This window comes from Hyalella azteca, unplaced genomic scaffold (assembly GCF_000764305.2).
Source record: "Hyalella azteca isolate HAZT.00-mixed unplaced genomic scaffold, Hazt_2.0.2 contig4737, whole genome shotgun sequence".
Classification (NCBI taxonomy): domain Eukaryota; kingdom Metazoa; phylum Arthropoda; class Malacostraca; order Amphipoda; family Hyalellidae; genus Hyalella; species Hyalella azteca.
In genome coordinates, this window is record NW_025934948.1 from 1 (window position 1) to 270,976 (window position 270,976).

Consider the following 270,976-nt stretch of genomic DNA (forward strand, 5'->3'; position numbering starts at 1 on the left):
CCGTCCGTAAGGCCAGTCTAGTCAAGAAAAGTACAAGAATCGGTGACAGGCCTATCCAGGCCTATTTATTTAATGCCGAAGATACTATACTATACTACTATACTATACTAAGTGTGTATGTGCAGTCCTTGGAAATGCCTGCAGATTTAACTAATGATCATCTGCTCTTTGTGATTCGCAGACTCCTTGGTGATCTGTAGGAGAAGCATAGTTGTTGATCAGAACTTAAAAAAATTCTCTCTGTGATTCCTTGCTCAGGATTGTGCGGATCAGGGGTATATTGCCAGAATGCAGAGTTCGGAAATCCGGTGGCCACGTTTGACGGTATTGCCGCCTGAAAAAGGGAGGGTTTGATCATTGTTACAGAATACAGACACTTTGAGTCGTATATCGTGTGACGTTTGACTTTTTGTTTTTGTGAATTGCAGTCAGCATGAATCCTAATATTATTGTGTCAATAGGATATTTGCAGCATTTTCGCAAGACGATTCCTGGTACTCCTTTTAGCAGACCAACCCAACCCTCATTTACACGCTCTAATAATCCAGCACAAGCAGTGACAATGAAGGCTAACAATCAATACACAGTTTTTGATGTTGCTAACGAAATGTTTACAAAATTTATCATTGCAAAATGCTTGATGTTGTGTCGGCATAAATTTCAACCAATTTATCTCTAAAATTCGGTCTCATTACCAGTTCTCCTGGACTGGTGTCATCACATATTTATATCGAGGCGTTGGTTTTTATTTGTTTCCGGTTCAACAAGTTACGGAGGCCGATAACCGTATAAATTTTGAGAATATCATAAACGCTTGGCAATAAAGAATACGAAACGATGACATATTTTGAACAGGGATATAATATATCTCATTTCTAGGAAATGAAGAAGCTTGAAGCCAAAGATAATGAACAAATTAATTTCAAGTTTCAAAATAGTAATTTTGACGGCAAAAATTAAAGATCTGTGATATATTTAGTATATAGAAAATGAAAATATTGAATAGATAATGCAAGAATATTTCAAAATATTGATACACCTTGAATTATTTCATATTGGTAGCGTACTCTAATTGATGAACGACACTGTTTAATATCCCGAATATCTGGGAGACTTAATTTAAATGATAAACATGAAACTAATAATTAAAACAGTTATCCGTGTGAATACATTCTCAGGTAGAAAGAAGACGAAGAAAGTTATTTTAAGTGAGGAGGGACTCAATCCGTGACCGCCATGACTCTACAGTCCCTCCTGTGCAAGGCCCGCCGGCCACGCGGTAGGTGGTCATCGTGGCCAACAGCTCCACCATCAGCGCCGCGTCGGTTCATTCCCAGAGAATTTTGCCAGACGCTGGATTCTTTATGAAGCCCAATCCCGTCACCCAATAAAGTCATCTCAGCTCATGGAACCTTCTTTGATGTCAAAGAAACGTCTGAAACTTTGCTGGCGATGTCAAAAGCTATAATTCTATTTTACATTCCTTCAAATTTAATTTCATTCGTTACAGAAAAGGTTAAAAGAGACGAAAAAGTAACGGAAATGCGCTTTCAGGTCATATCCACGTCCGAAATCAAATTAGGTACATTTCGAACAATTTACCGGAATGGCTTTGTTAAACGCTGTAAATGCGATTACTTAGTCAAATCTGAACTTGTTGAACGACAGGATCACGCAAGCCCTTCGTTAATAGCAAAAGGACGAAAAACTATCAGTGGGCCAAACATTGAATAGAAAAATTAGTAACAAGATATGGCCATGTTATAACACGATTTATCTAGTCCTAGCATTGAGAGTCGTAGCGAATAGTGCATGTCTGGTGTTGAATTTGTTTTTTTTCCATAAATAGCTCATAGACTCACGATAAAATCTTAGAATTTTTCGCACAAATAATCCAGTTTTCTTTGATCTTGAACCTGTAGGTTAAGTGTATGGTGACGGTCACGCACAATGTCCAGTCGCACACGTGCGCGTTCGTAACGTTAACCCACGTTTCAACGGACGGCATGGATCTTACCGCTACCCTCTGTGATTATCTCCCAATTTGGGCACACTTATGGCACCCTGCCTGCTCTCTCAATCTTAAAACTAAGGCCTTCCAATTGCTATGCGGTTATTGCGGTAATATAAACTGGTTTTCGCCCTCCAGAGCAGTGTAGCATTACGCATTATACGGTGATTAACCGTATAGGTAACGTGTGGGCAGAGGAGTAAGTTTAGTAGAGAAATATCTCTCGCACGGCTTTCTCTTTCCCGTTACAGCACAGCAGCTTAGAGCGCTGGGTACAAGAAGAATTCAGACCTCCATAGTTACAGTTGACGAGCTGTTACCTCGAGGGTGCTGCAACCTGACTGGGCAATGCTACTTCGCGACCACCATGTTCTACTTTCCAGTTTCTAGAGCAGTCACCCCACGCCGTCTTTTGTAGTTTTCTCTATAGGATCAATATTGTTCCCCCGCCTAAGTAGCACATAGTGACTTCCAATTTTAGGTGAAGATTGGAATCCAATTTGAATTGTGGTTCCTTTCTCATTGACAGACGTCATGAGTATTATGACATATCGTTGAACTTTCGGTTACAAACCGGCTTGGTTGAGAAAGACGCACCTGGCGACGGAATCATATCTAAGATCCGTCTAACTTCTGGTTCGCGAGTACTCGAATTGACTTCCGGTATTTCGAGGGCGGGCATTAAGAGTGTTTATACACGTGGCGACTAGTCGACTTTACTAATATTTGTGATGATTAACGTCTTCGGAGGTGACTAGCTGTTGCATTGCACGCTAAGCGGCTGAAGTTGTTTAAAGCCAGTGCCAGTCGAGTGTGCCCAGTGGCCCCAGGGCCCAGTACCGACTCTGCTTTCGTGGTGGGCTCAAGGGCGTAGCTCTATCTTGCTCCTCTCTAAGTCGCCGTAGCAAGCACAACTGTAAAGCTCTTGTTTGCTTCCACCATGTACACGCCTTGTTTGACATCTCCCAACATTACTCTGGCGCCGTTGGACTGTATCGAAAACCCTCTCCTCGTGTACAGCGTCTCAGCCGGCAAAACTGTAGTCGGCTCAACTAATCGACGCGAATATTAGACCCGTGTATGAGCACCTTGACTGAACTTCTTCGGTTGCAAGGACTATCACACAGAGGCTCAAGTAACTGAGGCTTGGACAGTGAATTGGAACCCTGTAATTAAATTTGTCAGTGTCAATATTAATACCATTTATCCCTGAATATTTCCTCATTATTATCTTCCTTGTTGAAAGATAATCTCCTTCACTTCGATATGTTCATAAACATTTCCTTGTTTGCCTTCCCTGTTTATTAAGTCACGCCCTCGGTGTCGTCGGATAGCGAAGCTGTAAAAGCTGTCTCAAGCGATTAACTTCAGTCTTGGGCGAGGACCGCTACGGTATACCCCATTGCTCCTTTCCAGGTCAAACAGGTCAGTAACGCTAGCTCAACGTCTGAGTGGAGAACGCCCCGCGGATACACTCTAGACCTATTCATTTATTTACTTCAACTGGACGATTATCTTAGATTATCCTAAACTGTAAGCCGAACTATAATCCTACAAGTATATTATATAATCGTTTTCGCTGTTCCTCTATAGTCTATATCCTCGGATCCTGCTACAGAAGAACCACCCTCAGGTCATACTAATTACCATTCATATAAGAGCCTCATAGAAAAGCAACATCTTACAAATTTAGTTGTTTCACAAGCAAAACGAAGCAGCATGGAATAGTGGAACCCTTAATCGATCAGTCACGACCTGTTACTAGCACCACGACTAAAATTGGCCATTTGGTGGGCGTAGTTAGTACCACACGAATAATGTAACAAGAACCTCGAAAGAACTCAATCTGGAAGAGCTGAAGTGACACCGGTACACTTGCTCATGGCTGTCTCTCCTTGCCGGGGAAATATTCTCATGCACCGTTTCAATAAAACGGGCCGGAAAGATATCTGCAAAGGAGACTAGAAGGGTAGGGTAGCAGCACGTGTTCGGTAATCATCTATCGTCACCTAGGTTATCATACGTAGTCAGCTTAGTCCTCGTACTTGCTGTACCAGTCAATCCCCTCCATCTGTACCCGCTCACCGTGCCAGTTTATTATAATGTGACTAGAGTTAACCGTGCGTTTCTCTTGTCCCGCTATTGACCTACTTGCAACGACCATATCCCCTGACTCTCGGTTACTAATCTAGCAGGTGGTCATAGAAACCGACCACCTGGCACTTGGTTGAATTGCGAGTTCAACCATTAGTAGCAGTAGATCGCGTCTCGAGATCGATCAACACGGATGCAGTTAACCTTGTCGAGTAACTCGCTAAATCTGCCTTTCGTTTGGTGACACTCTCTCTCAGTTCTTTTGAAGTATGGGCCATCTATGATATAATTGGCTGTTCGTCAAAATGATACAATAGGTGCCAAACACGATCAGCTTCGTGCTTCGGTGGGGGTTCGTTAAACTAGCTTGTCTAGCAGCAGGTTCAATGCTGTCTGGAGCCCCATTCTAATCGTTTTACTCCGGAACTTGGTCACTTTATATGGCCTTATACAATTCCCGATATGTTAAAATTGCTCCTGAAAAGACCAGGCGGCTAAAAACGAGATTTGCATACGAACGACAGGTTCATCATTGCGTTAACAACCGGAAATCGCGTTCTAAATCGCAGCCATTGACTGAACCGGTCACTCTTCCCATAAACTGCCGACAGTCGCCTTGCCAGTAAAACTACAATGGGGTTTCGAGAGAGAAACCCGGAAAATGTTATATGTTTTATAATTTATATGAAAATTTATACTTTAATCTTGTCTGCGCGTCTACTAGGAAGTAAGAGAACGACTTGTAAAGCTTTGTATGAATTGGTGCTGGTTGACGAGCTGCTCAGCAGCCCCAAATTTATGCTTCAGCCTTCACCAGCCGCGCCTGGTTCTGGCTTCTGGCTGCCAGCGAAGTCAACCATCAGCAGCTTAGCGCTCACTACGTTGTTGCTGCATATACATACAAAGGAAGGGGCGTCGCAGTCAAAAGCTAAAAAATACAAAAATTCTTATCGCTCTCAGATTGAAATTTTTCATTTTAAAATATTTTTATATTGAAAAAAATTAAAATCCAAATTTGAAATTGCATTAGTATTATTTTTTTTGTCGTGCATAAGAATGTGTTTTTCATAATTTTGATTGTGACCTGTGCTGTAATCGCACTGGTCACAAACATGTTTTGCACTAAGTGTATAATTTATATTTGTCTTCGGGTGGTTTCTGGGTGATTACCGTCTACCACCCGGGACATCAGGCAACTGAAGGAGTTGCGGCGCTCCCTCCTCCTCCTGCACCTCCTGCCTACGTGCATCCTCCGTAACGTCGTTGAATGAATTGAATATATTCTGTTTTCTCGGTTGAACGACTTAAACTCTAGCACACGAAAAAAACACTTAATTTTCTATGCTTTTTCATTTTACTGTGGCATGGCGGCTGAATGAATTAAAAAATACGATTTGAACAGGCAGGAAGAAGTTGGACATGAAAACATGAAAATTGGGTAAAACGAAGTTGGGAAGGAAGACATGAACTTGGACATGAAAACATGAAATTGGGCTGGAAAGCATGAAATGGGCTAAGAGGAAGTCGGGAAGGAAGACATGAACTTGGACATGAAAACATGAAATTGGGCTGGAAGGCATGAAATGGGCCAAAAGGAAGTCGGGAAAGAAGATATGAACTTGGACATGACAACATGAAATGGGGCTGTAAAGCATGAAATGAAAGGAAGTCTGGAAAGAAGACATGAAGTTGGACATGAAATATGAAATTTGCTAAAAGGAAGTTTGGAAGGAAAACATGAAATAAAAAAAAGGACATGAAATCAGGAAATTGTGCTGAAATAAAAGAGCCAACGACCCATCACCCGGAGAGGACCCATCACCTGTCTACTTGGAGGGGGCAAGTGAGGGGTGCTGTGAGACCTGCTGCGCGAGGGTCATCCCCGGCAGCGTCGAGCAGCCAAGACTTCGGTCTCTCGCAGCTCTCCTTCTGCACACAGTGAACTACTGATTGGAAATGTAATGTTCACCATAAAAAAAAACCTCGGAAAAACCACACTAACTCCTCCTCCTGCTCCTCCTCCGTTTTTCCGTAGCGTTTTTCTTCATCCAAATGTTTCCTGCTACCTTAGAATATTGGGTGAGAGACGTTGTTGCGGGAGATCAACATACACTGGCTATCCCGACGGGATAGTGGAATAAATCGAAGCCAAAACTCTAGTAGAAGGCCAGAAAAATGAAGTTAAAATCTACGTTATGAATCTTTATTGCGGAAACTAAAAGAACACTGATATTCGAACTTATAAACACGTGCAGTTAAAATACCCTACGCTAGGTAAACCCAAGACGGCTAAGAAATATCCTACGCTAGGCAAACCCAAGACGGATAAGAAACACCGTACACTATGTAACGGACGGTTCTAAATTCCCCAGTGCTAAGTAAACACAGACTTAAAAATTACTCTACACTAGATAAGCATAAACGGCTAAAAACGTGCCCCAACACTAGGTAAACACAAATGGCGTACGATTTTCTCCCACTAAGCAAGCATAGACGATTTACAATAGGTTTCAGTCGGGCGAACACTGACTGGCTGCCGAAAATCGTCCGCTTGGAAAGCACTGACGGCTGATGATAACTGTCCGCTTGGAAAACACTGACGATTATTGTCCGCTTAGAAAACAGTGACAGTTTCATCCGAGAGTTCGTAAGGTGCAAAACGGGTGGCCACTGCCGATGCTGGCAGCTGAAAGAATGAGAGAGAGTGTACTCGGCACACTCCCCTAGTAAACAGCGGAACCCTGGTCGACAAGAGACTGTTGAGCTGCGCAGCTACAACGTCATCGTGATATTGAAATAGTACGTAACCCACAGAATTATTGAAAGCATCAGTACGTACAACGAAGTGCTGGGTCGGTATCGGTATTATTATTATTATTCCACGAAGAGATTGTCGTGGCGTCTCGTTCGGATCGAACTTCGAGGGCACGTTACAAGTGGCTAAAAAAGACACGAGAGGATAAAAACAGATGACGTCTATGCTAAAACAGAGGGCATATGTTTAAAGATTCACGAAGATCGGATATGACACTGGCCTAAGTTGCAAACAAAGGAATAAGGATTGACGGAGCAGCGCACATCCGTTTGCAGCCACAGCCGGCGCAATTTTAGTACAGCTTCCGAATAAATTGCACCACGTTCAGGTGTTCGAAACTGGATTCCGCTTCACTTGGCCAGGGCAGAGATTCCTTCACATTTTTTTTTCAGCAAATCCGAAAGAGGTCTAGTGAAATTGGAAGATTTGATCAACCGACGATAGAATGAAATCTTTCCGAGAAAAGATTAAAGCAATTTCTTCGTTGTTGGGACAGCCATGATCATTATGGCTTAAATTTTTTCTCCCTTGCGGTCGGAGCTTACCTTCACCTAGATTATAACCTAAATAATCAGTTTTATTTACCACAATAAGACATAGAAAATGCAGCTTTCAATGTTTCTACAAGTTCAGGCCAGGTTTCACTGTAGACATAAATAGTATTAAAATGGAATGACACATTAGGCAATGAATTTAAAACTATACGGACGAGTCTTATGTATGACGCAACAACAGTACTCGAGCTAATCAAAATGAAGTCTTTCAAATTCCTTCAAGACCTCTGGACGTAGCAAAAGCAGTTATAGGCATAGAATTTTCTAAAAGAGGAATTTGATGGTAAGCTTTACAGCGACCAATTTCGGAGAAATACTTGGCACCATGGAATTTGTGCAGCTCTTCGTCTATGTAGCAAGGAAGTTCTGCATCGGACTGAGTGACAGAGTTCAGGGCTCGGTGGTCAATTGTTAATCTATAACTGTTATCTGAATTCTTACCTAATACACATGGAGAACTGTAAGGTGAAGAGGAAGGCTGAATAATATTTAGTTGCAATAGTTTATCGACCTCGTCGTCAAATGCTTTCGCAAATGCAGTGGCACAGAATATCCTTTAGATCGGGTAGGTTCTGACGTAGTCCACCTAATTTCATGCTTCAGAGAGCTAATAAATCCAGAAACTAGATATGACACTATTAAACTCTTTAAGCATCTGGATTACCTGAACAGTTTGGGTTTCGTCAAGCAAACTACATATTTCAGGCTTCTCGTTTCCTGTGTCTACAGTTTCAATCTCCTCAAATTCATTATAGAAATACAGGTTTCACTACAGCCAACTTCAAATTGATCGTCAAATTCTTGAACAACACAATTTTTACAGTTAAGAAAGAGATCGCTGTGAGGCAAAGGCTGGCCTGGCTCTTCGTCAGACGTAAGCACAGTAAACAGTCGCTCTGCCCGAATATTGCTTAAGCAAGTTGGCATGATAGAGCTTCGTGCGGCCTTCTTCATTATGACATAATTTACACGATTGACCTCCCACAAGTCCCGTAATACCGAAATCTGTCCGCGAACTGGTCGTTCACAAAGGAGCTCGAAGGCGGAATAGCCTAAACGGTCGCTAGGACGTTCCATGAGCACGAACAATGTCGGTACCAAGAAGCGATGCAACTGAGTTGGCTTGTCTAAACACAGCTTTTTAAGACGAGATTTCAAGGCAGAATGGAGTCCTTCAATACGACCTGTACACATCGAATGATAAGGCGTTCTGAACAACCTATGCCATTCCCCCATCAAGGCGGAGGTAAATTGTGGTCCACGGTCAGACAGTATTTCTTTAGGGATCCCTACGTATGCAAATATTTGGAGCTGAGCTTCGGGCACAGAAATCGAATCAATATCCTTGAGGTGCAATGCTTCTGGGGATCCTGTTGCCACGTCAATAAGCTTTAAGATATAACGGAGCTTTTTCTCACTTGGTGGCGATAAAGGTCCAACGAAGTCTATGACAACTATAGATAAAGGTTCAGTAATTATAGGCATATTCATCAAAGGCCCTTAGGACACTACCTTTTGCAGACACCCTTTGACATCTATCGCAAGACCTGCAAACATTTCTAATATCCATGCTAATTCCTGACCAAAAAATTCAGAATTTAATTTAGTTTCAGTTTTCCTATGCGAAAAGTGACCTGCGAGATGAGATTTGAGGGCCACTTGCAATACCGTCCGACCGGCACTCTACGGGTACGCACACAGTGGAAGCAGGTTTGCCCGCGCGGGCAACCTGCTCCAACCTGCCACAAGAATGAACATAGGATAATAATGTAAGTGTTCACAGTGAAAACCTGTACGAACAGGCTTCTGTATTCTATGGTTTCAGGCGCCAGCCTGAGCAGGTAACCAGCACGCAGGCAACCTGCTTTCACTATGTGCGTACCCTACGGGTACAATTAACCCAGCTTTACCGACATTTGAAGGTATAGGTCCAATAGGAGATTTCGAAGATTTTTGATTTAAAATGTCATATTCATTAACGTTAGAATATTCCGAGCCGTCTCTGAAGGAGGCGATTTCATTTGCTTTAGATTTAGCACGAATATCTGCGAGTTAGACAGATTTGTTGATATCGCTTGAACTCTTTAGTTGACATTTTAATACAATCTAGCTTGTTAACACTAGCGGGTGAATTACTCGTTCCCTAGAAGCTCCAGTTACAGCATTGACATAGTCAAGTACTTCGGAATTGACGGGAGCACGCTCTGCATCATATTCTATCTTGCGGACTTGCGGCTCTTAATTCTTCTACACCCTGTACATTACCAGTCAAAACGGCACAGAATTTTATGGGGACTCTTCTAGCATCAACCCAACCACGATAATACACACAATTTATATAACATTTAACAATGGGAAATGAGTTCTCCGTTCCCAAATAGTTAGATACAGTAACAAATTTACACTTTGAGAGGTCTACATTCAGGCAAGAGACGATTACGTTTGAACAGCCAGGGTCTCGCAACATAGTGGATACATTGCACCCGTTTAACAGTATCACAAGTCATGAATTTAGTTAATCTTTCATCGTTCAAACAAAAATCAATTTTGGCAATCCTTGCACTATCCTTCCTTTGTACGTGACTTCTAAATGAAGACGAGTTTCGGGGGCATTTGATTTTAGGGTGACCTATTTGGCCACACGCATGGCACTTGACCTTTGACCAATCACGTGGCTGGTGCGAGGACGGACTAGGGGGGGGGGGGGCTCTGTTTCACTTGAATATTGGGTTCAGCATTTAAATTTTTGGTCCCTCTTGCTTTCGGATATGCATTATGGGCGCTTGCCCAGTTGTCTGCTAATTTTACCGCTTCATTCAAGTCATTCAAATTATGTTCCTTCAGGTACAATCTTAAATCATTGTGATAGAGGCAAGAAACTGATCTAGTAGAACAAATTGCGAATAGCGCCACAAGTTTTAGGCACTTCTTTAGAATTAGTCCAGAAATCAAAGCTGCGTCTTAACTGAAAAACAAATTGAGCGTAGGTTTCATCCGGCTTTATTTTCATTGACCTGAACTCTTGACAGTGGTTCTCGGGTGTGCGCTTAAACCCAACTATAGCAATGCGCGCTTCAATGAATCGTACTTAATAACCTGTCACTTCTGCTGTTAATGCTACATAGGTACATTTTTACGGCTCTGCCAGTTACTAAACTTCCTAAATGAATAGCAAAAGAGCTACGTGGTAAGTTTAATAGCTCAGCAATTCTTTCAAATCTGATCAAATAGGATGAAATGTCTTCACCATCTTTTTTAAGTACGGGCAACTTATGTCAAGCAATTGCATCAGACACTGAGACATTGGAAAACTGGCAGATCTGAACTCCAGCATCTCAATCTCGTGTTCACGTTCTTTATCTTTCTGCTCGGCCTCTATCCTCAACTTCTCTAGTTCCCTCTCTCGAGCTCTCTCGTCCCTAATTAAAGCCTGCTGCTCGCGTACACTTACAGAAACGTCGTCTCCGGTAATTCCTAAGGCAGAAGCCTCTTCGGTAAGTGCAACAATACAGTTGATGACACCGTGGCCATAGTGATACACCAATATAAAGTTTGACTATTGCAATAGAAGTAACAACTGCAACGATAATTAGCTCACGGCAAGTCATAAAATTTCGGGATCACGGTCTTCCTACACAAATTTGCAAAGATCAAAACCATACCTACATCAAAATCCACGTACAAATTAACACCATAGCTTCAATGAAATTTCCACACCTACATCAATAAATGCACACCTGTATCAATAAATGCATACCTACATCAATAAATCACTTGAATAAATCAATCAATAAAATCACGACCGATGAATTTACCATCAGTAAATTCACCATTAACAACTTTTTTGTCGACAAATTCAGCTCTTGAGTAAATTCCCCAATATTAGCAAAATCACCTCAGTCACAATGTTTTAATCAAGAAATCCTCTTCATGGAAGGTTTCAAATTCTTGACAGGACGTTAGATGGAATGTACCATCTTCAGAGTCAACATCAAATGCTGGAACTCTTTCACTTCAGTAGTGGCAGGTTGAACAACCTTCGCCAGCTCTACCACTTACGGATCCTGGACATCAAGCCCACTGCGGCCTCGTCAATTGAACAATTGAAAGCAACTCAAGTGTCTGAACAGTACACTGAGAATCCACTGAAGTAACAGGCGTGACGGAACCTCCAACACTCTTAGCACTGATCAGCCTCTTCTACTCGCGAGTTTGTCATTTCACTCCGTAAGAACGGTGGAGTTATCCATAATCCATTCACAATAGATAGGTAAGTCACAAACCATCAACGATTAACTGATGTGCCCCCTGGGAAGGTCGCCAAAATGTGGGTACCCAAAAGAGCAGGGGCCTCCAGTAGGTCCGTTGGCATTTGCCGTACGTGGGCTCGCCCTAAGCTCAACGGTTAATTGAACGACGAATTTAGACTTCGTATTGGAGAAATTCCAAACGGGGTTACAGAAATCTACATCGGCCGTGTGGTGGTGACTTTCACCAACTATAGAAGTTATCGGATGCAAAAAATTCGTAACGGTTTCTGAGGGAAGACGGCCTGAATAGGGCTTGTCAGCCCCCTTTCATGTTTTGCGATTTCATCGGGATGCATGATAGAGGCCAGCATTGCCCATGACCAGCATTTCTTTCATAAACCTTTCCGTTGCGTAAGCCTGCTAAAGGGCAGAGTGGACTAAGGGATTATATGTTAGAAGCCAGAGGTAGAAATCCCCTTCATGGAAATGAACCAGCGAGCTAATGAGAAGTAAGCAACCAATACAATCGCTCTACGCCGTATTTAAAACCGCCCAACAGCTCTATCCCATGCCGCCTAACCTCCTCACGATTTTCGGTAAGCAACTCCTACGCCATACCGTTGTTGATACACAGCCAGCACTCCAGCCCGTCCATTCGTCGCAGCTGTTTTCCCCCAGCATAACTACCTCCACGCTTACCCCGTCTCCCCGCCTTGTTGCACCGACTGCCGGACGGCTTTTCGTAGTTTCTGCTCATTTGACTGCCTTACGTTATGAAAAGTGGATCTATACGAGTTGTGACCTAACCTAGTTTGGTTAAGCATTAAAGGTCTGCGAGGAATGCCTCCAGTTAGCCATGGCGGTAAGGTGAAGAGTCGGGGTAAGTGTGGGGGGAAAAAGATGCTGGGGGATAGTAAGGCAGGGAAACAGTGACGCGGGGTTCACGTCTTGCGGAGTAAGTAAGGTGATGACGCATTATCGTTGGTACAGTTCACATTTGCGGCAATGCAGCGTGGTCAGCGGACCCTTAGGATAACAGCATGTGTAAGAAGTGATGGTATGGGTCATAAAGCATTGGAGAACAAAGTATTGACCGTTAACTATGTGGGGTAGCAGCTTGTGTGCTGAAGCAGTGTTGGTTTGAAGTTCTTGTGGTGAGATAGGTGAATTGATTACAGCTGCTTATAGGCGCCAGGATGACAATATCTATAGCACTTAGATCAGTGGTTCCCAAAGTGGGCGATATCGCCCCCCTAGGGGCGGTGGAAAGATTTTGGGGGGCGGTAAGGAAGAAGAGGGCGTTTGGGGGGCGATAGGGGGGCGGTAGTCCGAAATCGAAGTCAGAAGTTCGAACGTTTGTTTGACGATTTGTACACGACACGTGCAGCACATCATGACTCCCAGCGATGGTTTTTTCACCCAGATCTGTTTTTTTAACCTCTCCTGGGTTTACGTCTCGGACAAATTAACGGCCGGACTCGCGGCCGATCTCACGGTCAATTTCCAATTCAATGTTCAAGTAATATCTCTCAAACTAATGAACTTAACTCGATGAAACTTGGTACACGTATTCATTAGGACCTAACGGTAATGTGAAGCTCGTGAATTTTTTCAATATTGCCTTCATTTGTTTTTGCCATAGTTATATGGCAATACGGGCTGAAATTCACAGTACCGGGCAATCAAGAAATTTTTTAAAACTATTGAGCAGATTCGAACGAAATTTTGAATTTACAGTCCTAACTACCGAACGTTGTTTAGCTCATGAAAATTTATTCGATTGTGCCTTTGTTCGCGAGTTTTTTTCAATTTCACCTTCATTCGTGATTTAAATAGCAATACGTGCTTAAATTCGCAGTAATCAAGAAATTCCTTCTAAAACTACTGAATGGATTTGAACGAAACTTAGTATTTAAATACCTAACCTCAGCAACGGTGATGTTTAGCTCGCTACAATTTTTTCGTTTTGCCTTCGTTTGCGAGTTATACGGCTATACGTATACGGATATACGTAAACGGCTCTTAATTGGTTAAACCGGCCGGTAGAAAAGCCGGTCGTTCCACCTATATCTCTATAACTCCCGAACGAAAACAAAATAGAAAAATTGTCACGAGCTAAACATCACCGTTGAGAGGTTAGGTATTTATACACAAAGTTTTGTTGAAATCTACATATTCTGTAGTTTAGAAGAAAATTTTTGATCGCCGCGAATTTAAGTGACAAATTACCCGGCAATACGGGCTGAATATAAGGAAGTGTGAAATCAAGAATGACTGTGAAATGAAAAAAAAACTCGCAAACGAAGGTAAAATCGAAAATTTTTAAAAGCCAAAAAAAAATCAAAGCTTGGTAGTTAAGAATGTATATTCAAAATTTCGTTCAAATCTGTTCTGTAGTTTGGAAGAAATTCTTTGATCACTGCGAATTTCGGCCTTTATCGCAATATATATAACTCTCGAATGAAGGTGAAATTTAAAAATTTTTACGAGCTAAAAATCAACGTTAGGTTCTGATGAATATATGTTCCAAGTTTCCTTGAGCTGCGTTCATTAGTTTGGGAGATATTACTTGATAATTGAATTTGGAGATTGGTCGTGCGACTGGCCACGAGTCCGGCCGTGGATTTGCTCGAGATGACCTAGGTTTCTAGTGCTGAAACAGTTAAAACAGCTTAAAAACATATTGGTTCACTAAATGAGGTTCTTTTTTTGAAATACACTTTTGTGTTTAACATTTATCCATTAAAATTGCAGCGTACTAAATTACAACAAAGAGGTTTTTTTATATGTGTCTGTGGGGGGGCGCTAGAAGTTCACTAGGGACCCAAAGGGGGCGCCAGCCTGAGAAAGTTTGGGAACCACTGACTTAGATGGTTGATAATGGCTCCAGGGCTGATTTGAGCGTTAATTTGCTGGTCTACGGCTGCGCACCCATCAAATCGATTCTCCTCGTCCACCCTTTACTCATTCACATACATATTTTCGTTTAGTTTTCTATACATGCCAATAATTCGTTTTGAATGAATTAACATTGGATACTCATACCTCAAGCGCTAGCGTTCAAAGAAACTATGAAGTCACCGACCGAGGGAGGATGGAACCCGTGCCCAGGAGGTAGTCGGTTGCACGAGTGCTGCGATCCTGTGCCTTGGTCCACTACAGACTACAGCACCCGGGCATACGCAAGTTAGAGTGGCAGTGTTTCTCAAGTGTAATACGTAGCCATACCTGAATAAATTGGACTACTAATCTTAGTAATATCCAATTGGGCGATTGAATTACGTATGCGTCGCTCATATACCTTACTAGCTACGAAGGAACTCGTGTGTAATAAAACAGAAAGCCACTAGTATTTCATTACGTATATTGTCACATTGGCTGTTTTTACCACGTAACAAATTGAGTAGTAATAAGAACCTTTCAGAACTGGAAAATATTATTAATTCATTTATAATCCCTATGTAAGCCATTTTGACGGTTATTCGAAAATAGATATTTACGTAGTGCCGCAGTCTTCATCTTAATCTGTAATTAAAATGGAAAGCTATTAAATCTCAAATGAAGGCGGTGCTAAGTTCTCCACGTTCGCAACTGTTTCGAAAAGTTCACTACCTCGTGTGTGGATTTTGAAAGAAGTATAAATTCAAATGTGTGCTGGTGTGACAGTTTTCTGTAGTTATCTTCAAAAAAAATTTCCTCTATTGGTGATGCAGCACTTTGGCAGCGAAAAATACAATCGAAAACACATAACCCTAAAGCGATCGTTCTGCGTTCCTATCTATCAATCAACGAGTCGCTACCTTTTTAAGTGATAAAGACTGTAAAGCCCGGTCCACACGCTCAGTTTTACACAACGATTTGTCTGCGCCGTTCTAATCGTTGCAGATAAAACGTTGCGTGTGGACGGGAAAACTGCGCAGTTTTGGAGCCGGCGGGAAAACTGCGCAGTTCCATCGAAATCTGAGCTCCAGAGCATAGATTTCGATGAACTGCGCAGACAAGTCGGAACGTGTGGACGGTAGCACAGTTTTCCGATTCGATTTTTGCTTGCCGAATTTGGGGAGACCGGCCGTAAAATTTGTTCGAGACGTCTCCATGGCGAGATCGCGCAAAACTGAGCAAACTACTCAGATAAGTCGGTACCGTGTGGACGCTCTAAAAATTGCAACGATTTCATTCCGACTTAAAACTGCGCAGACAAATCGTTGTGAAAACTGAGCGTGTGGACCGGGCTTAATAATTCATCTGCCGAGACTTCGTTGTTGAAAATTGCCAAGCTTACGGTCATCAGATCTTTTTGTCGGGCAGGTTTATCTAAAGTGAGAGGACAAACGGATCGAAATTCAACTGACGTAGGGCGGGAGAACTTCAGGACTGCATTTAGTCATGAGCGATGGAGCGGCATAACCCCACCCTATGACAGCTTCTGGGTGATTGAGTCTTGCATCTGGAACAGGGTTGCCAGATGGAGCCAAGAGAAAAAGGCCAATTTAGCATAATTTAAGGAAGTTCTAACCATTTGCAGTTCATGCATTAACTCTCAAGGCTTTTAGTCTGCCAAAAATACACCAATTTTGCCAAGTGTACGAGCTGAATTTACCGTCAATGCTACAGCAGCCTCAGGCGCCAGCCTGCAGCGAGTTGCACGTTACTCGCCGACCGTAAATAAAACCGTATAATACTGGTCAGAACTATGATATTTACGATTCGATTGCCACCTAACAACTATCAAGCTTTTCGATCGCGTTAGACAGCTCTAGCTCAGTTTTGCCAACCCAATATTTAGAGAAGTGGTAGGCGACATAAGTGATGTGGCGAAGTTTTTGGTATTGACGGTAGAACATTTATACGCTGAAATTAAAATATATTAAAACTCCTTTCTGCGGTATAGAGATGATGTGGTCCTTGCAAGACTAAGGTAAATATTAAAAGCCAATTTTATAAATTTATCACAACTTTTGAATGCGTAGAAAAAATATATATTGCCTATCATAACTGGGAGAGGAGTAGTTATTATATTTATTCAAAGTGAAATTTTGTAATGACACACCAGAAGGCTGAATGTATGGAGAAACAGCGCTGTAACTTCAAAAATAGTGCTTAATTTAATACTCTTTAGAAGTGAAAACTATACTGATTATACACGTTCTCAGATCTGCCATCCATGGTTATTAATACGAGTTGGCAACTGGATATAGTCCTATGCTTCAACCAAAGTGTTGCCCAGATTATGCGGCACTCGCCAGTGTTGACACCTAAACTGAAGTGTTGACACAGTTACGTGTCGAAATTTGAGTGTACTCGTCTTGGACAAAATTCAATTATTATAACTGAAGGACAAAATTATTACGAAAAAGTCGAGAATTATATTTTTCATGAAAAAAGCCACAAAAGGCCAAAAAGCCTAAATCAACTTTGTCAGATCAATGCATTTTAAAAAACGCCACAATTGCGAAATTTGGCCTGAAAAAGGCCCATCTGGCAACACTGATCTGGACGCAGTGTTGCCAGGTTTTTTCTCGGCGAGAATACCAGATTGCGTAGCTCAAAATACCATAAATATATCAGAAATTCTATTGTTCAAAAACCGACTATTACCTCAAAATTTAATGAAATTATTCATCAGGAACGTTGGTTATAAAAGAACAAAAAATTTTATCTTATGTGCTGTGCACCTGGCTTGACGACAATCAAATTAAATTAATCACGTTATATTTTTTCCCTCTGTTTGGAACATTTTGACACTTTTCTTTTCCTGAGTTTGATTACATTGACACTTTTTCCTTTTTTTATCACAGTGTGAGTGTGGCACTTCTGCCCCTTCGCTCAAGATGAGCAAGCCACGGAAACATGTAATCTTCCTTTTGCTTATTTTCGTACATGCTTGCTTTTTCATTTATCTAATATTTCGGGTGTGATCACTTGTTGCGGCTGAGCAGATAGCTTTTGGTCCGAATAAGGAACTCCAGCACCTTGGTTGAAATTTTATTTCGTTGCTTGTTTTTCACATAACTGACTTGTGAGAACACTCGCTCCACGAATGCATTGGAGACAGGTCAAAGTAGACAAGTGATGCAGTAGGCAGCCAGTTCCATGAATGGATGATGATATTCAAGATCATTGAAATATTGAATGGCACCCCAGAATTCAAGTGACACTCCTATAAGTGGTACTCCAGATTTCAAAACCACAAAACAAAAATGGTGGAGCTTGCGTCACAGAAATCGGTTCGACAACCTCACTCGACCTAGGCCGTATCATCACTGATCAGTAATCAATCAAGGATCATCACTCTCGTGCTTATATTGCACTAAGCACTTTTGTTAAATGTTAACAATTAGATTGGGGTTATTTCATCAAGCGGTAAACTTGCGGTTCCAAAAATGGCGGGAAACCTCTAGTCGCGTCGGTCTAAAGGTAATCTATATAATCCACGCCTGCGCTGGAGAAAGTTCAAATTTCTGAGGTGAACTTAATGCAGTAAATTTGCAGTAAGTCAGAAAATGCCATAAAAATACCACATTTAGGCAAATATACCAGACTACCAGATCTATAATATTCATACCAGACACCTTCCGAAAATACCAGGTTTGTGAAATCTGGTATAGAAATATACCATCTAACAACATCAAATGGGCACGGTGGCCCAGTGGTTACAGTTCAAGTACCAAGATTGGCGCAGAGAGGCGCGGGTTCGATCCCAGCTCTGTGCGCCAGTTTCTGGTCAGAATTGGCTAGGAGGCCGGGCGGTTAAGCACAGCAGAATTGAATCAGTGAGTTGTGAGTTCGAGACCGCAACAAGCTGTGGATGTTTTGCGATGTTAAGAATCAGCGACAGGCCTATGGCCTAATAAACGCTGAAACCGCTATCAATATTATATTATAACGCTGAGTCCACGAGCGTCGATCACGACCAGCCTCACTCGCGCAGCTCATACTCATCATAGGTCCAAACGCAATGTGCATGGCGTGACTACAAAATGAGTGCCACCTCGTAATTAGAAGTGTGTCGTAGGGTGATACGTTAAAATCGTACAAATGATTAATAGAAAGCAATTGGAACGACAGTTTCCTGCCGTTTACAACTTGAACAAGTTTAAGAGAAGCAACAGCCGTCTCATTAGCTGGGCCCTTAGTCTGCAACACCGTTCCCGTTTCATAACCGGTTTATATTCCGGGGGGGGGGGACGTGGGAGCTGATTTACTTAGCAGTTGCTCGAAGAGTAACTTCTTTAACTCCGATCAACTTTGTTACGCGTTTCGTTCGTCTTGCTTCTTAGTAGTTTTGTTGTTCGTATGTGCTAGTTCTTCAGAATTTATAAGTTAGTGTTAGTATGTTGTAACCTCTGTTGATTTGAGTATTGCAATAATTGCCATTCGGGCAAGCACATACCCTTAATTTTAGTTCAAATTTTAACGCACGCTCTCAATTTTCTTAGAGGGGAGTCGTGTAAGGGCATGCGATCCAGTTTTATTGAACACTTTGTCTTACATCCCGATACTGATTTCCACGCTAGGCTCTCTGCTAAATTTAGATCCCGTTCTTCCACACTGGATAGGTGAGCTCCGTAACCGACTTGAAATCGATAATTCTATCTGGAATAGCAAGTGTTTAATCCAGGCAAGCCGTGCTTATTTAACTAAGTCTCTTTAATTTCAGCAATGTAATCTAAAATCTTTTCACGCAAGTATGATGCAACATTTATTTTTTGTGAATGAGTAAAAACGGAATTTGTTTGAAATGTTGATCTTAATCGCAAATTTCAAAGTGTGCGCAATTATCTTTTTTTTCTTGAATGAATCAAAACGTATCAAGTTTGAAAAGTTTATCGATAATTTCAAAGTTTGTGTAATTATCTTTTATATAACCAACAGTGGAATCGTACGAGAATTTAACATGTACCAACAAAATTGGATTAATCAAGTATCTGATTTTCTTGCTTACCAGTTCAATTTACTTCCGTTCAACCAAGGAGTAAGTTCGTCCAGTCTTATTAAAATTAAAGGACAAATTCTTTTTCAATCCATCATCAGCTGAGCAAGGCCATAGCTCCGGTCATGTTATCATGAATAGCAGTGGCAACAATTGCAGGTTTCTCAGAAGTGAGTCTACGTGGGCTGAAGCTTGAATCAAACTAAATAAAGATGGAATAGCTTCAAGAAATGACGCGATTTTGTAGTTGTTCGCTAGCGATTAAGAGGCATTGCCAAGTTAAAAAGAACTAATGGATTATCTTGCAGGGCATTCCGGGAGATGGAGGTGTTTTTGGGACCACCGAAAATGACTGTACAGCTCAACTCTGGAATAGCTTGCCCGCCCGTTTATTTATCCGAGTATTGATCCCCAAACGAAAAATTCGGTATTTCTACCGATAAGAATGAAAAATAATTTTGATTTGTAAAAAATAATAACAAAATTTATCATAGAATTTCCATATGTTACCAATACCAATCATCGGAAAATTTAAAATAGATCAATTCTTCTCATGTTACCCGTTATGTCAGGTTGAATTCCTATGCTGTCATAGTCTGTCTTACGTCACCTTCTGTGATGTCACTATTCGCGGGTCTCCGCGTATATAAGCTCTTCGAGCAGACCTTCAGTCAGTCGTAGGCAGCAAGCCTAGCCATCATGTGGTCATAACCATCTTTGTAGCGTCCACTGGACGTCGCCTGACTCCGGCGTTCTCCTGATCGTCGATAGTAACCAATACTAAACTACCTTGTGTAACTCACCACCAGCATCATCCTGTCTCCTACAGTATACAGATCTAGTTCTTAATATATTTTAGACTACTACAAGCCTCTCAATCATCCTGCCTTTATTCGGACATTTATCTAACGAACCAAAACCCCTCAGGTTTTGGCTCTCATTTGAAGATCTTCGATTGATCCACTTATCAAGTAATAATCATGTTACCACTGAAACCGGTAATCTGACGAATTGGCGCCCTCATATTATGAATCATTGGGCATTTGGGCCAGTCAAAAGATTGACTTGACAATAATTGGCGCCCGACCGTGTAATAAAGAGGCAGTGAAAAATGACTTTGAATAAAGTGAAAATGAATAATACAGAGAGTGTTGAGAACTTTGATAGTGGAACAAAACTTCGACGAAGAAAAGCTCTAGAGCGATATTGCTGCGATTTTGCCATGAAAAGGAAATCAGTGAAAACTTCGAAGAAAATGGCACAAGCGCCAACTCCACAAGTGAAGTTGTCTACTAAGTCGTCGATAATTGTACGTGGTAAACAGGTTGTGATGCACCCATGTGTAACATCGCATGTGTAACATGCGGGTGTCATGCAAATCGGTTACATATGTTATGACAAAGAAGAATCTGCATAAATATCTTCATGAATATAAATGATGGCTAAATTTTAATCACGAAAGTCTTCACAATTATTAAATGTCTTAATGACACTGTATTCCTGGTCACGGGAATATACCTGACATAACGAATTACGCTGTGCATATATTCTGCATACGCTGAATATAAGAATATTGGAAGGCGAATATCATCACATCAGAAAAGAGAAGAGCGAAGAATACTTAGAGCCCCGGTCACCGAACAATGCGGGACCGTGGAATGAAGTTGTCGACAACGTCAATAGTAAAACGCGCAAGAATACGTAATGAAGAGACGGCTCCGTACCAACTCCAGGCGCCTAGACCAATGTCGCCGCCCGGAAGTTGAGTACTCTATATACGTATAACGTAATAAAATTAATGATGTTACAACGGACTCCTGAACAATTAAAGAGACGGCGACACGCCAACTCCAGGCGCCAGGCCAAGACGCAAGTTGAGTATTCTATATACGTATAACGTAGTAGAATTAATGATGTTACAACAGACCCCTGAACAATTAAAAAGACGGCGACACGCCAACTCCAGGAGGCCAAGACGGAAGTTGAGTATTCTATATACGTACGTATAACGTAATAGAATTAATGATGTTAATGTACGCGTTAAGGTTAATAAATGTATTCCACAGGATAAATTGCTGCTACTCCGCAACGATATTTTAGTGAGACATATTAAATGGCCAGAAGCTTTAATACTTTAAGACGAGCTACAAAAGTATTGTCTCGAGGTGAGTCGAAACTTGGAAGCCTTCAGATTTTGGGACGAGAAAATCACCAACGCGCTTGTTTACGATAAATGTAAGGACGAAACATTGAATGTCTAAATAGACGCGCAGCTAGAAAACTATACCAATGAGATTTAAGACTAAATGCTCCGTATAATGAAACCAATTGCCTGGTGGCAACCCAACTGCTCCGTCTTATTTGATTTGCTACTGCATTATAAAACGCCTCTTGACGCGGTCCAGCCATTTATTTTTGGATGGCTCTTGATTTTAGTGATATGAGACCGTCCCGGCTCTATGAACCCAAAATTAAAGATTTCGAATTTGAAGTCAAAATAAAAGCCACTTAATGCAATACATTTTCTCTACGTCAAATTTGCTTCATTTCCTTTAACTACGATACAATTGTATGAAATTATTAATTTTTGAACCTTTGTGTCATATTTCTTAATTTTATTGTTAATTATGATATATTATATGATGATGTACGTATCGAATTCTCCAATGGCAGACTTGCTTGTCACGCACACGACAGTGAGGCATCAGCACTCGCGATAAATGTACCGATTGATCTCATTTGTATTTGATGATAGGAACCGAAAATTTCATCGAAAATATTAAAAAATTTTATTATGAAAGTAGGTACAAAATAAACAATAAATATGTCTTACTTAAATCCATCCTGCCCTCAACCGCCGATTCTGTTGCCAGAACGAAACCGTGGAAAACCATATTCGACAAGCATATCTACCGCACATCTTTCTTCCTGGACTTCACTTCTTCCACGAGAGTCCCGGGACCCGAAGCAGCGCCGGTGAGCTTTGTGTTTGGCGTGGAAGTATGGGACGGGTCCTGCGGCGGCCAGGACCATGGCGCTCAGCAACAGCAGGAAGACAAGCTGCAGGTGATCAAGAGGGGATTATTCGTTATCAATGTTGATAGTATTTGATTTAACTATTTTTTAAGTACGAAGAATTTATACTATTGTAACATATTTGTATTGATTTCCTTATATGCCATTGCTCTTTCACACATTCCCGTTCAAGCAGTCGCTCCTACATATTGATGTCCATTCATATTGTCGGCTATGAAACTTGAATTCAAGTATCGGTAAATCACACGCGAATACATGCTCCTAGTCAAAGTATCTAGATGTTGCTAGAATATTATTTGAAGATGTCTCTGAGGCTGTATAACTGCTAATCATCCTTAGTAAAGATCCATCAGGTGGTCATCCTATAAATCTTATTATTACTCTCGGTTTGACCAGCTTAGGTTAACAAAAATTTCATTCCGAGCTAGAGCGCGCAAACTGACGTCTGGATTGCGATTTTTTGATTCAATTATATGACTCTTTTCATCAATCAACATCAATCAAATTTTTGTTAGTGGTTTCACCGTTGTTGGGCCGTAATATAGCGGAGCTATACCGGCCCGACTAACTGCGCCATTAAGCGGCTGTGCGGTAAACTTCGGCATGTGGCAGTTATTAATGCAGGCGCTTATTCAAAAGTAAGAGTGACAGATCTTTTTGAGTTGATTGATAGAGTTTATCTGAGTTTTCCTAATTAAATGAGAGAAATCTAACATTATTTATAATTGATTCACATAAGAACGACGAGTTTAATTTTGCACACCATAGCATGAGTAATAGAGATGTGTCCACCCGATATTTCAGCAATCTGTCAATTTGCTAAGCAGAAGCGCATAAATTTCGAAACTGACCGAATTGGATTTCAGAAATACTATGATAAACAACCGTAAACGATCGAGTAACATAATCACCAGCAAAGACTCAACTTACCACAAGTCTGGACGCCATCTTTTGTGTATCACGCAGTCGCTATATTGGATTTTTCAAATAATAAGCAGAGCAGCATGTGCACTTAGACAATGCACTCAGTGAAGCAACCGGTGCAGGTTTGTTGATAAACGCAAAATGCTTCTTCCTGATTCATGACAAGTACCTGATTCATGACAAGAATTTCGGAGAACAACAGAGCAATGAGCATACAAATGAATATGATACTCGGCAACCGCATAACTTAAGATGGGCACCGGTTGACGGGCGTAGGACAAATGGAGGGCTAATTACACATCTGAGGTAACCCCGCAAAATCGGCGCCTGAGCCCCTATGCAGGAACAAGTGAGGCAAGGAGTTACGGGCGCCGGTTTGTGGGCAATTTAAGGCGTCAGAACGCTTAGAGTGCGGCATCAGAACTCAATTATGCATGCGTCTGTTAGCTCGTAGCAGCTCAGTCACAAACACGGTGACGGCACTCAGTCCTGCAAGACACGATCAGCAGCAGTTGACGCACGTACAATGAAAAAAACAGGCTTCACTCATGCGTGTTGCAATCTGCGGATTTCGCTGTGGGCACAACAAAGTTAATCCGATATTCGATATTTTCTGTTCATATTTTTTTAAAGGTAACTATTTTAAAGTCTCTTCAATCTTTGCTAGCTATCCTCTCATAGTATAGGTGAAGGAGGTCATCTTTGAATGTAGTCTATTTATTTCAGGTCGTTAGTGAATAATTGTTCCTCTCGATTCTCAGCAGCAACAGATTGTTTATGCTGCAATCGTTTAATGCCTCCAATCAGCTAATAGTTTTCTAAATTGAATTTTTCAATTTGTGTAATGCTATACACTAAAATTTAATAAAAGGAAATAATATTGTTTAGGCCAATTTGCTTTGTCCAACCGTTTACTGCCTTCAATCAGCTAATAGTTTTCTAAAATGAATTTTTCAATTTATGTAATGCTTCACACTAAAATTTAAAAAGAAGGAAATAATTTTGTTTTGGCACCTCCGCAATTGAGTTATACGTTATACGTGGCAAGAGATGACCTATATGAATGATGCGAGCAGCTATGGAGTAATGCTTTGTTTGGACTTGAACGATTGCAACCAATCATTATATTCTTTAGAATTATAAATTAAAATTACTATATGTATAAAAGTATGATCGAGGAGCCAGCAGTTACTTCCAACTGCAGTCGAAATTTCAGCAGACTACCTTCAACCTATCTATTACACTCTTTTATATCCTAACCGTTCCAGTGAGCTATCAGCTCTATTTAGCAAGTTCCAAAATAATTAAAGCGACGCTCATTCTTGTTAAGATATTTTAATGTGCAAGTGCTTATTAATAATAAGCGATTTCATTGGACTGAAAACAACTCGGCAAAATATAGAATTTTGGTGATCGGCAAGTGTCAGCAGCGTACTTTCTCAGAAGTTAAGTCAGGCATGAACTTTCACGGCAGTTTTTAGGTCAAATATCCTGAAGTTTGAGAGATCACAGTTGTGGGTTTAGTTGAATTTAGATATTAGATTTAAACTTTTTGATAAAAGGGGTGCCATAGCGGAAGAGTGCGAGATCTGGACTGCAACAAACGAGTCTGGTTTTCGGAATAACTGAAAACTATACCATAATGGATGGCCTTGTGCTCCCGATGGATTTGAACTAAGCTTTAGCCGGAGTTCCTCAGCGAGTCACCACGGTATCCGCTGAACTATAATTAGCTGTCCTTTCTTCAGTTTAGACTAGTAATGGAGACCTAAAGCAGCCATCACCCTAGCCTCGTTACCTCTGACTTTTCCCTTCTACATGTGACACACACTCGGATCGTGACTGATCTGCTCAGTTCATCAACAAGTCCGATAAAAAATACATACTTTTCAACGACAGCGATAGGGTTACCTTCTGAAGATCTCTCTTCTCTTCGCGGACTGCTATGACAATGAAAACAACGTCTAATCTTTTATTATTTTTTCAAATTTACGAAAAAGAATTACTAAAACATTAATAATTCATTCGAGTGATCGGGTAGGTTTTCAAATGATAGAATTTGTAACCGATCAAATTGCTTAAATGAAATTGAGTCATTCCCTTAGTTTTATTTTAAATCATTCCCTGCGTCCCATAATCACCTATGTTACGCGATTCTCGCATTAGCATTCACTGGTAAACTGAAACTCAAAATAAACTGATTCACTTCGTTGAACGAAATTGATGGGACTCGCAAGATCTCATTTTGCTAAATTTCGGCTCGCAACAAAACTTAAGCAAACGCGGCAAAACTATTACATAAACTGATGCTGCTCTTGTAGGGTAAAAATTTCTAACACTTGACGATGAACTTTTAATATTCATCCCTCGTCATATAGTAAGTCAAATGATCCCAGGCCATTGCGCACAAGGTCGGTCAATATGAAATAACATTGATTAATATACATACCAAAATAAGGTTCAAAAATTTAACTATCATGCCAAGGAAAACCTTGCATTAATCATATCCTCAATACAGCCGCAGATTTGAGATAGGTCAGCCTAATATACGTTGTCCTAGCTTTTATTAACTGTATACATATTGCCATCGTACCATATTGAGAGCTCCAAAATACAACAGAAAGTTCGTTAACAAAAATCGAAGAAATAAGAAATAATGTACAAACACTAAAGTTATCAGGAAGACCTTCATAGCGGTGAGATGACTTCTCTTGAGGAGGAGCTTTTTAAAATAAGCCGAATAGAAGTTCGGGATGTAATCGGACAGGTTCATTTTATCTTTGTACATTCTCACAAGATTTGAATTGGATCATGGTGCACGGAATTCAGTTCGTCGCTAAAGATTACTCAGAGCGCGTGAAGTCGATCTTCTCAACAGGCTCTTCTGGGCGGTTAGGTTAGGTTTTAGGTATTTTCCGTTATGCATGATCCCTCATTTATGATCAATATTCAGTTAAGCCCTTGCATCGCCCGCTCTTCGTCGATGGGCAGTCGCTTCTCCTCCAAAGTAGCTCTTTCATCCTTGGTAAGAAAAGATTTTCACTTGGCGTCCAAATAGAAGGCGTTGCGAGCCTTTTTCTGAGACTTTAATGACATAATTGTAAACTTAATTGTCCATCAAAGGATCGATAAGCATTAAGTATGGCTATACACAGAAAAACTGTTGACTCAGGAGATAAAATGTGTCGAAGCAGGATATTTCTGAATAATTAGTGTACATATTAAAGATTAATGTCAAGTATCCGTTGTTTAAAAGACTTTCCTGAAAACGGTTACTGTCCAATGATATAATGTTATCTCTACTTAGAATATAGTAATTGAAGCCACTCAAATTGACATGCATCAGTGGACAAAATCGTATCTACAGTCAAATAAACCGAGCTTAACACATACTACAGCTTTAGCAGAATTCAGACATGTAGTTCCCATAGGCATGTAGTCCCAATCCGATTAAATCATTCTGATCGCATATAGTATAACTCAGTCATTGTCCATCAAAGAAATTAGGACTGAGCGTCTCAGCTTCCCAATCGCCAGATGTCTTCAAAAATTTGTCGACGCATCGCAAGCGTCATTTCACGGCAGTCGTTGCACTTGCAGTTAGTATACTTAAACTGCTGAGGAGCGAAGTCTTGGTGCTTCCTATCGGTGTAGGGCAGTCCTCGCTGACGCTGGTCTTGCGCAGGCAGCCACGCGGTCTTCGCAAGGACATAAGCAGTTCTGCCACCCGATGAACCCATGCACTCCACGGGATCGAGGTGAAATTCTCGTGTTTCGGCAGAAGTACCATGCACCGTTTCTGCAATAGAGTCATTACTGTTTTATTTTGTATCAATGGAGTCATACATACAAAATAACGCGGACTAAAAACGAAGCGGAAGTTGCATTCTACGAAAGAAGCAAAATATCTGTGAAATAATAATCACAAACGCTCTTTGACGAAGTTTCACTATTAGTTACTCAGTATCACAGTGTAATACTGATTTGCTATTTCCCATAGGAGGCAAGAAAAGTTTGAATGAATAACGATGGGCTGTAAAATTATACGTATTATTACAGTATTACCGAGTTTAGAGAGCTTGAATTATCCTATTCACCAAGTTTGGAAAATAGTCAGACATTCGCTAGCAGATAATGCTTCATGCAATCGACATTAAGCGTCCATCTGATTCAATTAGCACGAACGAGTCGTCTGGGTAAAAACTAGTAATAAGACTAATTATGATGCCGTTCGGGGTGGCACAAATCCACCTAAATAAAATTCCTGTGCTCGCGAGACCTCAATTGTCAATTTCTTAATCGTCTTTCTAAGTTGTCAATACCATAACCTACGCCAAACGTTCAAAATGTATTTTCTGAGTCAGCAGCCCTGCGCTTTAACTTCGATCAATATGAAATTTTTGTAATTATTCCATAGACATTTTATCACTATATAATTAATTTCGTTGTACTTTAATAAATTACGAGGAGACATTGTACCTTCACTGCACTGTCAAATCGTTTGAAAACCTAGTACCTTCTGACTCGAGGAGGTGGCGATGATGAACTGGCGGTGGCAGAGGTGGGTCCACGAACATTATCTCTTCACTTGGTTGATCAAGGCATCAAACCCATCTTCCGTGGAACCTGACTGGACAAAAAATTTTGGCAATAGATAATGCGAGATTGCGACATTTGAATTACAGAATAGCATTTACTGCGAGTATTTCAACTAAAATTTGAAATACATGCGAGTAACACTAAGTTCAACACATGGATGTAAAGAAGCTTTAAATCGCCTGTACAAGAAAATGACTAACTGTCCGTAATCTAAGTCATCGTGTGTATGAGCATTTAGACAGCTGCTTCTCAAATGGAGGTAGCATATAACTAACGAAAAGAAAATGGTAAATAATCATGTAAATAGTTGCCTCCTAAGCACAATTAGGACAGGTTAATATTATGAAATAGTGAGATGGATAATTTATATTGAATCTGGTTATACCCGCATTAGTCGTGTCTTCGACCCAGAATGTGTTGTGATTCATTTATATAACGTCTTGTTGCATGCGTGAAATTAACGTTATTTGGATATCAGAATTCGATTTGACGTATATTATTTCATTTTTTATGCTACCCGTTCGACATTGCGAATTAACTCTGCCAAACTAAATTTTACCGAATAAAAAATAATACAATGAATAGGCAAAAATATAAATGAAACTTCCAATCAGTGGCATAAAGTCATAAAATAAAATTAATAAAATTGAAACATGGTTATAGGAACGCGTCCACGACCCGGTAAACATTGGAGCTCATTGACCTAGAGAACCTAACAAGGGAACGGAATAATTTTGTAAGCAATTGCCAATTGAATGTAATGTACTACGAAACTGAAGCAAAACTGAAACCGTTTCTTGGAATTGAAGCAACGACAAGTATAAATATTACACGCTTTAGTAATGATTTTTCGATTACATCTTAAAATAATGGCTTAACTTCTACATATTTTTCTCCTGGCCTCCCCTCCAAGGCGTTCCGAGAGACGTCATTTATATCTGAATATAGAAGAACATTTCAATCACAGTAGGGTTTCACAGCGAAATATTCGTGGCTAAATCAACAAATTTGACTCCTAACAAATCCATGGTTATTTAGTACCTATTTAATGCAACTATGCTTTCTAATAAATTTTTTGCAAGAGTAAATGAGGATAGTCTAAGATAATTCGAACACGAAATTACTCACGGGAAGTGTTCAGTTCAGTAGTGCGATGAGGCTCAGGAATGTATGGCGTGGGGTTTGGCACCATATTCCTGAACTAAATAGCGTATGTGTAGTTACAGGTTTACAGCCTCATATACTGATATACAAGCTCAGTGAAAAAATGTTCATATTTCATTTACTTCTCATAATTCTTAAAAAATTCCACATGCATGTGAAAACAGGTAATCATAATATTAGGGTAGGCTTAATCACGCATATTAGATCAAATATCCTGAAACTAAACCATTCTTTATTAACATTTCGGGAATCGGAATGGAACAAGTTCCTTCTTCCGTGAAATATCGATCTTGAATGTACCTATTTAACTTCCATTTACAGAATTCCCTAATATGACCTAGTAATATCATATCGGTGTATCAAATTATTCCGAATATTCCAGCTTCTGAACGCATTACTCACCTCCAGCGTTTTTCCGTTCATTTCGCTTCCTTGTTCTTGCTAGGGTCACAAAAATTTGCCTCTAGAAGGCATTAGTAGGCGAATAGGTATTGCGTAATGCTCGTGACTAGCGTTAGGCCAGGACGAGCGGCTTGTCCATACGAAAATGTTTGGTTCGCCAGTTAGTAAACCTATCATGATTCGCCCCCAGGTACACAATACCTGCATTCGCAATGACATTTTGCACTACACACCAAGAGTACTTGAACACAGAAAAACACGGCGAAAATTTTGTCCTGATAGTGTGCTTTGTCTAACTCAGAGACTACGAGCCTAGGAGGGAATACTTCAGCAATGAACGGGAGAAAACATAGTGAGCCTGGCTGAAGTTATTCGCCATTTAAAACGCACTTGTTACACACAAAAATTTCAACATTTTCAATAGTCACCAATCTGCACGTCACAGTATTACACAACGTTCTACGGAGAAAAATTTCATTTTGCCTATCCGCGGCGGTGGCAAAACGCAGTATGACGACATGTAGAAGATTATCAAGTATGAAGGACCTTTGTCGGCGTCTCTGCGTACTCACATTGAAGACGCGTGTCAAATTCTGATTGGCCGAGCTGTGGCATCAGAAATACCAATAGAAAGCTTCATTATCAGTCTATTGTCTAGAGCTGTAGAATAGTAAGATTTTTCGAATTCGATCTGACACAAAGCAATGTATACGAAAAAATGGCCCATTATTATAGATGGTGGATAGATCGATAATATTCACTAAGTTTAAGTTGACGCAATCAATGGCAGGCCTGCAATATCTCTTCCTAATTTCAACTGCCGAACTGGTAAGCCCCGCCCATCCTCGATGCAGACGGCTAAGAAACAACTACATTTATTGCTGAACACGGAGTACCAGTATTTCAGCATTTAGCAACAGTTGAAGTCACATTAAAATATTTTAATTAATGCATTTATCTAATATCGCTTAAGAGTCCCAAAAAAGTGTTCCACGTCCCATACGATAAAACCAAGAACTTTTTCAACAGCGTCTATAGTGTGCTAGTCATCATAGAGACTCGCACCATAAAGTCGTTCACATTATCGAGTGAGGGTTTAGTTATCGAATGAAAATTCTAGCGTAGGTGCACATCTCAAAGTTATTTCCATTCCCTAGATTTCTAGGCTGTCACAAACCAAAGAGTACATCTAATTTATTTGCAAATAGTCGTAGTTCAGCAATAAAAATCGTTTATTGCTGTCGCTGTACATTCGATGTATATTTACAGGTTTTACTGAAGTTAGTTTTGACGTTACAATGCGAAAATGGAAGCAAAAACCACCCAATTAAGGCATCACGATTAAAATATATGATTTTTTTATGACCGTTACATCTAAGTAATCGATCAACAGACGATATATTCGAGATGACCATGTATTCAGTTCTCGAAGAATTTGACAAGAACTTGCTAGCAATGGGTAATGAGCGAATAGGACGAATGTGAACGAGGCGTTGTCCACAAATTTCCCACATCCATGTTAAGTAACCGTGACAGATCGCCCAGGGAGACTTCACTGAGCCACGTGTAGCCGCAGTGGTGTCCACTGTCCTGTTCAACGTCGAGACTTAGTCAACTGGGACAGTTACATAGTCATAGTGTGCCTGGCTGCATTCGTACATATATCATTAACAGAATTCGTTTGAGTACATAGTGCAAAGAAGTTATTCATACGTAACTACTGTAAACTGTTTACATATCGCAGTACTAAAACTTAACACGATTTTAATTAAAAATTCATATGTAATTACGTAATTAAAAATTGTCTAACATCAATCACAATTTTGTCTGAAAATTGCGTATACATTCACCGGCATTCATGTTACTCGTTATTAAAAACCTAAAAACTCCGGGAGAAAACAGACACCTAGATTAATTTCTCAATCAATAGCTTCTATTTGATTTTACAATACGAAAATATTTCGTATATACTGAAACGAACACTCCATTGTGAGAGGTTGTTGCTTTGCATTGGATATTACCAACGTGAATGCATCGGGAACGAAAGCGAAGATTTTTTCTGAAAATGAGAATTGAAAATGACCCTCATCATAGATGAAAAATACACGCGAACCACAGTGACATGATCGAGACTAGAGTCATACTTTCAGGTATTAAGTTAATATGCTTTGAAAGGAATAACCTTGTTCGGAAAAATTGCGTTGAAAAAATCCCTTATGAAATTTTTGGTAAATTGCAGGATTTAGTAAAGAAATTACAAAAAACTCCAATCATCTAATTTGTACAACTGAGCACCTAAAACACGATTCAAATGTTTATCATAATTGCACTGCCAAGAAGTGATGTATAGCAGGAAACTTGATCATTGTCCGAGAAGTGCCCTTGGGACCTTATTTCTCTACAAATTTTCGAACTGTTGAGGTTTCTAAGATGGCAGCGGAGGCACCCACGTTATTCGTGAGACTTAGATGCACACATTCATCAATAATACCGGCTAAGTGAGCTTGAAGGAAAATACCAAAAAAGGACATAAAGCGTTTTATAATTATTCAATCGAATGAGCTTCACGAAATAAAACTGAAATAACTGATATACAGTCCCGGCCTCTCATTGCCGCTCTTTCTAATGCTAGCGACTAAGGATTACCAACCGATGGATATGAGTTGACAGACGTGAGAAGCAAGCCTCAGCGCCTAAGCGAAGTAGTTAAGCGAAGTTTCTATCATCTCTTCAAATCTAAATAAATTTAATTTTTTGCTCCCCCTGATGTAAGAGCATGCAGCAGTTACTTCTGAAATATAGAACGATTAACCACTTGTAGCCTCATTGTATTGCCAGGTAGGAATAACATCGAAAACTTTCGCTAAGCGTCCAACAGCTTAGTCTAGGCGGGCGTATGCACTGCATTCGCTCGCTTTCGCTGCAACTCTTGCATGACCTTGAATATGACTAATGCACACGTTGGCCAGTGTTTGGTTTTGTGGACTGGGGAAAATATAAAAGTTTAGTGTGTACATAGTAATCTCCCGTCTCTAATAGTTCTTTCATTCGCCATTCGTTATTTATTGTGACAATATTTAAAAATTATGATTCGCAGTCATTTGTTTGGACGATAACGACACAGAGATTGGTAAGCCTCATAATTAGAGACAGTTAAAACATCTGATAAGTTAGTTTTAAAATCTAGCAGTCTAGCTATATATAACAGTTAAATCGGCAATCCTAGAGAATATGTCAGGTTGACGTCCTCATCTGCAAGATGTTGACTCCTAGTGAATAGCGCGAAGCCCTGGTGATCTAACTTCTTCAGGGAGTTGAGTCGAGCTTCTGTTAAGACTACCGTAAGCCGCAGGCTGAGATACTGTGTTATGATGGAATTGTCCAGATTATTAACTGTGCACACAGTTTCGAAGCCCAGACCGTCAGAAGCTGAATGGTCAAGAATGCATCCGATCCGGTGACTCTAGCTAGAGTTTCCACCAGGCACAAGGTCAAACAAGCGATATGAAAAGTAGCCTCAAACACAACCGAGTATGTGTGGGGCCGTTTTTATCGGAAATTCCAAAGTCATATTAGTTAATTGCCAGCTAAGTAGTTGAGCGAACATTTAGTGTCATTAGTAAAGCCGCAATGTGCATAACTTCCCGTTTACTACCACTAACTTCCCATGTTGATATCAAACAAGAGGCGTGTAGTCGGAAATAATTAGTTTGGACAATAGTTGTTAAAAATTAGATCGATCGCTTCCATTTGGTTCTGGTTCAGTTAGCCTGTGGTTCGCAAAATGCGGCAAGCCTGGTGCCCACCACCAGCGGCACTTGACGGTCATCCCAAGGGGTATATTAATTATATGGGGTAATGCACGTTTTCTAGTTAGGTCTGCTTTACTTTTAAAAAAATAATCGCTGCTTAACACAAAATATGGAAGTGTTATGCCACTGTTGCCTAAGTTGAATTTTGATCATCATGCCTACCTAATACGTAACTTATTAGCGCATTAATACCGATATAATGGAAATAATACTAAAGAGATTCTATTAATATAGAATAATGATGATACGCAGCAAGCATATACTTTATGATACAAGGCGGCTGTGCAAAATTTCCAAGTGCTACTCGATAGGAAAGTTTACAAACCATTGCAGTAGGAGATACTAAATGTACTAGCTATGAGGCTGAGTAGGCCACACAGTGTGTCATGGATGCAGTGTGTCATGGATGCAGGCAGTGTGTCATGGATGCAAAATTTCATGGATGCACCGTATTACGGATGCAGCGCATCATGGATGCAGCTTATCATGGATGCAGTGTATCACGGATGTAACGTGTCATGGATGCAACGTACCATATGTACGTTGCACGCTTACAATACCGCGAAGAAAAGTATCGTGCAAGCTGGCATCATTGTATTGCGTAGTACACCACGATTTACGTGATATACTGTCACTTGCTTCCGTCTTCATCGGCGTTGATCTGGAGAAGCGCGGGAAACTCGAAAGGTCACGCCGTCCAAACTGCCGCAAGACGCATCCGGCTCACAATAATTTGACTAGCAAATTCTTGGCGCTGCTCGTTAAAGGAAAACAAAGCGGACCAATTAATGAATTCTGACGACACTCGCAGCCGCGTAATGTGAATAATGAGCTATGCTTTTACTTAGAACAAAATCGGTTCAGATTTGAAAATTTCAAGCGTAATAAGGTTGACTAAACTTAGCCTTCAGCGTGCTAATATGAAAAAAATAATAGACAAAAAACTTTTGAGGACGCTAGGGCGCGTTGTCAATAAAAATTTCTGAAATCTACTAGAAACAAATCGGTCAAGATTTGAGGGTTCTATGCTTAAAAAGGTGCTATCATTAGAGCGGCAGGAAGTTCCGAACTAAAATCCAGGCCAAATTTCGGGCCAAAAGTGTCGATGCGGTGCCGTGGAAGCTGAGTATTCACCGAGCAAAGCATAACCTGCTATGACGATAAGGCATCTATCATGGCAACAAAACTATGATGTAGATGGTGCTGGGTGCCTCGGAAGACTACTAATTTCCACAATAAATAATCGTGATGTATATACATGTATTCTTACACAGAAGCTCCTGTTTGCAATTACGGTCAACAAAATTCACTCTACTTTTATTAAGTAGCATGATCAGCAAGTACTGGCACGGACGTTTCATAGGCTGGTCATGGCTCTTTTATTATCCTCTGTAAATAATAGCCTTTTTTGTGGATACCACCGAAGAAACTAATATTTCTTCGTGAATGACGTGCAGATGTGGGGTGACTAATTAACAGGCTATTTTTTTCTAAATATATATCGTACGAATAAAATTAAAGGGGAGCATGTAGGCAAAAATCTATTTTCTATATATATGGTAGAATCATCTCCAAACTTGGAACACATATGTAAAATCAAAAATGATTACTATTTGGTTCGTGTGAATTTTTTGAAAAAAGTGAAAGAAAATGTGAAATTCATAGAAAACGGCAAAAAAAGGGTACTCTAATAAAAAAATTTATGACTGTTGCAAATTATATGCTACAACATCGAGACACGTATCATTCGATGCGTAAAAACCATATCTAGCGATTCTCGAAACACTTTTTCAATTTTTTCCTTGGTTCTCTTGTTATGATGATTTTTCTGAAATTTTTCGATTTTTCAACAAATTTTTGAATTTTTCCCTTTTTTTCAAAATATTTTCAAAACTAAAATGAAATCGAAAAAAATGGTTCGAGAATCGCTAGATATTCTAATTGCAAATCGAATGGTATATGTCTCGTCGCTGTAGCTTCAAAACTCTAGGAGTTATAAAGTTTGTCGTGACATTAAGTGTGAATGTTCAGGAGGACGCGACAAAGTCCCGGGTGCACCGCAAAAGGCGGTCAATGTAGCTTAGATACCAAAGTAAACGTTTCTGGAGCTTGATTCCAATCAAGGATGGTGGGAGCGACTACATGCGCACGTCCCCGTACGACGCCCGGAGGCACACTGGCTTACACTTTCTAAAAACACTGTATTTGTAGTGCTAGGCATCGAATTTCCCTCAATGTAATTACTGAAGGAATTTCCCCATCCTGGCCCCATTTCATGAAGTGTGGTGTACGTCAAAATTCACGTAGAGAGTCGGTAATGACACCGTTATATAGCTCAGAATGTCAGCTTTAAGATGAGACTAAACACGTAACTGCAGCACAACTCAAATAGACACTATATTTAAAGAGCTCAGCAGCTAATTAGTTCCTATCTAATTACTTAAAGAACTCCCCCACCCGCCCCCCTTTCATGAAGTATCGTGAATCTAAAAATGGACGTACAGAGATGGTAATGGTACCGTTGGATAGAGCAGAATGTCAGCTTTAAGAGTAGATTAAAAACCGGAAATGCCGAAATCCAAAATTTTTGCCTACATGCTCCCCCTTTAATTAATTAATTAAGAAACCATGTGTTTTGGTCAACCGAGCACCAGAGAACACTGTCTCATTCCCAGTTTTGGGTCCTAACTAGCGAGAGAAGTCCAGAGGCACCGGATGTGGCGATGTGCGATACGGTATGGGCAAGAGTAGTCGACAAGAATGCAATCGATGAAAGCTCCAGATTTCCCAATTTTAAAGAATTTTAGATCAGAATTGATAACAAATATTGATAATATATCAGAATTGATAAAATCATGCATATGTCAGCTATCTGACCTTTCGAATGAAAAAAATAAAGTTTGTTGAAAGATGAACATTTTGGCATATTTCAGTGCCTCAAATCGATGGAATGTGTGAGTCGAAATCTGCGAAGCGGTGTCAGGCGAGCAGAGCTAGCCAAATGCCGTAACAATTTTGAAGAAGATTTTAATGGGAATACAAGTCACGATACTCTAATCATAATTAATAATGTGAACGAAATGTTAGAAAAAATTTGAATCATTGTGGCTGAAGCACATGATTGAGCTTTGTTAACTAAGTAGGCATGCAGTTAAGTTTGAGGGTTAACGTTGATAAAATACCGTTCCGTGTGACTCTCTCTAGTTATATAGGCACATTTCAGATTTAGATTAATGATTGGGAATCCCGATTTCATTCATAGCCTTTAGAAATTCAACATTGTTTAACTGACTTTTGCATTCTTTAGAACAATGAAATAGTGTTCTACTCCTTCATAATTAAGACAATCGTGTAAACTATTAAACTAAGATACTGTATGCCCTACACCGCCAGAACCCTGTAAACTGCTGGAAGCGCCATGGGCGGAGCTTCAATATTACGACGTTTGTTCCCATGGCTGAGATGACTTATGCCCAAAGATAGTTGTTGATTTATTACTTTTTATTTACACTGGAGATAATTTCTTCTAATCATTTCTCAATTCTTTTACAAGTCAGGAAAGACTGGATCAACCAACGTTTCTTGTTGCCCACAACTAAAGCAATCAGCGTCATTCATGAAGAAATGAATGATAGAAGACCAGATGGAAATTTAATTTTTAAGGTTTTTTATTTCAATTGGAATTTAAGTGAAATAGCAAAACTTTCTTCATACATTGAAAAAAATATGACAGATCGTCACTCATTCTGAGTAACATCATCACTAACATGATATCCTGATGACATGACACATCTCCGCGGAAATAGTAAACTTATGAGCCACAAAGTATTTTCACTCGTAATACTTGGTGGTACTTTCTCACAGAAACATAGCTCACCATGAAATCTACACACCCACCATCTTGATACATCACACGTAAGCAAACTTAAACATAAACAGCCCATTAATATTTAGTTTGAATTGCTTCCGTAAACTCCTCAGTGTGGTTTGCTACACACGACTTAACCATCACGCATTTCTAGTCAGCTGAGTAACGTCGCGCGCAAGCAGAGCCGTCAGCCGTGTCATGCGATGGTTTGGACTGCGTGACTCCTAGAGTTTCCCGCGCTACTCTGGATCAACAGCGGTGATGATGGCAGCAAGTGACGTGGTAAATCACGTCAATCGTGATGTACTACGCGGTGCAATGATGTAAGCTTGCATAATACATGCCTTTGTAGTCTTGCAAGCTACTTACATATGGAACGTTGCATCAATGAAATACTGCATCCACTGAATCCATGATACGCTACATACGCGATACGATGCAACGTAATACTCAACATCGTGATACGCTGCATCCATTATACTCTACATCCATGATACTCTACATCCGTGATACGCTGCATCTATGGAACATTTGGATGCATGGCTCGTAACATCCAGGGCTCGGACACATCCATGCATATGCTCGGACACTTTTGGCCCAGAATTTTCCTAGCGATTCTTAGAGTGGCGCCCTAAACGAAAACTGAGCGGACCAATTAAATTCTGACGATGCTCGCATGCAAGAGCGTAATGTGAATAATAAACTATATTTTTAATTAGAACCAAATCAGTTCAGATTTGAGAATTTAATTAATTTAAGCCTAAAAAGATTGCCAAAACTCAGAATTTAGTGCGTTAATTTGAAAAAGTGAATTAATAAAAAAAAAATTCTGGCATCGTTCGCAGGAGCGTGTTGTTAATAATAATAATAAATGTTTCTAATTAGAACCAATTCGGTTAGGATTTGAGGATTAATGCTTGAAAAGGTTGCTAACATTAGTGCAGCAAAAATTCATGCGATGCAGTACGGTGGAAGCCCAGTATTCACCGAGCAGAATGTAGAGTAATATACATTGATGCTAAGGCCTTGGTAACAAAACTATATTGTACTTGGTGCTGGGTGACCCAGAGCGCTACTACTTTTCACTGTAAGTTTTCATGAAGAATTTACTCCTACACAGAAGCTCCCGTGTGGCATTTACGATCATCAAAATTAAGTCTACGTTTGTCAAGCAGCACTATTAGCTAGAGTTATTTAACAGATGTTTAATAAGCTGGTTATGGCTCTTTGCTTAGTCTCTGTAATAATTTGTTCCGTATTTCTATGGAAAACACCGATGAAACTAATATTTTTTGACAATGGTGCGAGCAGAAGTGAGGTGACCAACATAATTCTTTTAAATATCTAAATATATATTACCATAACCGTTCGAATAAACTATATCATATTAGTTCAACAAGAGAAGAACATGACGCTTGCTACGTCACTGACGTGCTGGAGCCAATATTTGATTAAATTTGACGTATAAACCTGTTAATATTCGCTATACAGCAGGATTGTGGGCTCATTATTAAAATGTCACTTCGGTGTTAATGCTGGGTTACTGAGTCCTGAGTACAGGGCAAAAACTTTCATCAATCTAACAAGCTAACAATGTCGAGTATATGTTATTAATTTGATATGCATTGCGTATGAATTTGTAGCCACTCCTGTTATCTAGCAGCATTACTAAACAAAGTAGTTAGTTAAGTATTTCCCGCTGTATTTACTTGAAATCATTATCTGCGCTCATGCTAGAATAAGCAAATAATACCTAATAATATCAATATCCTTAGTATCCTTAGTATTTGTTTGGGACATAGCAGTCCCAGGCCACGATGGATCGCCACCTCTGATTATCGTTCATCCGCCCTCATTTGGGCCACCTGATGCACGATGCTGTTGCTTGCTTCTCGCCGCTGGTAGTGTTGCAGGGGAGGTCGATCTGGAATTGTGCCCAGGNGTGAATTAAATTAGGTTTTATTCGATTCTGATCTAAAATTTCTTAAAATTTAGGCAGCTTGGTGCTTTCTTCTTTAAACCGAATTATGGTCCACTGCGTCTGCCCGTATGCTAGCGCAGTGGCATACGGGCCACTGCGCATCTATTCTGCACTTCCCGTTTGAAAAGAACCTAAGCTTGTAGAGCGACAGTGTTTGGTCAAGTAATTTTTGCGGGCGCAAGTAATTAACATAGTATATTCAATCTCCGACAAAGAAGGCACACGTCCTCGGCTTGGGTTTGAGGTTACTTTTAATGCCGACCTTGTGCCTGGTTCCCTATTAGGCATGGTTGCTTAATTCGAAACCCTAGAGTGATCTATCTGCACGTGGTAGTCATCTATCAGCACAATAAATATTCCACCGTAACACCGCCTCACTGCCAGCGGCTATCGCAGTCTTTACAGGAGCTCGACTCTGTACATCACTTCCTGGAGATAGTAGAAGTTCGATCTTCTCACGCTGACTTCGCGCCATTTAATTATTGAAGCCGGCATCTTGCTGCAGTGAGTCTCTACCTGATCTACTCTTTTTGATGCTGATCTAACTGTTGTATCGCGATATAAAAGCAATTTTGAAGTAATATTTACAATGTTTCTACTTATGAGGCTTATCAATATCATTCATGTTTCGTTGTCTAAATAAAAATTGTATAAATCACAAATTCACAGTCATGGAAAGCAAATGAAATAAATATTCAGAGGCGAAATTAATACGAGAAGACGCTTTTAAGTCCTGCTGATGCAAAATATCAAGTTCTTAGACATCGCTCACAGACGGATTTATATGTTGGAGATTTAATTCAACATGAATGGAAATTTCTTTAGATGGAGCGGTTAATTCAGAAGGCAAAAAACTAAGCTTATCAATGTTGAGAGGCCTATATAAATATGCATGTGCATCTAAGATTCATTGGATTTGTTATTATATTTTTCTAGTATCTCCTAAAAGTTATATAAATTAAATATTTTTCTTTCTTCTTGATGAAACATCTGACAGCAGTTACTACTGAACTATAAACCTCTTGAAGCCTCAGTGCATTGAAATATGGAAATTGAATTTAAAATTAACGTACGATGAACGTCCAACTGCTTATATAGATTTAGCGGCAGACCACGCCATGGAAGGCAGGCAAGCAATGCCTATTTTTCGTGGACGCTGCTACGTTTGCATGACCTTGAAGCGTAATGCAACTCATACGTGAACGTACATCGATTTTACCTATTTTTTTTACCAAACTTTCTCATAACTTCACAATGCGAATTCAAGTTCGAGAGATGCCCTGCACTTTTTGAACCCCGAACAGCCAGAAGCTCCGTGGGCGGAGCTTCAATATTACCACACTGGTTCCTAATTTCCCATGGCTGAGATGACTGACGCCTAAAACTAGTAGTTAATATAATACTTTTAACTTACGCTTGAGATACTCGTAATTTCTCTTGAACATTTCTCTTAAAATGCATACCGCACTGCGCCGTACACGCATGTCCATGTATCTAACATGAGCTAAATAGAAATTCATTGGTGGTTTCTTATTATTCGCGATCTCAACTCTTTTTCAAGTTCGGAAAGACTGAATGAACCTGCGTTTTTTTGTGATCCACAACTCAACCAATCAGCGCTTGGCACGCGCGGGCTTCTGCGCTCTGAAAAGGGCGCGAAAATCAACTGACGGTCGAGAAGTCATGTATACAACCAAATTACGGTCAGACGTCATAAGCCTGCCTACGTAAAGAGTGAATAATTCAGTCCAGTTAGGGGCACGGTATTCAGAAACCAGAGAATGATAGAAGATAACGAAGTAATTAAATATATTTTTTTGTATTTATGATAGACATCCATGTAGGGAAGGTGAAACATAAAAATAACTGTGTAAAAATAACTGCAAGCAAACTGAAACATGAAAAAAATACCTGTAAGTGGTAACTGGTAACAACTTAACAAGTAACAACTAACATGTTGACACTAGTAACAGGCTGAAGTTGACAACATTACACCGAAATCTTCGTACAGTTTTATTCTGTAATTTATATTATGTACCTATGTATCATGCTGGTTTTTAAATCATATTTAATACTATTAAGTAAAATATAAAGGCCTTATCTATAAATGTAGCGGAAGCGCTGTAGCGGCAAAATCTCGTATCGCTACTTAAATATGTAGCGGGCGCTACCGCTACCGCTACATTGCCTTAAATGTAGCGCCGCTACCACTACCGCTACTGAAAATGTAGCAGCCGCTAGTAGCGGCCGCTACATGTAGCGCGCTACTGCCCACCTCTGCATATTTGTCATATGATAGTTTAGCCAAAAAGTCGTTTGTTCGTGCAGCCATCTAAAGAATTTATACGTTTCTAAGACTCATTATGAACATAATGAAAATGTAATAATTAAATTAAAATATAAAAATAATAATTTATTTAACACTCGAGCCTCACACAAACCGGCGCCTGTAACTCCTTGCCTCAATTGTTCCTGCATTGGCGCTCAGGCGCCGATTTTACGGGGTTACCTCAGATGTGCAATTAGCCCTCCAATTGAACGTGAGCTTTGGGTGGATCACGTTCGAATTATCGTCCACGTCTGCAGTAGTTGACGCTATAGGTGGCCAGCATGTGGTGGTCCATACAACCAGCCTCAAAGGGTCTACAATCAGCTCTGATATCCACCACCTATTTCTCGATCAGGGAAATTTTTATCGACAGTATTTTAACCAACCTTTCCATATATAAATACGCCTACTAAGTGGAGATCGGTAGGGGGAATGGCCAGGTTGGCCTCTCACCAGCGCTGCATTCTTCTACTGAATTTTATTTGTTATTAACCCAAGTATTGCTGAATTTTAACTTTAGTGGGACCCGTATATTCAGCCAATATGTGTGGCTGTCTCGAGCTAAGCGAGGGCGTCAGTGAGAGAGCTTGCACGTAACACTTATCCACTTGTGCAGAGACTGCACGTAACACTTGCGCAGAGACTGCACGTAACACTTGCGCAGAGACTGCACGTAACACTTGTGCAGAGCCTGCACGTACGTAATGTTTACTTGTTGATGCCTAACTTCGTCAGCACCTCATACTTTGCTGATGTTGGCTGGCATTTCTTTTCTCGTTTTTTTTGCTTATCAAATAATATTTAATAGCATAGCAATGATCTTGCAATTCTGACTTATACTAATTTTTATATGACGCTAAATGCAATCATATTCTGATTTTACACTCGAAAAAACTACGTTCCCTGTCACTTGCTCTAACGGAAAACAATCACTCAAATTGTCAATATTGTCATCTGTCAGTTTATGATGAAAAATATCACCCTAGGGCTGAAGGCTTTAGAAGGCTTCAAGACTTGACAATTTTCAATTATTAAACCTCTATGATGATCTATTTATTAATACTTACAGGATCGATCGGCAGCAAGCATTATTTTTTGGGCTGTATCTATAGCTGTTTAATGTCGGTGAATCGTTTTGTTGGTAAAATTTCACGGAGATTTCAAAGAAGACATTTGATTTGCTGAAGAAAGAACGAGACCTATTTCAGTGATGTTCAAAATATTTTCATTTGAAAAAACAATAAAATAATCGCATGAATTTGCTTTCATTTTCAGCAATTTTTCATAAAATTGAATCAGATTGAATAGCAGAAAAAAAGGGAAAACGGATTTAATGCATTAGAAAACGGATAATCATCAGAAAAAACATAACGCACAATGATTGAATTAACACAAGGTCCAAGTTTAAAAAAAATGTTCACTTAAAAACGCGCCTCATACGATTCCTTTGACTGCCCACTCGAAGGAGAATTTACTCCTTAAATGGAAAGACCAAGAAAATCACTTCAGATACACTGGGTTTTGCTTCAAGTTGACAATTTTAAAACATATTATTTAAATTAGCATTACTTTTACTTATTGTTAGGGTTATTTAATACAATTATTATCTTCAGTTGCAGCAGCGGCAACGATAATATTCATGGCGAGTATCATCAGATCACCTTCAGTAACGCCGCAGTCTTTGCTTGCGCTGTAAGTCTCAATCTCATTTCCGGCTGCAGCAGAAGCTGGGCCTGTTTGTCGCAATAAAATAGTGGACACCTTGACATTAGTCTCCATAGCAGTAAATAGACAACACCGCCACACAATTTTGGCTTCCAGCAAACAGCCGCCATCCCAGGCTGCAGAGGCGATAAAGCTGCACCCTGGAAATTCATGCTTATATTTGTATCAGTGCAACGGCCAATATTTTTTAATATGGTGTAAAAGGGCTCGCTGCTCAAATATCGTCCTTTAAATTTTAATGTCCCATACGTTTATCTTGCAATAGTCCTCTATGGATTTTCGTGGCAAGTTAAATAATATCTGCGTTCAATGAGAATTCTAACTTCGTACTTAATATTACATATTTTCGAGTCCCGAGGAAGATGTGCGAGTTTTGCATGTTTTAAGTTGAAAATTTGCCACAACGCCTCACTAATTCCGAATAATGACTACGTAATCAATGACTACAATTGAAATGAACTGGAGAATTTCAGGGCTTCCCAATGGAAAGCATTAAAATTCTTCAATGAAAAGCCTTGAAAGCCATGAAAGTTTCCAGGTGTGATATTTTTTAAAAATATTTTTGTTAATGACAGACCCGTACGTCATTCAAGCACAATCGAGGTTATTCATAAAGCAGAGAAAGTTGTATTTTAAGACTAACTAGAATGTTTGGAAACGATGACTTTGCGGTGTCGGCCGCTCCTGAGGTCACAATTAATAATTAGTCGTGGATTGAAAGTTGAACTTTGGAGTCCACGAACGATGCCTGCAACCTACAGCGAGGAATTAGGTGGAAAAGAATTAGTAGTTTTATTTAAACTTAAGGCTGCATCCTTCTAATGCTGCATGTACCGCCACGCTGAATGTTTACTTATATTGTTATTCGATTGCGTGTGAAAGTGATCAAATATACGAGTACAAATGAACTCCATCTAAATAGTTCATTTACAATCGCATCGATAATATAATCTGTAATCTGTCGCTGCAATAGACTTAGGCGATTCTTCATCCAAATTAAGTATTAACGTACGGAACGACAAGGCGTTGGAAAAACGCCGACCAATTGAGCTACCCACCCTGCACGGGGCATCATGATTCAATATCATCACGAGCATTTAGAATAACCACGTATATTTTTTAAATGTTGTGAGTTTTTCAATTGGCCGTAGACTGTCGTGAATATTTGCGAAAATTCTTCCAGCAATTTATATGAAGAAAGGGCTACAGGAAGGAAAAGCTCTTCCTGCGACTGTGTAGCTGACCTACTTACGGCAGAGACTTTTCGTGTTCAATTGTGTAATGTTGCAAGACCGTTCAGTTCTTTAATTTTACTTATCGTTCATTCGACAGCCATTGAGTGGCATGAACAATGTTGATATATTACTATACACTTGGGCATGCTTCTTCTTTCTTCATTGTTTGCATGTTTGCTGTTTACTCTATGGCAAGGTAACTGAATTAAATGAGCTAATTACCTTTCAATAATGAGTTCAAAAATTATTCACAGGTGAAGAAGTTTCCTCATTACAAGGACCCATCTGTACGCCGATGAGCATGAAATTTCCTGTATTGTATATATCTGCTGGGAAAAAAACGATGGTTTTCCAGTTCAACTGTCATTCGTTCTTTTGAACTCGCCCCAGCAGCCCTGCATGTGTATCACAAGAAACAAGCCTTCCCCACTGACGTTGTATTGGATCCTATCCTGAACTTTAGTTCTTCGTAAACTCACGAACTGCCTTTCAAGCAGGATCGTTGGTATTTCAGAAGGTCTTATTTTTATCCTTAATACAAGCGCCTGCCTTCATTCCTCTTCCCAGCGCTTCATTCTTCCTCTAAAAATACACGTTAATCTTCCCTTAATTGTAATTACTATTTATTTGTCCCGCGTGGCGGTTTTTATTTAAAAGTACTCCTCGGGTAACAGAAAATATTTACACTGTAGAGTATCTTTGGACAACGATGATAGGCGGTCATTGGCTGTCCACCGCTGTTTTTTGGACCAAGATGAGGGGCGGTCATTGGCTGTCCACCGCCGTTTTTGGACTAAATGAGAGGCGGTCATTGGCTGTCCACCGCCGTTTTTGGACTACGATGAGAGGCGGTCATTGGCCGTCCACCGCCGTTTTTTGTACTACAATGAGAGGCGGTCATTGGCTGTCCACCGCCGTTTTTTGGACTATGATGAGAAGCGGTCATTGGCTGTCCACCGCCGTTTTTTGTACTACGATGAGAGGCGGTCATTGGCTGTCCACCGCCGTTTTTTGTACTATGATGAGAGGCGGTCATTGGCCGTCCACCGCCGTTTTAGTAAAGCTCGCCAGTTTCGGTGATACGGCGGTCGGTCGCTTACGATCGACGGCTATCAGACGTCCTCACCCTCGCCGAAACCGTAGAAAAGATAAACAGACGCCAAGTTCCTTCGTCGCGAACTCGTTGGAACTTCGTCTTGAACGCTTGTATCGCCTGCGCCACAACCTGGATTTTTATCGGAGTAGATAATGATGGAGAAACTTAGAGGTAAATTTCAATAGAGAAAGAGACGTTCAGAAAGGGAGGAAAGTTTAATGGGTGAGAAAACAAATGAAAATTTGAAAAAGTAAATGTAAGAAATTTATGTTAGGTTTCATATGAATTTTCAATACCTAATGCTAGTAGTCAAATTAGAAATTGCTTATGTATTTTCGTATTGAAAGATAAATAACTATTCAGCGGCACGACCACTCAATCAAATTGTTGTTTGGATAATTTTTGAGCCTTGCAATTAAGTACTTGAAGATAATTTAAACTAGCTTCAACACGTCTAGTTTCGAGTTCTGCTTAAGCTCTCCAGTGTTAGCAGAACACAGTAACAGATCTGAGGCTGGCGTGCGGTGGTGTTATAGGCTGTAACTGCTCATAGTGTAACTGATGCAACTGCTCAAACTTAGTCCAGAGCATAATTTGATTAATATTTGTAAGCTACAAGCCGGTCGGACAAAATTCTGTTATACACTTCATCTGTTATATACAAATTGCCGTTTCCAATTATATTAATTTTTAAATTTCGCCTCAGCTTCAAATGCTTGATATCTTTTGAAGACGCATTGCTGGATGCATACAATGTGATCTCCGCTTTCGAATTTGATTTTAGGTTCAGATTAGTGAGTAAGTTCACATTGTCCAGCAAGTCAACCGAATGCTAAGGATAATCTAAGTTAGATTATAGGTGAAATATTTTTCATTTTACAGGCAAAATAGCGAGTGATTTTGGATGTGTTATGCAAAAGTTGTTAATAAATACCGGAAGAAACGCTGGACAACTGAGGCTGGGAAACGCTTTGTGGCAAGTGTGAGTGAGATAGAATTGGAGCAAGAGTTTAGTGCCCTAGCACCTCACTTTATGGGCCCCTAAACCGCTCGCCAACTTTACTGCTGGGACCAATAACATTTGCGATTGCAAGATTTATGGAAGTTTGCTAGATTAAATTCATATTTTGAGGGCGACGGACATGATATTTTTACCATCAGACATCCGCCACTGTTTTCATGGACGCTCGGAAAGATTTTTCGGTTTTCGTTCATTATTGGAACCACAGGATGTTTTATTAGAGGTCAGGCATGGAGATAACATCACAAGTGGTGTCGTTTTATAGTCGCGAGCTCAAAGAATGATTCACCAACGCTTTTCTTTTTCACTTGCGTTCTAGAAGAGAAGATAAACAAAGAGTGGTTGTCTTTTTTTATTTCTGTTCTCGAAGCTGAAGAGTTTTCGAATTGTGGGTGTACACAATTCTCAATTAGCCACATTTCTCCTTGTTGCTTTGTGCGCCTTTTTAGCGAAAAATGATTTTTCAACTATTTTTTTGGCAAGTATAAACATTGATTGAGTGTCCAAAACGCCAATGAAATTCAACTGAAAATCATATATGTGCTAGCAATGGTCAGTTTTAACAACAAAAGTTAACTGGAAAAATAAAGACCTCAAAAATTAATTCGCCAGAGATTTTTGCCCGCCGTTCGGCGATATATTCGGCAGTAACGTCCAAAACAGCGTCCACCTAAACTACAAATTCCATAAATAGCCTCCCTGAAATATTGCAATTACCTCCATGAATTTGAGAGACCAGTTACCGTTAGGCTGGAGCTCAAGAGCAGCACGTACGTTGATGCCAATGAAAATGAACTACAGTTGAAAATTTACTGAACAATGTGTTCCAATTTTTCTAATTACGCATTAAAGTGCAAAGTGATCCGTATCTCTTCGAGGCGTAGGATTCTGTTGCTCTTACTTAGCGGTCAACAGGGAAAATGTTAAAAATGTAAACTATTGACTACTGTTATCTAACTGAAGAGTGAGTAACGTTAAATAAGGATTAAATAGTAGTCAACGTCATATATAGGTATGATTACCTTATCTATAATTAACTAGAATTCGTTTCGTATAAAAACACATTTAAAGAATATTATGATAAAAACAACGTGTGCGCAGTAAACGCATAGACTAAACAATTGATATCCACAATAAAAATATAAAAAATAATCTTAAAAATGTGACGCTAAACTTAAAAATTCACGGAAGATCTTTAACTTGGTAAATCGTTTCCAAATTTCAAAGACTAGCAAGCAGGATGCAGCCCTGATTCAAGCGGCACCCTGTGAATTGTGCGCCCGTTATTTCAGTCGCAGTTCAGATTCTTTTCACAGTCAACTGCGATCGCTGGAGCCTGACAGCCACTTTTGGCTTCGTTTTGGCTGAACGCGTCCTTTATTTTCTTCAAAGTCCGTCCTTTGTTCGACCGATGCCTTTGTTCCATCGAGTGTTGTATTTTTTCGAAACAAGCCTTGGCGAACGTGCGTCTTTTAAACGACATTATGCTGCTATATTTTCATTAAAAGCAAGTGGAAAACTAATTCATAAGAAGGGATATTTATTATTATTATTTTGCACATTGCTCCTAAACATGTTTGCCCAATTATTGAATGTCTAAAATTGAAAATTCCTAGTGCCTCCATAGCGCGCTATGTAATATCTATGATCGGCTCCTTAATCAATACACGTACCATTAGCTGTTGGGTTGACCAAGTATAGTGTGATAGCAGGATTGAACATTTAATAAACGAATCCTGCAGTTTCAATAATTATTTATGACAAGCAGTGCTTGGGTTAACCTACTATTATTTTAGTATTATAGACTCGTATAAATAATTTTTTCGTTACATGGTGGTAGTAAGATGGCCTGATTAGAAATTCATAGCACATTTTAATATATGGATCCACAATAGCTGAAGAAATTTGTTAAAAGGATTTTTTGGAACTTTTATTCGAAGACGCGGTGCCGTGGAAAAATGAACCATATGAAACGACTCATCCATGACACACTGTTTCTGGAAAGCAACGACAAACAATTACAAAAAATGTGGGAAAAAATTTGATATTTAGAAGCATAGGAATTAAAATCATAAATAATTAAAACTTATAAACAAATCAAACGAACCGAATATAACTGTTCAGCCCAAGCTACAGAGGCTTCGGTATCTTGGTCTAATAACCAATGTTGGGTTTGGTGTAGTGAACTATGTTGAGTAGACAACTTTTCCTTTGCCAAATTCCAGTGAACATTTGAAATCGGACGTGCTGATTTGTACGAACAGCGGCTGCAATATTATCGTTAAAAACTCCCACTTAATCTTATATACATTTTAATTTAGCTCAAGTTGTGTAGAATTATCATATTAAAAAATTTGAGAATGCCTCCATGCTGTGACTGCAGAGAATCGCTCTTTAATTGTGGATGACTGATCCCAACATCTGGGTTCCCTAAGGCGCTTCCGATGCTCCACGACGGCCCAGGCTGAGGAAAGTAGCGTTGGCTTGTTAAAAGAAAAAGAGGATTATAAATGTAAGTGCGTGAAAAATGTAGCTAATTTAATATATAACGGTAATTTTCAAATGTATTAGGTCACACATGAATCTAGCGATCTAAATATATAATTAGGAACATTATGAGTATGTAAAGGTTCTGAAAGCTGGTGTAACGAGTGACATCGTTTTTCATCTTCACCTGTGGGAAAAAAAATTTCGATTGTTCAAGGAGAATTGATCAAATTAAATTACTATGCTGAAACAATTTGACATCAGGTAAAGTATTAAGATCACTTTATTGCTTAAATCGCAAGTTTATCGAGAATTTGAAAGCAAAGAAAACGGCTAAAAATTCACCATGTCTTATTAGAGCAAATGGTTCGGAGTCCAGCTCTATCGACAGCTTAAAAACCCAATATCACAAGTACAAACAATTAGCAAACTAAAATTCACATTGAATATATCAAAATACAAATCGTCAAATGAAAACAAATGAAAATGAGGTATACATAGGCAGGTTACCATATCTATTTACAATTTCTAGGGGATAGGAACTATATTGGCAGCATTTAAACAAGGCTTCTGTTGAAAAATATACTGAGACTCTAAAACTCGCAGGTCAGAAAAGATGATTGTGGAGGCTAAAATTCTAAAATCATTATTGGATACCGGGACGCTGCATTGCTCGGCATGGACGCGTTCTGCTCAATGAGAGGGATGCATCATAAGCAGGTTTCCTGTTCTATAACTCCATCCTTTGTGCTCCGTCAACCTAGTATATAAATTGCGTGATGCCGTGCCGACATACGCAGATGCGCACTGCGTGCAACATATTGATAAACTAGGGACGATCGCATAGGCACAGGGAGTGTATCTCTATTCCTGAAAAAATAGCTGATTTCCAAAAATCATCAATACAAAGAAGAATGCAGTGATCCCGGTGTCCGATAGTGATTTCAGAGTTTTAGCCTCCACAATCGTCGTTTCCGACCTGCGAATTCTTAAGTCTCTGTAAATTTACAGAAGTCTAGTTTAAATGCCGCCTAGAGTTCCTTTCCATTATAAATTTTAATTTATATGTTTGTGTGCTCGTGGTATCTTCATTTGCATTTGTTTTCATTTGCAAATTTATGTTTTCATATTTTCAATGTAAATTTTAGTTTGCTAATTGTTTGTACTTGCATGTGTTCTATGTTTTTGAACCAACGATAGACATGGACTCAGAATTTCTTTTTTCATAAGAAACGGTGAAGATTTTGGTCGTTTTCTTTAAAATTCTCGACATTAGGGACAATTTAACATGTATATATGTATGGAAACTGTTTTATTTCAGTCTGATATATCATCATCAAGTTCATAATTTTAACCTGTTGCTTATTCCGTTACTTAAAAACAAGCATTTCAATTTTGGAAACAGTTGTTTTTTTCAATAACCAATATTTCTTTTCGCGAAAGTTTTGAAGGACATGGGAATGGCGTGCATATGATGGGGAATTAACTCTCTACCGCCTGACATGAGTAACCGGACCAATACAGTCACATGACTACTTCCCCAAAAGGATACGTTCTAGTGAACGCAAAATGACTTGCACTGATGGTTGCCGCCACGTACGACAGCTATAAGATATTCTCTGCTGCGTAATAACGTCTTCAAGCTGCTACAACAATAGCTTGTTGAAAGTTGAAAGTTAAATTCGCGGTGAGTGACATACGGCGGTAGAGGGCTAACACCGACGTATGTAACATGGCCTTCATTACAAGCCGGAGGACGCGGAGGGCCGTTATTTAGATTAGCTGGGTTAAACGCTACGTACTCACAAGACATCCTGAGCAACGCTGATTTACGCGTTAATCCTAGTCACATTAACTATAGCCTTGCCGCACTGGTTTAACCTGCTACGTCAGGTTAACGGCCAACCGGCTAAGCCTGCTATGTCATATACAAACTAACACGCCACCCTCGGTTAAGTGGCTGGTATCACTGAAATATTTAAGCTGCATGGTCGAACAAATTAACTCTACCTAAACCTAGCGACATTGTGGCAAAGCTACCTACAGTTATATTTTACTAGGGATCCCGCTGCTGAATTGTTGAGTATTTTGTCGCTGTTAGTGTTCCATGCTTCAGTTCATGAGTTCAAGATATGGTTATTTTTTGTAGTTATTGTAGTGGTTGGTTATTTTTTTTAGTTGTCTTGCAATTGATTTTATCGGTAAAGTTCATATTAGCTGTTTCAGCGTTTATAAGGCCGTAGGCCTGTCGCCGATTCTTGACATCGCAGAATATTCACAGCTTGTTGCGGTCTCGAACGCGCAACTCATTGCTCCAATTCTGCTGTGCTTAACCGCCCGGCGTCCACGCCGATTCTGACCAGAAACTGTCGCGTAGAGCTGGGATCGAACCCGCACCTCTCTGCTCCAATCTTGGCACTCTGGACTTTAACCACTGGGCCACCCTGCCAATTGATTAATTAGTACCAATCGAATTGATTCATCGGCAATATTAGGGTGACGGGAATGAACAGGTGCCGCTGATAAGCACACTATTCTGGTTTCCGAAATACGTTTTAATCTGGTCTGTGTTCAAAAAATAAGCTCTGGAATTTAAGTCTTTAACATATAAGTCTGCTTGGAGTCTTATTTTCTCCACGATGGAGCAGCCGCTTGTCAGAATACCACTTGATCTATCGTAAGTACATTGCACTTTAATGATGGCAAAACAGGTTAGAAACTGTCGATTATAAATTACAACCGCTTGCACTTGTTCAGCGCAACAATCGGACACGCTAAGAAAACCGAGATTGAGATGCATTGAGTCAACTAAAAGTGCCTAAGATATTGATATAATACAGTAAAATCGTGAAGAGGAAAACCACAAATGAAACTAATTATTTTGTGAAAGGGCTGGACGTGTAACCCTAAATACACAAGAAAGTTAAAATGTAGTTTCGTTGCCAATCCCTCGGCGAAAGGCAGTAACCAGGCATTGTTCCTTCATTACCTTAATCTCTTAGTAATGAGATGTAAAGATCGATGCGCAATTATGATTAGAACTACACTCTGAAATAAACATTCGACACGACGATAATTGATACTGGATCAATTCAGAAATTTCATTTGCCGAAGGGATTGGAGAGATTTTTAGCCTTGATTGACCCAAATACAAATAATTTTTTTAATGAAACTTATTCAGATTATGAATCAAGCGTTATACCTTGCAATTTTTTTATTGTTGAATTGCTGATGATCGAAATTGTTCTGGAAATGTTTATCTTTGAGCACTCTTCACTTCTCACAAAACGTCTAACAACATGACGATATTTCTTATCTTCTTTCAACGAAGACAAGAAAAATATGAATGCATCACATATCAAACTTCTTTTCCGAAAACCATACTATTGATAGAACAAATTTTGACTTCGCTCAACTAAGCTTCAGAAGATAACATGCTTTTCTGTGTCGATCAGATCGCCCAGACGAAGACCAAACACCAACAGGGATAAAGACTGACTCGCCTGAGCCTGCAGACACTGCGCTGAGCTCTTGTCTAGTAAACAATGCAGTAAAATCTCAGTTACCTCCCTTAGGAACACAACAAAAACACGACATGCTTTCGGGATGGCAAACCCACAAAGGAATCGCAAAATCTTGTTTCTGAGAGCGAGGATGTTTGGAACCTTTTATACTAGCGTTTTTAGAGGGCATTTCTTTAGCTTGCTCTCAGATCCTTTTTACAGCGAAACTTTCTCGAGTGTTTTCTTCCCTTGTATTCTGCATTATTTTCACCAAAGGTATTCTCACGTCCTTTCTTCTAATTGCTCACGACTATTCTTGCTCCTGTCGTTCGTTAGATCTTTCCTTTCCAGTATCCCAGGATCTATTGTCCTTTTTTTGATTTTCTAAAATTCTCTCTCGACGAATCGTTAACATTTTCGCCATGACCTGTCGGTGGCATTGGAAAAATATATTTCAGACCTTCTCTCTTGACGTGCATTAAGTAACTTTTTGCGACCTGATTATTGATTAATTTCAAGAATTTTTGAATTATGTTATGAAGCGTCTAAAATTATGTCTACAGATTGCAGCAATTACCCTTAACACTATTTTTACTGGAAGAGTCGAATCAAAGATAATCTCCTTAAGCTTGAATTTGATCTGCAATCAAGCGATGCAATGACTGGGTATTCTAGTAAATTGAAAAGTCTTAAGTAGATCAACGGCACTAAGCTCATTAAGCATTTTATTTGCATGAACCCTCGGCTTCGTGCTAATGAAAGTGGCACTTCAAAGAGTCAAGCTGGATCATAGAAATTGGAACTCTCTATCGCATACCAAAGTTAATGTGCATTTCAAAGTGATATCTGTCTTTGAAATCCACAATAATACATAGCGATGGTCAGCTCGGTCTGGTATGTACCGTGGACAATATTAAGGGCACCTGCCATGCATAAAATCAATTGTCACTTGTGTGAAAATCAAGACTGCTTGGTTACATGATTTTTTTTTTTTGAAAGATGGCTGAATGTTCATTGTGCATATAACATCAATAAATAAAAACTCTACAGATAATGTGATTCAACGAAGAAATATTGCTTAGTCACAGGATAGCCACAATTGCATGCTTGCTTCATACAACGCTGGATGACGCCACTTGTAAGATAACTATGAGTTTACGATGCTACAACAACAATTAAGTTAGTTAAGCGATGATTAGAAAACGTGGACAATTTTACGATTCGTAACTTTGGTGCAAACAGAAAATTGAAACAATATGATGCTCACGACTGAGGTAAAGTCATAATTAAACTTATAAGGATTACCAAAAATAGCAGTGAAGACATAAGTCGCTCTTTATTTTAGTAGAATTTGTTGTTGTGATCTTTGCGAAACCAACAAAAAATGTTAAACCTACTAAAATAAGTTAAAAAGTAAACAAGTAGACGTAAGGCTGGTCCAACTTATCGGCTACAGACTACGCCTCATCTGCCCTAAATCTTGTGTCGCGCAGCTCAACGTTAGTTTTGAACAGAAAAACCTTCTCAGCAAGACAAAACGTGACTGTCCGGCAGCCATGAGCATGAGCCATAGACCAATGGACTAGAGAAGGCGTAGACATGAGTATTGTTCTCCCACGACACACATAGTTGTAAATACATTTAATGTACTGCTACGAAATGCGGGACGATTACACACGAATTATCCCAAAAACACAACTTTTGCGTGTCTTCGTATTCGCGTCTACGATGCGAGTGTTGGGCCAACCTTATTTGACATTTACTGTGTGTCTCAGACCAGTCTAGAGGGTCAATAAGTCACGCGAGGGCTCAGGTCTCAGGTGAGAAGTGTCATCGATGACCTAATATGATTATACCCAGTCACTGAATCTGGGTCTTGGCAACATGCATTATTCCATCGTGGAAATCAATGAATCATTCAGCATATTTCCATGCAGGATTGATGCAATTGATGTATGGGTTTAATAATTATCAGTTATCAGATTAAATCAATTCAGCAATGCGTAAAATTCTCAGAGAAACGTAAAAATTTTACATCAGTTATTACTAGAATTTTAACCTCTAGAATTGATATCTCTCCTTGTTCTATGTCACCGTGAAATCAGTAATAAAGGAAATTCAGAGATCAAAATATTTCATTTAAAAATAATAAGAAAACCGTTCTATCAGAGAAAAACAAGTTTGAACTAACATTTCCCACTGAGGTAGGACGAGCGACGCATGTAACCTCGCGATGCAAAATGATCCGCGCAAGTATTTTTGTCGGACAGCGACCCGGGTCCACCATGAGACTCTCGTACGGTGCTTGCATGGAATTCGTTTCAGAGCTGACAATGAAGGCGTGGGGCGGCAATAAGAGAAGACTGTCTGTCAAAGGTTGTCTGCCTCTAATTGATTCCTCTTAATTGCATGGAGCTGCGAGCTGCCGCCCCAGCTGCCACCGCTGGTGCGCATAATCGCCTTAGTGCAGCGGCCCCAGGTGGTCTCAGCGGCACAGCTCAGAGGCCCGAGTCTCGAAACTATTCTAATTGTCGTGAGAACATTACGAATGATTTTAAATTCAGGGTCCTGTGTGTATAGAATATTTGCATTCATTGAATACATGCATCAATGGAGTTACTCGTTATTAAGAAGGGAGTTGTAATTTTAGCATATATATTAGTGCGAAAAAGTAGTAAAACTATCAGGCTTTTAGAATTTAAAATTTATTTAAATTTATTTAATTCTCAAGTTCACAGTCATTTTACAGTCAGAATAGATTCTATCATTAACCTTCTATCATCATTACGAAGCACCGGTGTCAGTCACGACGAGATGTTGTCGAAAAGCACGCCTGTGCATGCCAGGGTTGCCCGGATCGTGCGCGTGAATGCTGGTATATAAGACATTGTCCTCAACAAAACCTGTGATTCCGGCGAGAAAATTTCATTAATACGAATCATCTGCCAAAATGGTGTAAAAAATAAAACTCAGTACTCAGTGCAGTGAGTGACAGTGAGCGCATTTTCTCGTTGCCGAGTATCATGGATACTCGGCAACGTGAAGTCACAGACAGAGTCGGACGGACAGACGGACGGACATGACGAGCACAATAGCGCATTTTTTCCATAACTGAGAAAATGAGCTAAAAATCGAAGTAAAAGACCGCAATAAAAACCGCCCATTAACACACCTCAATTCAGTTATTCGATTTTTTCTGCACGCATTATGTGCAACCTTAAATCACCCGAAAATTTTGCATACTGAGAATAAACTTTCCGATCGCCATTTTGAAAATCAGATAAATTGGCAGTGCGGTTACTCTGCGTGATAGAAAGTAAAAATGTGTGATGTTTTTATTTTGTTTTAGGTACTGAAAATCAACCTCAAATGAAATTTCCAAATGAAAAAGCCGACATTTTACCCTGTCGGAGCTATAAAAAAGCTCAAACCCTAATTTATTACTCGGCCGAAACTTCCGGCATATTAACTGAAATCTTAAGGGCATTTTCCGTAGATTATGAAACAGTTCCGATCGTACGCTCCATGACGACTAGGTATCACATGCTTTACAAAAAATCTTTCCGGTAGTAATGATTTTTACGCATCTTGAACCTTAACAAATTAGACTTTGTTTCGAAAAAAAAGTATAAAAGTATAACTACAACGAGTTGAAAATATTTCCAAATTAAATTTTAGATTATTTTTGCACTGTTTCAAGGGCGTCTCGACATTGGGTGCGTCCGCCATCAGGGTCAGGCTCAGTGTCGTGCCGAGCGGTGCTGCGGTAGGTTGGGTGGTGTCGGTGCCGTCGTAACCTCAACTGCAGATCTCGCCTCGCTAGCCTCCTTATCTGGAATTCTTTAGTAGCTTCAGTACAAATTTTTCATTTCACTTATTATGGCTTCAGAAGAGAAAAAATGAATCAAATACAATATATACATACATTTACTAATTTAAGGCATACAAATTCTTCACTAATATATAAGCGACATCAGATCGGCAACCATTCTGTTATAAAGTGAAGAAGCATGAACTTGTCACAGGATAACAACCGGCTTTATTTCTAAAAATACTCAATTATTTCTGCAGTTGTTTCACGCAAAGTTTCCCGTTTGAATGTATTTACAAAATCTGATTGTGATTAAGTTAAAAACACAATTATCATTTCAACCTTTCCCGTTCTAATGTAATTTCCAGAACAAATGCGTGCAGAGAAACTACATCTACTAAAGTCCTTGTTATTTCAAGTCGACATTCACGGCAAGAATAGCGATGTAAATGTACTGTTCTGTTTTATGTCAACGTGAAATCAGTAATAATGGAAATTCAGAAATTAGAACAATTGATGAAGCAAACGAAAACATTTCTATCAGAGAAAAATAAGTTTAAACTAACAATTCCGGCTGAGGTACGACGCGACGCGAGTCGCGTCGACAAAAGCTGAAGAGATAAAACATGTTAACATAAAATATGCAAAAAGATATCTTATACCGAGTACTTCTTGAACTAATTTTTTATAATTATTGACGCATGCATGTCTACTAATTAAAGTGAGTATGATTATTGTTTAATGATAACATAATAAATCTTTGTATCACGCACTACGAATGCCAAACTTACAAAACTCTGATGCATTGTTCAATTTCTCCAACATTTGTTTGCACTGAATTAAATGAACATCGTGCAACTGATCGATGGCCAATTTTCACTTTTTAATTAACATCAGGTACTTGAATCAGCGGAGAGGAAATTACCTCTTCAATTTGATTGATGTTGTAAATTTTAATTGCTTGCTTCAATCTCATTTCTAAGTGGAACAGGAGAACGTTGTGAACCTTTTAGAAAGCTGAAAATTATATCTTAGATTTGGGTTTAATTCATGTTTTCGCATATTTATCTGCTACTAAAACATCAAATTTTATACGTCCAATATGTTACGACGAGATGACCGCATGAGTACCATTTCATTCATCTGTACGACCGTAGGTGCAAGGATGGAATAGCGTAATTATGGAATAAACAAATTCTAATTAGGAGACTTCTTCATCCTGGGATCGAGAACATCAATTATGCTGTCTTTGACGTGATGATGGCAATCATACGAAAATGAGTGCAAGTTGATCATTGGCGGGAAGAGGTTATATAGGCAACGGACGTACGCAGGGACTCTTAAATGCAGTCGACGCATGAAAACTGATCAAAGGGCGGGTAAAGAAATTGGGTACAAATTATATTTTCATAATGGATGCAAATTTAACGAAAAAATATTTCAGTCCTAGTGGCAAAATTTACCGCACACGGGCACAAAAAGGGCTAGCATTGATGAATAACTAATAAGGAGATCCGTGCAAACTTGATCCGTTGTGGCAGAATCAAGCGTAAGCAAAAATTTTCTGAAAGTCCGAAAATGCTAAATTACAAAAATATCGAAGTTTTTTATTCATTTCAACTCCAGCTATCCTTGTAAATAACAACGAGAAGAGTGAACTGTTGCACAAAACGAGACTGGCAAATCAAGAAACAATCAACATTCATGTTAATTAATAGTTCAATAATGTATTAAGAAGAAGAAATTGCGCAATTCCTTCTTCATCTTCAGGCTGTCGAAGCAAGTCACTAAATCTACATCTCACCTAGAAGCAAAAAGAAAATGGTTGTGAACTTTTCAAAATGACTATCAAAAATTTGTATTACAACTAATTATTAAAATAATCTCAATAAAATTTGTCAAAATTATCGAGATTTTTCCATGGCAAATTCACTTCGAAATTTCTTAGCTCGATCATCGTCACTGGTACGAACATGGAAAATCCATCCCAAAGCTCTATAGTTTATTATAGTACCAATATTGAGTTATTATTACAATATACCAGTAAGTCGCCTCCCACAAAGGCTCACTCAGGACGACTTCTCAGGGCGGTATTGTGGTGCGACATAGCATGCACAATACTGCCCTGAGAAGTATTATTATATATGTTATTTGTGCTCCTGTTCAGAGCACAATATACGTTTCGTTGCACACGCCGATTTTTCTGTTATGGATGTTGTACATGTAGGGACGCGCAGGCAATAGATCGCTAGCAATAAAAGACGTCATTTGCATGAGGTGTAACGTAGAGCCTCCCAAGAACAAGTGAACAATGCTACGGTAGCACTGAGCCTCAGCATGTCACACTTAGGCCTGGTGCATTCTTTGAATGAAGAAAAAGTGTTTGCGGATGAACATTTTTTTATTTGAAACGCGGACTTCTCATTAATGAAGCATGCAATTTATAGAATTTTTTACATATATGTATACTTAATATACTCTCAATTCCAGTATAAATGTGATTAGAAAATTTGAATAATCATCACCATCTAATTTGATCTCCACATTCATCCTTAAATTTATACACAGCAAAATGTGCCTTTATAAACGAGCGTTGAGAAATAAATTGTCTCAAGAACTTACCGGTTATTTGTTGTACAGTGGCTTTCTTTGGCTCATAAACGGATGAAATATGCCCTCTTCAGTGGCTGCACAACGAGGAAATTTCCCGCTCGTTCTGACCGCTGTGCTTCGGAGTTGCAGTCTTGGAACGGTGGTATTTTAGCGGCATGATGCCGTTCCTCACGTGACTATAAAGTAATGTTCCGCAATAAACACAAGAATTGCTCGGACCAAGAAATTTTAACCACAAATGGGTGCTTTCAAGTAATAATTCGAAGCTTTATGGCTGTTTCCTAATTTAACAGTGGACACATTAGCACATGATGTCCGTTCCTAAACTGGATAGCACAAGGAGTGAGCTGTCGTTGACTCTTCACGCGTCTATAACAAATTTCCGACAAACAATGAAGCAAAAAATCGGTAATACGATCCCTCATGTTTTTTCCTGGTGTATTTTTCTTTGCGGTTACTTTACCATCATAGTATACTTGAAAATGTAGATGCAAGTAATATAATTCAAAGCCTTTTCGCTTATTAGCTTTTCTTTCAGAATATCTCGGGACAGTATTTGAATAATCAGAAGCAGCTGTACGTTCCTCATGATAACCCAAACTCTTAGCACGGCCCCATGCAGCACCGCATGAAGAGCCAGCGATGCCTGAAAATTAAATTCAGTGCGCAGGCGATGGACGTTACGTTCACTTGCGCACATTCATGCATTATTAGTATTTAAAAGTTTTTATAAACATATCGAATTATCGTACTTAGAACCTAAAGATAGAATAGACTTTTTTCTTATAATATATAGCGATTCAGAATCATGTATACATACACAATTATTAAATGTTTTTTTTTTCGTGGTCTTAGTTAGCTAAAGAACATTTGGGGAAAAATCTCGCGTTGAAATAATGCAACTTTGTCGACTGCCGAGCATATTTGTTGATAAACCTAAGATGTGAACTATTTACATCGAAAAAATACTATAATTTCGATTGTGTAAATCGTGCTAATATATTTCGAAGGTTCTCATCACATGTATCTGTTTTGTTTATGCTTGAAAGATTATCCACCCATATTAAAACAAATCTAACATATAATAATAAGAATCATTAAAAAGGGTTTTGTATTCAAGCTTTTGTGTGAATATCCGCTGTTTAATGATTTTTAGTATATTGCTCTTGCGGTTATGATGGAAACATCATAATCTCGGAAAAAAGCGCGAATATACGAACTCGTATTGTATTTCTAACATATGATAGTATTATACATAGCTATCCAAGCCATTATTTTAAAACTTTTCAAAATTAATACTTATCCTAACTTAAGTATTTAACTGAATATATTAATTCAGTTAACACGAATTATTAACAACATATTAATTAACTGAATATATTAACTGAACTTAAATAACAAATTACGCTACTTCTTTTTCTTTAACGCTAGCGTGACACCGCAAGAACACAGCTTATCGTATGTTTTATTTGAACGCTAAGGAGGCTCTCGACGATGCTGAACGCCGGACGAAGCTTGGGTCTCTGCCAGATGCCGACAAACTGATCAGATGCAGTCTCAGCTGGAAAAACTGGAACTGCTGAGATGCAGCTGCAGCTGGATAAACTGAAGCAGCAGGAGAAACTGTTACGGTTGCTGATTAAGCTGTTACTGCTGGTATAGCAGCTAGAAATGCGGTAACTTTGGTAACTAAAGTTTGATCTACATTGGCTTATCGTATCATTTGGTATAATTTAAAGCAACAACTCTCAGTTACTGGTCTTATAAGTAGAAAAAAATATTTGTTGAATAATCGGATATGAAATTCAAGTTACACAACTGTCATTAATGCTGAAACTGTCTTACATAGAAGTTGGGTCGTTGCACTGCAAGGTATCGATAAACATAACGCGTTAATTACATACCACTAATAATTTGGTCCTATTCTTTCCGAACGCCATTGGGCCTAGATGTTTTTGCACTATCAAAACACGGTTAAGATCGTCGGAGTTAGTCTTCCTCATATGAAGCCGATTTATATATGATGCAGTACGTGCTCTAGGAAAGAGCTGTATGATGCCACCCAATTGCCATGTCTATCGTAGATATAGTGATAAAAACTTGTGATATTTATCGAAAAGAGCGATGCAGAGCGCTTAACGTTTGTCGTAGAGAGAGATGCAGTGCTCTAAGTACTAATCGTAGAGAGGGATGCAGTGCTTTCAATACTAATCGTAGAGAGGGATGCATGAGCTATTATATTTATTGCAAAGAGTAACTGATCTTTGCTCAAAACAAACAGATCAGTAGTTGCGGTTAACATTAAATTCCTTGTAAGTGGCGTTAGAAATACTGCAAAATTCAGAATTATGTGTGGTTTTACTGAGATCTTTCACGTACTCCTATCATTATACGGACTCGGGGAATCGGTGCTGCAGTTTACGACTTCGTGAGAAGTCGCGCTCTTCTTACACTTACATTATCTGAGGCGATGGTTGTCTTATTTTACGTCACTCAAGGCAACGATCCTCTCATAATCATCACAATGAAATGAAACTTCGGTCCCTGTATTGCTCTCATCTTAACACTCAGGAGGCGTCGACCTCATCGATTTGTTGTGCGCTTCCCTTGAAGTTATTTGAGAAAAAGTCTAAGGAAAGTTTATTGATATCATAAAACGATGGATGACGAAGCCCGATGAACTGGCTAGACGAATTTTATAGAAAGGGCAGCGAATTTCCTCAAAATAAATGCATCGTGACATAAATTGTTAATTCATATTAACTTGTGGATTGTTCAGATTTGATTTTCCCCTGTATGGTGAATTATGCAATATGAACGACCGGATGAAGGCGGGTAGCGAGGAAGTCCGTACAACAAAAATAAGAAAAAGTCTACCATAAAGCGCAATAAAAAGTCTGGCGATTGAGGGGTGATGACAAAAGGAATGAGAGGCTAAATCACCGGACCAGACCGACGCGGATGAAGATTTAGCAACTTGACGGGCTTTTATTAAACTTTTCTTACGTTTCTTGATCTAGAGTAATTGGTGCTATCAGAATTAAAACGAATTTCTTTGATATAAAATTAAAAAATGCACAAAAACGTCGAAATGCCCATATTCATCAAGCACAGTGCAACAATATCAATGGTGTGACAAAAGTTTTTGCAGGTATTCACATTTTATTCAAATTGTAATTTCGATATATTAATTGTCATGATCAAATCGTCGTAATTTGAATTATTGACATCATAGAGATGAATTATTCGCAATTACCGGTGCCCATTCATATCAGCCACATCAGCTCACATTCTTGATGGTGCTGGTCCTAGGTAATATATATAAGACGATGTTTCAGAATTGATAATCGTCTGAAAAATATAAAACTCTTTGAAAATTATTTTCTTGGTTCTTTTCAGCGAATGAAAGCGCAATTCTACCATATGAATTGAACTATAACGAACCTCTTAAATCGACAGACGTTGATTTGTAGCAATGTCTCCAATGCTAATGTTTTGATATTAGAGCCATAGTTGTTTATTCTAACGTTAGAAAGAAACATTCAGAATGCAGCGGCACATATAGATTCGTTCCAAGAAAGTAGTTTTAATTTCTTTCGAAAACAAATGAAATTTGAATTGCCGCTGGGAAATGACATGTTTTGTACCTTCCTAGATTTTATCATGAAAGATGGGGCTCAATCCAAAGCCCAGATTACTTTCGTTGGGTGAATCATTTCATTATTTTGAAAATTGATGATAGTGATATTTTGAAATAAATGGCACACCCACTTTCCGATTAAGTACTTGGTTGCAAACGATATAATGACTAATTGAATAAAATTTGGGACAATAAAATTTTGCATCCATATGTGTTATATCAGAAAAATTTACGTAATGTTGAAACAGCTGTGAACTCTATGGAAGATTTGTAATGCTTCTGAATTTAGGAGAGTTAGTCGATATAAACGTGAAATGATCGTAGTGTCGTTCGCGTTTTACCTTTTAAGAAACGGGAAACGCTTGTCTAGAGGTGACGTTCTTCAGTTACAAATGATAGGCTGCACCGTTACTCAGGCGCGCTCACAAGAAATGGACTGTCACCGAGCACAAACGGACTCCGCCAAAGAGCTTTCGGTGGAGAGAAGCAGACGTCTTGCATGGTGAAGGCATCCGCGCTTCATGTGTTACATGCGGACCCATGAAAAGATGCAAACGTCCTGCAAGATGGAGGCATCCGCACTTCATATAATACATGCAGACTACTGACTGAAGAGAAGCAGGCGTCTTGTAAATGTATCAGGCGTCCCCGCTTCATGTGTTACATGCGGACCCATGAAAAAATGCAAACGTCTTGCAAGATGGAGGCGACCAAGCTTCACGTTTCACATGCAGACTCGTGAAGAGAAGCAGGCGTCTTGCAAGATGGAGGCGTCCAAGCTTCATGTATTACATGCAGACTCGTGAAGAGAAGCAGACGTCTTTGCAAGCTGGAGGCATCCAAGCTTCATGTTTCACATGCAGACTCGTGAAGAGAAGCAGACGTCTTTGCAAGCTGGAGGCATCCAAGCTTCATGTTTCACATGCAGACTCGTGAAGAGCAGCAGACGTCTTGTAAGGTGGAGGCGTCCGCTCATCAAGTGCTACGCACAAACTCGCCGCTTAGGTCGTCCTCGTTCTCCGAGTGTCAGCAACACAGGAACAAAGCATTGCTCTCGCCAGGCCTCTTACTTAAATTATTTATTCCACAAAGGGGCATATTTCGAGCGATAATTTCAAGGCCTAACACTAAGTGAAGATTTCCATTCGATATCCTGTCCATCTTCTTCATGTTTTAACCGAAGTTGTTGAATCGTGCCTACATTGTTTGATTCTACATGAGTTGGAATATTTTTATTGTATAAAAGATGTTTGAGGCTTGAGCTGTTTGTAAGATGTTTGAGTGCCTGTCATGCCGAGTCAGCTGAACGTACAGAAAAAGTTCAAAGAGAAAATTGCACTAACTTTTTATCAAGAAGTTAACTTCGATCATCTAGTACTCACATATGAGGTGCAATGTTATGAATAGCCGAAGTTGAGAGAATCAATGTTAACTTATTTTGTTATTTAATTTCAAATGCAATTAATTTGAACCAAAACTTGCAGAACATGATAAATTGTTTGTTTAATTGGTATACTATACATATTTTGCGCATCATTTGTCGTTATTTTTTAAAATGTTTTAATTGTCATATAATGTCATAAGCTATACAACGATTTTGAAGCTTTAGGATAATCTTTTTCTTATAATACATTATATACAAAAAATCATTTTTCCTTTGATATCGTAGAACACTGAAGTTAGAACAAACGAAGCGCTGTTTCCATCATATTATTATTGGGAATTTTGGCTGAAATATTTCCATCAAATATATAAGTCTTCTTCAATCAAAAAAGTATTTCCATATACATGGTCCAATATCATGGAGGAAGCCACATACGCTGATGCCAGCTCGCCATCACAGCCGACCACTACACATCTAATCGCCAGCGACGCGTCACACGTAAATTTTAGTCGTGAGAGCCGCCCGCAGTTTAACCTGCATCGGTGCGTGCTCTCTAATATCGTAACGTCGCATAAAATATGAAGAGACAAAGGCAATTGACAACTTTTATGAATATCAAGCCCTGTCTACAAAAAATATATGTATAAATTGACCAATTAACTTGATGTGTGTCTGAGTTCGTCTCAATGTTATCGATTTGTAGTATTTTTTGAGAATTGGTAGTATTTTGGCCATACATTGTTTTGTTAGAAGCTGGAAACGTTGATAAGTTAAGTTGCGACATTAATAACTTTTCAATCCCATAATATAATTTTAAAATAAAATTTTCCCCTAAAATTCGTTTCTGGATGATAGATTTTAAAACCAGTGCTGATGTAGGGAAAATGTTCGCCACGGCAGGAATTTCTTTAGAAAATAACGACGAATGTCGTGTGAACGATGTTCCGTTCACGAGCTTGATTGAAACGTCAAGTGCAGCAGGAGATGAGATAAGTCCATCCAATCCACAGAAAACGAGCGAAATAAGTTTTTATTTCATTATTTCGAAGGGAACAGAATAATGACCCTCGATAACACCAACTTTTCCAGAAAATGTCATATAATTCTAAAATTTCCTAAAATTCTTATACTAAAAACTATTTTTTCATACTTTTACGACGGTGAACATATCCTCAAATCTTGAAGGATATACGTGACTTGCTTCACAGTTAATTTCTCAATGTGTCAAGGCTCTTTCAATTCAAAGTATCTCTTCCTGTGGTGCAGGCATTCGTGCCTTAAATGAACAGCTTCTACTGCAAAGGTCGTCTTTCTGCCGCCATAATTGGCCCATTATACTCAAGTCGATAGCAGGACTCGATAGTTTATCTTCATTAACCTAACGAGGCTTGGTGTTCTAGCCACCATATATTCACTCTTCGCTGTCATGGACGTAAAAACTGTGAAAATAATGAAATTGGACCTCCGGTTGCCGACGCCACGTGTGGCTTCCTGCGAAACTATAGCTTTGATTGCTCAGTTTAATTTGGTGACTATTGGTAACTCAAAGCAATTAATTAAAAGTTACGGCAGCTGACAAGAGTTTTTGAGAGTTTGTGCGACACCAAATGCTGAGCTTTGCTTTGATAAACAAAGTCAATGTTTACAAAGCGCAATATAATGAACCTGCGTTCTGATTCGGTGCTCGGTCTCAGTGTTGAGTACTCAGACCTGATATAAAGGATAAATGGGCCTCAGCAGAGGTTTCAGAAAACACAGTTTGTATGACCAAACTGTTCGTGTTTAAATTAGTTAAGATATCGAGAATGATTGAAGTTACAAATAAATATTAATGAAGAAGATGAGAGTATTCAAACTTTGGCTAGTTTAGTAAAGAATAATTTTGTGTTCTAGCGATCCATTCGAAAGTAGTATTGAAAGAAACGCGTCTCATACGTAACTTGGTTCAGGCTAACAATTTCTTGGCCCACTATTAGATAGCTACATGAACCTACCAAGTTAGTGAGTAATCAGCGATAGATTGGAATATCGATATTCATCCTGTTACTGAATACCTTGCAGGCAGACGCAAGAGCTTCGATTATAATTATCGCGGTCAAGTTCTCTGCAATTTCGCTAATGTTGCTTTGAAGATATTACATCCAGACCTTCACTCGATCATTAATTTCTGTTCCCTTCGAAATATTTGTTTTCTTGTAACTTGAGAACTTTCATGACTGCGATTGTAATTTTGAAGATTTTCAGCCTCATTTTCTTCCTTTGCTTCATAAATTCTGCGAAAACAACATGAGGCTCTCGTCCTGTACACCAAGCCTTGCTTGCAGTTGTCAGAAGTAGCGACCGCTCATAGGGCCAGTTTGTCATCCTAAGCCATTGCAGTCATCAGCTTGACGGCAGTTCGTGCCGTGAACTGCGACTGCGAGCGCCGGGCGTCACGCTATACCTTCGTCGTTCAGTTGCAATAAAGCCACGTTGTCTTGTCATAAGCCGGTATGACAGAGAATATGCATCTACATTTCAGTGCACAGCACAGGTGCTCACTTTCATCGTACCATGTTCGGACACTGCAAATATTTAACCGCATTTTTCTGCAATATAACGCGCAGTCTTTTGTTCTTTAGTCGCGTGATTGCTCGACTGGGAAAACATGATTGTTTTGTTTGGATATATATGAGCTTGGTGGCGTAGCACGCGATCGATGCATTTTTCTGGGTATCAAAATATGAGCATTTTTGCCTGTAGCTTTTTTATGAGGCTGCCCTGTCGCTTTTCTTCTCTCAGACAATACATTTTGAACGCCCAATGGAGCAGGAATACATTTGTTCGAACACGTCTTCTGAACTTTGTTATACAAAACATGCCGTAATAACAGACGTTGATCGGGCTGGATAATTTCATCTGCTTTATGATCTTAAGTTAAATTATGTTATAGATAAAAAAGAGAGAGACTGTTGGAATTTCGCAAAGAAATAATCATTAAATCGTACTTAAAATAACAATTTTGCAGTCTCATATCCATTGAAATTTCCTATAACTGTGCGTTTTCATTTTCGGTTATGTGGGGCATGGCAAACCTGGTTAGGCGTCGCAACATTCCGAAGCGACAGGTCTCTTGAATACGAATTCGAACAACCGGAATATATCATTTGAAGCATCAGGCTATACTTAATCTTCCGTTAATCTTCTCCGGACGACGAACATAATTATTTTATATGCTTCTATTACGGTTATTCCTAATCTAAAATTACAGGAACCAAAAATGAGTATAATTGCTCAAGTCAAATTTTAGAGAAAAACATAGAACCTTTTTTAAACTTTAGAGGAAATGGACATGCTTTAATTTTAACTCAATTTCAAAATGAAATGAATATCATGATAATAAATGAGCCAAGAGTAAATTATTTTAAAATCTGCTGCCTGATTTGTAGAAGCGAAGTTTTCCCCGTAAGAGTAATAACAACTACCAAGATTGTGGCGAGTTTATTGTTGAAACTAAGTAGGAAAATCGATTGATCATAGGCGCATGATATCAATGACGTTCCGCAGTCATAGATAAATGTATTTTATTTTATTTATTTATAAATTTCTATAAAAGCAAATACTCATTCATACCACTGGCCCTCAAAAACATCGAGCATATTCTTTGAGCTTAAGAGGCGCGTCTGGTCATAAAGAGAAAATTTTGCTATCTTTGTTTCGGAAGCTCATTTTGTCGCTGCGGAAAAGCGCGTCGAACGCAGCAAATAGCATGTACGTGTGGGCTTTAGTTTTTGCCTGAGGCTGCTTCAAATTTATATAAAATGAATATTTTTATTAATTTCTTACAGAAACTTATTTTTAAAAATGGAATTTATTATTGTGCGTTTGAACTGGATAAAAATTAGTCATGCGGCGCAGTGATGGTAAATTTAATACGAGAAATAGGCTATGGAAAAGATGGGGATACCTAATCAAACAAATTCTTTAGCCTTTACTACTTTTTTCTAATCCATTACACTCATTTGGCTCACCTGAATAATTGAAATTGCCATTTTCGCCTCATTTAAAATCCACATTCTCCTTTAATTTCCATGCTACAACATCGAGAGACATTTAATTCCTTTTATGAAAGAAATAGCTAGCGACTCTAGAAGCCCTTTTTTATATTATAAACTTATATATTGTTTAGATTATATAATTTAAAATCTAAGGTAAATTGGGGGAGAGGGAAAAATGAAAAAATTAACCAGAAATAAAAATAAATGTGAATACAAATAAGGGCCTTCAATGTCGCTAGATATTTGCATTGCAAATCAAACGATACAATATTTCTGGGTATTGTAGATTGAAAATTGAAAAGAAAAAGCCTTTTAAAAGTCCCCCTTAGTTCCCGTATTCTTTACATATCACGCTTATTTTCATTTTCTCGTAAAATTCAAACGAACCAAATTAATGTTCTTAATTAGTGTTTTACATAAGTGTACAAAGTTTCAGAGATATCGGTCAGTACGTACAGATTTTTTTTACCCAGACGTTCCCCTCACGTAAAATTATCCCTCGATATTTATCTGCTTCTCGTAAAATTATACCTCGATATTTATCTGCTTAATATATAACTCGGTATATAATAAATATGAAATTTAGCCAGCGGTAATAGTGATATTGATTTTGAGATCATGCATTGATGGATTAAAGTACAACTTGACTTTCACCGTCACAATCAATGATTAAAAAATTTTGAAAAAAATCTAAATCTATTTTATCTTGCTAGCCATCGCATAACGCAAGCCTAATTAACTCAATCATGTCAATCCAACCAATGTCAGATGTTAACTGCGTTATCTTCAAATGGCATCAATATTCATTATGTTGAGTCTTCTTGTGGCTAGGGCCACCTAAGTGGCAGTCTCAGGTGGCTCATAGCAGTTTGTAGGAACAACGCATCTGACTATTACTTCACGCAAACTGGTTAACCTCACGCAACCTTCGTACTGCTCCACGCTAACGGGTTTACCGCACGCACGAATAGCGCGGACGGCTTGTGCTTGAACTTCTACAGAGGTACTGGTCGACTGTGTCTTATTCGACTTATCTTCTAACGCACAGACGAGACGATGGTGAGTAACCGTAAGTTGATAAAGAGGAAAATTGTATATCTTATTCGGCGATGTGTGAAATTAAAGATGAATGCAAAATATCCTAGACTAATAATCAAATTTTTCTTGCAGGTATTGTGGAAACACGATAGAAATACGAAGAAATACCGTTTGATGTCAGTTTAAGTGTTTGGCTGAATTTCAGATTTTATCCTTGTTCATTCCTTGTAATAAACAAATGAACAATAAAAATATTGCACTTCTCTCAGCACCTAAGCGCAAAAAAGAGACTTAATTCGAAACGCTCTCGGGACCGTGGGCGAGAAGCATGAACATTTAAAAATAGTCAAGAGACAAGAAAAGATAAATTGCAAGAACTTAGACGTTTCAGGACGACCATATTCGAGGTTCGCGCAGGTTCAAGTCCCCCATTGAAATGCGGGAGGCGGCAGCAACATCGTGTATTTACGAGCAAAACTCTGGAGCATTCGTCGTTCTTGGCGCTAAAGTTGAGCTGCAATATTCCAGTGGCGCCCAAGAATTTGTTCACTCAGGGACATCCGCTCTGATATTCTTGACGAAATCTTTTCTTCTGCAAGCAGCGGCGTGTCGACACGTGTAGCTTCAAGGCAGAACTTTTGAGGTGAATCTACATGACATAACCTCTGAACTTGTCATCGATGCACATGGAAAACACGCCTTAAAAATAAAAAAATAACGATTTCGTTTTTAGAAAAAATGGCGCAAGAATTGTGGCGAGTTTGGTATTGAATCCATTCAATAGGTTTAAATGGGTGAATTATTGGAGGATGTGGACTTCGGATTACACTAATCTATATTGAGAGAAATCTGGTACCATGATCGGTCAATAAATGACCATAGTAATTAATTGACTTGTATTCAATTTCTATGTGACAAAGTGAATATCATTATTTTGTATTAGAATTTCGTTATGGCCACGCAAAAATTACTGGTGACATATTTTAAATGATTTACACTTTCAAATGATTTATTTTTTGTGAGTTGCAAACAATTGTTTTTCAATAATAATAATTTGGCTTAATACCTTCCGTAAATTCAAGTCGAAAAATTTATAGGCTCAATGCAATTCGACTACATTCCAAATCATCTTTACGTTCCATGTAGCGTTCGGTGAAAAAATACGTTGATACATCAATAAATCCACATATAAAGTATAATATAGCCTTTAGCAGGTGCTAAAAGCTTAGTTGTATGTGCTGGCTGTAGTGCGCAACTAATATAGTGAAACGCATACTGAAATATTTCAATAGGTTCTTCAGAGACTACCAAAATACACGCGTGTAAGTTGAACACAGCAGGTGGTGAAACATGCTCTGCTGATGAGTGTGTTGAACAGCACAGCCAGCACAACGGACCACTCAAAGTTGACTCTGAAAAGACCGGCCGAAGAGATACTCGTAGTTTGCAGTGACATCACAAGAACAAGCTGAGAGTTGGCCAAATGGACGTTCAAGATAGCTGAGTCAGCAGCAAAGATGGCCGTGGTGGCGATGGTGTGGTGGTTGGTGGCCTCTCTCGTCTCCTCCCAGGTTGCGGCTTCGTCAGAAGAAAGTGAGTAAAATTGTGACAATTTTTAGACATTATTTATCTCAGTATATTTAGTATTGCAGTCCCACATTTTCAGGCCTCACAAACAAGCTTGCATTTATTTAGTCTGTAAAAACTTTTTTTTATTTCTTCTGTCTTTCTCAGAGTTCGGTGATGAATATCGTATAATATTTAGATTTATTATTGTTGAAATCTTTTGTCTTAATTGATGTAATGTGAGATCAATTAATACAAAACGAGTGGAGATCCCCTGACATCAAGCCTGCAATTGCATGAAATATGTTTAATGTTCGTACAACTTAAATGGCACTGTCCAAGGAAATTCCAGAAAACTTCACCAGAAATAAAATATTATGCAGAGCCCAGTCATCAAGCTTCGTGATGTATAGTTGTAGTGCATTCTTGATTCGCGATGTAACAAGAAGCTATCCAATCAAAAATAGCAATACAAGTTAAAATTTATTATAAAACATAACTTATTGAAATTCAGAATACAGTATCCTGGCTTGATTTCTCCATTTTTCATCTTGAAAAGGACCAAATACTATTTTTCGTCGATTTTTCTGTAAATACAATTCCTCAATCTCAAGTTAAATCAATTGAATACGAATGCTTGAGAATAAACTCATAATAGGTTAATGCTAATAAATTAATCCAGCTCTTTCATGTTTCGAACAAAATTAGATCAAATGCAGGTTGTTTCGTCTCCAATATCGTTTAGAGTCTGTGTTTACAATTTATTATTTAGGAGTTTACTATTATAAGCGTATCTATTCGTTGTAAATTAAAGCATATCAAAATTTTTGTAGAACACAATTTTTTTATTTACCTCCTTGTACTTATGGTCAAGCGAACGCGTGACTGTTGGAAAACTTAGGTAAATATTTGTTAATCTTTCATAAATAGTGGGTGATCTAATCCGACTGTCAGTGCAAACTGATAATAAATTAATACATCTATTATTGATCTCACACTCAAGGTGTGAGATACAAGTTAAAATTTATTAATTAATTTATAATTTATTTATAAATTAATTTATAATTAATTTATAATTAATTTATAATTAAATTTATTTATAAATTAATGATTACTAAGCTTTCAATTTTAGAAAAATCAACGTTTTCCTGCGGTTAATTTTAACTTTTCAATTATTCACCGAGTTCAAATAAACTGTACTGCATACATGATCCAAGATAAAACCTTTAATATGTTCTTGTTTAAATTCTTGATTCTGTTCCAATATCCGTGCTTAGATATTCATCACAATGTTTGTTTATAATTAAACATGACATTATGTTGCTCATTGAGCCTCGGCCGCGCAGGCACAGGTACGATCGCTTTAATGGATGTACCGACATATGACAGAGCTTCAACTTTAACCGATGCTTGGTAAAACGCCCCCAACCCTCCGGTAAAACGCAGGTGTGGCATGAGTCAAAAATGTCTTGTAAATTATTTTCATTGATTTCATTATATAAATTAGGTTATACAGAAAGATAATTACTTTTTTCACGTTTGATGGGTAGATTCAAACTTAATTAACTAAGTTGGAACCCGATTGATTCACGAGTCATGAACACGAATAATAATAATAATAACATGAATAATAATGCAGAAGCCCGAGCAAATTTTTAATTAGGACCTCAGGTAGACTTTCTGTTATCAATAGGCTAAGATATCCCTATGCTCCCTGAATTTGAATTTAAAATTTCACATAGTGGGCAGTCGTATATATCTTTATATCTTACGTAAATTCGGCTCGTGAAGTTCGGTGACGCAGATTGATGAGACTCCGGAGGTGACGTCAGCAAGACGCCATCTAGAGATAATCTTACTTCGCTGGCCTCTGAAGGCCTCTAATGAGCTACAGCAAACGACTCTTAACCATCTAATGGTAAATTGCGTCACTCTTACGACCCGATAAAAATTAATGAACCGCTCAAGTTTCGCCCTAGCGCAGATTTTAGTTCTCCAAACAATGCGGCCGAAAACGAAACAAGTATTCTTTTGACGCGATTTATTCCCGCTAATGATTTTTGCCTTGTATTACTGTATGGAAAAATTTCCCCTTGAGGAAGGAAAAGAATTGAACTGTAATTAGCTTATTAACTTAATGTACCTCACAACTAAATTGAGAAAGCTCATATATAGAAGCATTCAATTCAAATTAAAATTTATACCGCTCCTGAGACTGATCATTTCACTTTCACATTCACCTTTATAACGATGCAATTAGGTAACTACGCTCGCCTTTCAGTCAACATCACTAATGAAGCGTCCAATTTATATCCATCCCGATGGAGCGAACCGTCTGTAGGTAAAGATTCGCTGTCGATCGCATGATATGCGAGTTTATGAACTAATGATATGCTTTGGTTTACACGCGCCATGCGCACACGCTTTGAAGTTATGCAGCACGCATGATTGATGATCGATCCGAGATAAGCGTTGTCGAGGCAGCGGCAAAATCGATCGCTCTTATCACCTGACAAACTCAATCATTTGCCGACGGCCAAGCGTCTGGAAGTTCCTCAACTTCCTTTGATTATTCTCGCTTGTTGAGGCTCATCTGCTCACAGGCAACACGTGTTTTATGCAAATTAAATTAATCCAGAGAACTTACATTACAAATGTTTGTTAGACGTAAGAACAACGTATCCGTTGCCGTTTAGCATGTGTAGTCACAAGCTAAGAAAATTAAAAATATAATGTGAATAATGAGCACTCAGATTCGCGATTCGATGCTGGTAATTTGATTCAGGAAGATAATATGCAATTTTGATTAATATACCAGATGCTATGCATATAATAAAAAGAAATGATTTAAAATCAAATGCTGTCGATATTGTAAAACCCTACAAAATTTGTGAAAACTTTTAAATTTTGGCTCAAACGAAAGAACATTTTTTTCAATTTCACTGCAAATGACACGTTATTTATGCAATCAAATCAATAAAACAAAATTAAAATTTCACGTATGAACATTTTAATTGCACTTATTCGTCCACAAGCATTAAGAAATCTTATATGTTGACTACAAATTTTACACTTAAGTCTTTTAGAGAGGTATATATATTCGTCGATTAATTATACCTTCACGTAATATTTTGCTGAGAGTGAGCCATACTTTGAGCCTCCAGTGACAGGGAACGGGTTTTGCTGCGACACTGTAACGGCCGTGAAGCACTACAATGAGCGCTTTTCATGCTACGGTTCACTCATTTGGACACGCAATGTCGTCATAGGATGGAAAATTACATTCTAGTTTTCTGGTGTAATCTTATCTAATCTTATGGTCCAAAAGAAACTAAATGAAATGATCCCCAGTCATGAAAATAGGAAGAGTTATTCAACCAAAATGTGTGATGGCTGGGACAGCATTGTATTTTTTCCACAATTCAAGGTGACACTGTCTTGGTCTGGCCTTCAAATAAACCAGAACGAAATTTTTTAATACGTATCATATTCTACACGCAATGTGTAACGAAAGTATTACTTTTTATCTCAAAGAGGAGCTTGATGAGTCTTGGACACGTGTCGTGCTGCTACCGAGCTTCCTTGCGCCAAAATTATAATAAAATTCCGAAAGTTTACTAAATTATGCGCGTAAAATAACGGAGAAACTTATCCTTGACTCGCGTAATCTCGTATCAAGGACATCGAGGCAAAATTTCTCGATGCCTTGCGAAGATTGAAGCAAAACAACCTTTTTCGATGCTCCAGTAGACGAAAATCTCTAATTTGAAACAATTTAGGCCCGCAACATGTTTTAGATTAAAATTTTTACTCTGAACATTATTCAGAAAATTCGTTACGTCAACACATGATTGTCTGTGAAATGAAATTTTCTTATTTCACTAAACCTATAGTGATTTGTCACCCAATCTGTCCACAAATGATTTTTTACTCACTTAAGTTTTATTGGGCGAATCAGGTAACATAAAATAATCATCAAAATAAAAATTTTATGCTGCACAATTTTGAAAATACAATGCAATAATAAGCTTCATGATATAGAGGTCTCTGAACAGTGTTCTTGTCTTATAAATTCTAGAGTATATAAGATCTCTTGTTCAGCGCAAAAGAGATTTTCTCAGGATTTTTTAACGCCACTTTCTACTAAATAAAGGCGTGCTTCACCTTCTTGAAAATCTGTAATCATAGGTGATTCATGGCTGGCCAACCATGAGCCGAAGGCTGCTGCCGATGACATTCTTACTCCTCAAGGGAGTTCCTTCTCTAACGCCTCCCTAGGACGAGATCCTGCCACATGCATGCGCGTCTTCCCCGACTTGATATTTTGCAGATCTGTTTGCTCAACATCCCCGCGTGTGTTGTCTGCTTGGTTTTATTATGAGAGTTTGTATTTTCACTGAGGGGAGGTGAGAGGCTCCCCTGACAGCCATGTTATTTCTAGCAGGTTGTCGGATAGTCGAACTAGAACTAATATCTGACCATATGCAGGGAAATCGAGGTATCGAATATGATTCTGTTAAATACTTAGTTAAAAAGGGAAAAATAAATCAAATTTTTCTTTACAATTTAAACCAATTCGGACCTGACAGCATAATCTCATTACTATTGAGCGTAATCCAAATCTATTAAAAAATAATCGCACCAATAATCTGAGGAATAAATTGCAACTTCTAATTGAGTGCCTTGCCTGTCAGTAATCAAATTACAAAATTCTAAAATACATGAGAAGATAGCAGCTAAAATTTATTTTCGTGAAAAAGTTTTTTTTTGGGCAAAGAATGATAAATATTCATTAATAAGATAATTTATTTTAAAAAAAATGTGGTGGTTCATGTATTGCAAATTGAACTGAAAAAATTAGTGGAAGAGTTGACGAAGGAAATTAATTTTATATATTTTTGGTTGCCACCTCGTCATTAGGCACGTCTAATTACAAGATAAGTGACGCAGACGAGCGATTATAACGAGAACACATCTGCTGAAGTTCAGATATTCATGACTTGGTCAAGACTTGAGCAACACAGACACAAGTTTGGGCTCAGAAGTTTGCTGAGGCCTTAAGGGAGTAAGCCAGACTGCCATGTGCGGTCACTCATAACCATTGCTACAGGAAGCTGTCATTGATGAAGCCTGATACATGGGGACAAGGGCATTAGTATGTATGAGATTAGCAGATGAACTGGAAATTAAGGATTAGCGTTAAGTCAGCTGATGAATGGCCTTACAATTGATGCTGCCACGAAAAGAGCTGTGACAAATAAGCTTCCGTAAATGTAATAACCAGGGCCCATACTTTTAAAAAGAGTTAAGCGATCGTAAGTTCATTAGCCAATCATTGACGGCCTTTCAAGCAAAATCCACAAATCATAGACAAGGGAATAGAGCGTAAGTACTTACGTTAATTTAGCGAGTTTTGAAAGTATGGCCCCAGGTTACAAGGATAAGGCGTCGTGTCACTACCTGTGATCGCTGATAATGACAAGTCGTTGTAAAACTTAGTCTGTCAGTAACACTATTGACACTGCAATACACAAAATAAAATAACGCTAGAAATATTAAGAAAACTAATTTTATTTTAAGGTAGTTACTTATTTTCTCTCTGACAGGTCTCATGGCATGAGTATTGCGCATCCAAACAAGTTTTGTATTCTATATGTATAAAAGACGATAAAAATAAGGTTCTAGGCAAAATTTAGGATTAAATGAATATAAATAAATTTCCGTAATTTTCACGTGCAGTATATTGTACCAAATGATTGAACCGAAAAAGTTTTTCATTCTGATAAATTATCTAAGGCCATTCGACATAAAAATATGTATATTTAGTAAAAGTTAGGATCAAAATTCGTCATTAAATTATTGGAATATATATGCGAGAAATTAATCAAATTTAATCCGGACATAGAAGTTACACCCTCACATCACTGAATTGCTTGGCGAAGAAACCTTTGTTCAGATTTATATTCGCCATAAGATTTCTTTTGTCGATGCGTCGCAGCTCCTTAAGATTTTGCAAGATTTAGCAAGATTTAGCAAGATTTAGCAAGATTTTAAGCTTGCCGCGCAGGAACCAACCTCACCCTTACCTCATCTCACTCATCCATCTGCCGTCAAGCAGGGAACGAATAAGGACATTATAAGTTAGCTGTACGTATTAAGTTACACGTTCGAACCACTGCCAAGTGAACTTTCCATATAATACCTCATACGGTTTATTCATTGCTCAGATATCACTCACAAACAGACTTAATTCCATTCGTGAGATTTCCGAAAATAAAGTTGCGTCGCAGACGCAAATAGCCAATAAAGGCTGGCAGTGAGAGCTTAATAAACAAACCTTACATTGAAATTGCATAAAGAATTGATCCGAAACACTAACACTAAACTCTTTGGTCATATCCGCTGCTAACGAGACGCTGGCCGGGAAATTCGCTAGTGAGACTAGGTTTCATTACAGTGTGGCTGTGCTCAGGCGCTCCATTAATGAGCCGGTAATGAGAGGAGTCGCATGCCTGCGCCTTTATTAGCTCTTCACTGAGTCATTGCCTGCGAAAACAATCACCCATGATTCGGAAACTCGTATTTAAAGCTAAAATATCATATCTATTCAGTTTATTCATTAGTCGCCATTTCTCGCTATTAGGGAAATGATTTAAATTTAACCTTCTCTAATTGTAATTTCAGTTGAATGAATAAATCATGAATTAGTGATGTTTTGAATCAGTGGAGAGCTATCACTTATTTTTCACCAATTTTGTTGACACTCTATTATATACGCAGAACTATAGTTTACGTTACAGCAAACCACGTCGGATAATTTTAAATTCGTTGCTGAGATCTTGAGAAAAACGTTACTATTTTTACTACAAAATTACAATGATTAAATGAATTATTAGTCAAACCATTCAAAAATTTTGTTGTTCGATGTTGCTTGCATGGTCAACGGAAGAACGTAGGTACACCAGCGCGCTTAATTCGAACGGTACTACGATAATTGTAAATAATGCAGGATAAATAATTTGTTCCCGGCCAATTTCCGCCAGACGACCGCATTTCACTTCGCGACTCGCCATCACACAGTTTTACTTTCCTCCGTCGCACTTGTAAAAATTTATCGTGACAATTCACCGTAATAATTTACGTAAGTTTTATTTCTGCAAGCCTTGTTGCCCAATATTTAGTTAAAATCTTCCCAAACAATGGATCATTTTTCTCTATTCTTCTTAAAAGATATAATTTAAAAAACAAAAAATGTTGTTGCTCAAATTTCTCGAGAACCGAACTGCTACGGTCATGGGTCGAGTATTGGAATAAGTCGACGTCACGCCAGCTCGCGCACCGCAGCATATTTAGCCAACATCACACCGAGCGCGGATCTAACAAAAATCCTTCTGAAATTGGATCCTGTGAGAGCCGTGCGCTCGCATCCTGCTTAATATGAACATAAAGAAGGAGCCACTGCGGAGGGAGTGGCTTTATATTTATAGACGTACATATATACATTATATAGTTTCTGGGAGCGTATAGCTTCTTAAAGCGCAAGCCCTCGTATACCTCGCCGGCACTGAGGTCTTTCAGTGACGTAATTTTGACCACCACCATATTGGATAGGAAATCCTCTGACACCGTGCATTGAATTAAAATCTTGTTGTTTTTAGGGTTCATAATTAAAATGAATACCCGCATGTGAATGACGAGATCCAAATTTCACTGATGCCTTATATTTCTTTAATGTAAGCCCAGAAGATTTTTACAAGCTATGCAAATCACGAAGAGTCATTTCATGGATTTTGAGCGACGGTTGAAAAACGACCCAGAAGCTATCAAAGCACCCTCATCTTATCATGAACGCAAGCATTCTTCATGACATGTGGCTTAGCGACCGCGAATTTTTTCTGAATAATTTTATGGAACAAGAACACCTTAAACTGAGATATGATATGAGCAATGCACTTTGCACTTCTTTAGTTCAGACATTGACATGATCTATTAGCATATTTTCTAAGTTGTACAAACGACCCCGCAGTCGTGAACATCATCCACTAATTTGGCGATACGTAATAGCATCAGGCGGCGCTGAGTCGTAAGTCTCAGCTGCTGGTCAGTTTGCTGAGTCGTAAGCATCAGCTGCTGGTCAGTTTGTTGAGTCGTAAGCATCAGCTGCTGGTCAGTTTGCTGAGTCGTAAGCATCAGCTGCTGGTCAGTTTTTTGAGTCGTAAGCATCAGCTGCTGGTCAGTTTGCTGAGCCGTAAGCATCAGCTGCTGGTCAGTTTGTTGAGTCGTAAGCATCAGCTGCTGGTTAGTTTGCTGAGTCGTAAACATATATAACACACCTGTGAGCAGGCCAGGCCGTAATGAACGGCGCTTTCCGAGGACGTTTCGTTGAACGTAAAATCGCCGTCGCAGCAGGAAATGACTTTTTCTGTTCGAAATAAATGGCGCACACTGTGAGCCTGTACAGTCCCCGTGATAATGTAATCGAGGAAGAATCGTGTGCACATATGTAAGAAAAATAAGACAATTGGATCATTGTTAGCCTGCAAATTACAGCCGCGAACCAAGCTAATTTGCAAGCAATACCGAATGAAACTGCAATTTCAATTACCTTTTCATCCTTCAACGATTTCTCTTTACGAACAAACCCATTGATTGCTTTCTTTTTTAAAGTTCTGATTACGCATGTTGTCTAAAAGATTTCGCTTGAGATGATATATATTAAGTAGGAGAGAATGAAGGTTCCTGTGCCATGACCTTTGTTACTTCTAAGGATATGGTTGTCGGGGCTCTGTGCCATGACCTTTGTTGTTCTGAGGGAAATGGTTGTGTCAGGGCTCTTTGCCATGACCTTTGTTGTTCTGAATGAAATGGTTGTGTCAAGGCACTATGCCCTGACCTTTGTTGCTCTGAGGGAAATGGTTGTGTCAGGGCTCTGTGCCATGACCTTTGTTGCTCTGCAGACAATGCTTGTGTCAGCGCTGTTTTTTATTTCCAGGAAAGCAAATTCTGAGGGCTCACGCAGGTTGATGCGGCCAATCTGCAATGACAACCTCGCTAAAACTGTAAACAAAATTAAAATATTTGACCAATACATGTCTCCTAAAATGCTAAGCTAAATTACTGTTGCGCATAAGAACTTTTCATTCTCTGCCGTTTCCTCTTGTAGCATAATGTTTGGTCTGTTCAAAACGATCTTTTACAATCAGGTTCAATAATTTTTCAGCTTGCGGGGTACGCAGAGTTTTCGTGTTAATCATTAAATTTTGAGCATCGAATTAACTAAATTAGCCGTAAAATTACTTTATAATGTAACTATTTCACAAAACAGGACCACTCCCACAGCAATGCATAGATCATCTGAAAAATGTAGGTAATTTTGAGCACATTTTCTCTAGGGGAATTGCAGCTATAGAATTTTGCTTATTTGTGTTTCTTGAAATATCGATAAACTTATTAAGTGATCATATATGTTTCATTGCATCTATTCATACAACTCTTCAGATCGGCGATCAAATAAATACATAAATCCCGAGATGAGTATAACGTATTACTTTACCCTGACATCAGCTGTGAGTCCCAACATCGTTATCCAGACGACCACGTCGCGCTCGCCAGAACGGCTGTTGCGCGCAGCATTATATGCATGGCGCCTGTACGAGGCACTCATGATTTACAGGCACAGCAATGCGTTCTGGTTGCGACTGGAAGCGCGGGTGTCGTGTCAGATGAGCTGAATTTATTCTTATTGGGGCGCCGTAACACAATACTCAAGTGATCAACCTAAACGCCGCTGCCATATTTTACTCTACGTTGGGGAACGTTATATGGCGTTCCGTCATGTCGCCATAAAATACACGAATGTTTTACGAGTGCTATAGGATGGCGATTCGTGTAGAGCAGACAGTACGGCTCGAGATAGATGTTAATTTTATTACACACTATTTCTTACTGCGTATATTGTATAGGTCCCTCAACACGAAGGCTCAAGCGTAACTTGTACCAAATTGTTCGTCTGCAATATTTTTTTTGATACCCTGCATTCCATCAGCAAGGTAACGCAGGTTTTTGTAACATATTTATTCAAAACTTTGCTTGACATTCAGTCTCAATGTCACGCAAATTGAACTGTAATCAGCAGACCTAAATAAGGATCCGGAATATTGTAAATGAAAGCAGCATTTCGAGAAAATACTTTCTGACAACTAATACCTTGTAATCGCTTATCCTTTTACTCCGCGCATATTTGAATTTGAAGATTCATTACGTTAAAATTATTCTCCGTATTCGAATTTACGTGAGAATTTCTATATTTATAAAAGTTGGTTGGTCTTAGTGCCAGCCACGTGTGTGGTGCGGCATTCTCAGGTTGAAAAAGTTAATTAAAATAAGAGCTGTCGGCGCCAGGGGACAGCTTCTCACCAATTTTTATGCGACTTTAAAGCGAAAGCAAAACTACGGTGACGCTTTAGAGCTTCTGGAAAGAGCGGCCGTCGTCTCGACCCGATGAATTATTCACCGAACGTTTTATTGAGATTTTCCTGGTAAATAATGCGAAAGCTGAGAAGAGAATTTTTTGTTCCCTAATAATTAACTCTGATGCTATTATTATGCTTACGGTTAACTAGGGTCAAAGTACATGTAGTTTTGAATTTTTTTCCGTGACGTCTGTTCTTGGCCCAATAATAATCAATGTAATTCCTTTATGAGCCAAATTAAGAGTTAATACATTTCATCACAGTCCACCCAACGAAATATTTCAGTCAGTCTCAACTGCTAAAACTTTGAACATAAAATAAATCAGTGGTTTCCACCTGGTTAAAGTTTTCATATGAGAAAGTTTTCGACCGACCTCAAACCCAAAAAAAATATATATATATATATATAAATTATAAGGCAGATAATAAAATAGGTTTGATCGAGCGCTCCAGCAAAGCTACCATCTTGCATAACTAAACGCTATTTTAAAAACGATGAAATTAAGAAAAATAACAATAAGATCATAAACATGTGGTTCATGTTATTTGTGGGCATGATATTAATTCGAAAGAATCATACACTAATGTATGACCCGGTGAATGATTTCAAGATTTATATTATGTCCATATTATTTTTCCTATTAAAAATAAGCTAACCGCCGAGAGCTTCGGTCGCTGAAAATATCGACGCCGCGGTTGCATCAAGAATTAAATTCGTCGTTCGATGCTTCGATCAGGCTAAAGTAAATGCATGCAATAAATCAAAACGGGTTCTGGTAATATCCAAATAATTTATATTATTAGCTAAATCATATATCAAATATTAGTTTGGTTGAATATCATTGCTCAATTTTTATTTGTACAGACAACTTGAATCTCTTTATTTCTTTAAGTTTCCTTCCCAGAGTCAGGTTATAACCCTGCGGATTGTACTCCTATAACCCATTGGAATGCATCATGCATAAATTAATTATCAAGATATTTGTTCTCTCTAGGGTGATTAAGCGCATGATGAGCTGGTCGTGTCATCAGGCAGATTAAGAACGTCGCAAGATTGATGACTCGGCGTCATCTGAACGCAATCTCTTCCGCGTTGAACCAATATCATTAACGAGACAATGCATGACGCAATAAATTACTTCAAATTAATTGCCTCGAGGCTTGTCAAATTACGGAATAGAATAAATAAAATCCCTAAACATATGGTGGTTAGTTTAAACTGAAAGTCAAAATTAAACTCGTGTCTAGTGATTGTTGAAATCGTATTTTAGAATGCGGATTCAAGTTTTTTTAGAATTTGTCAGAGCGCCTTCTCCTAGCTTGCTTTCATAATTAGTTCTGTTTGTAATTTAATGTTATGCAAAAATTATTGGTATTAATCCAACAAAAATCTTTGCAAAATTTAAACTAAGCTAGTTTGAAAGACGCTAAGAAAATAATTCAAAATGTAAACTTTGTTCTTCTCACTGCAATCTTATCAGTTCAGAGGCCACTAAAAATTATATTACAAAGAATTTTTATGATGACATGTCAGGTGCAATTTTATGTAGGCCAACACAGTAGCCGCTGGCTAAATGTATTCAGGTTGCCGCGGTGTGTTATTTTCTGTGATAAACATAAGTTATGGGAGCAGTGTTACATGCCCAGCTACCATGCTAGTTCAGCCACAAACTTTATCCTGCTAAAAATATGGCGAGTCAAGTTTAATTACTCGGGAATTTTCTTGCAGCAACTTTTGCCAGAGTAGCACGGCCGCTTAGGCGCGTGCAAGGTTCAAACTTTTTAGGCTTTAGATTGTGTACCGGCCTTAGTGTGTTCTCTGAACTTATTATCATATTATTATAGAATATAAGACAAATTTCAATGGCTGCCGAGCATCTAACCGTTAATATATAAATTACTAACGTCAAGATGCATTACAAAAACTATGATAGACTCTGGTCTGTTCAATCAAAAATGAAAACGTAAATACCATCAAGAAACAAGTGACATTAACATGAAAATTTTTATTAATCTCCTTCACTAACGATACTTTGTTATATGGGACTTCAGCTCCTATTTTTTCATTCCTTGACAATTGAAAAATCTGGTAAAGTAATTCAAATCTTGAATCTGTTTGAACCACTAGAGTAATTTTTTGCATGTGATAGCTAACGTACCGACACCGACAAAAATTTGTGAGAGCAATGCGACTTGTTCACTCTTATGTCTCCTAATATTAAAATTACATAAAATCATTTTTTAACCCAGAAGTGCTCAGCCGTCTACGTGTAGAACACTTCAATTTACACTCCTCAGCTGGAGCCCGCCCCTCCTTGGTAATAGGCTGCGGTCATTAGCAGTCTGGATATCTCAGGTTAATAGTTAACACTTCGCCTGATGTCTACGTACAAAGGTATATGTTACATAAATCTTTATAGGACGAAGTTTGCTGAGTTTATAATTGCGTTAATTTAACTACAATACGAAGAGGATTATATCAAGAAGTTCCGAAGCCGACGACGCCCCACACTCTTCTATCCATGTCATACATTGTAAGCTTGCACGAAGTCGCCATAGAATTGCTATTTGAAGAAAACCATCGTATCATTATTGCACGAATTAAGTATATATATATCATTATTGAACGGAGCAGATGATTATGTTACTATTGTACGGAGCAGGTTACTATATCATTATTGTACAGAGCATGTGGATATATCATTACTGTACAGAGCACGTCAATATATCATTATTATCGTTCCATCAAGACCTGCGCCAAATGGAGGAGAGGTTCAAGGGAGCTGGACGCGGCCATCAGACTACTGCTGGTCGCTGAAGTGAGATAGCTCATTACAACACATCAGTATCATTACATTACATTACATTGGCAGACTACATTACATGATGGCAGACTACTGCTGGTCGCTGAAGTGAGATAGCTCATTACATCACATCAGTATCATTACATTACATTGGCAGACTACATTACATGATGGCAGACTATTGCTAGTCGCTGAAGAGAGACAACCCGTGCAACAGCATCTCAGGCGCCGCGGATGTCGATATGAAACCCCGATTTATGCCGAGATTTCAGAACTTTAGTGTAACGTAACGCTTTCCTATACTTAAGTAATAATTGATGAATGCTTATCAAATTTGGTGGACTAGATGAAAACAGGATGAAATAGGAGCGGTAGACTTCTGTTACTCTAAGACACAGAAAAAATCGTTAGTGGTTTCTCATTTATAAATCAACAGTACTGTGTGTATTATACAAAAAATTAATTTTGCATAAAATTCTGTGAAAAAACTGACCTGAATAAGACAATGCTGTGAATATTTTGGGATTCAGAGCATCAAGATTATTAATCTTATTCAGCTGGAAAACTCTGTAAGAATTTAAAAATATGAATTGTTTACCCCGTATTTTTGTACGAAACAACTCGTTGCATCATTATTGTGCAAAACTGGTCTCAGTATCATTACACCACAAAGCTGGTCTCAGTATCATTACACCACAAAGCTGGTCTCAGTATCATTACATCACAAAGCAGGTCTCAGTATCATTACATCACAGAGCAGGTCTCAGTATCATTACACCGCAGAGCAGGTCTCAGTATCATTACATCACAAAGCACCCCTCAGTATTACTATATCAAAGAGCAGGTCTTAGTATCATTACATTACAAAACAGTCATTACCTAATTTTCAACTGTCAGTCATTAATTATTCATTAAACACGTAACAATAAAAGCATAGCTGTATTTTCAGTCATTTTGGCGCTCCCTTGCCCTTTTGACCAGCACAAAAATTGTTTCGAAAATTCCCTCTAATAATAAGAGGCGAGGAAAGTTTAAAAGATGGTCTTTGAGTAGAAGGTTTCATTTGATGCTTTTTTGATCACTGGAAAGTTGTTAATAGTCATTTATTTCTCTTCATACTGCCAGAATTATTCGAAATCCCATCTGAGAATTCACCAGAAAGTCAATAGTTATACCTGATTGTTCAAAATTTTGAAATAGAGAACTGAACCCTTCAAAAAATCAAGAACTAATCAGTTCATAAAGAGGCTATGTTCAAAGATTCACCAGAACAATTCGCAATTATATTTAACCAAAATATTTCAATTAAAAATAATACGTACCATTTACTCCCGATTCAAACCATTGACTCCTTCCTTGAAGAAAAGGGCCAACCTATAGTCTTACTATTGCATCTCTTATACTGCCGACCATATGCATGTGGTCAACTTAATTGAAGGATCGCCTTCTGCCAACTCCAGCTTGCGTATTCCAGCGTATGAAAAGCTGGTATTGAAAACACATTGAAGCTTGTAATGCAGTCGCATATCTTCAAATATAATTATAATCGTCTTTACGCACGCACAAGAATTGGAATAATTATGCAATTTCCTTATAGAGGTGTTAGTGGTCCCGCTGATCATGGAATAATTGACGCTCGTATCTCGCAGGACCGAGGTTTGCTAGCCCGTTTGTGATGCAGTGGCCCATTACTGAGAAGTTTCGGGCTTCCGGCCGCGGTAACTGCTATAGTTAGCCCATCATATGGCTATGAGGTTGGATATATTCAAGTGTTTATATTGCATGCGTGTTAGAATAAATCCATGTGTTTATATTGAAGATTGGATTTAAGATGAACCCTTATATGTTCATATTGGATCATCAGAAGAGAGAAGATTTCTGAGGAGAAATGGTATTTGGAAGTGGAAAACTCTCCAGTTGGAATAAAATTGCGTTTATTCGACAGTTTTATTAAGTAATCATGGAACAAAATTCAAACAAACTATAAATTAGAAAAAACACTTGGATTAAATGATAAAATTAGGCAAATCTTTTAAAATGAAATAATCAAACACCCTTTCGTTTTATAGGAAAAAACTTTAAACTAAAAAAATTTTGCACTGAATGGTTCTGAAGTGTTATGGCACTTGATCAGGTGCCAGAAGTGTATTTTTTCTGCAGGTGTATTTCCGCTCAGCGCCAAAGGTATATCTTCACTCAGCCACAGCGCCGTCTAGTACACGACAAGCACTAGAGCTCGGACTGCAATTTAACGATGGCCCGGCTCAAGCCAATGCTAATCTAGAAGATCTAGCCGATTGTTTGCATTAGGCAATGGAGCCATAATAGGTCGAGATGATCGAGATCATGGGCACTGGGCGCTCAAGCTGTAGTGATTATGGCAGCTCTACTACAAATAGACACGTAAACCAGCGCTCTTCACTGGATATTTGCCTGAAAGTTTGAACAACGATGCTGTCCAATGTAAATTGTTGAGACTTGATGTATTTTCTCTTTTGCTACTTTTGTTTAAATCATCCAAATATTTTACTGTTCCTTTGAGTTCTTTCATAATTGTTCTCGAGAGTTTAATAACGTGAAAAAATCTTTGCTGTTCAAGCACAAGAAATAACAAGACTGAATAGTATTTCATGTAAAAATACGACGTACATGCATCAATGGCGTTCAAGTCTGCTTCAATCAGTCGTTTATGAGTCGCACCACAAACTCTTACTTCAAGTGGTGCGTAGGAATTTTCTTCTTTCATCTCTTAGCGAGATTTGTGGCGATGTTAACCAGATAGCAGGTGCAGGTTTCGGTGTTATATGCTTCCTGAAGACAGGATTTATGTTTTATTAATAAAGAACTTTGCTTGCAGTCAGATGTTTTGTCTTGCATCTATTTACCGGTGAAAATTTTTTGGCGTGAATATTCTTGTTTCGTGGTCCTTGGCGAAGCATTTTGTACTTGGCTTGTAATTTATTACTTGTAATTATTATTACAAGTAATAATTCTAATTTATTACTTGTAACAATCTTTTAGCTGTGCGGGAATTCTTCTACCAGGCTATGGGTTCTATATAAGGCTGACGGCTCTTTCCACTTCACCTCTTTTCCTCCAATGATTTATACCAAACTGTTGGTCATGTACTCAATGTTTGAATGAATATGAATTTAATTCGTCTTTTTCGTGACAATTCTAAAACACTTTACAAACACTACGAATAACATCGTGCCGAATGTAGCCAAGAATATCTGTCGTTGATTGTGAAATCAATCGGGACTACTAAGTGGGATACAACTTTCTGAGATACATGGGTTATTGCAGCTTTGCGATCTACATAACTATATACTCGTGAGTTTCAATTTTGATCCATTCAAAATTCACTGGCCGAAGATTCAAGATTTATAAGATTTTGCCTATGGGTTATTGTTATTTTTGAAACCACGCGGTATTCTTTCATCAAGGCGAGGTTTGTTACACTAACTCTCCTTTGAGAGGTAATTAAAATAGTGCATTTTGCTATTTTGTTGGTAACACTCATCATTAACACTGAGAAGGTGCATTCTCATTCACCGGCAGGGAGGAGAGGGACTTACATATTTAGGAAATTAGTTCAGGTTCAGCATCGGGATCTTCAATGCAAAAAAGTTTCAAGTCCGGACATTCTCTGACATCTGTACCGGAACCTTTATTAGTCAAGGACTTCAGTTTTGTCGTAAAGCTCAGTAGTTGGATCTGCATGCACTGTATGCTGCTCATTTGTCTTAACAACACGTGCGCTGAAAATTTCTTTCTAGAAATTACTGATTCAAGGACCTGCTTGGATTTGGACAAAATTAAGAGTTTTCCTGAGTCATCTCATTCTTCAAAGTTATCATAACGGTTGGTTTGTTTCCAAAACGGTTGGTTTGTTGGTTTGTTTCCAAAATGGGAGCTGGCCAAAAAAAATCTTTTCGCAGATTTTTCTTTTATAATTGAAAAGAAAAAGCTTCATTTTCTTTGACATTCATATCTGTCGTAACCTTCTTATGACTTTATTTAGATTTATTCTTAATTCCAGATTTTTAGAACTTTTCAGATAAATTGTACTCATTTGATCATTATTTTTAAAATCAATTCTAATTCTAATTACTATCCGTAACGTATGCATAAATATTCAACAGGGTAACGTGAACCAAATTCGAAAATTGTATGATTTTATCTGTTATTCGTACGTGTTTTGCTGCCAGCCATAAAGTAACTCATACATTGTGCAGCATCTTCATCATTTCAAATTAACATTTTAGCCCATGACTGCTCTGCGCAATGCTCAATCCACTTCGCTCGTGAATTCACAGACGAAAGTTCCCAAAGCCTCGTGGATTGTGATGGAAGGAGGGCCAAAAATAGAGAAGTGTTTCGTGCACGCCTTGTCCTCTTGTTTCGTGCACGCCTTGTCATCTTGTTTCGTGCACGCCTTGTCCCCTTGTTTCGTGCACGCCTTGTCCTCGTGTTTCGTGCACGCCTTGTCCTCTTGTTTCATGCACGCCTTGTCCTCTTGTTTCATGCACGCCTTGTCCTCTTGTTTCGTGCACTCATTGTCTTCTTATTTCTTGCACGCCTTGTCCTCTTGTTTCGTGCACTCATTGTCTTCTTATTTCTTGCACGCCTTGTCCTCTTGTTTCGTGCACGCCTTGTCCTCTTCGGTAATATTCAAGGCGTCGAGTTCACGCGACGCGACGCAAACGACGCCTCACAAAACACACGCACGGCGCTGCTGCTCGCACTGACGCTCGTATCTTACGGCCTGACAAGGCGCTGCCTGCAATAGCGCTGTGCCACACAATGCCACCACCTCCTTAGAGAGGCTCAAAACTTCCTATACATAAGTTACTGTGTTTAAATTATGCTCTGAAGTATTCTCCAGATCTTCACGTCCATCTCAGCAATCATTTATACCGTCTCTACATCGTTAATTCAATAAAATAATAGAGCAATATTTTTCCGAGAATTCGCATCATGTATCTTCGCCACATAAAACTGCACTCGAATAGTGTCCCAAAGAAATAAATGCCACGTTCAAGCTTCTTAAAATTTGCTTTTTATTCTATCGTGCTCCTGAGCTCAAATGAGTCGTCGCAATTAAGGTTATTAACTAATTGGATGGAATTACTGATAATTTGCACGTACGAGTATACCCAGAAATTATATCAAAATATGGCTTCCGGAAAAGAATTATGAACTTTGACCAAATGTCAAAAAGGAACATGTGATTTCTCGTGTTCCTAACAAGGTATGAACAACGCTTATTTCTACGCTCTGCTTCTTCTCAAGCCAATTAATCGGTACGATCACAAGCCAAAAAATTGTTTCCATATATATTGACCAGAAACGATCATCTAATCAACCTGCGTTGAAGCTTCATGTTAGCGATGGTGTTAGATGCAGCTACGTTTGGTAGAGCAGAACATCGTCTGCCAAGCACTCGACAATCATGCATTATATACCTCAGCACCAGGAATTACTATGGATGACGAGACTGAGCTAGAGTGAGCTCCATTACCAGCCGTAAATTGCAGAGCTGCCAAGCGCCAATATTTGCTGTAAACTCTGACTTCAATGGCCACATGCTCGGTGTATAGAACTCGGATATTTTTAGTCCATTACATACGGGATATAATTGTGAGTATTTCCCATAAAGTATAGCTTTAAAGGTACTTGCTTGAAAAATATAGTCAATTTATGGATCAGAATAATAATTTACGGTGAAATCAGTTATTAAGATGAAAGATCTTGTCGAATATGTTATTATGTGAAACAAAACAAAACAAAGATACAAGGAGAAAAAACATCGATCCATGGAAAAATAACTTCTTTTTTACGATATCTAACTAAAAATTTTCATAAGAACAATTTTACCATTACAAATGCAGTTTTCAAATTGAAAACTAGACATTTAAATGGAAGGTTTATCTGTCAGCTTGCAATTCTAGAGCTCTAATCCTGAGTTTGAATTCAGTGCTTGCAAATAAATTGTGAGAAATTGCATCTTTATTCCTCCAAATATGCCACAGGCACAAAGCAGGATGATATTTTAAAGTTTACAGAGTCTTTCTCTCGCCGTTTTTTTCAGACTCTGACTCTGAAAACTCTGCGATATCATCTCAGACTCTGCGATGTCAAAAAGACTCCGAGATGATATTGAGTTACTTGAATCTACGCAATCGTTCCTAACGACAGGTTCTGAAAATTGTAATGTAAATTCTGAAATATGTTCGCTATACCCAGTCGAAAATGCAGGCCGTACATAGGCTGATTATCCCTGGTATTCTCATATGTTTAAAAATTGATCGTGCTTGAATTTTTTTGGGGAAAATATTGCTTGATCGCTTAACGTCTCTTCAATATACAGTGAGTTTTTCCCTCTCTATTTAGAAAAAGTGGCTAGAAATCTTGGCCTGCCGCGGTAGCAACGAGAATTCAGTTCGGTTCTTCTAAAATTGAAACTTTAATTTCGCCGGCGACATTTTCACAATTCAACTTTGCGACGACGGAAGTTTATCCAGATGAACAGATTCCTAAGAGCCGTTTTTATTTTCAATCCCAGTTGAAACCTCCGCCTCCTCGAATTTCAAAAACACAGTTTTTGAAAGTTAAAAACATTTTCTTTTTGCCCACGGGCGAAGAAGTAGCTTCATCAAAGAATTTTATACCCGACGGGAACGTGAAAATCTTTCAAAAGAGTTACCTCAAAGCCTTGTACTGTTTTTTAACAAAACACTTTTACGAAGCGAAATAAATTGTATATGAGAGTGAAGAACGAAGCGCATCTTACTAGGGATGCCGTAGTTATTATATAATTGTACTGTTTTTCAAGAAAACACTTTAACCGAATGAAATAAATTGTATATGAGAGTGAAGAACGAAACGGAACCTTACTAGGGCTGCCTTGTAGTTATTATATAATTGTGGCATGCATTTATTGAACTGCCCTCCCGTGGCCTGTTTTTGGACGAGTGCGTTCTTTAATTTCTTGCCGTCTCCTGGAAGTGATGAAGCTCACAAAACAGCGTCGTTAGGGCCTCCCTCACACACAAGAAAGGAAGGTTCCCGGTAATTTCCGTTCCTAACACTCGCCTTAATAGCATTTATGAGAAATTATGGCAGAATGAAGAGGAAGTTCTTAGTGATGATATATCATGAGCACAACCCTGATTGTGATGTTCACGTTCCTTGGGGAAAGCCACTAATATTTTCGAGCTGATTTCAGTACGGTTTAATATTTAATAAATATCGAATTTTCTAATTGTAGTTATCGAAGTGCAATGACTATACACATATCCACAACCGAGGACATGAGAGGGCCTGACGTTATTATACTACACAGTCAAAATAATTTTAAATAATAAATTTATTGAAATAAATCAACACTCTGAGAAAATACAGAATCTAAATTATAATAGTATATTTTCAAAGAGCACAGCTTATCGACGTGTAATTAGTATCAAGTCCAGTTAATTCTTAACATGGAGTAATTATAGGCGTGAGACATTTACACCATCGAACAAAATCATTGTTTCAATATTAAGAAATTCTTGAACTTCTGAAATTTCGTTGGCGTCGAACTTTTGTTCAGCAATGTTCTCTAGTTAGCAATCAACAAAGCAACTATAGAGAGTCAGTTTGATCACAATAATTCTATGCCAACTCGTCTGTAATTATCACGACAATAATAGCACGAAATTGGTCGCCTATATACTGTGTTCCACAGATGGATTGAATAGTATTTAGGCAGTATTTGCTTCGCCCCAACCTGAGATTCATCAGTATATAGGTTACACTCTGTATTAATCTGAGTTTCAGCAGCAGACTGTACTCTGCAGCAAGTCAATTGTATAGCTTGGTGAAGTTAAAAATGTAGTTTATTTTCGCTGCTGATTATCGAACTTCAATTTGGAGTTCGGTAACTCATTTTGTTACTTTTGTGCCTCGACTTTGCCGCGCATTCTATTCGAATGCGCCGACTTCTCATGGTCATCTCAGCTCTATCACTGCACCGTGCTACTCAGCATTTAGATCTCCTGCTCTTCGTCATCTTTCGTCAACCGCTCAAATGAAATGCTCAGAGTTGACTCAAATGATGCGCTTAGAATTCGTGTCAATTATGCGCAAAAAATTACACTCAAATGATAAGCACAAAGTGCACTGAAATTATGTTCTCAGAGTACCCTGGATAGCACTCCGCGTCGCAGCCCCTCCTTCACTGCACGTTCAGATCATATTTCAGTGCAGGCAGCTCACAATCATAAACTCGGGTGTACGTGGCAAACATTTACCATCGCCGGCAACACGACGTTCATTATTGATCAAACTCAATAAATATACGTTCAGTGCGTATGGGGCTGAGCGTGACTCACAAATATGTAGTATGTGTGACCCAAATCTCATATAATGGAGGACCGGCTTCTTCAAAAGTAAATCACTTATTCAGTTTATATAAAATTTACCAAGCGTGTTCTCACGAGATGTTTAGAATCTGAAAGCGCATTTGCCAAAATGTCAGCGTGAACTACATCAAAAAGACCTCCTAATATGGATTAATATGATTTAAATGTCATTAATTTGTTATTTATTAGCTGACACTATTTCATGTGGTTTAATTATTCTCATTTTATGACTATTGATCAATGCAGTGCTCTCCTCTATTCAGAACACTTTGGTTAGCAGAACTCCGTTCGGATAAATTAATTTGATTCACCGACAAAGTATGCGTTAAATGAATCCATTGAATAGCCCCGTAAGCACATAAATTATTTTGTAGGTCTAATTCACATAAGATTGATACATTTTACAGGATCACGCGATCGTATTTATTTCCTCATTTGACCTACTGTAATTATAGCCAGAATTGCGTTACACATCATAGATAGCTAGAATATTTATCCCAACAATTCTTGAGGTCCCGCGCTGAGATATTGAATTGCTTTTTCTAACCCTTAAAACACATATACATATTCCCATCATTACTTACCTCAATAGAAAGTTCCACTGGCCTAATGATGAAGAAAAATAAGAGGTATTATAAAAGATGATCTGCAGAACCTTGGTATTGACTTGGAGAGAATAAATCGTAGTCTAGTCCGTCTCATTTACAGCTGTTGGTTCGTACAGTGCAGTAATAGATCCACGTGAAGCTCTTGCTGGAGGAAAGCACTAGCCACATTCATATCCAAACAAAGTATCGCAATAGCGTCCCACAAGGAGGGCAGCCATTTAATTATACGGCCGAGAATGTGACGGGTTATGGCCAACGTAAGACTTTCTTTTCTGCATCCCGCCGACCCAGAGCTTGCCGGGCACTTTCGTACGTCGGATGAGCTTTACGGCCTCGACCTAAATTCAACGAAATGAAATTCTTGCCAGCAAAATAGCAAGTGTGACTGCACTGCAGCCCGCCAGATTATGTAGATTATATTACTTATAATTTCCTGCCGTGGCTGAAATTGTTTTACTCTTGCTTGCAAATGATGTCATCCTAGCAGTCGCTTGACACGGTCATGTTTTATCTATACTTCGCACTTTGATTGCATGGAGATCTGCAAGTAGATTGATGCTTGTCATATTAGTGGCAATCTTAAACAACTCGTACTCACTCACTTAAAGCCTCATGTATTTTACAAACAACGTAAAGTCATTCGTTACAGACATTTGTCGGATGTAAAAATTACAGCCGACAACTGGGAAGTAAATAATATTTTCTTACTTATTGCTCTTATTGCTGGGAAAAAATACTGCAATTATTGTGAATAGTTCTTGGGTGTATTACTTTAAAAAGCTTGGCAACTAATTAAATGTGTGGTTAATTATTGTTTATAACGGGGTCGCGACCGTCTCTTCCGTGAGATTCAATTGAAAATTCAATACTTCATGTCCACGGTCGCTGGGATGGTCCTCGCTCCCTGAATATCAAACACACGTAAAATGAAAATGATCTTCCTTCTGAAGTACAAGACGAGCTTGCTGCAGTCCGCATGCCCTCGTAAAGCTTGTAATTACCTAGCATGACAGATATAGTAGGCCCAGTAACTCAGTAGTAAAGACAACGCGAGGTGTAATTTTCCTGCGTCCTACTTAGTAAGCTTAGTCGTAACGCCGTCTTGATATCGCAGGTCTTACACGCTGTCCTATCTCACGTCTGATATGCGTCCCTTGTAAACAAAAAACTAATTAGAATTCTCCTGCGCAAATTATTGAGAGCGCAAAAATGTTCCTCGCTGCAGTCACGCCTAAGAATAATGTGGAGGTGTGGAGAGTCCGGCTCGAGAAATGCTGGCCCCGGCGCCATTGTTCGCCGTGTTTCGTATTCGTCATGCGCTCAACCGGCGCAATCTTGGCCGGAGGTTTTCCTCGAAATATTACGGTTGTCTCGGTAGCATTTATGGCTCTAATTTCAGAGCACAATTTGCTTATCGCAACTTGTTGATAACGTTGGCTCTACTTTTAGATACCTGTATAAAGTGTATATGGACATACATTTATATATATCTTTATATGGATACATATATGGATGATCAGAATATTTTGATCGCTTTCATTCAAATATTATAACTAGAAGAGAATTATTATATATTAGAAATATTATGTATATAAATTGACTTGAGTAATGTTATCATCAAGAGATTGAATTTTAGATCCATCGCAACATCAAAAAATAAAATGCAGAGCAAGCAAATCTTGATTCCGCTAGTCGCCAGTGGCTTGTTCAAAACCTATTACTAATCAAGGTAAATGCGATGTGGCGGGTGTATTACGAATATTTGGGTTAAACACGTTACGAGTGTTCGCATAAACGAGCACCATGTTCAGTGCGCAAGGCGCATGTTTTTCGATGTCATTGTACGAGTTCGAGGCTCTCATTCTTCCCAATTTATGATGGCAACATCGATGTTCATTTGTTTGTACTGTGCAACCGTTAGTCATTGCCTTGTATGCGGAAGCCACTTATTTTGTTCATTAATTGTAATTTATGAAAAATTTACTTAATTTCATTAATTGGTACGTCATTTTTCGTATGATTACCAGCTTCGTCCAGGGACGGTAAGCGACGTTCATTTTTATTGCAGCCCGATATGCCTTTATGGTGTATTTTGAATATGAATACAGCGGAGACTTATTGAAGACTTACTATTATGTAGCCGCGTGATTAATTGTGCTTCTGTTAATTGTGCTAAAGTTTATTCGAAAACATAAGAATGTGTTTCCTTGTATCTTGCAGGTGGGAGGAATTTGCGTTTCACTTTATGAATTTTCGAATTGGATGAAATCAACCTTCAATAACTTGTCTCCATTTGGCCTGCTACTGTTCCCGCTGTTCCTTAAATAAATACCATTGAACTTTCTGGAATTTCATTGGCTGGCTGCGATGTCGGATGACCGTGACAATATTCGTTGAGCTCTTTCTAACCATCTATTAGGGAAGAGTTTAGTTTTGTGTTGTAACTCTCCCACAACATCATGACGTCATATGAACACCTGATGTTAATCAACATTTTCCGGCTGATAAATATAAACATGAAACACATGAGAATAGGCGAGAAATATTATATGTCGTTGCATGTTATTGACTGTAGTGTTCAAACTATTAGTATACCTGATAACTTGACAGTGTTGCTCCATAATTGTGCAGGCATACAGAAAAAATAATTCGAGTCTCAATTCAACATATATTTTGTCGCGGATATGTTTTCTGATTCATGCAGAATTTCCTTAAAACAGGGGATTATCGTTTTTTTCCGGTCAACCTAGGTGTCCGAATTTCAACTCAAAATTGCTCATTGTTCATTATATAAAATGAAATAGTCTTCAAAACTGTGTCGATTAATAAATCGTTTATATTGAAAATGAATCATGTTCACACAATGTAAAGCAGTTTACAGTGTTAGTTTTATTCCGATCTCTGTACCTATATTAACAGAAAATTCCGTTGAAATTTTGCCATTTGTCCGTTGCACTTGGTAAACTTATAATTTCACACAGCCACACGATTATTATTTGAGACGGTTTTAGGAGACGGAAATAGCATAGAGCTCTTCCTCTCGAGCCGTTAACTTCTGGCCTCACAACTTGCGAGGATAGAAGCCAACTTGGCGTTGTTTTTTACGACCAAACTCTCTGTGTGATGAGCTCGACGTCAGCGTTTGGGAAGTTGGCCGCACTGAGCAGACTGATCACGAAGTTGTGGCAACTCTTTGACGGGCGGCCGTATATGTCCAGAGCCTTCAACCTAAGAAAATTACTTGCATGTGCTTTTCTCTGTCTTAAAATTTCTTAAGTCAATAAAAAATTGTGGAATTCAATGAAAACTGCCAATATACAAACATTGTTCAAAAAATATAACTTAGTACTCACAGCAGTGAGTGACAGAGAGCGCATTTTCTCGTCGACGAAAACTTGAGGTCACGGACGGACAGACAGACAGACGGACAGACAGACAGACAGACGGACATGGCGAGCACAATAGTTAATTTTTTCCATAAATGAGAAAATGCGCTAAAAATAGGAATGTTGAGTTAATATTCCAATGCCAATTTTAATTATTGCCGAGTTATGAGTCGCCTAAAAAATTTATTTATGAATATGAATGCATTACATGGAAATGATTCCAGCATGAAAATAAATAATTTTACTCGTATTCTCCACGTGATAAACTATAGGAGGAAAGCTACGGATCTGTCTGGAATAATTTTAAAAGTAATTATTTTCATTTTCACTGCAGCACTCTCTTATTTGTTTACTGTAGATAAACTGTTACATTTATCTTTATAATATTATCCTGCAAATGCATTTGTTGTTCAATCACTTCAATCACTCCTTCATCACTTCAATCTCGGAAGTGTAGTCCACTTGAGTTAGCATTTTCCTAATACAAGTAAGTCAAGTGTAACTTATTTTGTTCCGCATATTGCAGCTCTGCGTATTTTAATCATGTGGCTAATTATCGTTCACTAAAAAAAAAAGTTTATTTATGAGTCAAGTCATTTCTCTCCTTCAGAAACTTTAATAGTTTCCACTTTCTGAATAGTATTCACGCTCTTGTCCACACTGAGCAGGTTAGCCCAGGGTAACTTGGAGTCAATACATTAAATTTGTTGTCTCAGGAGGGTTCGATCTCGACTGTTAAACAGGAGAATACATTTTGTGACCAATTTGATCTTACAAGGAGAAAAATAATATTATTTTCTTCTTTTCATTATATAATTCTCTGAATGACAATAATAGTCCTATGAAGGATAATAATAGTTCTCTGAAGGATAATAATAGCTCTCTGAAGGATAATAAATATTTCTCTGAGGATAATAATAGTTTTCTGAAGGCGAATTAATGACATAGCTGTTCAAACGCCCATTTAGCAAATAAGCCAATGTGGGAGAATTTATTTCAAGGTAAGTTGAATGCTAACTTTGAAGAATGGAAAATTCAATTCAATTATAATAATGATTTAGACAGCACTACGAATAACTGGCGACGAATGAGAGCATCATGTAAAATATAACATTGGTATTCAGGTAGCATGCGGAAATCCAAAAAGAGAAGAACAAAATCTAATAAAACGATAAACTATGATAGATTAATTCATATTTTAAATTTCAAACCAAACTGCTATAATATATTTAAATTTTTTTATGTTTTTACCTAATTCTCATTTCAATTATTATTTCGCACACGATTCATGAAAGTTTATTTCTCTTTGATTGCTATATATGCTGCCTATCGATCTTCCTGTGTGATCACAGTTGTATTCAGATCAATAAAGCCACGCTTCAGTTAAGTATATCCTATACTTCCTTCTTCTGGAATTCTTTTTAGTGCATTTGTTGTCCTATTATTGGGTGAATTCCGGCACTCCTTCGTCGCAGGAATTTACTTGCCCCTGCAATGTGGCTCGTCGAATTCCTTTGAAAGAGACGGGCGGCTCGAGGCGGGGGCACTGCAGTAATTCCCCACTCGAATCTGTCATCTTGAAAGTTTATGGGCCGCGCTCCCTTCGTCTTAAATCAGCGTGGAGTGAAATCAAAGTCTCAGGCCGAAGAAAACTGTAGCCTGAGTTTTGCGCAACTGTGTCATAGACTGCAATTATTTTAAATAGGTATTGATTCATGCATGTTTCTTTTCCCCATTAGGAATAAATAATCCCCTCTTTCCCTCTATTTAGAAAAAATTGAGAAAGCATCATTCAATCGCTTGAAATAACTAGCTATTTCATTTTCTTAAGAGCCCAAAGTTATAACCAAATACTTTTATAATCAAAATCAGACTTTTGTAATGCAGATGGAATAGCTCTATATGTCTGTAGACCAGATAAAGCAAAAAAAAAAATCAGATATTTCCCAAAATCGGATAAGAGCTGTTAATTTTTATGGTGAATGACGTACATCATCACAGTCATAATAATAAACGCAAATAAATAACATTCAGCGTCCTGTTACTCTCCGTTATCGATATTAGTCACTTGCTTCTGTACAGATGTCATAAGAAATGAATAATGTCAATTTTGATGTGCGCTAATTATGAACTAGCTCCACTGCCTCGGCACAATTTGTTGCCACAATTCTAAATTCTCAGTTGAACGCGACTCGTGCTCTTCGTAGGATTCTGTTTTATATTCCCTGATTAATTTTTAGCGTAATTTTATTTACTTGGCAAACACATGTTATTTCACTGTGTCAGCAGATGAAGTTGTATGTAAGGTATTTTAATTAAAATCAACGCTTGTATAATATATCACTCTATGAGGCGATGCCCTAGAATATCGCAAATTAGGAAGCTCATTCGCCGCCAGCAGCCGAAAGATTTGATTGATAACGATGTTTAGTGTAAAAATCAACCCGCAGACCATCACGTATCGATCAGTTATGCCTTCAAAAAATCTCTGAAGAAATTATGCTTACCATTTATTTAAATATTGGAATGCATTTCTGTTTATAAAAGATAAAGCGGCACACATTATATAGTACTGATAAACAATCAACATACAATGCTCAGCTCCGAATGACACTTAAAAAATAAAGTCAGAGTTCATGGACATAAAAATCAATTAATTGATTAATTATTTACAAATCATTATTATGATTAAATGAAAGATTTAATGTCAACGTGCCGCTAACTCATCAACATTTTTCCAAAGTTTCGCTACTAGAGGGAGAAAGTAAGCTGTATATACAATGTGTACGTACTGATTTTTAAACCACTGAAAGTGTTGTCTAACTGATATTAGATGATTGCAGCTCTAACGACAGACGCCGCAACAACAACCGCATTCAATTCATTCGTGGGAACAACACGCCTTATAAATGCTGAGAAATAAATCCAGTATGTCGGGTCATAAATTTGACCTGAGGTCAAGTGATAAATCTCGTGGCTTTGCCTAAATCACAAGCGTGCCCCGTTCCATCATAGAGTAAGAATACGGCCACCCCTTAACAAATTGTGCACTCCAAGCTCTTTTGAATTAGCTGCGGCATTATAGACCTATTCCATTGGCTAACTTCAATCTCTTTTTGGCATATTTGAATCATAGTTGTCCAAATTTTACCTGAAAAAATTAACCGCAATAATCTCGTTTGAACAAATTTTCAATTGTACCTTGTTCTACGTCGTGACTGAGTCCGGTATTTGCAAGTCTGTTAAAAAAATCGAATATGTTTCTGGCAAAATTATGAGAATCCAAATAAACCGTGCAATTGGAATCATCCATAAATAAAAATTCGTGTTAATTGTTTCGTTCTCAATCCTCCTAATAGCTCACAAATGAGAGAAGAGTCGATGCCGTTTGATTTCTCATTCAAATGATATTTCGGAAAACAGATTTAGTAAATTGGAAAAATTGCACTAAATTGAATAAATCAAAATTGTTAGTTATTAAACGTTAAAGATAGTTTCCATCAAGTTTGCTGTTTGCTCGATAATTAGATAATGAGTGACTGAGTTCAAAAGGCTTTATTATTTTATTGCGACTTCCGATCTTTGGTAAAATTCTGTGCCCATTCTTGGTAAAGATATTATAAAGATTATTCAATGAACAATTTAATAATATGTTGCATGAATTTTCCATTTATTTTCTAGGAATTAGGAACTGCACCAAATACCACCTGCGCTCAAGTCAATACTATATTACTAGAATGAAAAATGATCGTTGGTGGAGTCGAGTGGTAGCGGGAAGGCATCACATGAGTTAGTTAAGTTAACAATGTAATTTTCGTATGATACATGTAGCAAACATGTACCATACAAACATGTACATGTAGCAAACATGCAGCATGTGTATGGTACATTCAAAAAAGCAAATTTTATGCAAACATATATTGCTCGCTAATTCTGTTTAGCATGTCCAACACCAACCTGCCGAAATTTGTACATTTTGTCTCCAAAAATTGGTATTTACTCCATAATTCAGTGACCAATACGAATGCTTGTTAATTGCATTAAACATTATAGGCACATCAATTCGCTCTAAGGTTTCAATATGCGGGGTAAATTTTTCAACAAAGAATGATATAACATTTCAGATGTGGCATTAAAATTTCGGGTTAAATGTTACAAATCTACGCATATCAAAATTCATCTTGAGGTTCTGAATCGTCTCATTAAACAGATCAAGTAACAACATCCGGGATTATCATACGTCACTTCTACAATATTCGTATCATTTCCTGGCAGTATCATTCATAAATCTATATAAATCATTAAGTAATTGATTGATTATTTGTCAACTAATTTTGATACTATATAAAACAAAATTTTCAAATAACAGAGGTATAAGCATGGATGCGAGCAAGCTTTTAAAAGCAATTTAAATATCGTGCAAGAAACGCATTATTGAAATGCTGAAGAAAATGTCTGGCAGCTCAGCCCCACACGTACGGATCCTCGTGAGCCTTAAGAAGCATCAGCGTAATCGCTACCGTACGTCTCCCAAACTCTGAAATTTTCTCAGTTCAATGAGTGAACTTTTGCATATAATTACGAGATAATGGTGAAACATTCAAGTCTGCCCAGAATGACGGGAATTGAGCGAGGTTGCCGGGCCCGGTCAATATTAGCTCATCAATCTGCCCTGAAATGACGTGGCCGGCCTACAATTTAGTCCCGTCGATTCATTGTTCCCTTGCAAGAACCCCTACGCTAAGCACCCTTTGGAGACACAAGAGGAGGAAGAACGAGATATCTTTTTTCATACTGAAATGAGAAGAAAAGATGGATTTTTGGTATCACTTCTAGGCTTTCATCGTTGCGATAGACAATACCTACGCTGCATCAGATGGCTGGAGTCCTGAGACGAAAATGATGGAGGGAATCATGGAAAGCGTCACTTGAATTGCATGTGCTTATTCTTCAATCAAAATGCGAAGAACCACATTATAATATTTTGTATTGATTAGTCGTCAACATAGGCATACTTAGAGTATTTGAACATGAAAGGGTACCTAAACGACGATAGAAAGATAGTAATGAAGAACTTTTTTAATATAAGACCTTGGGAGGGATATTCATTTCGTCGCTGCCAGATGATCGCAAATCAGTTATTAGAGATTGTAAAATTTATAAATTTCTATCTTCTTGTTCTTTTCATTTGCATTTAGTGCTTTAGAATCGGGATACAAATTCGTGGAAATTACTTCTGATATATTTACTGTCATAATTCGCTATTCTGTACAGGAAGATTAATAGATCGATTTAAACCTAAGAAAACTCACGATTGAACAATTTTTTCATCTTGGTGTACTACAAATTAATGGCATCTGGAACGGGGTTTCATCTATCACGGCGCACCATACTGCACATGTTGAATTTCACTTTCTTGTGTCTTCCACTTACGACGAATATATATGACACTGAAAACATTGTTTATTGACAAACCTAAATAAAATCCAGCTCAATATTATCCAGCTATAGAAAAGTGGGGTCCAGCCTTAACTTTTTAATGTTGACTTCAATATTGACCATTCTGCTGCCAGTAATTGACAAAATTTTCAGGCTGACGAACATTATTTTTAGTTTGAAGATTATCAATACGTTTAAATTTTTTATAATGACAGTGATCAAATAAATATTAATTTATTTGAAAAAAACAATTCCGACCATTTTATTCAAAGTTTTCGCTGGCATTTGAATTCTTCAAACTTTTTTCGTCGAAGTGCCGTGCATGAGCTGATAATCCTGTGCTGTAGCCCACCAAGCCCCAAGTGTTGCGACGGCGGCTCACGTATCATGACCAGCAGCACGCGAGGTGAGATGAGGCCTGCAAAGCGGTCGAAATTGAGTTCCCGGGAATACGACTTCATTAAGCCATTAGCGCAGCAGTAAAGCACAGCGATGGGCACACTTGCCCCCTAAATTGCTCTCCAACTAACCTTCATGAGTTTCTCAAGGACAGCTCCTAAATCAAACTTCTGATGCTTACTGCGCAAGGGCAAGTATATGAAACTGAGCTTGTTTATTCTAAGGAGCGTTTTTCTAGTATTGAAGATGTGCTTCTGCGGAGTTAAATTTCGTCTAGTGCCTCAAAGCTATTGGAAACGACCAATCACGAGAACATACATATGCGTGGTATGTCAAGCCTTCACTTCTAGCTTTGCAATGATCACACGTGAGAGACATGTTATAAAGTATTGCACTGAGTTAAATAAAGTATTGCAAATTTTCAATCAGCCGACGTGATACGCAATATCTTCCTAATCGCGTGAGCTTCGCACCCAATTTTGAGCCGTGAATGCTTCGTGCTAACAAATGCCTGCAATCAGTGATAGCTCATTGATCAATAACACCAACCCATTCATTTGGGATCAGACGGAAGAATGGTTCCATTGCGGAGAAATTTATAGTCCATATTCTCCGAGTACGTCATTCGATTGCCGATATATCGATCGTGACCGTAAATTGAATGGGATTAGTTTTTAAAGAGGAACATATTGATGCCACGTCACACGATCAAACACTCATACTTTCCTTCTTCTAATTTGTCTTTGTAGAGCTTATAAAGTTTCGCAATGATAAATAATGTAATTCTAGTCTTAAAGGTAGAAGTAGAGGTGAAGTTTTTCTACTAAATTGTAGGTATTCAGGATTGTTGAAAACGTTGGTTACAGAGCAGTTTCAAAGAAAATAAATCCATAAGTCTCTTTATAAACTCTCACAAGCACTAATTTCTGTAAGTTCATTTCATTACCAGAGCAACATCACGTGAGGTCATTATGATGAAATTATTGTTTACATAATCTTTTTGAAGAGGGAGATTATTCTAATATTATTACTTGCAGCCTTAAAAATGAAACATCACACTTATTATGGCGCTCTACACGCAAAAGATGAAAGGCTCTTGAGGTCTTTCAGAAAATAATTTATATTGTAAGCAAAATATTTCAGCGCGGGAAATGAGAAGACAGACTTAATTTGAGCTCTGATTTCTCAAAGAAAATTCTGGTTAAGACCTGACGAAATTCTGGACAGACCTGACAGTTCTGTCAGCGCAGACAGTTCCGTCAGCGCGGACAGTTCCGTCAGCGCAGACAGTTCTGTCAGCGCAGACAGTTCTGTCAGCGCAGACAGTTCCGTCAGCGCAGACAGTTCTGTCAGCGCAGACAGTTCCGTCAGCGCAGACAGTTCCGTCAGCGCAGACAGTTCCGTCAGCGCAGACAGTTCCGTCAGCGCAGACAGTTCCGTCAGCGCAGACAGTTGCGGCAGAGCTTGTAAATTAGGCTCGTGTTGCGCTGGAATATCAGGTGGAAGGCAGGAAATTTTTTTCTCCTCCTGATTTCAGGCCTCAAATTTTCTCTCGGCAGTATTTTCAAAAAGATTTAATCATGAGTTCACCTTTATATATGATGAACGTGGAAAAATATCATCCAGGCTTGACTGGATGATGTTTTTGGTATGCAAAACAAACAGAGGGGCCTTAAGGGTGCAATTTTCTTCAAATTTTAATATATCCCTCCTTCATTCCTCAAAACTGAATTTGATAGTGGTGGTCAAAAATTTTCCCTGCTTCTATTTGGTTTTACGTTCATTTTTCTGTCATGGTGGCACCTAGAATTTTTTAAATGCAAACAATGAACAATATAAAAGTATAATTTTATGAATTCACCACCCCAATTAGCACTGATGTGAATTCTCAACCCACGAATTGCGTCGTATCATCGTGAAAAGAAAACTATTTATCGTGCGCAATTACTGGGCAGATCACGCATGTGATTTAGTTATACTATTATTACCCTCAACTGTAGGGACTGCTTCATCGTGGCGTAGTTTGTGTGTATAAACTTTACCAATCGCGGGACATGCAATATTATAATGAGACTGCAAATTTGATGAGGTGTATCGTCAAATGCAATATTATAATGAGACTACAAATTTGATGTGGTGTAACGTCAAAAATTATAATGAGACTGCAAATTTGATGAGGTGTAACGTCAAATGCAATATTATAATGAGACTGCAAATTTGACGAGGTTTATCGTCAAATGCAATATTATAATGAGACTGCAAATTTGATGAGGTGTATCGTCAAATGCAATATTATAATGAGACTGCAAATTTGATGAGGTGTCTCGGCAAATGCAATATTATAATGAGACTGCAAATTTGATGAGGTGTATCGTCAAATGCTATATTATAATGAGACTGCAAATTTTATGAGGTGTCTCGGCAAATGCAATATTATAATGAGACTGCAAATTTTACGAGGTGTATCGTCAAATGCAATATTATAATGAGACTCCAAATTTGTTGAGGTGTATCGTCAAATGCAATATTATAATGAGACTACAAATTTGACGAGGTGTATCGTCAAATGTTATATTATAATGAGACTGCAAATTTGATCAGGTGTACCGTCAAAATAATAGCATGAAGCAGCGAGACGAGGAGTCAAGTGTGAAGTGTGCTTGTGGCTCTAGCAGCGCCACTCACGCCACAACTTGACCTTTTACTTTCCCCTGCTCAGCAGGACCTCAAAGCCCAGTAACTTTCTTCTTATTAATTAATCCTGCTACCTCAGAGGCTACTACGCCATCTTTATATGTTGCTTGTTCTAAGAATGCTGCTGCTTTGTACGTTGTTGCTTTGGTGCATAAACCTTCGAAACTGGGTTTTAATCCTGAGATTTTTTAATGTAATTATGAGTGTGTAATCTTCGATACAATACAAGATTGTTATCACAGCAATCAATATAGTTTCTATAACTGAGTGTTCGAAATGTATTAAAAAAGTATATGGGACTGGTGATTGCAGTTGAAGAATTTATAACTATACAGTAAATCTATGATTTTATATCTTCTGCTGAGTTTGACCAAGTTATAAATCACTATCCTTGATACGAACTGATGGAAAGCTGCTACAATCACCTGCAAGGCTTCAATGGCGTGAATCATGAGCCAATAACGCACCAAGTATCGCCTTAAAACAGCCGTGATTGCGCATCGGTCTGATTGTCGCTCCTGATGACATCTTGATGACGTCCAATTTACTGCATGGGATAAAAGGATAGCCGACGAGAAGTGTTGCTGTTGAAGACGTTGTTAAGGATGAAACTCTCAGGAAAGGATTGTAATTAGAAGAAAACAACTGGAAGGCGATTTTTTTAGCTGATGTAGCGGCTGGGTAAAATTTCTGTCTCAAATTTTACTTAAAGAAATTGTATCGGGGGGAGCAACGGAAATTCTGTCAATAGATTTCACAATATATTGTGAGCGATCAATTGCTTCTGCTCTAACCTTGCCTCATGATGCATTTGTCTCTGTCATTTCTATGAACATTGTCACAATTCAAATAGCACAACTAATCCCTCTAAAGGAAAATATGAAATTTCGGCTATTCAGAATATTTTCCCTAGTGCTCAAATCCGTGAATGTCAGTGTATGATTTCTATCTAGCTCAGAAGCATCCAACGTATCTGTGTTTGAACAGTAAGTCAAAAGCCTTTTTGCATGCATGGTCCCCTTTTGGCATTAGCAACGCAAACTTTGATGCTATTCTCACGACAATTTGTTGTGTTAATCGCAGGAAAAAAGAGTGATGTTGATGAGGAGCGGAGAGGGTGGATCTGAGCGCTGCTCCAGCGCCGGCTTTGATATGCCATGCCGAGCGATACTCGAGCGAAATGTAATCGAAGTGAAGAGTTTCAAAGCGACTTATTACTTTCGCTCGATAGTCGCTGGATCAAAGAACGTAACGTTGAGCACAGCTTGACTCAGCTCAGCTTGTGAAATGGGAGAAATGATTTGCGAACGTAAAAACAAGGGGGAAATTTTTCCGGGGAAATGTGTGATACTTCAACGAGGGGTTGTCAGAATTTTTCTAAAATAATGAATAATTAGCGGGTAATTTTCGACTTTCTGTGATCTGAGATTATATATCGAAGTCCCGAGTGACGTAATAGTTATTGTGCAAGCATTTTTGCAGCGTACCTTTCATCGTTTTTAGCGTTTCCCGTGTAACGAACGAATTGGGCCGCATTTGCTCCCGGTTACTTTATTTGTCGGCGTTGAGACTGGTAGTTGAAATGCGTTTCGTAATTTTATTTTATATTAGTAAATGTATCATAGCCCATAATTTTATGGAATCTATTGCCACTTCATTGTAAACTCGTTCGTGCTGTATCATAAATTGTCGAAGAATTATTTTTTGATCTCATTTTGAGGGGCCAATTTGGAATTGCCGCTGGTACCAAAAATGGTTGTGGAAAATAACCCGTTCAATTTGAAAACCGGAACCGGACATTCAGGAGAAGAAGCTCGCGCCTATAAGAACCGCTGAGCCTCTATTGCCGAATTAAATGTATGTGAATTGATGAAAAAGACTTTGCCAGAAGACGGCCGTTTCGATGAACAGTAGGACGAAATTTTGATTTCATCAGCAAAAAGAGCAGAAGGAAAGCTCACAGCCTTCGATCGCAGCTTTTTATTTCGATTTGAAATTACGCCGTTTACATTTGCTGTGAAGTAACGCGGTTTACCGTGTAATTAATGTTTGGATTGCAGCTCCTTGAAAGGGGTAGATTAAAAGCTTAGTTCTAAAACTTATAGCTCGGATTTCAGCAATTTTTGTTGATTCGATTAAGTTTGTCTTCATTTTCAACTATCCCGTTGGTGTTGTCGACATATGTTGAGATTTCGCCCATAGCAGATAACAGAGTTGCCTGCTTTAGAAGCAAAACTGCGGAACTGGAGATCAAGAAGTTGTGGAACTATTATAGGAGTCGTATTTTGATAGTTCTCCCTGTCACTAAAAATCAATTACGAATTAACCTATGTGCTCTAACCAAATAGCAATAATACATTTTGTCGTAATCGGAAAAATTTTATATTGAGTGTCATCTTCATGGAAAATTACATTTTTTGTTGGGACTGCGAATCTCAGGCAGGCCTTTTTTTTCACTGAAGTTATGAAAAAAACGAGCGCTTTCAAAGTCAAAATTCTATTTCAGCATCCAACATTGAAACCATTAGTTCTTATTTGTTACGCAACTGTCAAAAGAAGAAATATTATGAAAGTCCTCAATCATCCATCCACGTACGTCGAATCACTTTAAAAGTTAATGTGGAACTTTACTTCTCGCAACCATGGGGAGCCAAAATGTACTAATAAAAATAAAAAAGACGTGTGCCTCTTGGCGTAGGGTACGCTTCTTGTCATGAATTATTCAAATCTTGACCTTTTAGTTCTTTCTATTTTGAAGGTCATAAGTGGTTATGTAGTTGCTGTTTTTTGAAGCAGATGTGGGATCATCATAGAACGTTAACCAGGCTAGAATTCTCAGCCAGTTTGAATTGCGCAGTGAATTTCAATTCTTAAAAGGTACACTTTTAAGGCTAGAAAAGAAATATTTCACCTGAAAATTTGTTTCAGATTAACGTCAGCGGCTGATACGTTATTTTAAAATCGATTGTTAAATGCAAGTAAGATTAAAAACCAGTTAATGGAATTTATTAATAATTTTCTCGTCTCTTTTTCGATAAGTTAAATGGGATTTTACGCTGACACTGAGAGACCGAAAAGTAGGCTCCCAAAATGACATGTTAATGTGTCAACAACGTTCCGAATGTAACCAAATTCATTAATTAGTTGGGTAATATCGAATGATGAGATTTGGAATACATGTACAATAAATAGATAAATAGCATACTAATAGAAAATTATAATTCAAATAACACCGACAATTATTTCAGAGTCATGAAGAATCCGGATGGATATTGTATTGTTAGACTGACGCTATATATATGTATATATTCTCAATCAATGATACTATATTATATACATATGTATTCTGATTTAGAAATCAAATCAGACATAAAGTTTACTCATTAATGAACTCGAAGAAAAGCGAGTTCTTGCATGTTCGACCCTGAAAATTTAAATCAATGATTTCTATTGTTATTAACCAACCTACTTTGAACAAGCTAATTCTGCAATCTAATACTAATTAACGCTACAAATTGAGTGCCATCAAACCCTCGTCGTCATACATAGACGCGAGCGCTGTGCATCAGCTAGTGACATGAAAGCCGAACTCCAAACCGCCAATTAATTTTTGTCTACAACCGACATGCGAAAAAACAAGTAACACCGAAATTTGATCCTGTAGATCAAACAAAAAAAAAAGAGTTGTCAACGAATCGGCACCAGAAAGAAACATCACGACCATGTACTACCGAAATCTGATCAGGAGCGTTTACAGGACAGATAGTCCTGCAGACAGTCGTGCAAAGTAACATCATACAGAGGCATAACAGAAATCGATCGCAGGAGCTTACAATTTTTCATGCATGAAGCGAAGGTATTGGTAGAAATGATGCATTTATTTTTTTATTGGAATGTAAAACTTGAAAGAAGCTCTACATTTCCAGTGAAAACGTTTTATCAGACTTTCGATCTAATACATGATCGAAAAAAAGCATGAAAATCAATAACCGTCATGAAAACCTTGTCATGTATTTTCAAATCTAAAGTACGAAAGCTACAAACTAAAGTTTAGGCATTAGTAAAAATTGATATGTATATTACCCAAATTTTGCGCAAGGTGCTGTCAATTTCAAATGCATTATATTGTACAGCGGCCATTGATTATTTATTCACTAAAATTTTTGGGATTTTTTTAAATAAGAAAATCTGCTCAGCTGTTCCGAGGACTTAATTTGAACTTGAATTGAAATTATTGAATGTTCGGGTACATGAATTTACTGTCCTTAGTATCGCACGAGATTGATTTTTAGTACATTGAAATTTACGAAATGTGAAAGCTATTCATTTATGCAAGTGCGCTTTGAAATGAAAACATTGCGAATCATTCTATGTATCAGACGGTGCTTTAATTTCAGCGATACTTTATAATATGAAGAACCAATGGTCGTGTATAGACAAAAAAAATCACCTTGAGACTGTCATCTCTTTGGCTGTTCTAATGGATATCAAAAGGACTGGTAAGGAATAATACCCTACAAGCCTTTGAAGGATGAGATGACGCTCTAATGATCTTGATCAATAATACATTAGATGAAGAAGCACAAATGATAAATTAGAACCACTAAGAATCCAGAAGGACATTATAACGTCAGCGACACTCATTACTCAAGTCCAATACAGACAGTTACAAATAGCACTCATACATAATTTATAGATAATATTATATCCCTCAATGTTTCTACATTTTTCCTCCGAGTTGTTTGAGTCTGGGAACAAGTATGACAAAAAAACTAATTTTGTCGAAAATACAAGTTACGTATTATGTAGAAAGTGGTGGTTCTCGAAGCTCCTTTTATTTATTCGACTAAGGCCTCAATTAGAAAATACGCTGATACATTAGTGATTAAATGAGCCAAACTTGAGTAAAAAATGTTTCAAATTGATTGTTCTATGCGAAGCAAAAAATATATAAATATAATATAACATAATATAATATAGTATAATATAATATAATATAATATAATATAATACAATATAAATTATGCCTATCGTATTTCAATGAAATAAAATATAACACGAATTCATGCCTTTGTTTTTGGTAATTTAGTAATCCGTTAAAGATAAAGGATTTGTATCATGGGTATTATGCTTTATAAAAAGTCGGCGCCTAGCAATTAACCAAATTCAGCTCCAGACTCAGTATAAAGAGTTTTTATTTCTTTATAAGAGTTTTAGTGTAAAAGAGATACACTATATAAGTATACGGGCCATTTCTTATAATTAAAGTTATAAATTTGAAACAAAGATTATGAATTCAGTTGGATATATATTTTCAAGAAATTACTTTAAGGCAACAAAGCCATATTTTCATAATTTATTTGAAGCCCAAAAAGTCTGTCTTTTTACTTCTCATATAATAACCATCTTAATAACAGACCATTCTGAAATATGAACTGTGATAAAATTATTGTTTATTTAATAACTTCTACTTATTTTCAAGATATACTGTCTTCCAAATATTAATTATCGGATGAATTTTAAAAATCCTAATTGTAACTTTATCGAACCGTTCATTCACCACCGTTAGTAATTTAAAAAATACCCAAGATTACCGAATTGACTTATAACTTAGCGTTTCCTTCCTTGAAATCGTCTTCTACTTTTGAAACCATGATTAAACTTTTTTGAGATGAACGCGAGGACTTTCAAAACAATCTCCTTTAAAAAGATTACTATTGATACGCTTAAAAATTCAAATATACTTTCATCTGAAATTTTATCATGGATGGATATTTTGGCATAAACGATTCAACTTATTGAAAGCCTGTATCAATGCCTAAAATCCCTCCACACGTTCATGCCAGATCTGCCTGCCAGATGAGTCCTGTAGCTTCACTACGGCTCATGAGATTTCGCACTAGCTTCATATTGCTTTGGTTTCTCGCATCGCCGTCTCAGAAGAGCTTTTCTTCTGGAAGCTTTTCGAGAGCCCAGAAAGGCCATTTGAGCTTTGCTATTTACATTCCGTCTAATATCGTGATTCTTAAGAGCTTCTATAACGCTAAATCCTAGCCGGATGGTCTCGCTGGACCCATGCTCTCAGTATTATTACACACACAAATTCTGTGCGTTGTTTTCGCATATTTCAATCTAAGTTTGGACAGAGAATAACCATATTTTGGACCAGAGGACTAATGGAGTAGATGGAACTAACTATGGAAATATTAGAGTATTGTAGTTACTCACTTATACGACTGGAATAGAAAGCAAACTTAGCACTGATGCGTAAATTCTATCCACTGGAGTTTTAGCCGTCAGAAATGCTTTTCGAGAACCCGACGTTTCCGTGAGGCGTGGAAACCGTCATAACAAACTCCTGATAAGAGAACAGCGGGAACTGAGAGGAGATCCCCTTTTGCTTGTCCGGCTTTTTGCGCTGTTATGCCATGGCACTGATGAAATATCTCGGCAATGCTGAATGCAATCAGATTTGAAGCGTGGACTAGGCACGTTGATTTATTTGGTGTCCTCATACCATTGGGGAAATATTCGGAAATTAGATGATTCTTAAATAAATGTTGTATAAACTTAATCCAAAGCGATTTCTCTGTGATTATCTGAAATGAAGAATAGGTTTATAAATGTAATGAGTATAACTAAAAAAATCACCACATATTATCCCAATCTTTCGAAACACTTTAAGCCATGAAAACTTTTATGTTAGCAATTAATGGCTGATTTGTCTTGAAAACGGAACATTGCGATCGTAAACATATACGATATATGAAAAAAATCACAGCTGAATTGATTTTCACTCGATCAGAGCAAACTTATGGATCGTGTAATCTATTGTACAGGAACACTACATAGAGTTGCAAGGCTGGGTATCTGTATCAAGTCGCTCTATGTTTATTGTTATCATATTTTGTTTTCTATGTATCTAGAATTTTTTATTCACTTCCATTGCGTTGAATTAATTGCTTATTTGGTAGCGTATTTGACTTAAGATGGTTAATAGAGCGCGTTTTTGTTAAAGACTCTTTAGGAATAAATACCGGCATGTGGTGAAATTCAGGGCAAAATGAAACACGTTCATATATCAAATAATATGAAGAAAATCGAGGGACACAAAGTCGAACAAAATCATCATTATAGAAAAATTACATGTGGTAAATTCACTACTCGACATTTGTCCCTATGGAAACATAATTCTTCATCCATAAACGAAGAATCGAATGTACAATTTCGAGATTAAATCTCTCTAACCGCTTTTCCACACTTTACCTTCAATGGAAAACGGTAGCCCGAAGTGCGATCCCGTAGAATTGTACGGTTGCTATGCTGCAACCGTATCGATCACGAATGTCCCCTGCCGTAATGACGGTTGTATTGTTGTAATCAGCCGTACCGCGATGCTCTCACACTGTAGACCGTGACTCAAGAACCTTTTACTATTAGGCACGAAATTAAGCTCGTTTGATTCGTAGCCACCGCGCACACTTCATCCTTTTTCCTCGAAGTAGAAGCCGAATTCCTCGATTCAAAAAATTTTCCTCGCGATAAGCTCGCCAACGTTCGATGTAAACAAACTCGGTCTCGCGGTCGCGAAACAATCGCGTCTTCCGTACACAACATCACTTGACCGCACTCTTAAACTTCTCAACACCTGTACCTTAAATCTCAATGAAATTCAAACTTGAGAAATTTATGAATTCGCTCTCAAACTACGTTCTATACATGGGTTTGATAAAGAAATTCACGTCTATAATACTAGACATTTTAGAGTAAAACGTTATTATTAAAAGAAACATAAATAGTTTCTGTGACATCAACACAAGGCTGCAATGAGAGTCTACGTTTGATGAAGGTTAGGTCATCTCTCTTATTTAAAGGGCTAAGCTGCCAGTAGCTGATGAGAGAGAACTTAATTGTGAAGTCATCATGGAAAGAGCCTCTCATAATAAACAAACTCGCTGTAAAAATTATTAGTCAACCGAGAATTGAAGACAATTTTTATTGTCTTGATTTGCATTTTTATCAGTAGTTCTTTTAATATTGTATGCACTGAAAATAGGACTTTTTTATGACCAATTTATGAATTCCTTTGAGAAGAGGCTCTTACAAATACATGATTTCCAGTGAGCTCGCTTTTAATTTATGTGAGATACTAGTTCAGCTAGAGAAGGGCGACATGCAGGTACGTTTTCCACGTCGGTTAATCATCATAATTATATGCGGTCCATAGTGTTATTAACATTGCACTTGCGAAAGCTTCATATTCATCGGATGCTGAGCCAGTACTTTTTCAATCTGTGAGTTTCTACGGCGGACCCCAAACGATCTGGGATCTTAGCAGATCTTAATCTAATAATAATCTTAATCCTAATCTAATAATTATATTGTTTACTGCAATATTGCCTGGACTAAAAATCGTTAGAAATTAGCTATAAAACGTTATGAAGTGTACTACTTGTTTTAAAATTTTAGCATTGAATATTTTATGCTGACATTTTAGTTCAGAGTTTCTCGAAGGTAATGTGCGGTAGGCTAATGTTAGAAGGTTATCAATATTGTGCCGCACCTGACAAACTGATTTCAAATATCGTAGACACCAGAAATTAGACGCTGCTTAACCCTCCACCGCCGTATGTCACTCTTCGTGGGAACAAACTTTACAACTTAAATTATACGTAAACTATTGAGTGTAGCAACCTGAGGACGTTCGTCCGCAACAGAGAACATTTTAAAGTTGTCGTACGTGGCGGCAACCATCAGTGCAAGTCATTTTGCACTCACTATAACGTATTCTTTTTGGGTAGGCTTGTGTGACAATATTGCTCCGGTTACTCATGTCAGGCGGTAGAGGGTTAAGATGTTATTGCTCATAAGTGTTTATTCGCACTAGAGTTAACAGCCATGTCATTATTTACTTTGTTTACTTTAAGAAGGCGGTGCAATAAAGTGCTTGAGATGTGATTCATCTGTAACCGTGAACCTATAATATAGTCATGTGGGCTAGCTGGAAAGTCCTGTAGAGCTCCAACAATATTAGTTCTTACTCTTGTGATCAAAACACCGAAGGAAGTATCACCTACATTGAGGAAAGGGTGGTCGGAACGGTCTTTTCACATTCCCGAAAAACATGAGAAATTGGTAGAAAATGTTACTTATCTCGATTTAAAATCATACAACTTGCTCAAGGATCCCTATGGGATTAATTTTAAGAACTTCGAAAATCGACTAGATTTATTTATTTAATTATTCGATTGTTTTTTACTACACTTCAATCATGAGTAGCTTTGTCACTCACTTTACATGAAACTATTCAAACGTCAAAAATCTGCGGTGGGTATATAGGCCATCCGCCACTTGTAAATGTCAACGAAAGGTCTTCTCACCAGCGAACGAACGTCGTTCAGCTACCGTGCAGTCAGCCGTTAAAGTTATCGATTGTAGGAGTAGAAACATCTTTCCTTTAAAATTCTATGTAGCATAAAATAGTATGGTATGGTTGAGAATAAGAAAAGAAATACAGCGCAATCCTATAAATGTATATCAAATAGAATCAGAGAAATTAACTTTACTGTTAGCGAAGATAGACTCATGAAAAATTTAGTTAAATAGTTTTAATTTACCGTTGAAATTGGCTAATATTTTTAAATATGTCCAATCTTCCTTAGTCCTCGGCTCTATCTGTTCAGTTGTTTTTCCTGCGGGGCTATTAAACAGGCTGACTGTAGTCACTTCGTTATATGAAAGACAACCTGGGATATTCACCGAATACTTGCACGACTTTGTTGCGTCCAGCACTTATTATTTCTAGGCTGTAAGTTCATGACACGAACTAATGCATTAGCGCGAGGGTAAGGATTCTCTATATCATTTCAGGGCTTTTCGGACTTGATAATGATCAATTAATGTTGTAATGCCATACTCCTAATTGCCCTATACGGTCACGCACACGCTGTTCTCTGCACATGACAGCAAACCTCCCGTTTGCATATCGAGTGTCGCTGTGTACCTCGAGCGGCGCATGTAATATCATGCATGTAATGGGGTTGCCTCAGGCATCCTGGCACTAATGGTGGACAAGCAAGCGGAGAGCCCTTGACTGGCGAATGCTGCATTACCTTCCAGCTCGACAGGACAGCAGCACTTCATGCGATGTCAAAGTTATAGTGAAGGTCGGCTGTGGCTTACCTCGCTCGATTACTGAGCCTACAAACGGTCTATTGCTATCTGCTTCATGATGCGCTTCATTTGCGCATCAAATTAGTCGAGGCTTCAACCGAGTCTGGGCTGAAGCTCGGACTTAAGAGGATCTATAGCCAGGGGTTCCATCTAATACAGCTGATGGGGCTTCATTATTGAAGCCATTACACTTATCATTACATCTATTGTTATTAGCCAGATTAGATCGTCTTGAACGGTACGAGAATTGTTGAGCTGGCTTAAGTAATTATGTTAGGTACATATGAGGTATTCAATGTTAGGTTCATGAGGTATTTAATGTTAGGTTCATGAGGTATTCATTGTTAGGTTCATGAGGTATTTAATGTTAGGTTCATGAGGTATTCATTGTTAGGTTCATGAGGTATTTAATGTTAGGTTCATGAGGTATTTAATGTTAGGTTCATGAGGTATTTAATGTTAGGTTCATGAGGTATTTAATGTTAGGTTCATGAGGTATTTAACGTTAGGTTCATGAGGTATTTAATGTTAGGTTCATGAGGTATTTAACGTTAGGTTCATGAGGTATTCAATGTTAGGTTCATGAAGTATTTAATGTTAGGTTCATCAGGTATTAAATGTTAGGTTCACGAGGAATCGAAGTCCGAAAAGCATTTGGCAGTTACTGTATTGCACAATCTAAACTACAATAACAATACTGTACAATCTCAAAATATAAACAAATATTTTTCTAAATGAAATTGTACCACATTGATAAAGATAGAAATTTCTGACGCAACAACTAAATGGTCTTGAAATTAATTTTTATCAAACTATTTTTCGTCTTTTTGTGATCCCCCTATATATTCTCCTATAGATGTCATCAAAAGGTACCTCTATTCCACTATATTTATATTCCTCTATAGATGTCATCAAAGGTATTGATAGAGAAATTCTGGTAAATCTCAAGACGAAAACGCAGCAGTTTTGCTCATCTTGTGCTCGTGTCATTTAATCATCCAGCGGAACGCATCAGCATTAATATTGATCGCATCGAACTCCATGTCCACCTGCATGCTGCTTCACCCCTCCATGCCTGTTGGATTCGACACGTCGAACTTTTATGCATCATTGCTTATTCAATAATCCCTGACAAATCTCAGTGATTGAATATCTTAATAGGAAAAATGTTAAATGATTTGTTATTTTTTAGTGCATTTTCTCACTTATGGAAAAAATACACTATTGTGCTCGCTATGTCCGTCTGTCTGTTTGTCTGTCCGTCCGTACGTCCGTCCGTACGTCCGTCTGTCCGTCCGTCTGTCCTCGTGACTTAACGGTTTCGTCTACGAGAAATGCGCTCTCTGTCACTCACTGCAGTGAGTACTGAGTTATATTTTTTTATATACATGTACAATAAGTCTATAGTGCATGGTAATGGACTTTATAGTGTGAAGAATTGTACACATCTCAGTGTTGGCGCAGTTCAATAAATTTTTGACCCAACGGATGTTTGATCGGAAATTCCCACGCACTCAGGCCAGCGCTCTGCGTTAGTGGAGGCGAGCAACAAGCATTTCTCAATCGAGAACCGATGCCTATTTCTGAGCACATTTGGTGTCACCGCTGAGATCGAGCGACAGACCATTTGTCTTCACTATTTTCAGCATGGCTGTCGCAGTGCATCATCTCATGGACCTGCTACTGCACAATATCGGTCTTCTTGCTTGTCTCGGGCACAACTTTCCTAGCATTTCCATATGTTAATGAGAAAACGGGAGATTTGAAATGAGTGACGTTATTGTTAAGACATTTGTTCGGATCGACAATGTTATGTCAGTAAATACTGTCTTCATGAAAATAACGGGCGAAAATCTCATTTTGTCATTTTATTTCTGTAATGAAAGCAATTACTTCTTACACCCAGTGTGGCAACGTTATGTAGTGTACCCGTATTCGTATTATAGATTACATGTTCTCTATATAAGCTGACCTTGGTCAAGTGAAAAAAGGTAATTTCACTAGACGAGCGTCAGCTTATGGACCGTGCAAGCATGGAACGGGTACACTACATATAACCTTGCCAAACTGGGAGTATAAAAACAGCACTTGTTTATTGTCAACATTTTGTTTTCTATGTAACTAGGAGTCCTATGCACATTTACTGCGTTAGATCAATTGCTCATTAGGTAGCGTATCTAGCCCGAGACGGTCAATATAAGGTGCGCTTATGCTAAAGGCTCTCTAGGAATTGATCACGGTTGATATAATACATAAGGGTAAAAAATAAATACTTTCGCATTCGATATTAAACTGGTAAACATCAATTAAGGGACATGAACTCGAACAAATTTCCTCTTATAAAAAAGAGACCTGTAATAAATTTAGAACTCGATATATGTATATCCCGAAAGAAATATCGTTCATAAATCTCAATCAAAGAATTGAATGAAGCACTGCAAAATTGAATCTCTCTAACCGCTATTTCACTTTCCCATTTTAATGAAAAACTTTGGTTCACAGTGCGTCCACGTAGAACGGTACGGTTGCAATACCGTGACCGTATCGATCACGAATGTCCTCTTATAACGACCGTAATGTTCTAAGTGTATACATGTATATAGCCGTTCCGGGGTTATTCTGTAGCTGCAGTCTCGCCTCTTCAAATAATGTCTCACGTTTGCTATCGCTATATCGAATACTTAACGCCCGAAGTTCGCAATGACTGTAGAAGCATAAAAATATTCTTTATGGTCTCTTGCTGCCAGCTCGTTGATGCGAGAAAGCGTGCAACAACTAATAAATACTGAATAGACTATCAGAACTCAGTTTCCTCGAGCTAGGATTAGCTACTTTCCATGGGAGTGAGATAAGAAAACAGTAGATATTATATTATTAAATACCTCAGATTTAAACTGCTAAACTAATCATACAATACTCTAAAGAAGTGCCGCATTATATTGAATAGTTTGGAAAAAGTGATTAGTGCCGGCGCAAAAGACGAAAAGTTTCAACAATATACCCCCTTTGAAAATCGCTAAGGACAAGAATATAAAATATATAAATATAAATATATATCTATTTTATAAAATGTATCAGATATAAAATACATATATAATATATAAAATATAAAATACAGTCTAAGAATATACAGTTTAAGCGTTGACAGTCACTATACTCAGTGTCAATGCATGGTAGCTTTGGCAGATGCCGACTCCAGTCCAAGAGTCGTATTTTATTATCTTTATTATCTTGCATTTGGTCAAATCCCACCCACAAGGTGGAGATTACAATGACCCTCTTATATTCTTATATTAACAAGGCAAGTGCAGATGAATAACATTCAAAAATTCACAGTTGAAAATACATAATGTGGCGAAGAGTGCACGAATTTGTGTTTGGAAACCTTCCAAATTGCGGAAACATGGTTGCTGGACAAGGAAGATATTAAACAGATCCTAGAAATACTGATGCTTAAGTATAAATTACACATTCTGGAGCAACATGGGCACAATATATTTCACGTGTCATAAGTTCTCATGCCGCAGCAAATAAAATTACAAGAGACTATTAATTACTGGCAGCAATTTTAAGTCGGCTGTCGTGACAATAGTTACAAACAATGGTTGAACAACATTTGAAAAACTGACAAAACACCATTCGTGGTCCAATCCAAGCAGGCCAAACGTTAGATAATACATAACAAAGATCAGAAAATACAGTGAAGACTCCCGCGGCTTGACTTTGGTTTCGTTGTTGTCAACATAATTCGCTCAAACCCAAAGCCTTGGAGAGACCTCGCGCGCTGCTACATCGTGGTCAACGGACACTTCAGTGACCGACTATAGCTGTACTATCGACGTTACTTGAATTCATGATTGGCTGTATTAACGCTGCATGTTTATTTGCTTCTCGTGTTGTCTCGTGAATGAGTCACGGCCTGGGCAATTGCGTTGATGTTGACCGTACATACATTTAGCTAATTCGTCGCAATTACTTATATACTGTAGAGATGCTCTTACGTAAATCGAAGCTGTATGAATCGTTAGCGCTGTTACTTCAAGCAACTGAGCGAAAATATTTCCCAAAGGTTGTACAACTTTGTAACTTGGAAACTGTGAAATAAATGAAAAGGAATAGCTCAGCAGGTGCTAACAGTGCAAAAAAAAACATTCTTGCTTAATACAAAAAATATATTACTCATATAAAAAATATTACTAAAACAAAAAATATATTACTCCTAGAAAAAATATTACTAATACAAAATAATATTACTTTTAGAAAGAGAATATACGTATTCCTATAGTTCTGTTAAGGAGCCATTCATAAAAACTGTAAAAAAAGATGATAATTCGATCAAGAAAAATAAGCAGGTATTCGGAAATTCGTGACTAAAACTAGCTTGAGTGCAAATAAAATGCGCTTGACTCCTGAGAACTCTGAACTTAGATTCTCTCGGCTTTTTACGAAGTCATCAAGAATTGAATCTAAACGAGTCAATTGAACTAGATTGAATTCATTGTCGCCCAGCAGAGCTTGCGAATGCGAGACCTTATCTAAAGGAAGATCTTGCATCTCGCGGCCCTCTTGGCACCGCGCAGTTCAATGCCAAGACATCTCCTGCTTTCTCGCCCGGAGCTCCATGGTCTCAACTGCAAAACAAGCTCTAAGGACCATTGATTTCCTGCACCCAGCACTCAGGGAACGACTTTGCCTTTCTTCGTACTGGCTTTCTCAAGCGAACCATTCTTTTGTTTACCAAGATATGCATTTTATAATTTATTTGCTACAGTCTTGTCTGCTTTACTAATTCAGGCTTCAAAAACTGTTTATGTAGAATAGATTTTTAACTATCCTGCTCGTATGAAGTCAGTTTGTTACAACTGAGTTAGTCCAAATTAGTGTTGATTGTTATTTTTCAAGTAATTAGGCATCACACCCATGCGAACATGTTCATGTATTGACTTGCTTATGTCTACATTTAAATGCGAACGCAAAGAGTTCTTGGAGCATCAAGTTTCTAAGATTTTTAGAGGCATTTTACTCATACCACAAAGGGTCTGATAGTCGCCAAGGGTATTTAATACCTATAGGATATCTTTAAATTAAGGCATTAAAATTGTAATCTGCATTCAATATTCCGGTAATTTTCTCTAAAATATATTTATTAACGATCAAAAATCACATACTTTTTGAAACTAACAAAGCAAACTCAGAAGCGCAAGCCAACGTAGATGGGCCGTAGCATCAGTTACACATAACTTGAATGGTCGAATATCATTATAATTTCTAATATTTCATGCGTAAATCGTATTTAAATGATAAATAGGTTGCACTATAGTTGGCTAACCGTGAAAAATTCACTTCGGTAATTTCACTGATATTCTTGTTGCTTCTTTGACTAACTTAAGCGCCGCTAGCAATCTCGCCTCTCACGCCATGATCCCTATAACAGCGTCTCCAAAATGACATTACCAAGACTCATATTCCTATCTCTGCCGCGTTCATACGAGCTATCTGATTTGAATGAAAATTCAAATCCTAAAATTTGTGATGTGTATTGTGTATTTTCTGCTCATATCCCGTCAATCAAGTTTCTTAATGAAGGGAATAAGCAATGACAAGTTCAATATGATGTACGATCATCAGTGAGTTGTCTCGATATATTTTTATCGCCTTTAGTGAAGTAAAAACATATGGTAAACAACCTGGAAAAGTGCATAAACGTGCTCAAATCGATATGGGCAATAAAAATCTCTCCTGTCGGACGTTTTATATGCGCCGTGTATGGTTAGTGTAATTTTATATAAGCTTCAAATTTATTCCATGGATTGTTTCAATATGAAATTATAATATCGAGAGGAACAATTTCGATAAATTTAACTGTGTTCGAATGATTTTTTTTCTAATTTCACAATTTCCCAGAAGTTAATTTTTTAATGAGCAAAGCAAGTCTATTAATTTTGCTTTAACTAAATTTCATTCATAAGATATATTATACAATTGAAAAAAATAATAAAATAATAAGCATTCACATTTAGAAAAATAAAAATAATATTCGTAAAATAAGCATTCATATTTAGGATGGAACTACGCTTCGACGTAGGAAACCTTTGAAAAAAATTCATTTTTGGAATTCGATTTCTAATTATATAGCATCAAATCTATCGTTATAGGTCGCTTCGTTGTATTCAATTGCTCCGATGAGTTGCTAACGTAACTTTCTGTCGGACTAACGTAACTTTCTGTAAACCATGGAAATATCTTCTCTCCTTTAGAATTCACGAAATAAAGATTGCATTGATCGAAAGTTTCACGATTGCTGAGTATCGGGATTTTATGTCTGATTATTCTATGTCTTTTATTTATTACATAAAATTTGCGCAGGATTTTCAAGGTATCCGGCTTTGTTCATGTTCTTGGGGCTCATCTTTTTCCAAACGTGAGCAAGGCTGGAACATGGGATATCTAATTACCGTAATCACAATCTTGATGCCGCCATTATTCATTTTTTACTAACTATTCACCCCAGTACGGCACAATAGTTCCATCTAACACTGCACGCTTCCCATGGGATAGGCATTAAGAATGGACCACAAATAGGCACCACAATGGACAACTGCATGAAGCATTAGATCGCATTTACAGGTGCAGGTCATCCTTAATGTGGCAAACGAAGAATTGAATGAAAATATTGTTGAACTTCCAAATATAATTCATTTACGTTGAACATGATATCATTTGTATTTGAAAACGCTACTACTTTTAAATACGTGATGAATTTAATTTAGGCCTAAAATATTAAATTCGACACTTCTAGAATAGTTATATACCTTCCTTTCTAGCATATCGATATTATTGTCTGAGGTTATCTCAGATTACTGATTTTTCCTCACACCGTAGGGATAGAATTTTCTTTCTGTAAATTTCAACGATTTCGATCATATCACAAGCAGAAAACGCTCGACTAGTCCAATGAACGTAAGCAGAAAAATTATTCATTGATAAACAAGAAAATCTGTTATTTTCACGAGATCACCTGCCGGTAATTGTTGTTGTTTTTTTCCACTTGCATTAAAAACAGTGCAGGGATATGTAATCTTGGACCGGCAAAGTAAATTTCAATAAAGAAATCTTAGCTTGATTTTGATTAATAAAGTATATTGCAAAGAATAATCAAATAATTAGTTGGGTTTTTTAGTAAATAGTCAAGGTAATATCGCATTGTCAATCGAAAAATTCATGGAAAGGTTTTTTTTCAGTTCCTAAAATCATGAATTCTTGGAAACGAAAGAGAGGCTTTTTCATGACTAGTGCCCTTTTAAATTGATCTTCGCCTTCTTTTTCCACAGCATTTTCACGTTACCGAGGGGTTCAATACGCTTACCGATACGCTTCAATGTGCCCTCAATTAGGTTTGAAATAATAATAACAATTTTAATAAAATTTTAACTGCGTAAAATATTTTAATTAGTTCGATGGCTTTTTTGAAAACATTATTTTTCAGTTTTTCAAACTCGTGTTTTCTCCATATTATTCTTATCCAATGCTCATTAGAATTTGATGTTTGTTCTCATGTCATGGCTTGTTGCTGTATAAAGTTTTTAGCAGTGTTATTCTTGTATTGATGTTGCTTCTAGTGACATTCTGTTTTATCAATGACTAGTTTAACCTAATATCTTTGGTTTAGTGACATTCAATATTGCGTTTTCATTGCTGATATTTCATAACAGTTTCATTTGTTGTGAAATTATATTCAGTCTATTATCGCAAACGACGCATGTTAGCTATAATATGAGCTTTAATAGAAACCTCTATTTCATTTGATATTATGTTGTAGTAACGTTATGTGGTTGTATTCTAGTGCGAATAAAGACCTATGAACATTCAAATTAATTTCGAGTACCTATTTACACACTGAAAGACGTTTTCGCGTTGAGCGTAGACAGCTAACATGTCTAAATGGCTGAACGATACTAAACGAAACACTCCAAAAATATTCGTTCCAGTCCAAAAATTATGATCGTACGCCGTTTTCGTCCAATATTGCTAAAACTTACGCTCCAGCGAAAGCCACAAGGTGGTTGACGTCATTGCAAGACATACAGTAAACATAAACGCTGAATTTGCCACCTAGTTTTCATTTAGCACATATAAAAACATTATTTCTCGCCAAAATATAAATTTTATAATAGTGGTAATATTATAAGTTGAAAATATCATCCCCTTGTGATTCAACTTATTATATAACGACGTTCACTTGCTTCATAGTTTTCATCGCTGGTGTTAGTTATGCCGCGAATACTGAGGCGGTTTTGAATACATTAGATCTGAAACATACAGCCGTTCGATTACAGTCTGTGTTATTGGCGAGCCAAGTAAAAGATCAATAACAGTTAATTCGAACTTATTAATTATTTCTGATATTGTATGAAGAAGTTGTGCCAAAAGATTAATCTGGAGCTTATGATATCATAGACGTGCTTTTAGCAAAATAAGTTACATAACAATTCCACTTATATCAACTAAAATCAAGTATCAATTTGCGGTGCGAGGAATGCTTGAACACCAACACCTCGTACAACGTCGATCAATTCTTCATGCAACGTACCAGTTATGCAATCCTGCGATATAGCTCGCGACCTGCAAGTGGTGATAGTAAGCGATGGGGGTTTTCAACTTTCCACGAGTTTAATTCTCCCTTCTCTGAAGAATAACAGTAATAAAGGAAATCTTGGAAATATTGGCATAAAAGTATTTTTTTCTCAAGTCACGACGCAGAAATTTAGGCTAAATAACTCATTTCAACTTCACATGCATGCGTGCCACCGTGGTCAAGTTGGCAAAGGCGTCGCGCGGTCAGAAGCGATCTCGGGTTCGAATCCTGCTACGGTCGAAAGGTTCATCCAGCGGAGAAGTCAAGTAAAATCGCTCTGCTCCTGAAATTGCCCTTAGAACAGAAGCCAAGCAAGTGAAAAGATAGGGTTGCAAAATGTATGTCTATATAAAATTAAAGCAGCTAATTGTAATATTACTATGATGCTCATGTATAACGTAACTGACGATTAAACATGCATAATCAAACCCGGTAATATGTCACCATTATGGGACAAGTTTAGATTGCTGTTTTGTGATGAGCGCTTTAGGAATTTCAATGAATATTAAATTTTATACACCAATCGGTAAAATGCATCTTCTTCGGAGTTATTACCCCATGATATTACTAAGCATGCGTTTAAAGCCATAATTGGCTATGTCTTGCATAAGATTTTTAACACATGTATTGTTGAATACTTTAATTTGAATTTGAAATGATCTCAAATGCTTCAAATTTTAGCATTTTATGTCGTACATTTTTTCACCAGCATTACATATGTGACATTATACGTATTATTACGAGCAGTATTTATTATAAGTATTTATAATAAATACTATAAGTATTTATTATAAATATAAGTATTTATCACGAGCAGCCTTTTTATCCGTCGTCAATGCCGTGAGGATCCCTCATAGAAGCGCTGATATTTACTCACTAATAGTAGCTTGACTTACGCGCTCCGGCAGGCTGAGTGGCGTTTCACGCGCCTGTTCCAACTCATTTTTATCATTGTTTGGATAGACACTTTGGCGAGTCGTTGGTGCACGAGGATTTGTTTGAGTGCACTAATGGCAATTACGTCTTTACATGAGGAACCAAGTGAAATAAAATCACCCTGTTGCTGAAATTGCCCTTAGAACAGAAGCCAGAAATATTCTGTTAAGATGCTGTAGTGACACTTGCATTCTACGTTAATTGGCAAATTTTCTAAAGTTTAGGTTTTGAAAATTGCACTATTTCGAGATCCTAATCTTTTCGTATTTTTTATTGACTGAAAGTACGAAGACTGTGCACAATATGATACAAATTCCAATAAATGAAAATATGACATAATTAAAAGGCACTAATATAAAAAGTTGAAAAAATTACGACCGATTGTTAGAGTAGCGAAATACTGAGGCATGTGTCTGCTTTATAGAGCTGGGAAAACTGAATGTTGATGTAGCACCGCCACTATAGAAGATGGCAATGCTTTACCACAGGTTGAAACTGATCATCATTCTGAGGAGCATAAGACAGATTGTGAGTTCAAATTGAAAGTAAGTGACAGTTCAAGCGGAAAATTCTTCATGGATAATGACGTTAACAAATGTTAACATCTATTGATACAATAACTTAAATTTTAGAACATCCCATTGTCCAATGAGAGTTAAATATATGTATTTTTCTACCTTACGTTTAATATTGGTGACATAACTAAAGAATTTCGACGGCCGGGTCTGTGTCACGGAGCGCATAAGATGGAAAATGAACTAACTGCCTGGTCGCTGTATATGTTTGCATTAATTTTTTATTTTGCCAAGAAATGGATGGGATTTTGAAAATTCAGTCTAACATGGCATGCTATGCTTTAGGGATTCACTCTATACATCAAATTATTGTGTTTATTTTAGGATTCAAATTAAGTTATGATTGTGCTATGGGCGGTTAGCAATAAATTTCAAGAATTATCGACTATTATTACTATTAATCATTATGCATAGACTATTTTTCATATTACAGTAAATTATTTCAAGATTTTCGCCGATTACAGTATAATTTTCCCTGATCGATTCCGTTCTTGAGCTTTAGAAAACGTGAAATATATATCACTAGAAAGCGTGAAAGAGAAATCATTTCCAAGTGGTTTATTTAAAAAAATAGATATATGGATAGGAGCTGCAGTCATGTCTTCTAATTTAAATCGTCAAGAAACGAGGAAAATGTAGAACCGTGCCAAGAGCGAGTCATCAAAGAAGTTGGCTGGACAACAGCTTCGATCGCTTAAGATGAAGCGCATGAATATAAAGATGAGGCAAGACTCTTAAGCGAACAACCCTGTTTGTTTACGACGCGCCGCAAGACTGCCGCATTCTCCAGCTTAACTTGGTAAATTGATTCGCGCGGTTACTAGTTCAATATCAGTAAATAGTTCCGCATTATGAGGAAGGTACTAAAGGAAATATTTAATTTAGATTTATTTATTCGCTAAATAATGCCGAAATGGAAAATTAATTTGTTTGTTCACGGTAAGTCAACATCTGTTGACATCATCGTCTTTTTTTGCACGAATTCTTAAAAATTCTTCATTCATTCAGTTTGATAAGCAATTAAATTATTACGACTAGACCAGACATGATCTTCAGCTAGACCAGGACATGTTTTTCTATAAAAAATCATTGTTCGAATGCAGAGGTGGGCAGTAGCGCGCTACATGTAGCGGCTCTACATTTAAGGCAATATAGCGGTAGCTGTAGCGTCCGCTACATATTTAAGTAGCGATACGAGGTTTTGCCGCTACAGCGCTACCGCTACATTTATAGATAAAGCCTTTCCATTTTACTTAGAGGACCGGCTACCCTCCAACAAAACTTTTTTGTTTACCGACGGATCGTTTTGAAACTTGGTACACATATGTAAAACAGAAGTCTAAGACCTTTTTGTTCATGTAAATTAAAAAAAATGAAAGAAAACATGTAATTAATCGAAAACGGCAAATAAGGGGTACTCTAAAAAAGTTTAAACCTTTTGCAAATCACATGCTACAATGTCGAGACACATATCATTAGATTTGTAACAACAATATCTAGCGACTGTAGAGGCCCGATTTTTCATTTTCCTCGTCGTTTTTTTCGCGCTCTTCCCATTTTTTCATATTTTTACCCCCCACCTTCCTCCCCCTCCCCTATATGAGTCAAACCATGCATATATTAAAAAAAGGCTTCTAGAGTCGCTAGGTATTGTTTTTACAAATCGAATGGTATGTCTCTCATTGCCGTAGCTTAAAAACTGTTTGAGTTATAATTTTTTAAGATGGCGTTTTTTGGATTTTTGAAATGTTCAGGGGAGCCAAATAGAGTAAAATTCATTGAAAACAGAAGAATATGCCCAAAATGTCTTGATATTGTAGCCCAAGCTTTCCCATTGCCAATTATTTGCATTCAAGGTACCAGCACGCGTCTTCAGACCTATTTATGTTGAATTTAACGTGAAGAATAAACTATAAATGGGACTTATTACATATAAATATATATATATAAAATATAAATTTTACGTAACTTTACCACTGCATTACGCAAAAACTATTGCATGAACATCCATGGTAGTAGCTTTGTTAAACGCGTCTTGTTTGTAGCTTTCAAACGAGTGCTAACACTTTGTAATTAACGAAAGTAATGATCTATATATACAGATTAAATTCAAATAAATCTTTGTACATATTGTTAAAAAATGTTCATATATATATTTTTTAAATTGTCTTACGCAAAAATTATAGCACGCACAGACATGAGGTAAACTGCGTTAGACGCGCCTATTCAGCAGCTACAAAATGAGCCAAGAAAACAATAAAGCCAAAATTTCCGATTTTTAGGGTAGCCGGTCCCCTATATAGTATTCAATATTATTTAAAAACCAGCATGATACGTACATAATATGAATTACAGAATAAGACTGTACGAAAGATTTCGGTGTAATGTTGTCAACCTCAGCCTGCTACTAGTGTCAACATATTAGTTGCTACTTGTTAAGTTGTTACCAGTTACCACTTACAGTTTTTTTTTCATCTTTCAGTTTGCTTACACTTATTTTTACACAGTTCTTTTTATGTTTCACCTTCCCTACATGGATGTCTACTTTAATCTACCAATCTCAAAAATAATCCACATATATATACAGAAAAAAGACTAATTTTTATATGTATATGTAGATAATTTTTTAGATTGGTAGATTAAAGTTCACATCCATGTAGGGAAGGTAAAATATAAAAAATAACTGTAACTTCTATTTACAGTATCTAATCCTGGGGTAACCTTGGGTAACCCATACATACAATAAATATTTAGAGATTTCCAATAATTTTGGCCATTGTAGCGGCTAATGTAGCGCGCTACATTTTACTGTAGCGGTAGCGGTAGCGCCCGTTACAATCTAGTGGGTGTAGCGGTAGCGGTAGCGCCCGCTACATTTAGAGCATGTAGCGGTAGCGGTAGCGCCGCTACATTTCCAAGTAGCGCTGCCCAGCTCTGTTCGAATGCTAAGTGAATGAACGTTTTTATTCGAGTAAAGGAGACGATGCACTAAACTATACAGGCACAAGCTTTCACTTAATTTTCTGTAAATTGAAATTTGTCTGTGTGTGCGTGTGCTATGTTAATGACATACAGAGGACTGATGGCATGGAAATGAATCTTGAACTGTTCGAAGTTGTTTGCATGAACCGAAATGAAAAAAATTGATTCATTAATTTGATGTAAGACTATGCAAAAACCGGGGAAATTTTTCAGCACAACATGAAGGTCTCTGGATTGCATAGCCTGTGATGCTGGATTACGCAAATAACGAGTTTTTACACGGAAATCAGAACTGTATCGGTAATTCACCTGTTCTCAAAGTGAATTTTAAACAAAAAAAATACTAATTCGTTAAACACCTTTAGTTTCATTTCATGAGTAACCTAAATCTGCGTGTGGGTTTATCCCAACTTGAAATGCTTCGGCTGCATCAAGCAAAGTGAGTGGCACGCTCCAGAGAAGCCGTTACATTGACTCCATGCCGAATACTTGATGTTGCTGATCTCCGACCCGAGCTGTGGACCTCAGGAGGGCTGAGGTTCTCAGCAAAATTTGCACACGCGTGCATTGAAGCCGCTTTGAAGCCTCCCTCTAAAGCCTTCAGCAGTCACGGCCTGGCGCTTAACTCGAGCTGCGGGCTCGATTTCTCCTCCGCTTTCTACGTTGATCCAAAAGTAATCGCGATTGTCGAGATAGCATGACAACGTAACACTATTTACACATGGATATAGTTCAAATTAAATAGGTACAAGCTAGAATATTCTCCAAATAAATATTAGTAAAATCTCACCTAAATTTGTTTATAACAATGAAATATTTTTAAAGAATATTTCGTCATACATTAATTGTCGAAAAATTTAGTTTTATCACACGGAATATTGCGAATATAATTTAATAAACACTAATAATAATAATAATTTGGTACTAAAATGCGAATAAATAGGCTCATTATATTAGTAACATCATTCACCGGCGAATTCAGTGGAGAAAAAACACTAGTTTATCATGTTTTAGCTCCATATTTCCGATTGTGAGATTTGATGAGTGATCAGGCATCAGTACAATGCTTGGCCAGAATAATTTTTTATGTGTTATTTCACTATATTCGAAATTTATCAATTAAACAATTGATTAGAGATAAATAAGCTTCAAGTGGTCGTACATGATGCGAATTCTCTTCTCGTTGGTTTATTTCTGGTCTTAATTGAATGTAAAAAATACACTGATATTTAGTTTTGTGAATTTGGATCGCTCGCATTAGGATCATCAGCTTGTATTTCTGAGGCACTGGTGGGGCGTAAGGCGGATCTAATGATGCTTGTTTGGTCTGTTGGCGCAGTTTCTTCAGGGCGAGGTGCCTTATTAAAGAAGGATTTGGCCGAGGGAAATACTGGCTCCGCAAAAATGGATGGCCTCGTGTTTTTGCCGAGTAGCAGTGCCCTTGGTGCCTCTAACCGAGGTATCGAAAATCTAGTGCATCTTCTTACAAGCACCGGATAAAATACACATCGGGGAAAATCTCGCTTCCCTGTAATGGATGTTTTTGACACAAGCAAGAATATTTTAAAACTCATGAGATGCATGTTCAGTGAAATAAAGAACGAAAATTGAAGATGTTGGAAGGATTTCTAATAGGATTAAGCAAATTTATTAGAACCTCGAGTGAAAATAGTGGGTGAAATGTTACTTTCTACTTAGTTTTGTTAACTATTACAAAAATTATATCACGATAGACGAAATTGACGTTTCTGTGGTGGTAAAAACCGAATTTCAGGCTTAGTAAAAAAAAGTGACACACATATGTCGTCCAAAAAAGAAAGATTGAAGATTATGAAGCTTCCCAGTCTCCGTTATCGTCGCCTGCGCGGTGACCTCATTGAAGTATACATGTATACTCATGGTTTGTACAAGGTTCCAGAAGGATTACTAGAATTTTAAACAAGAACCAACACCAGGCGCCACAGCTATAACCTAAAAAAAAACTGCGGTACAACTTATCCACGCGACAACATTTCTTCTCGCTTCGAGTCACCGACATGTGGAACAGCCTCCCTGAAGATATTGTTGATCCAAGTATCGACGCGTTCAAGAACAGACTAGACAAGGCCATGCAGGAGCATATGTTTAGTCTTAAAATGCCTGATATCCTACGGAACAACTGAATTCTAGAAGCGATTTTCAATCTACCATCCGTTGAAAAGACATGATCAAAAGGCCAGTCTAGTAAAAAAAAAAATACAAGAATCGGCGACAGGCCTATCCAGGCCTATCCTTCAATGCCGAAGATACTATACTAAATACAAAGATCTAATCTGTTTCGTCCAACTACTTTATAATAATTGTCATGTTTGAATATCAAATAGTGCCCGATTATCCAGTACGTATCTTATTGTCTCACCTCCAACATTTGGCATATATGGGATGTTTTGATGAAAAAAATAAATGTACTTAATTCTACCCAATTGTTCCTCCGTCGCGAGAACTTTCTTTCTGAGCAGTTCTTGGCTCTTCGAGGGGCAAGACGCCTGAACTTCCGCAGCCCTTGAGAGATTTTTTCATTGCCTATCGCACATCAGTCTGCATGAACGGCCCCTTTAGCTCAGCTTCCTGCCGCACTTTAGTACCGTTCAATATCGCACCAAACTACACTTACGACCACACGTTTCACTCCTTATCTATGTCGAGCACACGCCTTTTAAAAAATCATCGAGAATCTTGGGGAAGCTAACATTTTCCAAGCAATGAATCGTCCGAGAAGTTGTTAATTGTAGACGTGAGAAATAATCTCAACTTGCTAGATTAAGGAACATTCTTGGAAGACTTTTAAGGCTGGAGAATCTCACTAAATTTGTTAAGAACCCGTAGTTTTACTCGAACATCGACGATGCGACTAAATTAAACTTTTAAATTATACGCAAATTGGATGGCCGTGGTACGTTGCTGTGGAACTGTAATGACGGTGAGCCACGAGCTGGAATTATAATTACGAATATCCACCTGTCGTTTCTAAAAGCAAATGCAATATAATCGAATTGAATAATTACTTTTTTAATGCTTCGTGTGAAAAAATCCTTTTATTTTGCGCCTGTTTTATTACAAGAAGGAACACGCCAGAGTGCAATAAATTTACCCCCTTGGAAAGTTGCTTGATCGTTGCATATATGCACCGACAGGCAACGAATACAGCATCTACCATTATAGAGGATCTGAGGAAGCAACCACATTAATGTTTAATCACCTGATTACGAATTATATTAATAAATCTTATCGAGTAATTATGTATTTTATAAATGGAGCAGCGGGATGCTGAATAACTTCTCGTTTATCACTGAGTATCCATATGATTGCATTCACCACATGCGTCGTAACCCAGCAAACTTATTACATTAAATCGATTGGTTTAATCGCTTCAAATTGGAGCCTATCTGACAGCCTCCACCAACATATCACGTCGGCAATTAGATTAGGTCCTCTTGATCTGATCAGCTCTCGTACATAAAACACTAACGGGATTCAATAACCTATATACGAATCTAGAAAATAATTGTTTAATTTTAACTTAACGTACTCTACTTCTCTGTGTTTGCAATTCATCAGTTCCTCAATACAATGCATCTCTATATATTATTTCAAGACGACATGGGTACAGAGGGCTCGCCAATACGACAGAACTCTATGCGCTGTGGGCAGAGGTGGGCAGTAGCGCGCTACATGTAGCGGCAGCTACATTTTCACTAGCGGTAGCGGTAGCGGCGCTACATTTAAGCAATTCAAGCGATAGCGGTAGCGCCCGCTACATTTAGAGCATGTAGCGGTAGGGGTAGCTGCCGCTACATTTCAAAGTAGCGCTGCCCAGCTCTGGCTGTGAGGCTTCAGTATCCAAAAGCTGAGTGGCCCATCAATGCCTGAGTCAACACCAGACGACATTTGGCTGCCATCGGCCAAGTTTCCTGCCCGGCGAGCACGCAACTCGCGGATGCGGGCCATCGATTGCATGCAGACCTGCCCTGCGCCCAGTGCCACTTAGGAAACATTGGTCGCTCTGGAGCAGGAAATAACTGTTAGCTTCCATGCAGCAGCAACAACTACCTCGGTTGAAACTTGGTCACTCGCCGAATGGTGGCTTTTAGCGAATAACTGCTCATTTGCAACGCCATGCATGACAATGGGACTTAGGTTGAGGGTAAAAATAACATTTTTATTAGTTGGTTGCTCAACTGTCGGCCACAACGACAAACAATCACCTCTGCTGCTTCTTATTTGGTATATTCTGAAAATTTTAATTCGCCAAATAATTATTTAAGTTGTCAGTTTATCCGTATAACCAGCTATTCCAAATAACATTTGATTATATATAAATTAAAAATACTTATCGCTAAGATATTTGGCACATGTGTCGAACAAAATAATACATGTATATGCAACAAATATTTTGAATATTTCGGTTCCAAGTTCCTAATGTTGAGATAGTGAGTTAGCTACCATCGTATAACTTGCATCTTAGCGAGTTATAACTCACTTGCCATCCTTTTTCTGTTCCAGTTACGCAAGCAATATTAAACACAACAATTATGTCGCTGCAAGACTCACCAAGTAAAGCAATTTCTTGACACGAGTTGAAGAGCATTTTTCAGTCGTAGCGGTTTCTAATTACTTAGTAAGCAATACTGAATTTCTAAGCTAACTGACCGCAAGGATGAACCAACTCGCTTTTTCCTCACGCCATTCCTGGTAATAAACTTCGCACATGCCCTTAAAGTCCTAATCAAGAATACATTAATTTAAATAAACATGAATGGATATTGCCATGGATATTGCCATGGAAATTGCCAGCTATACGAAACTAAACAAAAATAAATAATCGCGATAGAAAATTCCTTGAAAAATTCTGCCTGCCTCATTAGGGTTGACACGAGAAAAATTTCCTGTATTAAATTGCAAAGAAATGGCTAAGAATGAAGTTCTGAGCATTACAAGAGTACAACAAAGATACATTCCATAGATTCACAAGAGAGCGACAACAATTACAGCGGGAAGCAAAAGAGTCTGATTTATGCCAGCAGGAGCTGCAGCTAAATGAGCATTTCAGAGACAGTAGGTCAAGCGTTATAACGAGTAAAATCTGCATAAAACTGGCTGCATCAACGGTAAAAATTACAACTGAGAGACAATAAAGGACGCTTCGTTGGAACATCTCGTTGAAAATGTTTGACTTACAACGCACGACAAACTAGCGGACAGACTCGTATATATGTTGGACGTTCTCGGTTCGGTGCTCTAGTCCGGCAGCGCTTGGCTGGAAACACGAAACAATTGTACATGCAACGAGAACGTCGCTGCAATCCGTAGACTTGTTTAAACGGATGAATATTCATGTATTCCAGAAGCAGGAATTCACAACAATGATAGAAAAGCTAAGAAATTCAATTGCGAAGAGTTGAAATCTTTAAATTAGTTTGTCTGAATTTTTTTCGCATGGCATTCTAAACTTGACGATGAAGAAGTTATTTCTCTCATCTTATCCCTTAAGTTTTTTATTTAATTTATCATTTAAAATGTGATATCATTAATTAGCAGTATTTATTTGTTGATTGCGGTGCCCTCATTTTGTGTTTTACTTATTGAACATCATGAACATGTCAACTAGTGGGCTGCGCTGTGATGAACATTGTAGGAATTTCATTTAATAGTTAACTTTATACATTAACCGATGGCATGCACTGTCTAATAATTTTTAATTTATAATTTCACTTGAAATAAAACAATCCTGAAAACATCTAACAGATAAATTATTTATTAATATTGTTGAATTCTTCAATTGAATTGATGATTATGTATAAAGCTTGTAATTTTAACTTTGTGTCTTTTACGAACTATATATTGAACACTGTAATTGTGACATCATTCGTCTTTTAGTGAAAAGAATTGTTATTATGCTTTCTGTACGATTGTTCATAACGCGCTTCTTTATTATTCATAGTAAGTCCCGTGAGGCCCTTTCCAAGCACGCGCTCAGAACGACGCACGCCCAGCCGCCGAACTACGCGCTTCTGCTGGCTGCGTAGCGTTTTACGCGCCTGTGCCGACTGCTTTTGAGACGCCCAGCCGCCGAAGTACGCGCTTCTGCTGGCTGCGTGGCGTTTTACGCGCCTGTGCCGACTGCTTTTGAGACGCCCAGCCGCCGAACTACGCGCTTCTGCTGGCTGCGTGGCGTTTTACGCGCCTGTGCCGACTGCTTATGTGGCAAGCCAGATTAGACACTTTTGCACGTCGTTGTAGTGCGGACAATTGTTTAAGTAAAAGCGCCTCGCTTCAGAGTGTCTCGGAAACTTGCTGCACACAAAATTTTGAAAGAAAACTTCATAATGCTTGGCAATGCGAATACTATTTGACACCCTCAACATTCACGCTAACTAAAAGTAATTACTAAGATTAAGTTTAGGATGTAAAAAGAGGTGAAGACGTACTTAAGTGGAATAACTACAGCTGAAATGTTTTTTAGAAGAATTTGCTCAAGTTGCTAAAGAATCACGCGTAGCTGGAATGATAATGCAACACATACAAAAATAATAATCCGTTGTATTAATACGTATGCGAATTTATGATGAAATAACTAATGATTTGAATGAAGAAAGGCAATTTTTGTATTTTTCATTGAGGCTGGCAACTCTCGGCGTGATTGTAGTGCAGTAGTTAGCGACACAATATGCGCAGCACAGAGATGAGAGGAGCCCAGCCTCGAAGCTCGGTTCATTTCTCGGTATCACTAGTGGGCTGCGGTTGGCCACAGTCAATAGGTGGTGCATCAGCATGGCCTTGGCTTGGTGCCCAGAAACGACCTCTGGGTATTTGGACCTCTGGGTACTTGTTACCTGGGGATTTTAAAGTAACCGCAAAGCGGTTCGATCACAGGCATTATTGTGAAAACACAATAATATACGAATATAAATGTGGATTCGGCGCATTCATGGAATAATAAATCTCATTAAAAAAGTTCAATATTTGTGATTAAATTCATTTCGCAATTGTACGACTTCATGAAGTTTTGTCCGAAAAAATATCACATTAGAGTTCGGTTTTCAAATTTTATCGTATTGCCACACTAACGAAGTTTAAGTTTAGCTATTAGGTCCGCTTTTACTTGTTGAAAATTGCAACTCCCTTCATTTATTATTTTTAGGCGATTTTTTATTTTATTTTGCAACCTTGCATATTGTGCGATAAAAATAGGCGATCAGTTGTAATTTTTTCGTATGCAAGCAACTTTTATGAATATTTTTATGCAGAGAAATTCTTTGGTTAACCTTGAACAGAAGTGATGAATCTTTAAATTTTCTTCCCGTTGTCTGTTACCCTAACTGAAAAGTGATAAAAAATCAGATAATAATAAACACTCCTCCACTAAGGTTCAGTCACTGAATGTTTGTTAACACAATTGTTTACATCTGATGCAAGAAGTCGAAGCCAGGAAAAGTCCACTTCTAAGTAGGATGGCTCAATTCAATAGCATGTGCACCCAAGTTCTTATCTAAGGAAAAACACATCACCTCCCACACGACCAGCAGATAACACAACTTCACAAAGGAAAAAACAGGTCAAAAGACTTTTTCTTGCTGCCACTCGAGAAGGTTTCGGACGGACAACTACGGCACTGCAATATTGTTGCCTACCGCCGTAAAGACGACGCCAACTTGTCACTTCGGTGCTCGTAACTTCCCATGCTTTTTACGGCGATGCTTGTCGCAGGGGTTCAAGTATAGCCCCTCAATTCATGCGATGCCTCCATGTGTGAACTAGCTGCAAAAAATTATCAAATCAAACATGAGGCAGCTTAGTTTCATTTGCATTTATTGAAATTGACCATCTTTTAAAACTTTTTTTACTTCGCATTGCATTCACAAATGGCTTTGAACGAACTCGTTTTGCAATATCGAATAACTGTTTCTATTTAACGATCTTGTTTTTTACTCCCCAAATAAGTTTCATAAGGATTGAAGCTAGAGATGACATATCACTGACTCAGAATAAAGTAATCTTGGCTTTGGTTTCTTTATTATAAATTTGAATGAATATTTTTTTCTGCGATTGCATTTCCACTGATGCTGAATGTGAGAAATAAATTCGCAGTTAATAGATGATTCCAGATAAGGATTGCAATTATTCTCATAAGAAAATATCAAATATCTGGAGAATACGTTAACAGATATTACAGAGCCGAACAGGTTAAATTTGTATTCTGCAATTTTTATCACATATCGAGCTAATTTTAGAAGGGCTTATTCTAATTTGAGTAAGCTCCATACAAACGGTATATTCCTCTTATCTGCCTCATGCCACAAGGGCTTACATTGATTTGCTGAACTACAAAAAAATGATATCATCTGCTTATCGACCTATCTTTAAATGACCTGATCTTAGTTTGGTGTACTCCAAACCAACGTAGGTATAGTCAGCCAATGGTTAAATGGGCTTATCTTAAATTTGACATCACATCAGCAGGTATTATCAGCTTATCAATTAATTGTTATACGGGTGTATCATAATTTGGGGAACTCGATACGAACGGTATTGTTAGTATATCGATTTATTTCTCAACGGCTTTAATTTACTTTGATGCAAATCTCGTTATCTCACTGACGGTTGTAGTAAATGAATGTTGCAAACCAGCCAAGACCAAACATAAATCGCTAGTTTAGCTCGAGCCAAAAACTCCTTAAAAGAGCTCTCAGTAAAGTAAATAATTTTAAAGTACTAAGAAAGTACCTACGTTTTGAAAAAGTCTCCTCCATACGTAAGAAATTCTAAGAAGAAAAGATTAATTTAATGCCTATATTAAACCCCTACTACTAGTAACATAATAAAGAATGTTAACCCGTTTTACCAGGACGATAAAGCAGCTATTGTGCTCACTGTCAAAATTAAACACTGTTTACTCATTTCATGTTTGAGTACATTTTATTTATTCAAAAGCTCTCCTTCAATCATTATACAAGTGAATTGTATCTTTAAATTGTTTGTTCGTAGTAAATGGAATGTACTTTTCAATTGCATTGTGGTATTTGAACTTAGTTTCTGTGAATTCGACTAGACTAAGTATTCAGATATCGGCTGCCTATACGCTGTTCTAGTTATAAGAGTAATCGTTTGGTAATGGTTGTACGAGAAGCTACCGTAATTAAGATTGGTTTGACGTTTGATAGCGGGCACAGAAGACTTGGGTGTTTGCAATCAAATGTCGAGAGAGCCAATGTCACGGACCAGTTTCTAGCCCCTGCCTGACTATTTATTCGCGAGTGCGCACGTCTTTGAATAACTGTGAAGTTAGGTAACCGTTCAGTGTAACTCTTGCACATGGGATTTCACCGTACACAAACACGTGGAAGTACATAGCGTGGTGAAATTTTCAAATTAACATTGGCTGATTTTATCACTTTAACTAATGAGTTTCCTGCCGTTGGAATACTGAAATGAACATCTGCCGTACCCAGTAAAAAGATTATCTCGACAACTTCTATAGTAAACACCAGTTCGTCCCGTATGAATATGTTAGGAAATACCCGTATAATGTCGACTCGTCGCGTCGATACCTGCTATGAGCCAGCCTTGAACACGAGAACTTCGCGAGTGCAATTAGAAAAATTTTCTTCATCTAATCAGGAAGCCCTTCAGCAAATTCCCAAAAACCGATGGCTTTCGATCAAAGAGCTTCCCGCCGTTCAAACTCCAGCTAACTTCTTCAGGAGCAACACTTGTTTAACCCTTGAGCATGTGATGCCTCGCAGCTCGCCACATTTAAAAAGTTCGTCGACTTACTAACTATGTTTCGCAAACGATATTTGATATCAAGTACCTTGTCGATTTATGCAGCTGAAATTAAGGAATATATGCTCAAGCGTCCGCCCAACAAGTTCGTTAAATCACCCTAATTTTGTTCTCAATAATAATGCTTATGGGAAGTTCGGATGAAATTTGTTCTCTCTTGGCTTTGATGATGAACGAATTATGGTCTAGTCATTACAAACTTGCAATATTAAAATCTTAAACTATTTGAAGTGCTTACTGAAGCTTAGATTCTTTCAAATAAATCCCAATGATGAATTCAACTGTGCTTGGAAAAAGAAAATGAAAAAAACTCTTCGGGAAAAGAAACAAGGCGGTTCTCGGGAATATAATGGACATTCCATGATAATCCTCAAATGTTGCATTTTTGTTTATATACATATATCAATGAAAGTAAATTGAATTGCTATCCAAAACCTCCAGTTCAAGTTAAAACCTTATTGAACTGAACTCGGATTGTGCCATGGATGAATATCAAAGAAATGAAAGTGGTCAAAAAACATTGTTCTAGTTATTTAGATATGAAGTTCAAAAAGCTTTTTTCTTGAAGGTTCCATTGTATGAGAATGTTCTGCAACATACTATATAGATTCGATTTGTCTCTTAGTTGATGCGGAATACAGAAATGTCTACTCCATAAACGCATAAAAGCAATTCATTTTTTGTTCTGATCACAATATGGTCATGTGACGAAAGGCCAATATTATCGGTTGTACTTGCATATCATCATGTATTGTAAGTGCTGTTCAGCCTTAAACTCTTCGTGCCTGAACCAGTATCTCAAAGTGATGAGAAATTTGCTTAATATGCGTACGGAGAGCACTCGCTCCATGCTTCCTGACTGCACACCTCAATACAGAAGCGACTATGTTATAAGGTTAGAATGACACACGTGAATGGCACAATTGTCTTAACGGTAACCCTCAATTGTGAGGGGTGTGAATTAGTTAGCAACTGACCAGCATGAGATAGGTGAAATTTGAAATTCTACTTTTAATTTTCGCTGATTGCTGCATACAAAAAAATTTAAAACATTTTTAGCATTCCTTGAATTCAGAAAAATTAATTTGCAAAGTTCTTGTTGAAAATTTAAAAATTCTTTACGTATTCCTAGTCTTAGATGCGTACTAGAGTAACTCGAAATAAAAATAGAGGGAGTTAGAAAACATGAAGATAGCAAAAAAAAATTAACCTTATTTTTCTAAATGAAATCGTTTTATAGTCAAACTGCATCTTTAGTTTCGCAATCATAGAATGTACGTACAATCAATGAGTGATAAAAAAAATTCTCAGGCAGACATGAAAACATAAATTAGATGACATTTATATTTACTTTAAATCCATTTGGAGATTGATCTTTCTATTTGCAATTTCAAGAGGAAAAGAACAGAGAGCGGCATTAAAACTGAAGATTGTGGGTCAAGGCAACGTGAATGGGTAAGGCCAGAAGAGGTTAATCAAGAGTAGATGAGGCCGGATGATTAACTGCTTGCTTATGAGCGAGCGAGCATGCTCAAGTATTGGCTGAAGATGTACGGCGCTATTAACTATAGGCCGTGTATCACTGATCTCGATTACGGTGTTCCAGTGCAGTCTTCGGCTGCTAACTCTGCGGCTGAGTAAAGTTATTGCTTGCTAGCTCAGACTGGGCGATGACTCCAGAGCTTATTTAAGAGTTATATTTGTGGCCCACGGTGGCACTCCAACTTTTTTCAGGTGTCATAGGTGTCTCTTCGCACCCCAAATTATGATTCGAAATACATCTCGTGGTTATGCACCGCTCTACTCCCTGACTCGGTGAAAATGGTTGTCCCGCAAAGTGGATCCCTAGATGAGCCGGATCTTCCGTTGAAATCGAAAAGGTCACGAAGGGGTCACGTCTCGATTTTGGCGAGGGAATGTTCTGTCGGGGGGAGCCGGCGAGATGACAAATTGCATGACGTGCCCTATCATTGCCGCTAAAATTAGGATCCAAGATGGCCAATTTGTCACCGTAAAAGAAGCTCTTGACAGTTAATCATCGGGCATTTGGAGTGGAGACAATCTAATCTAGCAAAGGGGTGTCAATGCTCAACTCGTATATCTTTTTTTGCGTTATAGGAGGACGTTATGAAAAAATTACGAATGACCATATTGATTTCTTTTGAAATTTCAAGACTGTTGACGGTAGCATATTAATGACGACTCCAATATTATTCAGGTGGTTTCTTTCCATGAAGATAAAATTTCCATAAAATTCAATGTTCACGTTTGTATTATTTAATTTAAAGAAAGTTGCTTTAGATTGTGTGAGCGCGGCCTTGCTAAAACGTTCTTTTCGGAAGAAGGGATCGAGAGGGTGCTGCTTGTTCATCGGTTCGTGGGCTCGATTAAATATTTAATGCCCCAGATATTGAACGTTAACGTCTATACCCAATTTTTCCCCATGTTCCAGTTTTTCTTACGATTTTTTAAGCATGATAAACGGGCTTCAATAATACATTACGTCTTCGGGTTTAGGACGAGATTTGGTTCCTTGAAGTGAAATCTATGCTTCTTATGGCAAAACAATATTTTGTTTTAGGGCAACAACTAAGCTACCTAAAACATAATTAATGTATTTATATTTAGGATATATCTTCGAGGCCTCCCAAATATTTTATGTCCATTGATCAAATTTAATGATAATTATTAAACATAATAATTAAATTATAATGAATTATGTCGTTGATAATAACTATAGTTCATGCTATAAACCTACAGTACTTCCTGTGTTTGTTATTGTACTGTGTTATAGAGGCGTTGTTAGCGGTTTGTGAGAACTTACTCCCCCAAAAACATAGTGATGCCAGTCCCCTGTTCGCTAAATAAAAGTCAGGTCTCGCTTAATCTGGTTAGAGCGCTCTCCTATCAATCTAAATTTCTAAGATTGATTGCATGGATGATAATACTTGCCAGTTTTCAGGGTATCGACTTGAAGTTCAAGTGTTCGGTGCCGTAGCTTTCTGAGCGCTGTCAGTTTTCTCTGAAATCGGCTCGGCTGCCAATTAATTGGGTGCGATACTTCATAAATTTTACGCAGGTGGTGTTCTCAAATTAACGTGAAAGGTGGAAGAAGCGGGAACCTTGTATGTAAAAATGAAATATGTTCTTTTACGAAAATTCTTCAAATTGATAGTATTTGAAGTAGCTCAGTGGAATTCGTTCCTTTGGTTACTTGGGCGTTGCAATCAAGCACCAATTTAAGATCCATTGAGCGCTTCATCGCCTGCCGTGCAACAAGACAAGAAAATTTTCCAGGAATAATGTCGCCAGTAGTATGCCATGCATGAGTCACTTCCTCCCACCTATGCAATGCGCGTGTAACCGAAAACTTCTCCGCGAAGTAGAAATAGTCAAGGTAGCATGTCGACTTCGCAGAGTTTTACGCATTAATTTTGAACGCAAGGAGCTAAAGAAAGACCCTTCAAACAGAAGAAAATACGATAAAAAATGCGACTTTAAGGCTTGGCTTTCTTCCACACTGAGAATTTACCTAGAGGCTTCTAACAATTGGTGCAAAGTACTTTGTGCCGATCTCTTCTGTAAGAATCGAGCAGCAAATCAGCATCAATACTCGTATTTCGCTTAGACCAGCAATTGAGTACAGCGCAGTTTGAAGAGAACTGCAGATTGCTCAGCGCCCCGCCCGCCGAGATCCGTCCGACTCGAGGGAAAACATCGAGCGTGATTAAATTTCTCATATTTTCCGAGGATTTTATTTTCTGGCATGAAGCTGTGAAAACATGGTTGCCGCTCGGATGAGCGTTAGATGGATCGAAAGACATCATCTTGCGCCCAAATATTCAATGAAACTAAGATTGAAATGAGAATGAATTAGGCAAAATTACGTTTTCGTTCTGATCTCAATTTGCATGATTGTATTGCCGTAAGCCTGGCTTGCATTATGTGAACGCAATGAGATTATTTATGAAGGTGAATTTCGTTTCGAAACGAAGACTTGAGCCACTCTAAGGTAAACTTATGGTAAACCTGCAATTGCATTCTTTGTCCGAGGAGGGAGTGGATGATGAAAATTGTAGATTTAGGATAGCGCTATTTCGATGGAGATACATACAAATCAAAACTTATTTGATTTGGATCGTTTGTTCGCCGAATGAATGACATGATGAACAATCTCACATTCCATATAGATTGTTTCTTTCCATTCTCAAGTTAGGGAAAATAAGTAGAATTATTGCATCAAACTTCGGTTTGCTTGTATGGTGCTGAGTTGCGCGGCAATAGAACTGGTTTGAAAAATATCTTCTCAGCGTTCGTATTCTTTTAAAGAGTAAGTTGACGAATGCATACAATACATGGATTGGACGCATCATGTGGTGAGTTTGTCGGCAATTTTTTGTTTAAATTGAAATTGAAGTGAAGAGATGAATCACAAACTGCGAAAAGAATTCGGACCAGGGAGAAATTCAATTAATTATTGCTGCGTATTGCGTAATATTTGTTCACATGCACATTATATGAAATTATTTGGGAAAATAATTATTATAGCATGAATTTCAGTCATCACGAGTGATGCTCAGATAGCCCATGACCGCAAATACTGCCAAATGTATCAACGAATAATTTTTATATTGGAGAAATCCTGGGATAACTTTCGAGACTACATTTAATGTTTGGATTCTTATAATAGCGAAAAGTATTTATTTTATCTCTTCATCAAGACGAAAAAATATAGCTCAGTACTCACAGCAGTGAGTGACAGAGAGCGCATTTTCTCGTCGACGAAAACGTGAAGTCACGGACGGACAGACAGACAGACGGCCATGGCGAGCACAATAGTGCATTTTTTCCATAAATGAGAAAATGCGCTAAAAACCAGGACTGATAATAAATATATCGTTCGTTTAGAATTTCACTTTTCAGGAAAATAAATGATGCACTGAACCCCTACTGATGAGGATGATTTATATATACAGTATCGATAATAGTTTTATTGGACGTCAGTTAGAGTTTTTTTTACAGGAGCAGGAATAACAGGAATAAGAATTTATGGATAATTTTTTTGGCAGCAGTTGGCAGGCCGGCAAGGCTGCAAGTTGTATTTCATCGGCCCAGAAAAGATCGAGGAGCATCCGATGCTGAATTGCGAGACCAATAATATCGTTTTGCCAGCAAAGATAAAATTTTTGTTGCCAGTGCATTGTATTTATTATACTAGTATGCCGTTCGCATCCGCCACACAACTTCAGTCACAAATATTCCCACTTAATCACGGGCGAATGAGTTAATAGTTTTTAAGGAGTGCCACTTGTCTTTTAGTCCAGATTTCCATCCACGTTTCAAAATTCGAATGTTGTTAAAATCATCTCCATGCATGGCTCATGATGGAATAATTATTGTGACGCGTAAATATCATTTGTACTTCCATTTTCATAAGCAAATTTTTGGTTAGCTTTCTGGGAGATATAAAAGTTGAGCTTTTCATTAACTAGTCCATCATTTTATTTACCATAAAATATATTGAACTTGACAAATTTAAACTTTCGGTTTTCGTCATTGTTAGTCGTGTCGTGTTAGAATCTTTTCTGTCCTATAAACAGCAAGCTCGTTGATAATTTGATTTAATTTAACAATTTATAAGTTCAGTTCATAGCGCATTTCAATTTTGATCAAAGAAATTCATTTAGTTTCAATCAAGATGTGAAGTAATAAAATTAAGCCTTGTGTCAACCACGGCAAGGAGTATCACCTTTGGGCAAGACAAAGTTTGTAAATAGCAAGGTATTTTTTAGCGAAAAACAGGCTAAATCTGGCTCATGAACGTTTTAGTTAGTACTACCAAACCCATTTCTTAGTGTGAGTAAAATTCTAGTGAATTTCTTATGCTGCTTGAAATTTTCGAAGATCAGGTACGAAGCATCTTTTATTTGGACCCACTTAAAAAGCAGCCATTGTGGTCGTCTCACTGAAATGATATAACCTTACAATTATTGACCGTAGCTGCTACAGTATGGCGTTGCTGTTGCTTATATACAGTAAACGTTGCTAGGCTGAGACTGAAACGAGAATGATTCGTTACACGAAGACATGTGTACATTGAGAGGCCCAATTAATTAAAAAGGTATTCTATGAATATATTAACTTGCAAACAACTTACAATCGATCAATCATGACAAAGTTCTCGGGGAGAAATAATCTGGGGAATGTTCAGTTCAAGAAGATCGCCAAGAGATTTTGTTGAAATATTCAGGAACTAATTTTACCGGAACAAAGTGTGCGGTTAATTGCATCTCTTGCATCACAGATGCAATCGTGGAAAAGCACTCGTTCTTTGGCTTGGAATTTCAAATTATTTCATCAATGGAAACACAGACAATACATCGAAGCCAAAAGAGGGCCGGTTTTGTGGCCTCGCGCAATAAAAGGAACAATTCAGCCGATAATTGAAACAAAAAATTTTGGAAGAGCGGAGAAAAATCGAGGTCACTTGGAAGCTCTTTGTTAAATAACGCTCCGGCAAATGGTTCGCGAAACCAATTGAGGCGGCAAGGAATTTGCAGGCCTATTGCAGGCCTATTGACGAACATTCACGGTCTGCCGAGCACAGCGCAGTGATGGCAACGGTCACATATGAATATTTTATATTGAAATCTTATGGGCATTTTGAATTTCATATCAAGCGTTACACATTATTGATCTTAGTTTAAAAGAGTTGTTATACATTTATGATTAGTATTTTATCGATGATTTCGAACAGTTCTTTAGTTATTTTTAGTGACAAGTTTAATTTAACTGATATAAGGAACATTTATTCTTACTGTATTTGATTTAAATAAAGTGACGTTTTCATGCGAAGAATGACTGAATTTCCTTTAATTAAATACATTAAATGATTTTGAATTTCAAATTGTTAACCTTCACAATAATTGCAATACTACACACGATTCTAATAATAGAGTTTTTGACAGAGCAATGTAATAAATTTCTAAACCATTTACAAATTATAAAATATAAGTTGATTTCTGTCAACACAGCATACATTTCATCATTTGATCAAAAGTGATCTACTCTGGATAAAATCTTAAAACCTTTATACAGTCAAAAATTACATAAGCCTTCCTCGTCGTTTACTCTGAAGATCCAAAGTTATTTCGCCTCCGGGATATCATTATGGTTGCATTTCGCACGTTTCAATTTCAGTTATACAGACTAAAGCTAACTTCGCTGGTATGGATAACAGTAAATTCATTTTCAGTGACGTTCTCGGATCGCAATTTCCGGGTTTACCCTGGATATAATCCTCCAAATCCAAATGACTACACGCTCCACAAAATAGTAGTTTAGGCTACCATTGCATACAGTAGAACGTGAATACAGTACGTCCATTGCATACAGTAGAACGTGAATACAGTACGTCCATTGCATTCAGCTGAACGTGAATACGGTACGTCCATTGCATACAGTAGAATACTACCATTTCATACAGTTGAACGTGAATCGACTTCGAGTTATTGGTAGCGAGCCAATAACAGAATGATGGTTCAGTTATCCGTCGCCTTGTGCGTGCGAAGGACGCATTATGAAAAAAACAGCCAATATAAAGCATGGCTACAATATTTTTCCCCTCTAAGCAAACAAATCTCACTTCCAATAGCATGAGTGAAAAACATCGTCATATTCTATTGAATATGGATTGCAAATTTTTTTGCGAGTTATTTTTCATAACTTAATTAAAAATTTAAAAAAAAATTAAAATATTATGTTTTTTCTCCTCGAAACGACCTTTTGCACATTCCACATCATATCAGAAGTTTATCAGTATTGCAATCACTTAAATTTATGTCATTAGAAAGTAATTCTTTATATTTTGCAAGTGATCATCCGTCATGTGCGGTGTTGAGTTTTTTGGAGCAAAACAATAAATAAATCATTTTTGTTTGGTTCAAGAAAAATTCTTGCGATTGTTGCTTAACTTTACTCAACCTGCAGAGATTATTTGCACTGACGTCACGCTGAGACAAGAAAAAATAGTAAAGCTGGTCTTTAAATAACGAGCATTCTACTCAATAGGAAGCAAAGAAATACAGGAAAGATGATCTATTATCGGAAAACTGAGATATCGCAAAGCTCCAACAAGCTCACTGAATTTGTTATTCACATCCATGCTGAAAATGTTATTCACAATGAAGCATCACAGTAAAGCAGATTAAATAGATTAGAATAGTTTTTCAGCATAATAGTTTAGAGCTGATTCCATTAAAAAAATTCTAATTTAATTCCAACAGTTTGTACGTCAATGGCCGTCAATGACCGCTTACTTTCGCTCCTTTGCTCCGTGGTTCGATGTTAATTGATCTAAGTTGAAGGGGTGAGTTTTGGACTGCGCGGCTTCACAAGGATAAGTTGACTCAATGAAGAGGCCAATGAATAATACACTCGTGGCAATTTCTCTGATCGCACGGGCGCTGCTATGGCAGCCAATATGTCCGGCTCGAGCTCAATACAGAAGCTGGTAAACGCTGGGATTTGCAGAGGAAATTTGTCGCAATAAATGTTCTATAGTAATGAGTCGAAGAAAAGTGTGATCGCGATTAAATGCCCGGCGAATGATATTTGTATCGATTTCAATCTTCGCAGAAGGATGAAGACTGAGATTTTATAAGTGCGTGAAAAACTATTGTGAATATTTTTGTATGTGTGCTTCTTGGTACATTTTAACAGCATTCCATTCACTTGGAAATCATCAAATTTTAAAACCTTAAAACTGTGTTAGCATTCCCCCGCGTTCTCTCATCATTTTGTACGTTATTAAATTCGTTCCTTCATTACCCAATGGCAACCTTTCCCATACTAATTGACTTCAATTATGCTGTCTGTTACCAACTGAGATCATATTAAATGCTTCTAGCATGCAATTTTTTCTTCGCTAAAGACGGTATCCATTTATTTCCAGTCGTGTTCCGTACAGAGATCTTAATGGCACTTTAACATTATCGAAAATTTTCACCTATCTGAATGATACCGATCTTAGCAGGTAAATTTGGCAGGGCACTTCTGTGTATCTATGAACTGCAGGTTTCACGCATCGATCAATATTATTAAAATTTTGGAAAATTGAAGACTTTCAATTTATTATGAAAAATTTATTTCTTGCGCGGATCGCTTTTTTTAACAGTAAATACGGATCCCTTTTATTCGTAAGGACTTCAGAAACGATTTATATTTTTTAAGTTAGAAAAAAATTACTGGAATTTATTTTGTTGGAAATAATTTTAGACACTATTTAGTTTTTGTCGTTATCAAAAAACGTTGTTATGGCAACTTTAATCAGATTTATTTTATTTATTTATTGCGTCGCCGTTTATTTTCGCTTCAAAATGATACACTGAAGATGCATATTCACTTGAATTAAAATTCTTTTTTAAATACGCTGTATTAAATTTGTCACTTACTTTTTTCGGGACAGAAATCTATAATTAAAAAATATTATTCATACGTGAGAAAAGTACTCTGTAAGTAATAATTTGTAGAAATTTGTACAAGAGCTAATTTTTAAATTCGTTTGACACGATGATCATGACAAGTATTAGGCACAATGCGATATTTTGCTGTTCGTCCAAAAATCTAATCCCTCTTTTATATTGAAAATACGTACAGCCGATTTCAGCTCTTGAACGGTCAATGATTATACGCCGGCAACTTCAACTGATAGAAAGCTGACGGCAAACACTCTCCGTGTGTTTAAAAGACATCCGCGAACTCTTACCTAGCTGCAGTGCCGCACTTCTCGCGGTCCTCGAGAAAATCAAATCAGGGCTGAAGGATCCTCGATTCATATCCATTCCAAGTTTACAAATAAAAGTTTGATTGTAACTTTGCCGAAACATTATCGTTAGCCTAAATTATGCGCTTGAAAAAATTTTCGATTTTTAGATTTCCTGATCATATAACGAGTCTCATGTATCGTATTTTCGTGTTTAAAGCGCTCAGAATCAAATTGATGTCGCTTCCTTCCAGAACGTCGCTTTTTAGGGAATTTTTATAAATGTTCAAAATATGTATTGGTTTTTTATTACAAATATTCAAATTCGATAAATGTTTTTGGGCGAAATCTGTTCACTCGACACGCTAAAATTGATTCATTTTCCCTCGTGGGAGAAGAATGTGATTCGAAGACCCATGGAATCTCATATGGTTCTGATGACTATTTGATCTGTTATAACCCTTCTAATGTCCGACAAACACCATATCCTACAATAGCTCACAAGAGGGCTCCAAATTGCGTTTGGAAGTACAGGGTGCGGCGTGGGAACTTACTCTTTTAAAAAAAATCACAAAGTAAAAAGTATTAAAGATAGCGTTTTAATTCTTTCTTTTTTACAAAGAGCTACATTTAAAGTTTCGTTGGGTTTACTTACAAGTTTAATTCTTGAATATTACATCTTGTAGGTGACCTCCATGCTGTTCAATACATTTTGTCAGACGAGATCGGAAGTTTCGCTCCACCTTCTCAAGCATGTACAGAGACTGCGAACGCGCGCTCCTCTCTCGACCACTGCATGGTCGCAACTGAACTGAGTGGACGAAAAACTTCATAGCCCGCGCACCATATTGCGCATGGCGCCACCTTCCTAGGACTAATGGCCGCCACGTGGTGCGCAATTCAAATAAGTAAGTTCCCGCGCCGCACCCTGTATTTGAATCTCTCGATTTTCTTTATAAGAGACTGCTAAGTATTAGATCGATTCCAGTTTCATTTATTTGGAGAGATAGTAAAAAATACTTTACCAGGAGGTATCCGAGTTTCTCGGAGGATATTGATGTAAGGTAGAATTTAATGCATTTTAATATTGTATCGCTTGTGAATCAATGCATTTTGTCAGATTCCCTCTGTAAAGTTAGATTAACCACTTTATTAACATTAGCAAATTTCTCGCTGGCTGACAAAGTATCCTCGACCAACGGTGGGATGAGCGGGGAGTTAGTTAGAGCTGCACGTGTGCGGAGCTGAGAGGCACGAGGTGCTCTTGCCACTATATATGATTAGTTTGCCACTATGGATGATTAGTTGAAAGTTTAGCTCTATCAGTCTATCTGAACTTTGAAGAAAAACAGAATTATACGATAGCGTTACCCTGTGCTACGTTTACTGAACCACCAGAAAGTACAACACGACTTCAATATATTTTTGTAAACCACCTATGTGAGCATGGATATAAATATCGTCGAAATTGTTCTTTTACTCTTGCCACACCATGGGAGGCCGACTGCGGAACACGTTTTGCAGTATATACCGTTTCTATGCTTATTGTGTCATCAGAAAATATCTCCAATCTTTATATAGGTCAAAATATGCAGAACATGGTTTTTCTCTGAAATTTTATGACTGTTCAATGCATCTACCTCAAATGTAACAGACACCATGAGGCAATTATTAAAGCAATGCTACTGAGCCATGTTAATGTATCAATAAACTTTGAAGATGTACATGTGGTGACAGAAGTTTGAGAAGTGTCAGCGCCACCAGCTTGCTGCTCAGATCTTCAACCATGAACAAGCGAAAACTCCAACGACGTGTTGGTGGTTCGCTGAGCTTAATATTAAAATTATTTTCAACGAAGGGTATGCATTACTATCGTTGAATTTACTGGCGTGTATTATTTCAAAGTTATTGTGACATTTATTTAGTTAATTGTCTTTAGGAAATAATTTGAAACTAAAAAATTACAAATTTGAGATGAGTCACTTTATTAATCCTGTCATCCATAATTACTTTCACATTTTTCAGTTGTCAGCGAACTGAATTGCTTAGAAATTTGATGGAAACAACTCCACATCAACAACTTTTTCGGTGCAGTCTCGTGTAATAATTGAAACGCACCGCAATGCATTTATCTCTCGTCTAAAATTTTTATCCAACCTACCCTGAAAGAGATAGTTATTAACGCGAGTGTTCAATCTCACTTGTATGTGCATTGCTAGTAATAAATTCACCGCTTATAAAGTAATGTCATTCATGCTTCTCTTCTCTTCACATAACAAGCGCAGAATATATCGAGAATATAATCTATGCTTTTCCCATCAGCAAGAAAATATTCCTAGAATTGAACGCAGAATATTCAAAATGATGACCAAGAGGAAATGATGTGTCGGCATTATTCAGGAGATCGGAACGAATTCTGAGTTTGGCGTTTTGTGATGTAAGAAATACTCTCCGAGAAAATCCAGCAAGAAACCCACTGCCATTGCGGTCTGTATGAGAACAGTTGTACAAATGAACTGCAGATTTATCCGTCGTTGAATGCATTGTGATGAGTAATATTTCAGGAGAGGGATATTTTGCGTGCGTCTTTTTAACCCGAGTTATTCAAACTGAATAGTTTTTTGTCATTGAGTTCTGTACGTATTCGAAATAGAAATCTCTAGTTTATTACCTTAGTTTTTCGGCTACTGGATCATTGTGTATGATGAAATAGCGTCACGAAATTCAGGATATCGGTCACTTCGTTCTTAGTATCATAATCTTCGGCATGCATAAAAAAGTCACTTGAAATTGTTGAGTGGAATTGCAAATCATTGAAACTTTTGCGTAAAAAGGCATTATAAAGTGTTAGTTCTGCGGATAGTATTAGATCTAATATTGGGAATAAACATTAAATGTAGACTAATGGCAAGGTACAGAAAAATAAAATTACTAATATCAAGACAATTATATATAAGAATTTATAAATATTCTTAGATCAATAAGCAAGAGCGTGAAGCCGTTTTTTGCATATCTGGTAAGGTGAAATCGAGAATTTCCCGAGGATTAATCATGTTGCGTTATTCAATGATTATGCGTCGAGGTGGAATTTATCGATTTCATTGTTCCCGTCTCCGGCAGTCTCCGGCAGTGCAATGAACATCAGAATAAATAACAATGCTTTAAACGCAATGTAATGATAGCCAGAGTTCAATTAATGTGTTATTTCATAAGGCACCGCGTCATCGATGTAGTTGTTCTGTGCTTCATCCTCCACAAGCTCGAGCTGTGATAAATAAAGTACATGGCAAATAAGGATGAATTTTAGCCCAATTATGATTTCAAAAAGCAAAAAGTTATTACAATTGCTGTCTTCGTCTATGCTTTGTGTCCTTCAAAATCCTATTTAGATTATTCTATGTCCAGTAATCGTTTTCTAATCAATTACTAGTTCTTTCATGATAATTTCGTGAGCTCAGTCCAATTTCAACCCTTTTTCTGGTAAGTAGCCTAATCTTCTGGTAAGTAATATGGTCACTCCTAATCTCCTCCGAAAAAAACCCACTGGTTTGTGATCGAGGCTACGTTATCATGTTTTTGATAATCAATAATCATCTGACCATCGTTCCCTTTATAGCATCAGCGCCTGTCTAGCCGAAAAAATTGAAATATGAAGATTCAATCAACTAAAAGTTTTGACTCGGACAATTAAATTGATGCTCCTTACGCATTTTTTAAGACGGAAATAGCAATATCTCTTCAATTAATTCATGTAACTTGATAAAATTGAATTGAACTTAGATGGTTACTTCCATCATACCCAAGTTTATATATGAATTATACTAATTTTTAAAAGTAATGACCGTATTTAATAGTTTAAACAGCTGCTAATTTCTCATTCAATATGCAAAATACATAAAATACGTACGAGTGAATCCATATCATATTTGTTCATACTTTTTCTACTGGCTTCAGATACATGAATTTCTGCAAATTTTCATGCTTGCCGTGAGAGGGTTAGAAAATTTTAGCGATCTTTTTAATACAATAATTTTGTTATGTCCAATATTTGAGCTAAATGCGCAGTCGTTTGAATCTGTTAAAAAATTCCAAGGACTTTTTATCATATCTCAGAAATTCTTAAAGAATTTTCTGATCCGTGCAGGAAATAAACCCCTTCTTTAATTGCATTTGTCAGTTTTAATTGCATTGGAAATATTTCTTAATCGTACATCCTCGATGAGCATTGTGTAATCAATGAGGTCACCATTGAAGTCATTGCATTGTTATCTCGTTGTGAGTGTTGACAACGAAGGTAGAACATAAGTCCAATTAACTGTTATATAAAGACTATACGCATTTCAATTTAATCTCAACTAATTTCACCGCCATTTCAACTCATTGTTTGCAAGAATTTCTCGACCTGCATTACGGAAGCAAGGAAACTTATAACAAGTTGTGCACTTATGAGTCTTTCTAGTGAAGAAAATATTTAATTTTATCTATTTTCACCGCCATTTCCGCTCATTGTTTACATTAATTTTTGACCTACATTACGGAATCAAGGACACTTCTAACAAGTTTTGTCACTTATGAATCTTAGAAAATATTTAACGTTTCTCTCATGGTCGGCAGTGACGCCGCTGGTGACGGTGTACGCCATCAAGGACGAGAAGGCGAGGCTTCCGTGCAACATTTCGCAGCCAGAAGACGATGAGGTCATACTCGTACTGTGGTACAGGAACCTTACCAAGGCGCCATTCTACAGGTAATGTTCTGATGCTTGTCTGCTCTGATAATAAATGAAGTTGAAGTCTCTATGTTCATAAAAACCACTTTCTTGTCTGCCACGGTTTAATCATTTCCAAACAGTAATAATTTTTCTAACAATAAATGCTACATGAAATGACTTGAATAGAATATTATTTTACATGTTTTAGGGATGTACTCACATGTTTTGCAGTTTCATTTGAATGGGTAAATAAATGATAAGCTATTATTCAAATTGAACTTGAAGCAATTGAATTTCACGTTATTGTATCCTACTTCGAACCTAAGAGAGAATTATAGTTAGATTCTGTGATGGTCGTGTTGGAGTTGTGTCCGAAGTTCATTAGAAGCGCAATCTGTGCAATGGCCTCAAACATAACTTCCGAGTTTATTGGACTCTAATTACTCAATGCTAATAACTTTGAAAGAAAGAATTGCAATTAGGCTCAATAAATTTACTTTAGTTTTCAGTTTTCTAAACTTTTCTTTCTCTATAGTTTTCTCTTAGTTTTTCTCTAGTTTTAATGTGATCGCAATGAATTGACATTCTCAGTTGTTTGTCATCAAAGTAAATTATTTAAGCAAAATTATTAGTCCGACAGTATATAGTTTAATTTTTTTCTTACAAATTGTTCAACACATATTCTATAAAGAAATTTGGAGTATGTACGATGAATATCGCCTTGGAAAATTGGTGCATGCGAATTGTTATTAAAGCGAGTATCCACAATAACAGACACATCTTGATTCCGAAAATTTAATTTTTATTAGTGACATCATTGCTGGGTTAGATTAGAAAATTTTCGTATAATTATATATTCGATCAATTGAATTGTAGTTGCGACATAATACACAGTATTAAAACTTTTCTATACATTTCATAATGGGAGGATATAGGTGATTCAACGTCAAATTCATCTTCTTAATAATAGTTTGCGAGCGTGTGCCTCTTTGCTCTCAAGAGTTTTTGAGTTCTGTAATTACTTTAATAACAGGAAATATCATGCTTTGTTCTCATGATTGTATATACCGAGCAATAACGCAGTTTATCAGCGAAAATAATATACTCAAACAAAAAACAAATTTCAACAGAACAACTTATAAATAATCTCGAGCATCTTACAATAAATCGATAGATTTTCTGCCCGAACCTAACATTACGGTGTCTTAGGATTTAATAAATAATCTCTTGTCTGAACAACTAAAAGATTCCGTTGACTTGAGTATGAAGTACACAGAAGAATTTCCACTCAATTTTTTAAAATCACGCAACACATAATTCAAATAAATATAATTGGCATATAAATAAGAAACAAAAATTTATGGCAGCCTTGAAAGTTTGTCTCGCAAAAATAAACAAATTTTTCTTTATTTTTTCCAGAAGCAGTGCAGTCGTTAGACAGTTTACAATGTAAAACTTTTATTCCATTGTTGGAACTCGTGTCACAAAAAGTGCGCTTCCAAGGCTCAGACTAAGAAGAAGCTTTCTTCTGCCGCATAATTTCCCGATCAGTTAAGACTGGGATGCCTTGGCCAGATTTTGCGATGCCATTACCTCCATTGTTTAACTTAGCAACGCCGTGGCCGAGACAGAGAAGTGATTGCACCAAACCTGAACAGAGCTCGTCTACTGCCTAACATTATTAAGTGTCAGGGCGGCAACTCAGTTCATCATTGCAACCTGAGATTGAATCTGTGATCCTTCACGCTACTATTGCGGAAATTCAGCGCACAAACAGGGACACGATGTGTGTGGAACATTGCAAGTGCCTTGAGAAGTATCCACCGCGTCAAATTCGTAATACAATCATGATGTCTTGTAATCTATCAAAGTATATTACATATTATGAAACTCTTAAGTGATTTCTGTTCCATTCAGATGACATAATTCTTTCACGTATTAAACTATGGGGTTTATTATGAATGCAATTCTTAAACGAATGCCTAATAATTTAATTCATTTCATTTTGTTAGATAAATACTTGTACGTCGTGAAAATATCAAGACTGGCCATAAGTTTCAAAGCAATTATCAATCAGACGTTAATCTCCTGAAGACATTATTTTAGAATATATATATCAACAAATGAAGTACAATGTACGATTATTGATTCACTACAAATAAAATCTAGCAGCACCAAAGAGAGCAGAGGATTAGGAAACCAACCCCTTGTAAAGCAGAAAAGAAACTCGATCGCAAAACCGCAATTCTTCTTTCGCCTCGCTTGAATTCTAACGATTCATTGACTTCATCATTCACCAATACGCTTCGAAACGTCATATCTTCCATAAACTCAGAAAATATTTTATTTTCAGCTTCAAGCCGTATTCTTTCTAGATGGAAGTAGAGTGAGAATTACAGAGCTTTAGTAAATTAAAGATAAAATTTAGAAAATAAACGACATTGATCGATCATAGCTTTGGTAGTGTGTCCGTCAAAGCTGGTTTCTGACGTCAACCTCAAGCAAACAAGCACCAACACCAACCATCTAATTATTGATCCTGCCAATCAAGTAGGTTTCTTAGCAAGACCGACAACAAACGCTGCGCTTCTGAGATTGCTCGCCATATCTGCCCCTGCTGATTTTAAAATTCATTCTCATGGGATGCGGTGTAAAAAAAATATGACTGATGGTCCTTTAATGAAAGATTATTTCAATTATGCTTCGGATATTTATTATGGCACTCAACACAGAAACTTCTAAACGCTTGCCATTGTTTCCGCATCTGTGATCACGACAATCTGAATCTCAAAAAAGCTTGCAAATTTCGGTGTTTGAGGCACCGGTTCGAGTATGTGCTATAAGTGACGTTATTTTGCTAGTGCAGGAAGACCTAAGAGATTTGTATTAATAAATATGTTCATTATTTTAAGAAATATAGCTCATTTTATTGTAAGACGTTTGTGTGTGCAATCAAAGAAGACGAAAATTTGCTCCCAGAGAAATTGAATGAGAAGACAGAACCTGTGTTCCTTCCACAGCGTGGACATGCGGGGTCGTGGCAGTGGCCGGTCATGGGCGGCTTCAGATGTCGGCGACAGAATCAGGTTCAGGATAGGGACCGATGCAAGCGGTGTGGCAGACGATACCTCGGAAGAGATCAGAAGAAGAGCTGACTCTGCCAATCATACCTACAAAGATCACTACAGGAATGAGGTCTGGTCACCGACACACAATGCTCATTATGCCATCTGTTGCAGTTTTGTTTATTGTGAGAGGCTTTCGAAAATTGTTTCGACTTTCTTCACATACAAAATAAACAAATGATAATTTGTCCTTTGAAATAAACTGTAGAGAACTTTGCTTTTAAAAAACCAATTAACTATCAGTGTTAAATAATTCTTCATTTCATGCAAATAAATGATTTTATTTGCAACCCAACATAAATGATTTTATCCCTTTATTAATTTACGCTCGCATTCTCATGTAAATAAGCTGCAAGGTTGACTTATTCTTAGGGTTCTCAGCATCAAGAGTCGGCGAGCTCTGGGACGCTGGAGATCGTCGGTGCGCGCGAGTCTGACGAGGGAGAGTACCGCTGCCGAGTCGACCTCCAGGCGTCGCCCACACGCAACACGCGCTACCGTCTGCACGTCGTCGGTCAGGATACGATGCTTTCATTGAGTTCATATGATTCCTTCTCGTTCAATAATATACTATTTATACACGGAAGCATATTAAAGAATGTTCTAAACTATATTATGATAAATGGTATTTTTACAATTTTATTTCTTTTGCAAGCATTTCCTATTCCTATAGGAAGAAATATCAGTCTGGAGGCCGTGTTTGATTATAGTTTTTTTCATTTCATTTTTAATGTGTTAGATTGATTGAATTCAATATCAAAGTCAAATTCAATTTATTTTTAAATGTGTAGGTCGACGATTGTCGAAGGTAACTGTCGGTTCGTTACTTAATAGCTTAAATGTATTAATATTCATGATGAAATATGATCCAATTACGAAAATAAGAAAACAAGAGCCTCTTTACTCACCTTGAAATTAAGAGAATTCCATTTTATTATCTTCTCGATAAGACTTTCTTTAGAAAATAAAAAAAATATGTAATTAAATGTATTATTGAGAAGGAGTTTAAGCCGTCCAACTTATCGATTAAAATTAAGACGCATGAGATGCAGTTATTCTGTTGTACGGCTCTATACTCCGGAAGCCTTTAATACATTGAGTCCACGTGCCTGAACTCACTTGCTTCTGGCCTACTCGTGACCTTCTCTAAGACTGGCGCGGCCTTTATAAATCTTTAATATGGAAACTACTCGAGCGCCGACCAGCCTATAGGTGGTGTGCTCAAGCAATCAGGAGCAATGTGAGTTATAGATGCATTAACAGGAGAATAAGCAACGGCTATAAACAATTGGGAGAGTAAAATAAGGTACAATTTAACAAGTGAACAACTTATGGTAAATAAACACTTATAAAGGTAAATATTTTGATTGTACTAGAAACGAGAAAAGAATAATCAACGGTCGATAAAGAAAATTAATTTATTCCTTGTTCAAATTAAATCACTCAAGAATTAATCCTCAATAATAAATAAATAAAACTCAATAACTCATTAGTCTTTTCAACAACATCATAACTGACGTTCAATGGCCAATCCAGAACTATGCGGATTATAATGATAACAAATTTACGAAAAATATTGAAAACAATCCACATTTATTCAGTTTCATGTTCGACATCTCCACAGTAAACATATATGCTGTAGAAATTAATCAAGGCCGCCACAGATTATGTTGTGACTACAAATAAACGTGTCTGCCTCAATATAAGCTTTATGTTTTCAACTTTTTCAATAGCAATAAACGATTAAAAATTATAGCCCGCAATTTTCAAATAAATAACAAAGTTAATAAATATCTAGCTGGTATAATTAAATATTTAATATCTCGCTGGTCAGACCCTCCCCGTCAAGCGGCCATCTTCACGACGCAGGACAGGACGCCTCTCGTGGGCGTCATCAGCGTGCAGCCTGGCAGGCCCCTGGCGTCGCTCACGTGCGTCGTGGAAGGAGGTCAGGCGAAACCTACATGATTACCATTAACTTCATTTCAGTAGTTAATCTTCAAATATTTATGATTAAAAGAACTACTCGAATATTTTTGGTAGAGATACTGAGACACAAGAGATTCATTAACCCTCTACCGCCGTATTTCACTATCCGGGAACATAACTCTCAACTTAAATTATACGTAAACTATTGATATAGCAACCTGAGGACGTTTGTACGCAACAGAGAACATTTTAAAGTTGTCGTACGTGGCGGCAATTTATACGTAAACTATTGAGTGTAGCAACCTGAGGACGTTTGTACGCAACAGAGAACATTTTAAAGTTGTCGTACGTGGCGGCAACCATCAGTACAATTCATTTTGCGCTCACTAGAACGTATCCTTTTTTGGGAAGTAGGCTTGTGACAATATTGCTCCGGTTACTCGTGTCAGGCGCTAGAGGGTTAACTAGCACAAATACGCTGACATTTGTTTTTAAGCATATATAAAGACACAAGTTCTCAAATTTCGAATTATCACATCATTTGTTGTGGCGTTTCTTTTCGTCGTTAAGTGTCAATGGTAAATGAATTTATTTCATACGAAGGCTATCGCACATAAATATTTCGTCCCAAAGCTACATATTGTCCGACATCTTACATCTATAAACATGTTTAATCTCTATTCGTATCATCTCTTAAATTTGATTGCTGTTAAAATATAATGATATTTGTGACCATTACCGTTGCGCCGAATTTTACCAGAAGTGCTAATTTCATTTGTATTCAAAATTTTATCCCCCAAACTTTAAATTTATTTTTATTTATCTCTTGCCTATGCTTACAAGAACGATTAATTTTTTAGTATTTCATAAATGACGGGCAACTGCCTAGATCGCATACCCATTGCATAAAATTCTCAGTAAGCCTCTAATCTTGAATATATAATTGAAATTTGATTATATATGAAATTTGTATAAATGCGTGCATTTATTGGTTGAAAGCTGAGTCCGTTAATGAGATTGTGATTACCTTAGGTCTCGCAAATAAAACTTTTAATTGAAAATTGTTACTGGATAATAGCTTCGAACTCAGCATCCGTACGTTGACCTCATTGATTAAGTCATGACATTCATGCGTTATTCGACAGTCGACAAACTGTATCATTCCGTCAACTTGCGAGTAACGCGTCATTGGAGCTTTAAATCGCTTTTCAATTGAATGGAAGTTCCGCATCCCAAAGGATTCGAATCGACTGTTAAAATCGAAATTAAATATTTGTTCCAATTACACGAATTAAGCAATTAATGAATTAGTATTGCAAAATATATTGCATAATATTGCTTCGAGTCTTGTAACCTGTAAATATTACCAAGAATAGTGAACAATTTAATCGAAAAGGTTTCGCGATGTGCGAAGAGAAAACCTGCCTTATGAAGTCTATATCATACTATCGAATTTCGTACGCGGAAACTTTACGAGGTTTTTAAACATTTTCTGAAAGAACCACAGAAAGTCGTTATAGTCTAATCGATTATAATTATAAATGATTCACTTGTGCTGTTTCAATCGAAAATTAATTTTTGAAAAACTATTGTACCGTTTCATGTGGGTATTTCAAAACTCATTTTGTCCGATCCAACATTAGTTTCATTCAGCTATTATTAAATCAACATATTTTGTGCGAACTCAACGTGAAATCATGTTAAGATACCCTAAACTCACTTCGTGTACGTCTAAAGTTTTCTATTAATCAATTAAATTCTTCGAAGTTGATCAACCAACAAAACTGATGCGTGCACATCAAATTTAGCACAAGTTGACCACAATTACTCGCGACAAGTGCACATAATCAGTCCATTTCCACATACTATTGTATATTAATAAATTCGTTGGAGAGGTTGTCCATTTCATGAACGACCATTCTCGACACCTGATCGTTCAAGTCACGAGATCGTCACGATGCGACACACGATTGCATGCCGCAGAAGCGACCAGTGCTGTTGCAACACGCCCAGTTCCAATTATTGCTGTGCACGTGATTGATCTGCGATGTTCTCGCAATACACGGCCTAACGAGACCCTGTCGTGCTGCTAGTGGGACTTCTCGTCATGCTGTTGTTCTTGTTGAGGAGACAAGTTCATAAGACACAAGCTGTACAAGTTCATAGACCGTTGGGATCTACACTGATACTTGAAATTCAATGAAAAAGTTTTGAAATAAAAATTCAATAACAAAAGCAAGTGAAATTCCGCCTGAATTATTGACAATTAACGTTTCTCAGTTCACCAACTGTGGATGAGCTAGGTGACATAAAAATAAATTTTGTCTGCGAACCTTACCAGCTTACCATTTAAACCTTAAATTGACGAGACAGAGAAAAAATAGCGTGCACAAGAAATTTCAAGTACAACATGTATATACGAAAAATACACGAGGATTCGTCTGAAAAAAACTTTAAATTTTAACATTTTCAAGCCACGAGCACCGCTCGAAAATTTAGGAAAGGCCTCCTGAGACTCTTTCGGTCTCCGCGGGACATTGTTCTAAGCGGCATAATGTACTGATGGATGAAGGGGATTCTCGTGTAGATTACCGTAAGATGACCTTTCCACGATTCTCATCTATTTTAGTCGAATTTTTGAAGTTTTGTAACTCTGTCCCACGTCGCCGATGTACCCTGTGCACACTCTAAAAACCTTAAGATCGCAGCGGAATTGAAAAAATCTTTTACCTAAAGAATTATAATTTTTAATGCTATATATATGCATATATTGACATTAAGCAAACTTTAAAAGGATGTTAATTTTTCTTTCTCTGGACCTGTTTGTAAATGAACAGAAAATGAATGAATAAATACATTAATTTACAACCACTGGCGGTAACTGTATTTGTTGTCATCGCGCTGCGACTGTTTTCATAATTTCATTGAGAACAATGTGTATATATGACGGGAAAACTTTACGCGAGAAAAGATTATGCAAAAATATGAATTCTACATTCATTGCATGGATGGAAGAGCAGATTCAAAAGCCATGGTGCATTAACGTTGGAATTCCATTAAACTTGAAGTGAGCGAAGCAAAGCCAAAGAAGCTTAAACTGAAACTGGGAGAAATATATTTGCGGAATATTGTAGTCTAAAGGCGTTTACTGTAGACGTATTTAGATTTATAAACAGAGAATGTCAACTATTGCAAACTTCAAGCTCCATTATGCATTTTCTGCTTATGAATTTCAGGTTCAGAAAATCGGAGAAAACGTCATCATGTAAATGATCCTCAAAACTTTTGCGGATGTTGTCGACTTGGAATTACGCAGGCCTAACCAGTCAGTATTCAGTTATATTTCCATTTATTTTGTTGATCAAAATTAATCGATATCCGATTTTTTGCACCGAGAAGCATGGATTTGTGGGGAGTGTCTACCTCAAAAATGGGAAAAATTGCATATGTGTCTTCTGATCGCATTCTGTAGCTGGGAAGAATTAAGGCGCGTCCAACACGGTTATGTACCGTATGTATTTGCGAGCTTTAGTTTGTGCGTGAGGCAATTTCTAACTTGTAAAAAATGAACATTTTCAATTAAATGATACAAAGATTTATTTAAAAAATATATTTATTAATCATTATTGGCATTAAACTGGAAAACAATAGGTAGTACGTGATGGTACCCTCAATACGAGCACAAGCGATGGCAAAGCCGGAGCTTCATTAACAAGCAATTTTTAGCGCATTTTTTCATTTATGGAAAAAAAGGCGCTATTGTGCTAGCCATATGTTCGTCCATCCGTCTGTCCGTCTGTCTGTCTGTCCGTCCATGACTTCACGTTTTCGTCGACGAGAAAATGCGCTCTCTGTCACTCAGTGAGTACTGAGTTAAATTTTTTAGTCAAAGCTTCTTTTTGAACACGTTTCAGTTATTTGCCTCTCCTAAACAATTGAAATTTCCAGTTTACGCCATCTTAAAAAATTATATTTTACTTTGTTTACGTGCTACAACATCGAGAAACATCATTCGATTAGTTCAGCGAATATTTTTTTAAATCAACCTTTTAGCACATTTTCTCATTTATGGAAAAAAGGCGCTATTGTGCTCGTCATGCCCGTCCGTCCGTCCGCCCGTCCGTGTCGGACGGATGGACGTGTGAAAATAAGCTCTCATTCACTCACTGCAGTGAGTACTGATCTAATTTTTCCGTTTTTGGTGTTTTACATATGTATATGTAAAACATAGAACATAGTTTCATAAAGATCGGTCAATTATTAAAAACAATTTAGAGTAGAACCTTCCTTTAACAGACCAATTAGGTGAAAATCTCAGCCGTTACAACACACATTTCCCCCTACGGCGCGAGATAGCTTAGCAGCTGAAGCGCTAGTAATCATAGGGTCACTAAACTAACTAACTAACACATTTCCCTCTATCAGTGACGGCTCAATGCTAAGCGAATCGTGACTCAATCGCTTAGCATCTGCCGCTTTCCTTTGAATTGCTGAGTAACGAAGAAAGATCGCCTATTCAGAATTTCGGAGTTCTGAATTTATTTTCACTAACCCACTCTAATCTCCATCACCTACATTTATCGTCGCTTTATTCTTGCCCAAAAAGTATGAAACAAAAAATAATAATATCATCTTTTTAAAACAGTTTTTTGTGGATCACCACATTGGTATGTGGTGGCTACACTTAACCAATTTCAATTTGAAGCAACGTCCACTCAATCGTGTTGTGCACACAGAAGCCAAATATCAAATCAAAAGTTTCTTATACTCATGGCTGTCTCGATCGTGTCTGCCGACAACATTGGGATCACATATGAGCATTTGAATATCGCCTATGTTTATGTAGCAATCCTCAAGCTGTTGCGCCGAATATTGCAATGCAGAGAGTTGTAGATCGTCATGAAATTGGGTCTGGTTCGATTTAGTACGTCTGCTCAAGAATTGTCCTTGGTTTAACTTAAAACTAATTCAAAATTAAAGGTATGCTTTAACACCAGGCGGAAACCGGTATCTTTTCATTTGCAAGAAAATTCTTTCACAACATTCGTTTCAAATTATTAGGGTGTGCTGTTTACTAATAGCGAGAGTGGTTAAGAATAAACAATCAAATCTGAAAAATTGAAAATTAAACACTTGTTCATAATTAAGCAGTGTAAAAACGCCGAAATTTTTTCAGTAATAAACGATCGTAACTAAACGTATGCTAAATCACTGCAAGGATGTAAGCAACAAAGTTCTCTTGGCAAATGTTATGGATATTTTATAAATCCTTGCAAATTCGTGACATATGTCGACAAATGTTATCCACATTTGCATTACGATAGCTATATAATACCGATTCCAAAATCCGATACCTCAACAGCATGCGTTTAACTCATGGTGCACTGAATGATCGCATTTACTTACCTCTCGGCATCCAATTAGTAGAAAAAAGTCTCGAAAAATCTACTCATACCAACTGAAAATTACTTGCAGGCAATGCTAGTAGCTTGGTATTTCCGGATCGATGAAAGGTTGCAACACCACTCCGCCGGCAATTCCTTTAAAAACTCGTCTCTTCAATCCGCTCCTGCCTATTATTTATTGAAAAAACCTCATGTCATGGCATTTTTACAACTGCTAAACTTCGTACTTACATTAGTAGCACTAATTTTCATTCATGACAATAATTATAAAGAATCTGTTGCCCCATTTCGCACATATGTGAGAACACTATAGCAGCGATGTTTTCGAAAATAATTCGCATAAATTAAAATAGTAGATAGCAAGAAATATATGAACTCATAAATATACAAATTTTTACTAATATAGTTGCTTGCAGGATTCATAACGTCGGAAACATTGAGAACGTTGGCAGCATTAACATCTGTTGATGCTATTTGCTATTGGCAATTGGCAGGAACAACAAGCTCATGTTCACACATCAATCCAACGTGGTCACGCATCGAAGCCCCTGTTGCTTCTTAATTGACTTAATTATTGAATGGCTACTAACCTTGATAATTTTCTTTGCTGAGTGTGATGTGATACCCCCGTGGACATGCACATCATCATAACTGTAAGCCTGTCTTACGTAATGTATTGCGACATTTGAATATTTATGCCTGTCTTACGATATTATTATGCCTGTCGTGCGTGATGTATTGCCACATTTGAATATTTAGAGTCTGAAAGAGTCGCTGTATTTTTGTTGTGCAGGCGAGCCTCCGCCGAGCATCACGTGGTGGTCCGGAGACACGCCGGTCAGGACGCCGCGCTCTCCCACTGAAGCTGCGCTGCTACTCGCTGCCAGACGTAAGAATGCGCTGCTGCTTGCTGCCAGACGTAAGAATGCGCTGCTGCTCGCTGCCAGACGTAAGAATGCGCTGCTGCTCGCTGCCAGACGTAAGAATGCGCTGCTGCTCGCTGCCAGACGTAAGAATGCACGCAGCCAAGCTTATGAGCGGGGGAGTGTGCGCTCAATATTGATATAATCAGGCCGCGCTGTCTGGAGTCGGGCGCACGAAACGAACGTATGCAATGAAGGCGATATTATGCATTACAAGCTGCATTCCTTCTACAAGATCTTGCCCTCAAAATAACGCGCGCGTTATATGATGAAAATATATAAACACAGCAATATATTTTAGGAACACAAATTTTTACTCGCGTACTTATAACTGCTCGAAAGGAACAAAGGATTCGAACTATTCTAACTCATCATCATTCAACGACTGCAGTAGTTTTGGTTCACAGACTTCTTTTTTTAAAGACAGCTTATGCAATCAGAAAATACACGCTGACCAAATAAACAGTATCTTTGGCATAAGAACTCCACTTTCAATATAGGATCTGAACAATAACAACGATAAAAATGAAGGTAGAAATGTCGACTACAAAGGCAGTTGTCGTGTTATTAGAACATTATTACTAAAGATACATGAAACGAGCAATGTTACAATGTATTTGATAATACAGCTATTGCAATTTTTTTAGATTGTAAAGTAATCGCATCAGACTAAAGATTTCTATTTTCTGTCATCCAGGGCCATGTAGCGAAGACAGCCTCGACTCACGATATCGCGAGTCCACCAAATGTGTAGAGAACAACACACTTGTTGTCCGGAGTGAGAGCCGCCGTGGTGAGGCTCAATGGTCTTCTAGAGAAGATTCTGCTCTGCAACACCAAGAACATCGATCGCGCAACGACCGCTATCTGTCTACCGCGAAGCAAAGCAAAAGATCTTCGACGAATAAAGTCGTGCAGAGATGGGCCGCTGTGATGCCTAAACATTCTAAGTCTGGGCACGATCACAACAGGAAATTCTTTACCTCGGAGCTGAGTCTACAAAACCTGACGCAGAACTTACTTGAGAATCAGAACCTAACCTGCAGAGCCACAAATAATCCAGAACTAAGACCAGTCCGAGCCACTCTTCAGTTTGTTAAATTTGGTGAGTATATCAAGTACACGCATTTTTTCGATGTCTGCGAAAATAAAAACAAAATTCAAGCAGGCATTAATTATAACAATATTGAAAACAAAAGTTTTTGTGAATTTAGAACAAATAAAATATTTAATTTCGGTACTCTTTCCAAACGTAACTGATAAAAATCGTAATAATTGAATGACGTCGTACTTTTTCTCATCATTTGATGAGCTTACAAAGACTTAGTATTTTGTAGGCTAAATTTGCCTTTCATCTTTTGCAAATATTTACCTGAGATTTTTTTGCCTTCATTCAAAAATGCAAGCTTGCAAAAAATGAGCATAATTTTGTCCGCAGACTTGGAAATTCAGTTAAAATTTAATCCTGAAAATGTTTCCACGAAGGGGCTCAAGCAATTGCTACACAAAGCTGCATTTTCCGTTTGCAGAGAATGGTGAAATAATTTGTTAATTCCATAATAAATAGTTAATTTGTTTTTAGGAAATTAACTTTAGAACAGGTAATTACAGAAAACTGGAAATAAGTTTCTTTAAAGATAGACGAGTTTTTGAATTTTCATTTATATACAAATGAAAACAAATTTAAGAAACCCTTTATTATAAACAACATTTTTAATTATTTATTATTTCTTTTATTTATTATTTGGTAAACTTTTATTTCCAGTCCGTCTATCACTTGGCATTAAATCTTTCATTGAACGTAAATAAACACGTAAGCTGACATTTATAAACTTTAAAGTTTAAAGTTCTGCATTAACGTTGGACAATAAATGAAGCGATATAGGGGAAATAAACTTTAAATTGCTGTATTCTTTTAAGAATTGCAAGTCAGTCCCTGAGCGCTAATTATGCGGTTCACTACAATCACTAATAAACACTAGCAGAATATTGATGTCGTGTTGCATCGCTGTACGCAGTCAAGTCACACCTTTTAATAATCCTAATGCACGGCCAACTACCTTACGTTCAACTTGCCTGCGAGCTTTTTCTCTAATAACAATCTTTATTCATGGGAGACATAAAACCGGAGTTGAGGTAATCAAGTTCACGAGCATCGCCGTCTCTCAATCTAATGACTACATTGCTATCGTTCGGGATAAAATTAATTAATTGGCCGAATTAACATGCGTCAATTAAATTTTACATTCAATACACGAATGATTTATTCATCAGCCTATCATTAGGTAAAATAGCATATATGTATAAAATGTCTATAATTAATATTTTATGGTCGTTATATATTAGTGAGGTTATTTAGATTAGTACGTTAAAATATGAGGTAAAAGAGGTTCATATATCAGTAAACATTGCACTTAGCATTCTGGGTAATGCATAGCCAGCCATCCTGCTCGGAGCGGTAGCTCAATTAGTTGAGTGGAGTGATGTCCGTTATGTCATCCGCTGGTCCCTCGGTACTAATTGAACTTTTAATTGACACAACTCAGCAACTTGTAAACATAGCGCGCGCTACGAGTCGCCTTTTTGCTTTTTGCATCACTGAATACTTAACTAACGATCCTTACTGACGATAAATTCAACAATAATGAATATGAATCATCGTTTTTATACCACAGTTTTATTTATACGAAAATTTTCAAGTTGCCATGAAAAATTTTCCTGGTTGCTTTGCTTCATGAACGTAATCGTTCTGTTCAGAATAATCAAACCAGAATATTTTCATGGAACTTGACCTTAATCATTAATATTTTTACTATTCATTTATGAATACTTATGTTTACGAGTATCATAACACCAATAACATAAAACAATATTTTAATAATGAAAAATGTTCAGAACAATCTTCCAGCATCTCTAATTTACAACTCTAAAGACACATCAGTGCGAAATTTCCTGAAAATTCTTATTGCTGATCGCTGGGGGAAAATAGAACAGCGTGTCGGATATTTTTTGATCAAGATTCTAAATTTTTTCAATAAAATATTTTAGAAGAATTTCAGCTTTCGGTAATTTTCTTCGTTTAGTCAATTCAAAGGCCTCTATTAAAAATCCCAAAAACAATGTTTGCTTATTTCTATCAGGAAAAATTTTTTTATACGCTCTAGATATTCTATTCTTATGCTCATCTTTATCTTTAGCCCGCTGAACCTAAAAATAACATCAATCCATAAAACCCTGCATTTAAATACAACCAAATTATATTTATTTATATTTACTCGAAAAGTTTTGACGTGCTATTTCATAACAGTGCTGATCGGAGTTAAACTTTGATGCTGAAAATGTAATGCTCTCTAAACAAATCCCGGTCTTAGTTGCTTAAAAAATATCAAAGTAAAACCATAATATCATTAACTTTATTTAGAAATAGAATATTTGCATCAAGTGCCCCCGGAGAAGGTTTGAGTGCATCAATGAGCATCTCGCTTCGTTAAGTACAGAATATCAATCAGTAAGTTAGCTTTCATCTGCAACTGATGAAACTGCAACTGCCAACTCAGTAGTGGGCAGTGGTGGCTCTGATATGCAGACACTCAATCATTGTACGTCAAATTTCTCATCAAAAGTCATGTTAGGCATTAGAATTCTTCGGAGTCAGCCTGAAATATAATACAGTAATTGAACGGGAACAGGGAAATTTTAGAAAATTCTTATAGGCTATAGTGAAGGGGGTGCATCACGGTAATTACCCTTCATTGGTACTATATTGGTGTTAAAAAGCAACACTTGGTTACAGAAACACAAACACCTCTTAACAAATATTGATGTAATTATTGGCAAGGCAACAAGGCACGATGATTAATACTCAGCACTACTGTCAGCACAAGACTGTGCACCGTCTTGTTTGCTGTTCAACTGTGAAACTGAAACTGAAAAAATATCATCTGTAATGAGTCCTGCAAGCTCGAAGATATATAACAGTAGTTAATTATAGTTCATTCTGGCGCATTGTTTTAGCACTGTCCTTAATTACATGCATTAACTAAAAGTATTCACACGATTGCTGCAGTTTGTCCCTCTAAAAATCGTCTACAAAACTTAAACCAAAAATTTTCACACGTCGTGCCCAGAAAATAAATAATTTCAGCATTCTGTACTGATTTGCTGTAAGATCATCATGAAAACCCTCGCAATATATTGTTTTTATTCCAGCCAAAAACTGCCAACAATTCTGCTGCAAAACACGGCCGGTCCGTTTAATTAAATCTGATAATAAGAAAACGTGACAAGAATTCTGTGCGAATTTTAGTCTCCTGATTTCGCTAGAACCTGCACGCGCTCGTCTCATTTATCTTTCATGATTAATCAAAGTTTTGAATAACATGCGAAAAAGTGAAAAAATTAGCATGGAACTTTTATTATTTAGTTGAAGTAACTTTGCCTAAGTCAGATAATTATGAGCTAAAAAGTTAAAAGCAGAGACTAGAAGCCTTACGTCTTTTTTATTGAGGCTCGAAAAAATTGTTATCATGAAATTTCATTACCTTCGCTTCTACCTCATTGAATCAACGCATCAGTCAATCTAGCCATGGAAGTCTGCGGATGTTGTGCATGAAATTTAAGTTTGTCGTTGCATTCTTGCCTTTCGATCCAGTTTTGGCCTTTTAAAATCCGATTCGTGAAGCAATGCTTTGGGTAAGTAAATGCTAAAACTTAACACGGTCTTTTTCCCAAAACAATATCATAATACACTCTCAATCATTAGCGGTGGTCTAAAAAATAGCGGTCTTTTTCTCCACAAAATTACTTTGAAACCGGAATTTAATCTTGCAATTCCATTCTCGCCAGTTCCACCGCTGTCAGTTTCGTTCCCCCTGCCAACGCTCCCTCTGATCGGTGGTCGCAAGTACGAGCTGAGGTGTTCCGCTGGTCGACTGCGACCACCACCCGTCCTCCTCTGGACCATCGCTGGACGGCCCATCACCACAAACATCAAGCAGGTCTGTATCACCTACCATTCACACACTCCGCTAATTTAATTATTCGAAGAAAAGTCAATGCAATTAAGAAAAGCTACTAAGATCCAATTTTGGCCTTTTTAAATTCGATTCGTGAAGCAATGCTTTGGGGAAGTAAATGCTGAAACTTAACACGGTCTTTTCTACAAAACAATTTTTTTATACAGAATGCTGGATAGTTTCTACTCCCGAAATGATCAGAAACAGGACACGAGACACGATCCGTTCACGCGTTCATTTATGCTGTAATCATACCTTGGTTATGCTAAGCTGGTACAAATCTAACTTGAAAGTGAGTAGAACGTACCTGTTAATTTGTCTTGATGAACTCTTAATTTATTAATAATTTAACGGCCGAATGTGCGAAGTAATGCACTTCCTGTTTGTCAGACGAAAATTGCGTCGTTTAAAATTAGTTGCAAATTAAAATGTACTCAAGAATATACAATCCGCTGTAATTTCCAATCCATTCAACATAACTATCAATAAAAATCCCCTTTATGATGCTTTGGACTCACTAAACCACGGCTATCTTTATCCCTTCATTGTTCAACCAGGTGATCGATTATAGATCGTCATGAGCCAAGATGAATAAGTGCAGAAGCCTCGGGCGTATCTTTATTTGCCAGTGAGAATATAACCGATACTGAGAGTGATTGACACAAATGGAAACTGAATAATACTTATGAGATAAACTATTAAAAAGTTAAATAACTATGAATGAATTCCAACATGAAAATCGTATTGATAAATCGGTAGCTATTAAAACAAACTATTGAAATGCTTCCTAAGTATTCGCACAGGAATATCCGCCTCGACGAATACATCAACTTACACATGACCTAATAATTAATTAATATATCCATTGTTTTACATTTGCGCGTAAACTTACCTTGCACATCAACCGCCTACGTAAAACAATTAAACTCCGCTTATAACTACTTCGGCATGAGCCACGTTCATCTCGCTCGAACATACAAATAGAATATAATCGCAATATGCTCATTGTTCAATCCCTAACAATGGAACATAACCTCTTTTATATATGAAACTCAATCACTCCAACGAACAACAGGTGCATGTGAAGCTACATGAAATAGAAATGCTACGCGATCTGTCATCGTTAAGTGGTTGATTGTGTTGTGCTGTACGATACATTAGCGTACACGAGCTTGCTTCAGCGCATAACAAATTCATGGCGCTTCTTTATCGGATTTCAATTGATCGCCGCTGAGTTGTTCGTGATTGGTGCACTGCCTACACTAATAAGTGCCTTCCGTTACACTGGTATGGATACGATATCTCTCTAGTGATCCCATTCGAATATGAACGTGCAAATAAGGTTAAGATCGGTTTCATTGCATATATTTCAATAGTTTCTATGTTACAGAAAGGTGAGCAGTTGAAAGTTTTCATTCTTGATTGGGCGAATGATGCGTGTAGAGTACAGTATATTGGAAATAATTATTTATATCTTGAGATACGATAACTTTAATCTTTAAGGGATTCAAAAGAGCAATGTCTGTTTCGGAACTTTTTTTTGTTGGCTGGTAACTGCAAGAAAATTCGAAGTTCCAGAAGTTATTTAAGACGCTCATAATAAGTAAAAAGAGCGTACCAGCCCACCTTGTAAAATTGCTTTACCTTGAGTTTATTTACACTCATTTTTAACCCGAGAAACGATTACCTCGGTTGAGTAGTTATTTCTTATAAAAAGAACATTGATTAACCCAGCTGACTCATTATTTTTCATACTCGTAACAACTAAATCAGTCTTTTTTTACCCCAGATATGATTTACCTCAGCCTATTTACCAATCTAACATTAAACGCTCAGCTTCGCTAGCTTACCACTTACAGACAACCTCCGATTATAGAGCTTCTATTTATTAATAACCTTTTATTTGAGGGCTTCCTCCTCACAGGATTTCTTTGTATGTAGAAAGACAACAGTTTTACCCTCATTGTTTTCTCGATTATTTTGAGTGAAACAAAGATCTCATCTTGCATTCTCAAAACCTCTGCTTAATCGTTCATGTTTAAAGCTACTCTTGTTTCCATAAAGTCAATAAACTTTTTAATCCACCCTGAATCACTTCTAATGAGGATACTCTTTGATGAAGGTCATTTAATTTGATTTTACAATCTTGATCTTACTGCTTTCATTTCTGAATGCAAACAAAAAATATCAGCAATGTTGTTACTTTTTATCGTGATTTTTACTTTCATTTCACTTCATTATTATACTTCATTAATATTTTAATGTTGTTACTTGTTGCGTTTTGTTGTTACAGGATTTTTAAATATTTTTATTATACTTTTCCCTTTCCTGAATACCTACAGAATTTCTGTGTGATGTCGATCTATTTCATTTTATATTTGAATTTTGATTTTTCTGCTGGTAAGACTTTCTCATAAATTCAATTTACGAGTTCCTCATAACCTCGTATTTAGTTAATTTTTTCTCATTTACCACATCTAGATTTAGTTCCGCATGAAATTTGCAAGCAGCATCATTTGGAGACTCCGGTTATGCAAATAATTTTTTTCTAAAAATGATAAAAAAAAGTAATGCAACAAATCCTTAGAATTTCAACTATATAATTGAATACCTCTTATATGAGATATGAATGTTCTATTATTTCTTGAACCAATTATATCAAGACCAGCCACTGTATAGGAAAATTTGTTTTAAAAAGTTAAAGACTTTCTGACGGGCGAGAAATTGTGTCATTGTCATCCAATATAACTTTTCAGCTCATTCTTCTGCAGAGCATTTTCATCAGTTTCACTCAGAAGCATCAATTCGAGTAGACTAACTTCGATCTGATTCGATAAAATGTGTCTAGAAAATTATCGGAATACATCCTTCATTCCAGTGATAACTTTTTGCATTTCATTTGAAAACTCGGTTATAGTAACTACAATTTTCCTATTGATTCTTCCTCATCATTCATGGAAGCTTAGTTTGACTCTAAAATTTCAATTTTGATGAATGGCTAATCAACTTTCCCATCAAGGTCGTGTCTTGATTGATGAAGGGTTATTATCAAGTGCCCTTGCGTGAATCCAACAGGGAAATTACAGCATTCACTCGAATAATAATCAATGGCAGTTCAGACGTTTGCCTTTCGGGTTGAAGACGGCCCCTTCGGATTTTCAGGGAACTCTGCAGAATATTTTGTACAAAGAAGTTTCTAGCGATATGGTTAAAATTTACAATGATGATATTCTCATTGTCGAATCTGATTTTATGTCTCATGTATCCCTCGTGCATAAAGTTTTGTCTATTCTGACCGAGAATGGCATTAAGGTAAAGCATCAAACATCAAAATGTACGTGCATGGGTATCACGCGAAGTGGAATTTTTGGGTCATGTTGTGAGCGAGTCTGACATTCAAAAGAAACCAAAATTCGTTGAAGCAGTACCAAAATATCTTAGACCAACGACAGTTAGAGATCTGCAGAAATTCTTAGGTTTGACTAATTTTCAAAGAAATTTGTGCCCTTTTGTTCAGACCTAATGCAACCTCTTTTGAACTGTGATCTGTGCCACGTTTACCCTGAACAACCGGAGCGATAACGACCCGACATCAAAATTTTGCATTTTATTTATATCTCCGATATTTTACACTTTATTTATTACATTAGGTATTCTTAAATGTTCAAGTGAGTATTTTTGTATTCACAACACACGCAAAGGCTAAAGTACATTAATTTCGTCATCAACTTGGTCAATTATTTTTTTTTCGGACAAAACTATGCTAACTTTAGAACCCTGGAGTATTCACAAAGTCCCGACTTCAACGATTTCAGACTTGAATCACCATTAGAAAGTTCAATTCGTCTTTTCTAGAAGCTTCAATGATTTAATAGAAGTCTTTTCTAGAAGCTTCAAAGTATTATTTTTAAACCAACGTCGCATACTCTTCTGAATTATATGCGCTTACCATAATAAGAAAATTTATTTATATACGTTTTAAACTCAACTTTCAATGGTAAACCAAAAGTGTCGACGTGTTACACTCGGAAAGCAAACTTTTTAGGGCTTGGTTTTTAGTCAATTCATCAATGCATCTTGAACGAAAGTAAATGTATCTAAATAAAAATCAATTTATATTACGAACTTCTATCATAAAACGCTGAATAATAATTTGGCAGCTTTCAGACTGATTCGCGTCTGCAACGTTAATTTCACGTATAAGATTTCCCTTAGAAAACTCTGCAGTACTTCGTCCATCGCACTACAAGAGAATCCCTAAATTTCCCCTAATAAAATTGTTGACATGAATCAAATCGGTCATATTAATTTTATACATACTGAAATTAACTCGCCGTTTTGCGTTGCCAAAATGACAGAAAGGCCCTCGATCAGCTTTAAAACGGTGGTCAATTATATCGCACGAGGTTTTCACAACTATGTTTTTTCTTCTCAGAATCACTCCGTGGACACAAGCGAGTCCGAACTCATTTTTGAGGCGAACCCTGGAGATCACGGCGCTGTCCTGGCCTGTAGAGCCACAGCCCCAACACTACCTCACCTCTCTATCACCAAGAACATCACACTCGCCGTCACTTGTGAGTACTTCAGATGCTCAGTGTACCACATGCACCCACAATTATATTCAAATGATAGCCACTTCTATTCATTTCATTTATCATGGAACTTGAGCTGCATATATTTCAATATATCTCGCTTACTTTAATCGGACTATTTATTCAGGCTGTGAGATAGGATATTACTTATAATCTCCCTGTGCAAAATTATGATTTAAGATTTCCGCAATACGAAATGAACAAAAATTAAATGGTTAGAACACTTGCACTAGCAACTGCCTGTGCTGTTGCCAGAATGAACAAAATTAAATAGCTAGAACTCTTGCATTAGAAACTTCTGTACTGTTGCCAGAATAAACAAAATTAAATGGTTAGAAGACTTGCATTAGCAACTGCCTGTGTTGTTGCCAGACGTGCCCAGCGCGACGCTGCAGGTGTTGGGTGCGCGGGACGGCGCTGTGGGAGGCTCGCGCTTCCATACCGGCGACACCGCGACGCTCGAGTGCCGAGCTGAGGCCAACCCTCCATCTTACACCGTTGCTCTTCTCAAAAATGTGACTTATATTTAAATTTATCAGTGTAGTTTTCCTAAAAAATTTTCAATACTTTTCAGTCGAAATGCATTCGTTAGTCGCATTTCCTTTGAATTAATAGAAACTTCACGAATTCAGTTTTTATGTCGCTCAAACTAAAGTGAGTTGCTGCTCTGTCAGCTTCGTCTTCTAATGCACTGAAATTATTCGACCTTAACCAATTGAGTTTTTTTTTAAATTTATAGCTTTAAAATATCATGAGCTTCGTGTTTGTAATACGCCAATTATGAGAATAGTGGCCAGTTTCTGGCCCGGCGAAAGTGGTGAAGACTTTTCAGTGCTTCAATCATTCAACAAAGATGCACTTCCTACCACAATGATGTCAGTCCAATGACGTGATAATACTATGGATAAAGTACAATAAGTTTATTCAATACTAAATAAATGGCAGTTTTGCTTTCTACTCGACTAAGCCCTACCCTGATGCTTCATTTGCATCGAGCTTCAGTAGCTAGCGCCTTTTGGTTACAGACTCTGTATGCATCGCCCACTCTTAATCGAGTTGAATGTTTTCAAAGATCAAAATTATTTAAATATCCAGAGGAACTAGCGAATCTAACGCAAGTTTATGTATGATAATATATTCAAAATGCAATTATGAAAATATAGTATTTTTCACTGAGATTAAATTAAATTCATGCGTCTTCAGGAAAGTTCTGCCCCTCCAGTTGCCCCCTTTTAATCCCAGTTCTATTCGGCGTTCAGTGATATCAGCCTTTTTCAAGTAAAATCTAAAAATCATCCCCTGCTAGCCAATATTTGACACATGAATAAACGAGATGTGAAAAGGGAGCGTAACTTGGAGCAAAGCTGACCGATTTTATTATTTTTCTGTCCATGGTGCCACCCAAACTAATATCCGCCACCAATAAAATGAACGAAAGTTTTTGGTAACCTTCTAACCAGTGTATAGCGTATTGCCTACGCAAACCCGATGATATTTTTCCTTAAAAATTCGAAGAATTTTGCCCTGAGCTCACATTGTTATTGGTGGGCCTTTTGGTTGTTGTCCAAATCATACCTGACGTTGGTCAGTCGCGAATTTTTCGCCTCAAAATAATCGTTATCCACAAATCTAATTTGAATGCAGCGAAACTCAATTGACTCACGCGAATTAAAAGAAAAACGCTTCCAACAACAAACTACGGCAATAAACTACGGTAACAAACTTTGGTAACAAACTACGGTATCAATATATGGTAACAAACTACGGTAATAAACTGCGGTAACAAATTACGGTAACAAACTTCGGTAACAAACTTCGGTAACAAACTACTGCATAGCTAGAACATGAAGACTATTTTAACAGCTATAATTATTTCTACCTCAAGTCCATGTGCCGTTAGACATTTACTTTCACAAAAAAAAATATTCTGAACAATGTAGCTCGTCATGAGATGAAGAACTACTGTTTAAAGGATTTTGGACAACAAATCAAGTTGTCATCATATTGCACGTAACAAGGACGGTTATCGTGAGAATTATAAAAAATTAAATCATCAAAAGGCATTCCTATTATTTATACTTTTAAGGTTCGTTGCTTACACGATTCCTTTACGATAATCATTAATTAAGTTCCATATTTATGTAAGACTTTTGTAATATAATATAAGGTGGTCCAAACTAAATGTAAAGACAAACCACTCACTAGTTCAGGCCACAACCACGCAAGAGTTGAAAAGAAGCATAGGAGTGCCGCGTTTCTTCTCTAAATTCCCGAGGTCTTCCATTCAGAAGGTCTGCTCATACGTCCGAGTTTATTACAATATTAAATCTCTCCGCGCGCTTGCCGTTGCGGGACTATTTTCAGGAAATGGCTGTGCTCTCGAGAGAGCAATACCTCCCGGAAATGAATTGTTGTTTATGCCTAAAAATGTTGGCTCCTTTTCGGGTTTATTCTTAAATTTACGAGCTCACTATCACGTCAATGAAGCGGGACATTTTAGCAGGAGCATCAATTGTGGCATCTCATGCATTTATTCCGTCATTGGCGCAGTTTTTTCGTGTCTCGTGGGAGATGAGAAAAATTTTTGTCGAACACTTTGCTTCTAAGAAGAATTTGGACCTGTTGACACGCCATGAATTTCTACATCTGAATGATTTTCTGACGTCGCAAATTTTCAGTTTTTCCAGTTTTTCCAGTATTAATTTTCCAGTATTAAAATTTCAGTTTTTCCAGTATTATTTACAATGTTTTTCATCATAGTGCATCGATCACTATTATTACATCTTTATTTCGTTAATCATATTAGTTGTATGATGAATGAACAGCCTAAAATATTTTGAAGGTTCGCGTAGTCAATATATATTAAAATGTCTAAAAGCAACGAGCAGATTTCAAAAACAGATTATATGTTCAGTGCAATTAAACGAATAAATTGTCATTGCAGCACTCGAAGCAACAATGAACGTAATATGCGTCAAATGAAACGCTATTTGATTGAAGAGATGATAGTGGCATCGGTAAGTCTAGAACTTGCGAACCCATACATTTAATAAAGAAATTTCGCCTCTGAGCCGGTCTTTTTTCTCCCCATGAAAGAACTAAGTTCATATTATTAAAGTAACCATACGTTGTCAACCATGTTTTGTCAACGTCACTAATAAGCTATTAAACATACTTTTATAGGGGCGCGCCGTAGCGAGGGCGGAAGGCATCGTAGCAGAAGGCAACAAGATCCTGCTGATGAACTTGACAGATTCTGATGCTGGACTCTACACGTGTGTGGCCTCAAACTCCGTCGGGGATGGTCAGAGCAACGCCGTACCTCTGCATGTGGACTGTAAGTCTGTACCTTCCATATTGTCATTAGAATAACTGAAATTACGAGAATTAATAATATAATGAGTGTAAAGTGATGTAAGCGGAGCGTTGTTTAAGCCTTGCATCCGGAATTTTGTTCGCATTTACATAGCACTGCACGATATAATTGTCTGTAAACTCTGTATACTCACTGAATGTTTTTACACGCATTATTTCCAACTCATAGAATGAGAGATAAGCCATTTTTACTCAATCGTTGATGTTGAAAGTAATGCATTTGCGTTGTGAATGCAAACTATATTTTCTCAATATCTACAGGCAATAAATATTCAGAGCGTAGATTGCAGTGTCAATTTTTTATTCGGACCATAGCGGCTTAAATCTGCAGTGTCTTTTGCTTCAGTTCTGCTAGAGGAACTGGTGCAGTGGTAATTAAATTTATGTACTATCATTTGTATTCCTAGTTCGGAAGAAATTGATAGGAAAAAAATACCTCGAGTGAAACCCTAAATCATGGAAGCAGTTCAGTTTGCCTTCAATCCGAGCTCAGAGTACAGATCATCAATCAGCAAACTTGAACTTTGAATTTCCGAGAACAAGAGCATGACTCCGTAAAATTAGCATTGGGATGGTAACTTTTTTAATGAAAATCACAAAAACACTTCAGCCGCAGAGAAATCTGAAATTGAGTATATTCTGCCCGAATTCAATAGCCGTTTAATGATGATAATCCATAAAAATGTTTAATGTATGCAGAGAAGATAAAATTTTAAGGAGGATAATTTTTGTTTCAGCAATAGCAAAATTACAAAACCGAAATACTAGCATTTTTGTATCGATCTAAATAGAATGCCAAGCAATCATCTAAGAGTTCAGAAGAATGTTAATGGTGCTGAAATTACTGCAGAAGCACCATTACTTATTGTTAACATTGACGTTATTAACATTATTAGAAATATGGCCCTTATTAACATCAACGTTATTAAAATTATTAGAAATATGGCCCTTATTAACATTGACGCTAATAAAATTAATAAAAATATGGCCCTTGTTGACATTAACGTAATTGAAATAATTAGGAATATGGCACTTTTTAACATTGACGTTATTAAAACTAATAAAAATATGGCCCTTGTCAACATTGAGCAGACGTGCCGCACTGCCGGACGTCGGACGTGCAGGAAGTGATGGCGCTGCCTGGGGAGACCGTCGAGCTCGCGTGCCACGTGGCCGCCTCGCCCTCACTCGCTCTCACGTACGACTGGTGGACCACAGAGACCGCGCGCACCGGGACTGTGAGTTTATTTATTTAGTAATACTCTTAACTTGCAATATAAGTAATATGTGCTTGACAACAAACAAATGATGTTATTAACATTTTTGCAGTGAAAGATATGTGCCAGACACCAAACTCCAACTTTATCGACCCGTATAGGACAGCCCCGTGCAAGAGCGCAAATTAATAATTCCGATACCGTTAATCCTTACCGCTTAGTGATATAAGCATCAGATAAACACTTAATTATAAATAGATCCCATTGCGCAAATTTTTCTTGTAATTCCCGTTGCTTCTTATCCTACGTGCAGATGATGAAAGGCCGAAGCAATATGTCGTTTGTATATTGATTGACTCGTGCAATCAGACAATCTAGCATCAAACTGGCAGTAACGATGCAGATGCATGAGCTAAAAATTTAACTCATTATGATCTCAAATTTTTTGATTAGTCTAAAAATAAGATCTTAGTGTTAAGACACCAGCAACAGCAACCCTTAGCAAGGCCAACACAATATATTTTCACGGAATAACAATGTACTAGGCATCAGAAAAATAATTATAAGCTGACTAGATTTATAATTTACATATTAATTATTCCATTTATTGAAACTACGCTTATATATAGATGACTGTACAAAAATTCTGGAATAACTTACCTTTACACTCGTCGTCACTTAATCTGGTAAGATTCTCTGATATTATCAAATCATTCATTAGGATTATTGTTTTTATAATCAGATGTCTTTATGAAGATTATTTATTCTTATCATATTTCTGAATGTGATGAATTTAATAGAAGTTGGAAAGTTGTTCAGCATCGTTATCATGCGATGCATTTGGCTACTTATTTTTACCTTTCTTTAATCCCTGATCCTCCTATACCATATTTGCAGATTACTCGCCAGAAAATCCACCACCAAGACTCGGGCCTATTTTCGACCGGTTGGTTCACAATCAGCAACCATTCGTATTCGTCGCTCTCGGCGCGAATCAGAGATGTTCTCAAAAAAGAGCGTGAGCCGCAGCAGCAGAAGGACGCTATTAGTTCTCCTGACACGTTCCCCGGAGAATACCTTGATTTGAGGCCTCCAGGTTACAAGGAGAGCTACAAGCATCAACAGCCAGCTAGGCAGGCTGCCGTCAATCAAATGTTGGCCGAGACCAACAGTAAATCGAAGAGAGATGGCTGGGAGACGGTGCTGGAAAACTTGCGATATCAGGGCGATACTCGTCCAAATTCCCACGCGTTTCAAATCAGCGATTTGAGCGACATCGAAGATTTCGACGATGAATTAATGTGGGCAACGTTAGCAAAACAAGTTTTAACTCGGGAAAATAGAATGGCAGATTTCATTGGGCATAAAATAGAAAATATTTTCCCAAAACAATCCAGCTTCCTGAACAAGTCAGGTCAGCCACACGAGCGGAAAGCTCGGTCAGCAGTGAACGGCCCGTCAACAACAGCTATTGATGACAAGGCTGGTCATACACTTAAGCCCAAGACTTCATCCGAGAGAGCAGATTTTATCAAGAATAAAACTACCGTCATTCCGAAATATGCCGAAGCAAAAGAGCAATCTCTTATTCAAAAATTGAATCACATACATATGACGAGAAAATACTCGACCTCTATAGCATCTGTAAGTGAGATGAATCACGCACAGGGGAATGGAAATTTTCGTGTTTTTCTTAATGCTAGCCAAAAACTTCTCGGTGTCACAAGAAAAAAGTTGAAAAATATAATGAATTATATAGAAGAATACGACCAGAATTATGCGTCTCACAATAAAGATGTCGTGTTAGAAAGAGATCTTTCACATGAACTATTGGAAAGAACGTTGAAACGGTTAATAACAAATGAGAGTACCTCAGACGAGCAATTATTGTTGAAGCGACGCAATCATCGCGTCAAGAGGCGAGATGATGAGTCAGCAGAACAGCACAGAGTCGAGTGCTGGGCCAGCAATTCTGTTGGAGCGTCTTCACAACCTTGCGTCTTCCTCATTCACAAAGTCGGTGAGTGAAATCCGTGAGGTCCCAGTTTTAAATCAGTGTATTTTTACCTTCAAATGAAGGTTATTTTTCCGTTATTGCAAATTTTACGTTTCATCAGGGGGTCTTATTAATTTCTTTTCAATCAGGAATTGAATCAATTTAATTTTCCAAAATGGAAGCGATTACAATACAAAACGATGTATCCAACAAGGTTGCCTAAAACGAGTCAGAATTAATTTGTTCACTCACGTGTCGGCAGTAACACTTCTTTTCGACTATTTCTTAGCAGCTCTTTGATATTTTTAATGTCCAAAGATATTTCCCATGAACAATTTCAGATAGAAAATTTAGGATTGTTAAGGGCTGAATTGTTCCTCACTTCAGTGCCACCATCAGCAGTGACGCACTGCACCACGAGTGACGTGACCGCGTTCTCTGCGCTGGTCAGTTGCACAGCCGGCAACTCCGGAGGTCTACAACTCAAGTTCATTATCGAGGTGACGCTCGACCACCAATGTAATATATAACTCAGATTTTCCTTAGAATATCATCAAGAATATTACACATGAAAATTTAACTTGCACAGTATCAACTTTGAGGAGCGGTATCAACGGCCGAAAATGAGCATTGTAAATATCTTGGAATGGTCAACCTACAATGACCCCTCTAAATACGAAGGCAATGAAATACCTTTCAACAGCATTTTATTCTTGTCAAATTAATGTAACTATTAACTTATAAATTTAAAATTGTCTTTAAATGAATATTTATGTCAGGTCGATCATAATTGGATGGTGTTGCAGCAACGAAAATAATTCAACAGCTTCTCAACAGATTCGAGCAAGCATAGTTTTACATTACAAAACTTCTTTGAGTATCATTGGTAATCATTGAAATTGAACACAAATTACTTAAAGTGATTGCTGAATAAACCAAGAAGAATGTCTTCCTATGTGAGAACATTTGTTGTCGACAGAAGATATCGAGCGAACAAAAAAGTTGCAATTAACGGAGGGGATGCCCATCTGACTTGACAGTCTAATAAGCAGCAATTATGGCGTCCTAAGAGAATCTATTCATGCACTAAATCCTCGATAAAACCCTTTGTTAAAAACTCAGCATATTTCTCGGTTATGTGTATCTATAAGCATATGCGCTAGAAAGGCTATAAACCGAGTCAAGATTAATGTGAACGCCACAAATCCTAATTATTTGATCCTAAAAAATTTAAATGTTGAATAATTCACTGGCTGGCAATATCGAAACTCGAGTAACTCAACTCGAGCGAACATATGGCACAAGTTATTAACGAATTTGCATACTGTACCTATTTTTCATTGAGAAATCCCAATGAGACATATTTTTCTTCTTCAAAACTCTAACACTAGTGATTCAAACCAGGCGTTTCATCCACCCCTGCCATCAGTATAATATCAAGAAGATAATAACCATGCAATGTTTAATTCATCCTAAAAAGGATAAATCAATCCAGACGATGCAATACGTGACTGTTGCCACTCAGGTGCGTGAGAGCGACAGCAATGAGCTGAAGTATCAGGCTACTTGGCACGAACCTGTTTTTCCGCTGGAGAACCTGAAGCCCGAGATGAATTATACGGTACAAATTCGGGCGATGCACGACAAGGGTAAAAGCAAAGCCAGCACTCTCGTCCTCACCACCAAGCCCAGACCGCCGCAACAGGATATTGCTCCAGAAACCGTGCGAGCAAACCGTAAGTTAATCATACTGTAATCTCGCCAATTTATAAATTTACATGAATTTGAATTAAGTTTGAATGTGCACGAGTAAAAAAATTTTTCGCCCGACGAAAGAGTTAGTCTTTTAATGAGAGATCCATGCTCATTAACAATATCAAAATGTTATAAATTCTACTATCGGAAATACATGTGTTCATGGCAGAGTTGAATTAAATTTTCGTCTTTCATATAATTTCGTCTTTCAGTGGAGCAAGGTTCCGCACAGAATTCGCCACCTCTCCCCTCTTCAAGCGGGACCACATCAAGCGTTAGTGTCGCTGTTGCGCTCGTCGTAGGAGGGGTTGTCATTGCCGCCATACTTGTGGCCGCGGTCGTGCGATGCCGGTCAATCCTAGCGGCATCGAAAGGCCTTCCTACAACGATTAGAGCTGAGGGAAAACGAGCAGAGGTGGAACCCAATGACCTCAACCTCCAAAACTGCGAGGTCATCGAGGACTGTTCCAGTGACAGCTTCGTCGCAAGAGGTCGCGATGGCAAGCAAGACAAAGACCACGCGGCATCCCGGGAATCTTTACTGAGCGCGAGAGATGGCACGGAGATATCGACCGAATACTCGCCTGTACTCCAGAAGAATCCGAGTAAGTTTTTAAGTATACGTTCTAAGTTGATCTAATTCCATGTGTCATGTCTATAGGTATTCGATGATCTTAATTGGTCGTATCATCAGTCGGGACACTTCTGACTCAAGTCATCGTTGCTTCAGAAAGTGGCAGTCCTAACATGTGTATACTAAATGAGAAGAATTTAAAATTTCGAGAAAAGTAGGAACACAAAACTATGTGAATATCGTAGTTAAGTTTCAAACCAAATTATTTTTCCTTGCTGATTGCTGTGTTTTAGATGATGGGGCTTCGTTATTTCATGTATGTTAAGCAAATCGTTGATCTATCCGCTGTAAAAGAATTCGCAAATCGTTTAGCTTTATCAAGTTTAGAACTTGTAGCTGTAATTTTTTCCTGAAGTTACACTTTGACTGACAATGTAGGTATTATAATATTTTTCCCGATAAAATAAAAAATAAAAAATTGTGCAAGGAAATTTTTGCAATGCCTATGATCACTCATTCGACTTACAAAGCATGCAAAACAAATATTAACATTCTGGGTAACCTGGAAATTATGAGTCAAATTCACACAACATCGTAATATTGATATAAACATTCAAATTCTGATTAGCCTAAAGCCGCATTTTGCTGCTTTAGCCTAAAAGCCGACACATCGAAATTTTGATATCATGTTGCCAGAAGGAAATCAAGGAACCTCACGCCCTAGCTCGAGGTCCCAGCGTCGCTGCAACTCCAAAACTTCGCTTGACAAACAAGACTCGCCCGACCTGCTGCCCAGAAAACCAAACAGAAATGTTCCTGAGGTCAGCTCTGATTCCTGGGTAAGCTTGTTATCTGGAAATCCTTCTAAATTACTCTGAAAATTTGTTATGCAAAAAAAAAAGAAGAATCTTGTGATGAATTTCGAACAACGAAAATCTGTGATAATAAAATTAGTAAATAAATGAATGAGATCTAATTGAATTGACTTTGCGGTCTTTTGTAATAACACACAAAAACCTTAAGCCAGCCTTCCTATTTTTCTAACTCCTTCAAGCAACTTTAACTGCCAATGACAACATAAAAGTCCATTTCAAAAATAGCTGTGCAATTATTATAAACGAAAGTTTTAAGTGGTAAAATTTTCAGAAATCCTGCGGGCGACAAATGTTCAAAACGACCCAAGTACATAACATTTTCGGTCTAGGCAATGGATTTATTTTTCATAGTTTAAGCTGCTTTAGGTGAAATGTTTGTAGTTTTCTGAAACGTAAGACATGCATTCTATCTCTGTCTATGCAGCTGTCGGTGAATGCCTTACAGCTGCAGCGAGAGTCCCAAAGAAAAGGATCAGCCCATCCTTTGGCAAGTCTTCCTCAAGCTCCCACTCATCCTTCCCAGCCCTACCAGCCTAAAGTTGCAAGCTTTCCAGTTTCTGTACCCCCGCCTTACCTTTCTCAATGTTTACAATTAAACTCAGCAACTCTGCAAAACATACGACCAAACTTAACTCCTACTCCTTCAAATTTAGGTCCTCACAACCAAGCAGGTTTATTCGTCAATGACAATAGTTATCCTAAGCCTTCGTCTGACAAAAATTTTCTTCATCCGAATCTTCCAGAAGATAATTTTACTCAGTCCAACTCTTCGGGTTACGCTAATGTGTCACCTAACTTAACTGGGCTCAAGCCAACCGTATTATGTAACGGCGGAGTTCTTAGTCAGTACAGTACGGTAGCTTGTGATCCCTCAGCTCAACTTGTATTAAATAGAGGCTCACAAATTGTGCCTGTGCTCCTGCATGATAGAAACATAATATCTCCTGCACCTTCTTCATGTTCATCCCTGGAATCATCTTCCACCGCTCACCAATCTTCTTCACCAGCCACTTGCGGCCAACACCCCTTGTCGACCTTTCAGTACTCGTCACCCAGCCATGACAACAGACCCAAGGACTTGCATGGAAAGCAACATAGAAATCTCCAGGACTCGGCATCAAGGGATTATTCTCCATCGTCGGATTTAGGGAAGCACGACATCTGCAGCACCGCAAACGACCCTGGCCCACCTCCAAATGCTACATCATTCGAAAGCTTAGCAATAAATTTGGAAGATCTTCCTCCTCCTCAGTTCACATCCGACGGAGGCCAGTCTATGAAAGTAAATCAGGTTCTAGATCACAGAGAGGAGACGTCCAACACTAACGGAGAATTTTCCAACACAGCCACCATTCGCAGGGGCAATAAGACGAAATAGCCTACAATAAAATTACCTTGGTCACGATATCATCCAGAAACACTTTTATATTTTTCTATTCAATCGTATGTATAGTATCACAGTCATTAGAATTAATTTCTATCATAATACTACCAATTGGATCCAAGGGAGTCACTAGGTTATAAGGACAAAGGGCTAGGCCTCTTGAGGTTAAAGATCATATTTATGTTAATAATGACTGGTTGAATGATTATTATATTCAGGCCTCAGATGATTAAATTTTTCGAAAGTAAAAAGAAAAAAGTAATTTTAATTGATACATTATTTAAGGGGGCTTAAGAAGATTTTAGAAGGGCTGAAGCCTCCTTAAAGCAGGGTTGCCAGATGGCTAAAAACGGCAAAGTTCACGGACGAAAAAGGCCAAAAAGGGCCTCTACCTCATTATATTCCACTATATTTGTAGTGGCCTGTATAAAATTTTTATATTACTTTGAATCACTTTTTTAAAATTCAATAAGGATGTTCAGCCATTATTAATTTTAGCCGGCCAACTCAATTGCAAAAAAAACTAAATCGGGGAATTGTCTGGAAAAGGCCAGCCGGCAACCTTACCTTAAAGTAGGCCTAGTGACGCCACTGCTTGGATCCGTATATCAATTAACTATTGTTGACGTACCGTTAATAAAAGAGTATGTTGTCAACCCTTGGGTGTCACCTCTATGTATTTCTATAATGACAGAGTCTACAGTAAATATTTATGGAAATTTATATTTATTGATAATAACCTTATCCACTTTCTGATACAAATATTAAAGGAACATAGACTCAACCAGAGCTTTCCCTTCACCCTCGTCCGGTTTTCCGACATTTTTCAGTGATCAAGAAATTTCCCTAAAAATTGCTTGATACACTCACATTACAGCCATATAAACATTACACTTGTGTTTTGGTCGTGTAAAATTTTTTGTTTTAGCTTCATTCACAATTTATACGGCTATAAAGACCATTTCGATATATTATTTGGTTGGTTTCAGATCACTATATCCTTTTTTTTACTTAAAACCATCTGTCTGTTGGCAATCCCTTTAGCAGAATAGCTTTTGAGCACAAATGAAAAAATATAACTCAGTATTCGCTGCAGTGAGTGACAGAGAGCTAGCGCATTTTCTCAAAATCGACGAAAACTTGAAGTCACGGACAGATAGACAGACGGACGGACATGACGAGCACAATAGCGCCTTTTTCCCATACATGAGAAAATGCGCTAAAAATCGCATAACCATGCACGAAATGAGGAGGTAAATGCAATGAGATCGTGTGAAAAATTTTCGTGAAATTCTCCTCTGTAATTTGGAATATTTTTTTGTCACTAAGATCGCGATACCGACCGATGAAGTAAATGTTCGAAGGGTCTCTCATCCCTTCAGTTTATCTTAGGACTATCGACTACGAGATCAACGAAATATAATATTCATTGAAGTCCTTTTAGAGTCATTCTCATGATATCCAAGACTTTCTGATCCAAAAAATTCGGAATGTTGATGTAAGAAATTGACATAAACTCATTTTTCCAAGGCAAAATTTTCCCAAATGCTATGAAAAAAGAGATACATGTCAACGTTTTTTGACGCCGCAACACATTTACACTTTCCGGTGGGTTCCCAAATATCATCTAGCTTATGTTGACTATTCTTCATGTAAGTTTATATGAGATTATCAGTGAGATATACATCAATAACAGCAATCTCAAGAAAGTGGAAGGGTGAACAGATGACAATTAAGATATGAGGTATTTTGCTCATTTTTATTCATGGTTATTCATTTTAATACGTCAAGGCTGACAACTGAATGAAAGCAACTTTTTATTCAAAAATTCCTGTGAAAATTCAGTTAAGAACAGGTTAAAAATAATTCCAGCCTTCGTGAAGAGAAATTATTTTTGAGGAAATTATTTTTTCTTGCATTGTTTTTAATTTGTGTCGTCTTAATAAAGATCTATTTCAGTTATTTTCTGCCGGAATATATCTAAATTGAGGCTCATCATCTAATTTTAAGTCAAGAAATAGAAAAATTAGAACGGGCACAGATTCGCACCGAATTAAAAATAAATAAAACAATAAGTACTCATACGTGAATTCACGTATCATTCATTTTCTCTGTTTTTATGAAAATTATGTTCTGGGCTGAATTTTGAATTTAAGTTTTCCGCTCAGTAACGATATTTCTTGGCAAAGTTCATTCATTTTACTAACTTCAACTGCCTGCCTAAATACGTTTTACCTCAAGAACTCCAAAAGAGTTATATTGTAGATTCTATCTTACGAGTTTTAGTTAATTATATCGAGTAATGACTATTAATTATACTACTTTTCGATGATTGTTTATATTACCTTTTTAAATATTTACCCATAATATTAAAGAAAATTAAAAAATGGCATAATAAGCGTAACTAACGATGAGCAACTATTAGATTATCTCCAATTTGATGTTATATTATTGCCTTATTTGTTTACACCTTCCCATGATTCGGATCTTAAAAAAGATAACGTACAAAACATTTATTAGATAAATCTAGCTATTCGCATCATATGCAAAAGTCAACAGAAAAGAACAGAAAAAATTATAATTTAACGCAGCTACAACAAATTATCTGATTTCATCATGAAGACGATTTTATTCATTTTATTTGCTTTATGAATGTCATTTGACAGCATCTCGTATTAGATTATAAAAAGTCTATCCATTTTCGTTAGAATAAAGTCGCTAACATATCCGGTTCAACTTAAAGTATTCCACAATGCTAAAATAGATCATTTATTACTTTTTGTAGGAAGAAGTAAACGGTTTTGGTCTCTATTGATTTCCACAGATCATTAAACCATTTAGATTGATTATACATTTGTTGAAAGAGCTTTAGTATTTGATCAAGTAAATCGCACTAACATCTAGATTTGAGGTGAATCTGAACAAAGCAGGTGCAATAATTCATTATTATATATTTGTTTCTTTTATATTTCCTAGTCTTCTTCCTTTCACTCCCAATTAATGCCCCTATAATTGCATTTGGCATGTTGAGTCTGTAAGCTATTACATGTGGTTCAGGCATCAATTTTTAGCACAAATTATTTGAAGGATTTCCTATTCTAAATCTCTTTACTACATAAAATTCACAGGACTTTTTCTAAACATTTTCTTTCAGAAATAACCAATAGTAGTTATTTCTGAAATAATAGCAGTTTTGTGCAACATTTTCGGAAAACACTTCAGTATTCCCACTAAACACTTTCGGAAGTGAGTTCTGGACGCTCCTGTGATCTTCGTATTCTGTGTACCCTTTAGCACCGTGAAACTTTTACACGTAAGTTTCATATGTGATTACATGAACGATAAGCGCTGTGTATATTTCAGAGAATAATACGTTAATGAGCATAAAGATCTTTCATTCACTCCCAAATTTTGCATGTAAAAAAACGCAAAAAAATCTGCAGCCAATTCGTAACGGTAAAAAGACGAAGTATTTAGTGCTAATATATAAAAATCCACGACATAGATATAAAATTTAAATTGAGATGAACAGTTGTTACTGTAAATTCTGATGAAATTCAGCTTAAAAATTTTTCATTTCAACTAGACATTACACTCTGCTAGTACTACTTAGGAGCATCTAATTAAGTTGGTTTCGAGTTACCGTCACGGTTAAATGATCTCTTATAAGCTTTCACTAATTCCCATGATACGCAAAATAAGAAAAAAAATCAGCTACTTCTACATAATTGCCAGCCTGCAAATTAAAGCTTAAACCAGCGTACGGAGATCGCACAGCGGTCGTGCTGTTGCTGCCAGCAATGAGGGAGAACTCTATTAAAGCACGAAAGGAACTAGGCTCGTTTGTGGCTGAATTGCTCAATCGTTCACCTGAGCTCGTTTACCGGCATTTGAAAGAAGATGCAATTATGCTTCAGACCCTCGACTTTGTATAGCTTATGCGAATCTCTCATTTAAAGGCTCCCTGGTAGTTGATCGTGGATTCAGTTCTTAAATTACAGTTCCGTGATCCCCTATTTCTTTCTCCAAGCCGAATTTAGCAATACTGATGTGTAATGAACTTGGTGCAGTAACTCGTCATCGTGCAAAGTCAAAAATGATAGAGCAATCTCATCGCTAGAATATAGGTATAGCACACTGAAGTAACGCACGGCTTGGTGAAGCACACTGAAAGTAATTAGGCAAACCAATAATGCAGACGGTACAAACATTTCACCATTCAATACAAACATAAATAAAGACAACGCAGATTTGGGAACCACATCAGGCGAAACTATCATCGTGCACCTAGATTGGAGGTTCAGCACAGACAGCCTACAACACCGGGCAACATAGAAGCAATTCTTCTGCTCGATACGCTTAGGTTTGGCACATTAATACTAAGTGTAATGCCCACTTCAAATGCAGACAATTTTTCCCCGAAGGGCTCGACTCTGCCCCACTTTCACAATAGCCCACAGCTTCCATCCCGCCACCTCCCACCATCACTTTCCCAGGACCTATATGATTGAACTCAAAACCTCTGATAATAGCCTATTTGTAGCTCGTCTGGTACGTAGGCCTACTGTATTATCTGAAAAAGTTGACCTAATAGAGCAATACCAATTTGATATTTGGATTCAGATCATAAAAATTAGTCCGATGCCGTCTGAATCTGAGAAATGATTGATGGTTTTTGGCTGATACCCAGTGTTTTTCATGAAATGTTGGATTTGGTAAGATATTTTTTGATTAAAGAGCGATAGTTTTCTTTTACTCGCAAATAAGAAAAAAAAAACATTCGCATTCAACAGCCTTGATATATACAGCTCTGCTCAACAGCCTCGCACGTGCTGATACTGATGTATCTATTTTGTTCTAGCGTTAACAAGTTAGAAGTTCTTGTGCGGTCGATGTTAAATTTATTCTTCCTGCAAAATATTTATGGAAGCTCATCTGCAAATATCGTGAAACCACATGCATAATTATCCCGTAAGCTATTTCTCTCCTTGCTGTTTTAAATTCAAGTTTATTCGCAAAAGGCCTGGGGGATTCTAAACAGCGATCTCTCCTTTTAACCACCTTCAAAACCTCGCTGTATTCCTGCCAGTACCTGATTGCCTCGTCAGATCCTCAGATTTAATTTAAAAAATTCAAAAATATTTTGAAATTGAGTTGAGCTGAGCCCAAATTGAAAATGCATACATGTAATAAATGGTTATAAATAGTTTGTCATTTTAAATTCAAATACACCAAGCAAGTTGTTGTCACACGCTGGCCGGAGCGTGTGAGCGTTTTCGGGGTCGATATAAGTCAGGCGCACAAGTTGACCACGCTGGAGCTGAGCTGTTGCCCTGGGTGGCTGACGTCAAGCTATCATAATTTCTCAATTTACTCCAGTTAGTAATCGCCACTGTGTTTCGTACAAGGAAGCAGGTACTGGTTCCTTGCTATTCCTAGACACGTTGCAAGCGAATTACGAAACGTGGACAATAATATTCGAGATAACTGTTGCTATTTTTGCCATGAACGAAAACTAATTAAGTTGCATTATAAAAACAATGAAAATGTTTAGAAGTATTTACAGATTCGCACAGCTGGTGCTTGCTACATATTAATCAATGAAACCCGATTCGAATTTATTGTATTCACGAGCATCAAATTTTCCGTCAGCGGACAATGAGTGGCCACTGCCAATCTTCTAACGATTTTTGTTTTGGTTCTCCCATAGAACTGGTAAATTCTTCATGAAAAGAGTGTTTAGGCACAGAGTCGTTCTCTTCTGGTGCTTCTTGGCTAGATCTGATATTAAAACAAGCCTTAAAGGGATTTAATCAAGATAGATTGCCGGGTGCGCATTCTTTCTCTCTGCGTTATGCGTATTCGCATACCAAATGCATATTTACCCATTTACCATGTAGATAGTTTATGATTTTGGTCAACTTGGTAAACTGTTGCCGATGTCGAGCAAATTTTTTGCGATACCTTCATGATTAATTCATAATATGTTGAAAAAACATTGCCTAAGGGTGCGACGAAAACTAAAACACTAGATTTTTACCCTGAAAATGTTTCACCAATAGAAACACAATGTTTCTAACATAATAATATACATAATATACATATAATATACAATGTATATAATACATATACATATAATACATCTAATAATAATACATAATAATGTTTTGCTCGTAAAAAATTTATAAATCTTGTATCTTCCATCAAACGAATAAGGCGTGTGAGTTTGATGTCAAGGTCGTCAATGTCTATTGCGGTGGCTGCACGACATTGAAACCCTGTTAAAAATCCTAGAGCCATCTATTAAGGACGGCCACAAATATTACTTTTTGGGCCAATGTTAAACTGAAAAACTGCGCCTTTTATTTTGTTTTTCATTTATGCTTAATTGTAAATTTTACTCGTTTTTCGCCTATTGCAAATTTCCCCACCTATTTGTTCTGCATAGGTAACAATGCGTGAGGCTGACTGTTGCGAATTGTATTGTAAACATTCGTGGTTAATCCTAGCCCCTTGATCAAAATCAATGTTGTAAGTTTTTCTTTGAAAAGACTTGTGGACTCGACCTTCTTCGTGCAAAACAAATCCTGTAAAAATCCAATATTGTATGAAGGCTTTAGTCAATCATTACAATTAAATAGTTACTTGCAAAAATTGCAAACGAATTGTTGAGCATATCCAAGTAACGACGATTTAATAATTGGTCACGCATAGACTTTAAAATGTTATATTCCAACAATGCAGTCATTTACAAACTCTTTAACGAAAATTTGTGTTCTAAAATATAGGATCATAGTGTGTGATGATGATGCTAAGATCTTTAATTAAAAACCTAATAATATGCATTTAAAAATTACTTTGTAAAGACAACACTTTCAAAGATGTCAGTGTCTCCGATGTTACACATGTGCAACGAATTTATTTATTTATAAATATTAAAAAATTATTTGTACATTTTTTCAAAATATGAAGAAAAATTTTAAATTATTTATTCTGTCGATTGATTCGTGCATTATCTTCCACTTTACCCAAGTGTGCAAAATTTCAGATCGATTGGACAGGTAGAAGTGTGTTAAATATCCATTATAAGATTTGTAGAAGACAACAAACAACAAGCAGTGAAGTTAAAGAGAAGTGTTGTAGAAAGTGAGATGAATTTTTGTTATCATGTAACAAGTTCAATCTAATTCCTCACCCTTCAGAGTTCAACGGCTAGGTCCCTAGGGCCTCACTCCCTTTCCCAAAATATTGAACAGGAGTTGGCTTTTCTAAACAGCTAATTCAACTTACCTTGATTCTTTAACCTGAAGATTATTTGTCATTTCTATATATAGCATCGGGTTCAATGAAAACACGTCGGGTTCATCCAACCTTTATATATAACTGTTGTATAGCTACATCTGAATGTTGATATTCTTGCACAATTTCCATTTGATGAAAGCCTCTTGTCGGAAATTTTTTAATCCTTTATAAGCTCTCATGTAAGCAGAAACTTCCCGGCTCGCACAAACTTCAGGCCTTGCTAGTAGATTAAGCGAGATTTTCTGTCGAATTTCAGGTGATCTGAAAGATTTAAAGTTGAATTAAAGTTTTTGTATTTCGATCAACAAGCTCAAAAGAGATTAATTTGGTAATGCATGGGGAACTCTTCAGCACAGCTTCCTAAAAAAGTCGGTTATCTAAAACATCGGCAAGAAACTTTTAAAGTGAATATAGAATTGAAAATATGATGGTTTGAATGATTAGGTTTTTTATTATCTGAAACATTTTTTGAAATTTCTGATGATCGAATCTGTTCATTTCTTATTTAGTTGAGATTTTGTTGATCACAAACTTTACAAACTCCGTTCTGATTTAGGAAAAGATGAAGAAAAATCCCAATTTCTTTTGGGGATTCGTTTACAACTATTTAATGGCAGCTTATGTTTTTCAGTTGGCCAATTTTTCTTGGTACGATATAACGCGGCTGAGAAATCTTAATGAGTTATGATCGCGTTCTATATTATCGACGGTAAACAATGATATCGCTCATTGTTTACCTGCCTCATTAACTTTTCTCTAATTTTTTTTAACCACTTGCTGTGATAGCTAATAGGGATAATTTGATCACTTGTTACACACGAAGAGAATATTTTATGAATATTCTGCTGCTGTCAGATTTATTAAACTTCAAACATTGATGCATCTCCCTACCAGCTTCATAGGCAGACATTTTCCTACTACTGAATTAATCACCGAATTCCTCGCTAGTATTAAGCGAAGTGTAATTTGATGCTCTTGCATAAATTTGAATACATTTTGCTGACGTTCACGTAGCACAAGCGATCGTAATTTAGTAGGTATTTGCATACCAGTTACTGATCTAAAAGACTGACATGTCTTAGATCTTCCTACTGTGCCAGGTATACTGCATCGAAGCTGCGGCTCTTCATTATGCATGGCTTTTTCCAGGCTTCACTCAATGAGAGATGAAGCAATTATCGCCTGCCATTGCTCGATAATTACCTTAGATGACGGCAGCGAGATTCTTGTTGTGGCGTACTCAGCTCAGCGTTAAAGACGCTGGCAAAACTGGAGCTTTTTTAATACTTGTCCTGGGGAAGCAAATGAGAGGCAGCAACGCTAACAGCATCCGTTTACCGGCGCGCTTTTTCCGTAGACTTGCGTGCCGCTTGCCCTAAAACGTTGTCGCCTGGACAACGCTTGATACATTCTGTCATTTGCAAAGCTTGCAGGAGCCTTGCTAAGTAGCCTGGTCCATTTCTGCCAGACAATGAGCCTTTGATAGGCTTAAAATGGTCTTACGCGCTATAGAACCTTGCTAACTTGACGCAAAAAGTAATCCCAGCACAAGACTAACCTTGCCAACTTCTGCCTAAATTTTACGCTTGAAACTGAACTTTGGAGCGTCTCCTCAGGGACCTCGGCTGGGCCTTTCATGGCTTACGTAGGCTAAAAAATTCCAGTGCAATGTACGAGTCATCGTCAGCCATGATATGACAGATAGTCAATAAATGGAAAATTTATAAATACCTCACAAGGAATTTATTTGCCATCTTCATTATCCATCTCCATTATCCATTATCGTTATCCATCATCATTATCCATCATCACTATCCACCAATGTCAGGTTATGTTCATCGGAAAATCTTGTTTTATAAAACTTAAATTAGGTCAAAAATTTCAAACTATATGTTCAGTGGCAATCTATTAATAGAAGTAAAAACTTTTCGAAGAAACATAACACTCTAATTTTACTCAAAATGAACTACCTGCTTCTTAATAATATTTTCCAGAAATTTCATCATAATCTGAATGGTTGAATCACACAAAATTTCAGTAAGGATTAGATCCCGTTAATATCGACTATCTACGAAATAATATGCTCTCTTCGCAATGAAACTGCACTGTTAATTATTTGCCTGTTGTCGTTTCTTCCGTTAGTTACAGAATTAAATTCGTGACCCACGAAGTGCCCAGCAATTCTCCGCGAAACAATAAAAAACGAATATTCCCTTCTTTACTTCTTTTAATTCTTGGAGCGCTTGTGATTATTCACGCCAAATGAAAATTCGGAGCAAACCTCATCCCTTATTTTTCTCGTGGCCTCCATTGGACTCCTCGAAAATCCTTCTTTAATGAGTTCCACGGCGGCAAGAAAGATAAACGCCGCCTGACAAAGGCCGCCGACCAACCGCTAAACTGCGCTCTGCTTAAGCCATTAAAATTTGCCAAGTTTTAATCACGGCTTATGCACGACACTCTCCGTAATTTTTAGAATCGGGTGACCACATGTCAGCAAGAAAAAAAAAACACAGTTGAGGTGTAAGCCAAACCAGTTTATCTGGAATTTTTTCTGAATATTTTTGAGCCACAGTCTAGTAAGTTTCTGAGTTCAGATTAGTGAGCTGAACGATTATTGGACCCTATATAGTGTATTATTGGGCCCTGGTGTATTCGTATGAAGGAGGCGCATATGAAGTCGTTTATCGTACATATTAAACACAAATGATGCCGATATGTTTTCGTTGCCAATTACTCATTCATAAATTTTCAATATATCGGGCTTAAAGAGGCAGGAAAACTAATTACTTTAGTCCTTTGTAAATAAATAACACCACTAGAATTAAAAAATATATTAAACTTAGTATAATTTTGTATATCATGGATAATGACTGCAAGATTACTTAATACGGAAGACGTGATTCATCTCTTGCACAGTCTAATACAGAATCTGGGCTCATTTTATCATTTACGGCCTTAACGTGATAAGTTTGTGGACTTATGTGGACTTCTTATAGAGTTTAGCCGGTCCTAAGGACACTATTTATGGAATGTGTCAAATATCTGCTTTCAAATGGACCGAGGCCAGAATATCCTATATGAACAGCTTGTTAAATTTGTTTCTGAAATGATATGATTTCATTATTTGTACCTCAGATTTTTGGCTCAAATTGAGTTATGCTAAATTGTATCTGGTATATTCGTGATTTTAATAGTGCGAGAGCCTCATTCTCCCTGAGAGAACAATAATAATTACCATGATAGCGCCCTCGTAAACGTCTTCAGACAACACGGCATGCGTTTTGACATCACGTCCGCTCTTTAGTTCACTTCAGGCTGATAATTAGAGACTAGGAGCGCAATAATTCAGAGGAATGAAAGCCTCCTCGACCATTACCGCCAAGGCGTAAATCTTCTAGAAATGAGGGTAACAAATGGGTTGGGCGCCGCGCTGCGTTGTCACCGTGCGCTCTAATTGAACAACACATCCTTTGATCCTTCCTCAGTAATGCGACGATGAGTTTGTCCTCAACGCTGGAAAACATCACACGCATGCAGGCTTGTGAAATTGTTTGTGGTCGCTCACATTTCGCTATATTAATAAGAACATCAGTGTCCATTTAACTCGCATTTCGCTATTTAATCGCTATTTAATATAAGAACATCGGTGTCCATTTAACACCTATGTCGCTTGAGGTTCAACTTAAAAATTAAATATCGATTAAACTTTCCTGGGAATAATATTAATGCCATTAACGGCTACAGAAGATGATGTCTGAACGATGTTTTAAATTAAAATTAATTTAGCATCGGTTTTCTGTAACTTTTCTTCTAGAACGTCGAATAAATTCGACAGGCCGAATTTTTTGCAATCGCCAAATTGCAATCGTAATTAGTTTCCAAATTGCGAGCTCAGCTGTAAATTTGCATTTTATCACCATTTAAATCATTATATAATTATATAATAAGAATAACTAGAATGAAATATTTTTATATAAGTATAAATTTTTCTAGTAGTTTCAGTTAGTCAAACTTTGTTGAACTAATTGCTCTACTATTGTCTTTGTTTCTTTTATTGCTAAAGCGTGCAAAAAATTTAAAATCTGATCTTGACCGGGCAATGGTTAACAAGTATCATTAATTGTATTGACCACAAATCAGGAGCCTATACAACACTGAATAAATATATTTTATCCGCCATTAAATTGTTCTTCAATGTTCCTTTATAGGCAGTTTTCACAGTGAAATTAGCAGGTTATGTTTTTAAGAGTCAAAGTTCACGTTTAATTTTTTTTAAAGAAATACTTCTACTTATAAGTTTGTTCACTGTGAAAGTTTTAATCTCAGGTTAATAGTTCCAAGTCTATAGTAGGCTATTCCGTCGTGAGCTTTCGATTTTCGTTGATTGTTTTGAATATAAAACAGTTAATTCAAACTATTATGTAACAATTAAAAATTATTAATCACAATTGTTTTATATATATTATAAATAATCACATATAGAATTAGTAATTCATTGTCACATTCTAACTTTTGCCTGTAATTTTTTACGTTTTTTGGACAAACATATTGCCAATATTCATCTACCATTTACTTGATTGTTATTTACTGTATGTTCAATTTAATATACCATTTGGGTTAGTGAAAGTTATTTCAGTAATACAGCTCGGGATACACTCGAAGTCAATATAATGATTTTGTTGTAGATTTGCTCGTTCTTCCACCCCAGTTAAACAACAATCATTCCCACAAATGCCGTATGATACGGTAACATGTAGATAGTTCTGCTACTCATCACTGAATGGCATGCAATCGACCCGAGGATACAGTTCGCTCTGCAACAATGTCACGCATCCGATTTGAAATTTTGAAACTCTGTGCCCACATAAAAATTAAAAAAAAATATATCGTCAAAGTCAACATTTATAAACTTTATTCTAATCAAATTGCGTTTCATACATCAGGAAAATAATGGGAAGCTTTATTCATAATGGCTGTGTTGAAAAAATTTTCTATTTTGAATAGAATTAGCAGGTGAACACACAAACAATTATTGAATTTGATTTATAGATCTTGATGAATAACTCAACGATCTCTCGTTTTGGATAACTGCATCGAATAAGAAACACAATGGCCAAAGTCGGCCGGCACCTGACCGGGCGTCATTACGATACAACATGCATACATCCAACCAGGCATATCAAAAGACGTTGAAAAAACATGTTATTTCAACGTTTATTCAACCATATATCAACGTTAATTTAACCAAACCCATGTTATTTTAACGTATATTCAACCAAACACATGTTATTTCAAAGTTGATTCAACCAAGCACATGTCATTTCAACGTTGATTCAACCAAACACATGTTATTTCAATGTTGATTCAACAAAACACATGTTATTTCCAAGCATATTCAACCAAACTCATGGTATTCCAATGTTGATTCAACAAAACACATGTTATTTAAAAGTATATTCAACCAAACTCATGTTATTTCAAAGTTGATTCAACCAAACAAATATTATTTCAACTTTGATTCAACCAAACACATGTTATTTCAATGTTGATTCAACTAAGCAAATGTTATTTCAACGTTGATTCAACCAAACACGTGTTATTTCAACGTTGATTCAACTAAACAAATGTTATTTCAACGTTGATTCAACCAAACACGTGTTATTTCAACGTAAATTCAACCAATCACATGTTATTTCAACCTTGACAAATGTTATTTCAACGTTGATTCAACCAAACACGTGTTATTTCAACGTTGATTCAACTAAACAAATGTTATTTCAACGTTGATTCAACCAAACACGTGTTATTTCAACGTAAATTCAACCAATCACATGTTATTTCAACCTTGATTCAACTAAACAAATGTTATTTCAACGTTGATTCAACCAAACACATGTTATTTCAACGTTGGTTCAACAAAAAACATTATTCAACAAAAAAAGCCACACACAACCAAACACGTGTTATTTCAACGTAAATTCAATCAAACACATGTTATTTCAACGTTGATTCAACAAAACACATATTATTACAACGTTGATTAAGCCAAACACATGTTATTTCAATGTATATATTACCAAAAACATGTCATTTCAATGTTGATTCAACCAAACGCATGTTATTTCAACGTTGATTCACCAAACACTTCCTATATCAACGTTGATTCAACAAAACACATGTTATTACAACGTTGATTCAACGTCGTTTGCCTGGTTGGTGCGGTCTAATAACTTGATTGTTTCTTTATCGAAAAAAAAATAACCAGTTTCTACTTTTAAATGAATTTTGAATCCGCGGGCTCGCGACTTGCGACCGGGAGCGGCTGTGGTTGTGATTATAATTTCAGAACGCAGCAAGCGCTATTTTATTTTTAATACTTGGTGAGGTGAGGAGTTTTAAATTATTCAAGAGGGATTAGAAAAATTACTATTTTGTTAAATAATAAAAGTTACTTGTCAGTTCTCAGTCTCTTCATGACCTAAGCAATCACATTTTAGTTAACTTTTTATGTTTAGAATATACTTTTTTTAAGCCATCTTAAATCGTATAGATTTATATGCTTCACTTTATATGTCGAAGAGAAATTTATCATTTGCTGGTATACATGAATTGAAAAAAATTTTACTTTTAAGCTCAGTTTATCAATGCGTGTTTATGCAAACTATTCAATGATATTACTAAATGCAGAAAGTAAAGAGTAATTAATGTATAATAATTCAAATTCAACTTTTACCAGAAAATTCAACCTCTTGATGATCGACAAAAGAGTTTTCTTTTTTCCTTTCTGTAAGAAAAAATTTTAGAATCCATTATCCACAAACGTGTTTTACTAAAAGGGTTCTCTCAGAGTGTCCTTCAAAGTTAAAAATCTAAAACTTTTAACTTTTGAAACTATCGTGTCAACATGGGGCTGGCCTCGTAAAATTTTCTAACCTGGAGGGAACAAGCTGTAAATTATCCAGTGAGCTGCATCCCAGCTCTTAATATGTAAATGATACGACCTCTTGCACATTTAAATTTAAAATTATCCTGCCGAAAAGAGTGCCTGAATTTTTCTGTAGCGCTGTCTCTCAAGATCCGCTCCCTATTATTTACGACATCGAGGCATGTATTGTTCCCTCTAAACTGTTCCGTCTAGCTGCCATCGACCTTCAAGGACACGCAGTTGAGAATTTATTGCTATTTGGTCATTTGATTTTCAAAATGAAATCGTCTCTTGAAAAATACAAGGTAAATAGCTCCAATTTTGAAGGAAAATTTTTTCTTCCATTCCTTCACTAAGCTATAATTCACACACTTGATTTACCACGGATTATCAATACTTAAGTCATTATAATTTCTCCAACAAACGTGAACAAATGACAATTAAAAACTTGAAATTCATCCCAATTCATTAAAACTCAAAAGAAAAAATTACGTTCTACACACAAACCGTCATCACAAAGTTGAACCACGAATATCGTTGTTCAAATTGATAAAAAAATTAGATTGGGAGGCCAATCTCTTGAACCCGTTGACAACGACGTATTTTTTAAAACAAATATCTCTTTCGCTGGCTCAGCTTATTCTCCCAAATTCAATAAAGGCTGAAGTTTCTTCCAAATAATCATGCTCAGTAACATTTTTAAGCATTGCTTCACGCCAATATGAATACTTTGACGAAAAACATTCGCAAGTTAAGACTTAGAAAACATCGTTTCGTTGGATATTTAGGCTCGTAGCGTTAACGACATTTAACTGGGAATTTCTAACAACCGTGTTGAATTTTTAATTCTCAAATACAATTATTGTATAGGTCCTGTTCGACGGGGGCATGCGTGTCATGAGCAATGTACCTATGTAGTAGAGGGTGACACAAAAAAAACAGAGCTCATAAAAAGTTGAATAATTTCCACAATACTCAAGTAATCCTGTTATTTGTTTCAGATTCATTAAGAAGACGGATTGATCTAAGAGTCTACCACGTGTGAGCTTCGAGATGCCTTGGACTACAGAGCAAAAGACATTTGCAGTTGAGGCATATTTTCGGCTAAAGTCTTTCCGGGAAACGCAATTGCGATTCAAAGACCATTTCAATTGTCGTGAATTTCCTGTCAGCTCAGTGATCTGCGGATGGGTTCAAAAGTTCAGAACCCATGGGACTGTGAATAACCTCAATGCAAAAGACAAAAACAGACAATCACACTGGAACATATCTTTGAGCGGCTGTAGAACAAAGAGTTTTTGTGGTATAGAATTGAGATTTTGCAGATGTTGGCTACATAGGTTGTACATAATTCCATAGAATTTTTGTTTCAAACTGAATAAAATTTCAGGAGTTATAAGACTTTTAGTGAGCTCTGTTTTTTTTGTGTCACCCTGTAATGGAATGCTAGTTTAAGCGTGCTGGGGCGACTGCGACCTCATGTCTTAGGAAGGAAATGATACCAGGTGCTCACTGGGCAGTCGACAGATTCAGAGTGAATTTATTCAAAAGGTACGTTACAACGTAGAATAAGTTTGTCGTTCAAGAAGGTCGGATCATAAGAACAGGTTGGTAAATTACGGGCGCTTATTACATTTCTACATGTAGTCCATTTAGTTAGCATCTCAAGTTGTAGTTTGGCGCTTGCTTTCGGCTAAACGGAAATAAATATGTATATACGTGAGTTTTAAGTATTAGGATTCATCTGACTGTGAACAATTGATTTTATATCGCGTTGTATGTTCGAAATAATTTTTACTTCTCAGTCATTCCTTATATGAACTAATATATTTATATTTCCATTTTTACCAATGCATATAGTTTTTCCATAGATAGATTTTATTAAGTAATCCGAACGAAAATTTTTGTATTTAAATCTTTCGTAAACGTAAAACTATACGTAAAAAGGAATTAAAATGCTAAAATATCCTAGAAAAAATCAATGGGATATGACCGCCAATTTTTCTATTATTACTTTACAACTTTCTTATTGCAAACACCAACACAGACTAGCAGTGCGCAACGATGAACGTAGAGTTCAACAACCTCTTATAGAAGGCCATTCAGCTAAACAGAATGCGTAGTTCCTCATGACATTGCAAAGGCTATTTATTTGCAAATCAGTCTGATCAGCGAGATCTCTCTAGGTGATCTCCATTGCAAACTAGAATTCAAATAAAGTTGCAAGACATCTGATGTCTCAGCACTCGGGTGCAGCTATCCAATATTGAGGAGCTTGTTCTAGCTTATTGGATTATACTTTTTCAAAACGCCCAACTTCATACATTTTTTTTATTTACGCAAATTCATTACAAATCGAGTTTTTTAAAAATTCTCTATTACTCATAAAATCTCTATAAAGTTTTAGTAAATAAATTGAGTTTATTTCGTTTCCTTTAATCAATGAAAAATATTTTCTCCAATTGATCAATAGGAAAAATTTCGATATCAATAATTAGAAGGGCATAATATTTTCTTAAACAGTCAATGTTGAAATATATGTTCAAGCGGAGAATCAAGAGCTATCGTCTACATGTCTACGTCTAGCATACACAATTTTATTTCACAATTCATAACGGAAACTAAATTTTTCTGATCCTTCAATCGTTATCTCCTCATTCGGCTCAGGAAACGTTTGAAGCTTTCACTACCATGGACTAAGAGAATCCTCAATGAAGATTGTTGAACTGTTTTTGTGGCCGTTTTCTTCACCGAGACCTAGACTTTTCGTCTTCAACTCGGAGGAATAATGTTTTTTCGATAAGAGATGGAGTTGGTTTCCATGTAACAGAAAGCCATTGTTCTCGAGACGCCTGGGAATTGTAGCATTGGTTTGCTCGCCGCCGTCGCCCGCCTCTTTCCCTTCTGCTAGATTTTTCCCCATTGGAGGCTCTCATTTCCTTCCATTGATTGATTCCATTGAGCGACCCTAAAAATCATTACACGACCGCAGTCGCTGCGCGGTTTTCGACTGAAAACATCGTCAAGTTTGCATTTCTGATCATTACACGGGTCCTGAAGTGTACTTGTATTTTGTCTAGAAAAATAAGAGAGCATTTTCACAATCGCTTCTACAATGAACCAATTTTATATAGGTAAGATAGCGCAGAAAAAATATTCCAGGTTGCAAACCAAATTTACATAGATTGAAAATCTCGTACTCTGGAAGCTCAGAACTTGTACCGATTTGGAATTTATTTGGAGTGAGAATAAAATAATTTGTTGAAGCAGAGCATTGAACATTGAATGGACATTAATAACACAATTAATTTCTAAGAGAGCGCTGCAATGTAACACGAATTGATTTTTAAATTGAAAGACAACCCCCAACTCAATATCAAACTTTTGTGAGAGGGCACTTTTCCGTGGCATCCCTCCTAGATAACCTAAGGTTGGTTCGGTAAGTGATGGTGATCCGAGGGTTATTGAGAGACAGCGTGACGATTAATATGGTATTATTTATTCGGCTTACAGGTTGTGGAAATTAAAGGTAATATGTCAGAACTTGAACACTACTGTCATCGGCTCACAATTCTAATTGACGTTACTGTCCTTTTGACATGGACAGGAGAAAGGGCTGGCACACGACTGTTCTCGCCCAATACTTATTTTATTTTGTTTTAACTTTAAGCACAGCCTTCTCGGACATAGCTGCTTTGTTCATAGCAAGGTGTAATTTTTGCTCCACCTTGTCAATGAAGTCAGCTTTGGACAGGTATGTATGTAAGTATGTTACCAGTATTTCCGCTGGAAACTCGTCTCTCATCAACGCCCAGGACTGAAGTCCCATGTTCAAGACAGAATTTATATAACTTGCATTATATGACGTCACAAGGCCGAAAGCTACAACCGTGAAAAACAAGAAAATAGTTTACACAAGGATCGAAGTGTTGTGAACAAATCGCAATCAAGGATATAATTCAATTAGGAAGTTACTCGAATGCAGTAGTTTCTGCATCCTATCTAAGGTCGAACAGCTATGAACAATTATTCTCATCTTGCACTTTGGACAGAAATAAGCTGTATGAATTAAAGTTTTCTGATTTGTTGTTCAAATTATCACAAATTTAATTGTGTTGAAAAATATATGTGTGTATAATATATATTTAATATGAAAAAATGTGGGCAAAATTTGCATCTATGAGAAAATTTAATTAAAAACAACATTTAAATTTCCACTTTTTTTACCACGATAGAATTATTTCATCGCATTTAACTGATGCGCTGTGTCATGCAGTTACAGGTTCACGGTGTGCAAATTAACTTGGAGGGCATAATAGGCGACTGGGTTTCAAAATTTAGTCACGTTCATATCCACCAATACGTGCCACGCACTGCACTAGCCACATGGTTTGCTCATCTGTCCCTCGGAAAGCAAATCTGTGTATGTGTATGCAAAGTTCCTGCAATGCCACCATTTAGGACCAACTCTTGCAAATGATGATCGTAAGATTACTTGGGACGCCTCGGTGAAAACTTTGAACATCCTGCCGTCCCGAACAGCTTTGACATCGCTACCGGGTCGGCCCTAAAGTTGTTCCCTCGCACCCAGCTAGCGGAGAAGTCTAAGGCCTTATGGCCGTCATCTTGCAATTCTCACAACCTTGCCGCAATACTTCCAGTTGTCATTTTTTTATCGGGAGAATTAAAAATTTTCTTTATCATAATACAACTTCGGTTCTCGCCTTCAACTTCGGTTTTCGCCGTTTATCTACCTCGAATGTCCGGTTGTTTCTAATTGTTTTTAACTCTCGGCAGAAATTTCGTATTATATATATATATACATTGCTAGATTTAATTAGCCTTGAATTCTACAAGGGTTCATATAAATCCTTAGTCAATGCCACAGTGAATCGCAATGAATTAAGTTGTGATCATTTTTTAAGCTTAAGATTTCGTATTGTTCACAATATCATCCCAGCTTTAAATAAGTTTTACGGAAACTTTTCGCGTTTGTCGAAGAACTAAAGACACCAAAACGCCTAGATAAAAAAACGATTATAAAACCCTAAATAACTCCTATTTATTTCCTGTAATTAACCCTTTATCTGAGAACACGCGTAATTGGGGAAATGCAAGGACTGGATTCCATCTATTGTCGGAACTGGAGCAATGATATGGATGAAAAAAAAAAAAGTTCTAAGTAACACATGGAAACAAATTTGCCTTCAAAACGTTGTATGCTATACTATACAACGTTTTATACTATACTACACAACGCTTACCTTTTCTTCTAAAACTGGACGCTTGCATGATTGCACCGGCGTGGCTCTGTGCCATTACCTTCATACTCCTCGACTGGCCATGAATGCATACGTATTCATTAACTTAAAACTCATTAAATCATAGAAAGAGGTAAAGCACTGCCTCTCTGCCTCCATGAGTTGAAAGGTCGCTAGGAAAATACTCGTGGTGATGGTGCCATCAGTCATGCATTCCATCACAATCATTTTCCTAAATAAAATGTCATGTAATTATTTGATGTTCAGATTAGAAAGTTAGCCACACACGACGTATCGTGTACCACATTAATAGCCCACGCAGGTAGCCCACAACACTACGTATTCTGTACACATTAATCCAGAGCAAAGCCTCTCCGCTCTCCATTTATCAACACAGATTATCTTACGAGAAGCAAGCTCAAAATCCAATATGGCAACCCAAACCCTCTTCCCAAGTGGCCTGCTTGTTTCGCCGTATAATCTCTACGCTTTATCGCAGGGTTTTCCTCAGGAAAACCTCGTGCAAACTAATCCCCTCATTTCTTCGAAGCCCTGCTGGGTTCAACCATGGCCTCATTCAACCCCCAATTCAGCCGATAATACCTAGAATCAACCCAATTATGCGCGTAGAGCCTTTTTCGTTTCTTCTTGTCTTTTTCTGTTTTTTCTTTTCTTATCTGGCCACTCAGTGCCACCTTTTGCTTTTTCTTCACGTTCCTGGTGACGCCGTTTACACAAAACCTTCACTTTTGAATCCCAAATCCGACTATAATTAATTATTAGGAAAATTCAGTCACCCTAATCTAAAAATTCCCGTATGATGTGATGTCTTAGGGATGCCTGGTCCAAACAGAACGTGTATTAAAGATCTACTAGCTAACATATTTACCTGAGCACTTTTATACTCCCCGGCAATGCCACTAGTGAGGACTCAATAAGGCGCAAAAATTAGGGAAATCAACGATGAACTCTTCCTCGTTTTTACATCCGAAATAGAAACCAGAGCCAGACCTGGAATTGACCCACCGTGTTTAATAAAATATGAATATGTACATGGGCGGCTCTTACCGTCATATAAAATCTCATGAAAGGAGATTCGTAAGTCTTGATAATATAATTATTGATTGAAATTTATCAAAGCTATCAACCAATAAAATAATTCAATTTATTTTCTAAAAAGATTTCCTATATGTTGGCGTCTTTTACTGTGAATGAATAAAAGTGATGTCCTTAACAATTTTGAGAATTTGACTATTCTAAAAAATAAATGTTTTAAACAGATTTTACTGTTCATCTATAAGTCAAGATATTTGATTAATTCTGAAGTCTCATCCAATTTTAATTTCTTAGCCTTCCGAAGCCTTTCATGTGCCACGGCGAAGACACAACAATAATTCTTTATAAATACTGTAAAACAGATTTCACTCTCACGTTGAAGAATAACCGGGCCATCGAAATTAGAATAACCGGGCCTTGAGTTAGGCTACCGAGTTCCTGAAGATGTTGCCGCCAATTCCTTTAGGGTGTCACGCACAAATTATAAATTTTCTCTCCAAATGTCGTGAAGCATCAGGAGCGCTTGAATACGGAGAAAACGTCGGTCTCGTTACCAACACGTGAAAACATATACGTTCAAAATTTACTTCTACACGGTCAATAATTCTTCTTGATATTTAATTGAACCAAATAGACCAGATTGGAAAAGAATATTTGCAATTTTATTATTTTTAGTTACCGTAATATGTCTCTTGAATCTTGAGACTGTCCAGCAGCAGTCCTCATATTTCCGTCAGTACTCTTAAAATGTTCTAACCAATTATTCTCCAAGATGTGATGCCATACCGTTACTATAACTCCATTAAGTTGAGGCTCGTTAATTTTTCTTAGTTTCTCAGACGCCCATAATAGACATTTTTGATAATTAACGTCCCCATTGAGGGGAAAATGAGCATCATCAGTCGAGATTATAGCTTCGATATGAGAGTACAGTCTTCATTCTTCGCCAGCCGCAAGAATGTATTCCTAAGACCAGAGCTCCTCTGGTAATCTTCTGCTAAAACTCCTGCATGAAATGGATGAATCTCGAGGCAAATTTAGCTAATAATTTTTTTGTCCTAAATAAGTACCTTTTCGTTGACAGTTGCATGTAATTGTTCCAAAATTATGTGCCTTAATTTCCAGTGAGGATGGCTTATCAAAGTTTTCCCTCAGCACTGAAAGCCTGCTTGGCTTATGAGGCCGCAAACTCGTTTACAAACTGCGCTCAAAAACGTAATGGTTATCGTATCAATTGAGTCGATATAGAATAAAAAGCTTAGTCATATTTACGAAATATTGAGTTATATTGGACATTGCATCCTCAAAAACCTTTGACTATAAGCCAGCAATTTTCAATCTGCTGATTTCGGAATGCGTCTCCGTTCGACTTGAACGTGAAATTCTCAACTTACCTTGATCGAGGTCTCCATACAGCGATGAATATGACGTTTAGAGTCATGAAGGTCATTCAATAAGTTTTTGAGGGAAGAATTCATTGAAATTCTGGTTTGATGAAAAGTCGATATTGTTTATCGATTTTCAAAATTGCTCTCTGAAGATCGCTTCTAGTTTTCAATACTACAGCTTACCGACGCAAGTGTTTTAGCGAAGAAAATTTCTCTTGAAATACGGTTCTCGCCGGGATGCAGCTGAAAGGTAAAACACTGATAACCACATGACCTCAAATTGCTGGTGAGCGGATTATGGTCGAGCTTTCCAAAGCTCCCTAATTTTAGCCTAGACATGGCCATTCTTACTATAGATATTCTGGCCAATTCCAATTAAAATAATTGCCGTCACAAAAATTCGTTCATAACTGTAATTTCCCTTCTGCTTCAAATTGAAATCCCACCTTAAAATTGAACGGTTAGATAACTTTACTCCTTGAGAATATGACCATTTAATGTAAAAATGTTTTAATGATTTTCGGCAAATTTTGTGCGTTTTGAGCAGCTTGACATAGAAATATGCAGAAAATCATAATTCTAATGCGATATTGTTTATCGATTAGAGTTATATAGAGAATGGTGAATTCTAAGACCTTTACCCATTAACATTTTGCAAAGTTTTACATATTGAATAATTAAATTTTACTTGAAGCAAATAGCAAATACAGTCACAAGCTAAAAATCCAATATTTATCTTTGCTTCTATCGTCTCAACAATTTGTTTCTACTTTTATTCAAACCGTGAGGTTGAATTCAACAACTGGCAACAAACGAGGAGTGGTCTTACAAAGTTAGACGTGAGAAAGGAAAAAGGAGACGCTCGCTGTACAATAATAAAATAACACTGATAATTGAACATCATGGTAATCGGTTTACAAATAACTTATACATATAATCACTAATTACATAACATGTTATATGAATTACGGACCGTACCTAGAAACAGCTGTGCAACTTGACCGCTCAGTGTGCTGCGCAGGGAAGCTTAACTGAGACAAATTAAGTGTTGGCGATAGCTTGGGCTGGGCGCACCTTGATTTCTCTGTGTCAAAAATACAGCAGAAAAGGCATTAATTTCGCCGTCAGAGACGCAACTTTTCTCCACGCAATCGTGTTTTTTCTATTTATTGCGAATGGCGGGGGGGGGGGGAGGGGAAATCATGTACGTAACGATAAGTATTTGAAAAATGATTCGCAAAGCCTCGACAACATAACCTCGAACACGAACCATGCAGGGGACATGCATGGTGAGCCTTTAATGGAGATTTTAAATTACCATATATGGTTACTTACGAGCCAAAGCGTGAAATATTTTGCTTATACAATGAAATAATTTATTCTTATTTTCAGAAATTTAAATACTATACTGACTGTCTTATTGGCTATATCATAAAAATATTTACACTACCACTTCGTTGCAAATGTACCCTCAGGTTTCGATAACCTGCTTTGCCTCCAACCCATTGTACGTTTGCCTTAAAATAAACCCACAAAAATGATTTTGTAGTGACTGAAGTGAACCTGTGTGACTAGCGGTCGTAAAATTCACAGAATGCAAATCCAAAGCTTGCGTTGTTGAGTGCTTGCAGCTTCCTCTAGCTAGCTGTCATTATTTCTTTCTTTTCTTATTCTTTTCGTCAACTTTATTCTTCTCTTATCATATCATAAATTTTTCTCAATTTTATTATATTCTTATTATTATTATTATTGTCAATTCTTATTGTCAATTAGTTTTCTCATTGTCATGTCAGTAAGAGACGGCAGGACTACTCTCGTGTTTATCATTCCGCATCAAAACATCATCGAGGAATAAACGAATAATTTCGAATACTTCTGTGTTCATCCAAGAAAACAGTACAGGTAGTGAAACAGAAATTTTCACTTCTGCATCGAATTCTTTTTCACACTTGAGCCTGTTACAGGAAATAATCGGATATGCAATGCAAAATTCTTAAGATCAATAATGACTTAATTCTTAATTCACCTTTGCATCTTATTGCAAGTTTCTTTCAAGTTCTCACTGAAATAACAGTGATGCGGAATTCACTGGGCAAGTGCGTAGTCAGTGCAATGCTCAGCGATATATTATTTCCTAAAAATATGTCGAGATAATATTTCGCCAGTGGTTGTCTCCTATAGAGTGCAGCCTGGGAGATTGGCTGTCGACAGTCGAGCAGCTCTGCTTGATGGCCACTCTTGTGGTTGTCTTTACGACGCTGTATTAGGTATTACGTTAGCCTTATTGCCTGCCTGCATGTAGTTATATTGGCAACTATTTCACCACCGAGCTCAGGATTTGCATTATATCTGAGCGTTAAAGGTTGAAATCGCCTTGTTTTGTTTCAATGGAATCTATTTATATTTTTATAATTATTCAAGTTTGCTTCCATTCGTGTAGATGATATTTGAAAGACAGCAGGAATCAAAGATTTATTTCCGACTTAATAATCAGGCTTTTCATGACGTTATTTGTGAATTTTGACATTATTCCCACTACGGTTAATTATCCTTACCGAGTGACTATATGCTTCATGTCAGCAGTTCTTTGCGATGATTGCAGAAATTAGCTCTTGCGTTGTATAAATTGAAATTACTATTTGTTTCTTTTCATCTATTGAACATCCGACGAGAAAGAAATTAATCTTGTTCAAAGTATGTTTCTTTATTAGAAGACAAGCGAAATTTGTTTATCAGTGATACCTAAACACAAAGAGCACATGATCTGGATAGAGTTTCACATGAAGCATCGATTAATGTTGATGCCCTGTAAACCATCGAGCCATGAGTGGCTGCAGAGTAACAAAGGAGTGGTCATTGGCACCAATTATTGAAACGTACAGTTTCAATAATTGTTCAACGGGTACGTGTTCATTTCTCTGAAATTAATGCATATGAATAATATCTAGCCGGTTTAAACACAAATATAGCTAATCCTAGACTTGCAAGATGATAGCACGAACAAAGATGTCGATAATATCTTCGTTGTCGTTCGAGATGAAGAACAACTGATGAATCTACGAATGGCCTTTGAAATGAATTCTGACTTGAAGTTTACTTACGAACTCGGACAAAAGCGCACCTTACCTTTTCTAGATATACTCGTCCAAGCTAAAAATAATTCGTTCGACACAGAAGTATACCGAAAACCAACAGATGTCGGGAGAGTCCTGAACGCCGATAGCGAATGCCCAGAGCGTTATAAAAAAGCACAATACGTGCTCCCATCCAACGAGCCTTCAAAACCTGCTCGTCTGAAAATGACTTGAATACGGAGCTGAGAAATTGCAAAAGAATCCTGGTCAATAACGGATTTACCAATAGAACCATCGACACAGAAATTTCGAAACTTCGAATGTACCAAAACAGACTCAACCATGAATCTGAGCCTGACGCAAACGTCACAACCATCTACTATGACAACAAAATGACCAGCGGTTAAAAGAAGATGAACGGATCCTTCATTCTATCGTTCACAACAACATCGTGAACGTAACTAATAATAAAATTAAACTTCTGATTTATTACAAAAACAAGAAAATACATAATATTGTAATGAACAATAACCCCTGCAAAAAAACGGGAGTTTTCCAAGCGTCCAATGTAGTCTATACATTTTCTTGCAATAGAGAATGTTGTAGACTTCTCCCCAATATGGACTACATCGGGCTCACAACTACAACATTAGGCCGACGTCTCACGTGCCACTTTCAGTCTGGTGGACCAAGGAACCACCTGATGGAAGCCCACAAAGAGACCATCACTCGTACGGTGCTGGAAGAATGCACCAGCGTCGTCATGAGATGCCCCGACGCCTACCGACTCATGATAGCTGAGGCCCTCATCAGTGAGGATAGGACCCCAGCCACCAACCTTCAAACTACTGAATTTGTCAGAACCTTGAGACTGTTTTCGGAGTAATTTTCGGTACTTTGAATCTTTATTATTTTTGTGATTTTGTAATTATTCCTAACAATTTTGATTAAGTAGTATCCTATTTACTTGATTTTGTACTTACGTCGACCCATATACCATCACTCAATGCGCCTTTTAACTTGATTAATGAATGATAGAAACATTCGAGGCGTCGTTAAAGAAAGAAAAATGTCCTTCGGTAATCTGATTTTCGATTTACCCGAGCAAACTAAAAATCTTGTTCGATCTTTTGAAAAAAACTAATAACAAAACCATAATACCATGTGAAAGCTCGATAAGCCCTAGTTTCAGCGGCCATTTCATGTGTTCCAGTTAAAGTTAAACTAACCAGTTCAGAGTCCAGTAAAACTAACCTGCATGCCACATCCGTGGTCCATAGACGGCAAATGATCAGCAGAACGGAAAGAAACTAATAACTTCATTAAACTTAGAGCGTTCACTAAGACCGCTAGTGGCAATCCAATTTCTAGTGACCATTAGTGACAATCCAAGGCGTGCTGGTGACAATCCAATTTCAGGATCAATCAGTGTCTTAAAGTTTGAAAGTAATATTAAGCAGGCAGTCATACATTATGCCTTTAATTAATTGCTCATACGGAAACATCAGCTAGTCATCGAACATAAATATTTGCAGTTTTCCCGAAAGATCGTATCGTTTTCTTATGGAGAGAAGGAAAACTTTTCTATTTTAGCCGTAACATTTGTGGTTTATGATGATGCTAGAGCAAAGCGAGTCACAATCTAAAGCCCGGTCCACACGCTCAGTTTTACACAACGATTTGTCTGCACAGTTCTAATCGTTGCAGTTAAAACGTTGCGTGTGGACGGGAAAACTGAGCAGTTTTGAAGCCGCCGGGAAAACTGCGCAGTTGCATGGAAATCTGGAGCTACAGATCATATACAGTATTTCGATGGCCTACGCAGACAAGTCGGAACGTGTGGACGGTAGCACTGTTACCGATTCAATTTGCGCTCAGTTTCAATGATACTGGCGACAATGGCGGACCTTCGGTAATGTTCTCGGGAATTTATTGCTCTTCTATACGAAAGTTTTTCTTGCATTTGGCGAGTAAAATTCAAGGACTATAGTAACAGGGACAAAAAAGGTGGAGACATACGATGGCTTAGTAGAAAAATTAAAAGAAATCGATGAAAGCGCAAACATAAAAAAACAGCTGTAAAATAAGTTGAGGAGCATTTACCGTAAATAATTGGTAATAAATTAAAAATCGATTCCATCTGGACCTGGAGAAGAAGACATCTACAATCCATCTCTCTTGTATTTTGATTCCTCACATTCCCTAAATGATCCAATCTCTTTTTTAACAAGGCACAATGCTAAAATTTTATCAAAATACTGCCTTCTCAATGGCACGTCTCGGACAAATTTACGGCCGGATTCGCGGCCGGTCTCTCCAAATTCGGTAAGCATGGAATATCTCCTAAAGTAATGAACGTATCTCGATAAAACTTGGTACAGGTATTCATTAGGACCTAACAGTGATGTTTAGCACGTGACAATTTTTTCGATTTTGCCTTCGTTTGCGAGTTATACAGCTTTATCTAATCTAAAAAATTGTCACGAGCTAAACATCGCCGTTGGGAGGTTAGGTTTCTATATTCAAAGTTTCGTTCAAATCTGTACAGTAGTTAAGAAGAAATGTCATGCTCACTGCTAGTTTCGGCACGTATCGTTATATAACTCACTAATGAAGGTGAAATTCTAAAAATGCTCACGAGCTAAACATCACCGTTAAGTCCCAATGAATGCGTGTACCAAGTTTTATCGAGCTACGTTCATTACTTTATGAGATATTCCATGCTTACCGAATTTGGGGAGGCCGGCGGCAAGTCAGACTCTCAATTGTCCGAGACGTCTCCATGGCGAGATCGCGCAAAATTGAGAAAAAACTGAGCGTGTGGACCGACCTTTACATCACTTCTCTCGATTTCGATAATATAAATAAGTAAACTACAAAATGTTGAGTTTCTATAATATACCAATGTTTGTTTTCTCGCATGAACACTGAGTAAAATTTAACCTTGAACAAATTAACAATTGCGGCAAGCAACGATCAAGGAAGCAAGAAAACATTGTTTTGGCACGAATTTTCCCCAACTAGTGTTCATATAATGAAATCAAGTATTTTCTCAACGCTCTGTTTCCACGCGACTCGCCCCCCCCCTCCCCCACCCCCCGTCAGGGCTTTCATACAGACGCAATTGAGTGAATACCAAGTTCTTCAGGTTTGAAGGTAACGAACGGATATCAAGTGAGTCACTGTGAGTGAATACCAAGTTCTTCAGGTTTGCAGGTAACGAACGAATACCAAGTTCTCCAGGTCTCAAGGTAACGAACGGATACAAGGTGAGTAAATACCAAGTTTTTCAGATTTGAAGGTAAAATAATGGACAAGTAAAATCAAAGGCAAGACAGTTTATATTTATTGGAATTCAGGTGTATCAACAAGTGTCGGGAGCGATATACGATCGTAACAATTTCACTACAGCCAAGAAATTCGTGCTCAACAACTTCAGTGAATCTAGTCTAATAAGTCTAATATCACACGGGCAGCAATATGCATAATGTCAAGAAATTAGTACCTAGAGACAACGCTGAACAATCATTACGGGAATAAAGATGACAATAAGTCGAATGGTATTAAAATGCTCAAGTATGATAAACGAATAGCAATATTATTTCCGTTATTAACGCGTATATTCATACAATAGTCGGATTCGCAACTAGATAATTATTTTAATAATCCATGATCACCTCTTTTATATATAAGACCATATTGTTCAAAAATAGCCAGGGCTTCCTTTAGTATAGGTCGAGGCACTCGTGACCAGCTCACCACGGCGCCCTGGTGACTCGACGCCGCGCTCACTCCGCAGGCCAAGAGGCAGTCATGGACGCGGCTCAGCGCCTCCTTGCCCAATGCGCCCGATAGACGCGCTCGCAGCGCCCCAACATACACGTCGAAAGGCAGCCTCTTCAGGGGTGGCTGGCATTTGCGTAAGTAAAATACACGACCTCTATTCCAGTGCCAGTTAGGGTGGTCAGGATAAAGTACTTCGCCACTCGGCATTGTGGTGCATGCGACGTAGGCCTTACCCTCTTCAAAAAGTCGTTCTTCCTCACTGTCCCAGCTATCGTCATCGCTGAGGTCCGTGTCCTTCATCTCGTCCACATCGGATGTGATCCTTGTTTCGGTCAGCGGGCAAACTAAACGACCTGAAGGACTCTCAGCAGAACTAGACGAGCGAGATGAGCAGCACGAGGAAGACGAGCACGAGGAAGACGAGCACGAGGAAGACGAGCACGAGGAAGACGAGCCCGATGAGGAAGACGAGCAGGAAGAAATAGACGAACGAGACGAGGAGCTGGACGAAGAAGAACTAGACGAGCTTGAGCAGTTTGCAGGAACAAAGGCAGGAATGGGAGGAGGAACCACGACCGCGGAAAATTCCTTCGGAGCAGCAACTTGCGCCGAGGACACATTTGGTGCGGGAGGAGGAACCACGACCGCAGAAAATTCCTTCTGAGCAGCAACTTGTGCCGGGGACACATTTGGTGCGGGAGAAGGAATGGAGACGCACGCTGGAGTGGATGACGGAATAGGGAGGAGGGCGCATGCAGGTGCCACGGACAAGCTAAACGTCTGTGAGGTCGATGAGGAATATGTTTTTCTGGCGAAAACCGCACGCAAAACTTCTTGTATTGTTGGCGATGCCAGTCGCCTCGATGAAGATGCTACGGATCGTCGGGGTTTTTTACGAGCGTAATTCTTGCCACACTGAAGCTTTTCAGAGGTTTTGCTGTCATCCTTCCTAGGATATTTCGACCTTACTTCTTCATCGCTGTCCTCGCCAAATAGGTCCTTCATGATATCCGCCAATTTTCTTTTATTCGAGTCGCGGGATAGGGTTCGTTCTTGTTGTTCTTCGTCCTGAGATTTTGAAGAACAGCTGTCCTTGTCAGTAGGTTCATATTTGCAGGGAACCAGAGACGTGTTGGCGGCAGCTGGAGACACATTAGCTTCATTCCAAGGCCTTTCCGACTTTTCATCTTCTTCGTCGCTATCTTCCCCGAAAAGATTATTGAAGATATCTTTCAATGTCCTTTTTTTCTTGTCGGTATTCTGAATCTTTTTGAATTCTTCATCATGAGATTTGAAAGAACAACCGCCCTCTACTTGTGGATCAGACACGCCCAGAGACGTGTTGGAGGCAGCAAGGGAGAAACTGACTGCTTTGGTGACGGGAACCTTGGACTTGACGGCACTCGTCTGGGGTCGGTACAGCTTCAGGGGCTCACCAAAAAGCTCGGTGAAAGCATCCGTCACTTTCTGATCCTGGTGAAATGAAAAGAAAGTATAAATCTACCTGGAATGTGAACATGGACGTGATAATGAACATATGAAATAAGGGCACACACATCACATCATGTCGTAGGGCATGAACACAGGAGCTTCTAAAGAAAACACTAACGCTCGAATGCAGGAAAAATTAGCACATCAACCAAAATGACGGGGGGTAGGATACAAGCAGCGTCTGCAAAGCAAGAATGAAACTAAAGACAACAGCTGAGCCGATTGTGCTGTGAATACTGTCGTTCGATGCAATGATAACTCAACGACGGTGGTCATATTTTGTTCCATCAAAACATTGAACAAGTGCAGGTTTTCACATCACACATGCATAACAGAACATGCAAAATAAAAGCTTCGGATAGTCCAACAGGCAAGGAACACCCAAGAGCCTATCAATATGAGAAGGTAAAGGCGTTATCGAGGTTCTCCAGTGTTTCCGTAAGCTTTGATGGCAAAATTTCGTCACAGGGATCTACACACAAAGTCATCCTTTGCGTATTGACTGCAGAGGATCATTGTCCTTGGATGGACACAACACACATGATCGTGAACATTCTTAGCGAGCAAATGACGCATCGTGTTGGTCAGCGAATTGCAAGACGCATGGGCGAAAAATGTTGGTGTAGTTCAATTCAAATTTTCTCTATACATTTCTGAGCTTAGACAGGTTTAATCTCAAACTATGTGCTCCAACGCATCATTCACACGTAATGTTAGTCATTCATAACATGGATGCAAGAGAGCCGCGGGTGAACAGGGATTAGCGTAAGCGGGACATGCTTTGCTGCATTGGAAACTTGCAAGCAGATTATCAGTGACGCCTTCAAGATAAGCGTTAGTTAATTGCAGGTAAGACGCCGGATCATTGTTAAACGTGACAGGTAACTGAAGAGAAAGTATGAAATTATGAGCAGAAAGTTTTATGAAAGGACAATCACTAAATGGAGAAGTGTTCAAGATTTGATGAGGTCGTATCAGGATTACCCTGTCCAGAGGGCTATCATAGTGCGCATGAAAATCGTTCAATGAATGCAATAAAATTATAGGAGGCAAACAACACTGGAATGAAGGAAAGAAGAGTTAATGCTAGCGTATTCACTATAATGAATGTCACTTGAGACATGAAGTTGTGGATTAGTTGCACTGTCCAAGCGATAGCAGACTTACGGCGTTGCTTCCCAGTTCCAAAACGCATGCAGGGTAAACGGAGACAATTATTTGCTACTTGAGGACGTAGAAATTATGAGTATAATCAAGCGTCAAATGTCAGGTCAGTGGAATGTATAAGCGATCACACTTGGCACGAACAAAATTTTGTGAACCATAAAAAGAAATCAAAACGTAACCACATAAAAATTGAAATGCGAGAAAATACCCATTAGCCCCATGCGAGCGACAAAGGCCCATATTTATATTAGGATAAATTGTCGGTACGAAGCGAAGCGTGAAAGAGTTCTAGTTCACCGCGGACTTAGTCGATAACATAACAGTAATCTACCAACAACAGTCGAAAGAATGACAAGCACGCTCGCCTGGGTCGCTTAGGTCAGCCGCCTCACTAGCGCTCTCAAGTGAAGCAAGTTGCGGTCCTGCAGGCCAGGCTGGGAACTTGTGAGCTCTTCAGCATCGTCGTCACGATGGCTAATTTCATAAATATGAGGAGCTCGTCTTGATGGAACGAAGCCTGCACAAAACTTCAAGTGGCGATGCAGACCGCGCTGACGCAGGCTGTCCTGCCAGTCTTAGGAGAGACAGCTCAGACTTCCGTTGATAAATAATAACAGGCAACAACGAATCTTCTTGAGGCAATGGGCTCTAACACTTCGTTCATACATGGTGCTAGTTTATTGGTAACAGTCGTATTATTAGCGCCGGCAACAGCTACTCTTATTGATTTCTATCATCGCTTAATTAACTGACGAGTCGCAACAGATCCCTGATTTAATATTTTCACGATATTAGCAGTGATCAAAGGCAGAGATCGATCGCTTCACAGATTGGAGATGCACAATAATGCAATTATTCGGGAGGGCGAACTGCCGGCAAGTAACGGGCAGGTACAGTAGCGGTGCCTATCGCCTGAGATATTTCCTCTGTACAGTTTGTTGCTGAAGGCCTAACGTCCTGAGCTCAGAGGTGCGGCTAATGCCGTCTTAGTGCAGCAGATATGCCCCTATTGACACCTAGTTAGCAGCTACGGCTTCTTGCGCTACCATACAAACTTAACTGGCTTGGACACCTACCTTTTCGGCAGTTGTGCTCGAACTGGACTCGTTCTTGGCCTTCTTGCGCTCGGATGTCTTGTTAGGAGGGGCGGTGAGTGGAGCCGGGATCGGCAGTGACGGACGCTTCTGGCTCGTTGCTTCGTCCTGTTAATGGGGAAAAATGTCAGCACATATGCGTGACGGCTATGAGGGTAGCAAATTATCATATACACAAATGGAAACAATCAACGATATATCGCCATCAATTAAGATCAACAGAACTGAGGCGCAATATCAAGGTAGGGTTGTACATTAAGAAGTCTCATTCAGTCAGTTTCATTGCAGTTATAACTGGTAACAACTTAACAAGTAAATGAAGTAACAACTAACATGTTGACAATAGTAACAGGCTGAGGTTGACAACATTACACCGAAATATTTCGTACAGTTTTATTCTGTAATTTATATTATGTATAATCACCTGCACCCTACAATCACCTGCACCCTACAATCACCTGCAACCTACAATCACCTGCACCCTACAATCACCTGCACCCTACAATCACCTGCACCACCATGACCACTCACCGCCGCTCGTTGTCTGGACGCTGCACCAGGGGCAATTAGAGGCGCTACTCTAGCGTAGGGAGTGAGGCTTGCGCCTCCTGCTGCCAGGAGCTTCCTCTTTAGCTCCTCTTGGGGGTTGTAGAACGTGAGGCGTTCGCATCGGGTGAGGGTGATTGGGGGTGCATGGAGGTCTTGCAGGGACAGGTCATACTCAAACCTGCACATTGGAGGCATGCTTTAAAGGCGCCAACAAACATTCAGGTAACACAAGCAATGCTTAAGATATAAGCATGTTTTACTCACAGGCAACACCCTGCTTACTTCTACTTATCGATTTATGTGAATACCATAAAAGGGGGTAACTAAGACTCCTGGGGTAACTTAGACCACATTTTGTTTTTTTAACAAAAAAAACAAAACTCAAAAATTATTTGATGTAGAAAAAACTGATTAAAGGCCTAATACTAAGGCTACGTAACAATAGAGATAAAAAATTATGCATATCTAATAAGTAAAAAAATTAAAAATATGATTAATGATAAACCATTTTGTAAGATTTCTGTTAAGTAGAAGGTTGGTATGAAATGAGCATTTCATAAATTCACGAATGGAAATAATCAAAGTACCTCATTTGTTTGTTGTTCTGCAGGAAAACTTCAACAGGTAAAAAGAATCCCGCGTACCCCTTCTCAGTGATCATGAAAGGAGGCGTCTTGAGGACTGGAGGGGCAAACAAATATACAATTAGACAGCATGCACACGGCAAGTGAACAAGAAATGGATAATGCAATTGAAGGTATCAAGACAGAAGCTGTTGCTTTCAGAAAACTATTTAAAACACTGCCGGCTATGAAATTGGATCAAAGTGCATAGCTGGATCCACAGATACTGAGAAGTTATAAAGACTGATAAATGGTCCATGGTCAAATTCTCATAACAGTATTGCACAGAAACTTCTAAATGGTGGATGTCATCTATATATACTACCGTATGTCAAGCTTTTACACCCTGAAAATGCTCAATGCTGAACAAAATGCACCATTTGACGTTATTAACTTTTCAGTTGGAGAAATTGTAAGACATTTTAACTCTAATATTGTGCTTATTATCAGACCTAGAGAAAATAAACTCTAGGAAAGTTTTAAATAAAAATGTAATTTTTGATCAGAATGCAAAATAGATACAAAAAGTCGGTAAAATTCTCATTTTCCATTTCTAGTGAATTAAATCTTTTGCTAGGAACTGAAAAATGCCTCTGCGTCATCACAAGTGGACTCAGCTGTGTCCTTATAGCTGATGTATGAATTTTATTCCAAACATAATGTAGGAAAAACAAGATATCTCTTCCAAATGGCACTATTGGCACAGGTTTATACAGCAAGGAATAAAATGCATTGCAAATGATGAAAGACAAGAACTCACTTCTCTTTGGCCTCTTGAAGCTGTCATGCAGCGTGAAGACAACCTTCTCTACAACATCAGCGAGGCTGCGATCATTCTCCCCCCTGACCCACACACTCCACTCGTGGGTGAAGCCCTCTTTAGTTACATGCTGCAGCACCCGGGCAGTGTGCCCGAGCTCAATGTTCAGTGCCACAAGACTCTGTTGAAAATTGGTGCAGGTGTTAAAGTAGGCTGGGTAGAGGCAGTCAAGTGCCTTATAAAATACAATGAACCCTAGCAACATTATGAAGAATTGATTAGTTGGCTTAATATATCAAGACTGTGCCATATGCTGCTATACCCAACAGCTTGAGCAGAGTCATGAATGCAGAACCAAGCTTGAGATCGATCTCAAAAGCCACCAAGTAAAGTAGATAGTACAACAAGAGAAGAGAGCAGGGGAGAATCATCTATGTAGCATTACATTCCAATTAACAGTCCTAAACTGTTATTCTTATGTTTTTGAGGAAGAAGTCATAGCTCATTGATCAATAATGCAACCAGTTATGTAGGATAAAACAATAATGATAAATGAGGTGTGCAGAATTGCAAATAAAAAAAAACAGCAAGAAGGTAATTATTTATATTGTTAAGAAGTAATTTACAAAAACTAAGAAGTACATAATAAGATAAATATCAACAGAATCTTTGCCCACTCCAAATAAATTTGCTGGCTTTCACCAAATGTAGCCATGACACAACACCATCATAATGGTGGCCAGATCAGTCATCTTCCTAGTGCCTTACAAGTCAGATTTTGAGGGAGCTCAGTGCTGAGTCCATTCTGTTACTGAATGAACCTATGGCTTCCAGTCATGTTACTTCTTATAGGTACTAATATTCTGGCACACAGTACATAGTAAGGAAAAATGATTCTCATCACAATGAAATGTGGTTAAGATTTAGCAAACTTACTCTTGCCATTGTTAGTGCGAGCTGTGAAGGAGACTTGATGCAGAGAAGTTTTCAGCTAAATATCAGAACAACACCAAAGCTGTCTTAAAAATTGGATACTTGTAGAATTAAACCTATATAGCCTTGATATATTTAATCAGTAGCTGATTGTGAATCACAAAAAAGCATATGCCTCTTCAGCCTGAAATGAGAGAGTTTGGTGAGCACAAGCAAAAGAAATATAACATTCAGTGAAATAAGCTATTTTCTGATGTTATTGAATAAAGATAAATAATAAAGATAAATAAAGATAATTCAAAGATAATCTTTTAACTTTTTTGAAACTATAGGCCCAGGGCATCAAATCATTTAGGAATCTTGTATTTCTACAAATGGACTTAACATATTTTTCTTCCTCTTCATCATTCAAAATCTACAATAATTGGAATTAGAAAAGACTAGTACAGTATCCCAAATACTGTCAATGAGAATATAAATACCTATGAATGCTATTTGAATAATTGCATGTTCAACCTCACATTTTACATATAACACTAAACTCTCACTTGACTCTAGTTTCAACTAGGAAAAAACTCAATAGTATTTTTAAAAGTTACTTTATAAATGCACAATCTAGAACAAAATTACAATTTTAAATTCAACTCACTCCTCCCAAATGCGCCGCATTATTCTACAACTGAGAACAAATTTTTGGGTCTATATTACACCTCCACACAACAGTTATATACATACACCTCCATATTCACAGTGTTGTGGACATGCATACCATCAGCCCCTATATATTCGTGGTGCATGGCTTCCAGCACATAAACTTTGACTAATGCATAGAAGATTGTGATAAACTTCTCATCAATAAATAGAATTAAGAATATTGTGCTAGGTTAAGGAAGATTACAAAGCAATTCTGATCATGAACTGAGCCACAGCAAGTATCATGATAACTTGACAGTAATAATCTTGGATTTAAACAAGGAATTATTGTAAGCATCATAGGCCAAGTTGCCAGGACCAAGGGGCTTCCTGATCACACTTGCCCTCACAACCTCCTGCACTCCACAAATCCCACTTTAACTCAAGTAAGAGTAGAAGATATCAGGCATATCTGCTTCTTGGTTTGTAATAATTGACAACTTACAGGTATAAAGAGGTATATTGAATTTATGATGGTATAAAAAAAAAAAATATATATATATATATAAACAGTATTTGGAAGGCATTGCAGCAGGGTTGGCAATGATTAAATCAAAATGATTAAATCATGTGATTAAATCACTTGATTTTTTTATAAAAAAATCATGATTTTTTTGATTTTTTCAAATATTTAAATATATTGAGTGGCAGTCTTTAATTTATATTAAGGTATTGTTATTCATGGTTTAGTATAAATGTACTATGAATGACAAATTGGTATATAAACATGTTGCCTTTAGTATGTATTAGGTTCCAATAAATTGAATGTTTTTGGTACAGAGGCATCAAGTGTGCAATACATTGTATGTAGCTAGCAGCTTAGCTAATTCTTATAAGGCTACCCATAAGTAGTCCTTAACTATTTGACTATGTATTTGTTATATATTGGTTACAATATACAATTTAAATGTGTTGGCTAGCTTATATAGGGTGGGGCAGAACTGATTGACAGTTTTGAGACGAAATAAAAGAGTAATGGAGGTACATAAAGATGAAAGTTTATTTTCCTCAAGATTAGCATAACATACAATTTAAAATACTTATGTTTTGAAAACAAAATCAGGAAGATGGGGTTTGTTAGCTGCATCACACTGTTGGAGTCATTCTCGGAAGTTCACACATATGGCGAGGTATGGCCATAACCTCTGCTGCAATAATCAGTTCCCTTAGCTGTGGTAGGGTGTGAGGGGGACTTCTGAACCCCTTTCTTCTAGATGTCCCCAAAGAAAGAAATCACAAATGCTCAAATCAGGTGGCCTTGCAGGCCACTGTAAATCACCCCTCAGAGTCTGGGAACATGCTTTTCAAAACATTGAGTGACATTCGGGCTGTGTGAGCTGTAGCCCCATCCTGCTGGAACAACACGTCTCCCTATGCTTCATTTTCAACAATGTTTTCCATCATGGACTGCAAGAAATTTTGTAACATTGCAGCATAGCGATCGGAATTCACTGTTATGGTTACTCCCTCTGAGAACAACTCCAATAGTGTGGTGCTGCTTACAGCCCCCATCTTCCAGATATTGTTTTCAAAACATAAGTATTCTAAATGGTATGTTATGCTAATTTAAAACTAGAAACAAAACAATTACAATTATAAGATTATATATAAAATAATTAAATGCAGTGAATGGATATAAAATATTTGAATTGTGCACATGTTTATTTCAAACAGTATTAGATTTTCTCATAACTTAAGTCTCGTTTCAAGTCATATGAGGTTTGTTTGGATATCATTCAGTTTATGTTTAGTATTGGTTTATTGGTCTGAATTAAATGGGAACAGTGCAGTCAGTCACTCAGTCACTACTAGTTGGTGTGTATAGAAGGTAGAGTCTGGTAGATTTATAGGACATAAAACTAGTAGATCTATTGATAGTGCTGTGCACTGTGCTATCAGCTACCTATCTGTCTGTTATGTGACTCTTCAATGTTTAGGAGATCCGCATTCCTGAAGTGTTTTTGTATATTGAAGCAAGTTAAATGGTCCATATTTAGCTCATTACCTTGCTCCATACAAATTTTACAAAGCTAATGAATAGACTTATCAATAATTGTTTACCCAAAAATCCCAAAGTGGGAAACACCACCTTGGCCTGTTGGTCATTATTGAAGGCAATAAGTGCCCTTTTTAGTCATCCATTATGATCCATATACTGTTATTGTTAGTAGGCTAATTGCAACATAAAAAAATAACACCTCAAAAAGACAAAAAAGCTGAAAAAATAAAAAAAAATAAAAAAAATCAAATAAATCAAATAAATCATGAAAAAATCAAAAAAATCATTGATTTTTGATTTTTTTGATTTTTTTAAAAAAATCAAAAAAATCACCAACCCTGCATTGCAGACAGGTGTGTGATCATTATTTAATATAAATAGGCTTCAAGTTCTCATTTTACATAAAGTCATATCCAGAGGTGGGCAGTAGCGCACTACATGTAGCGGCTGCTACATTTTCAGTAGCGGTAGAAGCGCTACATATTTAAGTAGCGATACAAGGTTTTGCAATTTGAAACACAAACCAACACCAGGGTCCATGGCTATAAACTAAAAAACTGCGCTGTAACAGATCCATGCGACTACATTCCTTCTCGCTTCGAGTCACCGACATGTGGAACAGCCTCCCTGATAGCATCGTTGATGCTCCAAGTATGACCGCCTTCAAGAACAGACTAGACAAAACTATGCAGGAGCATATGTTCAGTCTTAAAATGCCTAGAAAATTACAGACCAGGCAATAAGTTCAGCAGCTTTCTCAATCAATTGTCAATTATGGAAAGATCGGGTTCCAAAGGCCGGATCCTTTGTGAATCAAGTCACAAAAAATTCAAGAATCAGCAAAAGCCATGGGCCTATTTCTTTAGTGCTGACACTTCTATTCTATTCTACAGTGCTACCGCTACATTTATAGATAAAGCCTTTATTAGATTTTACTTAATAGTATTAATATTCAAAACCTGCATGATAAATACATAATATAAATTACAGAATAAAACTGTACGAAAGATTTTGGTGCAATGTCGTCAACCTCAGCCTGTTACTAATGTCAACATGTTAGTTGTTACTTGTTAAGTTGTTACCAGTTACCACTTACATGTATTTTTTCATGTTTCAGTTTGCCTACAGTTATTTTTATGTTTCACCTTCCTTACATGGAGGTCTACTTTAGTCTACCAATCTCAAAAATAATCCACATAGGTATATATATACAAATAAAAGACCAATTTTTTATATGTATATGTGGATAATTTTTAAGATTATTAGATTAAAGTAGACATCCATGTAGGGAAGGTGAAACATAAAAATAACTAACTTTTATTTAATGTATCTAACCCATGCTAGTTTGGTTAGGTTAATTGCAATAAAGTTGCAATGTTGCATTGAAATATTTTGAAAATGTTTTAATATCATTAAATGTTTATGAACAAATCCCAATAGCAGAACAATAAATACTTAGAGATTTCCACTAATTTTGGCCATTGTAGCGGACAATGTAGTGGCGCTACATTTTACTGTAGCGGTAGCGCTTGCTACAATCTAGTGGGTGTAGCGGTAGCGATAGCGCCCGCTACATTTAGAGCATGTAGCGGTAGCAGTAGCAGCCGCTACATTTCAAAGTAGCACTGCCCAGCTCTGGTCATATCTGAATTTATTTATGAAGCTAATGTATGTAAAGATAAACTATCCATTTAATGTTCCAGACCTAATCTCATTTTTTCTACTAAAATTTGTGAATCTAGTATCAGGAAATACTTTATTATATTTATATTGGAGGGCACAATCAAATATTCAAGACAAAAGAAATATTCTTTGAATGATGTACAAAGGACATAGTAGGATATTAACATCACCATAAAAATTTTTAATAAAAATATAGTTTTGGATTCTAAAAAAAATTTGTTAGTGTTTTCCCACATCTTATGAAGAATTGCACTTAGCCCTGTGAAATTTGTACCAAACCTCATGAGCACTAGCAGTGTATATACTCAAAAATTAACAGGCTCGCAATGCTAGTAGGTAGTTTTGAGATAGGAAGCTAAATTATGCTAAATTATTAAAATACATATTGAATTAACATGTTAAATGAATATCAAAGTTAAAATTAATAGAGAAAAAAGTTTGGGTATGGCCATCATAAAATAATTACAAAAAAGGTAAAGTTTATTCCTCCAGCTATGATTACAAAAATTGCTAAAACAGCTCCCAGGAATTTTGACAGAACAAGAAAACACTAAATGGATCTTGACACAAAGGAGTTATCTGGTGATTAATTTTTTAATTTCATTGCAAAACAATACGTCCTAAATGACTATAGAACAAGTTGGAGGGCCTAGTACTGCGAAGGCGATTTTTGAAGGGTGTTTATTTCTACCTTGAATTGACATGGGTTGAGTCTGTTACTATGTATTGAGGGAAAAGAATTAACAATGAGAAAACTCTATTTTCAACTTTTCATGGGTTTTATAACGTCAGATTATTGGATACAGAAAAGGAAAGTAGAAAATATTCACAAAATTGACCAAGAATTGAATTTTTGTACTACTGTATACCAAGCTTGGTCATACAACTCACGCTTCATTGAGCTGATACAAAATGGGGGAGACTCTCTAACCCACTGACATTAATTGCAATGGATGAACACTTCCATGAGTTCTTGTTCACAAAATTTGATTCATGATTACAAGCATTAAGTTGACCAATAAAGTTGTAATTGTAAGGATATATATAATTAATTGTATGTTTATTTGGAAGGTTTTCTCTAGTTATAACCAATAGAAAATTCAAATAAATATCTTGTGCTTCCTGTGGTTGTTGGCAACAGGTGTGAATATATTTCCCCAGCCAATGTGTGTTTCATGGGCTTCAGGAATTAGGTGGAAAATAAAATGATATTAATGGGGAGACAAAATTCCACTGTCAAGTGTTCAATGTTCATTTCTTTACTCTCTTAGGATTAGCAATCTTTTCTACCAATTAATGTGGAGTCAATTATGACTCATTTCCTGATGACAAATGACAATTTGTCTGCAACAACCAAGTCTGGAAATGTTACTGATTACTTTGACAACTTTTCTCATTCTTTAATTTGTTTAATACTGCATAAAAATACTACATGGCAGGAACTGCAATACATGTTTCAGCAAAACAAAAAGCCAAGTACTGGATGTAAATGGAGCAGCAAAGGATGCAGTTGAGTGTGGCTATGGTTAGGAAATGTGAGTGCTAGAATAAATGCTATTATTTTTTACAAAGCCATTCAGTAGTTCATTACACTTGCAATTGCAGTAGGAGCAAGCAGTAGGTACAAACTAGAGAAATGTGTGAGCAGTGGTGGGCACAGCTAACCTAAAAGTTAGCTTCGATAACCGCTAATCCGCTAACTTTAAAGTAAGCTTCGATAACGCTAAACCGACAAATCACCGAAAAATGTAGCGGAATTTGCCGCTAACTGCCAACAGCTAATTTTTAATATATAAATTTAGATTTGGCTTAATTTGGGGGGGGGGAAACTCTGAAAAAGGCCTATAGAGCTGAACTTTAAGCCTTGAAAAGGAGCTTTCCAAAAAGATGTAGCAACCCAAGATCAGATGATGATCAAGATGTACGTAACATAAATAATTAAATGAACAAATGAAATTAGGCAGTAGTTGACATTCAACACACAGTTTAATAAACGAATAATAAATATTAAGGTTACACCAGGGTTACACACTCCTTTTACTCTGGCTTGCCCTTTGCCTTCATCTCCTCGAGGTGATGATTGTTGTCCTTCATGAACATCAGCCTCTCAAAGTTGGCCTCTGACAGGGTGGCTCTCTTGGCACTCAAGATGTCCTAGCCTATGGAAAACAGGCGCTCAACTGCAGCACTGGATGGGATGGCTGTGTTGTACTTAACGAAAAGGTTCATCAACAACAGGTCTTCACCAAATTCTGTGCCTTGGACTTCAGTGACCCGTGGCTCCTCCTGCACTCCATGGGCTGAGTAATGCTGCTGAAGAAGTCATCTTCCGCATCCTCGTCATTGCTGGTGGTGCTGCTGCCCTCCTCAACGGTCTCCCTCAGGGCTGTCTCCACGGCGGTCTGTATGGCCTTCTGTACCCTGCTGAGATGGCTGTGATTATGCTTTTCCAGCCAGAACCAGCAAAACTTAGGGTGGAAGGCCGCTGCCAGCTGGCACTCCTTGTCTTCTAGGAGGGACCCAAACCTTTTCGTGATGCCTGCCAGCATTGCGTCCAGAGGACTGCAGGATAGGACGTCTTGTACATGTTACTGCCAGTAACACAAGACGTGATTGGCTGACGAACATTCGATGACGTAGTCAGCCGTCAGTGTGGGCGTGGTACACGGCTTACGATACTTAGCAGCATTAAATCAAAGATTTTAAAACATTTTTAGCGGACTGCAAGTTAGCGGAACTAAATTTAGCGGAAGCTAATTGGTCCGCTAAAGGTTTTCAAAGTTAGCTGAACAGCTAATCCGATAAGGAAAAAGTTAGCTTCGCTAATTAGCGGTTAGCGGATTAGCGGAACTGTGCCCACCACTGTGTGTGAGTATCACAATTCCCAGTATTAGGGTAAGTAGTATAGAGTACATGCAATTGCATGGCTTGATGGTGAGCTAGACAGACTGAAGATGGGATATACAAAATAAAATGACATAATTGACACTATAAGCATTCATGGGAACTGGACTACAGACAAGGCAACTATGGTAAAAGGTTTGTCCAGGGAATGGGAGCAGAATTGGAATCCAAATTAAAACTGGAAAGCACGATGTGAAAGATGTTAATTGCAAGATACATAGTCATGAAATGCGAGACTGAGCATATGGGAATATGTCATACATTATTGTGGATGTGAGTTAACCACAAAATGCCTAATGATGAAGCATGATACATAGGGTGATATGGCTTGAAATATTAAAACCACTGCTGGATGAGGGAGATGAGTGAAATGGCACTGTTCATGGGAGAATAGGAAATGAATGACTGCAAAAATTTTGGGTTTGTTTGCAGCAGCAACAGCATCTGGGTTTGATATTGAAAGTGGCTTACAAGGAAGGAAGAGAATTAGAGAGATGACAATTGACAAGTGTGGTAATATGCAAAGCTAGATGGAAGCTATTAACAAAAAAACATGACCACATAACTACCATAATACCAGTGAATGGTGGCAACAAATGGTGATGAATGATGGAGACAATAGATCAAGATGAGGAAGCATGAAATAGAAAGAAAAAATACACTACAGATTACTGAGGTATGTATGATAGTAGCACATATGGACACCTACTATTAAATGGCTAAGCAGGAGCACCTGACGCAAGTGTACATTAGAGCAGAATGAGATAAGGGAGAATGAGAGCTTCATGTGAGATGGGCATGTCAAGGATGGTATGGACAATTGTACATTCCATACTGCATTAAATAACTTGGAACTGGACTTTTATAACTCCAGAGTCTGAAGATTTTTGAGACCTGAGATACTTGGCTGGAATTATCTTGAATATATAAATTCCAAATTTTAGAATTACACTCTGCATGGTATAAATTCACTTTCTGAGCTTTAGTTAGAGCTTATTTGCATTTTAGAAGTCAAAAGATTCCTGCTAGCAGAATTGTTTTCTAATTGTAAAAGTGCTAGATTGAGCTGCAAATTTTCAAAATTATCCAAACAATATTTTTGAGTTTAAAATTTCAATAGGTCAGTTATATACCTATCCTGCAACAAAATGGTCAAGTCTATGTAAGCAGGAATGTAGAAATATTGGTTCTGAGCTATGTACATTGAATAGGATTGTTCCAATTGAAATTCTAATATTTTGAAACATTGACTTGCTCCTATGTCCTAAAAGATTTTCAATAGATGAATCATCTCCAAGAGCAGCAATTGCTACAGATACTTGCTAAGGAAACTGCAAACTGAGTCAAGATTGCAAATTTACCAACTTTACATTATTTAAGACTCAGAGGAAATGAGATTCTAGATTCTACCATTGGCATCAAGGAATTTAATGCAGCTGGCGTAGATACAGCACTTGTGGTGTCATCCTTGTCAAGTTGTCTAACTAGTCTACCATCAATTATAAGTTCAATAGAAATCAGTACTCAGTAGAAATGATTCATTATGGAAAAACTGAGCCTTTTACCATCAATGCCACTAATTTTGCTTTGCCATGGCTGGCATAGCAGTGATGGCACTTGTTGCATTGTTGCTGGCCTTCAAAAAAAATTATCTGCCTATTTTCTTATCAAAACTATGATACAACCTTCTTGCACAATTGAAAAAGCTTAAGAGTTATTACTGGCCATAGGGCAACTGAATAATACATATTGTAATTGTGACCGCGGTGACCAGTGTTTATTGACAAGCAACAAGGCAAGTGCAGTACCTGAAGAATAGCAACTGGAGTCTAGATTAGACTTTTACTACTTATAATTAATATTTTGTTGCTCCAATGCTAGTTTAGAAAATAGCCTAGTTTAGAAAATTTCAATTTTTTTCTGAAATATCTCAGCTCTAATATCATGTAATTCTAGAAGGTAAAAAATCTCGCAGCTCTAATGTAATGTATTTTTGTTCTATTAAAGAAATTGTGAACCACAAACATGTCACTTCACAAAATTTCCAACTCTTGCAGTACTTAGTACCACGCTCCAGCCAAAATGTCCTGCATAATGAGTCAACCCTAACGTTTTGTAGATTGCTTAATTGCAGTCACATCAACCCATAGTCTCAAACCATAGATTTTTTAGAATCAGTTTATTGTTATCTCCTCAGTTACTCACAATTCACATTTTAAACCAATATCTTCAGTACGAAAATGCTGGTATCCATGACACTTCAGCAGTGTAGTTATTCGACTCAAAAATGAAAAAGAGGAAGAGCCTAAAAAATGTCTCAGCTCTGGCACTGTGCATCAGGCTGCATTATAAGTTTGTCTATTCTCTAAAAAATATATAAACAATACATTATTATTTAATAGGTTGCCTCTAAAGTGAAGACAAATATTCTTATTGCTGTTTCGAGGATAAATTAGATTTGAGTCAACCCAAAACCATTTGTTGGAGATTGCACAGTTGCAGTCATGTCAGACACCTGAGACACGACTGCATTAAAACTGTGTTTATTCTTCAACAAAAACATAAATGATACATTATCACATGTTCAGTTGCCTCTTAAGTAAAAGACAAATGTTCTTCTTGCTGTTTCTAGGGTACAATTAAAGATTTGGGATTTTGGGGTAACACATACACAATGATGCACTAGGCTGCTTTTCCACCGAGGTCTGAGTTAGTGGCTCAACACTGGCTTATCATGGCCGTTATATTGAATTCACATCTCAAAGAAATGAAATCACCAACCACAGCTTGTAAATCTATGAAAATGATGAAATCACAGCTTGAAAAATTTAGTTGTGGTTCAGATAATAGATGTTTTCCACACTAGCTCCTATGCATAATGCATAGAGAAAAAAGCCTCAGATTTTTTAGAATCAGTTCATTTTTAATTTCCTCATTCATATATGCAAGATTTGAACCAATTTCTCATGTATGAGATACTATGATAATGCAGAATTGCTGATATCCATGAGACATAACAATAACTGGTCTACTTATATTATTACAGACTCAAAAATGAATTTGGGGAAGAGTTAAAAAAAAGTCTTTGTTCTGCTTTGACACTACACTCAAGTCCAGTGTGACTACTTTTTTATACATTTCTAATCATTTGGAAAAATTATATAGTTGTATTAACAATTAGAAAGAAAAAATTCCTCTAGCTGGATGCAGTTATCTTAACGCTCCTTAGCTTAGGTGGCAGGATGGCGGAGGCTGCTGGGAAATGGGATGCTCTACAGTAGACTGATAGTGGACGTGGTAGGTAGTTGTAACTTGACTACTCGAGCAATGAAGCAACTTGATGAACTTAGAAAGGGATGTATGCCGGAGGCCAGCATTGCCCAAGACCAGCATATCTTTCATCCTCCTTTCTGTGCATAAGCCTGCTAAAGGGCAGAGTAGACTAAGGGATTATATGTTAAAAGCCAAAGGTGCAAATCCCCTTCATGAAAATTAACCAGCGAGCTAATGAGAAGTAAGCCACCAATACAACTGCTCTACGCCGTATTTAAAACTGCCCAACAGCTCTATCCCATGCCGTCTATGTCTAACCTCACAATTTTTAGTAAGCAACTCCCTACGCCATACCGTTGTTGATACACAGCCAGCACTCCAGCCCATCCGTCCATTTGTCGCAGCTGTTTTCCCCCAGCATAACTCTACCTCCACGCTTACCCCATCTCCCTGCCTTTTTTCACTGACTGCTGGACAGCTTTTCTTAGTTTCTGCTCACTTGACTGCATTACGCTATGAAAAGAGGATAGATACAAGTTGTAACCTAACCTAATTAGGATACCTAAGCATCAAAGGTCCGTGAGAAAAGCCTCCAGTTAGGCTAAGTTAGCCATGCGATAATGGTGGAGTCAGGGTAAGTGTGGGGGGAGAAGATGCTGGGGGATAGTAAGGCAGGGAAACAGTGACGCGGGATTAACGTCTTGCGAAGTTGCAGAGTAAGTAAGGTGATGATGCATTACCCTTTGGTACAGTTCACATTTGTGGCAATGCAGTCATTGCAGTCAATGCAGTGTGCCAGTGTGGTCAGCGCTGCAGACACCTAGGATAACAGCATGTGTAAGAAGTGATGGTAATGGTTACAAAGCATTGGAGAAACTAAGTATTGTCAGTATTGACCATTAACTATGTGGAGTAGCAGCTTGTGTGCTGAAGGGCTGAAGCAGTGTTGGTTTAAAGTTTGTGTGGTGAGATAGCACTCATAGCAGATAGGTCAATTGACTACAGCTGCTTAGGTGCCAGGATGACAATATCTATAGCATTTAGATGGTTGATGTTGGCTCCAGGGCTGATTTGAGCATTAATTTGCTGGTCTACGCCCCTATAGCTGCGCACCCCTTAGAAAATCTTTTAAAAAACTCTCTGATGTGAGTATGTGTCCACAAGAGACCAGGGCACAGAGGGTGGATGCAGCATCGCCAATATATGGGTTTTTAAGCCCTAAGCGTCGCCGGGTAATTTTAAGAAGCGTTGCCAGGTAATTTTTAATGAAAGCCATTTACGCTGAGTACCGTAAAATGGGATAACTTAGACCACTTTTTTTTATAAATGATGCCATTTTTTCACTAGCTGAATTAAACTTGAATTGAAACATGCAAAATACAGGTCTATACTCTAGCAAAATTACCATATATAAGACTCTGTAGAGTCTGAAACAAAAAGAAAAAACATAAATAGGCTGTCAAACATAAAATATGTTATATATGGTAATTTTATATTAACTTCCAAGCCGGTCTATGTTACCCCGTCAGGGCTGACATTAGGTGGTCTAAGTTACCCCATTTGGGGGTGGCACCCCCCATTTGCAAACTATGACACTTTCCTAAAATTTGTCATTTTCATATGTAACTAGAAGAGTTCTACTACAATGCATCAAAACCTGGAGTTATTTAACCAAAAAATAAAAAAATTGGAGGGGGTACTCTGACAGGCTTTAAATAATAGTTTTTTTTGTGGGTCACATTTTAAATTTTTTAATCTATTAGATATGCAAACTTTTCAAATCTTTCTATTGCATTATGTAGCCTCGGTATTAGGCCTTTAATGCCCACTGACAAAATTTTTCCATGTCAAATAGTTTTTGAGTTGTGAGGGTTTTTGTTAAAAAAACGAAAAGTGGTCTAAGTTCCCCGCCAGACTGCCAGTCTAAGTTACCCCATTTTACAGTAATAAAAAACTATTACTCAACTAAAAACAAGCCACGAACTTATTTAGAAGGTTGCATGCACATGTTACCCCAAATAACTAATTTTACCCTACAAAACAGTCTGATTGTACAGCAAGTGTCAACTGAATTACTGAACATGTGAATGATGTGATAATGCAGTCTGACCGCTCTAATGTGACCGCAACTAGTACGTAATTGTAAGCTTGATGTTTACATTTTTTGGCGGGAACCATAGTGACAAACCAGAGATTTTTTAGAATCAGTTTATTTTTAATTTCGTCATTTACTCAAGACTTAAACCAATTCCTTATGTATGATAATGCTGGTATCCATGATACTTTACTGGTCTACTAATAGGACTCAAGTTGACTCAACTCAAAAATGAACTTGAGGGAGTCTAAAAAACTCTCTGCTTTGCCACTATGGCGGGAACTCATTGCAACTGATTTCCAGACAAGCTTCACTGCATACCTACTGATCCATCCAACATATCAGAAACCTTACTTTTTTTTAATAGTTGGCCAAAGACTGACAAATATATTAAATGCAAGAATTTCAATCTAAATATGTCTGCAAGATTTTCTGAAGGCTTAAATTTTGAAACTGAAGCGTCACCAAAGATCTTGCAATATTCATCCACTCTCTGCACAGTGGACAAGAGAGAAGACAAGTAGCCTACCTTAGGCTACCACGCTACCTATTTGCAGACTAGCCTACAGTTTGCACAAAATATACCTCAAGTTTTAACTTTGATGTAGGCTAGTTTGGACTTAAGTGAATGGTAGGCCTAATAGTATCAGTAATATGGTATTAGTGTTCACTAGTAATAGTTAATGCAATATGATTATGAATCCATGGTCTGGAGTACATTGAAATGATTGAATGTATCACATTACATTGAATGTATCACTGGACTGAGTAAGGAATGACAAGATGGGCCAGAATCAAAGTAACAATTTAACTAACAAAGTTCAACCGGCATCATGGCATGGCCGCCCATCTTCCCATGCGAGTTGCGTGACTGACCACAAGTCCACAACCATGATTCATGAACCATGGTCCATGAGGGAAATTTGAATCATCAGATGAGTTATTTTATTCGTAATTAATAAATAAGGTATTGTTGATAGGATGCAATAGGCTTGTCAAAAAATAAAAAGGCACGGATATTTAATAACAAATTGTTTACATCCCCCTCACGGGCCACGCCTCGCATTTCGCACCGTCACCTTCGAAGCCTGACTGGCGAATGAGTGCTTGGCTGCTTCCTGCTTGCTGCTTGGGGGCTGGGGCCTTGAGGACAGTGTTGCCAACTTTTTTCTCGGCGAGAATACTACATTGCCTAGCTCAAATACCAGATATAAACAAAAAATTCTATTTTTCACAAACATACTAATACTTGCGAGTTAGATGAAACTATTTGTCAGAAACGTTGATTAGAAAAAGAAAAGTCGATTTTATATCCTTTTTATTGTGCATTTGTCTGGCTTGACGAATAATTAGCCAAATTGAACACATTTTAGTTTTTCCCTCTGTTTGAAACATTCTGACACATCTCTTTTCCTCTGTTTGATTACCATGGCATTTCAATTTTTTTATAACATTTTATAACATACTAATGGGATACCGTTATCTATGTGGAGTAGCAGCTTGTGTGCTGGAGCAGTGTTGGTTTAAAGTTCGTGTGATGAGATAGGTCAATTGACTACAGCTGCTTAGGTGCCAGGATGACAATATCTATAGTATTTAGATGGTTGATGTTGGCTCCAGGGCTGTTTTGAGCGTTAATTTGCTGGTCTACGGCTGCGCACCCGGTCAAATCACTTGGTTTGGTCGATGTCCAGGCCTGACCGTGTCTGCCGCCTTCTCAAGTACTGCATCCCCGTGCGGACGAAAAGATTTCCTCGCATAATTCAACAATTTGGCGTTTTTTAATGTCTACAGTTAATATATTTCATTTGATCCATGTTGTTAGACATAAAACTTTTATTTCTCCCCTTGGGTTGCAAACAAATATATCACGACGCTCGTAGAGAAGATTCCTCCGAAGCCAGCCACGTTGAAGTTGCGAGCGCATGTATTATTCAACCATGTTGCGAGCGTTTCTGCCCTAAGCGCAGCCGAGCTTATGTCCTCATAACACAACATAACATATTGATCTCGGCGCTGAAGTGTAGGCCTGATGTGGCCTGTCGCCGATTCTTTTCCTTTTCGTGCCTTGTTCACAGAAGATCTAATACAGTTTCATTTGACCGGATATTTTCATGACTGACGATAGTTTCAAGTAGCTACTAGACTTCCACCGGGTTCGATATGGCCACTCCCGCATTTTGAACGCACGTCATCAGCATACAACATTACACAAAACTTCATCAACCAATTGCGCAGTAAACACTTATTCTCTATTAGTTTTACGACTACTTCACTGAATAAATGAAATGCATCTCTGCCTCAAAAGATGAGCTCTCATATCGCGTAATGTGACGGAAACGCGCGGATTATATTGACTACAAATGACGTCTAGTTGAAGTACTGTTTCTTCTTAATGCTTGTTGATTATATTAACGTACTAGAATATGAGTTGTTGATGTCCGGTAGTTGAGACTTCTTAATAAAATGCAAAATGTCAGTCCTAAACTCATCATCATCACAAGATGTGCCCGATGTAATGGTGTTGACACTTGCAGCTTGAACAATGCCCTGCCAGAGGCACGAGGACCAAATATTGCACTCATCGAGCCGTTAAAAACAATAATTTACTAGTTAGTTATAACCTTCATCATAGGTACATGATGTGTGTGTTTTTCTTCTTAAGCTATAAATATTTGTTAAAAAACATATCCCAAGTTGCATAATTTAATAGCCGTTCGTCGCACTTTTATATTAGACCTTGCAAATGTTGCGCAGTTGTCGCCGTGATGCAAGTGGGTTGTGGGTGTGATGCAAGTGGGTTGTGGGTGTGATGCAAGTGGGTTGTTGCGTGTTGCAGACGGTACTATGTAGATGTTGTGGAGCGTGTGGCGGGTGATGCTCACCAGACACTACTGGCCAATAGCGCGTGTGGAATATGCCTGTACAGAAACCACAATTTGCCTATGACACATGCACATCGATAATTCTTTCTGTTAATGCGTCTTACATCAATATGTAATAACATACCGATCAGATTACGGCATATTTTAGAATGAGAGATTCGCTGTTGCGGTGCGTTGAAACGATTTTTATTTGTTGGGAATTGTCTATAAAACCGTATCAAAGCTCGACAAGCCCTTGCTTCAGCGGCCATTATTTACTGGATCATCAACGTTTTCGTGTGCGCCACATTGTTAAATTAAACTAACCTGCATGCCATGTACGTGGGCCATAGACAAGGAATGATCGTAAGAACGGGAAGCAAACTAGAAACTTGTAGCGTCTTTCAGAGTAATGATAATTAGTCATACATTCTGCCTTCAATTGCTCATACGGGTAACGGACCAGCACCCAGTTACTTAAGTCATCAAAGGTAAATTTCTGCAATTAACCCGGAAAATCGGATCGTTTTCTTATAAAGGAAGCGGAAATTTTCTTATTTTAGCCGTTACATTTGTAGTTTATTTTATTGCCGAAGCATAGCAGTCATAATCTAACGTCACTTCTCTTGATTTCGGTAATAATTACTCTACAAAATATCGAGTTCCTTAAATTTTCCACCTTTGTTTTGTATGTTTCCACTTAAGTAGGCTTAGCAAAATTTAACGCAGAACAAAATTGGCAAGCAACGGACATGGAAGCAACAAAAAGATTGTTTAATCTTGAATTCTCGCCGAACTCTTGTTAATATTATCAAATAAATTTTTTTATCAACGCTCTATTTTTCCGCACGACTCGCCCCACGTCACGGCCGTCACACAGACGCAACGGAGTGAATACCAAGTTCTTCAGGTTTGAAGGTAACGAACGGATACCGAGTGAGTGTATGCCTAGCTTTTCAGGTTTGAAGGTAACGATCGGATAGCAAGTTTTTCAGATTTGAAGGCAAAATACAGGAAAAGTAAAGGCAAAGGCAAGACAGTTCAAATTTATTGGAATTCAAGTGTCTCAAAAAGTGTCGGGAGCGATATACGATTGTAACAATTTCACTATAGCCAAGAAATTCGTTCTGAACAACTTCAGTGAATCTAGTCTAATAAGTCTAATATCACACGAGCAGCATAATGCATAGTAACAAGAAATTAGTTGAAGCAATGCAGAACAATCATATCGGGAATGAAGATGACAATATGTCGAATGGCATTATAAAGCTCAAGTACGATAAACGAATAGCAAAATTATCTCCGTTATAAACGCGCATTTATTTACAATAGTCGGATTCGCAACTAGATAATTATTTTAATAATCCATGACCACCTCTTTTATATATAAGACCATATTGTTCAAAAATAGCCAGGGCTTCCTTTAGTATAGGTCGAGGCACCCTGACCAGCTCACCACGGCGCCCTGGTGACTCGACGCCGCGCTCACTCCGCAGGCCAAGAGGCAGTCATGGACGCGGCTCAGCGCCTCCTTGCCCAATGCGCCCGATAGACGCGCTCGCAGCGCCCCAACATACACGTCGAAAGGCAGCCTCTTCAGGGGTGGCTGGCATTTGCGTAAGTAAAATACACGACCTCTATTCCAGTGCCAGTTAGGGTGGTCAGGATAAAGTACTTCGCCACTCGGCATTGTGGTGCATGCGACGTAGGCCTTACCCTCTTCAAAAAGTCGTTCTTCCTCACTGTCCCAGCTATCGTCATCGCTGAGGTCCGTGTCCTTCATCTCGTCCACATCGGATGTGATCCTTGTTTCGGTTATCGGGCAAACTAAACGACCTGAAGGACTGTCAGTAGAACAAGACGAGCCAGATGAGCAGCAGGAGGAAGATGAGCAGGAAGAGTACGAGGAAGAAGAGCTGGAGGAGCTGGACGAAGAAGAAGAACTTGAATAGTTCGAGCTTGAGCAGTTGGCAGGAACAGAGGCAGGAATGGGAGGAAGAGCCACGACCGCCGAAAATTCCTTCTGAGCAGCAACTTGCGCCGGGGACACATTTGGTGCGGGAGAAGGAATGGAGACGCGCGCTGGAGTGGATGACGGAACAGAGGGTAGGGCGCATGCAGGTGCCACGGACAAATTAAACGTCTGTGAGGTCGATGAGTAATATGTTTTTCTGGCGAAGACCGCACGCAAAACTTCTTGTTTTGTTGGCGATGCCAGTCGCCTCGATGAAGATGCTACGGATCGGCGGGGTTTTTTACGCGCGTAATTCTTGGCACGCTTATTAAGCTTTTCAGAGGTTTTGCTGTCATCTTTCCTAGGATATTTCGACCTTACTTCTTCTTCATCGCTGTCCTCGCCAAATAGGTCCTGCATGATACCTGCCAATTTTCTTTTCTTCGGGTCGCGGGATAGGGTTCGTTCTTCATCATGGGATTTTGAAGAACGGTCGACCTTAACAGTAGGTTCATATTTGCAGGGAACAAGAGACGTGTTGGCGGCAGCTGGAGACACATTGACATCATTCCAAGACCTTTCAGACTTTTCACCTTCTGCGTCGCTATCTTCCCCGAAAAGATGATTGAAGATATCTTTCAATGTCCTTATTTTGTCAGTTTTCTGAATCTTTTTGAATTCTTCATCACGAGATTTGAAAGAACAACCGCCCTCTACTTGTGGATCAGACACACCCAGAGACGTGTTGGAGGCAGCAAGGGAGAAACTGACAGCTTTGGTGACGGGAACCTTGGACTTGACGGCACTCGTCTGGGGTCGGTACAGCTTCAGGGGCTCACCAAAAAGCTCGGTGAAAGCATCCGTCACTTTCTGATCCTGGTGAAATGAAAAGAAAGTATAAATCTACCTGGAATGTGAACATGGACGTGATAATGAACATACGAAATAGGAGCACACACATCACATTATGTCGTAGGGCATGAACACAGGAGCTTCTAAAGAATACACTAACGCTCGAATGCAGGAAAAATTAGCACATCAACCAAAGTGACGGGGGATAGGATACAAGCAGCGCCTACAAAGCAAGAATGAAACTAAAGACAATAGATGAGCCGATTGTGCTGTAAATACATCATAGCGTCAGTGCCGTGCGATGCAATGATAACCTAACGACATGATCACAGAACATTGAACAAGTGCAGGTTTTCGCATCACACATGCATAACAGAATGTGCAAAATAGGAGCTTCGGATAGTCCAACAGGCAAGTAACACCCAAGGGTCTATCAATACGAGAAGGTTAAGTCGCTATATAGATTCTCCAGTGGGTATTTCGTTGAGCTCAAGATTTCAATGCATAGTCAGGTTTAGTTTCAAACTGTGTGCTCCAAGGCATCATTCACACGTAATGTTAGTCATTCATAACATGGATGTAAGAGAGCCGCGGGTGAACAGGGATTAGCGTAAGCGGGACAGGCATTGCTGCATTGGAAACTTGCAAGCAGATTATCAGTGACGCCTTCAAGATAAGCGTTAGTTAATTGCAGGTAAGACGCCAGCCCAGGATCAGTGGTAAACGTGACAGGTAAATGAAGAGAAAGTATGAAATTATGAGCAGAAAGTTTTATGAAAGGCAAATCACTAAATGGAGAAGTGTTCAAGATTTGATGATGTCGTATCAGGATTACCCTGTCCGGAGGGCTATCATCACTCGCATGAAAATCGTTCAAGGAGTGCAAGGAAATTGAAGGAGGCAAACAACAATGGAATTAACGAGAGAACAGTTAAAGCTAGCGCATTCACCACAAAGAAAGTCACTTGAGACATGAACTTGAGACATGAACATGAAATTTTGTGAAACGTAACATGAAAATCGAAACAAGACCACATCAAACTTGAAATGCGAAAAATACCCATTAGCCCCATGCTAGCGACGAATGCCCATATTTATATTAGAAGTAATTGTCGGTACAAAGCGAAGCGTGAAAGAGTTCTAGTTTACAGCGGACTTAATCGATAACATAACAGTAATCTACCAACAGTCGAAAGAATGGCAAGCACGCTCGCCTGGGTCGCTTAGGTCAGCCGCCTCACTAGCGCTGGCAAGTGAAGCTAGTTGAGGTTCTGCAGGCCAGGCTGGGAACTTGTGATACAATCACCTGCACCACCATGACCACTCACCGCCGCTCGTTGTCTGGACGCTGCACCAGGGGCAATTAGAGGCGCTACTCTAGCGTAGGGAGTGAGGCTTGCGCCTCCTGCTGCCAGGAGCTTCCTCTTTAGCTCCTCTTGGGGGTTGTAGAACGTGAGGCGTTCGCATCGGGTGAGGGTGATTGGGGGTGCATGGAGGTCTTGCAGGGACAGGTCATACTCAAACCTGCACATTGGAGGCATGCTTTAAAGGCGCCAACAAACATTATTCAGGTAACACAAGCAATGCTTAAAATATAAGCACGTTTTACATACAGGCAACTACGACATCCTGCTTACTTCATCTTATTGATTTATGTGAATAGTTCAATAAAATCTTAATGCTATACCATTTTTTAAGATATCTGTTAAGTAGAAGGTTGGTATGAAATGAGCATTTCATAAATTTTCGACTGGACATAATCAAAGTACCTCATTTGTTTGTTGTTCTGCAGGAAAACTTCAACAGGTAAAAAGAATCCCCCGTACCCCTTCTCAGTGATCATGAAAGGAGGCGTCTTGAGGACTGGAGGGGCAAACAAAAATACAATTAGACAGCATGCACACGGCAAGTGAACAAGAAATGGATAATGCAATTGAAGGTATCAAGACAGAAGCTGTTGCTTTCAGAAAACTATTTTAAACACTGCCGGCTATGAAATTGGATCAAAGTGCATAGCTGGATCCACAGATACAGACAAGTTATAGACTGATGCATGGTCCATGGTTAAATATTCATAACAGCATTGAACAGAAACTTCTAAATGGTGGATGTTATTTATATACCTATTATGTCAAGTTTTTACACCTCAAACATGCTCGGTGATGAACAGAATGCACCATCTGATGTCATAAACTTTTCAGTTGGAGAAATTGTAAGACTTTTTTAACCTATGGTGCCTATTATCAGACAGCTAAAGGAAATAAAATATGAAAGTTTTAAATACAAATGTCATTCTGATCAAATAGTCAATACATACAAGAAAGTAAAATTCTTCTATTCCATTTCTAGAGAACTTAAGCCTTTGCTAGGAAGAAAAGATTTGGCACAGATGAAAAAAGCCTCAGAAACATCACAAGTGGACTCAGCTGTGTCCTTATAGCTCATGTATTAATTTTATTCCAAACATCATGTAGGAACAACAAGTAATCTCTTCCAAATGGCACTATTGGCACAGGTTTGTACAGCAGGGAAATAAAATGCATTGCAAATGATGAAAGACAAGAACTCACTTCTCTTGGGCCTCTTGAAGCTGTCATGCAGCGTAAAGACAACCTTCTCTACAACATCAGCGAGGCTGCGATCATTCTCTCCCCTGACCCACACACTCCACTCGTGGGTGAAGCCCTCTTCAGTTACATGCTGCAGCACCCGGGCAGTGTGCCCGAGCTCAATGTTCAGTGCCACAAGACTCTGTTGAAAATTGGTACAGGTGTTAAGTAGGCTGGGCAGATGCAGTCAAGTGCCTTATAAAATACAATGAACCCTGACAACATTATGAAGAAGAATTCATTAGTTGGCTTAATAATTCAATGTGCCATATGCTGCTATACCCAACAGCTCGAGCAGAGTCGAGAATGCAGAACCAAGCTTGAGAATGATCTCAAAAGCCACAAAGTAAAGTAGATAGTTAGTACAGGAAAAGAAGAGAGCAGGGAAGAATCATCTATGTAGCATTACATCATAATTAACAGTCCTAAACTGATATTCTGATGTATTGAGAAAGAAGTGGTAGCTCATTGATCAATAATGCAACCAGTTATGTAGGAAAAACAATAATGATAAATGAGGTGTGCAGAATTGCAAATAAAAAAACAGCAAGAAGATAATTATTTATACGTTTGGAAGTAATTTACAAAAATTAAGAAGTACATAATAAGATAAATATCAACAGAATCTTTGCCCACTCCAAATAAATTTGCTGGCTTTCACCAAATGTAGCCATGACACAAGACCAACATTAAAGGTGGCGAGATCAGTCATCTTCCTAATGCCTTGCAAGTCCCAGATTTTGAGGGAGCTCAGTGCTGAGTCCATTCTGTTACTGAATGAACCTATGGCTTCCAGTCATGTTACTACTTATACTAATATTCTGGCACACAGGACATAGTAAATGAAAAATGATTCTTATCTCAATTAAATGTGGTTAAGATTAAGCAAACTTACTCTTGCCATTGTTAGTGCGAGCTGTGAAGGAGACTTGATTCAGAGAAGTTTTCAGCTCAGTATTAGGACAGCAAGGATTGTCTAAACAATCTGATGCTTGTGGAATGATATATAGCCTTGATATATTTAATCAGTAATTGAATGTAAATCACAATAAAGTATATATGCCTCTTCAACCTGAAATGAAAGAGTTTTGTGAGCACAAGCAAAACAAATATAACTTTCATCGAAATGAGCTATTTTCTGACCTTATTGAATAAAGATAAATAATAAAGATAATTCAAAGATAATCTCTTAACATTTTTTGAAAATATAGGCCCAGGGCATCAAATCATTTAGGAATCTTGTATTTCTACAAATGGACTCAACATATTTTTCTTCCCCTTCATCATTCAAAATCTACAATAATTGGAATTAAAAAAGACTAGTACAGTATCCCAAATACTGTCAATGAGAATATAAATACCAATGAATGCTATTTGAATAATTGCATGTTCAACCTCACATTTTACCTATAACACTAAACTCTCATTTGACTCTAGTTTCAACTAGGAAAAAACTCAATAGTATTTTTAAAAGTTACTGTATAAATGCACAATCTAAAACAAAATTACAATTTTCAATTCAACTCACTCCTCCCAAACACACCGCATTATTCTACAACTGAGAACAAATTTTTGTGTCCATATTACACCTCCACACAACAGTTATATACACCTCCACATTCACAGTGTTGTGGACATGCATACCATCAGCCCCTATATATTCGTGGTGCATGGCTTCCAACACATAAACTTTGACTAATGCATAGCAGATTGCGATAAACTTCTTATTAATAAATAGAATTAAGAATATTGCTCTATGTTAACAAAGAATACAGAACATTTCTGATCATGAACTGAGCCACAGCAAGTATCATGATAACTTGACAGTAGTAATCTTGGATTTAAACAAGGAATTATTGTAAGCATCATAGGCCAAGTTGCCAGGACCAAGGGGCTTCCTGATCACACTCGCCCTCACAACCTCCTGCACTCCACAAATCTCACTTTAACTCAAGTAACAGTAGGAGATATCAGGCACATCTGCTTCTTGGTTTGTATTAGTTGACAATTTACAGGTAGGTAATAAAGAGTTATATTAAATTTATGATGTCATAAAATATAATATGAACTGTTTTAGAAGGCATTGAAGACAATTATGCAAGCTTCATTTCATTTAAATAGACTTCAAGTTCTCATTTTACTTAAAGTCATATCAGAATTTATCTATGAAGCAATTGTATGTCTTGGTAAATTACCCAATTCAAGTTCCACAGATATAGGTAATCTCATTTTTACCACTAAAATCTGAGTACAATGTCAAGAAATATATAATTATATTGAAGGGCACAATCTTATATTGAAGACAAAAAAATTATCCTTATAATGACATACAAAGGTTATTAGTAGGATAACATCACCCATGATCAATTAAAAGTAGAATACAATCTTGTACTCAAAGAAATTATTTCTCAGTATTTCCCCACATCTTTAGAAGAATTGCACTTGTCCTTGTGAAATTTGTAGCAAACCTCATGAGTACTAATAGTGTATATACTCAAAAACTGTCAGGCCTGTACAGCTAGTAGTTTTGAGTTAGGAACCTCAATTATGCAAAATTATGAAAAACACATGTTGAATTAACATGTTAAATTGATACCAAAGTTAATTAATGGTAAACAAAGTTTAGACACTGCTGGCATAAAATTTGTACTAAAAAATGGTTTAGTTTATTCCTCTTGCAATAATGACAAAAAAATTTAAAACAGCACCCAGAAATCAAGACAGAATCAGAAAACTCCTTAAATTGATTTTGACATGAAAGAGATAATGATAATCAAAATTTTTTCATAGAATTACAATAGGTCCTAAATTACTATAGAACAAGTTGGAGGGCCTAGTACTGTATTGACAATTTTTTGATGGGTGATTTTTATTCTAACTCAAATTGACATGGTTTGTTTCTCAAGTTTGTGACTATGTAGTATTCAAGGAAAAAACTTATCAATCAGAAAAACTAAATTTCCAACTTTTTGCAGGTTATTATTTATATAACTAAGGATTTGCTCACAAATTTTAGTTCATGATCACAAGTGCTAAGTTGACCAATAAAGTTGTAATTCTAAGAATATATGTAATTAATTCTACACTTATTTGGATGGTTTTCTCTAGTTATAACCAATAGAAGATTCAAACAAATATCTTGTGCTTCCTGTGGTTGCTGGCAACAGGTGTGAATATATTTCCTCGGCCAATGTGTGTTTCATGGGCTTCAGAAATTAGGTGATAAATAAAATGATATTGATGGAAAGTCAAAATTTTACTGCCAAGTGTTAAATATTCATTTCTCTACTTTCCTAGGATTAGCGATATTTTCTTCCATTTAATAGGTTGATACAAGGTTCGGCCATAACAATTGAGTTGTGATCTAAGCTCATGGTCACGTCAGTCCCCGCACATTTAACCAAATCCATGTGACCAGCATACCCTAACAATTAAACCTAAATTAATAGTTCATACCCACAATTGGGGCATCATTTCATTCAACTAACTACGTTTTTATTTCAGAGTAGAATAAGATTTTTGTATCAGTATTTTTTTATTTCAGAATAAAAAATAATATTGCTTTGAATTGAATAATTATCTGAAGCTACGGTATTCAAGATTTTTGTTTATTGTTCCGACACTGTTTAAATTCATTATTTATCAACTTTAATAATGTAAAAACGCTTGTCTATAGTCGCTTGTCAGGAGGCAACATCATTTTTTTCTGGCCACGTTCAGGTAAATTGTGTTTTGTGGTGAGTTTTAATAGATTCAACAAGAATTTCTTGCTTCAATGTTGACAGTATCAAATCGACATTTCTATATACGAACTCATCAATGAATATCCCAATGCAATAAAATTCAAGGTTTGCTTTTTAGTGTATTTTCTCATTTACGGGCAAAGCGCTAGGTATTGTACTCATCATGTCCGTCCATCTGTCCGTGACTTTGTTTTTGTCAATGAGAAAATGCACCCTCTGTCACTCATTGCAGTGAGTACCGAGTTATATTTTTCATTTCTGTTTTGTGCTCTCAAAGACTATCTTCAACCAGTCTATTTGGTGAACTTCAATAAAGCGCGTTTTGAACTTTAAGTTATGAATTGCATAACTCGAAATTCGTTTCGCTAACAAATAATAGTGTTCAGTACTATAACGCTTAGCTCATTGGGTTATTATTCATATAACTAAGGATTTGCTCACAAATTTTAGTTCATGATCACAATTGCTAAGTTGACCAATAAAGTTGTAATAATAAGTATACAAGTAATTAATTGTACATTCATTTGGATGGTTTTCTCTAGTTATAACCAATAGAAATTTCAAACAAATATCTTGTGCTTCCTGTGGTTGCTGGCAACAGGTGTGAATATATTTCCTTGGCCAATGAGTGTTTCATGGGCTTCAGAAATTACAATAGATGAAAAATAAAAGGATATTAATGGAGAGTCAAAATTTTACTATCAAGTGTTCAATGTTTATTTCTTTACTTTCCTAGGATTAGCAATATTTTCTTTCATTTAAAGTCTTTTCTGACTTTCATTACCCAATGACAAATGACAATTTTTTCTGCTACAACCTATCCTGGGAATGTTACCGATTACTCTTCTGACAACTTTTATCTTTCTTTAATTGGGTAATATAACACAAAAAATCTGTGGCAGGAACTGCAATACATGTTTCAGCACAACAAAAGCCAAGTACTGGATGTAAATGGAACAGCTAAGGATGCAGTTGAGTGTGGCTATTGTTAGGAAATGTGAGTGCTAGAATAAATGCCATTATTTTTGACAAGGCAATCTAGTAGTTCAATACACTTGCAATTGCAGTAGGAGCAAGCAGTAGGTACAAGGTATAGGAAACTGTGAGAGTGTTTCAATTACTAGTGTTAAGTATAGACTACATGCAATTGCATGCATCAGTGCTAGATTACTGAAGATGGTATATACAGAATAAGGTGAAATGATTGAAACTAGAAGTGCCCACAGGAACTGGAAAGCAGACAAGACAAAAAGGGAAAAGGTTTATCCCAGGAGAGAATAGGATAAGAATTGGAATCTAAATTAAGACTGGTAAACACGATGTGAAATAGATGTTAATTGCAAGATGCATACCTACTACTCATGAAATGTGAGACAGAGGACATATCAACAAGTCATATATTATTGTACATGTGAGTCAACAGTTAAACACCTAATGATGAAGCATGATGCATAGGTGTAATATATCTTGAAATATTAAAACCAATGCTGGATGAGAGAGATAAGTGAGATGGCACTGTTCATGAGAGAAAAGGGAATGAATGACTGCAAAAATAGTGGGTTTGTTGGCAGTAGTATCAGCATCTGGGTCTGATATTGTAAGTGGCTTAAGAGGAAGGGAGAGAATTAGAGAGAAGAAAAGTCTGGTAATATTAGAAGCCAGATGGGGCTATTTACAAATAACATAATTACATAACCACATAACTACCATGATACCAGTGAATGCCTACAACAAATGAATGATGAATGATGGACACAATGGATCAAGGTTTGGAAGCATGAAATAGAAAGGATACACTCCAGATTACTGAGATATGTATAATAGAAGCCCATATGGAGACCTACTATTAAATGGGAAAGCAGGAGCACTTGATGCAGGTATACATCAAGGGCAGAATGAGAGGAGGGAGGAGAGCTTCATGCAAGATGGGTATGAAAAAATGTACATTCCATACTGCATTAAATAACTTGGAACTGGACTTAAACAACTGGAGATTTTTGAGAACTGAGATACATGACTGGATTAACCTTGAATATACACCAAATCATAGAATTCCATCCTGCATGGAATATTTTTCTAATAGTTAAATAAATTGCATGATCTAGCTGCAAAATTCCAAAATCATCAGAACAATATAAAAGTTGAAATTTTAATAGGCGATTGATGCACTTATCCTGCAGCAAAATTGTCAAGTCTACATAAGCAGGAATGTGCAAATGTCAATTCTGAGCCATGTATATGCAATAGGATTGTTTTAGTTGAAAATTTTCTACTTTAAAATTTAAGCATTGACCTACTTCTATGTCCAACAAAATTTAAAATAGATGAATCATCTCCAAGAGAAGTAATTGGTACTGGACTACTGGCAGTTGCAAAACTGAGGTAAGATTCGCAAATTTACCACCCGAACATTATAAAAGATTTGGAAGAGAAGATTCTAGATTCTACCATTGGCATCAATGGATTCAATGCAGCTAACATTGTTACAGCGCTCTCAGTGTCTAGTTGTCTGCCGTCAATGCTTATCAATAGAAATGATTTATTGCACAAATAAAACTGAATCTTCTATCATAAAGGCCACTAACTGTCTAACTTAGCCTTGCCACAGCACTTCTTGCATTGTTGCTGGCATTCAAAAGTAATTATCTATCTTTTTGTCAAAAGTATGACACAATTTGGTATTACTTTAGATTAAGTGCATCCAAAAAAGGCATTTTTTTTAATTATATATTTTTTTGGGGTGTAGATAAAGAATCTGAAATCCGTTTTTGGCGGTCGGCATTGGAAAACCAATTTTTTTCCAATTATTTATTTATTTTTTAAGATAAAATGCAGGTTAAATCTTGGCCCCAATATCTGTGGATTTATAGTGTTTTCAACTTAGCCTCGGCGACCCATATACTCTTGCAACCTCGGTTAGGTTAGGTTAGTTTTTTTCGCTGATTTTGCCAATTTTTGCCCATTTTTTTATGAATTAGAGCCTCCGAGAAAAAATTGATTTTCCAGTGCCGACCGCCAAAAACGGATTTCAGATTCCTAATCTACACCCCAAAAAAACACATAATTAAAAAAAAACACCCTTTTTTTGGATGCACTTAATCTAAAGTTTTACCCACAATTTTCTTGCACGATTGAATAACCTGAGTTATCATAGGCCATGGGGCAACTGAATCCTACCTAAAAGTTTCAATTTTAACCAGTATTATAGTTTCTATTGACAAGCGGCAAGGTAATTTAGATAAGTTACAACTCTTAATTGCAATTTTAATCAATACTTTTTTCAATTTAATTTAATTCTACAACTGCAACTGGCAAAAATGAGCATCATGGGAACATAGGTAAAATTGTCAACCATGCATCCCAAATTGAATGATAATGAATGGATTTGGTAGGTATTTTGTTAATCAGGTTTATGTACCTATGAGAATTGAAATGCTGCTTCTATTTCAGAATAGGTTCTTGCATACACTTGTGAAAACTACCATGATAGCTACTTACAGTTACTAATTACTATTGTACTACCGTAATCTGTAAAAGTTCCGTAATAACGTACTACATCTTCAGTACTTACATTATAGTTACATACCATAATTGGCATAATATTAAGGTTGGCAAAGCTGTACTACCATAAGCCAGAAAAAGTCAGTGGCACATGCTTTCATTGTGTAAACATGTATAAGATTTTGCTCCCATAAATTAATCGCTTAAATAGCTTTTGAAGTGTGCATTGTGCAACATGACATGTTCAGCTCTTATTGATGGCATCACTGGCATGATTTGTTATTAAGGCTAATTCATTAATGTAATTTGTTGTGTTTGACTTGAGAGATGAATGGCTAGGTATAATGAAGTAGCTACCTAGGCTAAATGGACTAATATTTAGCAATTATTTAGTCTAATAAGCCTAACTCTAATTGAAATCTTGAAGTGTTGCAATCTTTCTTGATTCTTTCAAGTGGCAATGCAACTTTAATACCTAGGTACCTTCTAGCTATTTTTATCCTCTCTATCTTAACTAAAATTTTTGGACCAAAAAAATGGCAGAGGTGGATCAAAAACAATAGGCTACCTAGGTATATGAAAAATTATAATGATTATAATTTTTAGAATTCCATCCTGTTAATTATGGAGACAGGAGATGTCATTCAATAGCCCTCAGGCTCACAAAGAGCTTTACAACGAATCAATCGGTCAATGAGCCCAAACAGCCCAACTTGTTTATGAAATGTGTAATGGTATGAAGTTATTATCAAAAAACAATCAAAAGCCTTATTCTAGTATTACCCCTTTGACGGTAGGCTAAATACTAAATACCTATTAATCTTTGCTGAGTAGACTAGCTAGTAGGCAGTACCGCAGTTGCGCAGTAGTGGCTAACTGGCTACTGACTACTGAGGTGAGGTCTGAGCAGACTCTAAGAATTGGGCGAGGCTGCTGGCTTAGTCAAGTGACCGTAGTGACTAGTGAGTAAGTACTACTGTAGGTACTACTAACAAGAAGACTGAATCAAAGCTCAACCAGCATCATGGCATGGCCATGCGGGCCCATGCCCATGAGCGGATCAGCACATGACACGAGTTCCTGACAATTGACCATGAGTGAAATTTAAATCATCAGAAGAGTTATTTTAATCGTAACTAATGAGGTATTGTTGAGATTGATAGGATGCAATATGCTTGTAAAAAAAGATACAGCCTTTTAACAACTTATTATCAAGTCTACCTCACATCTCACAATACACTTCGACTCCGTAACCCTAACACACGAAGCCTGACTGGCGAATGAGAGCTTCGCGAATGGCGATAACTTCTAGAAGGATCCAGGGCCTATACTTTCAAAAAAAGTTAAGAGATCGTAAGTTCATCAGCCAATCATTGACGGCCTTTCAAGCAAAGTCCTCCAATCATAGACAAGAAAATAGAGCGTAAGTACGTACGTTCACTTAGCGAGTTTTGAAACTGGGCCTCCAGCCACGTGGACGTGGTTCGGCTATGAAAATTGAATGGCGATCTAAGCTCGTGGTCACGTCAGTCCCCGCGTATTGAATCAAATCCGTGTGACCGGCTTACTCTAACAATTATCTCAAAATTTATAGTTCATAACTACATTCAGGGCCTCAATTCATTTATATTACTCTATTTTTCATTTCACAGTAGAATAAGTCACAAATTGGTTTAAATATAATCCTTGTCTGAAACTAATCAGACTATTTGTTTTTCCGCTCCGACACTGTTAAAATTTATCATTTATCAACTTCATTAATGTAAAAACGCTTGTCTATGGTCGTTCGTTAGGAGGCAACGCCGTTTTTGGGCCACGTTCACTTAAATTATGTTTTTCTTTGCAGTTTTAATAGACTTGGCAAGAATTTCGAAATCCATCGCAAATGTATAAAATTGATACATTCCTGGGGATGGGGCTTGTAGGCGTAAGCCAAAGACAGCTGGGCTTATAATCGAAGGCTATGGGTCCAAGTGGAGCAGTGATGACATCACTTGGAGCCTCGAGGCTGGCCACACACTGGGCGTACTCGGGCCAGTCGCACCGCTCGATGTCGCTCCAATATTCTTGACCATGGGGAAATGATTTTCTTGAGACCCTCTGGTGATGAACAGGTAAGAAATCAGGAAACTGAGTTAGCTAACTGGTCATTCAATTGAATCACTGGAGTTCGGACGATACTGAGGTACTATCAGTTTGGCTGTCTTGGGCTCATGTCGTGGGTGTCGTCTCATCGCAGTCGTACGAAGAATCAGCGGTACAGATGGCCTAACGGACTAATAACGGCGTAGGTGGAGTTCTTGGATAGTCCCAGGTTTTGGCTGCATTGGGCGGTTAACAGCCGTTCAATTCGCACCCTCGAGGTAGAGGCTAATAACCTCTGCGCTCGAGTTAATTGTCAGCGGCTTATTGGGGGCTAGTACCCTCCAATAGTCGCGCTTTTGAGGCGTAACAGCCACCCCGTTCCTGTGTGGTTGTTAGCATCTCGGTGCGGTTAGTTCCCGTACGATTTGCTGTCCATCTTTGTGATTTTTGGCAGTGTATTAGGGCTAGGACCCCTAGTCTCTGCATCTGGTCGTCGGCATTTCGGTGCGGTTAGTTCCCGTGCCATTTGCTGTTCATCTCCGTGTTCTTGGCAGTGTATTAGGGCTAGAACCCCTAGTCTCTGTGGCTGGTCGTCGGCATCTTGGTGCGGTTAGTTCCCGTACCATTTGCTGTACGTTTTTGTGATTTGGCAGTGTATTAGGGCTAGAGCCCCTAGTCTCTGCAGTTCGTTGTCGGCATCTCGGTGCGGTTATATAGTTCCCGTACCATTTGCTGTACGTTTTTGTGATTTGGCAGTGTATTAGGGCTAGAACCCCTAGTCTCTGCGGTTCGTTGTCGGCATCTCGGTGCGGTTAGTTCCCGTACCATTTGCTGTACGTTTTTGTGATTTGGCAGTGTATTAGGGCTAGAACCCCTAGTCTCTGCGGTTCGTAGTCGGTATCTCGGTGCGGTTACTTCCCGTACCATTTGCTGTACGATTCGGTGATTTGGCAGTGTATTAGGGCTAGAAGCCCTAATCTCTGCGGTTCGTTGTCGGTATCTCGGCGCGGTTAGTTCCCGTACCATTTGCTGTATGTTTTTGTGATTAGGCAGTGTATTAGGGCTAGAACCCTTAATCTCTGCGGTTCGTTGCCAGCATCTCTGTGCGGTTAGTTCCCGTACCATTTGATATCCGTTTGTGATTTCGCGGTGTATTAGGGCTAGAACCCCTAGTCTCTGCGGCTGGTCGTGGCATCTCGGTGCGGTTAGTTCCCGTGCCATTTGCTATCCATTTTGTTATTCGCAGCTGTGTATTAGGGCTCATACTGTGTGGTTTTTCGGCTGTTTGTACCCCTGAAATGTCAAGCCTTTTTCCGCGAACTTTTGTATTAAGAAGAATAACAAATTTTGCGCCTTGTATGAAGAAACTTGTATTTGCCTGAAGATTACCAGTATACTACGAAAACTTCATCGTGTTCATTACTGCTTTCTACAACGCAAGGGAATTTAGAGCCGGACCAAAGAGCGACTCTAGCCCTTATGTTTAGGATCAGAACGAAAGTCTATACCAAGTCGGCACGCTACCCGTAAATATTTCAACTTCGCGGCGGTGGTTCCGGTTACACAAGTGTCCTCCATCGAAACAGTCAAGAGGCAGTCGCTAAAGTTTCCCATTAAATTAAATACATGTATAGATATCAGGGAAAATTTTAAACATGCCCATACAGTGGAAACAGCATTCTTTTTCTAATATATATTTGAAACTTTCTGGATTTGAATTCGACACCATACACAATGCTAAATTTCAACCATACACTGGTCAGATCACGTCGTTTCTGTCGATGTCAAGGCCTGACCCTGCCTGCCGCCTTCTCAAGTACTGCTTCCCCGTACGGACGAAAATATTTCATCGCATAATTGTACAATTTGGCGTTTTTTCATGTTTTTAGATAATCTATTTGATTTTATCCTTCTTGATAGACAGAAAACATTCAATTCTTCCCTTGGGTTGCAAACAAAAATATCACGAAGCTCATTGAGGGTTCCTCCGAAGGCAGCCATGTTGAAGTGGCGAGTGTTTCTGCCCGAAGCGTAGCCGAGCCTCTGTTCTCATACTAATCCCGAATTTTGAACGCACGTCATCAGAATGCAAGAAAATACAAAACTTCATCGACCAATTGCGCAGTAAACACTTATTCTCTATTAGTTTTACGACTTCTACTCAACTGAATAATGAAATGCATTTTGGCTTTAAAAGATCAGCTCTCTTATCTCATGATGTGACGAAGGAGAGCGGATTATATTGAATACACGTACGTCTTGTGGACGTACTATTTCTTCTTAATGCTTGTTGATTATATTAACGTACTAGAATATGCCTTGTTGTTGTCCGGTAGTTGAGACTTTTTAATAAAATGCAAAATGTCAGTCATAAGGCTCTGATTGAGAACCGCGAGTCCTCGGGCAGGCTTGGCTGGATCCCTATAGGATTCTATCAGTCACTACGTATAGTCATCATATCTCCGCTCGTAAATGATATATAAATCTAGATTTTCTTCATGCTTATTCAATGATTTACTTAAATTTTTATACCGTAAAAAATAGGTAAATTTTGTATAACATCAGTTATGATAGAGGAAATGGTTGGACATTGGTGTACTGTACATTATGCTATACGACTTACCTAAATTTGTGAGAAATAAGGAAGTAGTACTATCAAGTACTAGTAAGTACATAAGTACTAGTAGTACCTGGCACCTGAAAACTCGGATATCGAGGAGAAGCGACTCGCTCGCGATCTAGGAGTGTTGATGAACAATCAGGTAAATTTTGGTGATCAATTAGCGGCAATAACCGCAAGAGGTAGGGACAGATTGGGTGGATCTGGCGTACGTTCAGAACGAGAGAAGCGGAACCGATGATCACACTCTCCAGAGCCCTTGTAATGCCTATCCTTGAATACTGCTGCCAGTTCTGGACTCCGTTCACACTCGGCGCAGTACGTGCGGCAACTGGAAGGGGTCCAACAAACCTCCACTTCCAGGATCAGAGGGATGGAGGAGTTTAACTACTGGGCGAGGTTGCAGCGACTTGGTCTGGACTCACTGCAGAGGAGACGGGAGAGGTATGTCATTTTGGACACATGGAAAAGGATAATCGGAATGGCACCAAACTTCGAAAACGAGACCTTCAAGATTGAGACATACCATAAAGAAAGAAGGGGGAGACTGCAGGATCCCCCCACTTCGTAACAGATCTGCGGTCAGATTTCAATCCCTGCGGGAAGGATCCCTTTCCGTGGCCGGGCTGAAGATGTTTAACTTCCTACGAAAGGATCTAAGAGAAGGAGAATTCACCCTGGAGACTTTCAACAGTCGACTGGACGTGTTCCTGTGCACAATACCTGATCGACCTGCCCTGCAGCACTACCGACAGCGAGAAGCAAGCAACAGCATCGTGCATGCAACAGCATCGTGCATGCAACAGCATCGTGCATGCAACAGCATCGTGCATGCAACAGCATCGTGCATGCAACAGCATCAGCTGGACCAAATGAGGGCGGATCAGCGATAATCAGAGGCGGCGATCCATCGTGGCCTGGAACTGCTACGTCCGAAAAAAGTACTAAGGAAACTATTTATTCTCTATTGATCGGTATTAAATATATGTCTGAATCAACCTCCATTTCGTAGATATTTTCTACCAAAAGTTTTTTCATCCATGCTAAATTTTGAGATTTCACATTTTCTCTGGAAGCTGCAGTTCTGTTGAAGGAGTGAGGAAAAGAATGAGGGGAAAAACAAGTCGTAAATAACCCGCCGGTAACTCTTGTGGTGGAGGGGAGCACAATTAGGGGCGAGTAATAATAGATGACCAGTGGTCGGCCGAGGATAATTAGTTATGACCGACCGCAGGTCATTCGTCGGCTACCTGAAAGCCGGCCCTATAGCCCACAGATGGGTGCTGGCTCGGATATCATATTACAAAGGCAACAGACTCGAGCGTAGCAACTTGCCGATCCTGAACACAGAACAAGGGTTCCACATCGTTGTCGCGAATCCCTCGCTCTTGGACTTTGCCGCACTGTGACTACCAGCCTTAAACCCATCATCACCACAAGATGTGCCCAGTGTAATGGTGTTGAAACTTTCAGCTTGAACAATGCCCTGCCAGAGGCAAGTATTGCACTCATCGAGCCGTTAAATAACAATAAGTTACTAGTTAGTTATAATCTTCATCATAGGCAGAGCTGGGCAGCGCTACTTTGAAATGTAGCGGCGCTTCCGTTACCGCTACATGCCCTGCCTAAATGTAGCGGGTGCTACCGCTACCGCTACACCCACTAGATTGTAGCGAGCGCTACGTACCGCTACCGCTACGGTAAAATGTAGCGCCGCTACAATAGCCGCTACAATGGCCAAAATTATTGGAAATCTCTAAATATTTGTTGTTCTGCTATTGGAATTTACTCATAAACATTTAATGATAATAAAACATTTTCAAAACATATCAATGCACCTTTATTGCAATTAACCTAACCGAATTAGTACGGGTTAGATACAGTAAGTAAAAGTTAGTTATTTTTATGTTTTACCTTCCTGGCATGGATGTCTACTTTAATCTACCAATCTCAAAAATTATCCACACATACATATAAAAAATCAGTCTTTTATATGCAAATATATGTGGATTTTTTTTGAGATTGGTAGATTAAAGTAGACATCCATGTAGGGAAGGTGAAACATAAAAATAACTATGTAAAAATAACTGTAAGCAAACTGAAACATGAAAAAATGCCTGTAAGTGGTAATTGATAACAACTTAACAAGTAACAACTAACATGTTGGCACTAGTAACAGGCTGAGGTTGACAACATTGCACCGAAATCTTTCGTACAGTTTTATTCAGTAATTTATATTATGTATGTATCATGCTGGTTTTTAAATAATATTAAATACTATTAAGTAAAATCTAAAAGCTTTATCTATATATGTAGCGGTAGCGCTGTAGCGGCAAAACCTCGTATCGCTACTTAAATATGAAGCGGGCGCTACCGCTACCGCTACAATTGTTTAAATGTAGCGCGCTACTCCCCACCTCTGATTATAGGGACATGATGTGTGTGGTTTATTTTCTTAAGCTATAAATATTGTTTGAAAAGCATAGCCCACGTTGCATAATTTAATAGCCGTTCGTCGCACTTTTATATTAGACCTTGCAAATGTTGCGCAGTTGTCGCCGTGATGTAAGTGGGTTGTGGGTGTGATGCAAGTGAGTTGTGGGTGTGATGCAAGTGAGTGTGATGCAAGTGGGTTGTGGGTGTGATGCAAGTGGGTTGTGGGTGTGATGCAAGTGGGTTGTTGCGTGTTGCAGACGGTACTATGTAGATGTTGGGGAGCGTGTGGTGGGTGATGCTCACCAGACAACACCTGTCGATAGCGTGTGTGGAATATGCGTATAAAGAAACCGCAATTTGCCTACGACACATCGACAATACATTCTGCCTTCAATTGTTCATACGGCCAGTCACAGCAGCCAGTTACTTAAGTTATTAAACGTAAATTTCTGCAGTTTACCCGGAAAATCGGATCGTTTTCTTATAGAGGAAGCGAAAATTTTCTTATTTTAGCCGTTACATTTGTAGTTTATTTTATTGCCGAAGCATAGATGTCACAATCTAACGTCACTTCCCTTGATTTAGGTAATAATTACTCTACAAAATATCGAGTTCCTTTAATTTTCAACATTTGTTTTGTGTTTGTTTTCACTTATGTAGACTTAGCAAAATTTAACGCAGAACAAAATTGACAAGCAACGGACATGGAAGCAATACAAAGATTGTTTCATCACGGATTCTCGCCGGACTCTTGCTAATATCATCAAATCAAGCTTTATATCAAAGTTCTATTTTTCCGCACAACTCGCCCCGCGTCAGGGCCTTCATACAGACGCAAGTTAGTGAATACCAAGTTCTTCAGGTTTGAAGGTAACGAACGGATACCAAGTTCTTCAGGTTTGACGGCAAAATAATGGAGAAGTAAAGGCAAAGGCAAGCCAGTTTATATTTATTGGAATTCAGGTGTATCAACAAGTATCGGGAGCGATATACGATTGTAACAATTTCACTACAGCCAAGAAATTCGTTCTTAACCACTTCAGTGAATCTAGTCTCTAATAAGTCTAATATCACACGAGCAGCATTATGCATAATGTCAAAAAATTCGTACCTAGAGACAACGCTGAACAATCACAACAGGAATGAAGATGACAATATGTCGAATGGTATTATAATGCTCAAGTGTGATAAACGAATAACAATATTATCTCGCTTATAAACGCGTACATTCATACAATAGTCGGATTCACAACTAGATAATTATTTTAATAATCCATGATCACCTCTTTTATATATAAGACCATATTGTTCAAAAATAGCCAGGGCTTCCTTTAGTATAGGTCGAGGCACTCGTGACCAGCTCACCACGGCGCCCTGGTGACTCGACGCCGCGCTCACTCCGCAGGCCAAGAGGCAGTCATGGACGCGGCTCAGCGCCTCCTTGCCCAATGCGCCCGATTGACGCGCTCGCAGCGCCCCAACATACACGTCGAAAGGCAGCCTCTTCAGGGGTGGCTGGCATTTGCGTAAGTAAAATACACGACCTCTATTCCAGTGCCAGTTAGGGTGGTCAGGATAAAGTACTTCGCCATTCGGCATTGTGGTGCATGCGACGTAGGCCTTACCCTCTTCAAAAAGTCGTTCTTCCTCACTGTCCCAGCTATCGTCATCGCTGAGGTCCGTGTCCTTCATCTCGTCCACATCGGATGTGATCCTTGTTTCGGTTATCGGGCAAACTAAACGACCTGAAGGACTGTCAGTAGAACTAGACGAGCTAGATGAGGATGAGGAGGAAGATGAGCAGGAGGAGTACGAGGAAGACGAGCTGGAGGAGCTGGACGAAGAAGAAGAACTTGAATAGTTCGAGCTTGAGCAGTTGGCAGGAACAGAGGCAGGAATGGGAGGAAGAGCCACGACCGCCGAAAATTCCTTCTGAGCAGCAACTTGCGCCGGGGACACATTTGGTGCGGGAGAAGGAATGGAGACGCGCGCTGGAGTGGATGACGGAACAGAGGGTAGGGCGCATGCAGGTGCCACGGACAAATTAAACGTCTGTGAGGTCGATGAGTAATATGTTTTTCTGGCGAAGACCGCACGCAAAACTTCTTGTTTTGTTGGCGATGCCAGTCGCCTCGATGAAGATGCTACGGATCGGCGGGGTTTTTTACGCGCGTAATTCTTGGCACGCTTATTAAGCTTTTCAGAGGTTTTGCTGTCATCTTTCCTAGGATATTTCGACCTTACTTCTTCTTCATCGCTGTCCTCGCCAAATAGGTCCTGCATGATACCTGCCAATTTTCTTTTCTTCGGGTCGCGGGATAGGGTTCGTTCTTCATCATGGGATTTTGAAGAACGGTCGACCTTAACAGTAGGTTCATATTTGCAGGGAACAAGAGACGTGTTGGCGGCAGCTGGAGACACATTGACATCATTCCAAGACCTTTCAGACTTTTCACCTTCTGCGTCGCTATCTTCCCCGAAAAGATGATTGAAGATATCTTTCAATGTCCTTATTTTGTCAGTATTCTGAATCTTTTTGAATTCTTCATCACGAGATTTGAAAGAACAACCGTCCTCTACTTGTGGATCAGACACGCCCAGAGACGTGTTGGAGGCAGCAAGGGAGAAACTGACAGCTTGGGTGACGGGAACCTTGGACTTGACGGCACTCGTCTGGTGTCGGTACAGCTTCAGGGGCTCACCAAAAAGCTCGGTGAAAGCATCCGTCACTTTCTGATCCTGGTGAAATGAAAAGAAAGTATAAATCTACCTGGAATGTGAACATGGACGTGATAATGAACATGTGAAATAAGAGCACACACATCACATCATGTCGTAGGGCATGAACACAGGAGCTTCTAAAGAAAACACTAACGCTGGAATGCACGCAAAATCATCACATCAACCAAAGTGACGGGGGATAGGATACAAGCAGCGCCTACAAAGCAAGAATGAAACTAAAGACAATAGATGAGCCGATTGTGCTGTAAATACATCATAGCGTCAGTGCCGTGCGATGCAATGATAACCTAACGACATGATCACAGAACATTGAACAAGTGCAGGTTTTCGCATCACACATGCATAACAGAACGTGCAAAATAGGAGCTTCGGATAGTCCAACAGGCAAGTAACACCCAAGGGTCTATCAATACGAGAAGGTTAAGTCGCTATATAGATTCTCCAGTGGGTATTTCGTTGAGCTCAAGATTTCAATGCATAGTCAGGTTTAGTTTCAAACTGTGTGCTCCAAGGCATCATTCACACGTAATGTTAGTCATTCATAACATGGATGTGTGAGAGCCGCGGGTGAACAGGGATTAGCGTAAGCGGGACATGCTTTGCTGCATTGGAAACTTGCAAGCAGATTATCAGTGACGCCTTCAAGATAAGCGTTAGTTAATTGCAGGTAAGACGCCAGCCCAGGATCATTGTTAAACGTGACAGGTAACTGATGAGGAAGTATGAAATTATGCGCAGAAAGTTTTATGAAAGGCAAATCGCTGAATGGAGAAGTGTTCAAGATTTGATGATGTATCAGGATTACCCTGTCCGGAGGGCTATCATCACTCGCATGAAAATCGTTCAAGGAATGCAAGGAAATTGAAGGAGGCAAACAACAATGGAATTAACGAAAGAACAGTTAAAGCTAGCGTATTCACCACAAAGAAAGTCACTTGAGACATGAACTCGTGGATTAATTGCTCCGTTCAAGCGCTAGCGGACATATGGCACTGCTTCCCAATTCCAAAATGCATGCAGGATTAACAGAGCTAATTATTTGCTGCTTGAGGACGTAGAAATAGTAGTAGGTATAATCAAGCTTCAAATGTCAGGCCAGAGGAATGTATATGCGATCACACTTGACACGAACAAAATTTTGTGAAACGTAACATGAAAATCGAAACAAGACCACATCAAACTTGAAATGCGAGAAATACCCATTAGCCCCATGCTAGCGACGAAGGCCCATATTTATATTAGGAGTAATTGTCGGTACAAAGCGAAGCGTGAAAGAGTTCTAGTTCACAGCGGACTTAGTCGATAACATAACAGTAATCTATCAACAACAGTCGAAAAAATGACAAGCACGCTCGCCTGGGTCGCTTAGGTCAGCCGCCAAGTGAAGCAAGTTGTGGTTCTGCAGGCCAGGCTGGGAACTTGTGAGCTCTTCAGCGTCGTCGTCACGATGGCTAATTTCATAAATATGAGGAGCTCGTCTTGATGGAACGAAGCCTGCACAAAACTTCAAGTGGCGATGCAGACAGCGCTGAGCCGCTGACACTGGCTGTCCTGCCAGTCTTAGAAGAGACAGCTCAGACTTCCGTTGAATAATAATAGCAGGCAACAACGAATCTTCTTGAGGCAATGGGCTCTAACACTTCGTTCATACATGGTGCTAGTTTATTGGCACCAGTCGTATTATTGGCGCCGGCAACAGCTACTCTTCTTGATTTCTATCATCGCTTAATTAACTGACGAGAGGAAGCAAATCACTGATTTAATAATTTCACGATATTAGCAGTGATCAAAGGCTGTGACCGTTTCACAGAATGGAGATGCACAATAATGCAATTATTCTGGAGGGCGAACTGCCAGCAAGTAACGGGCAGGTACAGTAGCGGTGCCTATCGCATGAGATATTTCCTCCGTACAGTTTGTTGCTGAAGGCCTAACGTCCTGAGCTCAGAGGTGCGGCTAATGCCGTCATAGTACAGCAGATATGCCCCTATTGACACCTAGTTAGCAGCTACGGCTTCTTGCGCTACCATACAAACTTAACTGGCTTGGACACCTACCTTTTCGGCAGTTGTGCTCGAACTGGACTCGTTCTTGGCCTTCTTGCGCTCGGATGTCTTGTTAGGAGGGGCGGTGAGGGGAGCCGGGATCGGCAGTGACGGACGCTTCTGGCTCGTTGCTTCGTCCTGTTAATGGAGAAAAATGTCAGCACATATGCGTGGCGGCTATGAGGGTAGCAAATTATCATATACACAAATGATAACAATCAACGATACATCGCCATCAATTAAGATCAACTGAACAGAGGCACAACATCAAGGGTTGTACATATAAAAAATCTCATTCCGTCAGTTTAATTGCAGTTAATTGCTATGGGCGAGATGCTCAAGAAATAGACACGAGCAAACGGCCAGGAAGTACAAATACGCTACACAACACGACTGCAATACAATATCTTCAGAACAAAGGACAAATCGTCAATGAAGATAAGGATACTAGTTTCTGCTAAGTCCTAACTATAACAGTGACGGACGCTTCTGGCTCGTTGCTTCGTACTGTTAATGGGGAAAAATGTCAGCACATATGCGTGACGGCTATGAGGGTAGCAAATTATCATATAGACAAATGGAAACAATCAACGATACATCGCCATTATAAGATCAACTGAACTGAGGCGCATTATCAAGGTAGGGTTGTACATATAAAAAGTCTCATTCAGTCAGTTTAATTGCAGTTAATTGCTATGGGCGAGATGCTCAAGAAATAGACACGAGCAAACGGCCAGGAAGTACTAATACGCTATACAACAAGACAGCAATACATCATTTCCGAACAAAGGCCAAATAGTCAATGAAGATTTGGATACTAGTTTCTGAAAAGTCCTAACTTTTAGTCGTCTGTCTAATCTTCCGTCTTCTGAAATCTTCGGTGTCCTAACTTTTAGTCTTCTGTCAAATTTATATCCTGTGAAATTCAATCATAGCTACTATTCGATAACAAATGAAGCACCGCCAAGTTAAGAATAAAAAATTGCTAGTTCTAAGAACTTGACTTACGAAATTACCACGTGTGTCAAAGGATAAAAGAAAAGGAACCTGAACCAGAGAACATTTAAGCTACAAGACCAGGTACTAGTTATATACATTGTTAATGGATTAAATGGTCCAAGTAGAAAGAAGGAAAGACACAAGGTAACCAATAACAGACTGAATAACACTTCACTCTATATGAGCCCGCAGACAAGCTAAAGGATGGAGGACATCAAAGGACGGCGTTACCTTAACGTCCCTCATGATACATAATCTTTGCGCTCAGTGAAATTCTCCAACATTCCCTGCAACATTGTCAACCACCGCGACCATGCATCTCTTCACATTGATAATAACCGCCAATCACAGTGTTGCCACCACCTGCACCCTACAACATTGTCAACCACCGCGACCATGCATCTCTTCACATTGATAATAACCACCTATCACAAGGTTGCCACCACCTGCACCCTACAATCACCTGCACCACCATAACCACTCACCGCCGCTCGTTGTCTGGACGCTGCACCAGGGACAATTAGAGGCGCTACTCTAGCGTAGGGAGTGAGGCTTACGCCTCCTGCTGCCAGGAGCTTCCTCTTTAGCTCCTCTTGGGGGTTGTAGAACGTGAGGCGTTCGCATCGGGTGAGGGTGATTGGGGGTTCATGGAGGTCTTGCAGGGACAGGTCATACTCAAACCTGTACATTGGAGGCATGCTTTAAAGGCGCCAACAAACATTCAGGTAACACAAGTAATGCTTAAGATATAAGCACGTTTTACACACAGGCAACTATTACACCCTGCTTACTTCTACTTATTGATTTATGTGAATAGTTCAGTAAAATCTTAATGCTATATCATTTTGTAAGATATCTGTTAAGTAGAATGATGGTATGAAATGAGCATTTCATAAATTTTCGACTGGAAATAATCAAAGTACCTCATTTGTTTGTTGTTCTGCAGGAAAACTTCAACAGGTAAAAAGAATCCCCCGTACCCCTTCTCAGTGATCATGAAAGGAGGCGTCTTGAGGACTGGAAGGGCAAACAAAAATACAATTAGACAGCATGCACACGGCAAGTGAACAAGAAACGGATAATGCAATTGAAGGTATCAAGACAGAAGCTGTTGGTTTCAGAAAACTATTTTAAACACTGCCGGCTATGAAATTGGATCAAAGTGCATAGCTGGATCCACAGATACAGACAAGTTATAGACTGATGAATGGTCCATGGTCAAATTATCATAGCAGTATTGCACAGGAACTTCTAATAGTGGATGCCATCTATATATACTAGGTACCGTATGTCAAGTTTTTACACCCTAAAAATGCTCAATGCTAAACAAAATGCAGCATCTGATGCTATCAACCTTTCAGTTGGAGAAATTGTAAGACATTTTAATTCTAATGTTGTGCTTATTATCAGAGCGCAAGAGAAACTAAACTCTAGGAAAGTTTTAAATAAAAGTATAATTTTTTATCAAAATGTCAAGTGGATACATAAAAGAAAGTAAAATTCTTATTTTGCATTTATTGTGAACTATATTCTTTGCTAGGAACAAATGGTTCCACACAGATGAAAAAAGCCTCTACATCATCACAAGTAGATTCATCTGTGTCCTTATAGCTCATGTATGAATTTTATTCCAAACATAATGTAGGAAAAATAAGCAATCTCTTCCAAATGGCACTATTGGCACAGGTTTGTACAGCAGGGAAATAAAATGCATTGCAAATGAAAGACAAGAACTCACTTCTCTTGGGCCTCTTGAAGCTGTCATGCAGCGTGAAGACAACCTTCTCTACAACATCAGCAAGGCTGCGATCATTCTCCCCCCTGACCCACACACTCCACTCGTGGGTGAAGCCCTCTTTAGTTACATGCTGCAGCACCCGGGCAGTGTGCCCGAGCTCAATGTTCAGTGCCACAAGACTCTGTTGAAAATTTGTACAGGTGTTAAGTAGGCTGGGTAGAGGCAGTCAAGTGCCTTATAAAATACAAAGAACCCTGACAACATTTTGAAGATGAATTCAATAGTTGGCTCAATATTTCAAGGTGCCATATGCTGCTATACCCAAGAGCTTGAGCAGATTCATGAATGCAGAACCAAGCTTGAGATTGATCTCAAAAGCCACCAAGTAAAGTAGATAGTACAACAAGAGAAGTGAGCAGGGTAGAATTATCTATGTAGCATTACATTCCAATTAACAGTCCTAAACTGATATTCTGATGTTTTTGAGGAAGAAGTGGTAGCTCATTGATCAATAATGCAACCAGTTATGTAGGAAAAACAATAATGATAAATGAGGTGTGCAGAATTGCAAATAAAAAAACAGCAAGGAGATAATTATTTATACGTTTGGAAGTAATTTACTAAAATTAAGAAGTACATAATAAGATAAATATCAACAGAATCCTTGCCCACCCCAAGGAAATTTGCTGGCTTTCACCAAGTGTGGCCCTGACACAACACCAACATTAAAGGTGGCCAGATCAGTCATCTTCCTAATGCCTTGCAAGTCCCAGATTTTGATGGAGCTCAGTGCTGAGTCCATTCTGTTACTGAATGAACCTATGGCTTCCAGTCATGTTCTCATAGGTACTAATATTCTGGCACACATGACATAGTAAAGGAAAAATGATTCTCATCACAATGAAATGTGGTTAAGATTTAGCAAACTTACTCTTGCCATTGTTAGTGCGAGTTGTGAAGGAAACTTGATGCAGAGAAGTTTTCAGCTCAGTATTAGGACAACAAGGACTGTCTAAACAATCTGATGCTTGCGGAATGATATATAGCCTTGATATATTTAATCAGTAATTGAATGTAAACCACAATAAAGTATATGCCTCGTCAACCTGAAATGAGAGAGTTTTGTGAGCACAAGTAAAACAAATATAAATTTCATTAAAATGAGTTATTTTCTGATGTTATTGAATAACAATAATTCAAAACCTAATTATTTCCTCACTAGGACATCAAATCATTTAGGAATCTTGTATTTCTGCAAACAGAAATAATATATATTTCACATATCATATATATGATACATATATATAGATATATAGGTATATCATATATATGGGTATTGTGTTCATATTTATATATTAATATAAATATAAATAAGAATGCTAGGTATTTGAAGAATGGCATGTTCAAACTCACATTTTACATTCATATACCATAACATAGAGCTCCCATCTGACTCTTGTTTCAAAATATGAAAATTCAAAAATAGTATTTTTAAAATTTTATTTATAAATATAAATTCTAAATGAAACCATTTCCCATCCAATCCTTTCATCCCAAAAAGCCACATCATTCTGCAAATGTGAACAAATTTTTGGGTGCAGATTACACCTCCACACAACAGTTATATACACCTCCACATTCACAGTGTTGTGGACATGCATACTACCAGCCCCTATATATTTGTGGTGCATGGCTTCCAACACATAAACTTTGACTAATGCATAGCAGATTGTGATAAACTTCTCATCAATAATAAAATTAAGAATATTGCTCTACGTTAAGGGAGAATACAAAACATTTCTGATCATGAACTGAGCCACAGCAAGTATCATGATAACTTGACAGTAATAATCTTGGATTTAAACAAGGAATTATTGTAAGCATCATAGGCCAAGTTGCCAGGACCAAGGGGCTTCCTGATCACACTTGCCCTCACAACCTCCTGCACTCCACAAATCCCACTTTAACTCATGTAAGAGTAGAAGATATCAGGCATATCTGCTTCTTTCTTCATAATAATTGACAACTTACAAGTATAAAGGGGTATATATTAAATTTATTATGGTATAAATATATATATAAACTGTATTTGGAAGGCATTGCAGACAGTTGTGATCTTTATTTCATGTAAATAGGCTTCCACTTCTCATTTTACATAAAGTCATATCTTATCAGGATTTATTTATGAAGCTATTGTATGTCAATAAACTATTCAATTTATATTCCATAGACATAACCTCATTTTTCCCACTAAAATCTGTTAATCCAATGTCAGGAAATAATCAAATATATACCTAGAAGGTCACAATCAATATTCAAGACAAAAAAAATATAATCTTTGAATAATGTACAAAAGTCACGGTGGATGATATTTAGGGCAGGGTGGCAGGGTGGATGATTAGGGCAGGGTGGCCCAGTGGTTAAGGTTCAGAGTACTAAGATTGGCGCAGGTTCGATCCCAGCTCTGTGTGCCAGTTTTTGGTCAGAATTGGCAAGGAGGCCAAGTGGTTTAGCACAGCAGAATTTGAATCAGTGTGTTGTCAGTTTGAGACCGCAACAAGCTGTGGATGTTCTGCAATGTTAAGAATCAGCAACAGGCCTATGGCCTAATAAACATTAATGGAGAGTCAAAATTTTACTGTCAAGTGTTCAATGTTTACTTCTTTACTTCCCTAGGATTAGCGGTCTTTTCTTCCATTTGATCTGGAGTCAATTCTGGCTTTCATTACCTGATGACAAATGACCATTTGTCTGCTACAACCTAGTTTGGAAAAGTTACTGATTATTCTCCTGACAATTTTTATCAATCTTTAAATTGGATAATATTGCACAAAACTATATATGGCAGGAACTACAATATCCATGTTTTAGCACAACAAAAGCCAAGTACTAGATGTTAATGGAACAGCTAAGGATGCAGTTGCGTGTGGCTATTGATAGGAACTGTGAGCATTAGAATAAATGCTATTATTTTTGATGAGGCAATCCAGTAGTTCAGTACACTTGCAATTGCAGTAGGAGCAAGCAGTAGGTACAAGGTATAGAAAACAGTATGCATTTTAATTACTAGTGTTAGGTATAGACTACATGCAATTGCATGCATCAGTGCTATATTACTGAAGATGGTATATGCAGAATAAGGTGAAATGATTGACACTAGAAGCACCCACAGGAACTGGAATGCTGACAAGGCAAAATAGGAAAACTTTTGTTCAGTAAGAGAAGAATGGGATCAGAACTGGAATCCAAATTAAGACTGGAAAGCACAATGTGAAATAGATGTTAATTGCAAGATTAACATACATAATCATGAAGATTAACATACATAGTCATGACATAGTCATGAAATGTTAGACTGAGCATATGGGAAAATGTCATACAATATTGCAGGGGTGGGCTAACTGTGAAACACCTAATGTTGAAGCATAATACTTAGGAGTGATATGGCTTGAAATATTAAAACCAATGCTGGATGAGAGAGATAAGTGAAATGGCAATGTTCAAGGGAGAATAGGAAATGAATGACTGCAAAAACAGTGGGTTTGTTGGCAGTAGTAACAGCTTTTGGGTCTGATATTGAAAGTGGCTTATGAGGAGAGAAAATTAGGGAAAAGACAAGTCTGGTAATATTAACAGCCAGATGGAGCAGTCATTAAATTGTTGCTATTAATGAATAACACAACCTTATTACTACCATGATACCTGTAAATGCTTGCAACAAATTGATGAAGATTATTGGACAGAATAGATCAATGTGTGGAAGCATGAAATAGAAAAACAGATACACTCCAGATTACTGAGGTATGCATGATAGTAGCACATACTATATGGAGACAGATTATTTAATGGGAAAGCAGGAGCACTTGACGCAGTTGTTCATTAGGGAAGAATGAGAGGAGGGAGAATGAGTGCTTCATGTGAGATTGGTATAACAAGGATGGGTAATTGGATATGAACAAATGTACATTCCATACTGGATAAGAAACCTTGGGACTTGACTTTAATTTTAATCTCTGGAGATTTTTGAGAACTTGAGATACATGGCTGGGTTTACCTTGAATATATAAACCACAATTCATATTATTCCACCCTGCATCATACATGGAAGATATTCATTTTCCAAGCCGTGATTAGAGCTTTTACTGCATTTTAGAAGTCAATAGATTCCTGCTGGAAAAATTATTTTCTACTTGTTAACAAAAGTGCAGGATAGAGATGCAAATTTCAAAAATTGATCAAAGCATTCTTTGAGTTGAAAAATTTATTAGGTCACTTTAATACCTATCCTGCAACAAAATGGTAAATTCTAAGTAGGCAAGAATGGGACAAATATCAATTCTGAGCCATGAATATAAAATAGGATTGTTCTGATTGAAATTATAACTTTTGAAACATTGACTTACCTCTATGTCCTACAAGATTTCCAATAGATTATAAATGAATCATCTCCAAGAGAAGTAACTGGTACAGATAGTTGTTAAGGAAACTGCAAAACTCAGTAAGATTGCAAATATACCAACTATGCATTATAGTAGACTCAGAAGAAGATTCCTGATTCTATTATGGGCATCAAAGAACTCAAGGCAGCTGACCTTTTTACAGCACTCCTAGTGTCATCCATGTTATTGTCAAGTTGTCTCACTAGTCTGCCTTCTTAAATTTTTTAAAAACATTTTTAATCTTTCAGCCAGATTGTGGCATTGTGCAGTTCATTCTACCATTGGCATCACTGGATTCCATGCAGCTTATGTTTTTGCAGCACTTCTAATGTCTAGTTGTCTTGCTTGTCTGCCCAGACTGCCTGCAATAGTAACCGGTAGAAATTATTTATTATGGAAAACTGAACCTCCTACCATCAATGCCAATAACTTTGCTTTGCCACAGCACTTGTTGCACTGCTTCCGGCCTGCAAGAGAGACTATCTATTTTCTGATGAGAATTATTATACAACTTTCTCGCAGGTTTGCAAAAAGCTTAGGAGTTATTACTGGTATAGGTCATACATGCAGCAAATGAACGTATACAAATTGTATAGTTTTGCCACAGACCACAGTGACCACTGACCAGTATGATAGTTTTTATTGACAAGCAGTAAGGCAAGTGCAGTGCAAGACCTGCAGAATGAAAACTCGTGTCCACAGTGGACTTTTCCTACTTATAGTTGATATCTTGTTGCTCCAATAGGTACTAATTTGGAAAAGTTATACTTTTTTTCTGAAATATCACAGCTCTATCATATAAGTAATTTTAGTAGATATAAAAATATTGCAGCCTTAATGGCTAGCATTTTTTTGTTTTCATATGTCAGGATGTGATTTGGTCTGACTGGTCCGATAATATATAATTATCTCAAATTTCAGTATTGATTAATAACCGGATGATCTTCTTATGTTTATTTGAGTTGAGGGTCCAAGGGTTCGTATCTAAGGTCCGAATAAGCGGCAGGTTGATTGAGAGGCTAGTTGTCTAATAATATATTTATGAACTAGATAGGAATACAAGGAAGCTTGGTGGTTATTAAACAAGGTAGGTTTTAGATGGTTACTCTAACGACGGAGGCTACTCGACGCCGGAGTCTGGCCGCAATCGTGCGGACTACATGGCGATGGCTTTACTACGTCTCGCCTGTGGCTGCCTAAGACTGACTGAAGGTCTGCTCGAGGAGCTTATATAGGCATACTATATTGACGTCATGGAAGTGACGCAGTAACTACTAATACAAGTAAGGGAATTACGGTAGCAAGCCTGACACATAAAGAAATAGCAGTTCACACTTTACAAACACTTTAACATGCAATTTCACAAAATTTTCAACTTCTGAAGAACTTGGTACCAAGCCCCAGGCTTGGGCCCCAGCCAAAATATCCTGCATAATGAGTTGACCCAACTCCCAACATGTTTTGTAGATTGCATAGTTGCGGACTGGTGGCCACATTAGACTGCTCTCTTACTGCATTTATTCTTCAACAAAAACAAACAGTACATTACCATGTGTTCAGTTGCCTCTACTCTACAGTAAGGACAGTCTGGACAGATGTTCTTTTTGCAGTTTCTATGGTAACTACTAAGGGTACAATTAAAGATTTAGGATTTTGATGTAACATATGCACAAATTTGCAAACAAGTTTGCAGTTCATAACAGGCTTTTCATGGCTAGGATATGGAATTCACAGCTCAAAGAAATAAAATCAGGGCTGGCAAATCCATAAAATCAGGGCTCAAAAAATCCAGTTGTGGTTCAGATAGTAGACATTTTCTTTTCTACTTACTAGCTTCAATATGACCAATTTTTTATACATTTTTAATCTTTTGGCCAGAGTGTGCAGTTGTATAACTTGTATTAAAAATTAAAAAGGAAAAATTCATCTAGCATGCATGTTGAGAGGCAAGGGCTTGACTTTTGAGGCAACATAAGATGAGAGGAGCCAGGAAAGCTCTACGGTAATAGTAATAGTTTACTGTGAAACAAAGTGCCTTCCAAATGGGAAATTGAGCAGAAGCCATCCATAGACAAGGGCACAAATGCCAGTGATCACAAAGAATTTCAACTACCTACCTATTTATTAGGTACATCATTTACATGTCCTTTTCTATATTTTTTAATTATTTTTTTGTCATATTTTTTCATAATAGCTAGGTACCTACTTCTTCATTAATACTTTTTAATTTCATTAATACATTTTTTACAAAAATGTGGCACCTACCTACCTACAGATTTATCTGCAATATCCTAAAGTTCATTTTTGAGTCCTATAAGTAGACCAGTAAAGTATCTTGGATCCAGCATTATCATATTTAAGAAATTGGTAAAAATCTTGAGTAAATGAGGAAATTGAAATGAACTGATTCTAAAAAATCTCTGGTTTGTCACTATGATAGGTAGGCCTACCTAAAATTTTGACTTTGATCATTTTATTTAGCATTGTAGCTTGGTGAACAATGTTTACTTAATGCAATATGAATCTAGCCTCTGTACTGCCGAGTGCCGACTGAGTGATTATTATTCTCTACTCTGTACTAGGCCTAGGTAGATGACAGAATCAAAGTTCAACCGGCGTCCGGCATCGTGGCACAGACATAGATGATAGTCTGATAGTGATAGACATGCGGCCAGATCATAGATGACAGGAGTGACTGACAATTGAACATGAGTAAAATTTGAATCGTCATAGCTACGAGTTATTTGATGTCAACTAATGATGTAGCCTATTCAGGCTATTGTTGCTAGGATGCAAAATCAAAATGATTCTCCAACAGTCAAAGAAAAAAAGGAGCAGCTTTTTAATAAATACTAATATTTGCTTTTTAATATTTACGTTCACCTTGCGGCGCAAATTCCACTCCAACACACACGAAGCCTGACTTGCGAATGATTGCTTTTGGTTGGCGAAATGGCGATTACTTCTGGAAGACGCCGGCAATGTTGGACTTCGGCATTTGGAAATTAAATTACGATCTAAGCTCTTTTCTTCTTTAATTGGAATTTATGGGAGCCTCTGAAGACTGGTTCAATGCGGCCCCATGTCAGAACAGTCGAAGGAACTTGACTGAATTATGTTTTCTTGTACAAAATTGGGTGCATTGATAGAAAAAATAACTCAAGATTTCTCAATGGCTGAAGGGTTGCAGAACGGGGCCACCAAAGTGAAGACCCCACCGGGGCGGAGAGCACCACTCCAGGGCAGACAGCCCCACTCCAGGGCAGAAAGCCCCACTCCAGGGCAGAAAGCCCCACTCCAGGGCAGACAGCCCCACTCCAGGGCAGAAAGCCCCACTCCAGGGCAGAAAGCCCCACTCCAGGGCAGATAGCCCCACTCCAGGGCAGA

The 270,976-nt window shown here is 37.9% G+C and overlaps 1 protein-coding gene and 1 long non-coding RNA gene across 2 annotated transcripts; one reads left to right on the forward strand and one right to left on the reverse strand.

Annotated features, from left to right (window-relative positions):
• The first annotated feature begins 70,833 nt into the window (after positions 1 to 70,833).
• LOC108676229 lies at positions 70,834 to 185,127 on the forward strand. Its single transcript, XM_047880155.1, has 18 exons — positions 70,834 to 70,955; positions 152,639 to 152,771; positions 155,756 to 155,930; positions 156,233 to 156,374; positions 157,695 to 157,808; positions 163,988 to 164,203; positions 164,815 to 165,222; positions 168,963 to 169,114; positions 173,568 to 173,709; positions 174,100 to 174,242; positions 176,911 to 177,064; positions 178,195 to 178,340; positions 179,217 to 180,339; positions 180,703 to 180,815; positions 181,841 to 182,051; positions 182,283 to 182,675; positions 183,341 to 183,483; positions 183,944 to 185,127. The coding sequence occupies exons 1-18, from the start codon at positions 70,880 to 70,882 to the stop codon at positions 184,895 to 184,897; spliced, it is 4,938 nt and encodes a 1,645-aa protein (XP_047736111.1). The 5' UTR covers positions 70,834 to 70,879; the 3' UTR covers positions 184,898 to 185,127.
• Positions 185,128 to 261,960: 76,833 nt separating this feature from the next.
• LOC125177774 lies at positions 261,961 to 263,224 on the reverse strand. The gene is made up of 3 exons (XR_007156660.1): positions 263,151 to 263,224; positions 262,336 to 262,429; positions 261,961 to 262,093 (listed from the first exon to the last, which is right to left on the reverse strand). It is a non-coding gene; the product is annotated as an uncharacterized LOC125177774 (long non-coding RNA).
• Positions 263,225 to 270,976: the final 7,752 nt, after the last annotated feature.

Bases quoted from the DNA above. Each gene is read 5' to 3' on its own strand.
- LOC108676229 (XM_047880155.1), top strand. From the start codon at position 70,880: ATGGCCGTGGTGGCGATGGTGTGGTGGTTGGTGGCCTCTCTCGTCTCC. The intron at 174,243-176,910 runs GTGACTTATATT...ATACTTTTATAG, and splicing joins CCGTTGCTCTTCTCAAAAAT to GGGCGCGCCGTAGCGAGGGC. The intron at 180,816-181,840 runs GTGACGCTCGAC...GTTGCCACTCAG, and splicing joins AACTCAAGTTCATTATCGAG to GTGCGTGAGAGCGACAGCAA.